The sequence below is a fragment of the Lathamus discolor genome, chromosome 6 (assembly GCF_037157495.1).
Source record: "Lathamus discolor isolate bLatDis1 chromosome 6, bLatDis1.hap1, whole genome shotgun sequence".
NCBI lineage: Eukaryota > Metazoa > Chordata > Aves > Psittaciformes > Psittacidae > Lathamus > Lathamus discolor.
Genome location: NC_088889.1, coordinates 16,810,366 through 17,051,351, shown reverse-complemented (window position 1 = coordinate 17,051,351; position 240,986 = coordinate 16,810,366). Strand labels below are relative to the sequence as shown.

Sequence of the window (240,986 nt, the reverse complement as noted above, 5' to 3'; positions counted from 1 at the left end):
CTCTTTTTCCTTGCCTATCCCTTCTGAAGAGCTTGTAGCCATCCACTGCAGCACTCCAATCATGTGAATCATACCTCCATGTTTCTGTGATGGCAATTATGTCGTGATTTCCCTGCTGCACAGTGGCTTCCAGCTCCTCCTGTTTGTTGCCCATGCTGCGGGCTTTGGCATAAATGAATTGAAGTTGCCCTGTGGATATGGAAACCAACAGTGACATGCTATCCCATGGCTCATTTCTAGTGAGCCTGGTGTTAACCCCTTCCCCCTTCGAACCTAGTTTAAAGCCCTCTCTAAAAGTCGTGTTAGCTCCTGGGCTAGAATCCTTTTCTCCGTCTGGGACAGGCGTACCCCATCTGCCTCCAGCAGACCTGGTGCCGTGTAGCCTGACCTATGGTCAAAACCCCAAAACTCTGGTGCTGACACCAGTCCTGGAGCCAGGAATTGATTAGTGACATTCTTCTGATGTAACCATTGTCACTGATTGTGACTGGCAGTAAGGACAAGAACACTACTTGGGCTCCTGAAGCCCTGAACCAGTCGCCCCAAGACTCTGAAGTCCTTCTTGAGTCCCCTTAGGCTTCTTGAAGAGATTTTCTCATTGCCCACCTGGAAAGACTAACCTTTAGGATAATAGTTGCAGGGCTGTACCAGGTGAGTGAGTTTTCTGGTGAAGTCCCTTACCCTGACCCCAGGGAGGCAGCAGACTTCCCTGAGTCTGTTCCCTTCAGGGTGCAGTCACCAGTCACCACCACTCTTTTTTCTAGTAGTGCTGGTCGTAACACAAGGAGTTCTCTGACTCTTCTGTGGGAACTCTTCTAACCTGGATGATCCCTTATCATCATCTTCCTGACTTTCCTGATCCTGGAGTACCAGGGCCTTAAATCTGTTGTAAAGGGGTATTTGGGAAGGTGACATGAGCTGGGGGGTAATATGTTGTCTGCTCTGAGGATTAACCTGTTTCCAACCTCCCCTGTCTCCTAGGTCACTCACATCTGCCTGATGGCAAGAAGGTATGGGATCCTGAAGTTCTTTTGTTTTGGGTGGCTGGCTTGCTTCTCTCAGGAACAGTAGAGCACGGGGTCCACCAGTCAATCTCCTCCTCAGATTCCCTTATTCTCCTTAGCCATTCCACCTCTTCCCCTAGCTCTGCCACCATGCAAAGCAAATCATCAACCTGATGACATCTTGTACAGTACACAGCCACCATCTAACATCTCTGACAGGCTCTGGCACTCACTACAAGCAGAAATCTGGACAGCCATGTGTTTGTGAGGAACCTCTGTCTGGGTCACCATGTCCTTCCTGGCCAGCAGTGAGGACTTAGTTTGCTTTACTTTCTGCTGAGATCATGTCATGCTAGAGCACTTTCTCAGTGACCACTGGCTGAGCTCACCTCTGAAGTCTGCTGGGCTACTGGACCCTTTCCACTCACCCTGCCTGTGCAAACCACCCATGTGTTTTTTCTTGCCAGAACTTACTCTGCACTTACATATGCTTACTTAACCAATTTCAGGGCTTCTGACATATTTTTGTCAGGTTTTTTACATTTTGCATTTTTAATATTAAAAACCAGCAAATAACATCCTTCCAATTCACTGGCTAATTGGTTTTCTTTTACACTCCAGTCTGGTTAAATTTCACTTGGATACTGACATTTCAGTACACTCATGAACGAGCTCTGCTCCCTGCATAATGCTGGGGTGATACAGTGACCACCTGATCTCTGCACAGGGATCTTTGGGCTGAGCCCATGCGGCAGAGTAGAAAGCTGGATTTGTGTACAGCAATGCCCTGGGAGGTGTCATCACATAAGTGTCACCTACGCTATCCCTGTAACCTTCATGGAGTTCGCAGTGGAGCATCAGTGAGGTCTTCAAGTGGGAGACCTGGTGGTCACCCTAATGCTACATGGGTGGAGACTGGCTCATGTGTGAAGACCGTGTGTTCTTAGCACAGATGTTGCTGTGCTTTTAACTTCTCCAGATGGTTTGACAAAATAACTCTGGGGTGTGCAGGGGTGACTTTGCATGTCTAGCTCAAAGGCAATGGTGACTTTTATGATTTAGAATTGAATTTGTCTTCTGTAACAAAAATAGCAAACAGAAATAACCCAAGTCCATCCTTATTTCCAGCAAAAGAAGGGAGAGGGCAGTGAATTGTTAAAGGCTCAATAGCTGTGGAAGAGCTGGTGAACATATGCTAGAGAAGACATTCCTTTAAAATTGAAACTGAAGAATATGGCTTAATAGCATTAAAAATAAAAGGCTAATGAAGGTATTCGACTGCATGCAACACATCAGTACGTCATCTATTGAAAATTAATATTTAATTGGATATTTATTTTGCAGTTGGCCTACTGGGCTTAAAAATAGCATGCTATTGTCCTGAAACATTTAAATGATCATACCTGGGTAGAAAGGAAATGAGTCTGTGGAAACATTAAGCCAGAAGGTACATGGTTTTTTTGGATGGCAGGGTACAGACTTTGAGGAGCCAGGAAACGAGAAAAACATTGTATTATTTAACATTTACCTTATAACAAAGCAAAGTGTTCTGAGCCATACTGGGGCTTCTAGTGCCAGTAACATCCACAGGCATGCAATGGCTCAGAAATGTAGGGTCAAATCTACACATGTGCCATGGTCTAGAGAGGGCTTTAAAGCATGTGTGGTTTGGGAAATTCATATTGGTTGAGCACTATTAGAACCTGAGAGTCTGACAGAAATCTCGAGCTAAAATCTTAGCGTGAATTGCTTGCAAGCTCCACTGCCGTGGCAGACCCTGCTGGTGCTCACAGAGCTGCACATGGGAAAACCACGTATTTTGAATTTGCAGAAGGAGGATCTCAGCTGACACAATGGAAATGAAATTTTAGTGATGTTTTATGGACTGAACAGTTGATCTGAAGATGGTGAAGCTGAAGGAAGGGCTCTTGCTTGCCTGATCCTTTTTGAGGTGAAACACACTCATGGCCACTGCTTGTAAGACAAACTTGACGCAATATGTGTAATTTTGGATCTAGTCAACAATAAATAAGTAAATATGTGATCAAGAATTGGTACAATTGGAGAAAGGAAGTTGTCCAGTAGACAGCCTAGATTTTGGAAGTGAACCTAAGCGCTGGAAATACTGCCAGTCCCACTGATGAATTAATTAAAGTCTGCATGCAGCAAAACCCAGGACATCACAATGTAGCTGGCTGGACCTGCAGCATTTTAGGCAGTGGTGAAAACATTTGCATGACCATGTAACTACAAGGGGCACTAGAAGTGCAAAGTGCTTGAAGCCCGACAGAGCATAGGAGTCTGCTATCACATAGCCATATAAGTGTGTGGTGGAGCCAGCCTGTGCCCAAATTCATTGTATGTTGATTTAATAGATGGGGAAAATGCGTCCTTGATAGTACAAGTGCCTCACAGTGATTTGCTTCATGGCTGAGTGTCCTGGCAGGTGTTGCACTGTATGGGAGGAGGGAAACTCATCTCAGGACACAGAGTTGGCAAAGGGATATCTCTGCTTCCAGGAGAGTATCAGGTTGTGAGGGACCAAGCCCTGGGACACTGGAGACTGAAGTTCACATGCTGCAAGGTTGCTGGGTGGCCCACTACCAAATTAATTTACTCAGCCTCAGTTTCCCCTTTTCAAGAGGACAAAAGGCTCTATTGAAATGCACATGGACATCTGCCTATGACAGTCGCTGTTGCAGGGGCAGGTGTATTTCCTGAGTGGAAGCACAGAGTGGGAAGACAAGGAGGTTTTTCTCTGTGATTGATTCTTCCTTTCTGATATATTGAAGTGTCCTCTCTGATATAATGAAGAAACTGAGCACAGATTAATTTATTTTTGTATTTTTTGTTTTATGTTTTCCCCTAAAGCTAGTAACTGGGTCATCACAGAGAGTGTGAGGTGTAGAAAGCAGCACCTTCGTCCCACACCTTCCATACTGTGCTTCCTTCTCTGGAAGGAGCTAAAGAAACAGATGAGAGCTGGGCACAGCAGAGCTCGTGATAATTTCTCCAAGTCCCTTTGCCCGTCTGGCTCCACTCTGCACATCATTTAGCACAAAGAAATCAATTTTTTCCTTTGATACTGAAAGCCGTGAGGAAGGTAATTGGAGCCTGGAAAGAGCAGTAGCTATCGAGCAATCTCAGCCCTCACAGACCTCTGATGTACTGTAAAACTGCAAGTGGAGTTACAATTGCTACCCATTGCCCTGGATGATGATTTATCTTGTAGCAACATGAAAGAAAAATATCTCTGATCTGTTGTTCCTCTTCCCCCCCCTCCTCCCTGTACCTGATTAGGATGTGTCATATCTCAGATTAAAGGGACTTTCTTTCCAAATGCTGCAAGGAAAACGTGTATGTGACGTTGAATTATTTTCCCCTTTAAAATAATACCCCCGATGAGAAGGGAGTTGTTGCAATGCTGGTGTCCTGAGAAATTGTATGCTGAAGTGGAAACTTGGAGTAGCTAATAAAGGACCACAAAGCAAATGGTTTAATGGAAATTTTTAAGCTCCTTCTGAGGCAGAATGATGATTCAGTAGCTAAGGAGTGACCTGGGACACAGGAAATAAGACTTCAGTTCTTTGTGTTGCTGCAGATGCAACACGGAGAGGTTAAATAAGGAGAACAAATTCAGTAGCTTGGATAGTGGCATGAGTTGCAGAAAAACCCTGGGAGCAGCCTCCCAGGAAGGGTGCCACATGCATGACAGCTCAGTGATCAAATGCACCTAGCCCTGAAATGGCACTGTGCAGGCAGTGTAAGCAAGTGGGAAGCTGCTGTCAGGATGCTTTGGCTGAAAGGGCTCTACGGAGTTTCAGTGGGGGCTGCTCAGGTCACAGGGAGAAGGCTGCCATATGGCATGTTGCGTTTGGGATGCCATAGTGTGGAAACCATTACACAGGATCAGAGCCCTTCGCCATCCCTTCCTGGTCCATACAGCCCAAGGTGTGCTCTGATCATACTCACTGGCACTTCAAGGTGAGATCTGCAGAATCCTTACACAGGAAATGAGCCAAATGGGGAACTTCTGCCTTAGTCTGGGATTGGTTTTGTTTTGGCTGAGATGACTCCTCAAAGAGCAGGCAGCAGACTCCATTGCATGTCATCTCAGAGCTGTAATAGCGTTAATCCTCTGGAAATAGCAGGGGTACTTTTCCCTTTCTTTATGTAAAATATCACATCACAGCACATCACAGGTGTAGGCTGCATGAGAAACCCTCCTGGCAAGTGGCAGTTCCGCTGACAGGGAGGGTCATGCTTGTGATGACTCTTTGATGCTCCCCTCCAACTCCTCTCTATTAACAGATGCTTTTCAAGGGAAGAAGAGGGGATGTGTAGAACCCAAACTCCCACCACTTCAAGGCAAGCGAGACCCCTTTCTTTGCTCAGCAGTGAGCTGGAAGTGCAAATCACAGGCTTGCTGAGTCTCACATGTGGAGTAGGGAAAGCAGATCTGCCTTCTGCTTCTCCACCTAGCTCATTGGGCATCCCCCACTCAGCTGCATATGTGGCCTATCTGAGATCCCCTGCAGTGTCCAGGCAGTGGGAAGGTGGTGACCACAGGTGCTTGATGGGTTTCCTTCATGAACAGCTTTGGGTAGTGACATGGTATCCCCCAGGGCCACCATGGGAGAGGAGAAACTGGAGAGGTCTTGGCTGAATGCAGGTGAAAACCATCTAGATCTGTGTGGGTAAACTGGTGGATAAATCCACCAGACTCAGCAAATAAACTGAACCTCAGTTGGCTCAGCTCCACCACGTGATTGAAGCCCATCAGCTTCAAACCCATTTTAGAACCTTTTGCTGGTAACCAGCATTCAGCAGGGAGACACCCCTGAAATCAGGTGCTTTGCTGAGCATGTGGGAGCTGGTCAGTCAGTTGATTTCCATCTTCCTTTAAGAGCCTTCTCAGGCTGAAAACTACTGAGGCAGAAATTGCTTGGACCAGCATCTGTTGCAGTTATTGGCCTTCCACCAAAGGAGGATGGGAGCTCTAGTCATGATGATGTATTCAAGTGATGATCTTAATGAGAAAGATGATGGTCTCTGCTTCAGAGATGCTTGAGATTACCTGTGGGATGTAAGGAAGACGAATGGTCCCAGGAGAAAATAAGAGGGTTGGTCCAGTCTGTTTTGTGGCCTGTCATAGGATAGCTTCAGCTGTGGACCTGGAGGCCTTTGGTGTTATTGAGGCTGTGAGGTCTGGATCCTGTCTGTTCATGTTTCAGGGCACAGAAAACACCCTGTATGTTCTGAACATAGATCAGAAAATGCTGCTGAGCTGGGGGCAGCTTGCTTCTATCAGCAGTGCTCTGGTGCTCTCCCAGAGAGGCTCTTATCTGTGGTGGGGACCCAGCAGTAGGATGTCACCAGAAGCTGTCATGGCTCTGGACAACCACAGAGGCTGTTCACAGTGTCCTTGCAGCACATCTATTCATTTGTGGTGCTCAGGGTGAAGCTGGAGCCTGAATCATTATCTTAATGGCTTATGTAAAAGCACAGTCTTTAAAAAATGTGATATGTGATACGAGCCTTTAATGAGTGGATTGTGTATGTTACAATGCAAAAAAACTGAAGCTCTGTTGATAAACTCAAGAGAATGATTTCATTTTATGTTAAGCTTGTGCCAAATCCTGTCATGAGTTCAAGCTCTTCTAGCAAACACAAAAGCAAGAGACATCTCTGAGAAGACACAGTTCTCAGCTGATCACAGGACTACAGGAGCTGCTGCCTGCCAAGTAGTATGAGTTGTCACAATACCCTGGGCAGCAGCACAGCCTTTCTCAGAAGCTAGTAAGTAGCAATGTTTCATGATTTTATTTAGGTGTATCTATGAAATATCTTCATGCAAAAGAAGATCCACACAGCTTTCCATAGTTTTCAGGGAATTTTTGGGCAGCCTTTACAGGATACATGGGAGAAGTATTGAAGGCAGCAGTTGTTGATCTATGAAAAGACTTTCTGGCTTATGTGCAATAAGTAGTGTCCTGGCTTCAGCAGTAGCAGTCATTTTTCTCCTTCTTAGTAGCTGGTGCAGCACTGTGTTTTGACTTTTGGCCTGGGAACAGAGCTGATAACACCGATTGGTTTTAATTGTTGCTAAGTCATGTTTATTCTGACTAAGGACTTTGTGAGTCTCCTGCTCTGCCAGGGACGAGGGGAGGCCAGGAGGAAGCAGAGACAGGACACCTGACCCAAGCTAGCCAAAGAGGTATTCCATACCACAGCACGTCATGCCCAGGGAGGTAACTGGGAGTTACCTGGAAGGGCACGGGCTCTCTTTGGGGGGGTTGAACTTGTTCGGAGGTGATATCGTATTCTCTTCCCTTGTTATTTCCCTTATCATTATTATTATTGGTGGCAGCAGCAGTGGTTTGTGTTATACCTTAGTTACTGTTCTTATCTCAACCCATGGGAGTTACATTCTCTCAATTCTCCTACCCATCCCTCCGGGAGCGCTGTGGGGGAGAGGAAAGAAAGAGGGAGAAGGGTTGGGGGGGAGTGAGTGAACGAGCTGTGTGGATCGGTTTAAACCACAACAAGTAGTAAGTACACTTTTTAATGAGAAGATTTGCTCCATCCTTCAAATTTTTTAGTATAGGAATTTTTGAGAATTAAAAATTATAAAGAATTTTGCACTAGGCACATGCAAACTTGCCAGCAATGAACAACGAAAAGCTGTAACATGCAAGAGGGCAAGTAGCTGTTGGTCTTGGCCGCTTCCATATTTACTCAAAGCCCATGACTGTTACTCCCCAGGCTGCTGGCACTGCTCTGCAGTGACATGAGTAGTTCACCAAGTGTGCAGTCTGGTTCCTCATCTGAGAGGTTATTGGTGGTAGTAGTGATATGTTAGTGGGGCAGCTGAAGCATGGCAGCACTGCTAAATATTGCAGATGGCTCTCTGCCAATGAAGGTGCAGCTCCGAATCAAAAATTAATATACTTCTCCTAAGCTGTCAAGATCCACGCATGCATGTGCTGGCAGAGTGAATTAATAAAATATCTAGCTTAACTAAGTATATCTGGGGGATGACCCAAAGCCTATTTAAACCAGTGTAACCCCTCTCTCACATGCAAGCAAATCATCTCAGCTAGCACTTCCAAGCAGCAATTGGCTCAAGTGTTTACGACTGGCAATGAGAGGAAGGGCATCTATAAATCTCTGTAGCTGGGTACAGCACTCAATGCAGTTTAAATCAGAATGTATGATGTGCAAGGTGCAGGGGCTCCTCAGTGATTAAGATACTGTTTCTACTAAATATTAAAGTCTGCTTTGCTTAAGGATTTTACCTGAGCTGCACTCTGAAGAACAGTCTCAGGTGACAAACTTCTGTTTCACTCAGTGTAAGTAAGTGGGCTCTGCATTATTAGCCATCCTCTTGCCATTACTATTCATGGCAAATGAGACAACCCACCCTGCCTGGCCCTTTGAATAAGTGGTGCATAGAGTGGCAGCAAAACCACCTGATTCCCTGTTTTCTGAATTTAATAGTCTTTCATATTATGTTATTTCATATTATATTTAATAGTATATTTATATAAATTTTCATATTATATTATAAACTATAAATTTTTGTATTATATTTAATAGTGTCTTTAATATTATTTTATATAACCTCAATATACTTGCCCATAACAAGACCTTCCTTGGTTCTGAATAAACCTGTAGTGAACATTTCCATGCCCATCATTGCAGTGGCCAGCTTGGGATCAAGGAAGGTATATCATGCCTGGGAATGCTTCAGTTCACTTTGGCCCAGGTTTTATATCATCCACACAGCTTCCAGGGTCTCGTTTCTCCTGAGAACAGAGAAACCTCTCCAACACTGACACATTTCTTATTCAAGGTCTGTGCCTTCCCCTATTGCCCTCACCACTGTTCTGTGTCATGCTGTTGGTGCTGAGAGTATGTGTTGGATAGTCACCCACAGTGGCTCTGCTCACTGTGTGCCCTGGATTGGGGCATAAGCAGCCCCTGGTCTCTGTGGGTGAAATGATAACTCTGTTTTGTACTGAGAGCTCAGTCAACATGGGCATTTTCCAAATGCACAGGGCATGGAAACTACAAACATTTGGTTCTAGAAATGCAATTAGTGTAGACTTTCTCTCTGAATAAGGTTTTGTAATACCAATGGCTAGTGGGATGTGGTAATATTTTTTCTGGATGATTGCTGAATAGACCTAAAGAGGAACCTGTGGGGAGGTGTACCTTTGATTGATACTTCCAAAGTAAATGCAGTGCCGGAATCAGGACATCTCAAGCAAACACTTTCACTCCAGCTCCTTAAATTCTCATCACACAGTTTTCAAAGGTTAGCCTGTCTGCTCAGTGATTAACAACTCCTCTCTGTAATTGCCTTGGGTGGAGACTGCCTGAGTTTAAAATGCTCCTACTGTAGCAATTTTTGCTTTAGTACTTTCCTTGATTTATGAATGGAGATGAGTAAGAAGAGAAGTCCAAGCCTGCTCTCTCAAACCTCAGCTGCCTCTCAGGGCTGGCTGTGCAGTAGGGGCTCATTCTGGCCCTCTCTATCCCTGCCCTAGGCACAGTGGGAGGCTCCTACATCCTTGTCCCTGGAGCATCCTCTCTCTCTGCGTTGGACACATCGTTGCTCCCTGCAACAGAGAGGCAGCTTGTACGGAGTACCAGGGAAGCTGCCAGGGAGGTGACAGTGTTGGCCTCAGTACACTTGCCGGTAACAAGAGCTGTTGCTTGTCTACCTTTCATGGGGAACAAAAGAGCTACATGTGACGGATAGCCCTTGCCCTTACTGCATTGACTAGCACTGATTTAACTCCACCTGGAGGTAGCATTCATTTTTGTTGGAGAGGAAGGTACTGGCAGCTTTCCAGACATGGCTTGCACCGAGTAAGCTGTCTGTAAGATACCGGGTTTTCACTGGCTGGTATCTTAAACCAGTGTTCTGCTTTAAAGTAAATGCTTTTGCTTTCTGTCATTTTGCAGGTCCTGGGTCATAACAAGTCTCTACACCCTTGTATGATTTCCTAGTAAACGCAGTTTTTCTGTGCTTCCTTGAGGCAAGGGAACCAGTGTACATCAGGACTACACACCCCAGGAGGGCTTTGGAAGTACAGGGCAATCTTATGAATGGTTGCCAATGTTTCAGTATCTTTGAGATTTCCACTTAAAGACATTTCTAACTACCTGGAATAATGTGATCTTGAACAGAAAGAAGAAGAGACGATTCTATTTTTCCAGGGCAGCTTAAGGAGAAATTCAGTTTAGCCAGGTTTGTGAATGGTTGGGCTGGCATGAGTATCAGAGTACTTATGTACCAGCACTCTCATCAGTGAAGCAAATTGGTCCTTGGCTGTAAGGGCAGCTAAATAAGTTGAACTCTACTTTGAGATTGCCTAGAAGTCGCTGTCACAGTTGGAGGTGTGCTGGGAGCAGGGTCCTTCTTGCAGGGCTGAGACAGTGTGTGTTTTTCTGTCCCTGTGATGGAGAAGGGATTTTGCAGAGAATGACAATTTGAGTGAACATGTTGTAATTTCAGATCACTGCTGCAGAACCTAAACTTGATTATTGTAGTGAGGCAGAGCAGGCAGCAATTTTTCACGCAGGACTGTTTTCTGTAAGCAACAATAGTATTATTGATGCTTTATTTCTTTAGAATGATTGGAGATGCATTCTTCTCTTGTGCTGGGATTTTTACCATAACAGCTTCACCAAGTTTGCAGCCTTGCTCATCATTACTTTAGGTTAAATAGAAGGAAAGGAGGCTGTAGCACTACCAACACATTTCCATTGAGCAGCCTGATGTCTCGAGTCAATTCATAATGGAAAGAAATGTCGTTATCCACATTTTATAGATGGAGAAAGTGAGTCACATTTTGTTGGGAATCTTGCCAAAGATCATTTGGCAGGGCTGAAAATATCTTGGCAATCTAGCTACAACACTGAAACAGTTAATATGTGTATAAAAATTAAGAAAATCAAAATGTCAGCCTAGCGTGAGGTAGTATTTCTGTCCTGAAATTCAAGGAGCTACAGCAGTTGAAGTCAAAGATCAGCTTTATTCATACAGTAACTGGAACAGACATAAAATTACAAACAGGTTTTTAGAAACATTGTCCAGGGGTGGTTACGTGCTGTGATGATTGATGGATTGAATTCTTAATACTCCCTTTGGGTTTACTATAAGCTGCTTACACTTATTATAGATCTACTATATTTAATTTTGTTACCAAGTTAATTGTATTTTCCCTAAGAGCTCCAGCAGTCTGTTGTGTATTGCTGAGTCTTTGCCAATGAACTGCCCCACTGATTGGCTAATAACTGACTGCAAGAATTTTCTTTATAAATGCAGTTTCCTTAAATGTTTCTGATAACATGGTCTGCATAAGTATTCTTCTGGCTTCTCTTTCTGTTTGCTTTACTCTGAGCACAGCAATATTTTGAGTTGCTTAAAGGTTTAGTGCCCTTTTGTCATATTTACTATCAGTATTTGAACTATAAATATAAAAATCAGTAGTTTGTGAAAGCCACTATAATTTCTCCCATATGTCCCTCAGCGCAAGTGAATCTTGAAGCAAAGGCTCAGAAAGGCTCTTTGTTGAACTGTGCAGTGGAATAAGTGTGAGACTTTTTTTCCTAATTTTTATTTTTAGGCCACTATTAGACTGTCAGCAATGTTTTTTTCTGTCATTTCAGAATGGCTGAATGTTTTATTCGCAACTTTAATGTGTTTATTCACAACTTTAGTGTTTATACCAAGCACTCCTGATCTATAAACAACAAGCAGTACATATGCTAGTTTGATACAATGGAGGCATGCTCCCTGGCATAGTGAAAAGCACACAATTACTTGGTAAGAGGAGAGTGTTGAGGTCCCACTTGGGGTGCTGTACTGGGTTTGCATACAAGTTTTTGGTAGTAGAGGTGCTACAGGGCTGGATTCTGTAAGAAGCTTTCCCCATGTCCAATAGAGTCAATGCCAGACAGCTCCAAGATGCACCTGCTGCTGGCCAAGGCTGAGCCCATCAGTAATGGTGGAAAGGGGAAAAAATACTGCACAGAAGCAATTGCAGCTGGGAGAGAGGAGTGAGAATATGTGAGAGATACAGCCCTGCAGACACCCGGGTCAGTGAAGATGGGCAGGAGGTTCTCCAGACACTGTTGTAGAGATTCCCCTGCAGCCCATGGTGAGGCAGGCTGTGCCCCCGCAACACATGATGGTCCATGGTGGAGCATATCTCCACCTGCAGCCCAGGGGGGACCCCACGATGAAGCAGGGGGATGCCTGAAGGAGGCTGTGACTCCACTGGGAAGCCTGCGCTGGAACAGGCTCCTGGCAGGACCTGTGGCCCTGTGGAGAGAGGAGCCCACACTGGAGCAGATTTGCTTCAGGACTTGTGACCCTGTGGTGGACCCACACTGGAGCAGTTTGTTCCTGAAGGATGCACCCCATGGAAGGGACCCACGCTGGAGCAGTCTGTGCCTGAAGGATGCACCCAATGGAAGGGACCCACACTGAAGCAGTTCACGAACTGCAGCCCATGGGAAGGACTCACATTGGAGAAATTAGTGGAGGTCTGTCTCCTGTGGAGAGGTGGGACCTCACGCTGGAGCAGGGGAAGAGTGTGAGGAGTCCTCCCCTGAGGAAGGAGAAGCAGCAGAGACAACATGTGATGACGTGACTAGAACCCCCATTCCCCTGCAGTGCTGGGGGGGAGCAGGTAGTGAATTCAGGAGTGAAGTTAAGCCTAGGAAGAAGGTGTGTGTGGGGGAAGGTGTTTTTAAGGTTTTGGTTTATTTCTCATCTTACTCTGGTTTGATTGGTAATAAATTAAACTAGTTTCCCCATGTCGAGTCTGTTTTGCCCATGTCAGTAATCAGTGAGTGATTTCTCCCTGTCCTCAACCTGTGAGCCTTCATTGTATTTTCTCTCTGCTGTTCAGCTGAGGAGGGAAGTGATAAAGTGGTTTTGGTGGGCAGCCAGGGTCAACCCACCACAGGTGTTTAGCCTGTTGCCTTAAGTACCTCGTTCAACTATGACTGAAGTTTTCTGTGTAAGTCTGTTTTCTTGTGCTGTTAGAAATTTTGATGCTGATTGCAGAGAGACTCACAAACTCCCTCCATTTATAAAGCATATAGCACTTTGCTGTAATATAGCTCTTTCCTTTCTTATTACTTATGTTTTCCATCATTCCCCAAACAGTGCTGGAATGTTTTCTTGTGCTTATAAGCTAAACTCTTTAACTCTGCACAGACAATTTCTGTGGTGGATTTCATTTGGCAGTCACATTTGGAGAAGGAAGAGGAGCAATTAACTGATGCTGGCCACTATTAACTGGTGTTAATTAACTGGAAGAGCAATTAACCCATGCTGACCAGTGTTAACTAGTGAGGGCCAGTAACCCTCTATAAAGAAATACTCTTCCAAGTAGTTGCTATTTTTATGTCTATTCACAATTTCTCTATAAAGTCTTCCAGTTGAGATCAGAAACACACTAAGTTATGGTCCTGTAAATATTTACTAATTTGTACAGAAGGGCTCCAAGAAAAGAGACTGGCCAAGAGTCACTGTCCTGGTGGTCAGGATGCTTTGCACATGGGAGATACAAGTGTCAGGCCTCACACCACATCGTGGGAGATTATTTTCATGTCCAAGCCCACTTGAGTAGCCTGTTGCCTGCTCTTGGTTTGGAGTTTATTCTCTGTTAGGAGCAACAGATTAACCCCAGGCAGGAAAAGGTCATGTCCTAATAGCCTACATGGATTGTGGTTTATCCTTAAAACAGGTTAGTTGCTTAATTCCTTTAATTCAATCTCTTTTTGCTTATGACTGGTCAAGGTCCTTTGATTTTTCCCCATGCATGAAGTATACTGCAAAGGCATTAAGTGAAGCTTGCACATGCACTGAATGCAGCCATATGATAAATTGGGATAATTAAGGTGGGCAAAGCACTGAACTAATGTGTCTGGTCTGCTTCCAAGGCCCAAGCTCGCTCAGTCTCTGCGCAGCCTTGCACCATACATCTGGTTTCTGAGCATTTCCGTCTGTTGGCATCAGCTATTCCTATGTGCTCTGTAGTGACCCTTGGAGCTTCATGTCATAATGAGGATTTTGTATGGTGGCAGCATGGCCAGAATTGAGTTACTGATGAGACTTTTTGGATCCAGCCCCTCACATGCAGTGCAGGGAGCTGCTGAAGCAGAGGCAAGACTCACTATCTGGGTGTAGCAAAGAAGCTGTCTGGTTCTGTCACAGCTCTCTGAGTGCCACTTTCTGTTATGATCCTGCTATCATTCCTCTTCTTGTCACACCATCTTTCAGGTAAGAAGCATAGCCTCACATCTGTGCCTTGCTGTCTGCATATCACCTGATGCAAGCAAAACAGAGAGCAACTCCTGCTTGCAGTATGACAAGGAAGCTTTGATCACTCAAAAAAAATGAGGGTTAAGATGGACCTCAAAGGCTCTTTCTCCTCCTGTTGTACAGAAGTACTGTATTCAGTAGAGCAGCCACTGTCTAGTATTTGAGTCTTGTCCTTTTGGCTGCTGGTTTTGATCACCTTATGCTGCTGTTCATCTGCTGCTTGCAGGGCACATCCTGTGGCCAGCAGACTGGAACTGACAGTCTCTGGCTGCTGACGTTAATGCTGCTTCGTGGATCGGCTGCTAGGAGCCTCAGTGGTGGTTGGCACAAGATTTCTTACTGAGCAATACCAAGTGTCAGCTAGACAAGGATATGTCCTGAAGATCCAGTGGTCTCTTCTGCCTTCACATCTCCTGTTCATGCAGCATCACCCTTGCTGTCCAGGCTGCTGGAGTAGGTAGCTTACCCCTTGTAGATCTCAAATGAAAACCTGTAGTGAGTATAAATTATCATCTTCCCTCACCACTAGCAACCTCTACCTTCTAACAGCTCAAACTAAACACTTCTAAATGTAGTGGGGTGGAGTGTCTATCTCGCTTCATTGTAGAACTGAGCTATGAATGGAAGGCTCACAAATGATGGGATACCTCTTAAAGAGGGTCTGCATAAAAAATGTTGGACATATTTATAGAGTAAATATGGAATTATCATTTTATTACAGGTAGCTAGCAGTGATGTTTTGTACTTGCACCATGTATAGCACATTGGTGATCAGGCTGGAGGGAGTGGCTTGAAAGAAAGCTGATTAACCTTCACTGTACCATGCTTCAAACCATTTAAAAGGATTTGCAGACCTATAAGCTACTCCCAAAGGAGAATAAACTTTTAGGATGGTTAATAAATTGAGTATTTATATATTATTTTTTTTTTCCCATGATGTGAGCATCTATTTTGACAAGTCACTTTGGTATTCTCATCAGAAGAAATCTCAGGGGGACAGAGTGTCATTCTAAGAACATGCATGAGCTCTGGCAGCCTGTGAGCTAGAAGGTGGAAATGGCTGGTGGAAGCTTTCTGGACTCTGTCATGCAGTATAAATGCATCTTTGTTTTATAGCTGAGGAAGCCTGAGGCAAGAGGAGCTAAAATTTGGCCTAAAGTCACACTGGCAGCCAGATGAGTCACAAGTCATGGGAAGTATCGTGTTGCTTTCAGATTTTTGTTTGGAAAGTGTTTTCCTTTATCTTCCTTTAAGTGTCTATTAGTGTATGATCCTAAAAGGTAGGCTTCTATTAAGGGTGTCTTCAAGGCATGATGGGTGGTAAAAATACAGAGCAAGTGTAAATGGTAAATGAAAGATCTTTAGATACTAATGAGGTGGCAAAATGCTAGCTGAAATTCAAAGGTAGTAAATACAGAGGAATATATTGTTACAAAACATTCATAAGGAGATGCTTTAAGTTAGCTGCTACCATCCAGAAAAGAGATCTTCAAACTGTGGCAGCATCTTTGAAAACACTCCTAGACTCAGCAGCGCTCAAAAGGGCAAACAGTATGGGAGGGATTATTACGTAGGAATAAATAACAAATCAGAAACAAACAAGGGAGATATTAAACATTGTTTCTCACTACGAAGAGACTAAGGGACAAGTGGGAGGTTTTAAGGTAACAAAACAGATTTCCTTTCGCAATATGCATTTTAATGCAAGGAACTTTTTGTTTATAGAAAAGCCTATAGACATTCAAAATATCAAGGAAGAAAAGTCCTTTTAAATACAGCTTAGCATTTGCAAGAAAAAATGTCATGCCACCTGTCTGAGGCATTTGGACTAGGATGGGATGAAGCATCCTCTGGAACTCATTATCCTTCTCCATTAATTACAGTGGAAATGTAAAGGTTCAGTTTAGGGTAAATGGGTATGTTTTGGACCATACCATAGCTAAAGGAAGGTGAGATAATTCTTCTCACCCTTTCTGACAGGTTTTCCTTGGAACTGACTTGCACAAGGCTTGTAGAAAGATAAATTCTTTCTGGTACAAGGTGATGAGCACAACTTGTGATCAAGTCAGCAATAAGCTGGATTCTCTGGCTCAATGTTGGAAAAGCACAGGAACAGCAGTCGGTGTCCTGAAAAGATAAGTAGGTCCAGAAGGGAGAAGAGCAAGACAGGCTGGCTCAGAGTGGAGAAGGGGCAGGAGGAGAGACAGTCCAGACCTTTGGTACACAACTGTCATTGATCATTCCTTACACTGCAAGGGAATTAAAATTGCTGAAAGCCATGAGTGTTCCCTCAGCTGCTGTAATAATTTTGCATATTACAGATTCAGCTGGGTTGGGTTTGATATTTTTGTAATCTCTTAGGCAGCATTTTGAGGCTGCTTCCAAAGTGATTGGTTGTGTTTCTGTTTTGTGTTGGTTTTGTTGTTGTTGGGGTTTTTTAAAACAGTCATGATACATCTTTGTCTGTAGCATATTGTTTTGCCTCTAGTTTTCCTCCTGTATCTCATCAAGCAAATGCTCTCCTAGGTGAACAGTACAATACATGCACTAAGCAGTGGGCTGCAGTTCTGTTAATGCAATTGATATTTGCTCTAAGAAAGAAAAACCTTTGTTCATGTTTCATTGCCAAGCATGCCATAGCAAGGCAACCAAAGCAGGAGAAGGAAGGATGGGCAAGGTTCTTATCCCACATTTTCCTATGTGGTTAATGATCATCAGTGATTTATTTTGTGAGGTCCACTCAAACACCGGCTAGGCCTGGTTTACAGACATCTTGAGCTCCCCAAGTGTGGAACTGAAGCCACGGAAAGCTATGCTTTGAATATATAAAGTGATAGACCACAGTGAAATACCCAGAAAATTGGTGCCTTTGTCTGTGTGTTTACTTCCCTGCAAGTAAAATGAGGGCAGCTGGGTCTTTTGACGTTAACAGTGTGTTGTGAAGATGAAGTCAAAAAAGTGACTTTTGCACTTTGTTTGCAAAACTCCCAGTTTCTCCTGTGATGAGTGTCCCAGAAAAGTCCCACAAGGAATTACTCATGTTCTATTCAGTGCAGAGGTTTGGTGCTATGCAGAATATAAGTGCTCAGCTCTTACACAGGCTAATGAGTGTTGAAAAATAGTGATTTGGTGTCTTGTCCTCACTGTGTCAACACCTCAAGGAGGTAATAGACTTGCAGGAGAAATAACATGCAGTCATGGAATATAGCCTTGAATTCAGGGAGATACGTAAAAGCTAGCTTTGAAGTTGTGATAGTAAGTTGCAGAGACGTGACAGGGTAAGTGTGTGGTAGGAAGAATGAGGAAGTCATGGGGTAAGGACAGGGTGAGGAGGAAGAGCAATCATTTGAACTAGGGATAAATAATACAGCTTTCAGAAGTTGGGCAGCTGTACAGGGAAGGGGAGCTTGCCAGAGCCATCTCATAACAGAAGTTTGGGTATGGGGCATGATCTCAACAGCTGGTAGAAACCCATCCAGCATAGTCTCAATGACATTGTCTCAGTCAACCTGTAGTCTGGTGTTTCTGAACTTTTTAGTGCTTGTCTTTGTAACCTTAACATTAAGGGCCTCTGTTTTCAATGTAATAAATTGAGAGGCAGCAACAGAAGTATCAGATACACATGGCATCTCTTTGAAATCAAAACATTTGATTTATACCACAATCAAACACCTAGCAGGGAGGTAATTTATTACAAACAAAGGAAAATGACTGGAAGTCTTATTCTTCATACAAAACGATAGGAAATTGTTATTACTGCTCTAAATTTCAACAGTGAAATAGTCACAGCCCTGTTCTTTTAAAAATTATGTTACTTCCATGTTACCCCTCAAATGGAAACCCAGCACCATACTGGCTGTGACAGGAGAAGATTTCCTGCTGTGCAGTGTGAATTCTGCCAAATTGCATTGGGCTATAAAATAAAAAATATAATATAAAATAAAATAAAATAAAATAAAATAAAATAAAATAAAATAAAATAAAATAAATAAAATACCTCTACAGAGACAGTGCTGTGTGGTATTCTTTGAAACAGATATCAGTGCAACCCCAAGTACTATTTTTGTCACTGAAAACTGATGCTGCCAGTGGTGTTTGATATGAATTGAGCATTTCTTATTTTTAAGTAAAGAAAAATGCTTTATTCTTGTAAAGATAAAGATTCAAATAGTGCAAAAGGGAGCAGCAGAAAATTAATCACCACCAGACGCTGAAACAATTGTTCATGTCAACTTGCAGTAGTTTGGAAAATGGGAAAAAGCACTACAATTTCAAAATAATATATTTAGCTAAAATTATTAACAGCTGGCTCTGCTCCTGATGAAAGATTTAATAATATATGTGATGAACGGCAAATAGTTTTGATGTTATCTGGGTCAGTATTTCAATATAACAAATTGTTCCGGCTGCAGAATATATTGGTCTGTCCTGATACTTGACAAGCCCCACTAGATACAGAAGCCAAACTCTGAAGAGGTAAACATGAAGACCATACTTAAATTACTTCAACGCAATATGTGGGATTGATAAAATGAAGAACCATATTGCCATTTTCCTTCTGGCCCTATAGACCACATTCAATTATATATTGCATAACAAAACTGAAGAAACTAGAATTGGAAATGGGCATTGTGGAAAAGAGGGAGAATGTAAATCATTTTTTAACAACACATGATCTAGGACTGATTCCCTCTTGAGATGATGTTTCAGGTGCAGCTTTAAATGGTTTTATGATCCCTGGGGTTCTTGAGGATGGGAGTAATCCTCTGGCACACTAGTATCTGGAGATGTGCATGTGGTCCAAGTCTCTGGAAGAGATATCCCTACTTGTATTTAGTGGTAACAGGCCATGTACCTCATTTTCTACTTGATTTTAAACAGATGTGTGGCATTTGACAAACATGGGATAAAAGGCTTTATTATAAATAAGAATGCCAGACTGAAAGGATTGTGCAATGCTTGTTAGTAGTCTCAAAAGCTTTTTAAATACAATGTCAATGAGAAGGGAAGAATGAGATGTGCACACTGGGATCCTACCTCTAATGGCTGAAGCACTACAATAAAACAAACAGCAGGCTAGTTGATCTTGAAAGAAGAGATGTGGTGATACATATGAATTTTGAAATGCTTATGGAAGCAGGAAAAATACCAGCAGAAAAGTCTGGGTAGCAGCAGGTCTCTCTATGGACACAGAAATGAATCTCCAAATAGCAGAGCTCAAGCAGAAAGCTCAGAGGCAGCCATAAAACATGCAATACCATCTGGGAACAACATGGATTTAATTAAAAAACTGTTTGCAGGAGATACCTGCTGTCCCTCCAAGCTTTCTCCTTGCATGCAGTGATTGATTTTCAAGTAGCAGAGCCAGGTTAGGCGTTGGAGCACTTAAACTGAGTAGCCTTTGGTACAAAGTAATGGTTAAAAAATTGTACCAGCAGAGGGAGCGGGACACCAGATATCTTTTTCCCACATATATGTCTAATCCAAGAGGTTTGCAGAAAGAAACCAGATGTTAAAAACCAGGCTTCACCCACTGATCCTTTAGAGAAAGTGTTAGTTGATGTAGGTTTTCTTCCATGATTATGAAAGGCAGAAAAATAAAGTCTCCAAATATGCACTGCAGTAAATATTATGGGAAAAGCTCCCAATGTTTTTAGGGTATTAGCCATACCCTTCCAGTTTTGTTTTTAATGTCCTCTCATGAAAGATCCAAGATTTGAGGCATATGACTGAATACTCTGGGTAACGGGGCTGCAATATGTGATGAGACCTGGATAAGGAGGCTGGATCAGGTTCATTGCAGTCTGGAGGGATGTGGCTGGGCTCCTTTAGCAGGCTCTTTGGGTGCGATGCAGTGCTGCTGCAGGGACTACATATGCAGCACCAAGCAGCAGATTACAAATCCTATATATCCACTTCTGGGACAGAAGAGAGTGCACACTGCTGGGCTATAATCATGCCAGGTATGAACCCAAACAGGAGGGCGTGGAGAGCTCTAACCAGATCTGTCCATGATAAAGGTGCAAAACCATCACAAACCTGACTGCAGGAAATCCAGGGAATCTGAATTCCTGAGGTCCTTCTGGAGAGCAGTTAGGGATGTCAACACTGCTTGGCGACATGACAAAGTCAGCGTGCTAAGGCTGGGCAGTGAACACCAATTACAATCTGCTTGACTTAGCCCAGCATGGTAAACAGATGGAAAGAAAAGGATAAAAACCTCACCTTCACAGACAGTTCACACCATAAAAACCTCATTCCCAAAAGTAAAAAGGCTCAGTTTGCAGTTGTACTCCTCCAAAACGTGATGTTCTCAGCCTCCTGAGGCTAGCAGGGAAAGCAGAGCACAGCTAAAGGTACTGTCCTAAGCCTGGGAGGCCTTACTTTACCCACACAATTTATCTTTCTGAGTGGCCAGCAAGGGACATACGCACACACACGGGCACACTTACTCAGCTAATCTGAGTGCTTGCTGTTGGTCTCTGTTAAGTTGTGCTGCCCTACACCTACCCAGGTGAAATTCAGATAATTTGGAGCATGCAGTAAGCAAATCCATCAGCCTGGAGACAATGCAACAGTCTGCGCTTCTGTCTCCTGGAAGTACATGTGACTCAGGATGAAATATCCCTGCTTTTAGAAGCATCAGGATGACTTTTTTTCCCAAGTCACACAGTTACTTAGTAGTGTCACCGAGGGCTTGATGTGCACAGAACTTCAGAGCCATTTGGGATGTGCTATAAAACACTTTGCAGCCTCCAGCTGTTGGCGCAGAAATATACCACCTCCTTAGATCCACTGTTATACCTGCCAGTGCTCTGCAGTTTTCTCAGATGCCCCGTGGCAAATTAAATGACACCAGATGTTGTTGATGTAAGGTCAATGAATTGAGCCCTGACTTGCCTTAAGCAGTGGAGAGGACTCATATTAAGAAGCCTTCTGGAGTGAAAGTGCAACCTGTGTGATGGGAGACTGGGTAAAAAGCATCCTTGGCATATAGCTGTGAGCTCTTCTACTGGGAGCTGGGACTGGAGAATCCAAATGGTGCACACACCTGTATCATCCGGCTGCTCACTCCTGAGCAGTAGATGATCAGCAAGGCTACTCCTCTCTTTGGGCACCAGGTACAAATTCAGCCTAGTACATGAGAAGGAGCTGAACATCCATCCTTCTATAACGTACTGATCTGAAGGACAAGTGAAGGCCAGGGGACAGGACTACTTTTATTGCCTGTGCTTAATCACATTGCTTGTTTTAACCTCCATGCTTTTGGGACTGAGTCTGCTGCTTTCTCTAGCAGCGCAAAATATGTCAAAAGGAAGGAAGTAGAGGAGGATTTTTTGTCTTGGCTTAACTGGCCAAAGTGTGGAGCAGCTTAAAGGAGTTGATGTAATGTAGGCAGGGAGAAGTGTCAGAAGGAAAAGCTGAGGATAGACTGGACAGCTGCTGATCAGGTAATACCTTATGTATCCCTATGAGTTTTAAGGGGTTATAGAACAGATCCGAAGACAGTAAAATCTTTACGGTGGTGTCAGATGATCAGGCCTCACTCCGGCATCTTTTCTGTGTGCAAGGAGAGCAAATCTCTGCCACCAGGAGGTAGTAGAGATTTTTTGAGGGGGTTATGCCACATTTTATGAACTCTTAATCTTCTCAAAACACTTTCTGGGAACCTTTATAGGTGCAGAGGTATTGAAAGAGCCTAACTTTATTATCAGCAAGAAAGCTGCTTTGTGAAACTGTGTTTCAGTGTTGCAGATTTCTTGTGTGTGTTACACAGAATGGTGCTCATTGTGGGTCCTGCCAGGCTGATGTCAAAAGTAACTGAAAAACTAGAACAAGAGATAGCAGGGCAGAGGAGATTTCTGACACCACAACGTGAGCTTGGTATTGTCGCAACTGCCAGACACCTGGAAACTTCCATGTCAGTGAATCAGCCTGTTCACTTTTGAATGACATCAGCCTTCAAATCCAGGAACAGGGAGAAGTACACAAAATGTTACCAGATGCTAAAAAAAGTTAGTCTGGGTCTCATCACAGCTGGGTCCTGAGTCACAGTGTAGAACTCCGATTCCTCCACACCTCCTGAATGCTGAAGACTGTTCAGAAATCAAATCCTGGTTTGAATAGGAAGGACAGGCTCTGGAAGGAAAATGGTTCCTTGGAACCATCACGGATTTATTGCCAAAATACCTTGCTTTCTCTACAAATACTGATTTCCTTTCGCTATCCCTCCAATTGCAATAAAACTGGGATCTACAAGTCCAGTTAGACTTTATTCAACCCAAATCTCACTGCTCCCAAGAAAGATCTGCTGGTATACATGGATGGTCATGGCACTACTGAAAACAGCGTGAAGAACCTAGTTGTGGCCATTTATCATTCTCAGATCTTGCTGAATAAGAGGGAGTTGAACAAGTAGAACAATGGGTATAAACCAGTCTATCAGCTGAACTTTAGCCATCAAACTAAAAAGGCAAAAGGCATGGTCAATAATTTGCAAAAATGGGTCTCAGTCTGTCTTAAGCGATGCAGAACACAAGAGCCACGTGCTATTTGCATTTGTATGGAGATCTACAAGTTACTTTTTTTTTTTTTTTTTTTTTTTGTTGTTGGCACTGAGCAAAGGTGGTTTGAATGACCGGTAGGGAGCAACTAATTGCAAAATTACAATTTGGATTGAGTCTTTTCTCTGTCTGTTTCCCCTCTCTTTGAAGAACACATCAATAAATTGGCAGTGCTACTGCTAAACAAACATTTCCAGCAAGTGTTTGAGAGCATGGGCTCAGAGGAATGACTTCCTCTCTTTGCTATTTGGAAACAAAAATGATGAATGCTCTGAAAGCTTCTTTTTGCTAGCTTTAGTTACAATAAATGCACAGAGCTGGGGGCTTGCATTTTTATGCATCCTGGGGGCAAATGCTAACTACCCCCCTGTCTTCACTAAGGGGAAATCCTGCCTGACCAATCTGGTGGCCTTCTATGATGGGGCTACAGAACTGATGGACAAGGGTAAAGCAGTTGATGTCATCTACCTGGACTTGTGCAAAGTGTTTGACACTGTCCCACACCACATCTGTCTCTCTAAATTGGAGAGACATCAATTCGATAGATGGACCACTCGGTGGATAAAGAACTGGCTGGATGGCCGCACACAAAGAGTTGTGGTCAATGGCTCAGTGTCCGGCTGGAGACCGGTAACAAGTGGTGTCCCTCAGGGATCGGTGTTGGGACCGGTCTTGTTTAACATCTTCATCGCTGACATGGACAGTGGGATTGAGTGCGCCCTCAGCAAGTTTGCCAATGACACCAAGCTGCGTGGTCCGGTTGATATGCTGGAGGGAAGGGATGCCATCCAGAGGGACCTTGACACGCTTGTAAGGTGGGCTGATGCCAGCCTTATGAAGTTCAACCATGTCAAGTGCAAGGTCCTACACCTGGGTCGGAGCAATCCCAGGCACGGCGACAGATTGGGCAAAGAAGAGATTCAGAGCAGCCCTGCAGAGAAAGACTTGGGGGTGCTGGTCGATGAGAAAATGAACATGAGCCGGCTTCAGTGTGCGCTCACAGCCCAGAAAGCCAACCGTATCCTGGGCTGCATCGAAAGGAGCGTCACCAGCAGGTCGAAGGAGATGATCCTGCCCCTCTACTCTGCTCTTGTGAGACCTCAGCTGGAGTATTGTGTGCAGTTCTGGTGTCCTCAACATAAAAAGGGCATGGAACTGCTGGAACAAGTCCAGAGGAGGGCCACGAGGATGATCAGGGGACTGGAGCACCTCGCGTATGAAGACAGGCTGAGGAAGTGGGGGCTGTTCAGCCTGGAGAAGAGGAGGCTGCGTGGAGACCTCATAGCAGCCTTCCAGTATCTGAAGGGGGCCTATAGGGATGCTGGGGAGGGACTCTTCATCAGGGACTGTGGTGACAGGACAAGGGATAAGGGGTAATGGGTTAAAACTTAAACAGGGGAAGTTTAGATTGGATATAAGGAGGAAATTCTTTCCTGTTAGGGCAGTGAGGCACTGGAATCGGTTGCCCAGGGAGGTTGTGAGTGCTCCATCCCTGGCAGTGCTCAAGGCCAGGTTGGACAGAGCCTTGGGTGGGATGGTTTAGTGTGAGGTGTCCCTGCCCATGGCAGGGGGGTTGGAACTAGATGATCTTGAGGTCCTTTCCAACCGTAACTATTCTATGATTCTATGATTCTAGTGCCCCAACTGGATCAGAGCATGGACATATTCATACATATTGCTTTGTAGCATGGGGACTGTTTAAAGCTGTGCTGCAGTCAGGGCTACAGGTGCACAGTAAGAAAAAATGTGCCTAAGCCATTTCTTCAGGCATAGTCTGTGGAATGGGTGCATTCAGCTCTGGCAGTGTCTCCTCTTGCACCCTACCCTGCTGCAGACTCAGAGCACAGGCGAGCTCAAAAGGCTGCGAGTAAGTTGTTCCCCTTCCAGGAGTGAAAACCATAGCCTGGTTTGATATCAGTAAAGCATTTTTTTCTAGCTCAGACTGTCACTGTTCCCGTGTCTGCATGGACACATCTTGCCTGAGAGCCCTCTCCTTTTTCAGAATTCTGTTTATTCTTCTTCGTTCCTTTCCCACACATTCCCATTTCTCTTCAACATTCCTTTTTGTTATTTTTCTGGCAGCTTTCTCCTCTATCCTTAATATCATCTTTGTGTCTTAGTTTAAGAGAGAACTGATGGTTGTTCTGCCTCCCATCAATGAAATCAACTGGCATTAAAAAAGCCGCCTAGCTCATTGCCAAATCAAAACCTTTTAATATCTGGTCATGCTCTGAAATATTTTGGAACTGGGCTTCAAATTTTGTTCCAAGCTGGAATCTCCCCAGTGTTCAAACAGAGGGGAAAAGCTCTTAAAACCAAGCTGCCAGCTTCAGGCATCTTTACACTAAATGGTTTCATATTGTCAATGAGTCCTTTCTGACCTTGATGTCAGCAGAGAGACTGCTCCATCTTTCATCCCTGCTGTGTGTGAGGAAGAGTGAGCAGGAACTGGTTATGCTCCAGTGACTTTCATAGGTGACACTTAAGAGGACAATTAGAGGAAATTCAGATCCTACAGACTTTCTTTTCCCTGTCTATGGGTTCAGCTTCTTCATGTTTATGGTAGTTTTACAACAGCATGACTTGTGTGAGAGGAGAACTGGGACCATAACGTGCAGAATAATTTTCTCCAAATGAATGACATGAGTGAAGTCCTATTTGCCATGACTTCTCAAAGATTATTGCTAAGCTGCTGTCCAAAGTGAGCATTTTTGTTAAAACAACCAAACCAAACCAAACCCAACCCAAACCAACCAGCCAACCAAAACCAAACACCCTCTCCTCCCCTGCCTCCCCCCCCCCCCCCCCCAGTATATTGGTATTTAAACAGTTAATTTGGAATGATCAACTTATAATTACTTTTTCACTTAAAAGAGTCACTTGGCATTAAACATTTCCTGCTGTGGCAGGATTTTTATCTTTTTTCACATGTTCAGGGGCTCACAGGTAAGTTGCATTCAGAAAGTAATGGGCACTGACAGACCAAAGCCCTGTAAGTAAGGAGCTGAAAAGAAGAAAAAGATGCTTTTTGCCTCATGGTGAAAGAACCAGAGTCAATGTGGTCAGAAAACAGGCAGGTAAGGAAAGTTCTGCTTCTTCAGGCTCTACTCATGTGAGGATACTCACTGTTTCATGACTGCACTATTCAGTGGGATTTAAAAGGCAGCTGTGAAATACACCCAGACTCTTGTTCCTTTCTATTTGAGGCTGTCTGGGAAAGCTCTGAGCAGCAAAAAAGACACTGGGACTCTCAGTCTGCAGAATCAGCAAGATGATCAGGAGACATTTATATCACTCTCTCGCTCGAGAGGTTACTTTTGCAAACATGTGGCCTGGAATTAAATAGGGGTTTTTTTGAAAAACTGTGGCCAAATTCTGTGGCCATTAATGGTGTAAATCTCTTCCTTTCTCTAGAGAAAGATGCCCATTTGTAGAGTTTAGGGGAAATTCAAGCTGTACAACAAGCTCCAGTTTAAATTGATGTTTTTAAAGCTCTTTCCTGGATCAACCCTTAGAATTTAGTCACTGAGTTGTAAATACGACAAATCTTTCTGCAAAATCATGTTAGCGTAGTAAGTAGTAACAAAAGTACTAAGTAGTAACAAAATCACTAAGTAGTAACAAAATCATTATCAGTATCAAAATCCTCTGCGCTTCTTTAACCACAACTTGCAAAAAGACTAATTGCAGAAAAACCAGTCTTTTCTTAAGAGAAAATTTGTCAGCATAATAAGAATTCAGAAACAATACATTCATTCATTATACACTTTCAAAGAGACAGAAGGTGCCACTGTGCATCAACTGCATAGAGGAATGTTGGAAGGGAACCACAGTCAGGAGCAATTTCAGGAGCAATTTCAAGAATGGCTTTGCTTGTATTATCATCGAGTGATGTTTAAACATGCACAGCATGTCCTTGAAAGCCTAGGGATAAAAGGAAGAGAAGAGATGAAAAATTAAGCCAGAACTAAGGTCTTTGGAAAGAATTTGAGGCTTACAGTTGTTTCTGGGCACATTAGTTTAACCTTCAAATGAACCAGTAATTTCTTTCCTTCTCTTCAAAGTAACACTTGTAAGTCCTAAAATTTGACTTTGAAGCTGAGATCAACGGTGGTGACATCCTCATAACACCAACTCCCACTGGAGGTGAAATTAGGAAGGGGGGAGACTTGTGGTTTATTCAGAGAGTCCAAACAACACACCAGGCAAGTGATTTTTGCATCAACTCTGCCTCCCTAACTAGGACAGAGAATTTTAATCTTGCAGAAGGGGTTAGAGCTTTATCTGCTCCTCTGACCCAGGACCTCTCAAAACCAACTAATGCATGGTCTGGCTCACAGCTGCTTCTGTCCCATGGTCTAGGTACAGGCTGCTTGTAACACTCCACAGATGAGAAATAAAAAGAAAGTGTCTGTTGTCAGTTGGCATAAATTCGGCACACAGGAATCTGTGCTTCTGTTGGACAAATATGAAAAAATCAATATATTTTAAAACATTAAAAGTCACTAATATTATTTCATAGTTAGCCAAAAAGTGGATGGAGAAGCTGTGAACTGAGCTATGCCTCAAATTCCTGAGCTACAGGTGGTTGATTTATCACTGATTTGTAACTGCCTTTAGTGTAACCCAGCAGCATGGCAAAAGACAAGATTTAAAGATCAAAAGAGCATTTAATATCTTCAGTTAAATGTGCATTTATTATATATGCATTCATACACCAGAAAATGTTGATTTTCAAAATGCTGTCTGAACACTAACTAATGATTCCCCACGCAAAACCAAAGCAACAACTATTTTTATTACATATATTATTTGTTTGTGCTCATAAAAGGCTATTTTGTGCCATCAACTTATTTAGCTAAGCACATAAGGGAGAAATGAGTGTCAATAGAGGAGAAAGAAGCATGGCATATGAAATGTCCAGTTAATGGAAATAGCGGGATGAAAAAGAGTAGATGAAGTATGACAAAGCCACAGAACAACAAGAGGGCTGGGCGAAAGTGAGTTGATCACTAGATAGAAATACATCTTGGAGGAAAAAAAGGATGGTTACCAATGGTCTTTTCAGTCTAGCAGAGAGAAGTATAACAAGGACCAGTAGGGGAAAAAGTCAAGTAATTCAAAGCCTAATTGTTACCAAAGAGAGTTAGCTTTTGAGTTACAAAGCCAAATGGTGAATTTCTCACCCTTTTTTTTTTTTTTTTTTTTTTTTTTCAAATGCAAGCAAGGATTTAGAGAACGTCATATGGAGTGACCTTAGAGCAAGTGGACAACCTGCCCAGGTGGCAGAGGGCAGGTATCCCTTCATCATAGAATGGTTTGGGTTGGAAGAGACCTTAAGGATCATCTAGTTCCAACTCCCTTGTCATGGGCAGGTTGTTCAAAGCCCTGTCCAGCCTGGCCTTTAACATTGCCAAGGATGAGGCAGCCACAGCTTCCCTGGCAACCTGTGCCAGGGCCTCAGCATCCTCACAGTGAAGAACTTCTTCCTAATACCTAATCTGAATTTGCCTCTTTCAGTTTAAAGCCATTCCCCCTTGTCCTATCACTGTTAGCAGGCAGGCCTGCGGTTGATTGGTACCAGTTCAGGACATCCTCCTCACCCACCTCAAGCCCCCATCTACCAGTGTGTGGGGAAGTGCTGGCCATCTCATAAACTGGAGTAACCCCCCCCCCCCCCTCAGCTCCACAGACAACCACATCCCCTGGGCAGTCACCAGCCCGCGGGACATCGGGGGCTCGGCACAAACAGGGTGACACCGACGCAGCCCGCAGCCACCTCAGCCGGGCCCGCTGCTCTGAGAGCCCCGCAGCGTGTGCGCAGCCAGCCCTCACCCTCGGCCCAGAAGGAGCTCGGCCTGCCCGCCGCCCGCACCTCCTTCTGCTCCCCGCACTGCCTTTAAATAACGACTGAGCTGCGGTTCCCCCCCCCCCCCCCGCCATCGCCGCTTCCCTCCCGGGGCTGGGCGGGGGGAGGCCGCGCTGCGGAGCCTGTCCTGCACCAGGCGGCGGAGTCAGAGCTGAGCGCCCCGGCGGCTCCGCAAGCTGCAGCGGCCGTGTCCGCACCGCACCGCACCGCACCGCACCGCACCGCCTTCCTCCTCCTCCCGCCAGCCCAGCCCGGCTCGGCTCCGTTCGGCGTCCCATCCGACCGCCCCGTGCGCCGCTCCCGCCCTCTATGGATGGGAAGGCAGCACCCAACGGCGTGGCCACCATCGAGGACAGGATCTTGCGGATCACGGGTTACTATGGATATTACCCGGGCTACTCCGGCCAGAAAAGTAAGGCACCCTCCCGCCTCTCGGTGTATATATATGTGTGTGTATGTGTGTGTGGGGGTGAAGGTGGTGGCAGCAGTCCCCTGAGGGTGCCCGTGGTCCCCCAAAATGCCCTCCCCACGCCTCGGTGTGGGGGGTCAGAGGGTGCTCCCTGCCCATCTCCCTGCTGAGAAGCCGGGCGAGCCGTTCGCTCTGCGGCTGGGGGCGGGGGGGCGATGCGGCCGCGCCGGAGCGGGGGTGTAACGGGGGGCCATGGCGCTAAGCCGCCAAACTTCGTCTCCATCCTGCAGCCAGCGCTCGGGAGGGCTGCGGGAACCTTTGGCTGTCACTTGGGGTTTGTTTGTTATTTCCAGCCCTCCCTGCCCACTGACGGGAGGGGTGGGTTTGCTCGCCAGGTGCTACGCGCTGCGCCGGGAAAGTTTCGGTCCCGGTGGGTCCACCCCGGGGAGAGCTTCAGCGTGAACCCCTGGGTTATGGAGCTTCCTCTCTTAATTAATCTTCATCGTCCTAATTAGATTTTTCCAGAAAAATGGGGAGTTACTTAGGGGTTTTCCTTCGTGCCAGTTTAATACGAGACCCGTGTGGTTTCGGGGCTTGGTGTCGGTTTGCTTGGGTTTTTCAGTTAGTTGTTTGTTTTTCTCCTTTGACAGCTGCAGTTAAAGCAGTTGGTCCTTGCAGAAATTCACTATTTTTGCTTTTGAAGTTTTAAATTAGGAGCAGTGGTGTTTGATGAAACTGTGGCTGTCCCAGTGCTCTCTAGAGCTATTTAATGGGGAAGGTTAGGCTAATGAAAGAAATAATTCATTTTTGCCATTGAGGAAATGGATGCATTAGCATTTGCAGTTTCAGAAGCTATGATATGTAACAGCTTACTAAAAGGAATGGGAATGGAGGCAATGTGGGTGTGGGGGAAATACAGGGACAAACCCCCCACACCTTAGTAAGGTGAACACTAAGGAACAGTCTTTCTTCTGTGTATTTAAAGTCCCCTTGGAATCAGAGGAGGTGAACTGCTTTCCAGAACAGGTAGTGCAGTACTGTCCAGCTCTAATACAACAATAATCCAAAACCAAAATGAAAAAACTCTAAACGTCAGTCATATGTGTTTGTGGGCTTTTTATGACAGAGGAAAGTTGTGCATTGAAACCACTTAAAAGAAAAAAACAATAATAAAGAATTCCTTTGTGTAATGGTCAGCTGAAAAAGCAGATGGTCAAGCCCACTGATTTTATTCAGCTGTTACTCATAGCACGCTAACAGCATGGCAGGTGTTGTGGTCATTTGTTGGGGTCACTTGGTTTGGCTGGAGTTGGGAAGAAGCTCAGAACAATCTGGAGGAATGGCCACATGACAGTCTGTGGACTGTTTGGGTCTGAGCCAGGTGGACCCTCTGTCCCAAATTCTGCAGTGGCTCCAGAAGATCTCTACAGTGTGATTTACCAAGGAAGGATGAGGATACTGGATTAATACTTTACGGCAAGTTTGCTTCAATGGCAGAATGCAATTTTTGAGTCTCCAGCAACACTCCCACTCTCTATCAACATGTAGACCTGAATTTAGTGTTGCAATGCAAGTATGTGCTCTGCACGGGTGCATCAGGGAGGCAAAAGAGCACTGCCCGCACAAAGAAAAGTTTTCCTAGTCCAGGACCAGCCTCTGCAGATGCTACAAATTGCATCTGCTTGAAATCAGATAAAGCATGCCAGGAGAGGACAAAGCTTTCAGAAGTGCTGACTCTTGGGATTTTATTGCAAATCTCCTACCCCTTTGTACCTTTGACAACTGAGGCAAAACAAAAAGTAGATTATGTTTTGCTGTTCAAAGAAAGTAAGCAAAATTTCTGATCATCATGCTTAAAGAGAAAAACTGAAAGTGTGTAGCCCAGAGGTATCCCAATATGTAAATGCCCTTGGGTAAATGAAAAGCACGTGCCCCTTCTAAGCTTTGAACACTTTTTAAAGCAGTCTCATGAGTTTTGGAACCATCACGATAATTTTTGGTGTGCTTGCATTTGGTGAATACCTTATCCTCGTGGCTGTGTTTTGGCTTTACAAAGTGCTTTAATGTGTCACAAAGATGTTCTCCCCCTACCTGTGGAAGAACAGGCATCCTTCGGGCATCTTGAATGTACAGCCTCTTGGCACTGAGGCAGGGAGAATCACTCTTGGAGATCCTGGCTTGGATTTCTATCTCCATTCCCGTGTCTGTGCTGGAGTATTGTCTTCAGGTAGTGTTGCTTCAAAATGCTGTTGACTGTCAGTTCTCTTAGCTAATTCTAGAGTACAGCTGTCAAAATGTAAACACTCAAGGTAGGAGTCTTGTACAGCTAATTATTAGTGTACTTAGTATCTCAGTTTATTTTGGCAAGGGTGTGATTTTTTTTACCGCTGTCGCAGTACCGTTTTAGTGCAACTGAACAATGCTGGTCAGTACCTTTTGCTGGAGGGCAGCATGCTGGTGGCATGTAGTGTCCCTACTGTCCCCAGAGGCAGAGGAGCTATTGTCTTGTCATTTGCAATCGTGTGCTTATGCAGTCACCTTGTTCATGCTTTGGTTTGAAGGGTACCTGGGAAAGAGGGCTGCTAAGGATGAGCCGTTGTCCCCAGAATGGTCTTGTGCTGTCTGCTTCTTGGGAACCACTTGGGTGTGAACAGAGAGCACCAGAGGGGGTGTTATTTGCATGATAATAGCCTGCTGACGGTCACTGCCTTTCTTGAGGCTCCTTTTTGTCCACAGCCTGTGGTGCCACTCTAGGGACAGGAAGGATTCTCTTCTTGAGGAAAGGTAAAGGCAAGTGGTGGTGGCTGCTGTTCTGCTTACTCTTGGGGGGACCCAAGGCTCTATGAATTGTGCTGGTGATTTACATCCCTCCCTCAGTGGATAGGCATGTATTCCATGGTTTAACAGGAGATCATGTCTAGGTATCTGGGTGTGAAGGTTAAGGACTGGTCACAGATGGTCATGGAATGTTATGTTGGAGGACTGTGGTGCTCAAGAGCTGTTATTGCAAGAACTGCAGTATTTTCTAGTGACTTTTGCTTCATATTCTGTATTTGTGTGCACTAACCTACTTCAGATGAGAGTGTGCATACGATGAATCTTCTGTTAATTTTAAATCAGCTACTTTTATGATTTTATGTATCCTTAAAAAAAGGCATTAGAGAAGGAAAATACCTCCCCTCCCCCCCATATATAATCTGATTAAGCAGAAACATGTATTTTGGTCTGATACTTACATTCATGTGTGTTGCAAAAAACCCCTCGCATCCTGCATAATAAGTCTCACGAACTGGAGCAAGGTGTCATGAGTTTCACCACCACCACCACCTGGTGCTGAGATGGAAAGAGCTCTTCTGTTCCTGTTCACCCTATACCTTTGGATGCAAGGCTTGATCCCTCAATTCCTGCATTTAAAGTGTACAAAGTATATATGAGGCCTCTGGCTTCTGTGGGAAGGAAGAGGGGCTATGTTTCTCTTCCAGCATGCTTCTTCAGAGTTGCTCCATAATTTCCCAGCGCATGGTGTGGAGAGGATCAGATGCTCCAGCCTTTGACCTGGGGTTGTGATATGTGGATTGACTCCACAACTCGTTAAAGTTGTAAAGTAGGTATGCTTTATTCAGCACTGAGGTGCATGGGGATCGTTCCTCCAAAGTATGCACACCCAGGGTCGTTTTTCCTTTACATTTATTCCCTTAAGGCATACATATGCATTAGATTACTGATACGCCTATACATATTTAGTATCTGTCCCCGCTTCATATTATAATGATCTAGAAGGTCCTTTGCGCCTGGGCAGTGCCCCCTCTGGTCATGGGCAGAGGTCCTCAAGATGAAGTAAATGAGTCTTCCTCTTCTTAAACTTTTCACCTTTTAATCTTCGCTCATGGCTTTAGGGCTTAGTCAGTATCTCATCCATAAATCATCAGCTTCTCCCCCTTATCAATAGACCCAGACATTTGCATTTCCTTGTCAATAGTTGCTTATCAGTAGAATCAGGCCTCTGTCTCCTCCCCTTATCAGTAGTCTGTGCCTTGTTCTGCTTAGTAAGCATGATAGGTGTTTACAACAGACAATACTTTTGTTTAAGCAAGGGATTCTTCTAACTCTCTTATACAATCCCCTGTATTGTTCCCTTGTACATTTTATTAACCCTGTATCAAAACCAGTTCCTTTGTACATTCTTCCATGCTGCTTCAAGCTCCCTGCTCTTCTCCTTCAGACCTGCCTTGAAACCCTGTAGTTCCATTAGCTCCTACAAGAAGAGGGTGGTGTTTAATGTCTGTGCAGAAGCAGGACTGTGGACTGTGATACTGGGCACATTGTGTTGATACTGGGTCGCCGCCCCTCTTTGCAGCTACATGCTGAGATGGGTCTGTCAGGGAGCTGGAAAGCCTTTATAGTTGTGTGTATCCTTGGCGGTGCCTGGCATCTGTGAAGAGATATTGAACTTGTCCTTAATGGTATCACAGTCACTGTAGAGAATAACCTTTATGTTTTCGTATTTCCCTAGAAAAGCTCAAGCAAGGTTTCATGGCTTCAGGAAAGTTAAGCCTCAAGTCAGCCATCCGAACTTAAGCATCTGCTTAAGTCTGAACTTGTACTAAGCCACTGGGCTTTGACAATGCATTTAAAGTTAAGTCCATGCTTAATTGCTTTGCTTAGTAAGACTGGGATTAAGTTATGCTGAGCCAGCATCAGTGGTTTGGCAATTTGGCTGTCTTGCTCTCTGAGCAGAGTAAAGGGCTGTGGAGGGAAGTCTAACTCTGAAACACTGGAGGAATTTTCTTTTGCTTATTACAGCAACTGTGCCAGCAGCTCTGCTGCAGTACGAATCACATGGCAAACCCAAATCATCTCTGTGCTTACTGAACACCATGCCCTCCTGGTGGTTTGTCAATTCCAGCAAGAGGAACAAAGTCTTGGTCTGTTTCCTGGAGGCACCCAGCTGCTTCTCCAGCAGTTTGCATAGGCTGCAGTTTCTCCATGCAGAGCACACACAACAGGAGAGACTGGGAAAGGAGCAATCAAGGAAAGGTGCTTTGAAATCTTTGGTGGATGAGGCTGGTTTTGGGGAGCTGTGTTTGAGGGGGTCTAGGAGGGAGGCGGTGGTGTCTGAATCGACTTCTGTATGAGTTGAAGTCTTGGGGATGCTTTGGCTTTTACCAGTTGTGGCAGCTCTCCCTGTGCCACCTGATAGTGTTTGTGTTGCAAGGATTCCAGATGCAGGTCTAGGCAGGTTGCAATAAGCTTTATTTCAAAGCCCTTCCATTCTCTACTGTACAGGGATTTTCCATAGCAGAGTTAGTCCCAGCTCTTCTTTTAGGGGGGTGTGCTGCAGTGGGGGCTGGGTCACAAACTATAGATTTAACAATCTTTTTCCCCACCAGCTCTGGGGCCACAAGAGGATGTCATAGCATAGGATGCTATAGGGTGCTTCTCCTAGAGGCTTGTCATTCTGTTCAGGCAAAAAAACCCCAAAACTATGGCTGTGCATCAACACTGGTAACCATAACTTGTGAAGTAATTTCTTTCAGCAAAACAGATTTTATAAATACTCCCTTGCCCACTAATTTTAGCAAGACTAGGTATGTATTCTTCAATGGAGTAGGGTCAGGCTTTATGTGCGTTTCTGTTTGTGGCGGAAGGAACAACATAGCAGTGCTGCACTTGTAGCTAGAGAGTGGAACCTCCCCTTCACGTGGGCATCCAGAGTATTTTGGAAGATGAGGGGTCTCAGTAGCTGGCAGGAGAGGAAACTGGTTTGGTCCTCAGCCTTTTGTCAGGGACTGGTTTGGTCTTTTTGGGTTACATCTCTGGGGAGCCGAGCTGCGAAACCATGGTACCTGAGTATGCCATAGCATATGGGTTCAATTCTGAACAACTGTGGGCAGGAGGGATGAATTTAAATTGGGAAGGACACCATGGTGACCAGGGCATGGAGGAGCTTATCCTTCCAAGAGAGGATTGATAGAGTTTAGCTTGCGCAGGCTGGCCAAGATGGGAACGTGGCTGCTGCTCCAAATACATCTTGGGAGAATGAATGGGGAAATGTCGGAAAGAGTTGTTTAAACTGAAACAGCATGTTGGCACACAGACAAATGGGTATGAGCAGGCCATGAATAAATTAAGGCTGGAAATTAGCAGAAGGCTGAAATTAATGGCCAAAATGTCTCTCCCAGTCTTACATATTTAAATAAGAATTATTTCCCAAGGTTTAAAGATGTCTAATAAAGAAGTTTGCCAAGATTTTGAGAAAAATTACTCCTATTTGGCAGGGAAAATTGAGACAGTAAGGGGGGGGGGAGGAATGTTAATTTGCCAGAGATTGCACAGAACAAGCCATAATGTTTGATGGAACAGTCTCTTCCTTTGCTGGTGACTGCATAGTAGGTCTTGTGCTGAACCTGGCCTGGTGTTTAAGGTTGGTGGATGTGCTTCCAGTAACTTGTTAACTTTCTATGTGTGATTTCTGCCTGCTTTTCAGTTCCTCTGCCCTCCCGTGCTCATTTTCTCCAGCCCTACTCACAGAAGGGCTTCCTTTTTCCTAAAAGAGTTGCCGCTGCATATAACTTATAAAGAAATGATCTGGGTATGAGCTCCTGGTACTCTTCTGGTTAGCACAGAAGAGAGATCCTTCATTTTTACTGCTGTTTTAGCGCTCTTTCCCTTGCATTGTCTTCCCCATCCAGTCAGGCAGGCAGCTGCATATCTGGTCTTGGTTAAATGTGGTAAAATAGTATTCCAAAGTGGCAGACGGTTCTGCAAACTTTTATCCTTCCAATGCTTGCATTGCTGGTTTTTATTAGTGGTTTTTAAAGTTTGCAATTATTTCTTCTGCACATTTGGAAATTGATTGGCTTTTGCTCAGCTGCCTGCATGGGAATTCACCTGTGAAAGTGAATTTGCAGCTTGCTGTTTGCTGAACAACTGGTGGCAGGAATTTTTCCGCACAGACCTCCTGTTGGATGATCACAATGATGAATAATGAAAATGCCTGCAAAAAAAGTTAGTGTCTCTTTGTGGCAAATGTGAGAATGAGGGCACAGAGAGGGGGAAGTGAAGTGCTTAACTGATTGGTTAAATTATTCACCAAGTGGACCAGCTCTACTTAGTGAGACTGAAAATCTTTCTTTCTTGCAGTAAGGTGAAGTGGGACTCCCTGGTGGCCTATAATTTGGGCTGGCCCTTGGCAGAATGGCAGATTTCATTGCATAAAGCTAGAATCTGTAATATTATGCCTAGCTAATACCCAGGGTGTGGCTCAGTGATGACAGAGCTGTAAGTGAGAGCATCCCAGGCACTTTGAGTGGCAACAGTGAATTTATTCAAAAGCTTGAGGCATGTGTTCAAGTCACAGGTTTTTGCTGTGTCTGCTACACAAAGATCTTTCTGTTATTACTTTGAAAACATACTGATTCTTCCTAGACTTCCTTTGCAAGTATTCTTGATAAAATGGACTTGCCCTTTCCTGCATTTGGTTGGTCTGGATAAGGGGTAGCAGAGCAAGGCAGTGAGAAAGGTCTCTGTTCTTTTGTAGAGGCAAGGAAGCAGAAGCTGATTTGCTCCTGTTCTGGTTACCTTAAGAGCCTAAGGCCTTAAGGTATCTTAAGCCTGAGCAGGATTCAGGTCTAGGGTGGTACATGTTTCCTGCGGTTTCTGGCAATTTTAAAGCTTTTCGTTGTCTCAAAGTTGTCCAGTCTATTTTGTCTGATGTAAGAAGAGCTCCCATAACTGTTCTGAGTCTCATTTAAGTTTCAGTTGCATTTTTTAGGGGGAGGAAGAAAGGGGTAAGCACCAGCATGGAAGTTCATGGGTCAGTATGACCCCACCAAAATAATTCCACCAAATCCGCTACTAGACCGGTCATAGCTGCGGTAGTGATCTCTCCATCCAAACTGAGAAAGAAATTGTAGCTTCAGCCAACCTGGCAACATTTCCAGTTTTATTCCTTCCTGGTTTAGGCATAATGTGCTTGCATTATGACTGGGAAGTGGCTGTTTATGGCACTAAAGCAGTAGTTCTTGAGTAATTGCTTGCTGAAACAATATACAGCTATCTCTCTTCCTGCAGAGGCTTAGTCTTCTGGGGAATGTTTTTGGTGAGGGCTAACACATACCTTTATTATTAATGGGATAGTTGGAAATGCTGTGCACTTCACTAAAAATAGCTTCCTACTGGGAACCGGTTTTTCATATGATTCATAGAAACACAGCTGTGTACATCCATTCCAGCTAATGGACATCATATACCTGAATGTCTAAGGACAATACTGACATCACGTGCTGCTGTGCCTGTGTAAGGTAAATGTGATACAGGGCTGGAACACATGTTCACTGTTGGAGTGCTCTGAGACAGAAAAGTGATTGCATTAGTTTGCACAGTGTTATATATATTCAGCATCTTGAAGATGGCATATTTGTTATAGTGCAGTTGATAGTGCAGTTGTTATGACCCCGTTATATGCCTAAATCCTGGGAGGTTTAGTCCTTTCCTACACAAAGCTTGCCATGTGGAGTTTGCAATCCTGAGATTGTGTGGGTGCAGATTGGGGTTTTTCTCTGCAATGACAGAAATAACCTGTTGTGTGATATACTACAGGGGTTAGAATTTGTATCAGCTTGTGTGCAAGTGGGATGCTTTGCGGTGCTCCACTATAGGAAATTATTCAATGCTGACAATGTGGACGATAGGCAGGTAAACTCACTGAGGGGGTGGGGTAATGGGATGTTCTGTACCACGTTTGGACTTCTAGCTGAGGAAGATTGGTCCTACATGTAAGAAAGCACTTATTCAATTCTCAGTACTCAGTGAGGCTGCTAACAAAGAGCAGGTGGCAAATGACTGAACTGAGCATTTTTTTTTTGTGTGTGTGAATGGGAAAGAATAACACATCTGATGAAGTTTGCTAATTTTCTGTCAGTTCTTGCTTCTTTCCAGGGTGGAATGGAATGGAAAAAAATTCAGGAATTAGGTAAGAAGAGAATTTTAAACATTTTTAGAATATTTCTTCTGAGGGAAAAATAAATTCAGACTGGTGAAGTGTCTGGAATGTCACCGAGATGATACTTTTCACATGTATTGAAAGAAGAACCTTGGAGGAAGGAACAAAGGACTTGGGGGTGCTGGTCGATGAGAAAATGAACATGAGCCGGCAGTGTGCGCTCGCAGCCCAGAAAGCCAACCGTATCCTGGGCTGCATCAAAAGGAGCGTGACCAGCAGGTGGAAGGAGGTGATCTTGCCCCTCTACTCTGCTCTTGTGAGACCTCACCTGGAGTATTGTGTGCAGTTCTGGTGTCCTCAACATAAAAAGGACATGGAACTGCTGGAACAAGTCCAGAGGAGGGCCACGAGGATGATCAGGGGCTGGAGCACCTCCCGTATGAAGACAGGCTCAGAAAGTGGGGGCTGTTCAGCCTGGAGAAGAGAAGGCTGCGTGGGGACCTTCATAGCAGCCTTCCAGTACCTGAAGGGGGCCTATAGGGATGCTGGGGAGGGACTCTTCATCAGGGACTGTGGTGACAGGACAAGGGATAAGGGGTAATGGGTTAAAACTTAAACAGGGGAAGTTTAGATTGGATATAAGGAGGATGTTCTTTCCTGTTAGGGTGGTGAGGCACTGGAATGGGTTGCCCAGGGAGGTTGTGAATGCTCCATCCCTGGCAGTGTTCAAGGCCAGGTTGGACAGAGCCTTGGGTGGGATGTTTTAGTGTGAGGTGTCCCTGCCCATGGCAGGGGGGCTGGAACTAGATGATCTTAATGTCCTTTCCAACCCTAACTATTCTATGATTCTATGAAAAGACGTTTTTCAGCTCAAACTTAGTTGAGCTGTTGGTGTGCTGAGCCATATGTGCCCTGTCAGGATGATTCATCCAGTACAAGGCCTGCCTTCTGTCACCCTTCTTGGGTGGACCCTTTGGCAGTGGGGATGGATTTATCTGTGCTTGTGTGCCGCAAAGCCTGATGCTTGCAGGGGGCATTGGACTGACTTCAGTTTGTAGTTAAGTGCACAACTGTTGTCTGACCTAGTGTCTTCATGGAAGTGTGGGTGCAGGAATGTGCCTTCTAAAGGCCATCTGTGCTCCAATGCAGACCTTGCTGGTTGTTTGGAGGGTTGACTTAAAAGGCTGAGGTTGTACTTCACCGGTAGATGCGCTGAGGTAGGCAAAAGCAGTGGAGGAGCTGCTTAGCTGTGTTTTCCAGTGCATCTTGTTTGTGTACATGTATTCAGTGTTGAAAAGGAGATTAATTAGATCAAATCAGGGCAACTCTATTTCTAGCTAGGGTCTGTGCACATCTGCTTTGAAGTGTATTTTGAGCATCCTCGTGAAGACAGGTATACTTGGCTCTGAGCTTAGAGAAGTCAGCTAGAAGAAAAGATGTGTCTATGTGGGCAGACTCTAGAGAACTTGCTTAAACTTAGGTATTCGCAGTGTGCATGGATGCAGCAGTAGCTTTTTTGAGAACGAAAGTTTCTAAGGCAGACACCTGGAAATAGTACTCCGGTGAGCATCCACATGTGATTTAGCCGCAGTGAAATTTTGTGTGAGTAACTTTTAGAGGCACTTTGAAAATGTGTCCCTTAATTATCATTGGTGTAAAACATCTATGCAGTGTAGTGAAGTTTCATAGCACTCTGTAGATGTAAGACATTGCTTACAGTCTGTAGCTTTAAGGAGGCAAACAAAATGGAAGGTACAGCTCAGATTTGCCCTGTCTAAGGGAACGGAGTGTAGAAGAAATCTGTCACTATCTCTGTGCACACTGTTAACAGATGTGGGTTTTAGTCTCTTTATTTTAGCTGGGATCTCAGATTTGTCATACAAATAATAGTAAGGGACAGACAGACCTCAGTTGTCTGGGTTCAGATTTGCTGTAGTTCTGAAGCTGCTCCTGGATGTGGGATGTTTACAGCTGAGGATGTTTGTGAAGCAGGCCTAGTGATGTGTTATCTGGCTAAAGAGCACCTCAGAGCAGAAGAATCCTCTGGTGGTTTAATGATGTAGCGCTTCACATCCTCCCTTTGGGTAATGGATGGCATGTGGCAGCATAAAGCAAGTCCTCTCATTTTGTTAATGCTGCCCAACTTTTTCAGTTTTCCTACTTGGGACTGTGGGCAGGTACTGTAGTTTAGAGTAGTCTGAATTGCCAAATATCCCCCATACACATAAAGAGAAGATTCACAGGTCTTTATTTGAGGGTTGTGGTCACATTCAGGTATTCAAAAGCAAGTCTCTCTGAAAGCCAGCTGCAATAACAGCACAGTTTGAACTGAGTATGTACATACTGGGTCTTCTGCTGTATTCATGCTTTCCTTGTTATTTCAGTGGCTTGAGCTGTTCTCCTTGGTCCTGACTTTCCCTTTTCATTCTACCAGCTTCCCTGCACTCCCTGTGTCTGTGGCATCAGAGTAGGCTGGTTGAAGGGAAGATCTGAAAGGAAATACATTTGGTGCTTTTGATGTGTAGAGACTTTTTTTATAGGCTATGAACAAAAATTGTGTCTATGTATTCCCCAACTGAAGAATACGTGATTGCTGTTCCCAGCTTCCCTCTGAGAGCAGGCTTTGATATCATTCATACTCCATAGTTTATGATATTTTTGTAGCAGACTGTTAAGGTCTGGAAGGGAGTAAAAGGGACAATTTAAAAAGGAAAGAATAGCCCTTTGCATTGCGGTAGGTCTGCGAGTGAGCAGGTTCCTGCTCTTTGGAATTGCTACTGGGTCTCTCTTTTATCGCAGAATCATTTTTTAAAGTCGGTGTTGTTTCGCCTAATGTAAGCACTTGCTCCTTGTCAAACACATCCTTGTATGCCCTGTTAGAACTTTGCACCTTGTTCCTGGGTGTGCAGATTGCAAAATGTCTTGTAACTAATCTGTTGGTTTTTTCTTTCTTTTAACCTTGTTTCTTACAGAAAGAAGTCTCATCATCCCTCTGTCCCTACTCACTCACCCTGTTTAGTTTTTTTTAAGACACTGAAGAATCTGACCAGTAGGCACAGTTATGTAGGGAAGTGACTGTTCATTTTGCTGTTGTAGAATTGCTTATCTCTTGCTGCTGGTCCTTCGGATGCAGCTTTTCAGTTGATGAATGAGGGTAACTCCCATGAAGTCTTGGAGTCAGGTTCCCTTGTCTTCCCCCCAATATATGTGGAGACAGAGGAGGAGGAAGAAAACAAAGCATTGACTAGTTCACTGTGAATAAGCATCCTGTGAAGATAACAAATCTTTTATTTTATAATTCCTTCCAGCATATGGGTGAGATACTAGCCTGGGTGGAGAAGTGAGGGCTCCATACTGTTGGTCTACTTCTACAGGCTATACCAGGATGCCAGGAGTCTCACAGGGTGCACCTCCCTTTGTCTGGGGCTTTGGGATGAGGCATGAAAAACATAATTTTTTTTTTTATAGGACAATTTTAGGGTTTTGTCTGAAATTCAATGAAAAAAGGTTAATTTCCAGAACCACAGCTATAGGTATAGGTCTGTAGAGCATTGCAGACAATGGTTGCAAACCTTTTGCAGTTTTAAAAAATTGAGAGAATGTAGTTGTTTTATTAAGGCCACAGAAAATGTTATAAAATATTCATGCTGAGCATTTCCTCTTATTTGAAATAATAAATCCAAGGTTAATTTTGTGCTTTTAAAAAACTGGTGGGTGACTGTTGACCCTCTGTTTCTGTGCTGGTGTAATGTAGAGATAATACTTAATATTTTATCTAGTTTGCAAAGATGTTATTAGGCTCATAAATATGCCATGGTACCCAGAGAACAAAAAGTAAGTTTCCCTTGCTCTTACAGGTTAGTGAGATAGAAGCTTCTGCCATCATTTCAAACATCTTGGCTCCTTAAGAGCCTAGGGAAGGAAAACATTGCTGCACAAGAGTACCATATATACAGCATAAAAGTTTGCCTGTTAGCAAATTTAATATTCAGTGTAACGCTTAGCTTTAAAAAAGGCAATAAGGAAATGCCACCAATTTTGTTTATTTTAAAGGCCAAGTTCCTAGAAATTATTTTCGTCACCTATGCCATCCATTGCATTGCCAGTTACAACATTTCTGACCCGTGTTGAAAATTAGAATATGACATTGTGATGACTGCACTGAGCAATGAACAGTGCCCCAGGGATTTATAAGCGGGATTTAAGACAACCTTTCTATGGTTGCATTTTATTATTCTGCTGTATGTGGTTTTGTTATTTATTTTTTTCCCCAAAGAAATGAATGCTGGTTTTTAATACCATCATGTAGTGACAACACAAAACCTTTTTAGTTACTGCTGCTGCACAAAGTATTGTAAAGTCTGACATCCCTTTGAAGAACTGTTCTTAGCCACTGCTGCTATTTTTGAGTTGTTCTCTGCTAGAATATTTTTTTCTATTTTGTCCTTGTGTGCCCTGAATTTTGAAACACTTTCAGATGAGCTCACAACAAATCAATTCAGCTCTTTCCTCCTTCTGTTTCCCCCTCAACTCTTACTAACTTTTACTGGACTTTGCCTGTAAAAAGCTAGTTGAAAAATAGTGTAGTTTTTTTCCCTTGAACTCAAAACACAGTCTTCAGAGAAATACCTACCAGAAGCACTGACCTACAAAATTGATTAGACTCTCCCCACTGGTGCGAAACTTACGTAATGCTGCCAGACTGGAGGACTCTGCTCTGCTTCAGAGGTAAAATACAAAGTTCAGTCTTGCTTTCATAAGCATAAGTGTGAATAAGTGGCTGATAATGAATTAATATATACAAACCTATGGAAGGTGGTTTGTGAAGTTCTCTCCTCTTTTTACCCTCTCAGTTTGCAGAGACTGTTGAGGGCAGAGACTGAGCAGTTTTAACATCCAAGTGCCACAGCCAGGTTCTCTGTGCTGGCTTTTGACCTCTGGGAGCATGAGAGGGAAAAACAGGTTGAAAGTGCTAATAAAAGAACTCTGAGAATAGAGATGCTGAAATCGATCAGTGAAACAAATGTTTCACTTATACAAATCCCATTTCTGTGCAATTGAAACGTAAACTGCATAACAAGAGCAGTTGGGAGCTACATGCATGGAGCTGGGTCAAATGCTGTGCTGTTTCACTGTGCTGCTTGCTGTCCTTTCAGTGCCACCGGGGGCTGGATTGGAGCTGCATAGTGATCCTGTGCTGATGGGAACTGGGAATTGACTCTTTCAGCTGGACAGAAAATTTGAGTTGCCTTTCTGTGCTTTGTAGAGGCTGCAGAGAAGCCTAGAGAGCTTAAGGAAAAGTAACCCCAAGGCATTTTGCAGTCACTTAAGCTTTCTCCATTTTCCTGTTCCAAGATCAGATTCTGGAGCAGACTTTGTGTTGGAGTCCTAGGGGTTCTGTGATTGATGGGTTTGCTTTGTTGGCAGAGCCAAAGGATTTAGCTCTTCATGTACATTTAATCTTTGGGTAGAGGTGGATTTTCTCAGTTCATGCTGAGCCATGTGGATGTCAGGCAACTCCCAGTTAAAACCATGGTGGTGTAGCAACTCTGAGCTGTGCTAGCCCTAATAAGCCCTGTTGTGTGTGGTGGGCTCTGAATGGGGACAGAACTTGCTGACAGAAAGAAGAGGTTGAGAAGCAGGTGTGTCAGCATTTACCAGTTTCTTGAGTCAATTTTGCAAATGTGTCCCTGTTAGTAGCCAGGAGGAAAAAGTTGTACATTAACTGTGATCACGTATAATTTGTCAGTTGTAGTGTGACAGAGGAGTGTCGAGAACAGGGAAAATCCTTTGCATAGCATATCCAAGAAAGAACAATTTCTTCCTTCCAATTCTGAACAGAGTAGTAATTTCATGTAAGGACAGTCAGGATGATTAGGGTTCTCATAAAGACAGAAATAGAAACAGGTGATGGGACCACATCACTAGCTGACTTTATAGATTTTAAGAATTATTTGGTGATGTTTTCATTGTTACAGATATAAGTAAGCAACTTATTTTCACTCTATATGTTCTTTGTCAGTGTGTCCATAATGTGCAGTGTGGCTCAGAATCAGAAGCTTAGCTCTTTGCCCTTGGAAGGATCTTCCAGGGGTGGAGATGCAAAGGCATCTATGTCTGCCCAATCAGAGCATAAAAGTGCAAGAAGCAAGGGAAGTAAAATGTTGTGTCAAAATGGATGAGATGGGAAGGGCAGCCAGCCCATACATGTGAACTTGCACTTCCCTGGCATTGACTTGTGATATGAACAGAGAAGATAGTTTTGAGTTTCCCTCTTCAAGCAATTCTGGGGATTTGGAGCATGGTGACAGTTCACTCAAACGTTGCCCTGTTGAACAGTGCCTATAATCTTCACTACATAAGGTTATGAAGTGGCTAATATTGTATCCAGTTGCTTTTCAGTTCTTGGTCTTAGTGAACAAGGAGCTGCTCAGAGCTGGATTAATTGGGAATGAAGCCTTTAGCGCAAATCTAGACCAAGGCTGACCTTTGCCTGACTAGATTGGTGAAAGATGCCTTAATCCTTCTATTACAGCAGCTATTCTTACTGCTGTGCATGCACCCATTTGGTTTTGTGGGAAAAAGTTTCTAATTCCCTTTGACTTCTTCAAAAGTCATCATTTTTAGCTTTTTGAAGAGATCTGAAAGCAGCATATCTCTTCAGTGCTGTCTGCCAGAGAGTTGTGGGCATTTCTGCAGTGGGCTGGCATTGTGTTCTAAACACTTGGATGAAGCTCCACATCATGAACTATCAGGAGTAGCTGACAATATATTGTACCTGCTTATTCTCTGACCTTCCATAATTGCCTCTGATTATTCCATTACAGCAGAATATTTAAAAGTAATTGTAGAGATTGGATGCAAGTGTAAAACCACAAAGGTAGTCCTAAAAATTTGCAAACTCATGGACAGTCATCCAAATTGTGAGTCAGTCTGCTGTGATCATCTTTCTCAAGAGCAATGTTACCCAGGCTGAATAATGATTTGTTCCTCAAATGAAGTTACATGGCTAAGAATGGGAGAACCTGATGTGGTCTTTGACAATTTTTGTCATTGATCCAGATTCCAGAGTCAGGGAAGTTTTGTCAGACTACAGCGTTTAGGATTTGGCCACTTATAAAAAAAAATTTGTTGGTGATCTCAGCAGGTTGAGCAGTGATCATCTAATAGGATTGCAGAACTGGCAGACGTACGGATAAATAACTAGTGTCTTTACGAGCAGGGTCACATACATAACTCTTAATGGATACAATGCGATCCCAGGCATAGCTGCAGGTTGGGCAGAGAAGAGATTCAGAGCAGCCCTGTGGAGAAGGACTTGAGGGTGTTGATTGATGAGAAAATGAACATGAGCCAGCTGCAGTGTGTGCTCTCAGCCCAGAAAGCCAACCGTATCCTGGGCTGCATCAAAAGGAGCGTGACCAGCAGGTCGAAGGAGGTGATCCTGCCCCTCTACTCTGCTCTTGTGAGACCTCACCTGGAGTATTGTGTGCAGTTCTGGTGTCCTCAACGTAAAAAGGACATGGAACTGCTGGAACAAGTCCAGAGGAGGGCCACGAGGATGTGACGTTTTTAAACTAAGTTCCCAGAACTGAGACCAGTGCTGTTTTCCTGGATACACCAGACCAAATTGTTGCTGTCAAATGCATTCCTCTAGAAACAGAAGTTCCAGACAGACCTTAGTTCAATGCCACCTTATTACTCTTCAGAATTTACTGTTCTGCAGAACAGTGACTGCTGAGGCAGGTTTTAAGATGCAGTATTTCATTACTCTGTTAACTTAAAATGGATATGTTAAGATGAAATTATAATTTTCCCCTATATTTATGAGATGATCAAGGCCACAGTTGGACAGGTGACGCAAAATTTTTGGCAAAGTTATCAGTGACTTTGATGTGACCTTTGTAACTTATTTTCTGATTTTTCTCTTCAGTATTTTGCCAGCATTCTGTAAGTGAAGACATCTTGGTATATTGTTCACAGATGGTGACATTGTTAGATGTGGTATAGGACATGCAAAAATTCAGGTGCTATTTGGAATTAGATTTAAGTGCTTTGCAGACATCACCCTGACCTTTGCACAGGTTGAAAAATTCACCTACATAACAAATTATAGGAGGCAAAATGAATAGTGAAACAGAAACTGTTTAAATACCAGAAAAAAAAATATATTTAATGGTCCTGATAAACTGATATGTAGTAGATGTGTTTAGAAGTTTGTCCAATCCAGGGTATCTAGAATCACAGAATGGTTTGGGTTGGAAAGGGCCTTTAAAGATCGTTTAGTTTCAACCTCCCTGCCATAGGCAGGGACACCTTCCACTAGACCAGGTTGCTCCAAGCCACATCTAACCTGGCCTTGAACACTTCCAGGGATGGGGCGACCACAGCTTCTCTGGGCAACCTGTTCCAGTGCCTCACCACCCTCATGGTAGCCTACTGCCTTTTGACCTGTGGCCTTGGGTATTCAAGAATATCCATTAAAATAGCAGCTGGATACAGCAGCCAAACATTTCCCACTCTATCACAGAGTGGAAAAAAAGGCTGTTTAATTGGACCAAGAGTTGCAGCTGTATCCATGAGAGGTCTGAAGGTTAAAGGGGCTGGAATTCAAAACTGACATCTAGCCCATGGCTGAAAAATCTGAATAATTTGTCAGTAGGCTGTAAAAAACATTTTCTGAACAGGGAGCAGTGACTGTGGTAAGGTTAGAGCAGGCTGCTGGCAGATCTATCATAGTATATGTTAGTTCCCACCTTGGGTAGGTGAATCTCCTTTCCAGCCCTACATCATTAGAAATGGTATCTGGGAGGAAGTGTCTCCCTATAGCCGCCCACAGGAAAAGTCCCAACGAGCTACATTCTTTGTCACTTGTCACATAGCAAGCCCTGGCTGAATAGGTCATGACCATATTGGTTGCTGAAAATGATTTTTTTTAGCTCATAAAATATCAGCGTGTCTCTTGTTAGTGTGTGACTCACTAATATTTTAAAGATTTTTATTTTTTATTTTCTCCCTAGTGTTTTGTATGTCTCCTGTGAAGTGGTGTACTCTTGGTGGCCTAACTTTGCTTTAAGCATCAAAACCCTTGCACAACTCATGTCTTAAAACTACTGTTCCTGTATCTTTGAAGACTTTAGCAGTGGTCTGGTGCATGTGATATTTTTTGATCAAACTGTCAGCTATTGTTTAGTAAACACCCCCCCCCCCCCCCCAAGAAATCTGGAATATTTTTTAAAGCCAAGAGCTTGAAGCAGTTGTGGAGCTCCTGGAGCTGGCATCTGAGAAATACTTCTGAATAACTGGGCTCTTAATCTAGTGTGGCAGATAAGAAAACCTTTGTGCTTTAACCAGAAGTCCATTTAGCAAGAGGTCCTCTTTTGGCACAGCCAGTAAGAGATGCTGTAGGAAATGAAACAGGACATGTATAAAGTAACCCTTTTCTGTCATCCCCTCCCAATGTCAGGCTGTCCCTCACTTCAAGAACTAAAACTTGAAACTTTTTTGCTTTTGACCTCTGTAACAACCTCTGTCAATGAGTGCCCCAGTCTCATTTTGCATTGTATGGAGAGGCTGCTCGCTGATTATTTTCTCCAGAACCATCAAGTTTTTCTGTTAGCTTGAGCTGTGAAGCTTGAGTTCAGCATGTCAGTGGTGAACCCATTGTGGCTTTTCGATTTCCTGGAGCTGGTGGCATTCACAGTGTCATGGGGAAATGGAAAAGCAGCTAATGAAAAGAAAAATCTTGCTGTCTGTTATATGATTTAGAGGGAGGTACTGATTTGCTGGCACAGTTATTTGTGAGTTGGTTATTCAGCTGTAATTAGGGTTCTAAGGCTGGAGTCCTGACTTAGGCAAAACTATTGAAATTAATGGAATGTTACCTTTGAGTCAGGGCCTTGGTCTCTTTTTTTCCCATTGTTGTGTTTTGTCTCATTTGAAACTGCTTCCAAATAGATGGTACTTACTGGTGCATAAAATGAGTTCATTTTAATCTTGGCATGTACTACTTTGCAGGTTCTCATCTATCAGTGCTATGCCTGTAGCTGTTTTCTTTTGCCTTCTTCAGTGATAAATTCTGCAGATCCTATCTTGCAAACTAGAAAGAATCAAACTGGGAGAGCAGCTTGCTTGGGATATGTTCAGGTTTGGCTGCTGCTTTGTTGAGTATGTTTGAGTTTTTTGTAAAAACTCAAACAGGTGACTAATAATCTTAAATATTACATACTGTTTCAAAGTGATAGCAACACTACTAATTTAATGATAACAGGAGGACAGGACTGTTGTGTGAAATTGGAGAAGATTGTACCTTTGTTATCTGGAAAAAACAAGAAACCCTACGCTGTCAGTTTTTCTAGAGCAGCAATATGTTCTTATCTTAAACATGCCATGTAAAATTAATAATTAATCACAAGGACTAAAAATAGAAATAAGTATAAGGTAGTAATCTTGTGTCTAGATGAATTCTCTTTCCGTTAAAAATATTGTGGCATTACACCAGTGAATACCTTGCGTGAGATCAAAATGAGATCACTAAATATTTAGGTGCTCTGTCTGTGTTTGACAATTCTCATGTCTTGATGTTTTTCAGGAGACTGCTGGAGTCTATTTATAGCACAGATTCTGAGCATCTGACACACAAGCTCCTGTGGACAGTCAGGGTGGTTTTTAAATGCAGAATACACAGAGTTTGCTCAAGTTGAAAACGCTTTTTTTAATACTTCCGTGTTAAGCTGTCACCTTCCCTCCGAGGTGTGAAATGTGGCCATTTGTGAGTTTGAGTTCAGTCTAAATAAACTGTTTATGAATAACTGCTTTACAGCATAGGAATTCATTTCAGGTTTTCACTGATGCAACCAGGATTGGAGCGCCCAGTCCTTGGAGACCCCAGAAACACAGATCAGTTTGAGTGCTTTGTGGTAACTTGGAATTTAAATTGCCTTTGAACAACAGTTGTCTCTCTGTACTGCCTGACTTTTTGTTGTTGTTTTGCTTAAAAAGGAGCATAATAAAAATCAAATTGGTGTAAATGTTTGCTGGGGGTGGGGGGAGGGAGGTGTTGAGTGAGTCAAACATAACACAAGTTAGAATAGCACTTGCGATTTTTGTGTACTTACAGATGAACCTTTGGGGTGGCTAGTGAGGGGAAATGGGAAGTATTCTGCACTCTTCCGGTGCTGTGGATGGCTGTTAATGATTTTACTCCTCATTAATCTGTCATACACTTGAAGAAAACGTGATTAATTAGTGCTGTATTTTCTCCTCTGTGGGATTTCCCTTCTAGTCCATCCAGATCCAGTACACCCAGATCTAATGCATCTGCATTTCCAACTGTGTCTGGTTGGAAAGCATGTGTGGGAAGAGGTTTTGGTAACACCTGAAATGAACAAGTAGTGGAGCCTTCAAGGTATCATTGATCAGGGATGTTGTCCGGGAAGCTAGGGACCAGGTTAGGAAGGCTAAGGCCCAGTTAGAATTAAACCTAGCCAGGGATGTTAAGGATAATAGGAAGGGATTCTACAGGTACGTAGCAAACAAAAAACAGACTAGGGACAAAATAGGCCCCTTGAGGAAGCTTTCGGGAGAACTGGCTACACAGGATTTGGAGAAGGCTGAGGTTCTGAATGACTTCTTCACCTCAGTCTTCACTGGCAAAGGCTCTGACTGCACCACCCAGTTCTTAGAAAGTAGATGCAGGGGCTGTGAGAATGAAGACCTTGGGCCCACTGTAGGAGAGGATCTGGTTCGAGACCATCTTCAAAATCTGAACACACACAAGTCCGTGGGACCTGATGGAATCCATCCACGGGTCCTGAAGGAGCTGGCGAATGAAGTTGCTAAGCCACTGGCCATCGTATTTGAAAAATCATGGCAGTCAGGTGAAGTTCCCAACGACTGGAAAAAGGGAAATATAACCCCATTTTCAAGAAGGGGAAAATGGAAGACCCGGGGAATTACAGAGCAGTCAGTCTCACCTCTGTGCCTGGTAAAATCTTGGAGCACATTCTCCTGGACAACATGCTAAGGCACATGAAAAACAAGGGGCTTGGTGACAGCCAGCATGGCTTCACTAAGGGGAAATCCTGCCTGACCAATTTGGTGGCCTTCTATGATGGGGCTACAGAATTGATGGATAAGGGTAAAGCAGTTGACGTCATCTACCTGGACTTGTGCAAAGCGTTTGACACTGTCCCACACGACATCCTTGTCTCTAAATTGGAGAGACATCAATTTGATGGGTGGACCACTCGGTGGATAAAGAACTGGCTGGATGGCCGCACACAAAGAGTTGTGGTCAATGGCTCGATGTCCGGCTGGAGACCGGTAACGAGTGGTGTCCCTCAGGGATTGGTGTTGGGACCGGTCTGTTTAACATCTTCGTCGCTGACATGGACAGTGGGATTGAGTGCACCCTCAGCAAGTTTGCCGATGACACCAAGCTGTGTGGTTCAGTTGATATGCTGGAGGGAAGGGATGCCGTCCAGAGGGACCTTGACACGCTTGTAAGGGGGGCTGATGCCAACCTTATGAAGTTCAACCACGACAAGTGCAAGGTCCTACACCTGGGTCAGAGCAATCCCAGGCACAGCTACAGACTGGGCAAAGAAGAGATTCAGAGCGGCCCTGCAGAGAAGGACTTGGGGGGGGTGCTGGTCGATTAGAAAATGAACATGAGCCGGCAGTGTGCGCTCGCAGCCCAGAAAGCCAACCGTATCCTGGGCTGCATCAAAAGGAGTGTGACCAGCAGGTTGAAGGAGGTGATCCTGTCCCTCTACTCTGCTCTTGTGAGACCTCACCTGGAGCATTGTGTGCAGTTCTGGTGTCCTCAACATAAAAAGGGCATGGAACTGTTGGAACAAGTCCAGAGGAGGGCCACGAGGATGATCAGGGGACTGGAGCACCTCCCGTATGAAGACAGGCTGAGGAAGTTGGGGCTTTTCAACCTGGAGAAGAGAAGGCTGTGTGGAGACCTAATAGCAGCCTTCCAGTATCTGAAGGGGGCCTATAGGGATGCTGGGGAGGGACTCTTTGTCAGGGACTGTAGTGACAGGACAAGGTGTAATGGGTTCAAACTTAAACAGGGGAAGTTTAGATTGGATATAAGGAGGATGTTCTTTCCTGTAAGGGTGGTGAGACACTGGAATCGGTTGCCCAGGGAGGTTGTGAGTGCTCCATCCCTGGTGGTGTTCAAGGCCAGGTGGGATGAAGCCTTGTGTTGGATGGTTTAGTGAGAGGTGTCCCTGTCCATGGCAGGGGGGTTGGAACTAGATGATCTTGAGGTCCTTTCCAACCCTAACTATTCTATGATTCTATGATCCTCTGAGATCTTTTTGAGAACAGCTGTACTGTTGAACCACTTCTCAAGGAATTCTCTTCCCTAGCATTTTGGCTCCAGAGGCCTCCGTCAGGTGTGTGCTTTGTGTTGTAAAATGAAAATAGTGTGAAAAATGAAAAATGTGTTGAAAAAATGAAAGAAGAATTTTAAAATACCTTTGGTGTAAGCTGCTTAACTTTACCACTTCTGGTGCTCACTTGCTGCGGGACTGTCCTACTGTGTCCTATTTGCAGAAATGCAAGCTGATAAAGACCTCCAAAGTCGCTGGGTTTCTCCCAGCAGTATCATAGGCAAACATATTTATATAATAATTCTTTTGGAGGCAGTCTGTTTGCTGTGAATCATGAGCTTTGATTGTCTGCTACCACCAATGGCATCCTTAGATTTTAGTGATGTTTGAACCAGGGAGCTGCTTATTTGGTCAGATTCCCTTGTCCGAGTTTGCCTGGCAGCTGGATCAACTGGTTCTGTGTATGTGTTCTTAAAGGCTTGTGACTGATAGATATTTTTAAGGCCAGAAAGGACAGTTAAGGTTGCCTAATCTGACCTCCTCAATTTTTGTATTACATTATACACAAACATGCATTATAATATAGTTTATAATTTAATATATAAACAGCGACATATATGTAACGTAATTTTAATGCTTGTGTGTTAAAACCATAGTATATTAGTCAGTTAATTTTTCTTTAAGCTATGAGCAATCCTTAGAGAGTCAGGAAAGTCTCTGGTGGTATCTGGACTCAGGGTCTTTGCATCTTAACAAGGGAACATGAAAATTTGCCTCAAGCTTGCTATGAACTTGGATGCTGTGCCTAGCTGCTGGCCTCCTGTGTTTGGACATGAATTGGTCAGTTTCTGCTTAGGGGAAAGTCATTTCAAGCTCAAAGTGAGTATTTATAGGTATCAATCAATGAAAAAGGGAATACAATTATTTTTAGTCATGTGAGCAGATGCAAACTGTTTTGTAGTGTGCAAGCTTATTCTAGCACCAGGAGGGTTTCTGAACTTTTTCTCTGGGTGTTCTGTCTTTGAGCAGTATAAATCCAAGCTTGTAAAAGTATTTAATCATATATTTTTGCCTGTTTTTCTTGCTGCATTACACATCCGTCCAAGATAAGAATAATGCGAGTATCCAGCTGTTTGTGTGTAGTAGAAATTGTTGTGTGATGCTGAGTTAATTAGTTTTTAATGTAGATGAGACTGATTTGTATAAATAGTTGGAAAGAAAGGACAGAGTGATGACAAAAAAAAAATTAACTGGTTATGGTAAAATTAAAAACATAGGACTAAAAATGCTTTGTACTTATGCAACACAATAAGCTTTTTCCAGTACCGCTAATATGAATTGGTTAGAAGTTTTATAGGGGACTGCATTTACTTCATGCTGTCTTATTAGAAGTTTTGGCCTTTTATACATTTCAACTGTTTGCCAAGCACTCTTATTACTTCAGTCAATTTAAATTTGCAAGACTGATGATCTTGACAGAAGCCATTGGCATATCATGTGCTCCTGGAAGCTAAAAATACCATTCTCTATGGGGGTTACTTATTTCATGCTTCAAAGCCTAGGAAATGTTCTTTTTAAGAGAGAAAAAAGAAGTTTGCACTTCATGCAATAGCAGTAACTTACTGAAGGAAAAATACCTGGTGCTTTTCATGGAGTCTTGGGGATGTTTTGTTGTTAATGAATTTACTTGTTATATAGAAGTGCCTGAAGACTCCAGTCCTGCTATGCACACAGAACACAGCAGCAGGCAATGTCTATATATAAGCATCCCCTCTACTGATGTACTAGAGGGTGAGACTGGGAAGGAGAATAGGGCACAATCACAAACCTGTCATCAGCAGGCACAGGAATAGGATCAGCTCTAACATCTTGCTTGCTTAATCCATGCTGCCAAGCTTTGAAGCTTCATTAACTAAATGGTGTTCATCTGCCCCAGATATGATAGCTGAAAGATAGCTACTAGGATTGCATCATAGAATCCCAGGATGGAAGGGACCTCAAGGATCATTTGGTCCAACCTTTTTTGGCAAAGCATGACCTAGACTAGATGTAGACTCAAACTGCATTGAGTCCATGCTGAACTGTGAGTTTTCATTTCAGAGAGTGTGTTTTAGAGTCTTTATGTGGCCATACAAACTTTTGCTTTGGTGTGGTTTTGGGTCATTTGGCTCCACCACTGCCCTCTGTTGCTCAACACTTCTTCAAAGCTATGGAACCTGAAGAAACTCAGTGCTCTGTGGGCTTGTTCTGTTTGACCAGTGTTACACTGGTATTAACCTTTGCAGTAGCTACAAGCTACTGTCTTGTATTTTGAGAATCTCTCAAAACTGCATCTCACTGCCTCAGCTGGAGGTAGACATGACAGCAAACCCAGCAGTCTGTTGGAAAGGATGCTGCATAGGTGATAGAGACAAACTGCACTGTAATACAAATGATATGTTAAGTGACAGTGTCCTTCAAGATGCAGCTTAGGAGGTTCATTCTGGGAATTTTCACTAGAGGTGGGGCTGTATTGGAGAGGGCTGTCCCGAGGAATAGCAGGATCTCCATTCTTGTTTTCAAGATTCAGCTGGATAAAGCCATGGCTGACCTGATCTGGTACCTGACTGTACTTGATACCACTCTGAGTAAGAAGTTGGTGGGAAGGGACCTTTCAATGTCTCCAGCATTTCCATGTGTGAACAGTTGCTTTTTATAAAGAACTGATGAATGATCAGTGTTTAATTAGCATAGAATTTACAAGTGGTAAAAGTTCTGTAATGGAATGAACAAACACTTGAGGAACAATAAGTAAAACCAATTTGTACTTTGGGCATGAGCAGGTGTTCTCAATCCCCCTCTCTTCATTTAGGGGATTTTCCATTCGAACAGCATGTGATGGTTGCTGGAAAATCTGAGATAGTTTGCCCTTTGTATGTAAATGTATTCTCTTCCTACAAACAGCATGACAAGGAATTTTTTTAGATGGCCTGAGGAAAATCTGCATTATAAAGTCTAATAAGGATCAAATTAGAGTGAATAGGATTTGATTAGCTGCAGAATGGCCAGCTCCACAGGAGTAATCCTTGCCTTTTTTGGGAGGGGCTTTTTGGTGGAGTGTTTGTTTGTTTGTTTGTTTTGTTTGGGTTTTGTTTGTTTGTTTGTTTTTCTTTACTTAGTCATCAGCCAGTGGTAGGATTGCTTTCACCTGCTGGAGGCAGGAAACAAATGAACTGAAGTACTGAGAACACACTGTCATCCTTCCTTTTATATTCATCTTGATGTGGAGCAAAAGAAGTGAAAACCTTGTAATGTGTGTTTAGGTATGGCTCTTGGTGGTGAAGAGTTCCACTACAACAGGTGCAAACTGTGTAAATGAAACCAAATGTCCATCCTCCAGTGCTTATTCACTCTCCATATAATAACATGTTAAGACTGTACATTTGAGCTTAATAAAAGTCTGAGCTTGTACAAGAAACTGTGTCCACTGCTCTTACTGGTAAAGTGCAAGCTGGGGTTAGGAGACAGCTAATGTTGATGTCCAGTGGTGGAACAGGAATGTGCCTTTTCTGCATGCATCGTTCAAGGCTGGTGTTCCCAAGTTGTTCCCGGAAGTCTAGGGTAACTTCTAGAAAGGGTTCCAGGTCAGCTGAATAAAGAACCGTGAGTGCTTGTAGACTTCTACAAGCAAGAGGTCATCTTTTTAGCATTAGAAGTGTGTATGCCAATGTGTGGGTTATTTTTGGTCTGTTTATTACTTTAAAGATTTGTTGAATACCTTTGACAATGGTCTGTCTCTTGAAATTCTGTTTAGGATGAAATTAGACAAAAGCAAGTACATGGATTTTTAACCATTTTTCTCAGCTGTTTTGCAGAGCTTTGGATTAATATCAGTAAAAGAAGCTTTTCTTGTCTTTCTGGATTCTATTATTATTTTGTCTGTAAGAAGTCTTTGATGGTGAAAGGAGGGATCCACTGAAAATAAGCCATTCCTCATTCTAGCAGCAGAGCCTGCTCCTTCCTGTATAACTGAGACACAGCAACTGAATAAGAGAACCTGATAGAAATATATGGGCTCATTTAACATTCTGTCAATTTGTAGCAGAGAAAGTTCATATTAAATTTACTTTGTCCCCTAAAAGATCAGCTTGGTGAGACATGCCCTTCAGGGATAAGTTCGTCTAATCATAAATAAAACATGCACTTTCCAAAGAAGACAAAGGAAGGAAACAGAACTGCAAGATTCAGCAGTAAATTAAGACTATTGCTTTAGTTTTCTGCAGTGCTTTTTTCCTTAATAGTATTGCTGTCAGTTTTGGTTCATGTAGGCAAAGGTTCTGTTTCAGTCTCCTCCCAGCTAAGTTCCTGGAGTTTTGTTTTTTACTGGTGTAAAATGATTTGGAGTGTATTAAATAGATTTAAGGTTTTTTTTGTTTTTTTTTTTTTCGCCTGCTGGTATTTAATTGTGCTTTTGCAAGAAAGAAAATTCAAATTTGGGATCAGATTATCTACTAGTTACAGTAATTTTTCTCGAATTCTGGTACTGCAGTTGCTGGATTTCTGGCTCTCAACATCTTTAGTATAGAGTAAAAGTATGTAAGGCAGGAATTGATGCCTTACATAATCAACTTTCCTCAGTGAGGTGGTTCTGTTTTTGCTGGAATGCTAGCAAAATGTGTATCAAAGTTTAATTTTTTCTTTCTTGAGGAAGGTCCTTTAACTGCTGGATGCAGATAATCTGCAGCCTGTAAAACAGATACTAAAGTCAGCATGAATCTTTGTGATTTGCCCAGCTATGCTGGTAAAAACCAGGCACATTTTCTATAAAATAACTGAATTTGGAGGAGTGATTCTTGCCTTGCAATTAAATGAAATAAAATACAGTAATATAAAATATATATGTAAATCAAATAAAAAGCTTTGCTGTGCTTGACCCTTTAATGCCAACTTTATGGTTGTCTTCAGAAGGAGCTGATTCAGATATACAGTAATATACGTTGATCCAAGAACACCTCTCAGTGAGTTTGATTTGGTATTGAGCATTTGAAAAATGGGAAAAAGATACAAGCAGCAGTGAACAGGGGTTAAAATACTCCCTTGTGGCCTGGCATTTATTTCAGAGATTGCTTTCCTCAGACCTATTGCACTGTTCCGGCTGACTAGTGATAACCAAGCTGCTTCCTCTGATGTGACCAGATATTGCATGCAGCAGATGATGCCTGTCATCAGGATCTGCTCTGAAATCGAGGCAGATCCAAAACATGGTGGGAACGTTTGGGCTGGTTGTGGTATGAAGTGAAGGCAAAGAAGAAAGCAGTAACATTACACTTCAGTGTTCACCTTTCTGTCGGTAATACGAATCTGAGCTGCTTGTTGCGATGATGTATGGTGCAACATCTTTACTTTACACCTGGGTGATAGGAATGTGCTTCTGGTGGATCGCAGTTGCGCCAGTAAATGCAAATTCCCCTTAGGCGGTGTCATGGAGTTTTTGCAGAATTTGCTTGCTAATGCCAGCAGAGAATTACTTCCAAGATCTCAATCCTCAGACTGCATAGGCATTCAAGTTGATGGGAACTTCCCAGTCCGTGAGTCCTGTTCTTCTGTCCTCTTATTTCCAAGGAAATACAGAGTAGCATCAAGCCTGTTGCAGAATTGTATGTCTAAATCATAGATGCTTTGTGAAATGGATTGCTTAATGGAATGAGCACTGATATAAACCTAAATAATTACCAATATACTGGCATATCAGGGGAGGGGAAAAAAAGAGAATCTAGGAATTTTTTTTATTGAAACAGTGGTGAAGTAGATTGCCTGGTGTGTGCATCATTGGACTCATCACGTTGGGTTGGAGCACAAGCTGTTATTTTTGACTGAACTGTTTCATTGTAATGAACAGCAAAATTATATCCATTTTTGACTACTTGGGGATGTAGTAATGGGGCAGGTAAGAGCACAATCCTCATTTTACTTGAAGGGTATATTTTCTGATTATTTCCCTCTTGTTGCCACAACGCAACAGTACAATAATCCAAGGTCTTCATAGAACATTTAGTAATTTTCATCCTTAGATAATTCTACTGAATACTTTGCTGAAGCATGGGTAACTTTGCAGAGGGTAATAATGTTTTCCTATGATACATACAGCAGGCTTTGCCCTGGTCTTGCCACTGTGTGACTTGTTATTTCCTGCTTTTGATACTAGAACAAATGCATGTCCCATTTTGCTTGGGAGCCTGTTTTAGTGCATGATGAAGGACACAGTGCTGCTGCATGTGGAGTGTGGGATGTGCTGTTTCTAATGGACTGAAGGACTGTCGTTCATTCTGAAATGTCTCAAATGACTTTAGGACCTTTCCCATGCTCATGAGCATAGTTGAGTCATTTGTGCTTTGTATCCTGCAGACCTGATGCTCTTCTGTGCCAGCTCAGCCTCTGGTATGCTTTCCTGCAGTGGTTATTCCTGTCCATGTCTACCCTTGGGGTTTTCCTAGAGCAAATCAGCTCTTCAGGCAGAGGACAAGCTATCAGACGTGCACCCCAGCTTTACATTTGCTGGGACACATTTACCCTGCTTGTGTGAGACAATGCAGTATCTGACTTCTCAGAGTGAAATGGAGCTTAATGATTCTCTCCTGAGGTTCCCTGCCAGCAGTGCCAGTGCATCCTCCACCTATGGCAATCCTGAGTGTCATGTGATAGTTTTGCCCAAATACCAGGGTTCTGCTTATGGGAAGGGTTTGGCATCTGTCTGTGCTTCTTAGTTATCTAAATACTCAATCAGCTCAAGGGGGTTTAGAAACAGTTGTGCTCTTGCTAGGATTCTTGTTCCTAAAGCCGCCTAAATGCTTCAGATTTCTTCAGCTGATCTTGAGTGAAATACTTCAGTTCCAGGCTTTGGGTATAGTGCTGTGTTTGGTAAACTATTGTGGCACATTGGCCACAGGATTATTGCTCCTGTTGCTACTGTGTATATGACACTAGGGCAGGCAGAAACTGGGGGAGAGGAGCTGGACAACTAAGGCAGTCTAAACCAAACTTTCCAATTTATTTTATTCTGCTGTCACATTCAGAAGTATCATTCTTCTCATGTGGAATGCTTGGTACGATTGCCAGGGCAGAGTTAAGTTATGCTAGTACACAAAACTGCATATCCAACACAGGTTTGGATTTGCAATCTTAACTCAGAAGTTCCTATGCTTGCTAAGTATCTGATCCTGTCATGAATGCAAGTGTATACTGAATATTGCCCTGAAACTGAGGAACTTCTTTTAGATTAGCTGCTCATAGTCATCACATCCTACTTATAGGTGGCAAAAATGTTAAAACATGACTGTCCTCTACCTTAAGATTAAACTCATTGATGTGCACTCTCAGTTTATAGAATCATAGAATTGTTTAGACAATGACAGTTTTCTCTCAAGGCTCATAAAATACAGGGAGGAGGTGAGATGTGCCAAAGGCCCTTTAAGTTGACCAGAAACTAAAATTTCCACTAATTACTATTGAATTCAACATACGCTATTCCACAGCCCCTGTGTTTTCGGAAGTTTCCCATGCCTGTCTAGAAAATACGAAGTTCATGTCATTCTTTTTCTCTGCTGGTACAACGAAGATGCAGCAGCACGTTTATTAATTACCTTTTGGTGCTTCCGGTCCTTGGTTTATTGCTCTTAGCACTGGTCCATTACACACAGGAGGGATTAAGACCCTCCAGTGAGCTTCTCTGGAAGGAAGTGGTTGAATTGATGGTAGCCTGTTTCCCAAATTGTTTTCATTGTTGTTGCTTTTTTTTTTTTTAAATGGGGACATGTCACTGAAAATGGAGTAGTGTTCCATCTGTTTCTGTGACTGATTGAAAGCCAGATACGGACTTTTTATTTGAGAAAGTCCTCAGAATCAGAATTTTAGGTATATATTGTACAGATAAAACCCAGACCCCTTGGTGTCTTCTCCCCCTTTCCCCCATGTGTTCACGTAAGACCACACAGCCTAAGCCAAGTTCAGATTATTACTATTTTTTATTACTGGTACTGTTTCCTTAGTCAGTTCATGAGCAGTCAGAAGCTGGCTCTACTTGGTTGTCATCCATCACTATTCAGAGACATTAGTTTGTACCTGGAAGCTGTCCTGGAAGTTGACTGAATACTACTACTTTGCCTTCTTTTCCAGCCTGTATCAGACATGCATTTTTATCAATATATTCTGGGCAACAAGCAGTGCAGTGTGAAAAGCAGCCAGCTGAGGCAGGACAGATCTTTGATGCAAGCAGTGGCTTTATCCCATAACAACAAGCTAGGAATTTTCCAGCTGACAGATGCCAGAAGATTGCAATTTGTTGGAAGGTTGGCATTCTTGTGGTAACGTGTCATCTGAATTGACAAATGAGGAATACCTTTCAGGTCAAAGAACAAATTCCAGTCGAAGGGAATAAGCAGTACCCCAGTCCTAGGGCTGTGCTGCCGGACTGTGGGGCTCAAAACTTGTAATTTAAAGGAATTTTCAAAGAGGACAGAAGTAAAGTCCTGCCTCTGGGATGGAGCAACTTGCTGCATTGGTGCAGGCTGGGTAGGTAGTAGCAGAGCAGAGCATGACCCAGGATTCTTGGGGAGCAACACCTTGAACATGAGTCGGTGTGTCCTCTTGTGTTGAAAGCTAATAACCTACTGGGCTGCGTTAGCTGGAGTGTAACCAGCAAACTAAGGGAAGTGATAAATTCCTTTGTCTCAGCACTGGTGAAGCCACATCTGGACCGCCCTATTTTGCAACCTCTGCCCCATGGTTCAAGAAATTATTGGACTGGAGAAAAGTGCAGGGAAGGCCACCAAAGTAGTCAGGGGGCCAGGGCATCACATGTAGTTGTATTTTTCAGTCAGTTAAAGATACATTAGATGTAAGATGGAATCAGACTTTTCAGAGGTGTACAGCAGAAGGACAAGAGGTAATGGATGCATGCTGCAGCAAGAAAATCCACATAGAGAACAGGTATGTGCTGGAATAGGAAACAGTCCTGTCCTGAGCAGGAGGCTGGACAAGAACATGGAGGTCCCCTCCAACCTCTGTCACTGTAATTTAAATACTGGTCTTCCAAGTCCTGCTTAGTGCTTCCAGCTTTGGGATGATGGCTGTTCTAGGGTGAGGTGATGTCTCCTACGAGAGCACAGGGAATCTGCTTGTCTACTCCAGTGATTGAAGAGCCTGGCAATGAAGAGATAGGGTCCCTCTCTGGGTTGCTAGAGTGCCAGATGGGGCTCCCTGCCACAAAAGAGCAGGGCCCCTGTCCCTCTTTTGTCAGGATAAATGTTGTAGGCTCTCAGTTTTCTCAGTGGAAAAAAAAAAAAAAAAACCAAAAACCACTTACTATGAAAATTGTGATGTCTGTTTTCTGGGAAGCTCTTATGTTTTCAGAATGTAATGTAGGCTCTGACATCAGACTTGCCTATGAAGGAGAGGAGGAACCTGAGTGGTGGTTAGGGAAGTGATAATCCTGGGTCCTATGCATGCAGATGGCTTGTGACCAGAGGGGAAAATGTAGCTCTAAGTTGCCTGCTGAACGAGGTGCTCTTTGTGCCATGTAGTCACGCCCTGGACAGCTTGTAGGGCTCTTGTAGGGGAGTGGAGAAGCCTCATTATAAAGGCGTATGCTGTGCCAAAACATTCTGCAGGTTAATTGGAATTATATAGCTGCTAACATTGGGCCTGAAACTGGAAGAAATCTTTCCTTCAAGCATTTTGTTGCAGGAAAGTGTAGTGATTTGAAGGAGCTGGAGTGTACCTCCCAGCTTGGCAGCCTTTGGCAAGGCTTATCTTCAGCAGAAGCTGTGGTCTGTTTCTTGTTCAGCAAATGAGAATCACACCCCAGCTGTTGGAAACTAAAATTTGGGCCAGTCCTCTGGATCAGTATCACAATTTCTCTGTCCTGTCAAGGTCACCCCAATGCCTTTCTGAAAGGAGATGGGCGATACCTTCTGTGGCTCAGTCAAGTACATGGTATGAGTTCAAACACTGAAAGCACTGTCTTGTTCAGTACAATACAGAGAACTGAGATTATATGTGGCATCTATCTTCAAAACATTAAAAGGAAAGGAATGAGCTGTTAGCTCACTCTTCAGGAAGGATGGGTCAGCACTCTGTGGTGCAGGTATCAATGTCTGAGTGGTATTTTCCAGATCAGTCTAGACAAGCCTCTCTTTGCTTGTATTTGGCATGTCTTTGACCAAAAGAGGTTAAACTGAGACTGAACCACATTCCTAAGCCTGTTTTGGTTGATTTACATATGTTGGAGCAGGATACACTGAGAGCAGTGGCTACTAAGCCACAAGGTAGCCTTGTGGTTGTACTACCACAAGGTATACTTAGAGTATAGTGTACAGTTCTGGTGTCCTCAACATAAAAAGGACATGGAACTGTTGGAACAAGTCCAGAGGAGGGCCACGAGGATGATCAGGGGACTGGAGCACCTCCCGTATGAAGACAGACTGAGAAAGTTGGGGCTGTTCAGCCTGCAGAAGAGAAGGCTGCGTGGGGACCTCATAGCAGCCTTCCAGTACCTGAAGAGGGGCTACAGGGATGCTGGGGAGGGACCCTTCATTAGGGACTGTAGTGACAGGACAAGGAGTAACGGGTTAAAACTTAAACAGGGGAAGTTTAGATTGGATATAAGGAGGATGTTCTTTACTGTAAGGGTTGTGAGGCACTGGAATGGGTTGTCCAGGGAAGTTGCAAATGCTCCATCCCTGGCAGTGTTCAAGGCCAGGTTGGACAGAGCCTTGGGTGACATGGTTTAGTGTCAGGTATCCCAGCCCATGGCGGGGGGGGTTGGAACTAGATGAGGTCCTTTCCAGCCTTAACTATTCTGTGGTTCTACTATACCTTGCTGAATCTATGAAGCTGATTCACCTGTGTGAAGAACTCTGTTTCAGAGGCATGAAGAAGTTAGAAGTCTGAGTGCTCCTGCCTTTAGGGCATGAAGCACAGAGCAGAAGTGGGCAGGAGACACAGTCACAACCATCCCTTTTGTATTATCCCTTCTCTAGGTTTGCAGCTGTCCAGGTGAAAACAGCATGGCTCCTATTGTCCTCCAGAAACCCTATGTTGGGCACAAGGCCATCTGTCACAAGACAGCTTGAAAGCTCCGGAGGCTGCATGGTTGTGAAAAGCATGGACAGGAGAACAAGCTGTTCCGCTTCTGGTCTCTGAAGTGGATTTGCGATGTTATCCCAAAAGCCAGCTCTGTCCTGAAATCTGCTGTTTCACAGAAAGTGAGGGTGCCAAGATGGGTTTACTTTTTGTTTGTCCTTGGCAGTGGTCAGTACAGGTGACCTTTGTGGTGAGAGGGTCCTGTCTCTTTTGTTGCTGATGGACTCCAGTTGCAGTGTTGCTTGGTTAATTTCAATTTCCTATTTGAGGAGTTTCCTTTCTAAGAATTTTTTTCACTACAGTATTGTTTGCCTTTGCATCACTTCCTCTCTCTACATGTTTTGGGGTAAAGTCAAGAGAAGTTTTTTTTCCTGTTTCTGTTGCAATCAATACTGGTACTGGAAGGAGCCCAAGGGATGCTGAGAAAAATGAGATAAGATATAAAAAAAGCCTGCACCTTTATGTAACCTATCTCACTTACCCATTCTGGGTGGAGATCGCTGGTGTGCCTGATCTGAGGGGGAGAAGTTATTCATGTTCTGCTCAGCAATGCTTTCTTATCCTTTCGTTTACTCTCTATTTTCAGTATGTTCCCAATGAGGGTAATGCCAACTTGTCTCGTGTCACTCAGCACCATTTTTCTGCAGTCAGCTGACATGTAAATCCCACAAATGAAATGTGTCAGCAGGAAACAAACCCAGACAATACTTTTGCTTGGAAACTGCCATTTTCTTCCTTTAACCCCTGAAACTTTATATTCTCAAATACTGGCCTTCACACAGGAGCTGTAAATAAGGCAGCTCTATGTTTTCTAGGTTGACCTCTTTGAGGCGCATCTCTTGGAGGGTAGCATGTTTGTGCAAAAGGGAATCTTGCCTCTATTTTGCTGTGCCTGATTTGGTAGGCTTTGCAAGCCAAGTTCTATTTGCGTTAGAAAGGCCTGCAGTGATGAAGAAAGCTGTTTGAGTCAAGTTAGAAATAAATGCGTCTTAATGTTGTGTTAACTGAAATCAGTGTGGTTATGCCCTAATTTAAATATAATAAAATTAAATAAGCTTATAAAGATGCATCTGTATAGTATAGGCCTTTCTTACAGCTGTAACAGGCAATGCAGGATCTTTATAGAGCCTCTTTGACTCTGGTCTGTACCTGGATTCACTGTGCACACATATTGCATATGAAGGAACATGACAGTTGCTCTGATCAGTTAGTCCTTCCAGCCCTGCCTTGTGTGTCTGAAAGTGGCTGTGCATGGATTCATCAAAGCAACAAGGGATGCCATAGTAATCACTGCCTCAAAGGAAGGAGATTTCTTTCAACCTCCCCTGCTGGTTAGTGGCTGGTTTGCATTATGGTGCATCAGCATTTACAAGGAACACCATATATTTACACTATCTTTGATCTCTCACATTGATCTCAATTTAAATTGGTGCTGTGACAGATGAGAGAGAGGTTGTACCTGAAAACTAACTAACTAACTAAAGATGCTCTTTGAGTTATTTGGTGATGAGGACACAGACTAACAGGCCAAAAAATATATTGTAGTAGTAGTAGACCTGACAAACCTGTTTGTCAGTGTGTGGAGTGGCTTTTTGGCTCACAGTAGGAAAAGGCAGCTCTCTGAATTGCTGTCAGGTTGCTGGAATTGAGTGCCTACTTATGTGGGCAAAATAGCTCATTGTAATTTTTGAATAGGCTGTTATTTAACGCCTCGAGTCTCATTCTATGTACGGCAACATTTCAAGGGGTAAAAAGACTACATTTACATTGCTTTTATTAAAATTTATGCTGGCATGGCAGTACTGGAGCTCCAGAGGAAGCTGAGTTGGCTCTTTCATTTAAAGTCACGGTTCTGCCTGCTTGTAACTTAGTACCTGTGGAGATGAGGTTTCATATTCCTCATCTCAGCCTGCCAGGGTATTTCTTCTTCTAAATGTTTTGTAACTGCTCACTACTGTTATGTGTCCTTAAGTGATGGGGCTGGAAAAATGTGTTTTCCCTCCTAGGATTTCCCTGCATTTAGTGTTTGATGCTTTGTTATTTTACTTAGCTAATTTTCTCCTATTGCAAAGACTGGGGACATAGCTTCAACTCTTCCTGTAGAAAAGAGGGGAGCTCCTCAGCCTCCATAGCTGGTGGGAAGGGGCAGGGATGAAAAAGGATGCAAAAGGCTTTGCCTCCCCGGCGCAGGCCAGCCAGCAGCAGAGCCTGGGGGCAGCTGCATCCCCAGCCACTGTTCTGTTCCCCAGACCATACTCCCTCAGTTAATTAACTCCCCCTTGCAGATCTAACAGGCTGAAGTCATCTCCCCTAGCTCTTGGTTCCTTGGAAGTCACTTGGTCTCTTGCCTTTGTGCTGGCATCCCCTGCAGTGTGCAAGGCTCACATCGAAACAGGACTTTGTTTCTCATTTGTCCCATGCTGCTAATAAAGCAAAATTAATAATAATAAAACTCCATAGCTGGGAATAAAGATGACCTCCTTTTACTCAAACACAGTGCAGTCTAGTTTGAATTGCATCTAGTGTGTAAGCTTGCCATTAATGATGTGTGTTCTCTTTGCTCAGGGGATTGTGTGATTTGAATTTATTATTGCAAGGGCCCCACTGAGCAGCTGTTGTTACAGTATCTTGGACATACTGTTTTGCTAGCTGTGAAAAAATTTCTGTGGGTTTGTGGAGGGAGGGAGAGAGTGAGGTGTTTGTTTCAGAATTTATTTCCATTTTTCCTTATTCTCAACTGTTTTGACAAACTGAGTGACAAATCCGTTCACCGATACACATTCTTTATACATGCTGGGGTAGTTTGTACATGGCAGCCTTGGCCCTGGTGATGTCAGGGCATGGCTTAGGTGTCCTTAGAGACAGGAGCCAGCTGTCTTCACTGTTTGTTTGATGTTTGAACCTAGCAAATCTCTGCTAGGCTGCCTTTGAACCCCTGTTGAAATTATGGCTCAGTGCTACTTTGAAAACCTTGTGACAAGCCTTCGCATTTGGAAATGCTGTAGCCTTAAAAGGCTACGAGCATTGTTCAGAGTATCTGGTAGGGATGTCCCTCATGTGAATTGATGCTTCAGCAGAATTTGCTTTCCTGTACCATGGCTTCCCCTTGTTATATTCATTTTCATCTTGATGGTTGCAAAAGTCACCTTTGAAGTCCTTGTCCCATCTAATACTCCCTACTAGATAGTTACGGCCTGCCTGCTCGAAGACCCTGTTACAGCTTCATCTGTGTAAATCCTCCTCTGCTTTGCATCTCGAGTCACCTTTACCATGGCTGGCCACATTTGCCTAATTTGCTTCTCAGAAATGAGGCAAGGGTAAGGAATCCTCAAATCTGAAGTGCCTCAGGACTCTCAAGGATGATGTGCTTTGCATCAGAGGAGTGGACCAGCTGCTGGTCAGTGGTGGATGGGAAGCAGGACTTGTGTGGGGTGAAAATAACTTGGAAGCTCTTGAAAGATGAAGGTAGGAAAAGAGATGCTTCAGTTGTACCTTTGTTTGAAAGCTAAAATGTAGTGTCTTCTTTTTTTTTTTTTTAACTTGTGACTTTGTCATCCAAGAGAGACTAAAATGAGCAAATTGTTATCTTCCTCCCCTTCCTTCCTCAGCACCCCCCCCCCCCCCAATTGATAAACTAGAAAACGTCTAGCTCCTTTCACTTTTTCTGTTCATGTTTCTCAATGAGCAGAGAGAGGATGTCTCTCAGGGTGCTTTCATGGCACTGGTTGCTCAGGTGGAAGCTTGTTGGCAGGTTTGGTGTGCAGTGCTCACAGCACTCTTGTTTCTGTGCTTGTCTGCGTTGCTACAGTGTTGTCATGCTCTGCAGTGTTTTTTATGGTTTGATTAAGAATGTGTAAGGTGGTTATGTTTGGATTCTCTGTCTTGTCTGAGTTATTCATGCAGTCTCACTTAGCTTTTCATGGTGCTATAGTAGCTGTGCACTCTGTTCCCTTCCCACCTCTGTTATTTAGGGCTCAGTACAGCAAAGCTCTCAAGCCCATAGTTTATTCTGAGCCTTAGATGATTTCACTCAGAGCAGAGTTTGGGTCTCTGTTCCAGTTTGTTTTTTTTTTTTTTTGTAATTATTTCTATGATAATCAGAGAGCCAAGATAAGACAGGTAGAACAACAGACATGAGCTTGAAGTATTTTAATTGCTCGCGTCTCTGCAGCAACGTAGCAGTGGAAAGATGCTGTGAAGTGATGCAAATACAAAGCAGATGCTCCAGCTGGTCTGGCCTGGTTCCAGATATGTGTCTTTGAGAAAATAAGCTCCTTGGATCTCACTGGCATCTGGGTGTGTGTGTGTGTGTGTGCTGGTGGTTCCACATAGGGACTGTGTCTCTGCTGGTAACAGACCCAAAAATGGCACTGCCAATGAACAGTTCCTGCTGTCAGTCATCCAGCTGGTTCTGTAATGGTAATGAAGTCCATGGCTTTACCCAAGGCCTGTCTGTTTTGATGACAAAGCCATTGCAAGTATGAGGAAAAGAAACACTGAGAAATTTTCTGCTTTGGAATGGAATATTGTTGCTTTGTTGATTTGAAAGCCAGTTTATGGCATTGGGTCAAAAGTTGCTTCTGCTGCTTCCCAGCCAAAAGTCAAATTTATTGATGGAGAGGTTGAAGTGAGGAAGTGAAAAATCTTGATTTGCTTTTCCTCCTAGAAGAATTGGCTTGCTATTGAAGTGGTCATTTATCTTCTCTGATTAGGCCCTCATTTACCTTAGGAATGTGGTGATACAAGTAATCATTGTGGCCGTTTTGATGCTGTGGAGATCTGGCCTCTGGCTAAATCTAAATCTGGCCTCTGCTACTTCAGTGACTCATTGTCCTTCTGGATTGTTCTGAGGGTATGCCATGGAGTCAGCTCTGTCATTGTGACCTTACAGATGAGGAGTTTCACCTCGGATAACTGAAGTAATTTGCTCAAAGTTACCCAGGCAATCTGAGGCAGGGCAGGGATTCAGACTTCTCTTAACACCTGTTGGACTGACATGTAAGAATTCATGCAGGAAAAATTACTTTTGCTTATACTTTCTGTTCCTCTTTCAGGTGGTGCTGTCATGTAAATGTATGAAATTCTATGTATGGGTTACCTGATAAAGGAGTTTCAACGTAGCTGAAGATCATCACTCTCTGTTTTCCTTTTTTGTGTGTTTTTTTACCAGTGAATACAGGCGGGCCCAATGTACTGATCACAGGACCAGGCACATGCTTATCCCAGTCCTGGTCTCTGGGTGCTGGCATTCAGAGTAAGTCTCTGTCTTCAGTCCTCCTGACATAGTCTCGACCTGAGTGACCCCAGGGTCTTTAAGCATCCTTGCCCCCATCAGGTCACATCCCTGCATTTTCTCCTGTGACCGTGCAGCCTTCCTGTGTTACCACTGGGGCACAAAGGCAAAGACCTCTTTTAAGCTAACAGTCAACAAGGCAGTCCCATGGATGTTTCAGCCTTGCTTTGTTTGGTATCCTAATGCATTTCCAGGCACAAGGTCAAGTGCTTACTGTTACCTTCCAAACAGCTGCTTCCTGCTGTTCTGTAGCAGGTTTATAAAAGACTCATACCTCAGTGGTTTCCTGTGAGCATGCAGCAAAGCAGCTTAGTAGCAGGCTGGAGAAGGCAGCACCATCCAGGATGAGAGTGTGGACACTGTCCGTTAGCAACCTGCCCTGTCTGTCTGCTAAGTGTTGGCTAGCTGAATTTTTCTTCCCTTTCCTTGTCTCTCCTTTACAGACACCTCCCATTAGGTTAAACTGACATATCTATGCAGCTAAAAGCATTCTGAATACATACAGCATATTCAGGAATTAGTATGGGCTGGTCTGTCTGCTTGTGTGAGCTCTGGAAGACCCAACATCTACTAGAGAGATTGGTGATGTGCCATTGTCTGTGGTTCGTGGCTGACATGAGCAAAGTTGTCTTGTGTTCTGCTGTGCAGACAGAGCATCACATGTCAGCTGTGTGGGGTAATTTTACACTGGGGGAGTGCTGTGAAGTTTTTGGGGAGCATTAGGCTCACTTTTTGGCACCACTGTCCAGGAATATTTATGGGTTCACCAGCTGAGATTGCTGGTGAACAAGACCTACAGGGTTTTTGAGTCCAGGTGAGATAGTACTGAGGAACATATATGAGCTTTCAAATATGTGAAAGACAGGAGCAAACTGTTCTCCAGGACTGTTGTGGATAGGACAAGAAGTAATTTGGCTTAAGATAATGCAAGGGAGTTTGGCGTTTTATCAAGAGAGACTTTCCTAAGACTCAGTAGTGAAAAATGTATGAAACAGCGAGACTGACTGATGGGTGGCAGTTTGTCAGCAAGGGTGAATCCAGCAGTCTGCGTTAGGCTGAGTGAGGATAAAGGACTCCTGAGGTCACTTCCAGTACTGTCTTCTGTGACTTCTTTGTTGAGCCAGGTGGAGCAGAAGAGGCTTGTGGACAAGCATTGTTTCAGGTGACCCAGAAGATGCTGTTGATCTCTTCACATAGGGAAGAATAGGATGAAGGAGGACTTGTTACTGCAGAAAACATACAGGTTTCTTTCATTTACTGTATGCAGATTTGAACTTCCTCCTCCTCCTCTGCCTTTTCTCACTGCTGCTTCTGCTGTGGGATGCTGTGGCAGCTGAGTTGGGCTCAGCAGAAATGCACATTGTTGTTCATTTCTAATGCAAGTACCTGTTATTGCTCCAGGGTCTCTGCTGCTCTAGTGGAAGGTACAGAAGGATGGGAATGTCATGCTGCATATGTTACCAGCCAGGACAGGCTTTTCATTGCCTGTGTTTGATGCTGAGGGCTCGAGGAGTTTTTGAATGATAGAGGGTACAATAGGCAGGCAAATTTTCCTGTCACAAGTGCATTCTCCAGGCAAATTTTGAGGGATTTGGAGGGGTCCAGCTTGCAGCCCTGCTTCTCCTTGTCCACATGGTGCTTCAAGAGTCTCCAGGGCACATCTTGGCTTAAAGGGACAGTTCTCATCTTCAGCCAGTTCATGTGGAAAAAACAATTAAAAATCCTGAGCTCGAGCTTGCTTTTGCTGCCTTGTCAGTGTAGAGCACTGAAACATGCAAGACGGGTTGTACACGGTCTGGAGCACTACACTGAAATGGCAGAAAGCAAACACAGAAGAAGGAGGGGAAAGCACCATGAATATTCTTTTTATTTCTTTCTTCTCTGCAGACTAGCAGTTTTTAACACTGAGATGTACAGGGGAGAGCTGAAACTGGGTGGCTGGAAGCAAAAACAGGATCACTGTGGAAGGGAAGAGCAAATACAGGTAGTTTGGGGCATGGAGAAGCCTTTGCTAGTAGTAGTCACAGTACAAAATACACCTCTAACTGCACTAATCAAGCAGATCTCACAACCACATTGCACGAGCATCTCAGACTTCAGAAAAAGGATGTGCAAAATTTTAACAAGAATGCTGGCAGCAGTCTGGGGAGCAGGATTTGCCTTCCTGTCCTTTGGAGAGCCATTAGGTGAGGGTGAGAGGTGCGATTCATCTTGGAGCTGATCACACACCTCCTTGCTCTAAATCCTTTGGAAACCACAGAGCTGCTGATCGGGCAGAAGGGAGAAATACATCTCTGCTGCACCAAGCTTGGGACAGTGCCATTGTCATCTCATCTTCTCTGTGGCTGAAGTTTTATAGAATAAAAAAGAATACTTGAATGAAAAGCCTAAAGAAACACCCCTGAGTATCTGGGGGAAGGAGCTAGGGGTAGATGAGCTTATTGCCTATGGAAATGTGCCAGCAGCTATTGTAGCCCACATTCCCCTTCCTCAAACATTGCCCCATCTCAGCTGTATATTTTTAGTACTTGCGTGCTTGCACCCTGCCAGGAGAAGGACTTCTGTGGTTAGCTAACAAGATAAAGCTGCCAACCTCAGTGTTCTGCAAATGACCTCAGTCCTTAATCTTCTCTGAAAATAACAGGTTACTGCTACTGAAATGTTGCAGAGGAAATGCATCTGAGAAACTGCACAGTGTTTTCAATAAATCCTGGGTTCAGGTGGATAAAAACATTTTAAGAATTCCTTTCTTTACTGTATTTTAGTATTATTACTTGGGAGATGGATGAGATCATGTGTTGGTGTGGTTCTCTTTGTTCTCACTCAGTAACTTGTGAACCCATTGCTCCATTTGAAGCAAGGTAGGTATAGATCTTGGGGTTATTCGATCTTACAAATTATTCTTACTGGAATAACAATTAATGATTAGTAGTAAGATCCTCTGAGTTCCATGAGCATTTAATTACTGTTGGAATTCAGAGAAATGATGTAAGAGGCCAGTGTGGAGTGGAAAATCCTCAGGAGCCAGGCTTTGCTGGCTCTACAGTTCCATATTTGCTTATTTCTATGCTAGACAAAGCCAAGTGAACTTGAGCATATTCAGCAATGACTGAAAGTCAAAAGGCAGAAAAACAAAAAAAAATAAGGTTTTCAAATACATTTTAGTTTGTGTTACTTTTTTTTTTTTTCCAAGTGCACCAGCTTTTTTTCTTTCTTGTAACTCCAAATGGAGGCTACATCCTCATATTTCCCAGATTCTGGAAAAACTGAAAGGAAATTCATTTTCCATGTAGTTCCAGCTTGCATCTGTGACTAGGACAAGCTGCATGTTACTTCATGTGGTATTTTTGAGCAGTTGTTGATGATGAGGCTGAACTGATTAAACTAAATCCCCAGTTTCGTTGCCAGTTAAACAATGAAGACTTAGCCACACCTCCCAAATCTGGCTTAGCCAGCAGCTACGTTAGCTGAATCCTTTTGATTTTTCTATTGATTTTAGCCACCTTTCTGTTGCAACAGGCCAGACTGGAGCTATAGTCAGAGGCAAATTGCAGCCATGACTTTTTATCTCACATTCACTCACATCCATTAGGTGGTGGGATGGAGGTATCTTCTAAGCAGATATGCAGAGATACCTGATCAGCCAGGTGTAGGAAAACGGAGGGTGGGAGGAAGAAACAGGAAGATTTTGAGGGAGATCTTTGAAAAGGCTGTGATTAGTTGTGTTGGAGCTGCTGACCATCTTTGAGCATTTTAGAGGAAGCAAACAGCTGTGGAAAAGTGTCCCAGGGGAAATACTGCTGTGCCAGCCCAGCTTGCACTGTATCCAAGTAGTGAGAACTTAGGTTACACCAATGTACAGCCTCAGCTATATGTCCACTGTGATTCACTCATCTGCTGCTCCTTTCTATAATCCTTGCCTAAGAGGGACTTGTGACTGTGGTGATAATTATATCTCTCTATATATGTCTTCATATTCTGTTCCTTGAAGTGTCTGAAAGCTTCCTCTTTGATGTGATTCTGCTCACCAGAATACATTATACTTTCCCAAAACAAGTACTGTGCTTGTTATAATTATTGCAGAAGTGCTGAGCATTTTCAAGTGCTTTTCATCATCTCCAAATCTGGAAATAGATGACTTAGCACTTTCTTTTTACTGCCAGCTGCTAAACAGGCCAGTTCTGGATTAGTAGAGCACAGGCAGATCCATTGTAAAAGAAATGTCTGTGGTGGTTGTACAGCACTAGTATTGGACCATGACCATGTAATGATGGACATTGTGGTTTCTCTCCTACCTTATATGTAGACTGATGTGGTTTTTGTTTGGGTTTTTTTGGTTTTGTTTTTGTTTAACTTTGATTTAGTTAATAATTGCAGTAGTTCTCAAGAACAGGTACTGGCCTGTGTCTGGTAGAAGAAATGGTCCTTCATGCTGTTGGTCAGAGAATCACAGAATGGTTTAGTTTGGAAGGGACCTTTAAAAGGCATCTAGTCCAGCCTTCGTGCAATGAGCAGGCACATCTTCAATTAGATGATGCTGCTTAAAGCTCTGTCCAACCTGACTTTAAATGTTTCCAGGTATAGACAGCCTGTACTAATGCTCAATAACCCTTTGATGAAGCCATTTTTCCTAATATGCAGTCTAAACCTCCCCTGGTGCAGCATAAAGCCATTTCCTTGTCCTATCACTTACTACTTGGGAGAAGAGACCAACCCCCACCTTGATACAGCCTCCTTTCAGGCCTTCAGGTAGCTGCAGAGAGCGGCCCGGCACAAGCAATCCGGGAGGTTCCTCGATTGTGTGGAAGACAACTTCCTTCTGCAAGTAATAGAGGAGCTGACAAGGAGAGGTGCCATGCTTGACCTTGTGCTCACCAACAGGAAAGGGCTCGTTGGAAATGTGATGTTCCAGGGCAGCTTTAGTTGCAGTGATCATGAGATGATCAAATTTGAGATCCTCAGGACAGTGAGAAGAGCGTGCAGCAAGCTCACTGCCCTGGACTTCAAGAGAGCAGACTTCGGCCTCTTCAGGAACCTGCTTAGTAAGGTTCCATGGGATATAGCCCTGGAGGGCAGGGGGGCCCAAGACTGGTGGTCGATATTCAAGGATCACCAGCTAAAAGCTCAGGAGTGTTGCAACCCAACTAGGAGGAAGTGCAGCAGAGGGCCAGGAGACCTCCTTGGATGGATAAGGAGCTGCTGAGGAAAATTCAAATGAAAAAAGAGGCTTAAAAAAGGTGGAAGCAAGGACAGGTGGCCTGGGAAGAATACAGGGGTGTTGTCCGGGAAGCTAGGGCCCAGGTTAGGAAAGCTAAGGCCCAGTTAGAAATAACTTGGCTAAGGATGTTAAGGATAACAGGAAGGGACTCTATAGGTACACTGCAAATAAAAGACAGACTAGGGACAACATGGGCCCCCTCCGGAAGCTATCAGGAGAACTGGGTACCCTGGATTTGGAGAAGGCTGAGGTTCTGAATGACTTCTTTGCCTTGGTCTTCACTGGCAAAGTCTCTGACTGCACCACCCAAGTCTTGGAAGGCAGATGCAGGGACTGTGAGAATGAAGACCTTGGGCCCACTGTAGTAGAGGATCTGGTTCGAGACCATCTTAAGAACCTGAATGTACACAAGTCCATGGGACTTGATGAAATCCATCCGCGGGTCCTGAAGGAGCTGGCGAATGAAGTTGCTAAGCCACTGGCCATCATATGTGAAAAATCATGGCAGTCAGGTGAAGTTCCCGACGACTGGAAAAAGGGAAATATAACCCCCATTTTCAAGAAGGGGAAAATGGATGACCCGGGGAATTACAGACCAGTCAGTCTCACCTCTGTGCCTGGTAAAATCTTGAAGCAGAATCTCCTGGAAGGCATGCTAAGGCACATGAAAAACAACAAGGTGCTTGGTGACAGCCAGCATGGCTTCACTAAGGGGAAATCCTGCCTGACCAATTTGGTGGCCTTCTATGATGGGGCTACGGAACTGATGGACAAGGGTAGAGCAGTTGACGTCATCTACCTGGACTTGTGCAAAGCGTTCGACACTGTCCCTCATGACATCCTTGTCTCTCAATTGAAGAGATATCAATTTGATGGGTGGACCACTCAGTGGATAAAGAACTGGCTGGGTGGCCGCACACAAAGAACTGTGGTCAATGGCCCAGTGTCTGGCTGGAGACCAGTAGTGAGTGGTGTCCCTCAGGGATCGGTGTTGGAGCCGGTCTTGTTCAACATTTTTGTTGGTGACATGGACAGTGGGATTGAGTGTGCCCTCAGCAAGTTTGCTGATGATAGGACAAGGGGCAATGGGTGTAAACTGGAGCATAGGAAGTTCCACGTTAACATCAGGAAGAACTTCTTTACTGTAAGAGTGACAGAGCACTGGAACAGGTTGCCCAGGGGGGTTGTGGAGTCTCCTACACTGGAGATATTCAAGGCCCGCCTGGACAAGTTCCTGTGTGATGTACTGTAGGTTACCCTGCTCTTGCAGGGGGGTTGGACTAGATGATCTTTTGAGGTCCCTTCCAACCCTTGGGATTCTGTGATTCTGTGATTCTGTGACACCAAGCTGTGTGGTTCAGTTGATATGCTGGAGGAAAGGGATGCCATCCAGAAGGACCTTGACACACTTGTGAGGTGGGCTGATGCCAACCTTATGAAGTTTAACCATGCCAAGTGCAAGGGCCTGCACGTGGGTCGGAGCAATCCCAGGCACAGCTACAGGTCAGGCAAAGAAGAGATTCAGAGCAGCCCTGCAGAGAAGAACTTGGGGTGCTGGTCGATGAGAAAATGAACATGAGCCGGCTTCAGTGTGTGCTCGCAGCCCAGAAAGCCAACCGTATCCTGGGCTGCATCAAAAGGAGCGTCACCAGCAGGTGGAAGGAGGTGATCCTGCCCCTCTACTCTGCTCTTGTGAGACCTCACCTGGAGTATTGTGTGCAGTTCTGGTGTCCTCAGCATAAAAAGGACATGGAACTGCTGGAACAAGTCCAGAGGAGGGCCACGAGGATGATCAGGGGACTGGAGCACCTCCTGTATGAAGACAGGCAGAGGAAGTAGGGGCTTTTCAGCCTGGAGAAGAGAAGGCTGCGTGGAGACCTCATAGCAGCCTTCCAGTATCTGAAGGGGGCCTATAAGGATGCTGGGGAGGGACTCTTCATTAGGGACTGTAGTGACAGAACAAGGGGTAATGGGTTAAAACTTAAACAGGGGATGTTTAGATTTCATATAAGGAGGAGGTTTTTTCCTGTTAGGGTGGTGAGGCACTGGAATAGGTTGCCCAGGGAGGTTGTGAATGCTCCATCCCTGGCAGTGTTCAAGGCCAGGTTGGACAGAGCCTTGGGTGGGATGTTTTAGTGTGAGGTGTCCCTGCCCATGGCAGGGGGGCTGGAACTAGATGATCTTAATGTCCTTTCCAACCCTAACTATTCTATGATTCTATGAATAGGTCTTCCTTGAGCCTCCTTCTGTCCAACCTAAATAACCCCAGATCTCTCAGCTGCTTCTCACGCGACTTGATCTGTCCTAGGGATTTGAAACTGAGGTAGACATCATCTGAGCTAACCAATGTGACTAAGACCGGGCAAATCTACCTAAGGGGGCTCCCCCAACAAGTGTTTGAACCAGACTTCTCTTCCTTTGTTAAAAAGAAAGAAAAAAACAAACTTGATTTTCTGAATTCTACTCAAATTAGACTGTGACTACCTACTGGTGGATTTCTGTCTCCAGAATGTAGATTTTTCTGTGGCATCTATGAAAAGATTTTAGAACTACTTGCAAATATCAGTATTTCAAATTAAACCCCCAGTGAGAATTCTCAAGAGAATATAGCTCCCCAGACAGTTTAATTCAATTTATTGTCCTGAGAAAGAAAGCTTACAACCTATTAATTTAGGGAATGGGACATAGGCTTTGCCAATCTTCACAAACATATTATGAAAACAATAAACCCAGAAAATTCTCTGCATGTAACTTAAAAAAAAGAAATTTCACTAAGCCCTTAATAAACTAAATTAATCACTACGGAGTGAATACTCTGGAAGGCTAATACTCTGAAATACAGGAACTTCTCCAGCTGGATTTGTTCTTTGAAGTGAGCCATTTTGCCTGAAGATATTTGTGGTTTGCTGGAGAAACTCCTTCTGGTCAGTGATACTTTTTAAAAATAACCCTGGCCCTTAGTGTAACTGTAAGTGCTTATGTGTCAGATTTAATGGCAATATGTGAATTTGGCTAATGAAAGACGGTACTCCTCCCTAAAAAGCTTTGCCTGAAGAAGGTTTTCAGCTTATTAAAACATGGACTTATCTCAAATGAGGAATGTTGCTGAATGAGCTTGATATTGCTCACTGCTCTGGGATTCGTCAGGGACAGAAAATGCTGTTTCACTTGCCAGCTTCAACTTCTCTCCTGAGACTAATGAGTATTTTTACTGTGAGACCTGTAATGTTCATGAGTAGTGTCAGTCCCTTTCCCTTGTCTTGTTTCGCTGCTTCCAGATAATAAGAAGATGGAGGCCAATTCTGACACATGCCTTCAAGGATTCTAGATGGGGGAAGCTACCTAGTGTTGTTTCACGCACATTCATTTTCAGTGAATAGATACTGTTCTGGCCTTTAGCCCTTTCAGACTGCTTTTCTTTGGAATCTTGTTTTATAGATGCTGGCTATTCATTTGTGTATTTCAAACACTAGTTGCAATACTTTTTACAACTTCATTTTCTCAGGATAAGAGGCAGTAATGTTGCTGTCATTCTGTTGTGTGTGGTGTTAATCTCATCCCCTCCGGAATTTTCAATTAAAATTCAAAGAGATTGTCTTTTTGTTAGTTCTGTGCATACAGCAGGCAATGCAAGAAAAGAATTCATTAGCATCTGGCTCTAGGAAAGTTTACAAGAGTGAGCTCAGTCCTTACTAGACATGAGAGAAAAAAGAAGCATTTTGTCCTTATCCACTTTCTGATGACAAGAAATGATTCAGTCTGAGTTTGCATCACCTTAGATACTGAAGTAACTGCAGGAGGCAAAACTGCAGGAAAGTGGGATTACTGTTGGATTCACTTCTGGTTTTCCCAAATGGTTTGTTTTATTCTATCCTATCACAGTTCTTTCCCTGATAGCTTTATGTGCCTAAGCTTTTTGTGGATTGTATGCATGTGTAGTGAGGAAATAGTGATGTTATGAAGAAGCAGGTGGTTCTTATCTCCAGGAAGAAAAGCAAAGATCCTGTTGGTCCTGAACTATCTTGATTCTGAATGATTATAGCAAAAAGACTGACACCATTCCTGTGGATTTGGGAACAGTTCTTGTGTGCAGGAATGTCTGTGTAAGCCTGGGGAGAAGGGCTGACTTTGCTGGGGCTGGAGAGAGGGCTAGCTAATGATGCTGGTGTTCCCTGTGTCTACATCAGGGCTTGTTCTGAGCCCTGCTGTAACAGTCCAGAGCACTGCTGAGTTGATGCTTTAAAATTGTTTTACAGGCAGGTGACCCTCTTCACTACAGAGCTGCCCTATGTGTGATTAGGGATGTCCTCTCTGTCTTGAGCCCTGCTTGTATATGCAGACACCCGCAGGTCAGCAGAGGTCATAACGAGAAGTGCTGTTGTTGTCCATGGGTTGGCACATGAGGGTGATGGCTGTGAAGTGATCCTTAAAGGACAATGACTCATCAGGTTGTCATGGACATCTCATTGTTTTGCCTGTGACCCCTTCATTCTGCTCCCACCTTTGCCTCTGTTTGATAATGGGTGATGTTGAGTGAAATTGCAGCCAGGGAAGGAATCTGTATATTCCTCTGGAATGTCGTTTGCATTAACACTTAGTTGTGATTAATCTAACTGTATCTGCTTTGGAATTGGTGTCCCTCCTCTCAGATGATGGCACCTTGTTTGCAAGACTTTCTCAGGTATGCTGAAAGCCCTAAATATTACTTGCTCTGAAGAAGGGCTGGCTTTTACATTCACTACCTGTGGTGAATTTCACTGGTAATGTGATTAATGGGGATGATACGGCGGCTGAAAATTCAGGGGGATATTTGGGCACAGTGACACTCCTTTGGATTCAGAACGTAGGCCTGGAAGGCAGCCACTTGAAGCCCGTGCTGTAGCATGGCTCATGCTGCTTTGTGTGGGGATAAGTAAAACTGGAACCTTGGTTTGTTTGCTCTCTGAGGAGCAAGTTGAATACTGTGTTGGGAGAAGCTGTTAGGGCTGTCTGTTTTGTGCCTTTTATTTGCATTCTTCATCTCTGCTGTTCTGCTGAGGAATTAGTTATTTAGCAGAGCTTGGAAGAGACAAAGGAAATTATGTCATGATGATGCTGTGCTGCTTTTGAATGGTTCAAGTCAAAACAATTTAAATTTTGATTCTTGATACAGAGCTGCATTCCAAAGCTGTGCTCAGAGTGGTAGTAGGCTTCCTGTTAGGCATCACTGTTGGCCCTTGCCTAGATGGACCTTTAGTTTGACATGGCAGGATTGGTCTTGTATTAATTTGCCCAAGGCAATGTTAATCCCCGTTGTGCACAGGGTTTTAAATGTTATGGAGTTTTAACTGTTGGGTTTTTTGTTTTGTTTTTTTTTTTTTTGTAGATCCATTAGGAATGCCATAAAACAGGCTAAAGAGAAGTGGTAATGGGTGTGGGTAGCTTAATGCTGGGAGGATAATTTTTAAAGGTTAACTTTTCACCTTTTATTTGAGCTCTGAAGATCTGTAAGACTTTGGAGATGCTTTGGACATCTCCTGACATGAGTTTTTGTTTTTCTTTTGAGGAGGGTTTATCCCTAGAAGCAGAAGTATTTTATGTGAACAGACGTTTGGCTTTCCACTAGGCTGGTGTTTCTAGCAGATTTCTTGTATACAGAGTTTGTCGCTGGTCTCAGCACTGGTAATGTCCAGTCAATGCCTACAGTGTCATATTTATAAAGAGGCCATGTGATTGCAGAGGAATCTTGCCTCATGAGAACTGTGTGCCTTCAAGTATTCTAATCTATTAGCAATGTTTCCTCCCTTCCTTTGTAAGTAGGTAAGATGCATTGGTGGAGCTAGCATTTTTTTCATAGCACCACAAAACGATTTGGGTCAGAAAGGCCCTTAAAGCTCATCCAGTTCCAACCCCCTGCCATGAGCAGGGACACCTTCCACTAGACCAGGTTGCTCCAGGCCCCATCAACCTAGCCTTGAACACTGTCAGGGATGGGGCAGCCACAGCTTCTCTGGGCATCCTTTGCCAGTGCCTCAGCACCCTCACAGTGAAGAGCTTCTAATATCGCATCTAAATCTCCCCTCTGTCAGTTTAAAGCCATTCCCCCTTGTCCTGTCCCTACAGGCCCTTGTCAAAAGCACCTCTCCAGCTTTTTGTTAACCCATTTAGGTACTGGAAGGCTGCTCTGAGGTTTCCCCAGTGCCTTTTCTTCTCCAGGCTGAACAACCCCATCTCTCTCAGCCTGTTGATTTTTTTTTTCCCCCTTCCCCCCCCCCCCACTTCAGCCGCATTTCACACTTTCAAGATTACATGTGGCCAGCTGGGTGCAAGTAGCTTTCAAACACCTGTTTGTGAACCAAAGACCAGTTCAGCCTCGAACTTCTGAGGGCTGGGCCTTGTGAACTTGGAATAGCAGAGCAGTTCAGACGTGGCAGGTCACTGGGTTAACCGAAGGCTCAGGTGGGAGATGTACTCAAAATAGATCCCCTCCCAGCTGGAAGCAAAAGGTGATAATTCTGATTGGGCTTGGCACTGTTTTAATCCTGGCCAGTTCAGTGATCCAGTTAATGAAGTGGGCCCACAAGTGTGGTGCAGCTGAAAAAAGCAGTTGGAAGCGGGATCATGGCATGTATAAATGTACAGGAAGGCAAGGGATGTAAGCACTTGAAACTGGCTTTTCTGCCAAAACCAGCACCTTGTCAAACTGCCCCTAGGGCATGTATCAGATCTCTGCAGTCTGGCTGGGCTGGATGTGGAAAATGGATCCACAAGGTGCTGCGATTCATCTTAACTGTGTCCCAGTGCAGTCACTGCTGCGGCAAACCGATAGCACAGCTGAGCTAAGCAACCCAGCAAAGACTGTGGTAGCAACAGTCACAGCAGCTCTCGGATGTTCACAGCAGGTAGCTTGGTTTATATAAAATTTATCTTGTTTGCAGGCAGGGAGCTTGCTGCCCTGTTGGCTGCAGCAGGGAACAGTGCCGTGCTGGGAATTTCACTCTGGACTTCGAACATGAGTTTTGAATGCACTGAATGCTCCTCTTCTGCCTTGAATTCAAATGAGTGTCTCGAGGCCTGGCTGTTACCTTCTTTCAGAGAATTTGTCACATCTGAACAAAGCAGAGTTAAAGTACTCCAGATAATCTAATCTAATCTGAAGAAAAGCACCGTGCTGGTTTGTAAGGGTTTGAGTGACAATGTGAGATACAAAGCACTGGAGAATTGACCCTGCTGTCTTTCAGTGTTTCTTAAAAGATGAGCACACAGGTGTGATACAGGAGTGGGTTCAGTGTATGTGCTTAGATTTGTCTGCATTTAAATATGTAGTCACATGTTTGCTGTCCTGCTCTCCATTGCCCTGGTGAGGCTGGGATTTGTGTAGTCTGAAATGCTTTGGACTTCAGCAATGCAGGACCTGTTGCCTTCTTTTTGTGGTAATGTGTACCATGCCCAGGGCATGAGATGTGGCAGCTCTAAAAGGGCGATGCAGCTCCCCTGATACTGAACATTTTGCAGTTTCTGTGGGTTGTATGGTGATACTGGATAAGGTGAAAATAATGTGCATTTAGAGTAATTCAACCTGGTATTGTTGCCTTCCTGCCTTCCTTCTAGGAAGTCCAGTTAAAAATGCTCACATGGTCTCTACTGGTGCTTGCCAGCAAAGTATATATATTTACTTTTGAATGAAGCAGTGAGTGTCTGCTTACTCCTGAATCCCCAACTAAAACTAGCAGGGACCAGTAAAAAATGACACAGAAGATTTATATAGGGTTATATACTGGAATGTATATAGGGGACATTCCAGTAGGCCCTATGCTTTTCAATTACTGCTTACAAAAATTTTCCATATACTAGAAATACCCTGGTCATGTGGGCTAAAAGAACATAGGACTAGAAGGGCACAGGGTGCAATCAGCCTTTCAGCATCTTTCTGCTCTTGGGACATGTTTGTGCTGATCAGAGCCAGCTTCTACAAGGTGTCTTTACTGATCACAGGCTGTTCAGCAGGGCAGAGTCCCAGCTTAATCAAATAATCTTCAATATATCTAGTATGATTGTCTATATCTGACTATTTATAGCCTGAATCCAAGTGCACCAGGCGTGTGTGTTAGATTGTGTCTGAGAATATATTTGGTAACAGATTTACAACTGTGGTAAAGAAGTGTGGCATAGAATTTAGACGGCTGCTCCTGTGGTTCATATTTGTGTTTCTTAAGGATGTTGTAGAAATGCAGGTGTGATAGCTGTCTTGGGGGCTCAATGTATTTACTTATAGAATGACCTTGTCTGTGATTGTACCCTTGACTGAAAGTGAGAAACGGACTAGCAGTTATTTCAAGAGATATATGTACTGCTGTACCTGATTTGGGGGAAGATTTTTGTAGAGAGACAGTGAATGCAGCTGGTACATGAGCCTATATAGGATAGTAGGTGGATGTGTATGTTGCATGCATACAGACACCTGCCTGGTTTGTAATCCTCTGTCACTTGCAACCTAGACATCAAGACTGGACATCTTCAATTTAGCAACACAAAATCAAAGCTAAATTAAAGCAGAAAGCCCTGAATGAAGTTGTTCTTTGTGTGAGCAGGCAGAATGGATTTTCCAATGGGGTGGCTTTAAAGGCAAAGAATTATAAAGGTCATAAAAATCTCCGAAGTTTGCTCCTGCTTTCAGCTATACAGCTGTGAGGCTAGGAGTGACGGCTTGTGACCCTCCTGCCTGCAAACGCTGGGGCTTTTTGCTTCCTGCAAACTGGCAAAAATACTGGCAGTTGATAAACTACCATCTTCATTTGTCATCTCAATCAAGGCTGCTCATCTTCATAACAGATGTGGACAGTTGGTGAAACTGCAGGGAAATGCTTGAGTGCTCATTGTGTCTGAATTAAGAAAGGAAAGATCTAACTACAGAGAAGGAATAAATGATACATAGACTTTCCAACCCTAACTATTCTATGATTCTATGATTCTGTAATTGTTCCCCAACTGCTTTCTGTTTTTGAGTCACAGATGGAAAAACTTTTGTGTGACCACTTGAGTTCCTTCAGCTTGAAATGACAGGGAAAGAGCTTTACAAGGTGATTCATGGACGATAATAGTTTTTTCAGAATTTCATGGAGAGATGGAACAGTGGCAGAAGCGAAAGCAGGGTTTCTGCTCTTGTGTAGATGACGGATAAATCTGTAGAACAAGGCATCATCTGTTCTCTTCCTCTGAGAACAGCTTGGTTTTTTAGAGATCTGTTCCTTCACACGGGGGACCTTTGTCAACAATTAAAAAAAAGGGGGAGAGAAAGGGAAAGAAAAGCTAAAACTTTTTGCATAACCTGCAGGTCCCACTGGTCCCAAACAAAATGAGATGTAAGCAGCTATCTGACTTTAAATAGCACATGGGTGATCAGTCCTCAGAGTCTGGTGTGAGCATCAGTAGCACTGAATGGATTCAGAGAATTAAACAAGAATGAAATCTGTGCTCCTTTCGTCTACATCGGAGTGGCTGAGGCGAAAAAGAATCAATACTTGTTAGCTAAATAGGAACAATACTGTCAGCACTGAAAGTTATTTTCTATGCTTTATACTCTATTTAGAGCTTGCAAATGATCTTCAGTCTGTTGAGCTGAGCCTTTGCTCAGAAACAAAGCATGATATAGGGGTAAAGACTGAAAATGGGTCTGAGGGATGGTTTTAGTTCTCTGCTGTTCCATAAACTCCTCACGTGACCTTTGGAATACCCTTAAGCTTTCTGAAAAGATTATGCACGTCTCCTTTTTATGTGCCGCACTGTCCTGGGTTCAGCAGCAGCAGTCATTTTTCTCCTTCTTAGTAGCTAGTGCAGTGCTATGTTTTCATTTTTTGGCCTGGGAACAGTGGTGATAACGCTGATGTTTTCAGTTGCTGCTCAAATGTTTGGTCTGGCCAAGGACTTTCTGAGCCTCATTCTCTGCCAGGGAGGAGGGGAAGCTGGGAGGAAGCAGAGACAGGACACTTGACCCAAGCTAGCCAAAGGGGTATTCCATACCACAGCATGTCATGCCCAGGGTGTAACTGGGAGTTACCTGGAAGGGCAGGGACTGCAGGGTTGGAGAGGTATCAGTCGGTTCTCAGCTGGGGGGAGTGGCGAGAGTTACTGGTCGGCTGGTGTTGAGGTGTTGTATTCTTTCCTCTTGTTATTTCCTTCATCATTATTATGATTGGTGGTAGCAGTAGTGGTTTGTGTGATACCTTAGTTACTAAACTGTTCTTATCTCAATCGGTGTGAGTTGCATTCTTTTCAATTCTCCTCTCCGTCCCTCCGGGAGTAGGGGGAGGGCAAGAAGGGGGGTGAGTGAGTGAATGAGGTTTGTGGTTGGGTTTAAACACAAGAAGGACAGGGAATTGCTTGAAGGAGTCCAGCGCAGAGCCACAAAGATGATTAAGGGAGTGGAACATCTCCCTTATGAGGAGAGGCTGAGGGAGCTGGGTCTCTTTAGCTTGCAAAAGAGGAGACTGAGGGGTGACCTCATCAATGTTTACAAATATGTAAAGGGTAGGTGTCAGGATGATGGAGCTAGGCTTTTTACAGTGATATCCAGTGATAGGACAAGGGGCAATGGGTGTAAACTGGAACATAGGAAGTTCCACGTTAACATCAGGAAGATCTTCTTTACTGTAAGAGTGACAGAGCACTGGAACAGGTTGCCCAGGGGGGTTGTGGAGTCTCCTACACTGGAGATATTCAAGGCCCGCCTGGACAAGTTCCTGTGTGATGTACTGTAGGTTACCCTGCTCTTGCAGGGGGGTTGGACTAGATGATCTTTTGAGGTCCCTTCCAACCCTTGGGATTCTGTGATTCTGTGTAAACCACAACACACACTCATTTATATCAGAAGTGATTGTGGGCTGGTAATCTTGGTCTATGACCAAGTTCAACCAAGTCTATCTGCTTTTGTTCCTGGGGGACTTGGATCTTTCTCAGCTTTGGTTTGGTGATGGTGTCTCATCCTTCAGTGACTGAAGCTGCAATATGAGCTTACCTCTGTCTGCTCCCAATGGTTAAGATGGGAAATCAAAAGAGCTGCTAAACCTGTTTGTGACTCTGGTCATGGCCAAGAGGCCCTGGCTTGTCCCTTTCTGTAACTTTTCAATATAAACTCAAAGAACTCTGCTGGCAGCCTGAAAAGGTTGCTGCTCTTTCTCTGTGCCAGCAATAATCTGCACCACCTTAACTGGCTGAACACTTTTCAGGTACTTGTAATTGAGACACTTTCAAGTGTTTGTGGCTTTTCCTTTCCACTGGTCTTGCCTATGCTGGCAGTGATCTTACCTGCATTTAACTTTGCCTTCTGGATTGTTGAAGAGAAGCATGGATTTAAGAAGTCCAAAAGAAAGATTAAACCATCATTTTAGCTCATGTTTATGCAAAGGAGGCTGCCTGCTCTTCCTATCTTGGGTTGAGAAATTGTATTCTACTACAGCATATCTCTGAGGAAGGATTTGTGTGATGATGTTAGCAGCCTACCTTACACTGATCTTTATAGTTAATTGCAGGTGATAAGCCTGCTGCTGGCAAAGTAGCATTTTCTTCTTGAAAAAGGAGTCCTGTCATCTGTTGTGCTGCAGCATGAAAGCACTTTGCAGTTTTTTCTGCTTTTAACTGTCGGTGTCTGTGGCTTGGTGATTATTTCTGCTTTGAACCCAACATACACCTGAGCCACAGTATTCTCTGTGGACTTCTTGAAGTGTACCTGATAGAGCTGTGAGGTCTCTGATCTGACATGTCACCAGTTCTCTGGGACATGCCTTTGGGTCTTTAGTTTGTCCCTTCTTACAAAGCTTCCTGCCAAAATAATTCTCTTCAAAGGCACTGAGCCCTTTAGGCCAAAGCCACTTGATGCCTTAGAGCTCTGAAAAGCCTTCAAACTGCAGCATTTCAGCTGGTCTGCAACCTGCAGAATAATCTCCCAAAAGATAGTCACCACTAGTCTCCTCTGAGACCTCATTAGAAGACCTGAAGATTTTCCTCAGTGGATTTACGGCTCAGTCCTGTATCCTGGCAGCAAGAGAGTCCCTACTAGCTGTCATTCATCTATCTGTCCTGCCCTTCCCTTCTGGCAGATCTCTTGGGCTTGCTGGGGACACTGAGCCAGGGTAGCCTCAGAGCATGAGGTGCTGTCTGGGCAAACTCCTTTGTTCACCCTTCATCACAGCTTTATTTCATGAGAGCTGAAGCTTTGTTTCAGCTGACTGTCCCCCCAGGGCAGGATGTGGCTTTCATAAGGAGACAACATCCTTACATCTTCCAGCCAGATAGATGGTGTGGTGTGAGACTTCTCAAGCTGTCCTGTCATAGTCTGGGAGAGATCTGGCTGAAGGTTGGCCAGCTAGCTCTGGTGCAAGAACTTTCTGTGCTCAGTGAAGGAGGTGATCTCTGGATGTTCTGTACTGCTTTGTAACGTGGACCAGTGCTGGTGATTGAATGCTGCTTTGTCCCTGTGGACTGGGGTCAGGAGGGGTGAGAATAGAGCAATAAGCTCATGAAAAGCTCCTTAAATTTTATGGGAAAGACACTGGATCATAAGGTTGCTGGAACTTTCTGGAGTGCACCAGGGCACAGCAAACCCTTTTTCAGACCTTACTGCCCTCGAGGAGAGAGGCTTAAAAATTTGGCTTTCTTTACAGTTCTGAGGAATGGTGGCTTGAGAGCTGTTATTGTAAAATCTGTATGGTTGTACCAGATCTTCTTCTTGAAGAAATCTCTCTTACAGTGTCTTTTTTGGGGTGTATGAATACTGCCTGCAATATCACCCTGGAAGGGGATATATTACAGCATACAGGGCAGTGGCAGATCAGTGTCTTGAGGCTTGATGGGATTGCAGTTTGCTGTGCAATGCTGGGTGGCTTGGAAGAGCATACAGGTACTGTAACTGATCTCAAAACTCTCTTGCCCTGCTATCTCTTAACTGTTCTGCCTCTGATTTTAGCAGGCAAAGCATCTGCTCAAGCTCTTGTTCTTCAGCCTAATTATCCTCAGTGTTTTTCCCCCTTTCCAGTTTGCCTCTTCTGTATTCTTGCATGCCGATTTCCACTGTTTGTCACATGCCTGTTAGTGAATCTCTGATTTTCTTTCCTTGTAACCTCCATTATCTCTTCCCTTCCTCACCAAGTCCTTTGTTCTTTTGCAATCATTTCCTGAATATGGCCACAGTCGTTGAGGTCGGGTTTGTAAAGTTGTCTTCAAAGCTACTCCTGGGCCTGAAGCCTACCATGTGGTACATTTAAAACCTCTGCTTTTAAAAATCACTACAAGGAAGACTAGGAGCATCTGCTTTGCTTTTACAGACAGAATGTAAGCAGACTGCTGCGTTGGCCAGAATAATGTGGTCATTAAATCACTGTGATGTTTTTTATTGTCAGGTTGAAGTTCTACCACTCAAGCCTAAGAACAAAGTGCTCTCAATTCTGCATGTGTAAGCAAACAGTCACTTTATGTTAAATGGATTGATTAAATGTTCTCTTTAAGTGTGCTCAGTGAAGCAAGTGCTACCAAATCTGGATCATCTTCTCAGGTGAAACATCCTTTTCATTCCTAAGACTTCTTTTAAGAAGTCAAGGGGCCTATTTAAGCTCAGTCTTGAAGCATTCAAAATTGGCTTAATTTTGCCAAACTTGATCCTTTTAATGAAAGAGTTGCTTGCTATCCAGTATGCATAAATTTTAGTAATGACTAAAACAAAGCGGCATCAGGTACGTGGTGGATGCAGGGAAAGTTTACGCTCTGCCCTTGGAAGTTTGTGATTCCTGCTGATGCCAATATAGTCGTATTTGTAAGTGAAGCAAGAATTCAGCAGTTGCTTCCATGTTGGCTAGATGTCCTGGCAGTCAAAGAGACTTGTTTTTCAGTGATATCCAGTGATAGGACAAGGGGCAATGGGTGTAAACTGGAACATAGGAAGTTCCACGTTAACATCAGGAAGAACTTCTTTACTGTAAGAGTGACAGAGCACTGGAACAGGTTGCCCAGGGGGGTTGTGGAGTCTCCTACACTGGAGATATTCAAGGCCCGCCTGGACAAGTTCCTGTGTGATGTACTGTAGGTTACCCTGCTCTTGCAGGGGGGTTGGACTAGATGATCTTTTTAGGTCCCTTCCAACCCTTGGGATTCTGTGATTCTGTGATTCTGTGCTTGGGTATCATGAGGACTGGCAGCTTGAGGGGCTGCAAAGCTTCCATTTTAATTGTTTTAATGAGGTTGCAGTCTTCAATTAAACCTTTCTTCAGGCAAAGGTGGATACAGGTGCATGCAATTGCTAGCTGCACTGCTGCTGAGGAGGATGGGTACTGCTGTTGAGTCAAGGTGGCCAATTACACCAGTGGCTTGACTTCTCCTTTCACAGTTTTCTCATGCCATGTGTAGAGAATTATATTACAGGCTGTGTTTTCAGGTGGCTTTGTCCAAGTGTGTAATATTGTTTCCCTCTTTCCAGGTAAAATTATTATTTCTTTTGAAAATTGAGCCTTCCACACTATTATAAACTGGTTAAAAGCTAGAAGGAGTAAAACATTGCACAGTGTGCAGTTTAGGTAGGACCTACAGGGAGTGCACACGAGCACTGAGCCAGTAGGTACTCTCCAAAGAGTTTTGCTGGGTCACATAGATTAGAGCAGCCATTTATCTACTTTAAATTGCTCTGGCTTAGGTCAGGCTGAACTACGGTTAGAGAATTGTAGAGCTGAGAACAGCTCTCTGATTAATGCTAAGAAGTTTCTTCTGGAAGCAAAGTTTGAATTGATATTTTTAATGGGTTCTTGAGACAAAAATTTTTAGGTGAGGGCTTGTTTCCTATCAGTTTGTATTAAATCTTTTGTTGATGTTCTGGAGCTTAAATATGTTTACAGCTTCTGTAACTGAAAGCAAGAAATAGTCTCAGGATATCTTACAGATACGTCAGATATCATCTACAATATGACAGCAATAAACACATGAAACTGGGCTACTGGAATCCTTTTTATCCTGTGTATGCACAGGCTTTTTACATCATTGGGCTTTGTGCCTGACAACTGCAAGGATATTAATTATTATGCTGTAATTCATCAGCTGAAGTATCTTGCAGAACTGTTATTAAGCCAAATTCCAAGGCCTTTGCTAGGTCATTAAGCAAAAAGTAAGTAAAGACTAATTTACCCCATTATTGATCAATGAATTAAATATGTTCTGAATATGTTCCTGTTTTCAAAAGCAGTGTACTGTTTGCTTGAAAAGTGAATAAATTAGGTAAAAATGTGTAGAAAGAAGAATAAAAAAATCTCTTCACAGCAGTTTAAATGATTTTGAAAAATAATTATTATTTCTGCAGAGCCACATGAGCCCAGACCAGTTCATAATCTGAGGAGCTACTAGGCTCCCAAGAAATGACAGAGAACGTGCCGGAATTGTATCTGTAAATTGTACCCTATAAAGCAGGTCCTGGTCTTACTCTGTGATCTGTTCCTCCTGTCTTGTGGCTCTCCTGTGGTATGCAATAGAGGACCCCCTTTGCTGTCCCAGTGGAGACAAGGCATCAGATTTTCAAATCTCCCCATGCTTGGACTCTCTTCCTCACTTTCAAGCTTCTCTATCTTGTTGGCCTTGGTTTCAAGGCCCTCAGGTTCATGACCTACCTTGGGTAAGACCATGACCTCAAAAAATTATCTGTGCAAGGGGTTGACTTTTCCATCTGGACATTACTTGGTCCCAGATGTATGAGTGACCTTGCCATCAGTGGTCATGGAGTCACTTCTCAAATCCCAGGATCTGTGTTATCCTGAAGTCTCTCTGATGCCCAGGATAGTTTCCTCTTCCTTGGCATGGGACTGACCTGGGACAGGCTGGTTTTCAGGCATGAGTTTTCAGATTACTCCTGTGGCAGCAGCGTGGTGTCACCCTTCAGCAAGAGCCAGGTCCTCCCCATGGGAAGCACTGGTCAACTCAGTTTAGCTCCCCAGACCTCATACTCAGCTTCTGAATCAAACCCAGCTCTGGTCTCTGGGTACAGCTGCCAGTGATGTTTTCAGTTGCCAGGGTCCTCTCTAGGTTTGGAATAACTTTCGGAACCAACAACTCTGTGACTTCCCACAGGGACAGGAGATCATTTTTTGGAGCCTATCAGCTGAGCAGCCTGTGGGGTTTCCAGTTTTTTAGACCTGCTTTTGTGTCAGAATCTGACAGGCTTAAATCCCACAGTACTAAAGAATTGCAGCAGATATTTACTCTTCTTCCTGTTATGGTAGCACCTGAGAGGCTGTCTCTGCAATGTGAAGTGTGTTGTGCTGAACTGAGTTCATATGCTTGAATTTTAGACAGATCCTGCCCCATGAGCATCCAATTCAAGCGGATAAGGAAGCTGCAGAGAGCAGAGAGATGAATACATCAGGACAAAGTCATGAGGGTGTCTGTAGCAGAGACAGATACTAAACAAAATCCTCACGAGCTCCCTTACCCTGCAGACCATGGTACCTTTTCTAAGCAGACTGCCATCTCATTGGGCTGGGCTGAGGGGAATACACTTTGCAGGCATATTACATCTGCTGTCATCCCACAAAATGAAGGGAAGTTGGAGAATGCTTTTGTTGCCTTTTTTTTTTTTTTTTTTTTTTTACCATAAGTATGTAAGCTTCTGGGATCATTAGAATGAACTTTTCCCCATAATTCAAAACCAATCACTTGTTTTGACACTTGCAATCTGGCTCTTTGCTCGTGTTTTTTCTGGTGGTTGTGTTGAAATGAGCAGCCTGCATTCTCTCATTCTCTTTGCATGACTTGAAGAGAGAAGTTCAGGCTTCTATTAAATTCCCATTGAGAGACAAGTGCTGAAATGGCGAGCTAGGTAAGATTTATAGTTCAGTGATTTAAAGCATGTAATCAAATTTGTTGGGTGAGTAGCACATTCCAGCCTGTTCCTATTACTGTGGGACAGCTGAGGACAGAAGTGCTAGTGGGTAAGCAGAGAACTTTGGTGAGGCACTGGAATGGGTTGGCCGAGGAAGTTGTGAATGCTCCATCCCTGGTGGTGTTCAAGGCCAGGTTGGACAGAGCCTTGGGTGACATGGTTTAGTGTGAGGTGTCCCTGCCTATGGCAGAGGGGTTGGAACTTGATGATCTTAAGGTCCTTTCCAACCCTAACTATTCTATGATTCTGTTCTAACTGCAGTAGAGATAGAGCAGGGGACTGACAATAGCTGGCTGGTACCAGAGGCAGTTTCTCTTACACTGAAAGTGTCTATTTCTGGCTCCTGCGTATTATGGCACATATATTTCCCAGAAGGTAACATGGCTTTTATTTGAAGCAAGCTCTTTCTGCTGACTCCAGGTGGAAAGCCAAGGTATATGGGTTATGGGCTAGTATGTGCAAATCACCTTCAGTGTAACAGGGAAAAGAGGCTCATTTCTGTGCAGGGTTTTATGCTGAATCCTGCAATTGGTATGCTCAACCTGTGGCTTTTGGGCCACGTGTATCTTAAGTACAATACAAATGGACTGACTTTGCAGCTGGCAGTGGATCTATGCTGAAGGAGGTACTGTGGGATGAAGTGGGAGATAAAATGCTGTTCACCAGGACCACGATACTAAGGCCAGCCCAACATTGTCCCGTAGTATGGTGGGGAGCAACCAACCTTCACAGAGCTGCTGACCTTGCCTATGAGTGCTATTTGGTAATCACCTTGTCTTTTGCTCTCTAAAGAACATAGTTGCTGGATCTCAGCTAAATGGAAGTTTGCTGTATGTGGCCCACAACACTGACCTCCATGTGGTAATTCATTGCTGTTAATTACAGTGGAGTTGTTTTGTATAGCCTTTACAAAGTAAAGTACAGTATGGTGGGATGCTGTCATCTGTAGAGAGGGATCGTACAAGGCCAGTCCAGCAGATTTGCAAAACCTAAAGTTGTCCCAGAAGTGCTGCTGATCTTTAGCTCTGGGGAGCACAACACGGCTGCAACACTGACTCCTTGCTTGGGGTCCTTGTGCTGAGGGCAGGGAGATGTGTGCTGCAGACAGTTGCTGTGAGGCTGTCAGCCGTCTGAGGGTGTTTTGATGTGCTCCCAGGATAACTCGTCTGCCACTCCGTGGCTGTTTTGTGACAGCAGAGATGTACTTAGCAGCCAGAGCCAGGGTCAGTCTGTGGAGGGGCTCTGAACTGCAGTTTAGAAGTTGTCGCTATTTGTCTCTTCAGAGTTGCAGTCAAACACTAGAAGCAGCTTTAACTGCTGTATAGAAAAGAAAGCACACCATATCAGACCTGCAATTTCTCTTCAGCTGGGTTCAGCTTCAGATTTGTTGGAGAAAAATATTTGTAAACTTGTCACCAGTCCCAGATAGGGGAATACATATGAAAGAATACAGTGCTATGGTGCAGAAAGGTCACATTCTGCCAATGTGAGCAGCACATGGGAAGGAAATAATAATAGTACACAACGTGGTTAACCTTGGTCGTGAATGATATGCCTAGAGCTGAAATCCATCATTGCTAAAGCTCTGCAAGTGGAGGGGTGTGCAGTGAGACTGCATGAATAAGAAAATCCAATTGCAGAAGCTGCTGTCATGCCATTCCTAGCTGCTTGAACTCAGATGGAAAGTGAGCTGAATTCAGGGGCAGACTTGATGAATCCCTGTGTACCTATTCCCCTCTGCCTCCTTTTTACCATTCCAAGCGCTGCTTGCTCACTGCCCTGGAGTGCTGTGGTTACCAAACCTTTGTTATTTTAGCTCCTTTCTTTTCCACTGCCTCAAATATAGATGATGTTCCTGCTTTTGTAAGGGCACTGCTGACCTATCTATGTCCTCCTGTCTGTGATCTCCCAGCTGTCTTTGCTCTGCAGCACTGTTCTTCATTGTCTCTATAAGACAACTTCTTGCAAAGTACCCTCACATTTTAACCTCTGCTGCTCTTTGCATGAGGGAGGCATCCTCTAAGCAGCCACATCCATTCTGCTCATTTCTCAGATCTCTGCTTAAAAATCTCCTGTTGTGTCTCCAAGCCTCTGCAGCAAGTCCTGTAACCCATCACCTAATACTTAAAGGGAAACTGAGGTATTCTCAGGACTGACCAGATGTTCTGCTTCATCTCTCTGTTCTTACTGCCTCTGGGAACAGAAACCCCAGAAAGCAGCTGTGTTAAAAAGTCAGTTTTCCTGAATATTTTCACTCCATGTAAGCAGAAGTGACCTGAAACTCCTGCTTTTCATCAGGTACCCTGAGGAAATCTTGCTGTGAAATACTTTCTCCCTTGATAAAAACTACTTTGAATCAGAGGGAGAAAGTGTTTCCAGTTAAGTTTCTTGACTGTAGCTACCACAGTGGGGTGGTCACTTGTCAGACAGATAAATATAAAACATGGTCATACAGTCTGTGTATGCTTTAGAGTTCGGAGTTTGTCCAGAGCAGGATGTACTGTATATGAAAGGTGTTGAACCAGAAACCTGGTGGATTTGGTCAGTTGTAATGGTAGGTACATACCCAAATGGGATTCCTATAACAGGGAAAAAAACCCACCCACCCCCTCTAAAAAATAATTATATACCTCCTAAAACCTCCAATACCCCAATAGCTTCCTTAAGAGAGTAAGGGGTCTTATACTCTTTCAGATAACATCTTTATCCTGACAGTAAAGCTGTAGTCTTTGCCGACCAGATGCACAATGCCAATGCATATGCAACACGGTGATCCCCAAGCGGAGCTAACACAGGTCTGAGTCTTGCTAAATGCAAACTCACACATCTCCACAGCTGGATCCACCACTGTGTAATAAGATCCTAAATATGCTGGTTCTTATTTTCAGGATAATCACCATAAAATCTTCTTCCTTCTTTTACCTGCTAGAGTAAATGCTATGGTGGATCAGCACAGCACGGAGAGGAGCTGATGCAGTGACATGTCAGCCTGCTTTTACTATGCTTGGTTGTGCTTCCACAGGTATAAAAGAACGGGAAAAAACATATCAAAAGGACTTGAAATATTCCATGTTTGTTGAGCTCAAGTACCTTACCTGAGCCTCTGGAACTGATAAACAGGTGCTGAAGTCAAAGCAGAGTCTGTTAGTAATTTCAGTAGGCACCCTTGGTTGCTGGCAGAACATGGTCTGAAGTGTGTAACTTAAGGCAACGTTGATTTTGAAAACCTTGGCATCAAGTTCTGCCATGAAGGAAACTTTGACAACTGAAGCAGAAGGGAAGGGAAGAAAGAGAGAAGGAAAACTGGGAAATGAGCTCTGACTCTGCAAAGCAGAGCATGGCTTGGACATTGTCCATCATGGAACTCCTCCACCTCCATTCCTGCCAATCATCTCTACCTAACTGGTGAGCTGACTTGTCCGGCTCCATCCCTCTCCCAAACACCTCTGAGACAGTGATCCTCCTCTCTCTGTCCCTCATCCCTCAAAGCAGTTGAAACCTTAATTCCTCTGCACTTCCCTACTGGTTGTTCATGTCATCTTGCAATATCTTCAAACAGCAAAAAATGAAGCCCTCCCTTCTGGTTAGTGTCTATATTCCCTGCTCCCTGGCATTAAGTATCAAAACAATGTATATATGATGTGCAGGAGGCTGCTCAGGCTGTTGGATTGACACAGAAGGTACTAGCTCTTACTGAGTTAAGCACCAAAATGAATAAACATACCTCAACTGCAGTGATTTTCCTTACTGAAGCACTGATCCATGAGGTTTTGAGTCAAGCAAGTGGATTTAAAAATATGTCCAGTTTTCACTGCAGGCTGGCAGTCTGGGGCTTAGGAGTGAAACAAGAGAGTGGTTTGGAGGTTTGCACTGCTCCTTCCTGCCCTGGCTGTGTTGCCTGCCGTTCTAGGTCTGGCAGGGCTGGATGAGTGGTGTTCTCAGCACTCTGCAGTTGGTATGTGGGGCTGGGGCACGGATGAGTCCCGTTCCCCATGGTCATGGGAGTGGAACACACTCATTATGGCTTTGCAGACAGCAGAGGACTGAATGTGGGCAATAGTTTTCAGACTGCCTGGGGATTTTGGGATGTTTCATCTTACAGACTATTCTTTTTTCAGAGGTGAAGTCCCATTATCTTCTGAAAATCAGACCCATTTCAGCTTTCACAATGTGTGAAATCCCAAATCGTCCTTGTTTCTAACAAAGCCTGGCATAGGAAATGTCCCATGAGAATACTGGTAAAAGATTCTTGCTTTGAAGCTACCTACTGATACCTGCTGATATGCTCCTAATTAGTGTAATTGCATGATTTCAATGATACCTCCAGTATAGAGTATTATATTTTTTTTTATTTTTATTTTTTTCCCTAGTACAAGGTGTTTGGATTTAGATTTTCTTCGGTATTGATTGTTGTAGTTAGAGTTTCTGGAGTCTCCTAGGGAGCACGGGCTCTCTATTACTTTAACAAAGGGTATATGGAAAAGGGAGAAGCAGTTTATCTCTCTTCCCTGCCATGAACTGCACCAGAAGGTCAGGTTGGTTTTCTTTCAAGCCTTTACAGGATTCACTTGGCTGTCACTATAGTTGTCTTGTTCTGGCAATTTTAAGTTTCACACTGACCTTTAAACTGTCAATCTCTTACTGGGACTGATTAGTATAGGGATTAGGGGGGGTTGGTGTGGTTTGTTGGTTGTTTTTATTTGGTTTGGTGTTGTGTGTTTTGGTTTTGTTTGGTGGGTTGTTTTTTGTGGGTTTGAGGGTTTGGGGTGGTTTTGAGACACTAGATCAGGAGGAAGAAGAGGACAGGTGATGAAATCACTGGGCAGCAGCTGAAGTCTCAGTTCAGTTTTTGGTCCCTTTCATCCTTTCAGTGTACAGTGTGCAACTCTACTTGGTACCTCAGCTGGTAAGAATAAAGTACATGGATATCTTTGGGGGTGTATGAAGCTTAATTTCCCGACTGTATCACTTTCCTCCTCTGAAATTAAGACAATTATACCCCCTTTCTCTACCATCTTGAGCATTTCTCTTGTATCTCTTTGCATACAGCCTCTTTGGGTCAGGAGCCTGCTCTTAGTATGTTTGCGGTGGCGACTACTAATCAGGGTCAGCTCCTGTAATACAAACAGTAATGAAGTGGAACTTCATGGTTCTTTCCTGTAGACAAAAGTTTGGCCTTGACATTGGTTGCCCTAAAGCACTGTACCCATTGTGATTTCTAAGAAAACAAGGGACAGTGGATTCAAGTTTTAACGGTACTGTTTTGTACATTGTGTGCAAGCCAAGGTTTACTCCTCTCACTCTGGCTTGCAGCACTTGCGGTGCTGTTGTGCTACCTGTGTTACTGTCTGAGGTTTCTTCAAAACAGGCATCTTGGGCACAAAGCCCTCCTCTCCTGTAGTAGGTTTGAGAGCCTCAGGATAGCTTGGCTGTGGTTCTAACTGATGTGTAAATTGTAGTGAGGCTCTTCGATCATCTCTCTCACTCACACAGTTTCCTGGAAAATTAAATGTGAAGACAAGTTATGTTTTGTCTAGGAACATGTTGCCTGCTGTGGTACATTGGCTGTAAGAAAAAGAAGATAACTGCGGCCAAGTCCTAAACCCAGCAAGGTGAACACTAGAACTGCCATCCTTTTTTGTGGGGCAGCATTTTATTTTTTTTTTTTTATTTTTTTTTACTTTTATTTTTCATAGGAACAAAACTTAAATGACTAAAACTATCCTGGAATAGAGTCTTGTTTTCCACACTTTATCAACTGCTGTTTGTTACACCTGTTTAAAAAGCTTGTGAAGCATCACATTTTTCTAGTCTGGCACTGTTTCCTATGCTCCTGATACATACCTTGCTTAGAGACGAGTGAAGCAAAAGGGTCTCAGTGGCTGAAAGGCCCCTGAAGCAGAGGTCAGGACTGCCGAGATGGTGGCTTTTAGGAGGCTTGTAAGCACCAGTGCTCCTTACTCTGGAAAACTGGAAGGAAAAAATACAGACTTTGGTTTCCAAAATGCCAAAAGAGTCAGCAAGAGACTGTGCTGACTTTTGTTAAGATCATTTAGAACAACGGTAAATAGTAGCCAAGTATGTATGTTAGTTGATTGACAAACATAGTTGACATCATTCAGTAGCTGTGTTTTCAAATAAAAGGTCTACGATGTTTTATAACTTTTATTGGCACCTTGATCTCCATAAACCTACTAGCATTCCGTTCCTTCCCGGGGGTCTGAGCTGTGATGATGCTGGACTGTTTTTCTGACTTTCTCTGCTGGTGGATCTTGGAACAGTTCTCAGGAATTAGTTGTCTGATTATTTTTTTCCTGCACCCCTGTGTGGCGGATAAATACCATACGCACACTTGCTGGCTGAATTGTCCCAGTTCACACACACAGACTTGCAGTCTCACGTAGGCTGCTTATAACAGATACCTGATTTAGTTAATGTGGCTATCAGAGTGTCTGTGCCTAGAACAACAGTCAGTAATTTGAACCATTTACTACCCAGGTATCTGGTTTCCTACATGGAGAGTCAATGTCTTAAAGAGATGAGCTCAGCTCAGTCCTTGCTGCACAGGCAAGCTCTCTGATCAGATTGCCATCAGATGGAGGCTTTCCATAATCAGGTATCTGTGTCAGTGCAGCAGCACTGCAGGGTCCCTTCGAACCTTAAAGATGAAAGGCAGAGTGAAGCATTACCCTCCAGTAATCAGAACATAACACTTTGATCTTTTCCTTGAACAAGTCAAATGGGAAGTTGAATAGCCTTGTGGGATTTATTTGCTAAACACACATATATTATCATGGAGTTGGGGAGGAGGGGTGTTAGAAACTATTAGGCTAGTCTAACAGGTTTTTGAGAACTGTGCTGGCAAGGAAATATGGTGTCTTTGAGAACTGACTTTTCATGAAGAGGGGGGAGTCTTAATGCTTTTAATGAGACACACACAAGCAAGTGAGAACAGGATTCTTTTCCAGACCTGATCTGGAAGGGATCATCTAGAAGAACTTGTCTCCCTCCATAACTGATGAAGGGAGGGTTCCTCATGGGATGGTGTGAGCTGCCCTGTGGTGGGCAGCGCTGATGGAGGGACCCGCGCAGCTTTAGGGCACTTTCTACAGGTGGCCTCAGTGGGACCGTCCAGAGATGTTTGGACGGGCACTGCTGGATGGCAAAGAGAATTACTGGGAAACCTCGCAACCCTTCTCCCTTAAAATACTGGTGATTCTCCCTATTTCTAACCAGAGAAGACTAAGCACCAGCTGCAGGGCCATCTTACATGCAAGAAAATCCATCTTTGATTTGTGCAAATCTTGCTCAGTATGTGTCCCTTCCTCATCAATAAATTTATGAGCTGAGATACGTTTGTCAAACTTTGGTACTTTATTTGCTTATGTAAGGGCAGCTTTCCCTCCTGGATTTTGCCCTCAAAACTCACAGTGTGACCATTGAACATATCTGTTTCAATGCTGCTGGCAGCGCAGCTGAAAATCTCTCTCTTGCTGTCAGGGAAATAGCTATAACCTGCCCATGGCCACATGTGAGAAAATTACCATACCTCTAATCTCATGCACAGAAGCATGCTGGAGCAGACAGTAAAGCTTGAAAAGCTTGCAGACTCTCCCAGAATGAGGTGATCAACTTGCATTAGTTGTGGTGGCCACTGGGAACATGACAAGGAGTAAAAGGCTTAAACTGCAGTCAGGCAGAATTACATTATCTCTTCAGGGTACAGAATCTTTGGAGCAGATTGTGGAGTTGTTGCTGGAGGGTTTAAATAGCACACATCCTCCTCCTGCAAGACTGAGTGTATCCTTCACTGTGCTAAATAAATGGATTGAGTAACCTCTGACTTGTTAGTTCTGTTTCATGTGATTCAAAGCTGTAGCTTTGAAGAATACTTTTATTTCTATAGTCTGTTGCAGGAAATTATATTGCAGACATTGCCCACAAGACTCCTTACAGGCTTGGTCTGGTTCTGGTCTTCTGCAGTCAGGGAGTGGATTATAGAATAATTGCAAAGGTTGGTTCAGCTGTTGAGCCATTTAGCTCCATACCCTCTCAGCACTGGTAGCCACCACCAGATATGTCTTGGAGAGCTGGCAAAAAGCAGAGGCAAGGTAAGATGTGTTTCACATCACTTTTGTGGTTTGCAAGAGCTGAGATTGAAGCATGAAGCGTGATGTCTGTCAAACTAAGATCACTATTTAAAAAAACCATTTTATGGAGGCTATGCTCGTTTACTTTGGATTTTTTTTCCAAACATCCAAATTTAGTGGTACAAATTTAACTTCCATAAAGATTTGCTCAAACCATCACACTATTTCCCAAGGGCTGGCTCTCAACCTTCAGCAAAGCTGGTCTAGATGAGTTGTAGTGTTGGTGTTCTACCCGTCAGATGCAAATCCAGTGTTTCTTGCATGCTCTGAATCACACGGTCTGTGTCTGCATACAGCCTCAGAGCCAGGCAACTTCCACACAGTATTTCTAGTGGGTAAATGGTCAGTGAAAAGTCCTACATCTGGCAGTAACTAAACTTTATTTTCAATGTCAGGTAAATACTCAAGGGATTTTAACAGGATGTATGAATAGTTAACACTAGCTAACAGTTTATGGCAGTTTTCTTGCTAAGACTAAGCGCTGTGCAAAGGAACTAAAATAAAAATTAACCTTAAAAGTTTTCTAAAGGGAAAAGGAAGGGTAAATAATGACCTAACCTCCTGAGATTCTGGTAAAGTCAGAATCTTCCATTAAAATGACTGAGAAAAAACACAGCCTCCCTCTAAGTCAATTTAAGATTTTAATTGCAGCAAAATTGGGGAATTCAGTTAAGATTCCCAGAACAAATTGTAGCTGTGTCTCCCTGGTTACATTAATTTCCTTTCATGATCACACATTTTAAAGGTAGCAACCCAAAATGCTGCATGTGTACCCAGAAAGTTACACTTTAAACGTAAAATTGCAATTTAAAGGTAAAATTTCATATAAAATCTTGAAGTTACATCTAGCTTTCCCAGAGGAGCAGCAGTGTTTTCCCACTTGAGCAGTTTTCTGAGCGTGTATCACTTTGCTTCTGTTGTGCTGCTGCGCAGGGATGAAATGCATACACTCTAAGGGAGAGAGCTGGAGAGCATCTCCATCTCTTGATGTTCAATTCAAGGCCTTGATTTTACTTTCACTGAAAACCCCATCCGTTTTCTGTGACAGATTTCCTTTTAAAGCAAAGCAAAGAGCACAGTTTTGCATTAAATATGTTGTCAGAAGGTTGTTACCACTATGTATGCTGATTATCATAAAGAAAACACTGAGCAGATTATACTAAAGAAATTCACCTCCAGGCAAAATGCCAGTGTCAGAAATATTGGCTTAAAAAGGAGCAATATTGGAAGGTGATAAACCCTTGAATATAGGATGAAATTTCCAAGCGCTCCAGAACTGTAATAAACAGCTTGTGGTAATGAAGAGTTGGCAAGAATAATCTCTCTTTGAGAAGAGCTTCTGGAGGATGCAGCGAAATAAAGTCACTTAATATCAGTTGAAATTTAGCCTCATTAATGAAGTCTTCTATTGTTTGTTTTGGTTTTTTCTTTCATCTGGAGACAGGCTCATTTCATCACATGGGACAGAGTGAAGGAGAGACTTGTCTGTGTGAAGGCAAGAGATGCATCCAAGAGTTACGTGTCCCATGGACTCAACCCTTTCCTCTCAAGAGTTTCCCGTTTTAGCACTGGTGCTTAGGTAGGGTAGGTACCTCTGCCCTGTGTATATATCCACACTGGCTCTCCTTTAGGTATCTGGAGCCAACTGCTAGGTTGCCATTCAGGAGCCTGAGGAGTTAGATGGCAGAAGACAAGCAATAAAGCAGGCATGGAAAGGAAACCACAGCTATGGGCAATGACAGTGTAACCTCCCAGGGGTGAGTGGGGAATGAAGTTGCCTACTCTTGTGCTTCTATCACATGCCCTGTCGTGTCATCCCAGATGTGCTGTGTTAGCAGTGTTGTGGGAGAGACCCTTTGTTGGTTTGCCATCACTTTGCATTCTTTCTAAGGTATTTGGAGTGGTGATCACTACTACTTCTGTGACGGAATCACCTTGAAATGCAGTTCCTCCAACAGGATTCATTACCTGCATGGCCACATGATTCAGTTAGATTCATTTGATGGTGACTAATACCTGGTAACATCTGTCAGTCAAGCTGCTTAGCAGAGAACAGCACAGCATATAAATCCATTTTCCTTCTGTTGCTGCCTTTCAACAGCAAGCTAATTCCATTTAATACATAATGGTAACATGTAATTGGTGATATAAACTGAGAGGCAATGGACAAAAAATGGATGAAAATGCATCTTGGCGTTGATTCAGCTGGTCCTTTCACTTCCTCTGCATCTGAAGAGATATTAGAAAGGGACAGTGTGTGAAAAGCCTCATCGGGAGAGTGCTGGGGAAAATACACTGTCTTAATGTAGCTGTGGTTGGGCAATCTGACAGCTCTCTACTGCAAAAAAGCAGGATGCTTAGCACATTTCCCTAAAAATAAGGCTGTTCTAGGGCATCTTCTCTATTTGATTTTCTTTCTCTCTGAATCTGTTCCTGACTCTTAAATTTTTTATTTCTTTAAATTGTTTTTTCTTTGGAATAAATAGTAATTTAGGCTCATAAAATGTAAGAAACACTATTCTCCCAGACTGGCTTCAAATGTACTTTGAAACCTCAAACACAAACACTTCATCAGATGCAGATTACAGCAGTATGTCACTGCAGACTTTTCTTGTCTTCCTGCAAATATATCTAGGTACAGTTTCTGCCCAGACTGTGCCGTGGGAAGCTGACTTCACCCGCTCGCTCAGCTCCATTTGGCACTGCCTTGAGATATTGATCTATGACCTTGCTGCCTGGAAAGCGCTGTGTGCAAGCAGGAGGCATGAAAATAGGAGACTGCAGCTTGAGCCGCAGGCACTGCAGGTTTCCAGTGATTTTATGATGTAAGTGGAGGAGTCTGTGCTTAGAGGTGAGGTGTCCGAAGGCTACGGGTGGCCATAGAGTTCATGGGTATACGTACCAGCAATGTATTAGTGACACAAGAGGGAGCTGTGGACCCTCCTGAGATACAGCAGTATTCATGCAGGCATAATGTGAATGGGCAGGAAAAGAAATTTGGGAGTATAGTAGGCTCTGAAAAGACAGACCAGACATCTGTTGTATTTGTACTTCTAGGCTTACTTTGCTACTAGTTAGCCGTAAGTGAGGCTAAGAGAATACAGATAAAAAATTAGATGGCTGTTCCTGATTCTGGTACCATTGTGGACGTGCGAGTTACATGCAGGGAATTAGTTGCTATTCAGATGTTAAGCTTCATTACTTATGCATACTTGCTGATTTTAAATTACACCTGGTTATATTTCCATGTGATAAATAGTAAACCCTTGAAAATTTGCTTTATGTGTTTTCTCTGCCTTTGTCTTACAAAGTAAAGGATGGCACTGGAGGCAGATGCTAGTCTTTGAAACGGGAGCCGAAATTTGTCCCCCTGCTGATGTATGTGGGCTATGCTGTGGGCTGTGTGTAGTATATTGCTCAAGCCTCAACCTGGAAATAAGATTTATGGGGGAATTTAGGATGTGAGACCTGAGCAGGGATTCCTCCAAACCCTTGCCTAGTTCAGTAAGGGCCAGTTCATCAGCAGAATTTCTGAGAGGCTTCAGATCAGCTGCTGGGCAAGTCCAGGGCTATCACTGCTGCTTGGTACTCTGCAGTCTCTGATGTAAGGCCAGACAGCATCTTCAGATCAAACAAGGGACATGCCTGCTCATCTCACAGCAGTATGCTTTACACATGGCAGAATGCTTTGCTTCAAAATCATGCCAGGATGGAGAAGCAGCGTACATATGTGTGTAGCAGTTAGAGCACTTCCCCAGATGTGAGAGTCATTGTCTCAGTGGCTTCCTCCAAGCTGACTTTGGGCATTATGAAGATACCTGCTTATCTCTATTTAATTCTTCTGCCTTTTTAAGGCATGATTTGGGGGAAAAAAATACAAGTTGTTTATTTCTGCTGTACTTTGTAGGCTTTTTGGTATCTGATTATGGATCAGTAAATGAGGGCTACAGTTATCCAGAAGGTGAGTTTCAGCCAGGGAATGCAAACATTGATAACAACATTGCTCAAGTTATCAGATGATCTGTAGCTCTGAACACCAACAGCATGCCTTGACCATCAGTCTGTTCCCTGCCCTGTGTGTTGGGCTGTATCTCTTCTCAAACATCCAGTATATATCTGCTTGAACAAAATTGCTGCTTTTCCTCTCCCTCTCTTCTTTAGAGCTTTTTAAATATCTCTTGCATTTTTGTCCTCATTCTTTCCTTTCACCCCAGTTCCTGGGTGGATACTACGTGCTATACTTGATACAGTCTGAGCTATAAATAAGCATTTTGTTGGAAAGTAAAATTAGCAGGCCAGATTTTCAAACACGCTTCTAAATCTGTGCCTAGCCACCTCAGAGTGTACATGTACTCATTTTCTCGGGTGCTGAATCTTGTTCTTATCCTTGATTTCAATGGGAATTTGTGATGCTTAGGACTCCTGGAAATCAGGTCATGTTTGTATTTGGGTCCTGAGCATGGATGGATGAGCCTGATCTCCACCACTGCGTTATTGGTAGAGAGACTAACTAATGGAAAGTTTGGAAGCTTGCCCCAGGTCAGTCCCTTACCTAGCAGCAGAGTGAAGTGGGGATTTTGGGGAGGGAGGCTCCTTCCATATAAAAAGGATAATAAGAAATTTTCAATGAGTGACCATAGACTTGCTTACATCCACATGGTGAAACATTCCAAGTCCTTGAATTCAAAACCATCATTTCACTTTGGCTTTTGTGAAATGTGGTTGTAGGCATTTGTCAAAAGCTGGAACTGTTGCCCTGATCTGAACATTGTTGGAGTAGGATTGTCTGTAGATCTGCTGCAGAAATGTTGCTGGTGAGTTATGGCTGGAGATTAACCACAGAACTTTGTTTCTTTATAAGTATCCTGATGTGGTGCTAGCTCTGTTCTCTTAGAGTTACTGGAAATGTTGCTGTCCAAGGGTGTACAAAAGGGATTCAGTCAGGAGACTAAATGTGATTTTTTTTTTTTTTTAGAAGAAAATAAAATCTGTAATTTAGGCACATACAGCTGTGTATATATCATGGCAGCTCTTGGGTTCATCTTCAGATCAAATTAGATTACCCAGCTGAGTATATAGCATGGAGTTACCACGCTAACAAGCACAACTACAAATGGCCACAGATAGTTTTCCTGATCTTTGTTTTTTGACATACATTGACAGGGGCAGCTTGGTTGTACTCCTGAAAATGTACTCTGCCAGGGTATTGCTCACTGTATAACACAGTTTGTGTTTTAAGGGTCTGTAACACACTGGCATTACCCCAATAGAATCTTAGAATCATAGAATAGTTAGGGTTGGAAAGGACCTCAAGATCATCTGGTTCCACCCCCCTGCCATGGGCAGGGACACCTCACACTAAAAGCTTGATTTAGCTAATTTAGCACTGATTTAGCTAATGCAAAGGAAAATATTTTTGAGGTGCAGATTATCACACGGATTGCTTCCTGTATCAAGGAGCTGGTACCTTGCCATGAAATAACTTCAGTACAGCTGTTACTGTTGGGGAAAATAGTAGCTAGATACCTGTCTTTCCCAGGGTGGAGGCATTCACTAATGCCATCTGAACTGCTGCTGTTGCCATTGTGCGTACAGGGAGCCAGCACATGCTTGTGAAGTGCTTTGGCTCCTGGGGCTGCCCCTATGGCCAGTGCAGCTACCATGTGTTAAAGCTAAGACAGATTGAATTGGTGCTGGGGACCTTGCCCAGTGCTTTTCAGCCCTTTTTTGAGCTGTGCTATGGACTCGGAGTACACTGCTGAGAAGCAAAGGATGTATTGCTTTGCTGTTCTGCTGCTTGCCCTGATCTTCAACTTTATGAGGCTGCTGAGCAGGAAGGTGTTGGGAACAATTAGTCTTTTCTATTTTATGAAGATCTGAAAATTCAGTACGAAGACCATAAGGAAGTGGACTCCATGGCTGCTATAGCCCTGCAACAGAGAACTGTCAAGGGAGATGATGCCATTAGTTCTGCTGGAGGCTCCTTATGTGGTCTGCTTGCTCTGGGGCAAGTTGGAAAACAGGGGCTCAGCAAGTGGGAGAAATAGCTGAATCTCATAGGGGTGAAGATACTGGTTTTGTCTTTTAATTGGTTTTGTGTTCTAGAACCCGCCACCCCCTCCTACCCCCAACCCCCCCCCCCCCCCCCCCAGGTGTGGATTGCCTGCAAGCAGAGTGCGAGGGAGCTGCAGCTGGAGCAACAAACAAATGAGAGAGGAGAGTCTAGTTTCTTAGATGCTTGTTGATGCTGCAGAGAGAGGTAGCTGCTTCACCTGCCACCACAAAAATAGGTTTGGGCTTTTGACTGTGTTGTTGGCAGCTGTGCTTAGCACAGGCTTTGTAATTAAATTGAGCCTCTGGTTAGGAAGGTACAGTTAAAAGATGATAAAAGCTGTAGAGGATGTGATTGCTGTATTTCTCATTTCTGCAGCTATGTAACCCAGGGCTCTGCTCTACAAAACTAAAACATAGGTAGAGTATCGAGCAGGAAGATTTTTGCATGTAAAGCATCCAAAAGAGGTTTTCTTTGTTGGTTCAAGAGCCTCCAACTTCCCCTCCAAAGGCTTCTTTGTGATCATATGCCAAGGCAAGTACTTGGCATCTTGCTCCAAAACTCGGAGCTTTGCTGGAGGAATAGCAGCTGCTTCAGTCTGTGTTTTCCATGCCCTCTCCCAGCGCAGCCTTTTGGGAAGAGTGTAGTGTTTAAATAGCTACTTAAGTAAGCAGGGGTTACAGGAAAAGGAGGAATTGTGACTTCCGAAAGTTTTATTTTGGAGAGCTGGTCTCCTATCAGCACTGTGTGAAGCCACAGCACCAGGGGCTTCAAGCTTACTCACAGTACTGCTCCCTCCTTACTGCCTCCTTGCTTCTCCTCCTGGGCTGTTGCCTCTGTGCTGCCTTTTGCCTTTATCCCTATAGCTGTTTTCTCAATCCTTCTGACACCTAATGCCTTCCCAGAGCTGCCTCCATGCTGCACTCCTTCCTCCATTGCCTGCCCCTCCTGCTGTATCCTTCTGGGGTACTTCACGGTGGTACCTGGCCTGGTGGGGACTGGGAACTCCTGAGCCTGAAGTTCAGTAGCTTGTGCTCCTCTGAAAGGAATGAGGACTAAGTTTCAAGATCAGTTTACACACTTAGGCCATGATGCCAAAGGGCTGGTCTGGCCTCATCCCTGGCCTGTGCATGCTTAACCATTTGTTTCTATTTTGTTTTTCAGCTCCTCACCTCAATAAAACCATCACTGGGTCATTTGGAGACCATGTTAAACCTAGCTTTCCTTTTGCCTATGTCAGAACCTACCTCAGCACCATCCTATAGCTCTGGGAAGCTAGGCAGGGAAATCTCAGCTGTCCAGGCTTATTCTAGCTATGTGTGGGTGTTTTCTACAGCATAAGCCAGCCCCAGGACTGACTGGCACTGCTGCTTGAATGGGCTGGGCTTGAACCCTGTGCCTGTTCCTTGCACTGTGACTGACAGAGTGGTTGTGTGAGCCAGTGCATCCCTCTTCCCTTGCTGCTCAGGGGAGAGATGCTGCATTGCTCCAGCAATGGCAGGGGATGGCTGGCCTGGGCTGCTGGCTGGTGTTCTTGCATGCCAGCTGGCCTCACAGTGCTGCAGTGACAGAGCACACAATCTACATGTACATGTGTGTGTGTATATATATGGCTAAACACATATCCTCTCTCTATATATAGATACACAGTGGCACAGGCATGCTCATTGGCCAAAGAAAATGAGGCCAAAACTTGATTAGCTGTAGCACTACTGCACGTTGCTTTGAAGACCAACTTGCTAATGTTCATAAAATCCTTGTATTGGGTAAGCTGTCCTGTGCCTCTCTTCTTTTACACTTTTTACTGCTTTTGGCATTCAGGAGATTTGTAATAAACACCCAGAATCCCACAATGGGAAGAGCAGGTGGCATGGGAATATATCTAAAAGAGAAAGGAGAGATGAAAGGACAAGTGGAATGAAACCCTCTGCAATCTCCTTCTGAAGTAATTAGTTAGGTTAATGCTGAGTTTTTCTTCTGTTACAAACCCCAGGAGATAATAGCTGCAGAAACTCTTTTGAAATAAGGTTCCTTGGAGCAGGGAAAGCCATCCTTGATGGCATATTGCAGAGTAAAACTGGTTCAAAATACCAGTGTGGGACAATCCATGAGGGAAGAGCTCCTGTTCCAATGAGACAGTGGTGTGAGGGTGGTCAGGCTAACTCCACTTGTAAGGGAGTTCAAGCAATACAGGGGACAGGGGTTTCCCCAGGGGAAGTTCACTAGATACTCTGCGTTGGTGGAGCCGTTTGTATGCCCAGTAGATGCAGACCTGAATCACTCGGTAAGCCTCAGCAGTGCAAGCCTGCAAGCTGGAGAGGCTTGGGTGAGCATAACACATGGAAATCTGTTGGGTTTTTATGTTGTTGGGTTGGTTTGGTTTTTTTTCCCCTTCTTCTCCAAGTCTCTTGAAGTTTTGGTGAAGAGAGGGAAAAAAGTTTTTAGTCCAACTGAGCTCTTCCCAGGAAACTGGAAGGCTGCTATGAGGTCTCCACGTAGCCTTCTCTTCTCCAGGCTGAGCAGCCCCAACTTTCTCAGCCTATCTTCATATAGGAGGTGCTCCAGTCCCCTGATCATCCTCGTGGCCCTCCTCTGGACTTGTTCCAACAGCCCCATGTCCTTTTTATGTTGAGGACACAAGAACTGCACACAATACTCCAGGTGAGGTCTCACAAGAGCAGAGTAGAGGGGTAGAACCACCTCCTTCGACCTGCTGGTCACGCTCCTTTTGATGCAGCCCAGGATACGGTTGGCTTTCTGGGCTGTGAGCACACACTGAAGCCAGCTCATGTTCGTTTTCTCATCGACCAGCACCCCCAAGTCCTTCTCCGCAGGGCTGCTCTGAATCTGTGCCTGGGGTTGCTCCGACCCAGGTGCAGGACCTTGCACTTGTCATGGTTGAACTTCATAAGGCTGTCAGCAGCGCACCTCACAAGCATGTCAAGGTCCCTCTGGATGTCAGTGCTTATTTGAATCTGTTCATCCCTAGCTTGAGTCTTGGGAAGCTGGCCTTGAAACATCCTGTGGTCTATCCCAATTTTGTGGCCTTTTTAATCTCCTGGTGATGGGGGTGTTTTCTTTGCAAGGTCACACTTCCTCACCAGTGAACTGCTGCCTGATTCTGGGCTCGTGAATTTTTAATCCCCAAAAGTTGCTGGTTTAGTCACAGGCATGCTGCGCCAGCCTGGTTTTATAGTGCCAGTTTGCAGAGGGCCAAGGAACTGTGTATGCTGGAGGCTGAGCCCAGGAGGGCTAGTGTTATGTGCCAGGGAGCTGAGTCCACAGTGCCCGTGAGCGCCAGCAAATGCACCCACTCTCTGAGAGGCTGAACACTTCAGCTGTGTGTTAAGGTGACTGGGTGGCCAGTGCTTGCTGTGTGTGGTTCACATGGCATTGGAAGATGTAATTTTAAGAGCTAGGATTAATCATGGCTCCTTTATTCCCTGGTTAGCACTTACTGGGAGGTACTTTTTGTGCACTGATGTGATGCCTACTCAGAAATGCTAGAAATCAGCTGTTGTGGTCTGTTTTGTTGCAAGGCTAGAGCAAAACAAAGAGAATCACTGGGGTAAAGGTCCAAAAAACCACTTTTCATTGACATGGATTCCAGATGCTGAAATGTTTTGGAAAAGTGGGGCAACCCCTGCTAAGGTATTTAACATGAATGTTGAGGTGTTAGAAATAAGCTGTGAAGTGGGCTATTCTGGCTGTAGAAAGCTGTGCTCCTCACAGCTGAGTCTTTCAAGGACCTGCCCTTGATTTGCTCTGACCAGACTTGACTGTTCCTACCCATTAATGAGCCGTCCTGACACACAGGGGCTGTAAACAGAGGGTTATTTTGGGCTTGAAGATGCCACTAGCCAGCAGGGGATGTAAGAGACCGCTTGGGTTCCAGATTAGTTGTTTCAGGGACTGAGTGCTGGTAGCACGGCATGTTACCTAAAGAGGAGATGGGGTCTCCAGTAACTTAATAGAGTCCTGCTGCAGGCTCTGATTTACCTCTGACACGTTAAACCAGCATCAGATCAATACTGTGCTCTGTTGCAGTAAATAGGCTTGCTTTTAATTATTGAATAAGAATTTATTTCAGATTACAAATAGATTTTTAAAAGGCAGAGACTCTGATCTTTTACATAAAGAGCAAATCACATCTGTTGATGGCTGTTGGCCCCCATTGGTCCAGACCTCAGTTCCTGCAAAGCTTTGCTTGGGGCACCAGTGAAAACAGGAGTATGTCTCTTCCCTCAGAACTGGAAGGTGGCAGAGATCTCAGGAATGCCCTTCACTGGAGCAATTTTGCTTTGAACAACCTTGTTTTGAATAATCAGTGAGTTCTGGAAGTGAGTGAGGACGTGAGTGAGGACCTGAGGAGTCTACTCATAAAAATAACTCCCATTTCTACCAGCTGCAGGAGGTTTACATGGGGCTGGGCCCCAGGACATGTCACTGCAGTGGTATGTCTGCTTCCCCAGCCCATGGTGAGGATATGTGTGGGGCGGCGAGCTGTTGAAGTATCCCTGAAAGAGGTTTGTTGTGCATAGGAAATACCAGTTTCTCTCTGGGAAAGAGGCCCTGCAGGTAACCATAAAATTACATTACTAATATTTGTTGTCATCCTAAGGAAATGTAAAGCAGATTTCTCTAAGAAGAGCCTGTTTCACTCTTACTAGCCATTTTCTGGTGCATATGCACTTGGCATTTCATATATGTCAAGAACAGAGTCTATGTCCCTCTTCTTACATTGAAACAATCCCCAGTCATGAGACAGTGGCTGGGTCCTGCCACCACTTGTCACACTGGGAGCAGATCTGTGGGACAGTCCTGGGATTTGAGTAACTGACCCAGGGAAAGTATTAGAAACGAGACTAATTATGGTGAATACGCAGCTCTGACATTTTCATTGTGTCACAACTGTTTAATCCTTCCTTAATCCCCTAATGCTGCTCAGGAGACTTTTCTTCTATTATCTTCATTGTCTTACTAATAAGATGTTGTGCATAACAGAGATTTACACTGAAAGGTATTAGGCAGGATTATATGAAGATTAGACAAGAAGTACTCACAAAAGGTTTGAGATTTCTTAGTACCAAAATTTTTAATTTCTGTAGTGCAAGGATTTTACTTTTTTTTCCTATTTTTTTTCCCCCAAAAAAAGAATTTGTAGAGAATTTCTGCTAGTAAATTCATGAAGTTGCTACTGTTCAAAAGAAGTCTCTTGAACTTCAGCACTGGTTATTTTTCAGATGAGTACCAGCTGAATTTGGCATGGGTGTTTTTTGATTTGTTGGGTTTTTTGGGGGGGTTTCTCTCCCCCACAAAATGTGGACCCAAATTCTAGGGGGAAAAAGAGAGGGAATTAAACTCATGTGGGAATCTCTCTTCTGCTGGATGAGCTATCCCAGTAACCAGTATCCTGAGCATCCTCCCTGGTGTCTCTGCTGATGAATGCAAATGGACTTTGACACACAGCAGTGATCACTGATTTCAGAAGAGCTCTGTGAGTGTTGGAAGATGTTTTGTGCTGAGCCTGTGGTTGTAAAACCACAGTTACTTAACTGTTAACTCCAAGGACTTGCTGTGGTGGAGTAAGGCTGATGTCTTATAGCTGAGATTTTGGGCTGTTATTTCATCATCAGTAAATAAATGTAGCTGGAATTTTGCAGAAGCAAAGCCACCCTGGTATCAGATGAGCACTTAGAATGGAAAATAAAAATGCTTTAAAATAAAACAGCAGAAACCAAGGGGTGGTAGATTTTATGATTAACTCTCAGAGCTACTAGAAATCAATCTTACTGTAAGGCTTTAAACCATAATCGCCCATTGAATCAGGACTTGGTCACTTTGTTCTCCTTTAAAATCTGTAACACCGTGTTCAACATCAGCTCCTGAAGGCAAGCTGTGACACAGTGTGGCTTGTTCATGCTTTGTCCCTGTGAAGCCTTGATGCCATTAGTGCCATAAGACTCTTTCATCAGCCTCTGGAATCTTCTAAAGTCCAGTGTATGATGCTAGTGAGTGTCAAGCTATTTTGACTTTGAGATCTAAATTCCTTCCAAATAAGGCACGGAAGTCCAGATAATAAGTAGTACTTGCTGGTGGCAGGCTTGGTCTTCTAACATTTCATGCCTGTCCTTAACAGTCATCCTGAGTTACCTGTGGTATACAGGTTGGAAAAAAAAACTTGCAATGGTTTGATTGCAGTGAGAGGATGCTTATTTGGGAATTCAGCAGAGCATTCTACTTTGACACTCATTCTGAGCTCACAGTATGTTTCCTTCACCCTAGTTTTTACTATTAGCTCAGCTAATAATAACCTGTTTTTATTATTAGCACCTTTTTATTGTTAGCTCAGGATTGCTTGATTAATATAGGTTGAGTGAATGAATGGCCAAGCTTAATGAAATGTGAAGCCTTTACTTTCAGGAGGGCTTAAGTACCCAAATGTAGTCACATTAAAAGATTGGTATTTCTAAGAATCCTTAGTACTTTCTGGACATTTGCTCGTCATTGAGAGGTAACATTATTTATCACAGTCATTTAATGATAGGAAGGTACCTACTCTGTCCTCATGCTCTGATGCAGTCAACTGCACTTCATCCACGCTGGACAGCCTGCTCTGCAAACTCTCCTGCAATGGGAATTTTTTACCTGATGCCATCTCATTTAGTGGTTCACTGTTCTCCTTGTTTAACAGTTGGCCTGGCCCACTGAAATTTCCGTTAATGTAATTAGTCTCTTGCTCCTGCTCCTGTCAACATAATCCTTTCTTTTGTGCGGAAACCTTTTACACACACGAAGATGACTTGCTGTGTCCCCTCTGTCTTCTATGAGTTGTTTGACCCCAGTTCTTTCTAGCTTCGCACATAGCCTGTGGTTTTTTTTAGACCTCTGATTGCTCTAGTCCTTTTTCCGATCTTTTCTGAAGCTTCAAAACCTCTGTGAACTCTGCACCCAGCTCTTTAAAATTAGAGGGGCTGTGAAATGTAGTGCAGCACCACTGATGTGACAACAAACATTATCTCATGCTGTAATTTGTCCTAAAAATTGGTTACATTTCTTCACGCAAGGAACTTTGTGGTGCCATCTGGGGTGGTAGGGGTTGCGCTGTTGAATTGTGTAAGCTCCTCCCCCTGCCGCAAAATCTTCTTAGGTTGGAACATGCTGGTAGCTACATTTTGGAACTAGCCAGCCCTGGATTTCTGGCCTGCTATGCTAGAATGTTAACAGTATTGAAAAAAAGCCCTAAACAAACTAATTAATTGCTAGCTACCCAACAGGTAGCAAATATGAGAAGTGATTTAGTGTCTCACTGATGTGATCTATAGTCACGATGACAAACACAAAATGGAGGTTTTCTCAACTCAAATGCTCTCTTATGGTAAAGAAGAGGCACTTCATAGTCACCGAGCCAGAAAACAGAGACAGCTTATTTCACTTGTGGCAGCTTTGTTAATAAAATGTTAGTAAAGCAAATAATTATCTGACATGCAATTACATCTAAGCTGTTTTCCTCAGGAGAAAAAAAACAAGCAAACAAACACAAAACCCCACAACCAACAATATAAGTGTGGGGTGTCTGATTTTATTATTCTGTCTGGAAAGACTATATTGGATATTTTAAACTGATACCTGATTTTTGATTTAGTGTTGAGCAGACTCTATGTTGATTGCCTACTTGTGCTGTATTTTACTGTCAGGGAGTTTTGGAATGTCCAGGCTGAAGTAGGAACCTTTCTCCTCATCTCTTACACTTGGAAAGAGTTTGAAATTCAGGTGCCTCGTGACAGGGGATGCCCAAACTCTGGGTAGCTGAAGGCTCCCCAGGTAGTTTGTCAAAAGCTCATGGCATGATCTTGTAGCCTTATCATTTTCTCACTGCTGCTTCTTAAACGAACAGCTCCTTCCACCTGAAGGAGACAAAATGTATTGCAGGGAGTCTGATGCGTTCTGGTTTCTCAGATTAGGTCTGTACATGCTACAGGTGAGATTTCTGTGTGTTCCTCTTGAAGCTTTTGACCTTCACTGTTCCTGGCTGTCAGTAAAGCCCTTAAACTGAAATTCATGATGGAGTACTAACCACATTTTGTCTTGTTGATTCAGGATTAGGACAGCAGGATCCATTCAACCTGGCAGAGGCTGTGAGGCCAGTAGCACTGAATACACTGTGCAGCTGAAATAAAGTTCCTCTTGAATCCTTTTTGGGGTTTTTTTCATTGAGCAGCTTTTTTTTTTTTTGTTTTATTCTTCTGATTCTTCTGTAAATATGATTGTTTCTAATGTTGGTGATAACTTCTAGTATTTTTGTCAACTTTAAATCCATGTCTTGTTTGCTAGAATGTTAAAATAATTGAAGATTCATCTAAGCTGATGCATTTGTTGTTTCCATGAAATGCTGAATGACTTACTGAAATTAAAGAGCAACTCTCCATGCCCACAGTTAATATTTTTTTCCTTATATCTTTAATTGCATTAGAAGTTTAGTGTTTCTTTACTGTATGATATTTTCTTTTTACAACAGAATAAAAACCCAAAGAAGCTGCTTTGCCAGCTCTGGAGATAGAGACATTAGTGCGTATCTCCTGATTGTTGTGGGTGAGCAGTTTATCTTTCAGAAGTCTCATGATTGAGCAAATCTGAGTTTACCTTAATTGAAATTTTAATCCCTATGCTTTCCAGGGAAGCAATAGTTGTCAGGTCTATAAAATCACATAGCAAATAAACAGCTTTCCAAAAGAAGTGCAATAGAAAGTGTTAGTACTTTCAAGTAGGCTGAGTACCCCGGGGGCTGGGGCTGATACTGGGGTCAGGGAATAATCAGATATTTTGGGTTTCTTAGTAAGCAGCATAACATTGTGATGGTGTGTAACATCTTGCCCACTTGGTAGCATCAAAACTATTAGGAGCTTTTCAGGTGTATGCAGGATCTGGTTTCTAGTAGCCAAGACAGAACTGGCTGTCAGCGGTCTGAGTGCTTTTGAACTGGTTTTGCAGTTGTATGGGAGCCAGCAGCAGTTGAGCTGTCAGCTGGTTAGCAGCTCCTTGAGGTCTGGTGGGACATGGAGGACTGAAAAAGCTTTTGCCTTTGGCAGCAAGGAGAATCTTTCCATTCTGGATGACAGCTGAGTACCACCGCAAATCCTCATATTATCGTCTTGAAGTGGATATTTAGCTGGTGCCATTAATCTTATTTGTGGAAATTGCCTGCTTGAGAAAATACTATCACCTAAAAATAGGTAACATTGCGTTTTCTGTCTGTTAGAAAAACAGAGTGGGCATTAAAGAGTCAGTTCCTGAGCTGTTTTACTGAAAATAGCGACCCATGTTGAGATGAACTAGAGATCAGTATATAAAGATCCAGACCCCAATGGGATTAAAATCTCTTCAGATTTAGTAGGGGTTTTTTGCAGTTATTAGGTGGGACTTTAGCAGGCAATGAGTACTTTGCTTCTTGGAATCTGCAGAATACCATAAAATCTGGATAAAATTCAGTTTCTGCCTCAGTGAAAAAAATGTATGAGACTAGTGTGCCATCAATATGAATGTTCTCAAACAAATCATACCTGTTTATCAGGGAAGTTTGAAGTTAAGGCAGTCTTTACCACAAGCTAAGTGATGGCTGGGAGCAGTGGCTCCCAGGCTGAAATGCCATTGCAAGATTGCTCACCTGGCTGGTAGAGCTAATATTCTGGGTTGCTGAAAAGGAGCATTCAAAAGGGTTTAAGCCAGTGAGACTTAAGACAAAGTAAGGAATTCAGGATTTGATTCTTTAAAATCTATATGGTGTGACTGGGCACAGCAGAGAGATACACAGTTCTGTGATGGTTTAAGCCAAACTGGCAGCTAAGTACCATGCAGCTGCTCGCTCGGGATGGGGAAGAGAATTGGGGGAAAAAAGGTAAAAACCTGTGTTGGGATAAGAGCAGTTTAATAATTGAAGTAAAAGCAAATTATAGTAATAATATAATAGAGATGAATAAACCCCATAAAACCCAAAACCACTCCCTCCCCTCCCCAAAGTATCCCCAAAACAAATAAACCAAAAAACACCCCAAAACCAGGTGATGCACAATACAATCACTCACCACCCTTTGTCTGATGCCCAGCCCAACCCAAGCAGTGATCAGTCCCTTCCAGGTGACTCCCCCCCAGTTTCTATACTGGGCATGATGTGCTGTGTTATGGAATGCCCCTTTAGCTAGTTTGTGTCAGGTGTCCAGTCTCTGCTTCCTCCCAGCTTCTTGTGTGCCTCCTCACTTGCAGAGCATAAAAAGTACTTGATGAGCAACAACTGAATCATTAGTGTGTTACCAACATTATTCTCAGACTAAAGGCAAAACACAGCACTGCACCAGCTACTAGAAAGAAAATTAACTCTATCCCAGCTGAAACCAGGGCAAGTTCTTTTTTATCTGTGAACCTTGAAAGTTATTTTGGGTTGAGGTTGTTGTTTGAATCAAGTAACATTTGCTGTATGCTTCTGATTCAGCTTGAACTTAGGTAAAAATTCGAAATAATGCTTTGACTTCGGTGTACATAAAAATCCCTTTTGTGAGATATGTCTGTTTTGCTGTTTGACTATCTGTCTCTTCTGCATTTTGCATCTAATTTATATTCCAACAGGATAAAATGAGCTAGGTAATGACCTTCTATCTTGTCATCTTAAAACACATGCTCAACCTGAAAGAGCCTATAAAAGTCGTGTTTATGAGAGTCTTACAGTCTAGTGACTGGGTATGGACTGACCTGTCAGCTGCAGGAATGTATGCGAAGTGGGTGTCATATGGATCTTGTAAGTTAATGGTATTCAAAACCAAGACTACATACAGGTTTGCATCTGAGCACTGTTCCAAAATCAACTAGAGTCAAAGAAAGTCCTGTCATGTCTTTATCGGATATTCACACAAAGTGTTTCCCACTGGGAGTATCTGCCGTAATTAAGGTGTCTAAAAGCCGGAAGACCAGGTGTGAGCAAGGCACCTTACCACCATCAATCAGTGGGAAGAAGCGGGTGCTTTCAGAGAGTTACTAATCTCAGTTTATGATAGACATCTAGGAAAGACCAGGCAAGTTGTCTTCTAGAGCTATAAGTTTCACACCACTCACCTTAAAAAATCTTTGCTGTAGCTGGTTCTGAGTTTGGTGTTGAAAATGAGGTAAATCCCATTATCAATGTGAAAATTCAGTATTTCATGTATTTATGCAGCTGTTTTCCTTTAGATGAGATGATTCTGTCTCCTTAGGGCTATAGTACACTCGTCGTCATCTTCTCTTGATTAGATACTTTGTCTTTCCATGTTGGGATTATATTAATATTGTAATTTTGGTTGCTAATTGTTTCCCATGGAGGAAAATAGCTCCCTAAACAGAACCTAACACTGTTCTATTTGTTCATTGAGGAGGACTATAGACACTAGAGCAATGTGAGATGGTGTAGTGTCCTTCATGGGGACCCTATCTTCTATATCTTACCATAAGGTAAACTTCCGAGTGATTTTACTCTCTCATACCAGTTTTATCAGTAGAAACTGAGTACGTCTGTCACTACAGTGTGGTTTGTTGCAAGCAAATATCCATACATGTGGGGCTGACATGTAAGATACACCTACAGCTTTTGATGTAGGTTGCAGCTCCAGTGAAGAAGAGTAAGTAGCCTTTACTTTTGCAGTGGCTTCCTTAAATATCTGACTGCATATTTAACATTATAATGCATATATTGAAAGATGTATACATATTTAGCATATGTAATATATACATTATAACTACTGAAAACAGACATGATTTAAACTAAGAGAACAGGGTATGTTTTGACAGCATCAGCCCCTTTTTGCTGCGAGCATGGAGTACTTGTTAGTGGATGCAATTCAGCACTCTCTGACTCCATTTCCAGTGCTGGTTTGCTGTCTAGTTAGTGAGCTGGCAAAATCACAGCTTCCCTGTACTCTTGTCTGGATTAATATCCACAAATATGCAATACACAAATCCACAAGCACTAATACAGGTAGGGCAGAGGCTGGATTTGGAGGAGCCCTGAGGGGAAGGACTTGGGCATGTTGGTTGATGAGAAACTTGATGGTTGATGGGATATAGCCCTGGAGGGCAGGGGGGCCCAAGACTGTTGGTTGATATTCAAGGATCACCTGCTACAAGCTCAGGAATGCTGCATCCCAACTAGAAGGAAGTGCGGCAGGAGAGCCAGGAGACCTCCTGGGATGGATAAGGAGCTGCTGAGGAAAATTCAAAGGAAAAAAGAGGCTTATAAAAAATGGAAGCAAGGACAGGTGGCCTGGGTAGAGTACAGGGATGTTGTCCAGGAAGCTAGGGACCAGGTTAGGAAGGCTAAGGCCCAGTTAGAATTAAACCTAGCCAGGGATGTTAAGGATAATAGGAAGGGATTCTACAGGTACGCAGCAAACAAAAAACAGACTAGGGACAAAATAGGCTCCCTGAGGAAGCTTTCGGGAGAACTGGCTACGCGGGAATTGGAGAAGGCTGAGGTTCTGAATGACTTCGCCTCGGTCTTCACTGGCAAAGGCTCTGACTGCACCACCCACTACAGAAAGTAGATGCAGGGGCTGTGAGAATGAAGACCTTGGGCCCACTGTAGGAGAGGATCTGGTTTGAGACCATCTTCAAAATCTGAACGCGCACAAGTCCGTGGGACCTGATGGAATCCATCCGTGGGTCCTGAAGGAGCCGGCGAATGAAGTTGCTAAGCCACTGGCCATCGTATTTGAAAAATCATGGCAGTCAGGTGAAGTTCCCGACGACTGGAAAAAGGGAAATATAACCCCCATTTTCAAGAAGGGGAAAATGGAAGACCCGGGGAATTACAGACCAGTCAGTCTCACCTCTGTGCCTGGCAAAATCTTGGAGCACATTCTCCTGGAAGGCATGCTAAGGCACATGAAAAACAACAAGGTGCTTGGTGACAGCCAGCATGGCTTCACTAAGGGGAAATCCTGCCTGACCAATTTGGTGGCCTTCTATGATGGGGCTACAGAATTGATGGATAAGGGTAAAGCAGTTGATGTCATCTACCTGGACTTGTGCAAAGCGTTTGACACTGTCCCACACGACATCCTTCTCTCTAAATTGGAGAGGTATCTATTTGATGGATGGACCAATTGGTGGATAAAGAACTGGCTGGATGGCCACACACAAAGAGTTGTGGTCAATGGCTCGATGTCCGGCTGGAGACTGGTAACGAGTGGTGTCCCTCAGGGATCGGTGTTGGGACCGGTCTTGTTTAACATCTTCATTGCTGACATGGACAGTGGGATTGAGTGCGCCCTCAGCAAGTTTGCCGATGACACCAAGCTGTGTGGTCCGGTTGATATGCTGGAGGGAAGGGATGCCATCCAGAGGGACCTTGACACGCTTGTGAGGTGGGCTGATGCCAACCTTACGAAGTTCAACCACGGCAAGTGCAAGGGCCTACACCTGGGTGGGAGCAATCCCAGGCACAGCTACAGACTGGGCAAAGAAGAGATTCAGAGCAGCCCTGCAGAGAAGGACTTGGGGGTGCTGGTCGATGAGAAAATGAACATGAGCCGGCAGTGTGCGCTCACAGCCCAGAAAGCCAACCGTATCCTGGGCTGCATCAAAAGGAGCGTGACCAGCAGGTTGAAGGAGGTGGTTCTACCCCTCTACTCTGCTCTTGTGAGACCTCACCTGGAGTATTGTGTGCAGTTCTGGTGTCCTCAACATAAAAAGGACATGGGGCTGTTGGAACAAGTCCAGAGGAGGGCCACGAGGATGATCAGGGGACTGGAGCACCTCCTGTATGAAGACAGGCAGAGGAAGTAGGGGCTGTTCAGCCTGGAGAAGAGAAGGCTGCGTGGAGACCTCATAGCAGCCTTCCAGTACCTGAAGAGGGCCTATAGGGATGCTGGGGAGGGTCTCTTCGTCAGGGACTGTAGTGACAGGACAAGGGGTAATGGGTTAAAACTTAAACAGGGGAAGTTTAAATTGGATATAAGGAGGAAATTCTTTCCTGTTAGGGTGTCCAGAGACACTGGAATGGGTTGCCCAGGGAGGTTGTGAGTGCTCCATCTCTGGCAGTGTTCAAGGCCAGGTTGGATGAAGCCTTGTGTGGGATGGTTTAGTGTGAGGTGTCCCTGCCCATGGCAGGGGGGTTGGAACTAGATGATCTTGAGGTCCTTTCCAACCCTAACTATTCCATGATTCTATGATTCTAAACTAAGCATGAACCAGCAGTGTGTGCTGGCAGCCCAGAAATCCAACTGTATACTGGATTGCATCAAAAGAAGTGTGACCAGCAGGTCAAAGATGGTGATTCTTCCCCTCTGCTCTGCTCTCATGAGACCCCTTCTGCTGTCCTACATCCAGGTCTGGGGCCCTAAACATATAAAAGACATGGGCATGTTGGAGTGAGTCCAGAGGAGGTTACAAAATTGGGGGTTGTCTGCTACAGGGACAGGCTGAGAGCAGGGGTTTTTCAGCCTGGAGAGGAAAAGTCTCTGGGGAGACCTTAGAGCAGCTTCCAGTGCCTAAAGGGGCCAACAAGAAACCTGGAGAGGGGCTTTTGACCTGGGGCTAGATTGCCAAGCCAGCATGCTGGGCAGTAGCTGATAGTGATCTGGGGCTCATGGTCGGGGAAATCGTGAGCCAGAAATTTAACGTGTTGCAGACTGAAAGCACAGAGCTTCAGGAGCAAGCTGGAAACTATTTTACTGTTTAAATCTAGGAGGGGGGAGGGAAGCATATTTTCCCACTGTGGTGCCTTACATAAACATGAGGTGAGTGGAATGGCACAGGACCACAGATTCTATGTGGACTTGTAGTCTGTGGAGTAAATATGCTATTCTGGTAAATTTGGTAAATTTACATTCCACTTGTGGGTGGATTTGAGTCTGATGTAGCTCAGAAGAAAGGGGCAGAGTTTGCTTCTCTCACTTCCACTCTGTATTATTTTATTATTTTCTTCTCATGTGCACTTAGTACATAAGAATGATTAGAGGACCTATATGAATAGCATCTCATACAGAAATGCAATCTGCTATTTATAGTAGGCATAGAAACAGATGGCCAAAGCTCTTGCTTGTGTAGCCAAAGAAGCTGATGCTTTTCAAGCTGCAGTCTTTGATGGGAGTTCTAGGGACCAACCACATATGTTTTTAAAACAGTTTTGTATCTGCTTCATTTCTCTTGTACCTGTTGTACAAAGCAGAGATGGCTGGGCTAGATATTTGAAAAAATGCTTCATGAATTTGGATATAGCTTCTGAATTAAAGTGTTGAAACAGTGGCTGGTTTTCCTTTAAAAAAAAGTGCAGCAACTTTTAGATGCAATCATGTTCTGCCATTATCTTTGCAATTGTCTGAAAGAAATGTCTTGAATTGCTTGACATTGTCTCATGTGTTTCATCCTCACCATTGCTAAGGTCCATTAATGATTCCATTATAAGCTCCTATTTGCAGAAATGGTTTTCTAAAAACAATCTGTGTTATGTTATTATGTTGTTTATATTATATAAATGCTGACGGACTAGACACATATTAATAGCCTTGTGATTGTAGAAGCAGTAATTACTTGACTGGTGATTACTCTGACACAAAGTCTGCTGACTCTCAGCTCTTTGAAGGGGAGAATAAAATTTCTTCTGCAAATTGCAAAGACAATTTTCTTTGGAATAGTGATTGTTACACAGTGCTGGAAATCCTCTGCATGCAGATGAGCAGTAAAAGTTGGTTAGCTTCATGTAATGCAGTGTGATGCTTTGAAAAAATTGTCATGGTGGAGAGCCTTATCTGTCACAAAGGATACAATGAAGATCCTAAAGGATAGCTCCAATCTTTCCAGGAAATGCTGGGTGGAAAACTATGCATCCGTAAACATTTCTCTTTCCCATACTTCTTCCATAGTGTGTCCTTGGGACACACTATGTGGAAGTGCAGAATGTCCTTGGGAGAGGGGGTGATGAGGTACTTTCTGGTTCCCTTCCATCAGATTAATCACTGTCTCTTTCTCATTGTTTTAAGTGAGCAACTTCCAATAATACAAATAATAATAAGGGAGTAGGAAAGAGAAGTTATTAGGGAATTAAAATGTCTTAGCTGTCTCAAGGGAAGTGAGGAAAGAATGTGGAAAAATTATGGCCTATATATATCTCGTGGTTGTGACAATTTTTGTAGGGTGTTAGAAGAGACTCCTGCAATACCATTGCTTTGTTATCAGATACAGACCTGTATGCTGCCAGTTCTTTTACCCAAGGCATTCCTGATTTAGCAGTTATTCAAAGTTTATTTAAAATAATTACTGTAGTCATCCATATATTGTCACAGTGTAAGGAACCAGAACATCGCCTTGTGTAATTCCCTTGCAATTGTCTGAGAAATATCCCATCTGCTTTGCTAACACAGTGCAGATATTTGATGTGAAATCCTGGCTTTCATGCAAAGGGGCTGCTGCACTTTCAAGTTTATGAGGTGAGATAGATAATACATTTATATTTTATCTGCTGTGCTTAACAACTGAATGAAAGAAAAGTCTTAGCAGAGGTCAAGCATTGTTTGAATGTGTTGCAAATGGTTTCCCAGGGAAACAGCAAATCAGTACTCACAGCTTACTGCCGCATCTCCAGAACAACATCTAGCCACCAGCCATAGCCGAGTGTTTACTATAGTATTCGGGACCAAAAGCGATGCAGACTAAAAACGAAGTGAGTGTGTGAGTAGGAGAGCAAGTTCAAAGGATGAAGAAACATTCAGCAAGAGTGGCACCATTATCATCTTACAATGTTTCTGAATTAAATTCGCCTGTGCCAGATGGTAAATGTTTTTTTTCTTGTATATCTAACACTAGGCAGGAATTTACTTTGCATGCTCTGTTCCGTGCAAAGTAATGTGGATGTGTGTGTGTGTATTTATAAAGTAACTAATACTTAGATAGCATTTTTAGCAGCTTAATACCATCTGGGGTAAGTACTGTTAAATTTCTATTGCTTGATTTCAGCTGCTGTGTGAATAATTTCTGATGAAGAAGCTAATGTTGAATGGTGAAGCACAGATAAAGTTGTGTACTTCAATTCTGGCTTTTAAAATGGTATGAAATTAGGTCCATAGAATGTTATTGAATTTTCCATAGTATTTTAATATTGTGCTCTAGATTTATCTTTTTTGCTTCAAAGACAGAGGCACCAGCTTCTTTGTGCTTGCTATTCCTCATCTTCAGATAGCAATTGTTCCCTTAAACTGCTTTTTTCCTCCCCTTATTTTCAGAAGTGTCAACTTCTAAAGTGTCAGAATTAAGGATTGTTTTAGAAACAATTCCTTAATACAAAAACCACAAGAAATTGTGAAATCTGTTCTATACTCTCGGGGACATAACAGTCTCGTTTCTTTAAGAGTACATACCAACTTCACATCACACTTTTGTGGCAACTGGAAATGTGGAGATGTTGTCCAGTGTGAGATACAGCTGTGCTTATAGCGTGATGCAGATCTGAAGGTTGTCATGCTGAAAATACACAGCAGATATATGTGCAGCACAAATCAGAAAGTTGAAAGGAAAGCTTTTCTAAAAATATACCTAATGTTCGAGTTCCAAGTTTTTGTTTTAAATATCTGTAGAAATCTGAGGCTTTAACTGAACTGTTTTAAGTTTATTATATTCAGTGTCAGATGTTTTAAAGAGCCATGCGGTACTTTGGGAAGTTGCTTCTTCTGTCAGAAATGAACTCTTTTCCCACCAGGTGTGGTACGTTGTTACAAACACTCGAGCTCTAAAACTGCAGGGTGCCTGCCATCTCTGGTTTGAGCTTTGTTATGCCGACCAGCAATGAAAATGTGATTCCTTTTGGTGTGTTACATTCAGCTACATCCAGGATAAAAACAAATCAAGAGACATGGTCCAGTGCTTGTCAGTAGAGCATGACTTCCCATTCTACCTGCATCGAACTGACTTAAATTTCAGATGGGGCTGGATTTTGATAGAGCAGGCAATAGTTTGTGTCATTTTTCTTGGGAGTATATGTGTGAGACTGAGTATTCTGCAGGCTTGGTAGTTACCTGGTGTTTCTTTCTTAAGGGAAAAATGCCTTAAAGGAAGTTGAAGGAGCTGATAGATCTGCTGCTTATGTCAAACCATTGCTGTTGCACAGCACCAGATTTTAGGATGCATGATATTATAATTCATACACTCACTTGCTTTTAAAGGAGCAGAGTTACAGCTGGGTGAGCTGGCTTGCTGTGCTGGGTAAATGGGTGATTTGCTGCTCTTTATGTCCTGAAAGCTCACAGCACTGACTGGACTCATGTCATGGCAGGTGGTGAATGCAGAGGACTGAAGACTGTCCCTACCCTGTACGGTCTAAGACAACTCACAAGCTGTGGTTGCCTCCAATTTAACAAGTCCAGCTGTTGTCAGGTGTCTCAGTCCAGTCTTAACCTTCTCCCCATGCTGGTCTGCAGCAGCAGTGTCAAATATTGCACTGCCTGTTTCTTCAGGGAGGGAAAATAGTCATTGTAGGAGGAAAGGGCAATAGACTGGAAGTGACTACATGACAGCACTTGTCATATCTGACAGGCTGAAGATGGAAGTATTCTTGCTAAGCATTCTTCTGACCAAGCTGAACTAATACTGGACCCATACATTAAATGCGAGTGTGTGCAGCCACTTTTACAGATCAGCAAAGGTTTTATGAGGGATTCCCAAAGAATCCTAATGGGGTAGGGCAGCCAGCTTCCCAAATATGCCTGCCCCTCCCTTTCCTCCCATGCATTGGGAAGGCGTGTGAAATAAATGCTGCAGCAACTTGGGCTCTGGGCCTGTGTGCAGGGAGGAGAGCAAGGGAGCAGTGCACTTCAGTCTTTGAGTGGCTGAGGTTTGTGGCTTCCTACATAACTTCTGGTAGAACCTCAGAAACTGCTGACTCCTGGGTAATGGTGTGAAATCCGGGCAAGTACTGCTTTACTCCTTCAGCAGTAAAGAGGCACCCAGATATTTGCAGATCACTGGCCAGGAAACATTGCTTATGTGGGAGGAAATGGAGCAGAGCCGGCTGCGAGAAGGATTGGTGCATTGGTCTGAGTGGTTCTGGAGGATGAGGTCTGTATCAAGCTGAGATCACAACAACCACCAGATACTTTTGAAAATGTGTCTTCATGTCAGTCTGGCTATCCCACACTCCCAAGCGTGGAACCAGCAAGAGGGCTGTAGATATGCAAGTGCCTGAGCCAGGTGGGTTGTATGGACACTTACCCCAAAGGTACCGTGATGAAAAGGCAGGGCTGAGACCTGTTGGAGCTATTACCCCAAGGGCAGTGGAGAAAAACTGAAACAGGTGCTTAATGCGTGTAAGTGCTGCCATAGACTGAGCCTGAGACAGTCAGATTAGGACTCATCCAGGTGCATGTAAATGTCAGCCTCGGTAAGTACTAAGAAAGTTGTCTTGAGCTTCCTGGAGTCAGCAGGAGAGCTGGACACCTCTGAGAGGTGATTCATCTCCTAAGATTGGTATCTAAGGAAGCTGGAATGAATCACTCTCTGGAGGCATCCGTCAAAAAGGAGAGGCAATAGTTTGTGTAGGAGATAAATACAAGCAATTTGATATTGAGTTGTGTGTCAGTGTGCCGATTGTTTTTACACTTGGATCTTAGGAGACCCATAAACCAGCCTGGATTTATTGTTGCAGTGTTTCTTGAAAGTAAAAGCTGTATCATAATTAGGTAATAATGAGATTCATATAAGAGATTTCTGGAGTGTCCTGGGTCTAAACTCCTTTCACAATAACTTCATGTCAGAGCAGCCTCCCTACTTTCATTGAAGCTGCAATGAAAGCAAAAATGAGAGTTCAATTTGGAATGTCTGTTTCTTTTTGGACGTGTCACTAACTTTTAGCAATGACAGGATTAATTGTCAAAGGATTTTTTAATAGAGATTCATAAGCTTTTATTTTGGAGCAAAGTGTGTAAATTGTGAAACTGTTGAAGGTGCCTCTGGTATAGCTCCTTACGAAGTTTGTACAGAGGTTTTCTTTAATGGGATGGTGTGCAGCTTTGAAACAAATTAGAATCATAGAATAGTTAGGGTTGGAAAGGACCCCAAGATCATCTAGTTCCAACCCCCCTGCCATGGGCAGGGACACCTCACACTAAACCATCCCACCCAAGGCTTTATCCAACCTGGCCTTGAACACTGCCAGGGATGGAGCACTCACAACCCCCCTGGGCAACCCATTCCAGTGCCTCACCACCTTAACAGGAAAGAATTTCCTCCTTACACCCAATCTAAACTTCCCCTGTTTAAGTTTGAACCCATTACCCCTTGTCCTGTCACTACAGTCCCTGATGAAGAGTCCCTCCCCAGCATCCCTATAGGCCCCCTTCAGGTACTGAATTATTTATGTTTATCTGTTGCTCAGTCAGTGCTGAAGCGGTGAAAAGCTGGTCTGACCCCAGGCCAATTAATCCTACAATTGGTTTGAGTTGGTATTGGGTTAGGTATATTTCGGGGAAAAGAAAGTCATGTAGATCTGTTGCAGCAGAGGATATCCCTTTAAATGTGTGTTCAAGGGACTGATTTGGAAGTTGTTACTGAGACGCTCTCATAGGGACTGTTTATGTAAGCAAAAGCTTAAAATAAAATCTTTGCTTCAGGACTGCAATAAGGGGACAAATACTTGTAAGTTCCTCAGGGTTGTTCCTTCAGAAAGGTATGCATTGGCTTCACTTGGATAAAAAAGTGTCTGACAGTCCAGCTCCCTCCTCACAGAGCAGTCTGGCATGGAAGTATCCCCTCAGAGGCTGAGCAAAAGCTCGCTGGAATCACTTGGTCTTCCCAGGAACTGCACCAAGGGCTGGATCAGTCCCCTGCCCTTTTCTTTCTCTGCAGCGCTGAAGCAGCTTGGCTTGCCTTTCCACAGCAGCAATTAGCCAGGAAGCTGCCCTCTGAGAAGTTCATGGTGTGGAAGGATCTTATAATCTTTTACACAGCTATTTGTATGCCTCGTCCTGCCTTTCCCAGGCTTCATTCTGGATAGAGTCCAGATGGGTAAGGAAGGAGCAATAAGCAGGGGCTAGTTGCATGTGAAAATTTCTGTGCTGAAGGAAGAGATGTTCATACCCTTACTGTGGATCAGTGTTTTCTAACTCCAGATTTGTCACAGCTAAGTATGAGATTTTGACATAACGTTTGTTTTCCAAGGCAAATGGAGGTGCCAGCAGTGGTTTTTGGCAGCAGAATTCAGTCCAAAATACTCCAGTCCAAATGGATGTTTTAAATCTTTTTTTCTGTAGATCAATGTAGATTGTTTTATGTAGAAGTTACAGAAGTTTTGATTTCAACATATAAAAATCATTCTTCATTTGCAGCACTTTCTTCTGTATTCCTTCAAGCTGTTAATATGTTATGTCAGGCCCAGTGACTTTAAAAAGATATGTAGCCATTATGTTTCAAAATACATACTGTAGCTGCCATTTCCACTACAGATGTTGTCAAATAAACATTTTTTCCAGGATCTGTTCAGCCACCCCCATGCTGGTGCTGGTGTATTATTTTTGATGTCAAATCAATGGAATTCCTTGTCAGCGCTTAAATAGAGGCAGTGGTAAATTTGAGCTACGTTGAAGTGATAATGGGGAAGTCTTCTTGCTTAAAGTAAGGAGAAATAAAAAAAGCCAGGGAAAAGGAAAAACTTCCATGCTTTTAACTATACTTTCAGTAAAATGTAGATGGATGAGCAAGTGGAACAAAGATTTTGAGAGAGATTCAGGTATTTTAATAATTGTGTTTTGGGGAAGGGTCTTGATCCAGAGCAACACAAAGAGGAGCCATTTGCTCCAGTAAGAAACAAATTGGAAAGTCATCCAGAGACAGCTGGCCACTAATCTCATGCATCAGGGCTTCCCAGAATGCAGTTTGCAGGTTGCTTTAGCTTACGCTAAAGCTTTTATGTGCTTCCTGGAAAGGTCGTTTTTTGTTTGTTTGTGTTTCAATGGTTGCAGCTGTTGAACATAATGGATGTTGCATCCTGGAATATGTTTTGTGCTGCAGTTCGCGTTCGGAGGTTTTACAACACAGATGCAGACCATGCACATCATCTTCCCTGGTTTCCCTGGAAAGCATCCATCTCAGAGCAGGTTCTTCATAAGAAGAACATGTAGCTGATGGGTAAAAAGATGCATTTACAGACTTGCAAGTGTTCATCAGGTTTGAATGCAGAAGCCAAGCATCAAGCATATGGCAATTAAAATGGGAACCCCAGCATCAGTGATCAGCAGCTACCTGTGGGGATCTGAGGAGATAAGAATCAACCACAGCATGAGTAGATGCCTTTGAGTGACTTATTTAGCAACTATTTCCCACTTCTCTTACATGCAAAAGGTGAATTACCATGTATGTATATATTTACCCATACGACATGGCTGTATTGAGCATAAATGGAAGCTGCTTGACTCTTCAGTATATGTGTGTTAAATCGCAGTATTATCACTACTGAGATGTGAGGGTGGTCTTTCCCCAGATGTTGGATGGTGTAACAGGGAGAGAGTGTGGCACTGCCATTGCAGTGTCTGTTCTGATTTGGAGCGCAGTGATGGTTAGAGACAGCACCTAAGCACAATGCATAACTAGAATGTAAAGGGGTGATTTTTTTTTTTTAACTAACTTGGATTTCCTCCTCTGAAAATTAGGCAGGAACTACTCATCTGGTAATGAGTAATTAGGTGCAAGGCTGTAGAGTGACACATCCACTTATCAGGCACAAAGTTAGTTACAGGATGTAAAATTTATTTATTCCGTCTGCTGCCTCTCTGTTCACTTTATTGCAAGGATATGAGGGCACATGGAAGTTGTTGAGATTTCCGCTTGTAAGTCAAGTTGCTGTCTGCTGATTTGAAGTGAATGCCTGTGTACATACACTGATGGGATAATTAGCAGAAATTGCTGATAGATGTCACTGTTAAACCACAACAAAAATATCTGCTTCTTTTGCTTTCTGCTCTTGACAATAGTTAATCATTATACAAGAGAAATGCTGTACACCATCACCGAGTCATTTGTTTCTCATTAAAACTTGAACTTTTTTTTTTTCCCTAAGACAAAAAAAAAAAAAATAAATATTGTAACCATCTCATCCCCTTCAAGCATAAAAACTTTCAGAATAAGAAAATAGTAAATGAGCAAGGCATATGTGCATAACTCTTAATGCACAGAGACCATTGCAGTGTCTCAGAGAGATGTGCTTAAGTAGAGAACATCATCTCCAAATACATGAGACACAATGAAACGATTTTTCTTCACTGAACAAGAGATGCGTATTCTTTGAACTTGTGTAGCACGCTGCTTGCAGACACTGTCCCTACTGCTTGTTTGCTTGGTTTTATTAAATGTAATTATGGCTTCATGTCCTGAGACAAGCTGCTGGTTCTAAATTCACTAAAGGTGGGGGAGAGTTTGCTCTTAAATTTTAACTTCCCAAGTCAGCTGTTACCTTCAGGTATGTCAGTGTACGCCCAGACAGCCTGGCTGATTGTATGGGCTTGCTGTGGGTTTACACCAGTGTAATGATAGGCACGATTTCATTTTGCAGGCAGTCCCTGTGGCTGAAATAAAATAAGCTTATGGACCTAACTCACTGGTGGATTGATCGTGTTGTATAGACCTGCACCCAGTTGTGTGCTACCAGTAGCAAACAATCTAATTAAAGCTATGGCTGATTCAACCTAATGAGGTTTTAATCCTTGTAAAATGAACAGAATAAGCTCTCTTCACTTCTACCAATAGCAGTGCAACTCAGTCCCCTTTCCCGTAAGGCAGTGTGCATTTGGTATTTCCCTGGCCACAAAATACATTATCTTCTCCTTACTGACCAGAATTTCATTGCAAAAGTCTGCACAGTCTTCAGCCCTCACAATCATGAACTGGTATCAACAAGAGCATGTGCACAGGCTGATGGAAGCAACAGGCCTGTGATGTTTGAGCAAGTCCATCATCGCCGTGGATGCTCACTCTAACAGGTAACATTACAGTGTAAAGGAAATGTAAATTCTTTCATCAGGGCCCAATTTAGCAGGAACATTCAATTGACGTACTTTCCACATAACACCAGACTGGCTTCTACCTCCACCCATCTGTCAAAACCCAGCCATTGTTTCCGCAGCAGTGGTATGAAGACATCATTTTGTCAGCACAAAAACAATGGCACATTAAGAGCTGAGATTTTGAGGACACAGTAGAATAAGCATATTTTAATACTGAATTAGTAAAAGGTAGATTGCAGGTGCCTTGACTGATTTTTTTGGAAAAGGTGGTCTGTCTCCTGACTGCTGTGATAGCTGCAGGTGACCACTGCTCTGCAGGGCTGTGGGAACATAATATGAAGAAACTGTCCAGCTCATTTACATCACCTATTTAACCATCAGTTTAGTTGTGTAATCAAAAATAGAATATGTATTTTTGCACATACCAGCAAGCCAAATGTAGGTATCTCTAAATAAGCCAACACTTTGTGTTGGTAATCCAGTGGCATGAATGCACGGATGGCTTTTAGAAGGGAATTCAGTTGTCTATTTGAGATTTTCTAAATTTCTATCAGGGCAGTTGGTTAAAAAAGAAATGAAAAATAAAACAATTCTGTGATGGCCTGGCCATAAAACTTACTTCCAGGGTGATTTTTTGAGACCAGAAGAGTCGTCACAAATGAAATGGAATGGTTTTTTTTTATTGTATTCGAAGCACTGCTGTCACATGCTAAATATGTCATATACATGAAGATAATCTGAAAAGACTTGTTCTTGACCCTCAAAGCATAATCACTTCTCTCCAAGCCCCTTGCAAATTAAGAAAATGATTTTTTTTCTACCCAAGGTGAGGACGCATTTTCTCACTATATGAGCTGCGTATCGAAATATGTGTATACATGAAAAGCCACAAGTAATGTATAGCATCTTTCAGTGGGGCAAGAGCTGCACATAATTTACAGATGGATGGTGAAAATGGTTGTCAGGACAAGGTATGTGCTGCTGCTTCCTGGTTTGAATGGATGCAGCAGCAGCGGCTCCTCCCGCAGCTGGGATTCAGAATGGTGTTCAAGAATGTGAAAAGGCATAGACTTCAGTGATATTAATCATGTGGTTTAGGTTAGTCACAAGTACAATTACCTTGCTAGATTGAAGCACACTTATATAATAATTGGTGTAAGACATGGACAGACTTTGTTAGAAGCATGTGAAAAGATATGGGTTCCCCTTGCTTGTTTCCTTTTGGTCTCGATGTGCAGAGAAATGGCCTTACTTCTTATGCTATAAAGCATCCACATTTGCAGGCCAAGGAAAAGTATTTGCTGAAATGGAATGATGAACTAAAAATAATCTTAAGAAATTGGAAAGAGCAGGGGTTTGTTTTTACCCATTAACTAAAAGTCATCCACATGGATTTGACTCATTAAGATCTGCTTGATATAATCATATGTGTTTCTTTCCAGTTCTTTTCCTCCTTCATCTCTTTGTCTATCAATTATAGCCATGAAGTGATGAAGAAGCACGTCTGGCAATGCTTTTCCTATTTGTCTGTGTTTTCCCAATCTCTTCCAGTAGCATTCCCTTAAAATATCAAATGATGCCCAAAATGTCGATTCATTCTCAGCGTGTGATTCATCTCCTCTAAAGCCACAAACTGTGTTCATGCTCAGCATTGGTTGTGTCAGTCTACAGAAACTGGATGCGGCTTCTGTACACAGTGAGTTGCAGGTATCTGTGTAACCTCTTAGATCAAGTAGTCAGGTTAAAAGAAGGTCAGGTAAAATAGGTAAAAAGTCCCACCCAGTTTAAACTTCTCTGCTCAGGATGGTTGTGATGGGGCTCAGGTTGGATGGGGTGCTGAGCAACCTTACCTAGTTGAAGATGTCCATACTCATTGCAGGAGGGTTGGACTAGATGACCTTTAAAGATCCCTTCCAACCCAAACCATTCAATGATTCTGTGATTCTGGTATTCTGTTTATATTCATAGGGAGATGCAGGTAGTCCCAGGGCACTATTTTTCTCATCCTAAAATTAACACCTAAAATAAGCTAAAAAAATCCAACCCAAGCTACGTCACTCCTTTGCTCTGGTGCCTTTTAGTGCATAGTGTCATGTGGCAAGCTGTGATGGCACCATGCTGTTTTCTTCTCTGAAGAAGACATGGTCTCACTGCTTAAGACTGTGAGGTCTCCATAAGAGTGTGGGGTTTATGAAGGTATATGGAAGTTCAGTGGAAAATGCTGCTCATGATACCTCTAAATTTGGAGGGTCTGTAGTGGATCCCTGCTTGGTAGCTGATAATTGCTGTGTGAGGCAAAGAACTGGAGTTAAATGGTTTTGCTGTGGGGTAGCATTGCACACATGCAAGGTTTCATTGCTGTACTGTGTAAATGGTGGTTTGGTTTCCTTGTGGCTGGGACCAGCTTTGGTTAAGTTAGTGCAGCATGTATCTAGTCACCTTCCCTGTCCAACTGTATCCCTAAAATATGTTCAGATTCAGTAGCATTAGATGGCCCAGGCTTTCTAGCTGTAACAATGAAATATTGATAAATTGCTGTGCTATGATTGCATTCAAGTATAAGGGAAGATTTCAGTAAATCAAGCAGTGTCTTTCGATTAAATGCCATCTCTGGAATCACAATTTAGGTCTCAACTGCTGAGTTTCTCAATGTACAGGAAAAGATTGATGTTGCTTTTTTGTACAGGATACAGATAACTCGGAGCTCTTTTTGCATGTGAGGAAGAATAGATTTCCTTGAAATTTTAGTTGCGGTTCATCTGCTAGACTTCTGCTGAGTGTAAAATGAATCTTGGTCTTGTTCTAAATTGTACCTGAATTGAGATGTAGCATGTGTGCTTCGACTAAATGAAACCTCTTTAAAGGATGCATATCAAGTGAGCAGTGATTTGGTCAAGGCACCTTGGTGGCTGCTTCTCCAACGACAGGCGGTCAGCAAATGCTTTCTGAAAATAAAACTTCCATAAGTTGGGGACCGGAAAAATCATAAGTGCTTTTTTGAATATTTAGCTTTAGAGGTACTCCTGGAGGCCGGAACTAACTTTCAGCTGTCAAATAGAGGTGCTATGCTGCTTCTGGCAGGGTGAATGGCTGAGGGCTGCCATTTCTAGTGTGCTTTTCAACCTCAAGAGTGGCTTGCAAGATGTTTATAAAGTTTTATGAAGTAGGTAATGTTATCCTTGTTTGGTAAATGGGAGAAGTAACACTTGAAGTTATGAAATGAGTGGAACAAGGTCATGGGGGGAGTTGTGTGATTGTTAGATTGATATAAAATGAATATATGGAGGTGAATAGCTTTTTAAAGGTCTGAAAATGTCCAGTAGGCTCTAAAAAGTTCTGTAAAGAGTAATGCTCACCAAAAATTGGGGAGACAATACAGTGCTTAGACATCATAGAGGTCTTAATATTTTGAAGTTGTCGTTTGTGTGTCACAGACTGTGGGTTCTATACTGCATTGATTGAATTTCTAGGACCATGTGGCAAGGTGGAACCTAGACTTTGGTGTCCTCCTTGTGTCACAGTTCCCTTTTACTGGACAGAGGAGGAAGGAAAGAGCATGTTTGAGAAAGATCATCTCTAGGGGGTTAGCTGCTGGTTCAGTCACTTACCTATTTCAAGGGTAAAAAATGACCTTTGAGAATATAAATAGGCTGAGAAAGGATTTTTCTGTGTAATGCCATATTCTGTGCATCTCTTCCTTTGCGATCTTTGTAGTTAGATGTGGTGAATCAAACAGCTTTAAGTTCATTGAAAGTTATATGAAGCCTTAGCTTCCTTGGGCAAGAGAGTGTTGTTGCCTCGATTCATGCAGTTTCTGGGATCTTGAATACAGTCCTTGCTTTAGAATGAACTTCTGTGGTTTTGTTTGGCTTGGAGTTATTTGTGTTTGTAGTGTTCTGGAATGGATCATGTTGCAATGAAGAATGCTGCCCTCTGAGATGTCTGCCAAATTTGTTGCAACATTTGGCACCTTACGTATGGGTTTGTCTCTATTTTTGTATTCTTTCAAATGTGAAATAGGTATGATTTTCATATTAAATCCTTCCAAGTCATGGCAAGGTTAGTGGCTGCTCTGGGTATATGTGTATTCCATAAGTTCAGGTAAGATGGTCACCAGTTGAAGTAGCAGCTGCAAAAAAAGCAGTGGGTGAATTCAACTGACAATGAACACACGTTTATATTTACCAAAATGGCCTGTCATCTTGACTTTCTGACTGAGAAGAGGACTCTCTTGTGCTGCTCATGTGTTGACTGACCTCTTACACGGACGCCTCCGATAAATTTGGGAGTTCATGCAAGATCACCCTGCACACTCTGCTATATTCCAGCACTGCACTCTTTTCTGTTGTTTGCTGTTGTTCTTAATCCAGTCCTTCAAGCTCTTACTCATAAAATGTGGTGTCAGTGGAAGATTTTTCATCTGATAGCACTGGTAATTCTGGGACCTGGGTCTTCTCTGCTGCCTTGTGCCTCTATACAGCCTCCATGTGAAATGAAGCATCTTTGTGTGATCTGCATCTAGCAGAAGAAGAAGCAACATCTGTGAAGATGTGGAGATTCTGATATAGTGCATGTAAAGGCTTAAAACTTCAGTGGTTTAGCAGAAGTCCTTATCAAAAAGACCTATCAGTGACCATGGCTACATTCCATACAAGAGTCTCAAGGACCATTCTGGAAAGAGAAAACTCCCCTCTGGAGAGGCTCCTAGCACTGACTGTGCAGTAGTGGTTCCTCAGCCCTCCTTTCCGCCCTAAGGGAGAATGGCAACCTCTTCTTTTGCCTGATTCAGTGTCAGTGCTCAGGAAGGGGCCCACGTGAGTACAGATTCCTTTGACTGTTCAGATCCTATGAATGGAGCCATGGGGCTAAGGATATACTGCATCGTAGGGCTCTCATTTCTTTAGGGGAAAGGCTGGTTTTCATACAGCACTTTTTTTTTTTTTTTTTTTTTTTGTGTGTGTAAGGGGGGAGAGAGTTAAGTATTTATTTACTTACTTATTTACTTTATTCTGACCAGAGCTGAAACCTTGATTTTTGCAGTGTGCTTCCTTTCTCCTGCTGAATCGTTTGTATGCATTTCACTGACGGAGCGTTTGAAAGCCCTGCTTTCCTCCAGGGAGTTTACAGCCAAACTGATGCAAACTCTTTCTTCTCAGGTGCCTCACGATCATCTGTCATCCAATGCAAGCCAGGAGGCAACTGCCCCAGCAGACACAGAGGCATGACTAGGCAGCTCTCCCCTCTTTCTGTTGCTGAAGATTCTGCTGCTCCCATTCTTGAGCTGCAGAATCGAAGTCCCTCGGGAATCTGTCGGCACAGCAGAGTCGAGAGGCAGAGCAGATCAGGTAGGCATAACAGCCGCATTCCCGGCATCACAGCATGCCTGTGAAAAGCCTCTTTCGTCTGTCTTTTGAAAGATGGTGCAGAGTCTGAGCATGTTGATGTTGATTTACGGTGCTGTGAACAGCAAAGCCACATGAAAGCCCTTCCTGTATCTGTGGGCAAACTGGGGTTAGGTGGGAAGGAAGCAAAGGTGGGAGGAAAAGGCCTGAGCCTCAGTAGGTACATGTAGTGTGTTAGATATCTCAGGAATCATAAGACCATTAGGCACAGAAGATCTTGAAAGGATAATTAACGCAGACACAAAAATTAGTTTTTATAAAGTGGTTATGTTTCCTCAGCTTCAGCCTGGCCAGAGACCAGGACCCTTAAAAACCAGCCATGTTCCTTCTCAAAAATAATGGCAGTCTCAGCTCACACCATGGACAGTCTGATGAAGAGGAAGAGAAGGAGCAACAGGTGGAAGGATATCTAGGGAAGACCATCACAGTTCAGATCATCGATCAGCTGCACGTCAGGTCTTCCGTCAGGAATGTGTTACCTACTTTACTACAGAAGTTTAGCTCAACTGACCCTAGAGATATGGTGTACACTGACCTCTCCATGATAACCACTCATTACCAGCAGGGATGGGATAAAAGCAGTTAAAATACGCAGACATAGGCTTTTAAATCTGCCAAATTGTACTGTTGAGAAGGAAACAGACGTTAAATGACTGAAATAATTTAAATATGCAAGTTCTTTGGAAGACTGCCTGTGTAGATACTGTGAGCAAAAAGGGGAGGAAGAACAGCTTGGATCTCCCTTGCACACTGGAATTGTAGGAGATGAACCTTCCTCTTGTCATTTCATCACCAATGGCAGCAAGAGCCAGCCATTTTCTTCTTGTGTTGAAAAAAGGAGGGATCTCATACTTCAGGAATACTCTTTTGATTGAAACCCTCAGAAATATATTGGAAGTGATTGTTGCTGCAAGGAGTGAATGATGCAGCATCTTGCAGTAAAGATGATATCTGAGATACCAGAAAACCAATCTATTATAACTTTTGCAGATACCAGCCTGAAATAACTCTGTGCATGCTGGCACTAGGGTACATCCAAAATCAGAATCTGTCTAAGAAGGGACTTCAGGCCACTTGACAAAAGAGTAGTGCTTTGACATCATACTCTTCTAAACATTTATTTTGCATTTATTAATTTCACTTTTTATCCTTATCTTCCCTTCCTGATCAGGGAGGTCTAGATAGGGCTGACCTGACAGGTAGGTAAACTAAAACAAAAAATGCCATTTTCCAAGATGCAGTTGGCAAATAGTGAAAAGTGTTCAGAAGATAAACTGTAGGATTTGGTTTTCCTCATCTCACTCTCCTGAAAAATGAAAGCAAAATGTTTTTCTGTTACCATCCTGTCACAGAGACATCACAAGCAACAATTATATTATAGATAAAAGGACCATATAGGGATATTTCTGTTAGCTGCCTTTCAACACAGTTTATCACTGACCACTGTCATCTCAATCTGTTACCTGCATTATCATTTGCATTCTTTCCCTGTCGTTTCATCTGTGTTGAGTTCTCAGATTGTTTCTGTGCTCTTGACAGAGTAAAAGTCTGTTGGTTTGTTTCGGACCAAACTAAACGCAGACACCAGGGATTTCTTCTACCTTGCTAAATGTTAAGAAGCTGTCTTCCACCACTTTGGCTGACCAGTTTCTTTTTCCTTAGTAGCGTATCATTCAGTATCTGAACACAAGTGCTACTTTCTAGCTTACTCCAGCCCCAGCTTCATGACTTGGAAATCATTAAACCTACTTAGTATGAATTATGTGCCTGCTTGCTGCATGTCTTTGAGTTCAAGCCCTGTAATTATTTTTAAAGACATTTCTTATATTGCCCACTTGATTCTTTAGCCAAAATTTAGGTGTGCACATCCCCTGGATTTTGAAAGCAACTGTCAAGCCTCTATGTCACTTTGGCTGGGGTTCTATTCTGAATTTCACTTAAATTTAAATAGCTAGTATAGGAAGAGAAAATTGTCTCCAGTGGGCTTAGATATATATGAGAATGAAATCAGCTACCTTCTCACCATACTATACCTGCATTATCATTAAATATAAAGGTCCCCTAGACAATATATTTTGCCTGAACACACAAGTATTTGCTAACTACATTACATGGCATGAATCCTACCCATTCATTAAGCACTTAAGAAAACTCTCCACTATGTTTAATCAGGCTAAAACTTACATAGGTCTTTAAATCCAAGGTAGGACTTGCAAGAAATGTATGTTCCTGTGCCTTTCCCTAACATTCAAATTTGGGACTCTTAAATCCAAGGGAAATACTAAAGGTAGTGTCATGCATAGTAAGAGCAATTACATAGTTATTTGGTAATTGGAAAATGAAAACATTGATACAGGTGCTTTAGTCTTTCATTGTTGTATTATTATTTTAGCTGTTAGCTGAAGAAGGACTAATTGCATGGTAGTTTTGCTTAGCAGGAAAACCTGCAAGTGGATGTTACATAATATATATATTTTTTAAGCCATTCTAACTTGCAAATAAACTGTAATTTACCTTTTAATAGAGTATGTCAGTCATTATTAGTACCATAAAAATACCTATTTTTTTCTCAGCAGCCACAGACAATGCTAAAGTGACGCTTGTCTTTTCAGACCAGTGTTTGCATGTTTTTATTAAACCTGTAATTTTTTTTAAATTCTTGATTCACCACTAAACAATGGCAACACTGAACGCTGATTATTTTTGGGAAAAAAAAACCCCACCATACAATTGCAATTACAAAAAGCTCCATGTCCTGGTTAGGAAAATTCTTGATTGCAAATATGCTCCCTGCGATGATGAATTGGTTTTTAGATGTAATGTTGGTCTAGTGTAATAACTTTGAACCTTAGTTTGCCATTTCTTAATAGCTGTAGCAAGAACAGTAATACAAAAGGGAAGTAAACCTCGGTCTGAAAGGGTATGATTTTCACATTTAAGTTGAATGTAGGATGGTGTATACTCTCGCTGCAGTGGATCTGCAGCTCCTCTTAACAATTATATTGTTTCTTATATATATCACATCACGTGTTGATGCGACTAATAATTGACAAGTAATAGTAATAGCTGCAGGTTGTGATTTTTAAAAGGAGCTTCTGTTTATTCTATCAACTTATGTGATACGGTACTAGATGATCCTTAACGTCCCTTCCAACCCAACCCATTCTATGATTATGGTATGGTCTAATGGAATACATGGTTGGATCTCAGTGCTGCCACATGAGCTCATGGGGTAACAGTGTTAGTGGTCCTCAGTATCCAATGCAGTTCAACTCATTGTTTTCAGCTGGGATCTGTGAAATCAAAATAGGGTTCACGGGTTGCATCTCTGGAAGATGTGGCTGGCGAGCAAGTCACCAGTTGGTAAGATTAAATTCTCTACATTTCTGTTAGGAAATCTGCAGCTGGTCTGCAGATTAGATCTGAAAAGTCCTGCGCTTAAATAGGAAACGACAACTTCCAATTCCTCCTTGTTTATGTGTAGAGATTTATTTCTAGGCATGCTAAGCTTCAGTCTTGACCAGTTTCCTTTTTTAACTTTGAAAATGTAAATATATCAACTTTGTCCACTTGGGCATATAAAACCACCACTGTTTCTTCTCCCATCCCAACTTGGAAATAAAAAAGTGATTCTTGAGTTAAAGTCTTGAATAATAATAACTGGCCCCTGACTTCAGATGTACAAGCTCAGTATTTAAGTTGCACACATGCACAGTAATTGACTTTATAATGTTGGCTCTAAGGTTTATAGCTCTATTCTAGAAGTTCGGCTGACAGAAGGAATGAAGGGCTGATAAAGTAAATAGTGGCGTAGCTTAACCATAACACTGTTACCTCAGGCTCGGTATAGTGCTTGTATTTTGTTCCTATACCCTTGAAGTGACAGAAACAGTATTACTGTTTCTGTGCAAGATTCCAGCATTTGTGGGACATAGGGGACTTACAGAGAGAAGGCAAGGGATGGTTTATGTCTGGTGTCTAGATCAGAGGGGAGATTCTGCTAGGAATCGTTTTGAATGTATTCATAATGCGCACAACTCTTTTCTTTTTCTATTCTTTTTTCTTCAGGAGAAGAAGGAACACAAACACACACAGAGAGCAGCAGCCAAGAAGCTGAAGGACAGACACGATGCCAGTCTTGCACATCCACATTCCTCAAGCTTATCTGGAGATTTCTGATCATTTTGTCCGTCTCTTCTTCCTGGGTCGGGACCACGCAGTTTGTCAAAATCACGTATGAGACCTTTGACTGTCCTTTTTTCATGACTTGGTTCTCAACAAATTGGAACATTATGGTTTTTCCCATTTATTATTCTGGGCACCTTGCAACTGCACAGGAAAAGCAGTCTCCAATCAGAAAATTCAGGTAGGCTTTATTGTGGCAATATCCTTCTGATCAGCCTGATCTCTGTGGACTGAGGTCACTGCTGTTCTCAGTTTGACCCATGGGGTCAGAAGGCAGAATAAAGGTCATGGTGCAGAAAATCTCATTCATAAATAGTTTACAAAAAGCTAAAAGATGCTTGAATAAATGGATCATTAATTGTTAGAGGGGTTTTTTACTGAGTTGAAGGGGTCAGTAATTTGCTTATAATCTTGCTATTATACTATCTAATATCTCTATATTTTGTGCTTGTCTGGATCAGGCAATTAACCTCTTCTGGTCTATTTAAGATAGAACAATAGCGTAAAGGGAAACCAAAACAACTCGTAGTTGAGAAGAAATATGCTCAAAAAGCTGAAGAGATGGCTTCCATGCAGGAGACCATGGCTTGCTCTCTATGCTTGGTCAGTATAGCAGGCTGAAAACTTTCCTTTCTTCCTCCTGCTGCATAGCACAGAGGAAGAGGATCCTAGTAGCCTTCTCTGCTCTCATTTGTGCGTGGTAGGAATTAAAGCAGGTTGCAGACTATTGGTTTTCCTCCCCCTGTAGCTCTGAGGAGTAAGTTGGCATAGCAGCCTAGTGGCTGCCATCCTGAGGAAATGATGTGAAGGCTCTATCCCTTCTTCCATCAGGCTCCATGTGGAAATACCTCTTCCTCTGTGTAGCAAGAGCCAGGGGAAGACATCCCTCTGACTCCAGCCTTCCCTAACGCTACATGGCAGTATGTTGTAATTGAGCTTTCAACTTCAGGTGCAAAGGAGCCCATAGTACCAACTATAACATTATTCTGCAGGGCTGGAAATTTGTAAATCCTTCTTCAATAGGCACCATGGAATCACAGAAATACAAGGTTAGAGAGGAATCTAAACAGTTCATCAGGTCCAGCCACCAGCACTGCAGCAGGACCAAGCTGGCTTAGCTTCATCCTAGCCAGTTCTTAAGAAACCTGTATCTAACCTGTCCTCAGGACTTGAAAGTACCACCATGGTATGGGACAATTCATTTCCCAGTTCCTCCTCCACTTCCATTATTCTACCAATACGACAGTGCCGTAGAAGCTGCTTTAAAAGATGGAACCAAATTCAGCTTGCCAAGATGTAACACACCTTGCCCACGGAGGGATGAAATTCACAGGATGATTTTGAGCTGGTACCCAAATCTGTTACTCCAGTTTAGACTTGCTTTGAAAATAATCTTACTGACTTCAGCAGAATTGTCTGTTCTGCAAGGTATTAACCAGCGTGTGGCACATACTTGTTCCTGCTGACAGGGTTCAGCACAGTTGTCATTGAGCGCACAGCGGATTCAATTTGTGACTGTCAGGCTGAAGTGTAGCAGGACCAAATTCTTTCCTCAGCTGCTTTTGCCAGGATCTGGGATGTAATATGGTCCTAAATTCTTATTTCTGTCAATTCAGCATGACTGAAATTGAATAGTTGCACTTAATTAACTGCTTCTCTGAAAACCCTAGTGTACGTTAATGATGCCTTCATTCAGATTCTTGCTGGAGTATTTGTGAGAACATTAACAGTGTCAGCTTGGCTTCTGGGTATGCAGTAAAGTAATAGCAAAAGCACAACAGATAAGGAAGAAGGTGAGAATAAATATCCTTGCAGATCGATTTGTTGCAGTTAGTTGGTTGATTATATATCCATCAAAGCAAAATTTGGGGCAAAACATGTGTGGCAATGCATAATGTAAGTATGCTTAAATAATTAATAGATTTCCCAAGCTGTTAGGAGTTCAGCTTTTAAAGTTGAGGACACATGCTTACATGCCCAGAAGAATTTCTGCACACAGAGAGATGTGAAGTAGGTTTGTGAATGCATGGAAATAGGAGACCAGTGTTAGAGCTGATGGGCATCTTCCCAGAGTATTTCCTATTCCAGATATGTAGGGAACTCAGATGTTAGGGATGAGATAACTGCTGGCAAATACTGAGTTTATTATGGGCATCAACTACTTTGCCTGTGCCGTGTTATGACTTGACAAGCCAAACTCTTTCAGTTTAGGTATGGGAAAGGGCACATCTTCAGGATGAGCAGTTGATTTTCTGGTGACTTAAAGAAATGAAAAGCATCATTTGTAGTTTTTACATTTAGAGAGTTGTAGGCAGATTTAGTTCGAAAAGGGTGTTGGAGGTAATTTAACCCAACCTTCTACCAAGGACAGAGTTATTTTAAAGCTGGATGAGTTGTTTGTATAATTGCTTGGTTTGTGTTCTTGATATAGTTCCTGTTACAAAGCATTTTATTACGTTTTGTATGATTTCTTGTTGCTTCATTTGCTAGTTTTATTTCTGTGGAGTAGCTAATTCTCGGTCAATAAAGCCCATCCTGTAGTGATTCCAAGCCTGCCTCAGAGTATATAGGTAATTTCTCTTTGTGTTTCTGGAGGGTTTAGTTACTCAGTAGGAGTTTTAAAGACATACGGTATATTGTCCAGCAGATGTTTCTGGTGGATCAGAACAAACACTGTCTGTGATATCCTGGCTGAGATCAATGATCATGCAAGTGACTTGCAGAGTGCTGCCCAGGCTAGCAAAGCTGTATAGAGCCACTCTTACTTTAATAAATTCCACTTGGAAGCATAGAAGTCTCAGTCTTCAACTCTAGATTTGCTTTCTGAAAGGTTTATAATCTTTGAGATTGTAAATTGTATATTTCTTACTTTTTACACTTTATCTTGGAGATCACATTTTGTGATATTAGAAACTAACTCATGGTTATTACCTCCATGCTGCATTTCAGTAAAGTATCTTGGTTATCTTGAGGCAGAAGAAGCAGCTCTTGGTATCCCCTCAATATTGGGAATAAGAGGCATGTCCCACATAAGAAGCTTGAAACTCCTTGCATTAGTTCTGGATAAAACAATCTGAAGCTCAGTAAGGTCAGCACTAGGAAATCTAACCCTGCCAGTATTTACCACAGCAGAAAACTCTGCAGACTTGACATAGGATCCTAATATAGTTATAGTTTGGAGTAGGTGGATAATATTTTCAAAGTCAGTGAATTTTGCCTCCTCATCTGCTATCTTGGCTTCTCAAGGACAAACACTGTGACATACAGCAGCTTTCTGTCAGAATATATGCACAATGTAATAGCTGAGGCTAATCCTGCAGGCGCTATGCAGCCTTGAGGCACTTGCACTGAGTGTTGGTAGGTGCAGGTTTAATAAATATGAACATGTTGGGAAGAGTCAGTTTTCTAGTAAAAACAGAGCTCTAAGTAGCTGATACTTGCTGTCATCTGTCATCTACAAGTTTTTCACCTACAAATCTCTCCATGTTGCTTCAGTAGCTCACTCCGGCTTCCTCAGCCACTTACAGAATGCACTGCAAATCTAGATCTTCACTGTGAAAGGCTTTTCAGAGGAGAGATGAGGATTTTTGTTGCCTGAAGCTGCTCCAACCCCAAATGGTTCAACAGTAAGGTGCCCAAAACAAGGGCTTCCCTCAAACTCTTCCTGCTGGGATACAGCGTTCCTATGGTGCTGCCCCCTGAGGCAGACACTGCTTGTGTGAGAGGTTCACACACAATTCCCTCTCCTTTTGCTCCAGCTCTGCAGCAGGCAAATACAGATGTCCAGGCTCCTTCCTAGTGTTCAGGCTTGGTCAGTCCGGGAAAACAGTTCACCAGTTGCTTAACCACCGTTACTCTCTCTGTCTCCTCAAATGGAGCTGGAAGGTATTTTATTGCAGTAGATGCCATCATTTAGATAGAAGGACCAAATGGCATATTAACAACTTGTGCTCAGAAAAAAGATCCTGTGGTGTTTGTTGCTACCATAATGTCACTGGTGGCCTTGCCAAGTTTTAATCTGGGTGATGTAATTACATTCTCTGTATTCGCATTACCCCAGGTAGCATCTGTAAACTCTGTGTTTTCTGTAAGCTGTTTTAAAACCAGTGCCGGCATTGCACTCCAAAGGTGTCTGTGTGTCAGGGGTGAATAAGCGCGTTCTTCTGCATGGGCTACCATTGGAATAACTAAGATGCAAGACAAGCTATTTAATGGGTGCCAGAGGCAAAGCTACATGACTGCCTGAGGTGCTGCAATTCCTGAGAGCATGGCTCACTGCCCAGAGCTGATGGCTGAGAGCTACCTGCAAATAAAAAGAGCTATTTATGTTAGAGGGCAGGTTTTAAATAGACTTCTTGTGCATTTAGAAATAGTTTGTGTCATAGTTTCAGGGTCAGCTGCCCTTAGACATGTCTCTGCCTTTAAGTCAACAGCCTACGGGGGAGATATCTATGGATCCCTCTTTCCTGACCCCAGAATTTTAATCACTGTCATGTCTGATGACTCCTGCAAGTTTAATTTTAGTTGTATGCCAAAGAGGCTGAGTTAACCACTGAGCAACCAGCCCTCACAAAGCCTGAGGCAATCTACTGTAGCCATGACTGGGAAAATAAAGTATTCTTCCTATCTCTTCATTCACTGAGCATTATTCGTGGAGTTCTCCTAGGCACAGAGGTGAATTTGTCAAGTCTCTGTCCTGCTCAGCATGACCCTGTCACAGGTATTTGCTGTATTCTTTTAATTGAGAGGTGAGGAACCACTAGCCCATTTTGTCTGATCATTGTACACTGCTGTGTGTGATGGTGTTTCTTCCATCTGCTTAAACAGTCTGGGACCTGTGAAGCATTTCCAGATTTCTTTTCCTAGCTGTGAATCTCTGCTCATCCCTGCCACTCCTTCTGGGAACTCAGATAAGTGACATTTGCAGGGTTGCCACAACTGCCTCTCCCAGATAGTTGACCAACCCACGGAGTCCAACCTAGAATAATATAATAATCACCAAATCTTCCTCATTCTGAGGACTCACAGTCAGGACACTTTGGAGTCCATCCTCCTAATTCTGCTCTGAGATTGTCTGTGTGCAGACATCCCAGAGATATGCATGACAACAGAACCTAACCCATTCTTGGCATCCCCCTCACCCTTTTTGGCTTTGGAAGCCACCTGCCTTCCCAGTGGATGAAGGAGCAGAAGCACCAGGTTTATTGGTTTATTCCCATCATCTCTCTGGCAGTGGGGGCCATGATGGATGACTGTGGTATAATTTCCCATAGCACATTTGTTGAAGACCTTTTCCTGTGGTCTTGGGAGACTCCACCAGAGTGATGTGCTTGGATAATTTTGCTGTTGCCTTTGTATGCTGTCAGCATGGCACTAGGGTATTTAACTGTGCCCTGCATTACTGTAAGCAGCCCAAGCATCCTTCTGTCTTGTTTCAACACAACACAAGCTTGTTTCCTCCAAGACAGATCCTGAGAACTTCTGAGGCAGGTTGGATTTACAACCATGCAATGATCAAATAATGCTCAGAATTGCTGGCAGAATTCCCACTGCAGGCTTCATACAGGTCTGAGGTTCACAATACAGATCTGTTATTGCCAGGAGACAGGGCCTGCTGGCTCTGTTGTCATGTAATGGTGACATAACCATGGTGCACCCAGGTCACAGGCCACGTGTCTTGAAGTGAGATATAGTCTGAGCTCAGAATCACACTCTGCATCCAGCTAGATTTCAAGGGCAGAAAGTCATCTTTTAAGTGTAAACTGCTGTATCTGCATGTCAACAAACATTCAAGTCTGTGCTACCAGTGAGTCTGTTCTCACACAAGGAAACTCATCCCTTTTAACTCCTGTTGCAATCAGTGATACGAAAGCCTACAGTCAAGCTTAAGCATTAATTTATTTGCTTCCCTATGTGCATCAGATAAATGATACACACCACTAGCTATTCTCTTCCTGTGTGTAACGTTTCTTTTCTGATCTTTGGAGAACAGGCTGACTTCTGAGAGCGTCAAGAACAACTAGAGTGAATGAGAAAATTAACAGATCCGCCTGCCTGTTATCTTGTTGGACACCCGGGCACAGAGTTTAAGGAAGGAATTTATTATTACCAGAAATGAGTGCTTTGTACCCAGGTCATTTCAGTGGCAACAGGGAATGAATAGTTACTAAGAAGAATCACAGATTAATTTATGTTAAGACATAGCTGATCTAATGTTATGCATAGATGTTATTATTCTACTTTTCTCAAAATGAAAGTGCTGGTGTCCTATCTGAATATGTAAAAAAATGCAATACTTTTAACATCAGGATTCCCCAGAGTTACTAAAAATGGTTTAGGGGTCCTGAAAATGATTGTCTTTAAAGGCAAAGCCAAATCAAGATAATTATCACACAGCCACCTCCCACACCCCTAAAAGTAAAAAATGCTTTCAACTTCACATTGCAGTGTAATCTCTTGTTACTACTTAGTTCTCCATATTAGCAGTCTTCCAAATGCAGCCATATTTGGCTGTGAGTACTTTTTGGCCCCGAGGCATGCCATTTAGATTAGCCACTTAATGTTACCTCTTAAGGATGTATTGCAGATTGATGGTACCTTAGTTCGCTCCACTGGTGTTTCAGTTGTATGAAGGATTCACTTGTGGGACCTCTCATGTTTTAAATAGACATGTCAGAGAGCCTACCATGTCAAGAAATGAAGTGTACTGGGAATATCTTGAAGAATATTTTGAGGGATAACTTAAACCAAGAATGCAGACAGTGGAGTTGCTAAAAAAGTCCTTCCTGATTTGGGAAAGGTAGAGATGTTTCAGAAGGGGTGCAGTGATGTGCCTTTAATCAAGCTGCATGCTTGAGTACTTGGTCTCCCCTTAGCCCACACAGTATCACTTTGCCCAGGAGTGCTGTCCTGGAAAGCAGTGTCTTCTGGGCTGACCCTTCCCTTTTGTGGAATCCTGAGAAGCAGACAGCTCACTGGAGTTGTGTGCGACAGCATCTGGGAAGCTAAAGATTTTGTTTGCAATTTAATCCACAAGGAAATGTCTCTAAGCAAACATAGCTTTGCACTGTGTAATAAAGCTGTTAAATACCCTTCACTCTCTTTTCCTTATTTTTCTTACGCTGTTGTTCAGCTGGCTTGGTTCTGCTGGCTGGTGGCTCACTTTCCTACCATGGTGATGTGTCTGGCAGCATTTTTGAGTATCTTTAGAAATTCTTAAAATTTACTTGGCTGTGTGTGAGAATATATTTCAATACGAATAAAATCAAGTTTTGGAGCAAAGCAAGAAAAAATTGTCAAGCTACAGAGAAAAAATTACGATTGTAATCCCTCTGTACATGGCCTCGAAGGCAGAGTCTGAGCAACTGCCAGTGCATTGTAGATAACCTTCATCTCTGTGTGTGAATCCCTGGCATTATTGTTGCATAGAGTGTGATTATTCCAGGTAAGTCACTTCTTTTCTATTTGTGAAAATGCTGTTTTAAGAAGATTGTAGGTTATTTTCTCTGTGTGAATTAAACAATAGATTCCGATGGGTTTATGAAGTAACTAGGAAAAGCACTTAATTGAATGTGATAAAAGTCTAATGCATCTTTGCTGTGGTGGTGTGAATGCTAAGGAAAATCCTAGCTGAGTTTTAAACTCCTTTCTTTTCATAGGGAATGCAGTCGGATTTTTGGTGAAGATGGTCTGACACTGAAACTCTTTCTTAAAAGGACTGCTCCCTTTTCTATTCTGTGGACTCTGACGAACTACCTGTATTTACTGGCTTTAAAGAAGCTGACAGCCACAGACGTCTCTGCCCTATTCTGTTGTAACAAAGCTTTTGTCTTCTTGCTTTCTTGGATTGTGCTGAAAGACAGGTTCATGGGAGCAAGGGTAATGACATGCCTGCTTTTCAACTCTCTCCTGTTTCTGTAATTTCATTAAATCCATAAGCTATTGTGCTGCCACAGTGCTGCTGCATTATGGTATATATATACCATGAAACCATTTGTTATTTAATTTTATGATGCAAACCTCAGCCTGAAGATCAGTTAGAGAGCTCAGGCTTCAGAAGTAATTCAATGAGGGAATTTCAAGAAGCCATTACAGCTAAGTGTAATTTGACAAATTGGAATAGGAGGACTTCTAGTTTCATATTAAACCTATTCTGTCTTGGGTTACAGTGCTGAAGTACAGCCAATTAATTCTACTTTAAGCTTAGTGATGAATGCTTAAGTTCTAACCAAAGCAATTTTATTCCTTGTTTGTGTAGATAGATATTTTCAATGTGTAATATATTTTTCTTATGCCACCTATTACTTTTTACACACACATATATATGTGCCAAATTTGGTTTAAAAGGAGGAGCAACTATTTTGCATTAAACCAAAGTGTTTTATGACTCACTGGCAGTAATGTGGACCCTGCAAAAAGAAAGAAAAGAATCCAAATAAAACGATGTGTGCCTGTATCTGGGGGGAAGCAAGCATGTTTCCTGTAATTTTACATACACAAATCTCCTAATATGCATCAATTTAAACTGTTCACTTTTATACCTTGGCTAAGGAGTAGCTAGGATTTCTACCACTTCCGGTAATAGATTCCCCCACTGAAATAGCTGAAGGCCTAATGGTCGTGTTGAGTACCGTCCTGATTGAACTATAAAGAGACTTGAATTTCATTAGGGACTGGTTGGGGCCAGGTATGATGCATGTGACCAGAAAGGGCCATCAGATGTTGGATTTTCCACAGATGTTTTCATGAAAAGTGTAGTGCATCAGGACAGTGATCCAAGTGACTTTGTTTTTTTTTTTTTTTTAAATGGGCATAGTAGCTTTTTTCCTAGTAATAATGTAATAGAAGGGTTCAGAAATGAAAGGAAAAGGCATCCTGTTTGACAGTCATATGATCTAGCTCTTGCAGCAGCCATCAGCACACTGAACAGAGCACTGTGCTGGGGGTTTGGAATGGAAGAGGAAATTGTTTAAAGTAAAACAGTTCCCCTAATTTCCTGGTGAGATGGGCTGGCTGGACAGTAATGGCACAGTACCTGAGCACCTCAAGACATGTGCCATCACACAAGTGAGCTCATTGGTAGAGATCTCCCAGAAGGGTTTCGTTGCACTGGCTCCATGGAGGGTCTGCTAGACCAGGGGAAATTGAGGAGGTGAACCCATGATTCACAGACCTCAGACATAGTGCCCTTGAAGGTAAGGACATAGATATTTCTTCTTTAAGTGCTAAAGACAGACACTGGTGTAACTATTTCAGATACAACTTAAAATACAGGAGCATCAGGTGAATGTGACCTACATCAGCCTGCTGATGACTAACACAAATACAGAGGGTTTAAAATACTCAGTTCTCTACAGAAATAATTAGGAATGGTAATTTCCCTTCTCTGCCCCTTGATCATCTCAGATTTCAGCTGAAAATACAGGAAATTTTGTAGCTTTTAAGCAATTTTTTGTCTCAAAGCAACCTCTTTGTAGACCAAGCATTGCTTTTGCATTTTGCTAGCCTAGTCTCTTAAAGAAGCCTCGGTGAAAAATACTAAAGCTATTTTCAGTTACTAGTTGTTTTTCACTGACTAAAAAACCCCATTGCTATAAATATGCAGTAGTATTAATGCTATAAACACTGTGAGGTTTGCACAGGAAAAGCCTGGTAGAAAAAGCAGCAAATTCTGCACATAAACTAGTTTTGCTCCTAACTGGCAGATCCTGGATGCACTTTGCTGGAAAGGTGGTTAGCAGCATTTTCCAGCTGCCTTCCTGCCAGAATAACACTTGATGATGTTAATAACCACACAGAAGTGTTTGAGAACTAAAATCCAACAAAGCAGCACATACCCAGCCTTTTGTGCTTTGAATGCCTCTACTGCTTTTATACCTCAGCCTCTCAGAGAGCAAGTGTAATTAGGTTATTTGAACAGTGAGGAGGCAAAAAGAAATGAGGGCTTAATGATATACTCTGAGCCAGTGTTTTTGCTAAAGCACTCAGCACCCAGGAGCACAGCCAGTTTTCAAAGGAGCTCAGCTCCTAGCAGCTATTTCAGAGCTTCAGAGCCGCTGGGGACGTCTGCGGCACGTTGAGGTGGGGATGCAGCCGGCGCCTGTACACCTAAGGCAGCTTTCATCTGCCTGGGCTTGAGAACCAGCAGTCATCAAGGCTCAGCTGCTCTGTGGCAGACTCCCAGCATTGCCAGCTCCCTGTCTGCCTGTTGCTGCTGCAGGCGGTCTCTGAACTGCCCACAGACACCCATAGGTGCGTAGTAGCTACACGTCCTCTTGTGTGATGGCTCTCTGGTCCCCGGGCTCTGTGCTGGCACACTGCTTCCACACAGCCTGGAAAGCAGGCTGGGGGGCTGGATTTTCAGGCAGGCTGTCTAACGACAAGCCTGTCCTGATGGCCACCTTATGGTATGGCATGGCATAATCTTGCCTGTGGAAGCATTGACTAGCTGCAGAAGGGCTGCTGGGGGTTGCATGCAAAGGTTCGTTAGCCCTGGCTGCATCTGGAGTACCTGGAGTGTGTGTTCTGCAGCAAGAGCCACATGCCCTCAGCAGTGATGCTGTAGTGTGAGAAGATGCTTGCACCCAACCCTAGAAAGAAAAACACCAGCTGGAGAAAGAGTATTCATATAAGAAGGACATATACAGCAATGACTGTATAGCTATTTACCTATGAAAGTAGTGCAGGTACTTAGGTACCTTGAAGTATCCACTCCCCTGCACAAGGAAACAGCACAATCCCTGCCTGCACTGTAATCTTCTTTGCTTGGACACTTCTGAACATCTCACAAATGAATAGTGTTGCACTGGGACATGCGGAAGTCCAGACAGCTTTGGCTCAGAGCAAGCACAAATATTTACAAGACTTCCTGTATTTGAGTAGTTCCATTGGCTTGTGTTGCTTAGATTTAGCCACATGCTTAAATGCTTGCATGTTTGAGCCCTTGGTTGTGTTTCATTTGTGAAGTTGAATTATTGCTTATTGTGTAGATACAGAGTGGTTTGGGGACTTTTAGCCCCCCAGAAGCTTGAGTCTACCCTGGAGACAGGTTTCTTTCTTTACTACAGCACCTTCTTTTCTGCTGTGCTCCACATGGGAAAAAAATGTTCCTGAGTAAAATGTTGGTCAGCCTTGCTCTCTTCTAGGGCGGTGGGGAGAGGCAGGCTAATTTCATTCTTCGCCTCAGAGGCTTGAAAAGAAGTTACTACCTTCTTCCATTAATTAAAAGCCTTGTTTCATGAGCTGTCAGCTACAACATCCAGCTTGGTTTCACTGTGGCCTTGCTGCTTGTTGTCAGCTTACAGAAGCCTGCAGGATGTGCTGTCAGGTTTCTCAAACAAACACATGACAATTGCTAGGCAGGTCAAATGTGCTAATGCAGTGGTGTACAGTTTGCAAGCAAAGCTTTGAAACTTAAATAATGTTCTTGGCAGCTTTCTAGTGTCAGATCTTTATCTAATGTCTCATAAGATGGTGCTCCATATGTGTCCAGCATTTCAGTTGTTTCAGGAAAAAAAATAAAGTGCCTGGCTTTCTAAATATTTGATTAAATTAGGAAACTGGCTCTCTAAATTTGGTGTAGTCAAACTGGGAGATGTTTTTCCCAATAGGAAGAATTTCTTATTGGGGATGATGGATCTACTCATTTTCATTAATACAAAGGACTTGCTGGATCTGAGCGATGAGTGCACTTAGAGTTAAACCTCAATCCTTTCCCTCAGAAAGAGGGGTTAACTACATTGGACTTTTCTGTTTTGCCTTATAAAAGATATTGTTTGAAATATTACAGCTGAAATATTGCAGCTGACAGCTGAAATGCTATGTCTGAATTTATGTGCAAGGCAGGATGTATAGTGCAGCCTGAGATGAAACTAGCCAGGCAATGTAGCAGGGCTGTAGCAGGAAACTCATAGGAGGGAACATGCTGATGTCTGAGAGGTCCTGGGTGTAATTCTGTTGTAAACCCAGGACATCTGTGTTGCTTCAGGGCTGGGGCTTTGTGGTATTTGTACCTTAGGATAAGCTGTAAGGAGAACAGCAATACTGCACAAGTATTGTACTAGTGAATTATTCACTAAACCAAAGTAGGAGGAAGAAGCTCTGTAGGGACCCTTTCCACTGAATGGGACTGAAACTCATTCTTCTAAGAGAATTTAACTTTGTTTTGCTCACAGATCCTTAGGAAGATGTAAGCTCAGGGATCAGAATAAGGTATGGGTGATGGTGTGTGTGAGTCCTGTGCCAGATGTTCCCTGACTTTTCAGCAGGGAGAACAACAGAGGGCGATGTCTTACAGCACTCCAGCTCACACAAGAAATGGAGGCCAGATTCCCTTTTAGGCACTGAAAAATGCAACCTGCTACCCTGACCTCCTCAGCAGCTTGATGGCGAGAACCCTAAGTCCAGAGATGGCAGTCTTGGATCCATGTCCCTCCTCTTGATGAAGAGACTCAAGCCCTCATCCTGGGATGCCCTAACTGCAAAGATGTGTTATTCTGGGAAGGAGGGGAGAGAAGCCATCTGGTACTCTCTCGCTAACACACTTCCAGATCTCATCAAACCATTGCATTGTACCTGAGAGACTGTTGAGTGCATATGGTTCCATCCCATGTCATTAAGTTGGGGGACCTGGGTTTCAAGTGCATTTTCATGGTGAATTTGGAGATATTAATGGCATCTTTAGGTTTAGGCAACAGCTAGGCAGCTCTGTGGAATGGTATCTTGGAGCTTGGATGTTTTAAATAGAAGTAAGCAGGTCAAAGGAGGTGATCCTGCCCCTCTACTCTGCTCTTGCGAGACCTCACTTGGAGTATTGTGTGCAGTTCTGGTGCCCTCAACATAAAAAGGACATGGAACTGTTTGGAACAAATCCAGAGGAGGGCCACGAGGACGGTCAGGGGACTGGAGCACCTCTCATGTGAAGGAGTCAGGACAAAGGAGGAGTTTGCTTTGGTAGATGAGGATTGGGTTAGGGATCAGCTATGCAATCTGGACATCTGTAAATCGATGGGTCCGGATGGAATGCACCCACGGGTGCTGAGGGAGCTGGCGGAGGTCATTGCTAGGCCACTTTCCATCATCTTTGGTAAGTCGTGGGAAACGGGCGAGGTGCCTGAGGATTGGCGGATGGCAAAGGTCACACCAACCTATAAGAAGGGCAAGAAGGAGGACCCGGGTAATTATAGACCGGTCAGCCTTACCTCCATCCCTGGAAAGGTGATGGAACAACTTATTCTTGACTCCATCACTAGGCATATCAAGGATGAGGGGGTCATTAAGAACAGCCAACATGGTTTTATGAGGGGGAAGTCATGTATGACCAACCTTATAGCCTTCTATGAGGAAGTGACTAGGTGGAGGGATGATGGTAGAGCGGTAGATGTAGTTTTTCTTGATTTCAGTAAGGCATTTGATACTGTCTCCCACAGCATCCTCATAGATAAGCTAAGGAAGTGTGGGCTTGACGATCAAGTAGTGAGGTGGATCGAGAACTGGTTGAAAGGAAGAAGGCAGAGAGTTGTGGTCAATGGCGCAGAATCTAGCTGGAGGTCTGTGACTAGTGGAGTTCCTCAGGGGTCGGTGCTGGGACCGGTGCTGTTTAATATTTTCATCAATGACCTGGATGAGGGAACTGAGTGCACCCTCAGCAAGTTCGCTGATGACACAAAACTGGGAGGAGTGGCTGACACACCAGAGGACTGTGCTGCCATTCAGCGAGACCTGGACAGGCTGGAGAGTTGGGCGGGGAGAAACTTGATGAAATTTAACAAGGGCAAGTGTAGAGTCTTGCATCTGGGGAAGAACAACCCCATGTACCAGTACAGGTTGGGGGGTGACCTGCTGGAAAGTAGCAAAGGGGAAAGGGACCTGGGGGTCCTGGTGGATAGGAGGATGACCATGAGCCAGCAATGTGCTCTTGCGGCCAAGAAGGCAAATGGCATCTTAGGGTGCATTAGAAAGGGAGTGGTTAGTAGGTCAAGAGAGGTTCTCCTCCCCCTCTACTCAGCCTTGGTGAGGCCGCATCTGGAATATTGCGTCCAGTTCTGGGCCCCTCTGTTCAAGAAGGACAGGGAATTGCTTGAAGGAGTCCAGCGCAGAGCCACAAAGATGATTAAGGGAGTGGAACATCTCCCTTATGAGGAGAGGCTGAGGGAGCTGGGTCTCTTTAGCTTGGAGAAGAGGAGACTGAGGGGTGACCTCATCAATGTTTACAAATATGTAAAGGGTAGGTGTCAGGATGATGGAGCTAGGCTTTTTACAGTGATATCCAGTGATAGGACAAGGGGCAATGGGTGTAAACTGGAGCATAGGAAGTTCCACGTTAACATCAGGAAGAACTTCTTTACTGTAAGAGTGACAGAGCACTGGAACAGGTTGGCTAGGGGGGTTGTGGAGTATCCTACACTGGAGATATTCAAGGCCCGCCTGGACAAGTTCCTGTGTGATGTACTGTAGGTTACCCTGCTCTTGTGGGGGGGTTGGACTAGATGATCTTTTGAGGTCCCTTCCAACCCTTGGGATTCTGGGATTCTGTCTTGTGTGTCCTTTGCAGCATGGTTTTGTTCTATAGACTGGCTCTGTTGAAATTGTTTTGTGGGATTTTTGTGTGTTTCAGTCTGGCTCACATCTGTTTTATACGAGTATCAGTGTGTTTTCTGGGACTCCTGGTAAAACTATTGAGATCTGAAAGTCAGGCTTCTCTGCAAAAGGATGCACATGTTTTAAGATGCCTTTAAAGTCTGTGATGTGAAGCTTAAGTTTGTATAGTAGTAAATATTTCTTAAATAAAGTTTAATGAGGTTTCCCAGGAAGCAAGTGTCTGTCTCACATTGGTGTTAGCTCAGGAGTTGTACCAGAGCTGCAGGAACAAGAAGATAAAAAGCCCTGTCTAGCTCAGCAGCTGAGTTTGAGAGATGGTTGATATGGCAATATTTGTAGAGGTGAGCCCTGTCTAGGTGAACCACATTAGTTTCTTCCTCTGTAGACATCCCTGCCCTTGGCAGGGGGGTTGGAACTATATGATCTTAAGGTCCTTCCCAACCCTAACTATACTATGATTCTGTGAATGGGGAGAGCCTGCCTTGCCTATCCACTGGGAAGATGTATGATTTAATGGTTATCTGGGAGTTGCTGTTGATTGTGTAAAAGCCAGCTATCAGTACCTGCATTTGTGCATCTTCTGCTCTACACCAAGCTCTAGTACATGAGCAGCCTTTTTATAATGATAAAATCTTTAATACTAATTCAAAAATAATCATCCCTATAAAAATCCCTATCTTTCAAAACTGGGGCTGTGATTTTCCACAAGTCTGAGGAAACACATTTTCCTCTGTGGTCAACGGAAGCTATTTGGTGTCTTTGCTTCAGACTGCATATTTACATGCTGAGGGCAATTAGGTAGAGAGGGGGAGTTTTTCAAAGGACAAAACATGTTGTGATCCCTGCCACTTTCTCAAGGTCCTTGGAGTCAAGACCCAGGATTTCCGATGCAGTGTAGCTAATTATTTCCGTTCTCTTTGAATCTGCTTAGAAACTCTGGGCTTTTTCAAATGAGGCAAAAAACCTAAGCACAAACATAAAGGCTTCATAAAGAAATGTGGTCATGCCTGTCCAAGAAAGCTGGCAGGGCTGTTGCGCACAGCCTGGAAGAGTTTCCAGTGGTACACTGGTATTCCACAATACAGGGTCATTCTCCTGGACTTATGTCCAGGAAGGTGGGCCATCTAAATGTTTTAATTTCATTAAATATTTCTCTTGTTGTATGGTAGAATATAATGTCATAACATTTCTTGATCTTGGAGTCATATCTCCAAAGTGGATGTTTAGCTTATAAAATACTTAATGATGGATGCTCTTTCAGTAGGTCCCAGGAGAATTTTCAGTACTATACATCCATATCACTGTCAGTGCATACAGTTTCATTATGTTTTACATCTCTCCCAAATGTCCATAATTTTCCCCATTTAAGGGAAAACAAGAAAGCTTCAAGTCAGAGAAAATAGCTAGTGACACTCATTAAAACCCCACGCAGTGATAATTTCTTTCTGTGTAATGAAATTGCGCTGAGCTTTACATTGCTTTGCTTTGTCTGTGCAGATAGTTGCAGCAATAATGGCAATCACAGGAATTGTAATGATGGCATATGCAGATGGTTTCCAGGGTGATTCAATTATCGGAGTAGCATATGCTGTTGGATCAGCCTCTACATCGGCATTGTATAAGGTAGGTCATAACTGTTTATTTGTCTAACATTGGATGTTAAAAATGCATGAGTGCAAAGGGAGTTCCTTTAAAATAAATGTTTTATTTTTTTCATCCCTCCTGCATCATTCATATTGTGACCAGGAGATACTGGAATGTCAGGAAATCTACAATGAGGGTAATTAGTTGTTAGCTGCCAAATACTCAGAATGACTTGACTTTATGAGCCTTTAATGAAATCTCCATCACTATGCTGCAAGGAGTTTGGATGATGTTTTAATAATTAAATTTCCTGGTACCACAGTTTGTCGACACTATTTTGAAGGGGATTGCCATCTGCAGCAGGGAGGAGAGCCTGAATGCAGGCAGTGCTGCTTTCCTTGAGCAGGGACGGATGGCTCACCGCTGCTCTGCAGTGCAGCTGTCTTGCATATTCTGCGCTCGCGCTGGGCTCGGAGTCCCTGCGTGTGCCTGGTGCATGTGATGCAGGGCTTTGCCCCCTGCTGGAAAGTACTGGATGCTTTTCAAGGTGAGGGATGAAGAAGGCAGGGGAGTGTCTGAGTTAGGTTGGGCTAAACATGGCTGTATTTATTGTCAGCTCGGAGAGGGTGAAGAGGAGCAGAAGTTTAGACTTGGTTGAAGTGCAATAGGAAGTTACCTCCCAGCTTTAGACTTTGCTTGCCTTTCTAATAAATTTGTTCTGACCATTCACAAGTCACTCACCTGTAACTTTTAACCATAACTTCAGCTGTATACAGGTCTGCATCAAAAGAAGTGTGATCAGCAGATCGAAGTAGGTGATTCTGCCCCTTTTTGCTCTTTTGAGACCCCACTTACAGCACTTTGTGCAGTTCTGGTGTCCTCAACATAAGAAGGACATGGAACTGTTGGAACAAGTCCAGAGAAGGGCCATGAGGATGATACGGGGGCTCCCGTATGAAGACAGGCTCAGAAAGCTGGGGCTGTTCAGCCTGCAGAAGAGAAGGCTGCATGGAGACCTCATAGCAGCCTTCCAGTATCTGAAGGGGGCCTAACAAGGATACCGGAGAGGGACTCTGTCAGGGACTGTAGAGACAGGACAAGGGGGAAAGGGTTTAAATTTAAAAAGGGAAGTTCACCTTAGATATAAGAAAGAAGTTTTTTACTGTAAGGGTTGTGAGGCATTGGAATGGGTTGCCCAGGGAAGTTGTGAATGCTCCAACCCTGGCAGTGTTCAAGGCCAGGTTGAACAGAGCTTTGGGTGACATGGTCTCGGGTGAGGTGTCCCTGCCCATGGCAGGGGGTTGGAACTAGATAGCTTAAGGTCCTTTACAACCCAAACCATTCTGTGATTCAAAGTGTGTGAATTTAGGCTTACATAGGGCAAATCCTCCTGGAGACTTGTGCTGCCTGTGAGCCTGAAGTGAGTCCCTTGAGGGTAGGCTTTCCTCTCTCAGCAAGGTCATGCCGTGAAGTCACTAGAGTCCCCTCACAAATCCTAACAGTGCCAAGCACAGCCCAAATCCTATAACATAGTTTCATGGTGTTGTCTTTGCATTCTTAGTTACGCTGGCTCCTCATGGCGTTTTGCATTAAGCTTTGTTACACTCACCTGCCATAGAATCATAGAATGGTATATCCCTACATAATAAGATGGTACCCTCCTGTGCTAAAACACAGGAAGGAGCAGAAATGAGACCAAAGATCCCCATTCAAAACTCCTCTGTAGGAAAGGGCCAGGTTGTGGCACACTGGCATGGTCAGGGCTGTACTGTGTCCTCGTCTCCCCAAGGGACTGGAGACCCTGTGCAAGGAGAATTTTGTCAAGCTAAAACACTCCTCTCTTCTCTCCTTTACAGGTTTTGTTCAAAATGTTTCTTGGAAGTGCAAACTTCGGCGAAGCAGCACATTTTGTTTCTACCCTGGGCTTCTTCAATTTCATTTTCATCTCTGTTACCCCAATCATACTGTATTTTACAAAAGTGGAGTACTGGTCCCCCTTCTCTGCTGTGCCATGGGGTTACCTCTGTGGAGTAGCTGGACTCTGGTTAGGTATGTGATAAAAAATGGACTAATTTTTCTAGCTTTTCTCCCTCCAACCCTAATACAAAATCAGGCTCAGGCACAAACATTTCCCCCCACCCCTTTAAGCAGCAGAGCTCTCTTATAGATTAAATCTGATCCCTGTGCAAAGAAGTACCCCTTGATAAATGATTCATGTTTTTCATAAGCCTTAGTATTAACAGTAGAGAGTAAACATGAAGCAGTCGTATTAATTGTCCAGTTTTCATCTTTACGTTCCTACCATAATTCTATTGGTATTTCACTGTCTCTGTCACAGTTTGATTGATTGCTATAAATCCAGTTTCAAAGGGCTGTGTGTACCCTCTTGGTTCCTGGTGTGCTCTATGGAGTGTGTGCACTGACACAGACACCCACAGCGCTGAGGCACCTTTCTGTGGGTGCTGTGGGGCTCTGGGCAGAGCTCGCACAGCTTTGCATTAACCTGCAAAGGCTAGTGCTGTTTCATTGCCTATGGTCTTCACCTCCCCTCTGCCCTTCCACAACGCTCCCTCTTTCAGAGCTGCAATTGCTATCCTCTAGCCAGCCAGAATATATAGTTGGATTCAGCCCAGGGACGTTTTAATTTCCAGGTGTAACAACATCCTTTCCTTTAGTAAAGTCTTTATTATTTTGTAATTGAAGACGTTTTTGTCTCCACTACAAGTATATTAAATGGAAACAAAAACGATGTAATTGGCCAGTACATAGCCCATCCATGCAGCCATCCCAAGACGTGGTCGGGCTGACAACTGACAGCACCTTAAAACTGCTCTAACCAAAATTGCAGCTGTTCTGTGAGCACCTAAGGGACAAAAGTAGGGATAATTTCTCACCCAGCTATCTACCCAAGCATATAATCCCAGGCATGAGGGAATAACCTTGCAGAGTGGGCAGACTTCCTCCTTTTACATAGGGGGCTCACCAGCAGGTCTGGGTGGGGAACTTGTTCTGTCTGCTGTGGCAGGACCACTAGTCCCTGGCTGCGAGAGCTGGAGCAGCACCCTAGGGAATGGTGTGAAAAGCAAGTTTTTGCAGTTTGTTTTTGATCTCTCAAGGAAATTGAAGTTGGCTGGGAATGCTGTCCTGTAAAAAAACCCCAACCCATAAATTAAAGGTGGTGTACATTTGTACGTCTGTCAGCTTTCATTTTGCCTTCAGCATAGCAGAAAGACCATGGTCTCACTCCAGTCTGCTTAGTTCACAGTTAACTTCATCAGGTAATTGTATTTAGTGTCCTTCAGAGCATGAATTCCTGCTGCTGTCACCTTTGGTGTGTGGCTGAGGTAGAGAGGGGTGGGGCCTTTCCTCAGTGAAAAGTCTTACTAAGACAAGGACAGCACAGCCTCAGCCAAAATGGGGAAGCTGGGGTCACATCCTTCTGGTAGGAGAAATGATGGCTTATGGCAGCAAAACCGGGTTGTTGGTATCTGATTAAAGCTTGGACAAAGCTGTGAAACACAGTGTGATAACGGTGGTTTTACAGTTAGTGAAAGGGCGTGCAGCCCTCCCTCTTCCCTCATGCAGAACTGCCCCTCATTTCACACTTACATATAAAAAATTAATCACTGTGACAACTCCATCACTGCGGTGTGCATACTGAGCATGTATCATACTTGTAGGGTCAAGGTGGAGGACGAAAGCCTCACTGTAGTTTTTTTTTCTCCATAAATCACGTATTACTTTCTCTGTTTATTCCTAGCTTTCAATATTCTGGTTAATGTTGGTGTCGTGCTTACATACCCCATTCTGATCTCAATTGGCACAGTGCTCAGCGTCCCTGGAAATGCAGGTACAAGCACTATGGTTGTTAATAGAAAAATAAACACACGAGCATGCAGATAGCAGAAGTTTGTTGTCTTCATAGTCAGAGTCTGTTGTCACAAGTCTCAAAAGCAGTTTGGTCTCCTATGGCTTCTACAGATAATCCTGGTGATGGTGGGTGTTTCAGCTGGTGAAAGCATTTGGGTTTTGTCTTGCCTTTTTCTCTGGGAGTGACAGGGTACATCCATACCATGCAGAGGAGAGAGCAGGCTGATCCCCAGCAAGTAGCCCAAAGCTGCTGGTTGCTGCTGAGAAATGGTGGGGTCAGCATGCTGCTGCTGCAGCTCAGCACTGTGCTGGTGAGTTGCCATGCAGCAGCAAGGCAGGGTGTATATGTGGAAGTTTACTTCAGAGTCATATCTTATTGAATAGCCTCTGTCTCCTCCTCCGCCTTCTTAACCTCACTACTGCAGGTATTTAGCATGTTTTCAAAGAAACATCTATTTTTATAGGAATACAGGTCAGAGCTATTAAACAGTCAGTACCTGAAAGAGGCTGCTGAAGGGCTCAGCTGCACTGTTGCTGCTGGTTGTGGAGCTGGGAGGCTGGGCATAGAGGGATTGACTCCAGCTTTCTGACCTGCATAATGCTCTCTCCCCATCACTGGTCTATGCAGCCCAAGGAAACACTACACTGAGGTAACCTGCTGTAGATAGTTAACATCAAGTAGCTTCCCTCTCAGACCAAAAATTAAAACCTAAAGGTTTAGACTGGCTCTATAAAGCTTCCTTGGAGCCTACATGAAGGTGGTTAGGCACAGAGGAGATGGGACACTTCCAGTACTACATGGCCAGGTCAAAGCTGTTCTTAACTCGAGGAGCTGGTCACTCTAGGGGATTGAGAGGGACATGGCCAGTGTGCAACACACAGGTTATGGACACGTGCCAGGCTGGTCTGATGCTGTAGTTCAACCTGCTGCAGTCTTGACAGCATTGTCATTTCTTCTTCACAGCTGTGGATCTGTTGAAGCACAAAATGATCTTCAGCGTAGTGAGATTGGGAGCCACCATCATCATTTGCATTGGGTTTCTGCTCATGCTGCTCCCTGAGGAATGGGATGAAATAACCCTGCGGTTCCTCAACAGCTTGAAAGAGAAGAAAAGTGAGGATCATGCCGATGACATCACGGACTCCAGTGTACACACAAGAAGCAGAAGCAGAGCTAATGGTACAGTGTCTATACCACTAGCTTAGGGCTGGTGGACTTCAACTGCACGCAGATGTATATTCTGTGAATATAGCTTAAATTTCCTCATTACTTGTATGCTTAAAAATGACATTTACTCTGAAGAGGGGATGGACTGTAAGATAAGAGAAGTATATCTATAATAAATGTTTACATTTATACACTTATCAAGGAACGGGTGTAAATAACTACAATAAAATGTTTTGTAATAAAAAAAATGTAAGCTTGTGTCTTACTGAACTGGTGCATTTAAAATATGAATCAAGTCTACACTGTTTATCTCCTTTTGCTGGCAAAAGTAGAGCCATTCTCAAGGATACAAATCTTGGATATTTCCAACTAAACCTCAGAATTCAACGTGTCAACTCAACTCTCAATAATGTGACCTTTCAGTGAGGTAGTACTTTTGGAAAGCCATTTCAAACCTCTCTTGGGGTTTTTGAGAATCCACTTCTACAAGAGGCCAATGTTCATATCAATATTAGGAATTATTATCAGACTAAATATTCTATGAAGTGCAAAACATTACTTTTTCATTACATTGTGTTATTGTGAAATGTGATGAAAGCTATGTTGCACATAACCTGGACATGCTACAGTGCTGTTAGCTCAGAGATACAGCTCTGCAAGGTTGTCTCCTCTCTACTGAATACCATACCTGCAGGCAGTGGGAATCCATGGCTTGGTACTGATGACTGATGTCTCAACAAATGTGACACCCAGGATATGACTGGGGGCAGTGGCATGGGCAGGCACTGCTGAGACACCTTGCTTCCCAGTCCAGTTGGAAGAGAGAATTCCATACCTGAACATAGGAGAACCTTAAGGTGAGTTGTTGCGAGTTAGAACAGTTCAAAACAGTTTTGCTAGTTTGTAGATTTGTAGGAATTCTAGCAGCCCTAGTCCCACAGACTGAGTACTGAGCTGGTGCTGATCATGCCCTCCACTCCAGAAGGATGATCAGCTATGATCTAAGAGCTACGATTGGCCCTTAGGCAGGTTCACACCTTGTCCCAGCCTTTGCTAAAGAACTGATCCCACTCATGGCACTCATGGTCTGCTCCAGCCTGTGACTCTTTAGCTGCAAACATCCTATTAACCTGTAACCATGAAAGCTCCCATAGCTGCTCTCCCCTGACCAGGCCCCAGCACTAGTCCCTCATCCCTTCCAGAGCCATGCTGAGCTGTGCCTTGTCCTAACACCAACTTCCTAGCAGTGTCGCTGGATTTTGGGTGCCTTTAGTAAGTAGCACTAAAGCCAAGAATAGCCTTATTTTAGCTCTTCTTCTCCCAGAAAAGCTGCACTCCCAGCTGAGCAAGCTTCTCAGGAGAGATTCACCCTGCACCACCAGCATCCCAAGGAAATGTCAGTTCCTATTTTATAGAGCTCTGGGCCCAAGAAGTACGTTTTCTTAACCTCCACTGTGGAAAACTCTTTCAAAAGTCAACACAAACCAGCCAAGCTGCTCAGTTCTCTGAGCAGTGCCCTAGGGCTGGACTGGTCCCAGAAGCAGAGGAGGCAGTGGTGGGGCTGAAGGGTGGGCAGCCAGTGTGTCCCCATGGCCATTAGGGCTGAATACTGCTGCAAACAAATTCATGTAAATAACAACAAAAGCACTTCTTTTGCTTTACTCTCTTCTATTTGATGATTTTTAACGTTCATGTCTAAACTGTTCCTTGCAACCTGTAGAGCTAACAAAATATTTGGGTGTATATAAAAAAAAAAAAAAAAACAGAACCAAACTAACAAAAAAACCCAAAACAAAACCAACCAAACTTGGGCTCTTCCATTACATGGCTGCAGAATTAGGTCTGTAGAAACCAACCCAACCAACCACCGCCTTGGCACTAAACCCATCTGGAGAAGATGGGCTCAGCTGTTTGCTGCTTTTGAAAGGAGTTAGACATTAAAAATATTCTATAAGAAGTGAATTATATTGAACAGGAGATATGATGGGATGAAAACAAATAGCACATGGGAGCTTGGGCATGAGCCCAAGTCAATTTTTGGACTCAATATATTCATTTACATTACTAGATAGTTTTAGAGATGTGTTTTACTGAAATTTAGCTTCTGCCAAACCGAACACATGGGAATAGCAAACATTTCCTGTTAGTATCCATTGCTGAGTATAAATTTGGCAAGCAGCCTCATGGCCGCATCTTCTAGCCCAGGACTGGATCCTTCAAGTAACCTAATTGAGGATTCAACAGGGAACATCATGCAAAACCTGTATTTCAGTTTATTCTTTCCTACTTCAGATGTTTCATGGCCAGCGACACAGAGTGTCGCTATGCCAGCCTGTCACTCTCAAATCAGCAAAAGCTGCTACCCTTACGATTTATGCACATGAATAAATCTTATGAATTATGCTGCTCACATGCCCTTCGCATGCATTTTTAGTCCAGTGGTGGGTTTTGCTCTGGGGTTACCTAATACCTTGTTGGATTCTTTCCCTGTCTCCATGAAGGTAGGCCATGAACTGTTCTTTTCTTGTTGAGTTGCAGCTGCTGCTGATCGTTGTGGCTTCCTTATCTCCTGGTTTGCGCATCTGGTGTACCTGCTTGCCAGCAGAGCATGGGACACTGAAGTTGCAGACCTCAGGTAAACATTACCTGACAACAACTAAAACATCAGTGTATTACCAACATTCTTGTCATACTAAAGACAAAACAGCACTGTACTAGGAAAAATTCCTAAGAAAATTAACTAACTCTATTCCAACCAAAAGCATATCTATATGAAAGTACACAGCTTGCAGACTAAGGCTCCAGCAAATCTAGCTACTCATGCTAAGAAGGTAAAGCTAAGCAAACAGCATACTAACCTACACAATTTTATAACTCTAGAAGAGACTTCTTCTATTTAAAAATTAAGCTAACTAATATGTCTCAACACTCTCTACAAGTAAACCCTGTGCCTGTCCCTTTCCTAAGGACCAGTGACCACCCTTGCATTTCCACAGGGAGAAAATATGTGTAGCTCTTAGCCATGCAGTCATCTTCCGCCTCGCATCAGGCTTAACAGGCACCACCTAACCCAAACCAAGCTTTCTGTTCAGAGCAAGCATCCCTCATGTTTCTGCCTGCACAGTGAACAGTGCAAAGGTTCTAGAGAAGGCTTTCCACTCTCCGCTGCCACTCTGCCTTCCCCAGCCCCTGCTGAGGATAGGCAGAAGGGATTTGCTTCTGCATCCTTCCCCCACAGCAACTCCAGGCAATGTCTGCCACTGCAGCCACAAGTGCCCCAGATCCCCAGAGGCAAGCAGGTACCTAATCCCTCCACTGCATCACGCCCAGATGCTGTCCAGGGGTGTTCATCCCACTCAGCTATCCCCTATGGCCCCCTCCTTCACCAACTGCCCAACCTGCAGTTTTTTCTTCCTTACTGAGTGAGGAAGGTAATTGTTATCCCTAGAGTCCCTCAGATCAGCCTTTCAGCTGGAGTAAAACTCAAGAAAAAGTAAAACCCAGTAAAACCCAAGAAATCAGACAATGAACTTGTCAGTGTTTAAGAAGCATTTGGACAATGCCCTTAATAACATGCCCTGAATTGGTCAGGTTGTTGGACTAGGTGATTGTTGTGAGTCCCTTCCAACTGAAATTGTCTGTTCTGTTCTACCTCAACACATCCTTCCCTTCATCCAATCCATCAGTTGGTGTTAAAGGCAGGTTTAAGTGAGGGGGTTAACACAGCATCACTCTGTGCTGTAGCAGGGCTGCCACTGCTCACTCTTGAGCTCAGCAGGTTGATAAGATGCCAGTAGCCACAATCACCACTGCACACGCAAAGCTCACTCAGCAAACCCCCCAGCATCCACACAGCACCCTGCTGTCCAGGGAGTCCTGGTAAAGGTGTGAGGGGGTAATTCTGGCTCAGCAGTTGCAAGTAATATTTGGAAGCATCTCCCAGTACCACTGGGCCCCTATGGAACCCTGTTCAACCCCAAATTTGCTCTCAGTTTGCCCCAGCAACCTGCAGAAAGGGCATCTTTTTGAAGACTGCTTTTTAGGGATTTATTGAGAAATACTGGTCATTAACTGATGCAGCATCAAGGTGCTGCCTCTTCACCCACAGATGAAGTGCTTGGAGCAGTATCAGTCTTGGATATATCTGTCCCTTTGAACTCTCCTTCCCTAAATCACTGTATGACAGGCTGTGGCAGGTGAGGAAACCCACATGGCTTGGAAAGAAACCCAGTCAAAAGAGGGTGTTTACCAGCATGGGGAGCAGGGGGATCCAAGAGTACTCCAGCAGGGCCAGGGCCACAGCACTGCATCCAGATGAAACACCCAGATACAGGAGGATGGATGCTAGCTTGAAATCCACATGGGTTTTCAACTGCTCCGACACATCCATCACTGCATTTAATTCACAGTTTTCCCAAGCTGCTTAACAGGAATGACCTGTTCTCAGCAGGGGAGGAGGGAGTGAAAAAATAAAATAATTAAAAATAGGTAAGTAGACATTAAGCATTGAGAAACTCAGGAGGGAAGCAGGGTGCTGATTTTATATTTTCATTAGAAAAAGAGGAGAAAAGAAACAAACAAAACCTAAAATGAAACCTAAGCTCTTCTGCTCCCTCCTGCCCTGTGTGACCTATTGTAAAGCAAAGTCACAAGTGATGTTGGTACTTTGTGGCTTAAACATGAGCCTATTGGGTTGCTCCAGGAACCCAGGATTTCTTCTGGGAAGTGTCACTCCTGGCCAGTGAGTATTTTGCAGTGGCTATGTGCACTCAGCTCCCCACTTCCAGGAAGGGGAAGTGCTTCATCTGTGGATCTACTGGCCATAAGTAACAGATGCTTGGCTCTGCCATAACCCTCACTTCCCTGTGCAATCCTCCTCCCAGCACTCCTCAAGAGGAAAAGGCAAAGAGGCCATAATTGCTCCAAACGTATACAGGATCAGTCCAGGAAATCCCAGTGGAGTAAGCTTCCACTGAAGAAACCCCAGCTCTGGTGCCATTTTGGGGTCTCCCTTGCACTGTTTTCTGTCTGCTAATTTCCACGTCTTTTTGCAGCACAGTCCTGACCTCCTCCCACAACCCTACTGCTGCCATAAACCCCACCCTGCACTGTTAATCTTGTTGCATAAGTCATCCTCCCTACATATTTTTCCAACCACTCCACCTTGGAAATGAATGACTACGCACAGTTCCGAGTAAAACCTGAACCTCCTCACCCAGCTTGGGAGCCAGTGGGGAAGTGCAGATCTTTCCGTTACACACTGATCCTGCTGCGTTTGGCCCACATCCTGCAGGAGCTCCACAAGTGCATAACATGGCTCACTTGGGCCCACATTTTCAGGTGGGTTTGTGCTAAAGCTGCATTATTTCCGGCAGTGCTGTCAGGAGCTCCTCAGCCAGCCCTCGTCCCCACGCTACTTCTTCCATGCAGCGGGAGATGCTTTCACCCTTCTGGTGCTCCAAGGATTAAATTTCCTAAAAATCTTAATATTTATCAAAACAGCTGCCTATAGAAATAACTCCTGGTCAGCCAACAGCTAGCTGAGGCGGTGCCCCTGGTTGAAAATCACTTGTAGGTAGAAAACAAAGCTTCCCTGGAGCTTGACACTAGCTCTCTGAGCTGCTTTCCACTTCTCTATCAGCCACAGCCACCTCTCACCCATGCAGGGGAATGGCCTGCAGCAGGTCAATGTTTAACCAAGCTGGGAAGGATGTGTGGGCCCTGCAGTTGCTCACACAGATCCCTCCGTGTCCAGGGAGGACAGTACGTGAGCGGATTTTCCTTCTCCTTTCAAGCCATCTCTCCACAAAATGGGCCTGAACTCTTCCAAGGCGCACCCCAAGGTGACCAAGGTGGCACCAATGTGCACTGGGGAGGACCTGCCTGTTCTCACCACCCCATATTGGCACCCCAGCATGCTGGGACAGCCCAGCCTGCACCCGCTGGTTGCGGCGAAGTGGGGAAACCCTACCTTTCACAAGGAACTTCCACCTCTGCGGGAGACCTGGTACGGACGAGCGTCTGCAGGTAAGGAGGTCACCACCGTATTACTGCCAAGTGCGGGGCAGAGAACCAGGGGGCATCCACTGGGGCTGCAGGTTTGCTCACTGCAGGGCAGCTGGGGGTGCGTACATGTGTGTATTGATGCCTTTCTGCATCAGTAGCTTTTTGCCATCTCCAGGATGTTTTAGCTTTGGGAAAACTCAATTCACTCCATTCCCCACTTGTTTTGGAAAGCATCTCAGTCACCAGAGCCCAGATCCCAGGCTCCTTGCTTCCATCAGTTGTGTCCCTGGCAATAGCCAACATCCACTCCCCAGCATCAACCTGGCATGTGATGAAACCAGCCGGCATCCAAGCAAACCCTCTTACAGCAGCCCCATAACTCCTGGCCATACACCCATCCTGCTCACCTGCCACCGCTGCGCATGTCAATATTGCTAGCTCGATTAGAATTAGATTCTGGGTAATGTGCTCAGCAGGTAAAACTCAGCATTAAAATAAATTATAGCCATGTCTTGCGCATGCTAATTTCCTAAGCCAAGAGGCAGGGAAAGGCAAATAGCGTAGCTATTTTATATATATATATATATATATATATATATATATATTACAACATGTATGTTTGTTTTTCTACAAGTGGCATCATACAGCCTCTCACACAGCCTTTCACAGCAGGTTTTAAACTTCATCCATATCCAAACGCTTCCTGACGTAAGGAGGGAAGTTTGCACCCATCTGAAAGTGGATGCAGAGCTCTGCACAAGTTGGATAGTGACAAACAGCTTCCCACAGCCAAGTTAGGTGAGCTTAGCTCCTATGAACACCAGTGTGGTCTGATACAGGGCAACGCAGAGGAAGGAGGATCTGCACCCTCCTCCCCTCTGTTCCCTTTCAAAAAATGAACTTCTGACACACGTCACGCAGCTTTAAGCACCACTGCTTCCCCAGGGGCTGGATATTTCCTTCAGGATCATTCAGCAAGAGGCATCAGGGAGCAGCGAAAGCAAACAAACCTCTAGCATTATAGCATTGACATTCCTGGAGCTGGAGATCTTGGGGAGAATACAAATCAGATCTGGCTGTAAAACAGGGCATTTCAACTACTTCATGACAGGAGGAACAACCAATTTTCCTGTTCCGGAAAATTATCAATAAACACTGAGCATTTAACAAGTGCTTATAAAAAAACCCGTACTTTTATTAAAGAAACCCCCAACAAACTCCAAACAACAAAACAAAAACCCCCAAACTTTTAAACTCCCTCGACAAATGTCATTTTCTATTACTTTTCATTTTCAGAAATAAAAGGAGTATGCTCAAGAGAACTGGAGTGATGTATTAGCTTGAGCTGCTGGCTAAATAAGCAAAGGCTCCAAGAGAATTGGTTTTATTTGGCTTATGAGGGTTCGTCTTGGCTTGTGTTAAATCCCTCTTCCTCCATCAGGGAGGATCTGCTGCTACCAAAGTGCAAGGGTAAATAAAACAGAAGTCAAAACAACGCCTTCAGCTCGGGCTTGGTGTTGCCAGCACCATGCAGTGAGACGATGGTCCCTCCTTGCTGGCATCATGCAGGTATGCCAGGAACCATCCCTGCCCCAGGACAAAGCAGATTCAGGGACAGAGAGCACTTGGCTCCCAGTTCTGTATCTGTAGAGGATAAGGGCAAATCTCCTACAAGACACACACATGGGTAAGATAAAGGGGAGCAATTTAAAGAACAACCCCAAACACACAGAACACAAACCATCACACCTCATCCAGGAGAAATAACTTCCCCAAAGCCATACCTCTCACCAGAACAAGTTTCTCCAAGTTGCTGTCCCTTGCCTGCGCTGCGTCCCGTGTTCCCAGCACCATGAGACACCTCCTTACATTTTACTTCATTAGAAATTCCCTGTGCACTTATTTGTCCTGCAGACTGAGAAGCAGTAACTTAATAACCCCTCTTTTTTTAATCACAAGCTGCAATTTCAGCACACATTCCCAGCAGCTGAAGTTTGTCTCTGGAGGAGCCTCCTGCACTGTAAATTTTCACTTCAGGCGCCCATTCTTGCATGGACAGAGCAGCCACACCATTGCACAGCAGTTAATCATTGCCAGTGCTCTGCAGAGCCCAGCAAACATTTATCCGATGGAGTCACCATTTTCTCCCGTTCCCCAGCACCCTCCATCGTTCTCTCACTTCTCCAGGATCCCTGCCTTGGCAATCCACTGCAAGGCTCACCCAAAGGACCCACTGAAGTCCTCCATAAGGTGATCTCCAAATTATTATTTTGTCTTTTTAATACAACTATTAAATTTGGCATCAACTATAATGCAATTGCTGCACTTTATCCCCAGCTCTCTGCTGCAGCCACCCTGGGGCTCCCACTACAAGGGAGCAGGAGCTGCTCTGCAACACCTCACTCAAGTCTATGTATAAAATGGCATTTGAAAGCATCAAGGCTTTTTTTTGGAGAATAGGTGGGTTACACAAAGTCTTCTGTAAAAATATATGCACTCTGCACTGCACAGGCAGTGTTGTTCACCCAGGAGCACCAGCGCAGAACAGACCCAAGCCCAGATCACATTCAGACCTCAGCCAAAGCACTGTTTTAATAACTAACAGGTGATCACTGGTGTGTACCATGTTATTTTGGGCTGATTTCCAAAGACGAGGACCTGTGATCATACTGCTCCTCTGAGCGTAACCTGCTAACTTCTGAACCCACTGGCTGTAGCCCAGCTCTGCCACAGTCTGTAAAAGCATCAGAGAGATTTCTCAGTTCCACCAAACACCAACAATAATAAAGTCTCAGGGAATGAGCAGCAAGAAAACTCCAAACTGATGCCTGTTCCGCACTTTAAAAGGGCAGGCAGTGGGGAAACAGCAATGCTCAGAGGTTTTTTTGGCCACCTGATGGTTACAGGCCACAAGAGCAGAGAACACTTGGTCACACAGGGGACTGAGGGGCTCAGGAAGGCCACAGGAGACACGGAGGATGTTTATTGGCACATAAAGAATACATGAGAAGTTGTAGAGGGAAGTAGGAGAGGTACATGGCAGGCATCTGTTAGAAAGAACAAGCACAGGTACACACTCACTTCATTTCTGCAGCTAATAGAATAATTTATACCATGTGTTACTGGAGTACACCAAGAGAGACTTTACTGGGACATGCCAACCAAAAAAAGTGTAGAAAACTATTGCAAGTACAGCCTAGCAATTGATGGTCACCCAAAAGTAACTTCATCCATTTCTTTTCTCATCTTTAAAGGACCCCTTTCTTTCAACACTGTGCCAGAAAAGGGAGAAACCAGCATCATTAAACAGCACCCACCTCGAAGACCTCAAGTAAGGCGAGTTTGAAAAGCTCTGAGTTTCTCTGACCCACTGATACGGGCTTTCTTAGGGACTTGGGCACATGTCACAGCACCACCGTGAGGGAAACAAATATCCTACAGAAATGTAAATAGGAGGTCCTACTGTCAGGTGACTATCCCTGGATGAGCTTTACCACCAGCTCAGGTTTGATACCTGGGGCAGAGCAGGTACACTGACCACAGAGAGGTTATTTTTGGTTCATTAGCACAAGGTGAAGACTTCATCTTCTAAGAACAGCCAAAGAGGGATCAGTGCAGCAATGCCCTGCCTTTACTCTCTTGCCTGACTCCATGAGTCTTGCCTCTCTGGAGACACCCAACAAGGACACATGCTCCCATGCTGGCCATGAGGTCACCTCTCCTGTAATGACCCATTTCCCTTTGTGGTGTCTGCATGCTGGCCATGAGGTCACCTCTCCTATAATGACCCATTTCCCTTTGTGGTGTCTGCATGCCTGCATCCCAAACTTAGTGCTCTCATGGGGCTAATGCGGCCAAGACAGAGCCCTTTGCAGAAGGGATCCAACTTACATCACTAGGGCTGGTTTTGGCTCTTCAGGCCAAACATCTCATCAAGGTCTGACATCAGCTTAAAGGCAGAGAGATAGGTAAAGCAGATAGATGTGGTTTGCAATAGGGGCCCATGAAAGTACAGAGCAATTATTTAAGGTTTTGAGAATTGCTATGCACGCTGTGTGCCTACACATACCTTCACCTTCTCCCCTCAATAGCATGGTATGTACATGGCACACTACCCCCACCCCCCCCACACACATATCTAGATATTAAAAAAAACCACCCCCCAAAACAAACATAAAAGACCCTTGCTCACTCCTCCTTGACCTCCTTCCTTTCCCTTTCCTGCATTTCCCAGATCTCTTAGCCTCCAAGCCCTGAAACCCATGACTACCTGACCTGGCATTTGAATTTTTCACACACACTACAACATAAGTAAAGCTCCAGAAATACCTTTATATTTATATAATTTACTGCAGAGGAGGTAAAGGAATGCAGCTAATGTCCCATCTGCATAAGGGTTAGAGATGATACTTCATTAAAAAAAAAAAAAAAGTAAGTGACAAGTCCTTTACATGCATTTTCTGTGCTGATATTTTCCTACATTGATGCTTTTACTCAATACAAAACCTGGGTGAGACTCAGGCCTCAGAGAATCCCCATCATGTGCTTGCAGTGCTAAGCTGGAGCTGTGCTATCAGGACTGTACAACTCCTGCCATAAATCAGGTTATTTAAAACCCAGACCTAGAGAAATGCATTGCTTTCTCTACTTCACCTGAATTTTCATCTCTTCTCCACACCCTTCCAAAGCAGACAGGAACACCTTCCAACTTCCCATCTCTTACCTGCTCAACACTGAGGATGCAAAGCTGCTGGTGTTTGACTGAGATTGAGTTTGTCCTTATGTACCCACAGAGGGTTAGGGAGAGGACATCAGGGACACAGGCTAAGCCCTACTCTAGATGCCCCAGAACTGCAGCTCCACTTTATTCTTGAGATCTCTCTCTTTTAGAGCCCCTGCTTGAGGCTTTTGGCTGTGCTTCTTCTCCGCTACTTGGCATAGGTCTGTGAGATCCAAAACTGAGAGCAAGGTCTCAGAAGTCCGAAATCCGGTAAAAAAAGGGGACAACTTGAACAGACAGCTCCAAATGCAGATGTTCTGCTTGGGGAAGCACTCAGATACTGGAAATAACCCACCCCCTATGCTCTCATTTAGGCATGATTTTCAATTAGCAATTAAGGGCCAACGTTGTGCTTGCTGCTGAGACCCCTCTAAGAGCTCAGCTGCACAGGCACACCAGCAGCCTAATTAGGCAGCTGGAGTGAGTCTTTAGTGGTGGGCGGTTGGGGATAAACAGAGGCAAACACACTTCTTGGCTGTTTAACCCATAAAAAAGATGTATTTGCCTCAGTTGGCCATGTGCTTTTCTGTAGTGCTCCTGTAGGAGCTGGGTCACCCCAACTTAGGGCAGCCCTGGGGCTCCCCTGGGTTACACCAGCACCAAGCTAACCCTACAGGGCAGGGGTCCTTGTTCAAGCCTTCCTTGCTGTGATTAAGTTTTTTTAAACCATAATAAAGAACACAATAGTCACCAGCTGGGATGAGTTAACCCACCCACCCACCCCCCTACCCCCCCCCCCCCCCCCCCGCCTCAGGGCTGCAGCTCTGGCCAAGACTTGGGGCTTCAGAGAACATAGGTGGACACCAACTGCTGAATAATGTGTCCATGGATCTGGGGGGAGGATGAAGCAGCAGCACCCGGAATGAGCCCAGCTACACCCTATGAACTGTCATGTGGAATCACAGCCTCCTTTAGAAATCTCCTACCAGCATGTAATTTTTAGACATCAATCTTATTTCCATTACAGCTGTATTTATGTGTTATTAAAACACTCATAATGATCACTGCAGGACAGACACTGTTAATCCTACCCCATGCTTCTGCCATTGCTGTTGGTGAGAGTAAATACAACTGGAAAAGCCTTTTTCCCTGTGGGAATATTTTAAAAAACAGCAGAGCAGGATGACGTGGCCTTCCCAAGGGCTTGTAGAGAATTTCAGTCAGAAAGTATTTCCAGAGGAAAATCCCATGAGGTTCACAAAGATGAAAGAAAAGAGTCAATTTTCAGCCTGGGACAGAACTTTAGCCAAAAGCCTGAAACTTGGCTTCCCCACCAGGCACAGCAAGATGAATCAATAGATGTGGGGAATTTATTTACCTTCAGCCACCCTTGGTGCTGGCAGCCTTGGTGGCATCTAGGTGTGATGCACAGCCTGGACCACAGTTTGTGGTGTCACATGCTGCCACCTAGTGCCATTCTTTAAGTTTCATATTCAGTTTTGTGAGATTTCTTGATGCTGACACGTGAACTTGGTGTTCAGTGGTGATGGGGAATTCTCCCTTTATATGATGCTGCTTACTTTTTTTCTCCTACATTTTTTCACTGATCTACAGGAAGCCTCAAAATTATAGCTCAGGCTTTAGCAGCAGTTCAGTGCAGACAGTCAGAGATATGTCACCATTTATTGGACACTTGTTCATATTTGAGTTAATGGTGTCCCACATAAAGTGTAAGTCAGGTCTTACTGATGAAGTCCTTGATGATGTTCCCCTTAATTTTTATGGAAATTCTACAGAGTTCCCATCCTAGAAGGGGACAGTAGCAATATTGAGCCATGAAATGACCCAGTATCATCTAGTAGTTTGGCACGCTTTAAGGAGGCAACTTAGCTCCTTAAGATAAAACCCCATGCTCAGAGTATCTGTAAAGCAAGTCTCTGCTTGCTTCCATTAGCTATAACAAAAGGCACTTTGTACCCTGCACAGTTCTGCATAGAAATGTCTTAGGCCAACATAAAAGAGACTGGTTCAGCAGAAGGTACAGTGCTCTGCATCCTGGGTAACTGAGATTTGCCCTTGGATGACCTGTTAGAAGACTTCATATTAAATTGTGATACCTCTCCACACTTCAGCTTTGACATGAAGCAGTCTGAGCTGGGGTGTGTCTTCACTCTGGTCTTGGCTAGAGCCTTGGGCTCCTATACCCAATATAGGTATAGAAATACCTACAGGGATGAAACTAATGTCAAACTGGGTATTTGCTGCTTTGACTGTAATGCAGGAGATGCCCTCAGTTTTGCCCATTTCTGAAGGACCACAGGAGATGCTCATCTCACTGAGCATCTGCTAGAAATGCCAATCTCCTTCCTCTCCTCCTGTACCCCAAGCAGCTGGGCCAGAACTGGAGCTGGAAAAATGCTATATAGTTGCATATCATGTTTTATGATTGCGTGGAACAAGCAGTGCTAAGTATTATAAATACTGGACTTGCAGAGGCTTGAACCCGCCTGCCCTCTGCAAGCAATTGCTCCTGCAAAGCCCTGGGATCAGCAAGAAGTGGCTGCAAGCCCAAAGCCAAAGGTAAGCACGAGTTGAGCCCTGTGCACAGGGCTGCTGCTGACTGGAAGCTCCATTCCCTTGGAATTCAGGCACTCTGAAGAACAGAAGCTGGTGTTTCACACTGGCTGCACTCCTGTCCCTGGCTGAGCGTGGGAGCTGGCTGGAACACTGGTGTGTGGGTGAAAGGATGCAAAATAAGGGAGAAGTTTCTCCAGCATCACAGTTCCCTGTTGAGGCTGACCTGCTGGGCCAGGGCCTTAAATATTTTTGAGGCTAAAAGTTTGAGGACCAGTCCTTTAAATGGCTGAACAACTTGAACCCCTATGGCTTGCGGTCATCAAGCAGAGGGCTGCAAGGGTGGTGTGCCATAAACAACCCCTGAAACTTTGAACAGTTTACTTCTTTTGGTTCATGAGATTACCTTGGGCAGCGGACTCCACGTGGTAACACCCCAGGAGCAGAAGCGTGTATCCATTGTTTTAATGAAGATTTGTTCATCATGCCCCAGAGCTGCGAGATAAACCGTGAAGTGCAGTGGAAATCTGAGATAAATTTCTGCAGCTTGGCTAGGCAGGGAGGTGCTCGCTGCCTTTATCCGGGGAGAGCCTCAGGGGCCGGGTGTGGGCTTGGGAGCCGGTAGCTGCTCCTTTCCTTTGAGAAAGTGCAGGTGTATTTATTTACATTTTTTAATACCTCATAGGCTCTCGAGAAGGGGCAAAGCCTGAGACACCTCCCCGGTAGGCGGCAGCACTTGCACAAGCTGCAGATGCTGGACTTGACCCGCAGGCGCCAAGAGGTAATGCTGAGATGGATTTGGGGGGAGGCTGGAGATTCCCCGCTCAGACGGGGGGCTGCCCAGCCCCAGCGTCTCTCCTATGGACCAGGAGGCATCAAGATTTATGTTGGGAAGGTCACTCATTTGACTCTTGACACCTTGATCTTTTGCTGCTTTCCCAGTGGCTCAGGCAGAGGAGAGGTGGGGAGCATCACAGTGGGCCCCTGTGATCCATAGTTACTTCTGATTTTTCCAGTGTTTTGCCCTCATTTGGCTGTGGCTCATGGAGAGACCAAAATCTCCATCCGGCTCATGTTCTGTCATGTACCCAGTTTGGTAAACACCATTTTCTTGGGTTAAACTACTTGACTGTGTAATTATTTTCAGTGCCAACCCCCTAATGATATGCCATGTTGAGCTGCTAAAACGTGTTCACTCCTCTGCTGCTTGTGTTCACGACTCATTTGCAAACTCAGGCAGAGCTGAAGCGAAATCTCCACAGGGAGGCAAACATCAATAAACAAAACATGAAGGAATTCAGCCCGAAGAAAGTCCTTGACAGTCTCCAGAGGGGCAAATGCACCGAAAGCCGAGACCTTGTCCCTGCTGAGCACAATCAGCGTTTTCATGGAGATGACCATGGTAAGCAGAGTAATTTTCCAAGGAGGTTAAAAAATCACCAGCCTTTTAAACGTCGTCAGAGAAGTTTCCCTTAGGAAGCTGCGTCTGCTGCTCCATCTCCTGCAGTGACACAATGCAGGTTTAAAACAGCTGGGAGGACAATGCTGGGCAATGTGTTTATAAGGCAAAGCACTGGGATGCCTCAGAACACAAGGCAGGTCTCTGGGCCGCTTCCCTGATAGCATCCAAACAGACATGAGTAGGTGTGAATTAAGGGCTGTGGACTAGCCATAGAGGCATAAAGCTAAATTCCTTAGGAGCAGGTTCCCACTGGCAGGACAGTCTGAGCTTGTCCCACATGTCCCCTGCACAGCAAACTGAGTGTGAGGACAGAAAGTGTCCCTGGGGCTCCATATCCTTGGAGAGTCAGGCTGTCCATCAGGCGAAAGTATCCTAGGATGTGAGCATATACAACACCACCACATAGGTGAACATACATGGGCTGGGGGAAACCTCTAAAGCTCCACCAACATGTATGTTCACCTAGGGGCAAAGGAGAAAAAAACATGGAAAATGACTTCCTGAAGATCAATGCTTACAAAAGGTTTTGCCTCCTGCCCTCTGCCCCAGCATGAGAAACCCCCTGCCCAAGCCTGGGGTGTGCCCTGGGGAGGGCTCTTCTACTGCACCAGATTGACTGCATCTCAATTTTCCCTGTTCTGGAGAAATCAAGTGTGATGTTGCCTTGCAGCAAAAGGGAAACCTGGGTGATTTGGGATCGTTGGTTATTTTCAGGGACCTTGTGAGACTGCTTTTTGAGGGAAGAGTCAGCCTTGTCTCTCCCCCTTTGAAATGCAGGAAGGACTGAAGGAGGATACCCACACACATTTTGGGTGTTGACCCTTGCAGTCAGTCTTCTCTGGCAGAGCAATCTTGGGTGCACTGGGGAGCTGGAACTGGGCTCACCAGGAGAAAGAAATGGAGAATGAACTGCTTGAGGAACAGCTGGAGAAATTTGCTCCTGGCTTCATCATTGCATGGTCCACCAACAGCATTGAGCATGGGGTCTGGTCTTACAGTGATCTCTCAGAATCCTCTTTACATGCCTCCAGCTGCCCATAGCCATTTCCAGCTAACTCCAGGCAATGGGGCTTGCATTTCTACAAAATTATGATTCTTTTACGTTGTCTTTTTGTGGGGTTTTTTTTTTTCTCTCCCCAAGGAAACATGTGGGATGGAGGACTCTCCAGGCAGCATGATGAGGGATGGAGGATGAGGGAGCTGCAGATGCGGGATCTGTTCTGGGACACCTCCAGCATAAGGTCTGAGGAGTGGGAAAGGGAAGAGAAGATTTACCACAAACCTACGCTTGTGAGAACCAAGACAGAGAGAGTTTCTCTCTTTGATGACTTCTTTGATAGGGATTTCTAGTGGCATGGCTTGGGGTGAGAGGGACATGCTGAAAAACTCTGGTGGTACTGAAAACCCCCAGATGATGGACTGAGAGTGGAGACAATGTTCTCAGTGAGCAGCATTTCTGGTAGCTCAGTCCAGTGGAAAGGGCAGCTGGAAATGAGGAGACCACAAATGTGGAGTAAATAATGACTCTGGGTTATGTGTCTGAATCAAAATATCTGGGGGAAAAATGGCTTGGACTGAGCAACAATGAAATAGGGGTAGAGGGAGAAGGAGGCTGGCAAAAAACCTAAGCAGAAGCTGGAAAAAATTCTGGGTTAACCCAAATATTGTTCCCACTGAAATGAAATGTTTTGCCTGCCTTTGGGTTACTCAGCTTTTCTGTTTAACTTTATTTTTTTTAACCTTATATCCTTTTCTAAACCACAAAAGCCCAGTTCAAATTGTAAGGTAAAATGACCGATTTAGGAGGTCTCTAAAATAAATATTCTGCATTTCTAAAATTCCTTTTTATGGTTTTTTTTTATTATTGTTATTATTTCCTCCCCTGCCCCAGACACAGATATACAGGTGCTTTCTTCAGTACCAACCTCCATTTTTATGGATAATCTTCTGAAAAAAGCTGGTTTTCATTCACTGTTTTCTCTGTTCGGGGTTCAGTACTGTGCAGCGAACATTGGAAAGTGAGGGACCTCCAGCATCTCCTGCAGACACATACCCTGGTGGTGGTGGTGAAGGCTGCTGCACCACCAAGAATTGAAAAAGCTGCCCTGTTGCAAACTGACATTTCCAAGTATATTGAAAAAGATGGTTATATGAAGGGCAAGAGATTTATTGAAGAGATTCCTGCAATTTCCACCTCTTCTAAACTGCATTTTTTTCATAAAATTATCTGCTTTTCCTGATGAAATCAGATTCCTGCAATTTCCACCTCTTCTAAACTGCATTTTTTTCATAAAATTATCTGCTTTTCCTGATGAAATCATTTGTCACCTGAGAGAAAACCCAGTTCTCCTGTCTCCTATCTGGTTGTCTTTGTAGGTCCATAAATGCCACTGCAGGACAGATGCATCAGGTTTGTGGAATGCACTAAGTCATTCAAGCACATACATATAAAGAGATTTCAGTTACACACAACACAATTTAATGTGGCAAACCAGATATGTAGGGGACTGGTGCTACACAAGAGAGGCTGAGAACCCACCACCAGCCCTGGTCCTGGGAAAAAGACCTGCCTGATACTCAGCATCAATTTTGCTTCTGCTCAAAGTTGCAGAGTTGACTCTTCCTCGTACCTCCTGCTTGTCTCCCTAAGTTGCTTTCCACTTGGACTTCCTAAAACACTTCAGATCAGCTCATTGCCTGAGGGCAGGGACTCCGGGAGTAACAGACATTATTATCTAACAGTAACAGCGACTTCCATTTGCTTCAGCTGGAAATCTTGTCCTCTTAGTTTACAAGTTAAGACATTCAGAATAACTAGATTTGGAGTCCGGTTTCAATTACCCAGGACAGCTCAGGGCTTGGGTAGCTCTGGACAGATGAAGCATGCCCTGCATCACTGTCTCAAACCTGCACTACCTCCCACAAAGCTGTTTTGGATGTGTCTGTGCTGCATCCCCAACTTCCTGGATTATACAGCCAGCAAAAGAGCAGGAGACGCATTTTTGCACATATTTAGGGGAATTGGACACCCATGGCTGACTCAGTTTCAGAGCTCAAGCTTTATTGAAAATCCTAGGTGGAGCAGGAGCTGCAAACAACAGCCAAAGCCCCAGATCAAAGCTGGAGCCTCCAGCACAGCTGCCCAGCACTGAGCTTCTCTGTCCTGCTTTCACCTCTCTTTTTGACATCCCTAAATGCATAGCCCATTACAGCATGTCTACATGCTTCGTAGAGAAAACTGCTCTTTGGAGAAATCACCATGTATGATTTCACTGAAAAGCCAAGAAAACAAATCCAAACACAAAGAAAGAGAAAGAAGAGAACTTCTCGTAGCTAATGAGTCTGTGTCTGGAATCTGTATGTTTTAAAAATGCTCCTGAGAACTTTGCTGATAAATATGGCCATTGTGTGTGAGCTGAAAATACCGTGAGAACCTGAATTGGATGTTGAGGGTATGCTGAAAAGGTCAATGATTTAATGGGCTGGAACAATTAATCTGGCACTTGTCTATACACCTGTTCTCTTAATTACGTGATACATCTCCCTTCTGCATTCCCATCTGTCAACAATTAAGCCATAATTGGTGGAAATGCAATTTATCTCAGATAGAGCTGATTAGTTTTCCAATAATCACATTGCTAGTCTTGGGGAAGAGTGCTGCCCACAGAGAACTGTATGTGGACCAGTCGATCCATATCACAAACTGTGCAGAGACGAGACTCTGAGCACTAACTTACCAATTTACAGTGTGCAAAATTTGCTCTTACAGATGTTATAAAATCAGCAAACCTGCTTCCTACTTCTGGTGCTCAAAATTGACTGTGCTGCTCTCAATTGTATTAATTCATTACAGCCTGCAGAGAGGCAAATGGCAACTCATCCTCTTGTTTTCTAACATCTTTCCAGAGGCTGGAAATTAAGATGTTTTTTTCTTAGACTTTTCTACAAATCTACAGAAGATGGAAAGAAAACCCCACAACATGTGTGCTGCAACTCAGCAAGGAAGATTTTACAGAGCTGTTTTTCTCTGAATAGCTCCTGCTTCCAAATGCATGACATTAGCTTAACATTTGAAGGCTGAGTCATTACAGTCAACTGTAATGGAGAGGATGAAACTTGCCACTCAACATAATTGAGCACACACAGCTTCAACCCAAGTCACCCACCACAGAAACCAGTGCCTGCGCTTTAGCAGAGCCCCTCACCTTGACCCCAGAATGCCTCCACAGGGAGGAAGACAGGCTGGAGCACTGCTGCATCCCAGCTGGAAGGCACGTGTGTGAGATGAGTTTTAAAGGAAACCTGCATGGGGTTTGATTTTGGTGGTGTGGAGCACTGTGTAGTCAGAGGAGGAAGAGCCAAGAGGGAAGGATTCTATCTAAGGCTATCTAAGGGCTGTGAAGCTGATATAAAACAGCCACCTACTCTGTTAATAGCTGAGAACATGAGAGGAGGAGTAAGGGGATATCTCAGGGGGTGATATTTCCACTGTCTATCCTGGGATTGGGTGAGTTACCTGCTGGCTGACAAGGCACTTTGCACCACCCACACAGCTTTGATGCAAGGCTGAACCCATCCTGCAGGTTAAACATGTTTCCACTCAGGATCTGTGCTGAGGCAGAAGCTGCTCAGCCATGATTCAGCACCTTCAGAAAATTCACGTTACCAGTTTTCACCAAAATGACAAAGAATGGAGATTTTATGCAGTTGATGTGACTGTGGGTACCAGTAAATGGCACAGCCATGAAGAAACAGGAGATTTAGGTCAGATAGATCCCAGCCGCAGAACATAAATATATTTGGTCTTCCCAGGGAAATGGTTATAGGAAGTTTATGGTGGTGGTATAAACGTGGCCAGAGTCAACCAAGTTTCTCCAGCTCAGGATCAGCTGAACTGGTTTTGCTGAATTTTAAAACAAAATGATAATGCTCAGCCTGAAGGAGACAACTGAGCTGGTGGAAGTCAGCATCAGTGGTTTATGTCTGAGAAAATCACCACCAATTAAATGTAAAACCTATTAGAGGAAATGCCAATGAACCTCACCTCTGTATTTAAAAAGTAGCCAGGGTTGATGTAATATCTCTGTTACTGTTCCTGAGCAGAAAAATAATTTACTCACACTTAATTAAGAGAGGTGTTAGGTAAATAAAGTTGAACACAGCCATGTTGTAACTGGATCTCATTGAGTAGTGTAGATTAATGTGATTTGCTAACCTTCCTGGGATCTGTCCCACCTGGTGCTCAGAGTATTTGATCTCCTCAGGAATACAAGTGTCCAGCATGGTATAACATCCTCCCTTCCCCCCAGACCCATTCAAAAGCAGAAAAAAACCTCCCTGTCAAAGCCACTGGGATGTATCCAGTAACCTTATTAAATCCTTTATCTGCCCTGCCTCACTGGAAGGTGTGTGACAGGCAACTGAGATTGCTTCAATCTGCTTACACAAAGCCACGAGAGAAAAGTGCCTAAGAACATCGACTTGAGCAGCTCCATTTCGGTCTGTACATAAAGATTAAAGTATTCTCATGAGCTTGAAAAATATCAACCGTGGCATGTTTTCATCTGTCTAACTAGGTATCCTCACACTGCACTGCGATAGCACAGCTGTAAACCTGTTGTTTTCCAATGCTGGAAACAGTGATTAAGCCCTTTATGTTTTCTAGCTTTCTTCAAATAATTCCTGAGCAAGGTCAAGAGTTGGCACAAGGGTCCTCTGATTATTTAAGAGGTGGGAGGCAGCTCCTGTGTCTCTTCTGAACCTCTTTACCTGCTCCTGATATGGGATGTTGGACTTTCTGGGATGTCCCCTCCTTCCAACCCTTGGGATTCTGTGATTCTGTGATTCTGTGATTCTCAGCAGTGCTGGTGCATGGATCTCTGTCGGGGGGAACACGATCCATCTCCACTGACAGGACAGAGAAGCCCACACATACCTCCTCCTCTTGCAGGAGTAGGAAAAATAGTTATTTCTTGCTTGGTACAAGGGTTGTAGCTTTTTGCCACCTACTGACATGTTGTGGGAATGGCTCATCCTGTGAATTCCTGCAGAAAAGCTTAATTGCACACCGGCTCTGACTGATAGTGCAACCAGCAATGGCTGAGCAGGCCGCAGAACTGAACTTGAGAGTAAATACAGAACTTGGCACACTGACAGGAGAGCAACACATATTTGATCGGCTGTTCCTTGCTGTAACTCGCTCCTTGCCCCATCCCTTGAGCACCTCATTTCATCATACCAGAGAGCAGGAACATGGGAAAAATTATGCATCTCACTTGCAAAACAAAGCCTTGGTTTCTTCCCCTTCTATCTTTCCCCAGTTTATTTAGTTTTTTCCCAGTCAACTCCCTGTAAAGTCTCTGCCTGGCTTTCACCCTTTCCCAAGGGACTTTCCAAGGGACCTTCCTTCTTCCTTAGCTCTGCTGAGGGCTTCTGATCAGAGGACAAAAGGTCTCTGCAGGACCCTGCTCATTGCTTAAGCTTCACTTAAATCCTGTTTTGATGGCTTAAGCATTGGACAAAGCTAATAGTGCTAACTCATTCCCCAGAGTGGACTTTGGCCTCCATGAGGGAGCCAAGTGCATGTGTTTGTGTCTCTTGCCAGAGATAGTGAATGAGGTCTCGTCCCTACAAAGCTGCAGTGTAGCTCAGCTGATCTGGCTCACCTCAGTCCTTAACAATCATGCTCTCCCTTGGCCTCCCAGTGGCTCTTGCAGAAATACGAGCCTTTACAAAGCGTCCACAGTGTTGAGATACCTGTGCTGGTCCTGGGAAGCCTCAAATCTGAGGAATCCTTCATCTGCTCGAGCTTCTCCCATTTTCATCCACGCAGCTTTCCTTCTCTTTCCCTCCTATCAGCAGCATGCTTTGCTAACACATACCCTCAATGATGAGGTAGAGCAAAACACTGCTGTGTTGCTGATCCAGCCTTGAATTTCCCTGTTCCTTCTGAGTCACCTTGAGACACACCAGAAACCCATGCTGCATCAGCTGGTGGTCCAGGCAGACTGCAAATGACCCGTTTAATCAAACCAGGTTTTATGCAGCACATGATTTAACATGCAAAATGACTCAATTAACTTGGTAGTCAATTAAAATGCTAGATAACAACCGTTCTGGAAGAAGGGAGGAGCAAGAAAGTGCTGGTTTTGCAGTCACCCCTTGCAGAAGCACACCTTTCATTGAACATTGAGGACCAAGTGCTTGTCTCTTGTTGGTAGCCACTTGTTCCCAGTTGCAAACACCACACGAAAGCAAATAGCATGGCTCATGACTTCTGTTTGCATCACAGAAAAAGTGCTGAGATTAAAAGCCAGGTGATCCTTATATTTAACACACAAATCATCTCCTTCAGTTTAGCTAAGCTGGCATAAAAAATACAGCTTTTTGCTACACAAAGCCTCCCTTTGGAGACTTGCTGGAGCTGCTTTTTCTTTTAGCGCTTTTCTGACTTGAAAAAAAAAGCGATTGAAGCTTCATCTCACTACGCTGCACTATACCGGGACCGTGAGCCCATTACTGCTTCAGTGTAATGAGGACTGATAAAATTAAGGCTTGTTTTTTTAAGGTCAGATGGAGAATTAGCATACAGTGCTGACATGGTTCTGGATGTTTTTCCAAACTTGATACTTAAAGTAGACATTATTCTGAGCAAAAGTATTTTTGTTCAAAACATGTCCGTGGGTCTTTGCAAAATACATTTTAAAAGTCGCACTCTTCCCTAACAGTTGGCCACTCTTAAAAAACTCAAGAGAACTAAATAAGCTTAAAAGCAGGGGTTTGGTTTGGGGTTTTTCTCTGGTTTTGATTTATTGAAATCCCAATTTCCAGCCACAACAATTTATTGTCACTATCTTTGTAAAGCTAATTTGTAACAACAATCCAGCTAAATGCTACTAAAAATAGTCATATAAATGTGTCAGAAAGTATTGTGCTAAAGCTAGAGCTAAAAAAAAAGGAAAAAACCCAAGAAGTCTCTCTGATTCCTAAAATCAGTTTTTGCAGTAACCTTTCCTTTTAACCTTTATTTTGCATTTTCTCATTCCCAAGGCTCTCCAGGCCCACTTTGCAGTTGTAAGCAGAGGGTCTGGAAGTGGCCATAAAGCAACAAAGATTAAAATCTTCCCGTAGACCCCACATCTTTTGGATGAAGGATTACCTACTAAGAACAAATCACCTGGCCCCCTTTTGAAGCTGAGGATGAGGAGAAGGGAACAGCCCATTGCTGCTCTGGGTTTTGATACGCTGTCCTCATTTATTAATTTTTTCTTCCTTCCCATCTTTCAAAAGATGTTACTTAACTAACTACCTGCAGGGATCTTGTGCAGCTCAGTTAATGTTTGGAAACTGCTTTCAAGGCAGACAGCCTTGTACAGTTTCTAAGGATGGGGAGTTCCTCCTTTTCTCTTTTCTTCCTTCCTACCATGCCATGGCAAAAGCCCCCAGTCTTTGGCATCTCAAACTTAACGTTTTACTCCATCTCAGCTAATGTCCAGGAAAACAGCAAGGAGTGCAAATCCATAATTAGCCTAAAGGCAAAGCAGAGCGGCTCTGCAAAGCTTCAATCTATTTGGGGTTTTAATTCAAGAGGGTGATACTGAAATACTGTTTCATCAGTTCCTTTCTCACAGCTTAAGAAAAGTTAGAGCAGATGATCCTTGAGGTCCCTTCCAATCTGGTATTCTATGATTCTATGAATTTCCATCCCTCTTAAAGAGCTTGGTATGGCAAAGGTTCTAGTGAATGCAATGTGAGGTCACTAATGATGCATGAGAGCAAGAACAAGCTTTATGGCCTCATGGGAGCACCTGTAGTGGTTGATGGTGGTCCTGGGGGGTATGCTGGTCTGTGAAGGTGGTAGAAGACTTTCCTTCAAGTAATATGGAAGAGCCTACAATTTTGCAGCTGTAGGATCAGATGTTTGGTCTCCTCTCTGTAGGACTGTGGCCTCCAAAGTAAGATGCCACATCTGGATGGGGGACTTGAAGGACCTGGGTCATAGCTGGTGTAATGTATCTCCACTTATCATGGGAAAACAGATGTTCAGCTACTCATAATACAAGGTTACCCACCATTTTTGCTCTTCTGATGCAACACACTGATGAGTTTTCTGATTGAGATGTCAAAATTATAGGAGCGCAGTCTTCATCTGTGTCAGAAAATACTACAAAACAGTAAAAAAAATCTATTACATGTATCAACACCCCCCTCTCCCCAAACAACCAAACCCAGAGAAGACTGCTAAGTATGAGTCCAAATTAGAATTAGGTAGTGACAGAGAGGGAAAAGGCTTTTATTTATCATCAAGAAAAGACATGTAAGTGGCTATGATGTGGAAATGGTTAAAATGAATGAGGTCTTACCTCTTCATTTCCCACCTTTGAAGTGCCTGGTTTCTGTAACTGATGTTATAGTTGAGCACAATAAGACCTGCCTTTGCGCTCATACCAGGAACTGGAAATGGGTGCCAAGATCCACAGCAGGGAGTGAATCAGCTCCAAAACAGAGTAATAATTTTTCTAAAGAAAATCATTACTCTTAACACAGATGCGTTCAGATTCAGGCCTTATAACAAGAAAATGACACTTGCCTATGGCAACCCTACCTATTTTGCTTGTTTGTAGAGAATGAAGTCCTTTGCCTTTGGGGTTCATGGGACTGGCGGTTTGAAATTGTGGTGGTTTTTGCAAAGAAGGTTTCACAAAATCAGGGAAGAGGACATTGTAAAATTTCGCTCAACATACCACAGTGCTTCATCAGATAGCTTCTGTCATCAGAAAAATGATTTAATTCTTTTAGGGCAATGTTTTCTCTGAAGTTACTTCCCTTCAGTGGCAGATTTTGCCAACCGTATGCAATTCTCCTATTAGACAACACTGGTGAGTCAAGAATAAAGTTGAGTCTTACCCTGCTCACCGCCGGGACTTCCCCTCCTGTGGGAATGCCACGAGCAGCCCCTGCCAGCTCCCTGGGCCCATGGCTATCATCTTCTAGCCATTCCCTAATGGCCTGCTTTGATGTCCAAGTGTAGTATAATTCAGCAGTGCTGAATTCATGCATTAATATACAAATCATGCCCAGAGACTGGATGTTTCCTGCACTTATTCACCCCCGTGGTGCATTTCAAAAAGCCCAGGAAAGACGACTTTATAAAAAAAGACAAAAAAAAAAAAAAAAAAAAAAAACCCAGACAGAAAAATCAACCAATCACCCACCCCCAAACATGTGAACAAGATCATCTCAGGTTTTCTGCTCATGCTTTTTTTACTGTAGAGAAAGCACCACCACCTTCCTGTTGCCACGAGAAGAAAAGTGCTGCTTTGGAGACCAGAAAAACAGATGCCCATGAGGCTCCTGATCTTGAGGAGAAACTTCTTTGCTTTCAGAAGACAGTAACCCAATACCTGGAGAAGCAAGTGCATTACCCACACAATTAAAGCCTGTTAACATGAAACCAAGCCTTTTGTCACAGTTAAGATATCTTGGGTTAAATGTGCTGGATGATCAGAAGAGTAGAGCTTGGTTTGAAAGAACCACATGGGCTTTATCCCCATCCCCTAAGGTGACGTTACCTGACGCTGTTCAGCTTCTGCCCAGGTTGCCAACCTGCAGTGCTTTCTACTGCAATGATACGTTTCCTAAGGGTTTAAGAGTCATAGCTCCTTCGTCATTTAAAGCAAACACATTTCTCCCCATGGTGAAGTACACGGACTTGGGCTCAAGTTCCTTCAGGGTCCTCTTGAGGGACTTGAGCACCACCGTATTTCAGGACTAAAGCAGATGAAACAAAGTTGTCGCCTTTGCAAAGGCTCTGAGGAGGAAGCCCTGACCATACGTCTCCCAGCACCAGACAGTAACTCCAAGTGTTCTAAGAAAGAAAAAGCTTTACTCAAAGGAAACAAAGGAGTTTCCAAATGGAAAAGTAGAGTTTATAATTGCAGCTTTCCTTGGTAAAGTTTAATCTTATTTACCAAAGATTTGGCAAGTGTGATTAATTCCCTGCTCTTAAACATGAAAACGTTTATCTGGTTGCTTAAACCATCCCAGAGGAGGCTCGGCTCTCTGTGATGGGCAGAGCACATGCTTGTACAAGGATGTGATCATGATACTTCTTTGGCCATGTGCATGTCAGGGCAGGGGATGTGGTGGACACAGATCAGGGGGGCAACTTCTTGAGAAGTTGCCTCTGCCTTCCACTCTTTGCAGAGAGTCCTCACTGGTGCATCACTCTGGAGGGAAGAAAGGTTAATCAGAGGGGGCTGGAAACCCAGAGGCTGAAGGGCAGGCATTCTTGTTCCTAGGGGAGATGTACACAAGAGCGGGGTTTAATCTGGGTGTAAAAGCTGGGTTATTTTGTAACCAAGTTGGAAGCTACTCAATGGGAATACACCCAGACAGGGCAGCAAGCGCTGCCAGCATTCAGCTCAGAGCTGTACGAACTGTCTTGGGGGGAAATTACACATGAGCTGCTCTCTCGGTTCATCACAGCTGATATACGGAGGTCCACCTCTCCCTTCCTTTGCTCCCATCCTTCCCTCCACTAGCTGAACCTTTCTGAGAGCTGGTTCAGTTCACTAACCCAGCAGAAATACATCACAAGCTGTTAATCCTTGCCAAGGGATATATTGTTCTTGGAGGAGGGAACACACCTGGTCTGCAGCCAGGGCTACTTTCTCACCCTGTTCCTGTTTTTTCCAAAGTGTCTGGTGGCCTTTTGTGCACTAAAAGTTCAATTTTTTGTGTCTGGTTACACTTTATGACATCACCTTTCAACCTGTTCAGGTGTCCCCTTCTGGCCACACACAGCCCCCCAGGTGAATCATAAGTGTTGCCCTTTCAGTGCAGACCCTCCTGAACTCTCTGCAACAGACATCATGCTTCCATTTTTCTGCATTTCATTCACGGATTATCTGCAAAATCCCAGCAAGCCAGCCAGAGAACCTGCCTCCATGGCCTCTGTGCATGCAAGAGACAAATTCATCAGCTCCACACCTCTGAGGTTCCATTGTTGCCTTCTCTTTTCCCTAATCACTCCCCAGCCCCTATTCTCTTCCCACCCCCCCGCAGGGTAATTTGAGGGGTGGGTAACCAAGCATTTACTGCCAAGGAAGAATCCATTTAACCAGGTTTGGTTTATACTTAAGTGTGTAAAACACATGAAAACACAGGACTTGCGTCCTTGCTCTCCATCCTCTGCCCTGTGGTACTGCTTTAGCCATCGGCACAGCCTCACCTACCTGCTCTTTCTCTTATTTCCCATTAAAAAACAAGCAGAGAGATTAGACCTGAGTATCCCAACCTTTTCTTGCCTCATTCCTATGTAAAGCTCTTATCAGTCACACCAGCAAGCCCAAACCATTGCTGCTGCAGATTATTTACCTAACACATATGAGCTAGATCATGCAGGCAGCAGCAAAGCAGACTCCCAGCAGAATCCAGACACACTGTATGAACTCCAGATCTTCAGAAAGCAGCCTGGTAATACTTGTTGAACTAGATAAAGAGCGTTGTGGGCCACAGCTGTAGAAGCCAGCAGACTGTTAAGCAGTTAGAACCTTTACAGAGCCTTTCACAAGGGGAATAATCTTGAACTGTGGTAAATTTGGTCTTGAAAAGGTGTCCAGGTGTTAACATGGCACAAAGCCTGGCTACTCTGAATGAAAAGTTTCTCTTAGACAAATCCTTTGTACAGGGTCCTGACATTTTAAATAACCACCATGAATTCAGAGCAAGGATGTGGAGAAGTCTGAAGCTCCCTAGCTCAGTATCCAAATGTTTACAACCAAACTGATACTGGCATGCTTGTGACTGGGGGAGTCAGACAAGCCTAATTCATCCAACTTAAACATGTAAGCCCATGATAAAGAACAGTTTGTAAATTCACCCATACGCCTGCAGTAAACCAAGTAGTCAGACACCAGCAAACACACAGCCCCATATCTGAGAACTGAACGTTTCCTTTGGCCTCTAAATTTAGAACATAGTCATTTTCTATTCATTTCTAAGCAAGTTGGGCCAGTCTGTGGAAAAATGGGCTGTAAGCATCATTTAAATCATGCATAGCCTGAGCTGTAGTTTTTATCAATGTGTGTGAGGTATAAGCTGGCACCATGGTATGCAAACTTTGCTAATGATATTCAGAAAACTAGCAGAATTCTAAAGGAGATTTAACTTACAGTCAGAGGATCTACACCTGATATGGTGAAAATAACCCACCAAACTCTCCTTTTTATTCTCCTATTTATTACCTTCACACATGCAGCCTTTGAAACCAACCCTATTCCCCGTATCTGCTTCAACGCTTTCACAGCCCATGTATGCAGGCACCTTGGTGAAACCTCTTGCTGGACAATAGCAAGAAATGGGGAAAACAGCCAGAATAACCAGAGGTATAACTGTGGCTGTAGTTTCCTGGCCGGGGGTCCTTCTGCTATCTGTGTTGGATAAGAGGGAGCAGCATCACAAGGCAGGTAGGTACAGCCAGGACGGCTGTGACAAGCAGCAGGGCTTTAGCATTGCTAACTGAACCTATTGTCAGTTCCAGAAAGGTTTCAGAGATCTGCCCAGGATGAGACAGTTTCTGACGTAGCTTCTATTCCAGTTGAGCGCTAAAGAATGGTTTGCTTTATTACTGTTTCATTAGCTGCACTTCACTAGTTTTCTCTGAAGCCCTAATTTTAAAGAAAAAGTTTCTGTTTGGTGAAGTAAGGTGCTCTAACTCCCGAGCCTTACCTAGGACACAAGATTCAGGGGCCCCATCCTGTGTCAGGACCAGCTTTATGAATTAATCCCTGTGGCTGCATGAAGTCCCCTACAAAAACTGCTTTGGTACAAGCTCCTGACATCAGGCTTCTATTAATAACTAAACACTGATAAAAGGTAACTCCATAACAAACTCTTACCAAATCCTGGCTTTCTGTTTCTTCATGCATTTCCTCACCAACATATGATCCAGTGTTTTAAAGCAGGTTAATGCTAGTTGGAGTCATTCCTTCTTGCACAAGGAGAAAAAAACCCATGGAGGATGAAAATGACGGGCTTTCTCAGGAAACACATTCATGGTGTATCCCAAGCCTCCTGTCTGTACAAGACTCAGACAATCCACATACTCCAAGGAATGATGACAGCACTTGCCACCAAAGAAGCAGTTCTGATTTCTAGAATTTGTGTATCCAAAAGATGCCAGCACACTCAGACTCTGCTGCCTCATTTTCCTTTTTCTCTCTGTCTGGGGACTGCAGCTCTTTTTCTAAGCTGCCCTAAAACTGCTGCCTGATGCTGACTGCATCCAGGCGGATGCACAACCATCACCTGCTCTTTGCCTGCAGATGAGGCAGGGTGGATGCTCACTGCTTTGTCTGCAGGAATGCTGTCCCTGCACAGCATCAGGGCTAGCTTCCAAAAGAACCATAAGACAACAGGGAATGTTTTAGAAGCAATTCAGTGTAAAAGAGCCCCAGCAATTCTGCTAGATTTCTGATGCACATTAACAGAAGCTGGATGCAATTGAAAGAAACCTCAGAAAATTATCTTTAAATTTCAAGGATCAGGAATTTACTGCTTAAAGAAATTCAGAGATCCCCGAAAACTATTCACCAGAAAAAACTTACTCATAGTAATATGTTCTTTCAGTGTTAGAATAGGTTGAAAACTAAAAGTCTGCCAAGCTCAAAGAGGGGTGGAAGAGGGCTGAAGCTGGTAAAAGATCTCTACAAAGATATTTTAAAGATGTTTTTTCCAAATCTTTGATTTTTATTTCTATGCTTGGAAGTATTTACTAAGCTCTTTAGCTGGTGACCAATAAACAGAAGTCACTTCCAGGAACTGTGAAAGAAAAAAGGGTTCTTTCTGTAGGTTTCAAAGTGTTCCTGGGATTTTGATGTTGGAGAAGTTCTCAGAGTGTACTTCTTCCAAAGGACTGTCCAAGAATGCATAGTTTACTGCAAAATACTCTCACAGAGAACTACAGAATTCCTGTTAAGAGACAGAAAAGCTATTTCTACATGGCCAGAGCCAAAACATTGAAGTTTTACATTTCAATAAATGCATTTTTGGCATATTTTGACAAGGTACAAAGGATTGAGTATACTGAGATTATACAATGGTCTCACCTTTGCTCATAGCAAAGGTGAGACCTCAATGGTCTCACCTTTGCTCATAGCACCTATGCAGATGCCTTCTGCATATTCCATTTGTCAGCTTACAAATGAAACTGTTGTGAGTGATCATGGGTTCATTGACTGCTCAGGGATTGACATCTTTTCAATTTTCACTTCAATAAAAAAAAAACAAACAAACAAGGAGAACACTTTCTCTGTTTGATCATACCCAGCGCTGTTTTCCGTAATGAAGAACTTCTTTTCCAGCCCCAAGGGAGCAATTTTTTTGAGTGTCACTTTCAGGCAGCAAGATAAAAATCTCTGCTGCTTGCAGAAAAGGATTCCAACCACCTTTTACAGCTTGAACCACTTCCCAATTTATTTACTTTTTTGAGGCTGTTTACATTTTTAGATGGCCCAGCTCACTCATCCCCAACAAACTCAGTTTAGAACTGCAAAAACACACTCTGTGCCAGCCACGAGACTTTGGACCTAAGGCAACTGAAGGGCTGCTGGATCAAGTCATGCATGCAAAAAAATGGAGGGGAAGCAATCACATTTTCTGGCAAATTGTATCACTGAACAGCAGCATTAACCACACATGGTGCAAGCCTCTATTGGGCAAAGGCAGCTTTGCACACCTGAAACTGCCACTCGTTCCCTGGAAAGCTGCAGCATGTCATTGCGTGGAGAAGGGAGATGGAAAGGACATCCTTAATTTGGCTGAAGAGCAGCTAGTTTTCTTCTTAATATAATTAGCTCCTCTATCAAGCCCTTATGCTTTGAGTCAATGAGGTTGAAGCACACTTAGTGCAATTCAGAAGTGATACATCAACCACATGAACTGCATCAGAGGGCTCATTTGTTTGCTCTTTCCAATATTAAAGACTAATTTTGCTTTAGACTAAGAGTCTTTTCCAGTGCAGCTACCCCTTGGGAAGGAGCCGTGGCAACACGAGAGTATTCAATCAGTTGTCTGCTCTAAATTACTCATGGAAACGAGCGCATTCACGTGGACAGAACATGTATTTTCAAAGTTCTGTGTGGAAGGGTGTTGCATGGACAACAGTTCTGGCCTCCTCCTTTATAGTATCAGTAATAACTTTAGCTTTGCATAAAGCTTTCTTACCTTTGCAAAGCTGCTCTGTTACCTACTTTTTCAACCTTCACCTTCATTGGTATTTTACAAACAAAAAAAGAAAGCAGCAGGCGGTATCTTATTACAGACAGAAAGCAGAAACCAATTACTATTAAGCTGCCATTTTATATCTTTAGCCACTACTTTCTCTTTGTAAGCTTCTCCCACCCCTGCAGCACCTGGAGAGCAGCATTCCCTTCAGCAGAAATAATTTTCTGCATCCTTTATTTAAGGAAACCCTAAAAACTCAACATATGAGCTAGTCCTAAAACCAGGAAAAACATCTCAGAAAAGTTAAAAAACATTTTAGACATTTTTTTGTTGTTGCTGTTTATTGGGTTCGGTTTTGATCGCCAGAGAACTGCTAGGTCCAGGGTGGAACTTCTGGTCAGTGCAGAGGTGTAATTTAAACCTGTATCTCCCATCTTGAGATTACAGGTTCCAGCCACCTGCAAGGAACGCCTAAAATTCCAGGGAATCATTCATTCTCCATCCTTGTTTAAAATTTCTCCATCCTTGTTTAAAACAAAATACTGAGATTTAACAAAATCTGTATCAGAGGGGTAATACATGTCCCCACAGGGACCTGAAAATTTCTGAAAATAGTTTTATTAAAACTTTTCAGAACGCTGTTTCTACTCAGGTCTTTAAAACCACGAAAATCTCTAATTTGCTACACAATCACCTAAAAGCCAAAAATCGTCAACCTAAAGCCTATGGGTAATACATATATGACAAAAGTATGCAGCGACCTGTCCTCAAGCTTTGGCAGAGGACTGCAGAGACCATACATCACACATTGTATTTGACCTTTTTCCTATCTTAGGTAGCTAAGAAAATCAATAGCGATTGCTGGCAGTGAGTCAGAAGGGATGTTGATAGGACAAGGGGCAATGTGTGTAAACTGGAGCATAGGAAGTTCCACGTTAACATCAGGAAGAACTTCTTTACTGTAAGAGCGACAGAGCACTGGAACAGGTTGCCCAGGGAGGTTGTGGAGTCTCCTACATTGGAGATATTCAAGGCCTGCCTGGACAAGTTCCTGTGTGATGTACTTTAGGTTACTCTGCTCTTGCAGGGGGGTTGGACTAGATGATATTTTGAGGTCCCTTCCAACCCTTGGGATTCTGTGATTCTGTGATTTTTTTTTTTTTTTATTTAGCAATGTTTTCTAAATGACAACAGATGTTCAGTGAAAGAGGTTAGAGAACAACTGTATTTCAGCAGTGGACTGCACCAAATGGAATCCTAGCACAGTGCAAGATCATCTTTTACCAAGGCACACTTCAGAAAAATTCAAGGTGAGAAAGCACTTCTTAGCTATTAACAGGGTGTTGCATTCATCTCTGCTGGCAGGAGGAAAGAACCCTGGACTGGTAGGAAAACACATAGAAACTTCTACTTATATCCAGGGCAGCTTTCCTGGCACTGTATTAGAGCAAAGGAATACTGCACAAAAGCACCACTTGTCCTATAGAGCCCCAGATCCAAAGTCTACAAATCAAGACCCTTTTCAGCCTCTAATGCCTGCAGAGTGAAAGCAGTCCCTGTGAGCTAGCCAGCTCCCTGCCTGTGGTAGTATTGCTCTGTCCTACACTGGCACCTTGGCTTAGATCAAGAGTCCATCCAATCCAGTCTCTAACCTCAAGCACTGGCCATATTATGGGAATAAAGGAAGAGTTGCCACAAGGAGACTCCTTAGGAAAAGGAAGGATGGTCTCCCAGCTGTCGAGGATTTTCAGCTGCTGAAGCTTCCTGAGCCTCCCATGGTTTGTATACTTAGCCCTTCTCAAAAGATCCTCACTCCTCAAATTCACAGGAACTGCAAGCATCCACAACTTCCTTTGTTGAGGGCTCACAGAGACTTCACTGAATGTCCCCCTATGGAAGACATCAAGTTAAGAAGATCAATACTTCATCTATTCTAAACTCTTTTGAATGTCACTTTTCTTTACCCTACCACCCTAAAGCCTTACAATGAAGGCTAATGATCACGAGCAAAATGTAGTCACAGACCCATGTCCCACAGGGAGCTGGACATCAAGAGAAGGAGAAAAACCACTTCTTTACCAGAAACCTTTCTGCAAATTTAATTGACATTCCTCTTTCCTCATACAAGTCATAGCTCGGGATCCCTCTGCACTGCATATTTAAAGAAATTACATGTTTAAAATGTGTCTTGGTGAGCAACACAGATTTCTAAAAATATTACCCAACCAGTCCTGTATAGTCTGGACTCCCTGTGAGAAAAATACTTCTTATAATTTCACATTAAAAGAAATGTGAGGCTTCTCCAAATCTATTTCAGCCCATGTATACTAGGTAGATATACTAGGGCTATAAATACACTGCAGTGCAAAACTAGAAAAATAATTTAACCCTTATCTTCATGGAATTCACTACTTGGAGGAATTGGCGGAGTAAAAAGAAGCATCAGGGTTATTTATGACTGTGTAAAAAGTTACATGCAACACTCATCATTCAGTTCCTGAAGATGGAAAGAAAATTTCCATTTACGTACAACGCTTCCTGCCACTGGGATAAATAGAAAAATGTATGAAGTGGTAAAACACCTGTGAAGCCTTAATTTGTGACGAGCTCTAGGATTTAGGTACCCTAGCTGTAAGGAATCAGAAAAAACGCTGGAAGAACAAAAGAACTGGTGCTGCTGGCAGGCGACCAGCAATTTTTAGCAGAAGTTGGTTACAACTCTCAGTCATCTGCACACCTCTTATAAACCCACAGCCAAAGAGGCACAATGCTTGCTGGCAAAGTCCCAGGAAATCTTAGGAGCCTAAATGTAACTGTAGAGGGAACAGAACACACAGGATTTAAAAAAAACAAAACCCGTAGACTCCCCCATAAACTTTTAAGAGATATAGTTGACAGATTTGCAAGGGAGGCAAAGCAATTCTGAACTCTTGCTTATTCCAACTTAAGTATAAAAGAAACCTCACTCCTTATCTCCCAGGGAAGCCCAGAATGAATGCATTAGTCATAACTTAGTAGACATGGAAAAAAAAACTAACCTATGACACCGACATTTACGTAAAAGCTATTCAAGATGCTTCCAACACAGGCCTGGAAATGAAAATCAAGCAGCAGTAAACAACTCTTGCAATTTTTTCCCCTCCATTTCTCTCTCAAGAATAAGCATGAATTCGTATTTTGTAGACAAAGTAAAACAATCATTAGAAATTCCCATTAAAAAGGAAATAAACAACCATTTATTTGACTGCATTGTATTTAGACAGCTTGTACATTTCATAACCCCACTGTTTTTGTTCTCATCAAATAGGATAAAGGGATAGAAGAGTATAATCCACTCAAAACAGCAGTCCAGTATTTTGAGATACACTTGATATTTTCAGATGCCCACCTGATACCTGAACTCCAATATAGGTTGTAATGTTTACACAAGACCTGAAATTTTTGTAACATAGCACTCAGTTTTAGCGATGTCTTGCAGTGCCCTGAAAAACAGTTTGTGATGTACTATGCAATGCCAATTAGGTTATGCCTACTTTCTTGAAGGTGATGAACCTGATCATTTCTTAAAAAACAATACAAACATCCATACTGACATGTCAGCCAACAGTGACTTTTGGGCAAATTTAAATATAAAAGTGATCGACTCCTTAGTAAAGATTTGTCAATGCAAAAGGTGAGGGTGAGAGAACTGTGTTTTAGCAACAGACATGAGAAAAAAGAAACAACTTTTCATTGTTAGATTTCTTTTGAAGACCTATTTTCATCTCTTTGCAAATTCAAAACTTCCCACTTGATATCCAAATCCCAAGCAACACAGAGAACAAATCTGTTTCTTTTAATATGAACCAACACATACAGCTTCAGAATCTCCCATTGTGAACTGTGTTACACAGCAGCAATATTAGAACCTTTAAGGTAACGCGCTCTTTTAAAAGAAACATGCACCTATTTTGCGCAGTATTTTCAAAACATGCACAGCGACAATTACTTCTTACAACAAACAAACAGAATTGTATTTGAAGTTTGCTTCGAAGCAATGATTTTGGCAATGCCTTTGTGAAAAGTGATTTCAGCTAACTTTTAAGTTAGCTTTTGAATCTGAAGACATTCACGGCTTAAATATTAACCCACAGAAAACTTGCCTGTCTGGCTTTTCAGTTTTTAAACATCAGCAGACACACAAGCTTGCCTTCTTTGCAATGTGCGATACAATTCCAACAGCTGTTAACAAGGTAAGAAACCTCCCTGATCTGCCCCCCTTAGATCAAGCAAGCCAGAGCAGTCATGGTTCCACCTGGAACATGGCGAACAGAAGTCTGTTTCAACTGATTTAACATTACTGACAATTAAGTCTGAACTATGAACAAAACCTCCTGAAAAGCCACCCAGAAAAACTGGCAAACCTGGAGATCGGGATGAGATGAACAAAAGGTTTTAGCACATCACAAGTCGGCAGTGGCAACATACAGGTTTTATGCTGAACTCAACATGTTCTGTGAATAGCAGTCTCCAGTTTATTTTCTCTTGGGCACCATTTTAAACATGTTTTCTTTACTGAAGAATACAAGCCCCCTCAAAAGCATAAATGGTGTCTGCAAGCAGAAACTCAGAAGGGCCAATTTCCATTAAAAATCTTTTATTTTCAAATACAACTCATGATTTGTACGTGGTAAGAAATGTCCATCACCATGTGCGATTGGTCTGTGCAAAATAAGGCGTCCCTCTAAAGCAAGTTTTCCTGCACAGGGCTCTTTTCCAAATGTTACTGGAGGTAGGGGTTCTGTTGGTTTTAAGTGTACAGTAATTAGCAAAAAACCCCATGACTCAAACCAAACCTCAAAAATAATAATAATTAAAAAAAAGTGTAGTAAGGCAAATCTGAAAAGTACGCTCAGCTACAGAAAAGCAGATTCACTGAGAGTTCATCCTTTTCACAGGTTACATAGGTGTTTCCACATGTCAATTAATACCTTTTTTTTCTTTCAGAAGTGAAAAAAACCCAACTGATTCATAGAACTGGGCTGTATAATTACACTGAACAAGTAAGCCTAGACACTGTAATTACTGAAAATATTGATGAGTGTAGGTAAAACCTATGTAAGCCCAAATTCAGAAAGGAAAAGAGAAAAATAGAGAAAAACAGAGCAAATGTGAGAAAGAGGGAGAGAGAAGTCCTTCCCCTCTGCTTTGATTTTAGAGGGTGAAAATCCCCCAATAATTTAGCTCATGAAAGTTTAGAGAAAATTAGAGCAGCTAAAAATGCATACAATACACCTTGAAATTTATTTCCAAGACCAAGAGTGAAGCATTTTAGAACAGTGAAGCAAAGCACTCTGAATCTGAAAATTGTTCCAACTATCTTAAACCAGCTGTTTTTCTGAGCTTCTAGCAATAATTTTGATTAAATAAAATCATACCAATTTACATTAATTTTCTATATATTCTTTCAAAAGTCCCTCACTCTTTTAATGAAAAAAGTGCATCCAAGACCAGCAGAGATTTACTGGTGACATCAGGTTCTCTTTTAGCAGCTACTCAAGGTTTTCAAAACAGCTTACACTTCTTGCTATAAGAAAAGAAGGGTCTTTCAAACCCTAATTTGGGAGAAGTATCCAAATTATAAAAATCTGAAATAATTTATTATCAAATCCAGAATTTAAATAAAAGCAGAAATTTTCTTGCAAAGACAATTGAAGAAAGTAAAAGAATAAAAGCATGCACTCCAAACTTAAGAGGTGAAGACAAATATACTTATCTATACAGGCACTGGCAGACGCAATTTAATTGTTACTGTTACTCATTGTAACACACACCCCACCCTACAATACATTTTTTCATTCACTAATCACTGAGGTACCAATATTTAAGAATGGAAAATTCAATATTGAAAAATAAAACCTAAAATTGAAGCCTTTTCCCAGAAAACTATGGCAATTTTTGTATGAAATGTTAGTATACTTATAGAATTTTACAATCTACATTGGCTTTTTTCTGGAACCAGAAGTCGTGTTCCACATACAGGTTCTTTGATAAAACGTTCACTGTGTATGTAATACAGTCAGTAGACTTGCAAATGAATGAAAATTTCTTGGTTATCAACTGGCACATCTTGCTGGTACCAAAAGAACTCGAAGTCTGAAACAATCGGTTTTAATTCTGAACAAACGCGCCATGCCAAAGTGCAACAAATATGTGCGACACTCAATGAGACACTGACAGATTAAGAGCTGTATGAAAATTACTAAGTCCACCTGCAAAGCAATTTTGTACAAATTGCATTGCATGCAAAGGACAACCCTGCGCTGTTGGGACGTCAGTTTCTTGATTTGATGGTTTCTTTTAACGCAGCCATAGTTTAAGACGCAGTGCATCAACTCCATTTAAATAGTATCTGAACAGCCTCTTGTCTCGCACAAAACCAAGATTTTCATAAAGTTTCAAAGCAGACTTATTTGTGATTTCTGTTTCCAATACAACCTTTGAGGGAGAAGGAAAAAAAAAAAAAGAAAGAAGAAAAATGTGTTATCATATTAGAAAGCAGTTGCAATCACACAATTACTCAACTAATTTCAAGGTTTTTATGTAAGGGTACACTTAATAGCTATGAGTGGAATCAACTTATTGAAGCAACCCCTCTCCATTCCAACATTTTAAAAAAAATAAATAGCAGTGCATCAACAACTGTAGCTGTAAACAACTACACATTCGTATCAAGATTTTAGTTCTTTGCTGTAAATAGTATTTCAATCATTAACTAATATCGAAGGAAAAAAACCCCAACCAACCAATAAGCCCCACCTCCCAACACCTTCCCCTCAAAAAATCCCAAACCAAAACCAACCTACCAAACATTTTAGGGTCAAAACATACTTTGAATTTTGAACGAGAAATTAAACCTTTACATGTCACAAGAACTTGGCACATGAGATCTTGTTTAGTCATTTAATATCTTTGACCTCTAATTCAATAGATACAGACCCAGATATAAGCTTCAGCATTCTAGGACTAGCTGTCAGACCCAGCGTTTGCAATAAATAGTTGTGCTCAACACAAGCATCCCAAACCCAAATCAGAGCGAACACCAGGAAGAAAAAGCAGCTTTTTCATCTTTCCCCTCCCTGTGCTGGTAAGATCCCAGTTGCAGGAAGACCTGTCACAAATAGCTCAGACCAAACCCAAGTATAAGGGTAGCCCAAATTAAGTAAAGATTCAAAATTGTCCCAGAAGTCTCAAGTACAGGCACAACACCTACACTGGTGTTAACAAGAAGTTAATTACAAAACTGCGGAGCTATGTTCCTCTGAATTGTTTTCCCCTCTTTTCTCCACGTGCACTGAACAGAGCTCTGCTGTTAACTGGTAAGCTGCGTACCCACTCCAAATGACAAAACCTTGTCTTGCCTCTTCGTTGTTGTCCAATGCAATTACTTAATGATTCTGCTATTAAAGACAAATCATGGTTGTGCAAGAACCCAAGCTGAACTAATAAGCTGACTAGACTACATACAGTCCCATGACAATGTACATTCAGGTATTAAGAGCTGATGGACACTGCAGAAAGAACATACAATGAAAACACAGCCTAAGCAACTTCTGCAACAAACCAGCGATTACTGCTGGTTTTAAGTCACCTAACAACTATTTTTACACAGAGATAACCACTCTGTGTAGTTAGGACTACATATGTAAGACTCCCTGACTCCAAAAAAAGTTATCTATCCCATCTTACAACCCAGGACAAACTTCTCTTTCAATTAGAAGGAGTAAAACTGGTTGACATCCCTCCACACACACTCCTAAAACCAGGAGCAAAATATTAGTGTGTATTTGTAGAGCAATTTAAGTCAATCTACTTCATGGACTCTGTGGCCCTGCTACCTTCAGGTACACACTTCCATTCCCCCTCACCTATCTGGCCATCTCACTAAGCTCATTGCTGAGTACTTCAAGCTACCTGGTAGAAAATCTTTCCTTTTTCTTCTCATCAGGTTTGTTTTCTGCAGTCTGAGGAGTGGCTAAGCCAATGTAAAAGAGGGAGGCAGTGAGCAGTTAGACTGGTGACCTTCAATAAGATTTAAAATCCATTTAATGTATATATTTGAGCATTACTCAAGTTTCAAGCCACTCTAACCACATCCCAATATATAATTATCCCTGCACTTCTCAGTGTAAGAATGTTGAAAGAATAGTAAACCTGGAGTTAACAACCCAATGAACAACATAAGACTTAGAAGTAGTTCATTTTCTGAAAAGGAACTAAGAGTCACACACTAAAATATTAATAGTCACAGTTCTCAAGTTACAGCAGGACACTCCGTTGTACCTGCACACTTATGACAACCTAATTCAATTCTTAGTCTTATGGCAAGAATTAGGGATTGAATTTCTTTCTCTGGCCCTTCACAGAATACTACCATCAAGTCTTGTCACTTGATCGACTACTCTTAACATCCTTAATCCATTAAAATGGGTAACAATTTATAACAAATTATGGAAGTGCAGCATTTTTCCTGAAAAGTCCTATTTCCTACACAATTATGTACATTGTACAACTTAATTCAAATTAAAACAAAGCACTACGCCAAAGAGGAAATCTGACCCATGTAAATCTACAGTGCAGGAGACTATTATTTGAACTCTTAGCTACAAATGGCATTCACTCTCATAAAAGTTTAGCAACCTGTCAGAGCGATATAACAAGTCTACATCCGACTGCAAACTCAAATACTTTGCAATGCTAAAAAACTTCCAAAACTGCAGATCATTGAATTTAAGGGAGTGGTTAAATGTTGAAATTCAGGTTTGCTGGAATCCTACTACCTGAGTCAATGCTTGTCTTAAAAGCAAATGCAAAAGATTTCCTCTGGTATTTCTAAGGAAGACTTAGGAGAATGAAAAGTAATTCCCTGATCTCAACATACTGCTTTTATCTCAAAGGTCTAAAGACATGTTTCTAGTATCTAAAAAGGAAACAGTCACATTTTATCCAAATTTCACTAGCTTCATTTTGTAAAGGATGCATCTCTACCTGCACAAGATCTTCAATCAAGCTCCAGACCCTCAATTATTGTATTTATTTCTGGTCTCATAGGGTCTATTTTGTTGTACATATATGCCCATTAAATCCTCTAACAACACAATCATATCCTCCCCTGGAGAACAGCAAAAGCCTGACTGGGTTTAACTGTGTTTTCTGCACAAGTCGCAACTTTCTGAAGGCTGTTACTTTCTCTTAAGTCTTAAATTTCATAAACATAACATTTTATCTCAACTTAAATAGAATTATATTGAAATACACATGTAATTTTTACTAGTGTGGTACTGAATTAAAATGATACACCTACAGGGGTGGTCAAAAAAACCCGAACAAAACAAACCTACTTGAAACCACTCTGGTATTTCAGTGGAAATTCTCATGAGAAGTTGCAATTCCTTTCCACATTCTATATTTTTGCTTAAAATAGCTCTCAAAAGTTCAACTTTATAGATTCTTGTTTTAGTTACCAGTTACATGGTACGTTATTTCAATAATACAAAGTGAATGAACTTTAAGCAGTCATTTGCTGCAGATAGAAAACCTGAATGAGTAACTCCTCCTTTCTAATTGAGATTAAGGTATGGAATAGTTTCATGTGAAGGTCTTAAATACTACAATTTTTACAAACTGCTTCTCAGTAAAAACTAAGCAAATGTACAAAACCCAGCCTGAATCCAACTTGCAAAACTATAGGAAAAATACATGAGAGCAAAACTATTCACCTTCACCTGATCTATTTCTGTAGTTCATATTTTCCATGCGACCAGCCCATAAAGATATTCTTCACCCTTGTGACTTATTGGAAATTCAGGTCATTATAATCTTAAAAACCTCCAGTTCAGTACCCCAAATACAAGAACTCATTAACAACAAATACCTGAGAAAGCCACAGTTAAAAAAAAAAAAAAAAAAAAAAAAAAAGCAAAGACACCCCAAGTTTTCTAATGTTATACCCCAGAGACTCCAGCTCAAAGCATGCTGTTGAGTACTTTCTTCAGGCTTGAAGGTTATTTCTAGTTCAAACATACCCCATCCCCCCAGCATCAGATCACTTCCCTTGTTTCTATTCTAATGTAAGCCATGGCCAGCTCCTCCCCTCCATGCAAATTCCATTCCAGCCAATTCACTTTTTCACTTACCCCAGCTTCCTCAAGCTGGGAAACAACCTGCAAGGAAGGATAACGCCTCTTGTCTTTGAAGGGTGGCATATAGCATAAACTATCTCTTTGGCAGCTGGCTAACCACGGAAGCTTGCACTGCAAATCACTTGTTACACAGCTTGTCTTAGTTCATTCCCACAAAAATAGTTTACAGGAAAAAAATATATCCTAAACCATTAAAATATTGCAGCATACACTGAAATGCCAGCACATAGGTAGTGAATTTTCTAGATTTTCATCTATGGTGGTGTATAAATCCTTTATTTTTCAGGACTTAATGTTGATACCTCAAAATGTCCAATCTATGGTACTCTGAAAAGTAACACATCGAACAAAGTGCTTATCAGATTATATACCACAAATTATTACATACATTTACTGCACCTATTCCATACTTAGATTGAAGAAAATAGTCTCCAAGCAGCCTCTGGAAATTTTTATGATACCCACAGCTGCATATTCATGTTTTTAGTCCAATTCCATGAAAGTTTCAAAAAGCAGCAAACTTTTTTTTTTTTGTTTAATTCCAGGTCATCTTCTATCAAGTAGCAGCATCTTTTTATTTTCATCATGTTTCTGAGTGCATTAAGTGATGTAGAAAACTATCTTAATAGCAGCAGAGACAAACTATTTACACACCTCACAAAGACATATTGCTGTGATGCACTATTTCATGTTTGATCAGCTCTAGGCATCAACTGGACAGCCAGAAACTCTTCTCCCAGCAACTTGTAAAATCTGGTGAAGCAAATGTTTTGGCTCTGTTGGGCAGAACCAAACAGACAGAGCCAGACTTTTTATAGCTGGCTAGTTCAATTTTTCAGATTCTGGTCATGACTGAAAATTCAGCAATCCACTACGTGGTACCAAGTAAGCAACATCATTATTTTCTACCATGTATATCTGGAAGAAGCCTACATTTGGTGGCAATAAAAAGAAAGCATGAAAACATTGGCTGTTTGGCTGTAGAGAAGCTGTATACAAAAACAGCAAAACTATATAAAATCAATGAGGGTATGCTTCTGCTAACTGTTGCAGAAAGCTGGAAAAATACTCCGCTTGTGCTCCATGTTGCCTGGGTGTAATGGGCTCCCATTTCAAAATGCTGTGCCAGCACCAGACTCAGCTGATGCAAAAGCCCCCAAGAAGAAAGGCATAATTAGTTTGGAATCATCATCCCACAAATACAGTTACACAGACTTTGAAACATGCCTATACCCATCCAGCACACACTTTAAGGAGCTTGAATTGTAGCACCTCTGATGAAAGAGGGACAGCAAGAGTGTCTGAAAAATGCCCTCTGCACTTAGTACAAAGCATTTATACAGAACTATAGATGAAAATCTGTGACTAAGAGTTAACGAGGTCTCACTGCAGACTAGCCTGCAATCCTTATGACATTTATTTAATTTTTCCAAAGATAAAAAACAGTAAGAAGGGCTCTTGGACTAATACTACAGCTGTAGAAAAAGATGCAGGAGCGATCACTATGTGCATACCTGTTAGTCCAATTCAGAAATTAAGTTATGCGAGTAGTACATATACATTCATAAATCATATGGTAATTATTGCAACTTTGGTAGCTTGGATAGAAATAGCTGGTTCTGGCACTACTCTAACAACAGTAGGCAATTACATTTCAATTCTCCAGCTGCAGCGTGAACAGTGTGATACTATTCCTCAATTATTTCTTTAATATTTTAAATCACTAATACTCTAGCAATGGCAAATTAATTCAAGACCATAGTGAAACGTTTGGGGGGTGGGGTAAGAACCTAAACCCCCCCAAAAAAACAAACCCAAAAAAATCCCACAACACTTTATTAGTTCAGTGCAGCAAGTAGTAAACCAGATTAGAGCAAAGCATATTGCATATGATGACAGAAGCAACAAGCCAAAGCAAAGAACTTAAAGAATTGCAGAACTATCAGATTACACTATATTGCCCTAGTACAACAAAAACTGGCGGGGGGGGAGGTGGGGGGGTGGGGCGGAGAGAGAGATTAAAATATAGAAAGACACCAGTAAGCACAGGCATGAAGAAATTTGAAAAGAAGAATATGTATCTCAAACAATGAAGTGAGAGCACATGCAGGGGTGCTGCAAGAGGTGTAACAACAAAGCAGAAAAATAAGGAGTATGTGCCAAAAATCCTGTGACAAAACCTGCAATTTTACACAAGAAACTTTGCCACACCGAAATAGGACAATTGAGGGAGAAGCTGAAACAATGTAACAGAGAGATCAAAGAATGATTAATCATGACACACTGAAATGACACAGCACTCATATATCAGGAACAAGTCACAAATGCATTGTACCAACGAGATGAAAGTTAAAGGGGCAGGTAACTGGGTAAGAAGGACAGACAGTCTAAGGAGGATGGATGTAAGGAGCATTCCTCACAGGTTAAACACAGCATATAAAGACAGTTAGCTGGTTTTTACAGTTTTATATATGTAACAGTAACAAAAAACCCCAAACAACCACCTCATAAAAAAATAAACAACAAACAAACAAAAAATAACAAAAAAAAGCAAACAACACCCCTCAAACAGACAAGTTAAAAAAAAAAAAAAAATAATCAAACCCAAATAAAGCAAGCCCTGAACAGTAGGGACTGTAATCTGCTAAAAGGAAAGAGTAACAATACATAGTACAAAGAAAGTCTGACAGTGATTCAGTTACTTTCCTTCCAAGTTTTCACTGAAGTTCTGAATCATTATACAGTTCTGTTAGTGCAACGTAACATAGTTATGCACTGTCAGAACAGTCTGATGAGTTGCTGTGATAAAAGCACATTCCGCAATACTATGGCATGTACCATTCCAGTATCTTTGTGTACTCTGAAAGTATGGAAATACTACACACAACAGGTTAAGTTACACTGGTCATTAGCACCCTAGACTAGAGTCCTTGGAGGGAAATGTGCTTGCAACCAAAGGTTGAGGCAGCATCACAAAGTAAAACAAAACCTGAAACACTGAATTTAAGCACTTATGACAAATTTAGAAAAAACTTCTCCCATTTGTGCCATATGCCTTTTTGGAGTTATTTTTCCTTTTATCATAAATGAAAGAGCTTCTTAGCAACCCATTTCTCACCTAAAAAAGTCCTGTAGAAGTAAAACCTGTGAATTTAATCCGCATATAGGAGAATGCAAACCATTTACATTATGAAAGTTCTTGATTATAAAATCTTACCTCATCACAATCTCCTTCAACCATAGCATAAATAGCTTTCTTAACCAAGTTTGTACCTGAAATATAGATTTCAGTAAGTGCAAGAGTTGCAGTGCAAAAGATGCTAGTTTACATATGACTAATGTGCGCTATCTACATGACATGATACCTGGGGAAATCAGGGAGGAAAGAGAGAAAGAAAGAAGTTGCAGTTTCAAGTTTGAACATTAAAATAATCCATAAAGTTACCCAGAGACTCAGCTTAAGCGCAAGACTTTTCTAACACAAGAATATTAGAAACAGGCTTCTATGTTTAACATGGTGTTATATATAGCCTTCCAAGATGTGATTCATTCCTTTTCGTTGCATTTAAAGTCAAAATCTGCTGGTATGTACTTGAAGGACATTCAACATCCAAGGGAATTTCCTCTTACTAAACCAAATACTTCTATTAGTAAGAGCTTTTGAAACCACTTTTCTTGTGGCTCACTCCCATTTGGATTTGCTAGTATCCAATAGTATGGTTGAAGCCCATCCCTTCCCCTCAGTCAAGCATTAAATTCTTTATCATTATTTTTTATCTATTTCACAACAGTCCTACAAATGTAATATCCCTGTCTGTAGAATTAGGGTGAAATTGTAAGTTGATTTCAAAGTTATTAGACGAAAAAAAATGGTGTTCAATGAAATTGCATAAAAATGCATAAATCTCACTTTTATAAGGCGGCTAAGGAAAAAAAAAACACACCAAGGAATCTAGAGAATGTTGTAAAATATTCTCAGAACCTTAATTAATTAAGATTTTCATTAAATGTATGACAACACTGTACTACATTTATAACAAATCTTCAGATTAATAGCATACATGGAGAAACAGCAAGGTAGCAAATGTAGGAAAAAGTCAACATACAGAATGCTAAACTAAGCAAGACTTTAAAGTTTATTTTTGTAATTCTAAAATAATGAACTAACTAAAACGAGGAGAAAATCTTGCAGAGATTTTTATAATGACAGTATTAGTTCCTATTTACTTATGAATCCAAGCACCTGCAATTAAATTATGGCAGGCTCCTTCATGATTCAGCTAAAACGAAAGGACAGTGATTTCTCAGCATCCTCTTCCCTCTGCTCCGCTATAGAAACTAACAATGGCTTTTGAATTGCAACAAAACAATCCACACATGCTTGAACAGTCATGGTAACATGCAGTGCTTCATGTTTCTTGGAGTTTTATCGGGGGGGGGGGTAGTTTGAAGAGAACAAACACAACAGTACCATTCTGCAATGCCTCACCATATTTTTCCATTGCAAGTAATTTTCTGTCTTTAATCACAAAAGTATGAGCTGTTCAGAGTGAATGAGTGGTGAAACACATTTCTAAGCTTTGAAGCAGACGTCTACATTTTAAATTAAAAAAAAAAGTTACAAAATGTAGTTTCTCAATAACCAACACACACACAAAAAAATAAGTTCCATAAGAACAGATCTTTAATTAAATCAACTAGGATAGCTGGTGTTAGAATGAAAATCCCTTCATCAGGGCAAAACTGATTAATGAGGAAAGGCAAACTCCCTACCAAAAGCGTTTTCTTTTATCATGGAATTTCCCAACAAAGCAGGTCTCTGTTCCAGTCATTCAACTAGCAATACACAACTATTTTTCTTCACTTATTAATACAACAGTGAGCTACATACATGCTCCCCAATGGGCAATATATGCATAATTGATAAGGGAAAGCCAGGGGATAAGTTCACTGAAAAAAGATAGACTGAGCACAACATAAAAATACAGTGATGAAGGCACACAACAAAATGCAAAGCAATTCCCACTTGTTATTTGACAGTGGTAACAGACAGAGGTAAGGGGCTGCTAACCGCCTTTCTGTTTAAGCTTCATTGTATTGCACACGTAAATCTCATACAGCATTTTAGGTTATTTTAATAAAATAAAAAAAGCCACTGGGGAGCCACTGTGGTCAAGTAAGGCAGGGATAACAAAACCCACCACATCTAGAAGTTCAGTTCTGTGTAAACCTTTATGACAGCTGCATTTATCCCAACTACAGGATTTAAGTAAGAAGTAACAAAAAAGGCTATTCTTACCAATTCCTTTTCTTCTGTATTTGGAATCCACTGCTAACATGGCTATATAACCTCTGCGGAACATCTTTTTGTGCATATCCAGCTTGCAGACGATGGCACCTACACACTCCTCACCTACCATGGCCTTAAAGACAAACATACATGTATGCATTCTCAGTTTGTGATCTACAGTGCTACCAAAAGTAGTAAACCAGTTCATTTTAAGTGAAACAGCCACACACAACATTTGCATAAAGCAATAAAAAAAAAATAAATTACTAAATAAATTTTAAAAACATGTCCAAAAGTAAAAATAAGGTTAAGGGACTCTTATTTCTTTATTATATTTAAATAAAGTTACAAGTCAATTAACATCCAATAAATTGTCCCGAAGAAAACCACATTATTAATCCACAAAGTTTACTGGCAAAAACACATGTGATAGGAAAGAAGGGGGAGGAAATAAAAATACCAAGTTAAGGCATAAATCATCCTTTCACATGGGCTGCTGCAGAGGAAGAAAAGTCCATTCCTAAATTTTCATCTACAAGGGCTGTAGTAGATAAAATGCTTAATTTTTGTCTGGTTTTAATGTCAAGGCCACAAAGGATCACAGAAAAATGTTGCTGCATTTAATCTTCAGAAATTGTCATTTTCAGTCATATGACACCCAAAGAACAAACAAAAAAGCACAGAGTTAATGTCACACATTTTAACTGTTCAGAGATTTCCTTCTTTAAGAGCTATGTACTGACAGTTAACCCCAATAGTATTGTTACAAAAAGCATGGTCAAGGAGATGTAGTCATTCTGAAACACTAAGGAAAAATAAACACGTACCAAACCACTTGCACAACCACTGTGTTCACCAAACTTTTACCATGAAATATATTATAGAAAAAGTGTAAGAAAAACTGAGTCATATGTTAACTGAAGGGTTAGGCAGAATCAGATTAATGACATTATAACCTGCAGCACTAAAACTGAATAATGCTGCAGAGTAGGACAGCATCCAAGGGGAGAATGAATTACTATTAGTCAGGAAAGATAGACAGAAATAAAAAGGAAACTCATGATTGTAAGTATAGGTGTATAAATGGATCCACATATTTTGACAGACCTCTATCTGCAGGGGGGATAGATACTCTAGATAGATCCTCAAGAGTAGCAACTAAACCAGGGCTACAGCACATGATTGGCACAAGCATGTGCTAGCACAGGCACTTCTGAATAATCCAAATTTACAACAGTAACACACATCAAAGGGAAAGAACCTACCAGAACCTGCACTGCCAGACCTCAGTGCAGCCCACCTGTGAACCCAGCACTTGCTTCTCCAAAATCTATGGTTTACACTCTGTAAGCCTCCAGCCACCGGAACCTTTTTGTACACACCTTGTAGGCTAAGGCTCTACAGACAGAAGACTCATTCGTGCAGATTATACTGTGGATACACAGTTTTTTCATTCCAAGAAGAATAATATATTCTGGCATCTCTACCTGAATGGTGAGTTATTAACATGGTTAGCTGCCAGCCAGAAGCTGTACCAAAGGTGAAATGAAGCACCCCAAACATGCAAGCCGCAGTTCCGAAGCTATGATACAGCATGATTTTAACACCACTTCCAATATACTTTAAGCTCATCAGTCAAATATAATTATTGCTAAGTTTTTATTTGGCAGGAAACCACATTTTTAGTGGTATCCAAGAAGAATCCCGAACAGTCTAAACAAGTATTTTTTTTAAAACAATGAACAAAAGCTGTAGTGTGATCTAAATAGACTGAAATACAGCCTCTGAACAGTCTTTCATTTATTCTACAACAGTTTATTCCATAGAAAAGAAAAGCTGTATTTATACTAAAATTGCGCAGGTAAAGTGTCAGCTGAAGGCAAGTTTTGTATCTCAGCTCAGACCTGAGAAAAACAGTGAGTTAAATAAAGAGTGTCATCAGAAAGACTCTTCATAACATTGCTATAATTATGCAGAGTACCTAGATGTAATCTTAGACCTCACTGAAAAAAAAAAAAAAAACCCAAAAAAAAAAAAACCAAAAAAAAAAAAAGGCACACCACAAACTAGCACGTTGTAGTTATGCTTTGCCCTGCAGTGAACACGTGCAAGTTGGTCGTAACAGCCATAAGGAATATTTTTAAGATATATTTTTTACACACTTCAAGTATAGTGGCATTCTAGACATTGTGTATCTGTGTTCTTTCTTCTTTAGGGCACTTTTCTGAAAAGCTATGTTCATGAATCATGTAATTAGAAAGCTAGACAGCAGAGAATTGTTTATGTTCAAAGAAGCAAATACCCAGTGGTTTTACCCTGCTGCCAGAGAGCTAAGCGAAGCATGACTGTTACCGGTTCTCCAGATACTTAAATGTGTTACTCTGTCTTTAGGAAGGTAAGTCTGCCAGTTAATCTAAGTTGTTCCGCTTACAGAGGGAGTGTTGAATTTCCACCTCAATTTGAGGCATTGTATTGCCTTTCATCTTCTTTCTCCATCTCTCCAACCTCATCCAATACTGGAAATTAAACTAAAATCATCAAATAGTTTGGGTTGGAAGGGACCCTAAAGCTCATCTAGTTCCAACCCCCTGCCATGGGCAAGCACACCTTCCACTAGACCAGGTTGCTCAAAGCCCCATCCAGCCTGGCCTTGAACTCTGCCAGGGATGAGGCAGCCACAGCTTCTCTGGGCCCACAACTTCTCTGCAATGCTTGTAATTTAATTCCCTGGAAAAGGTTAAACTGTGTAAATAAGAACAAAACCAAAAAACCTACTGAAATAGAGTTGAAAGGAAAAAGAAAAACATAATTCCCACACAGCACCATTTGTGAAAAGACAATTGTGGGCCAAATTTTCATTTCAGGTATATGACAGTACTTCTAAACTTCTAAAACTAAACTTCTAAACATACAAGTTCCTACAAACAGAATCCAGCCCAAGTTACTATTATGTATTATAAACCCCATGGAGTACTAGAAGATTTACTTCAATCGTAGGTCATTAGCAGGATTAAAATATATGAATTCAAACCCAATATTTGCATCAACTTTGTTCTTATGGGTAAATTTAAATACTTAACACAAACTAGATTTTAGTATCTTTCTATGGCAACCATTACCAGAAAACTTAGCACAGAAATGTCAGCAAATCAGCAAGAACAGCGCTTTTCACAAAATTAAACAACTGGCATTAATTTAATTAGCAAAGATGGCATTAAGTCTGTCAGCCACAGTCTGAGTATGCATTGAATACCCAGACCCTGTGACATTTGTTCCCACTTGAAGAATATTGAAACAATCAACTCGCTCCTGAAAGGGAAATATTTTGCAATTCAAATGCAGTAGAACCTGCACTACTGCAACACAGCTTCTCTTTCACAGATGCACCAATATCCATCCCAAAGTATCACAGAAACAGCTCTGTATGAATCCTTTGGCTTACATTTAGTGATCATATTACTGAATGCCATTAGAGGATACATTTAGGCTAATGGTTTTAACCTAAAGTCTGGCACTTCAGTCAGAGCTCTTTAGAATACTGAGCAAATCACTAAGTTTCTCTGTTTCCACTCTATGAAACTGGACACGAGTAATTCCTTCCCATGTTAGGGCATTGCCAGAAAACTACACTAGCTGTTATTACGTACTCAATACTCATATGTACTCAACACTCATACTGCAATGGCTTAAGTTTTCACAAAGCTGCTGACAGTGAGAAGCAGCACAGCAAGCCTGTGTCTGAAACCACAATCACTCTTGAGAGGAAACTGGAATACAGAGAGTTTACAAACTGAGAACGGATGTTATAGAATTTCTTCCTATGTCTGTATGAGGCTAGGAAGACTTCTCAGTTTCCTAATTTTTCTGGTTCAACTTTTCTGTCCCAAGTTTTCCTCAACTGAAAAACAGGGGCAATGCCTTACAAGTCTTAATTTCAACATGAAGTATACTTACTCTTGCAGAAAATCCAATAAAAAAAAAAAAAAGCATTAGTATAAAACAAGATGTTAACTGCAGTCATTTAGGATTATAACACATCTAAAACCACTTATATGGTATGAATAGGTTATTTTAAAACTTGTGAAAGCTTAAATTATAAATGCTGCTATAGCTAGTGGCAAAGTTAAGAACCCAGAAGCACAGACTTTTTTCTTAAAAGGTAGTCAAGTGGTGTAGCACTGTGAATGACACAAAAGGTTATAACACTCAGCCAGAACTCTGCTTTTACTACGTCCTGTCTTACCCAAACTTGGGCACAGAGCAAGGTTTCCTAAGCTCACCTCTCCCATGCTGAAGTATTTTGAAAACAATTTTCTGAAACAGGTAAGGTATCAGTTCTAAATGGAAGTTTCAGAACTTCAATGCTGACAGGATTAGAAGCCACAAAAGCACTTTAAAAGGAAGCTACAATTTTTAAAAAGTGTTCACAATCCATATGGGGACAAAGTTGTAGTGAGGCTTAAAAACACTTCATGTAAAACAAAACATCCCCTTTTCCTGGATCATTTTTTGACAGAAGAGTGGTTAGCATACAAGAAAAACTGGGCTGACGGAGCTCCAGAGAATAAGTAAAAACCAGGCACTTATAGGGTGCCCACACATAGCACACAGCACAAGCCTGCTTTTCCAAAGACAGGTGAAACCGGAGTTTAAGCAGACAGTTGCAGTTTACAAATAAGGTTTTTACCTTGCAACAGCTCAGTCAGTAATGCTGCAGTGTAACACATCAGAACTGACCATCAAGTATTCGAACTTGTTACCCTAAAGTCAGGAAGACAGTTTGGATGAATTTGATGTTAAAATGAACAGGTTTTGAAGATTCCTAGTATCTGCAGGCACTTTTAAAGTGAATATGAACTTCTTCAAGTGCACAGTTAGGAAGCAGTTTGATACAGCAGAACACGGTAGTAACTAACAAGTAAGGGCTGGTACTGTGCCTTCCCTCCAGTTGTGCATTCTGGTATCTTGCATTAACTGTGACATCCTGCTAGGAATTTATTTGGAGCCCTAAATGAACAAAAACCTGACCCTAAAATATATACATACACACACTCATAAATATGTGTCAGTTGTGGGAGGGCTACGTTAACTTCCCAAATCAGAGGAATTCAAGAGGTAGTTGAACAAAAAGCAAGCAGCCCTTTCCATTGCTCTAGCAATAGTGCACCTTGAGAAGGCAAGCCAAAACTCAGCAAGTTTCAAACCCATGAGATAATCATTGCCAGGAATAATGTTCATAATGCCTCCAGACAACAGCTCTGTATTGTCAGGTGGGCAAAATGCTAGATAGGAAAATTATGGTGTTTAAGAGGCTTAGTGAATAAATGCCAGCAAGGAACAACTGGTGATCATTTACAGAAATTACACATCCCATCTTCAATTTAAAGGGTGTTAGCATTTTCCCCTCACATGCTGAGAAGGTGAAAGGAGCCCATGACAGTGCAGTGAAAAGATGTGAGCATACACTGGAGGATTTTAAAAATGGTGATGGTGAAATTCAGTAAAGGAATTAGTTGGATCCCTACAGATATATTTTTCAAAAGCAATCGAATTGCAATGTAACCCCTCTCCCAAAAAGCAATCAAAACCTAGAACCAGAAGGGTTTGAGGACACAAGGCACTAAAGAAAAATGATTCTGTGAGACCAGGCACTATGCTTCTGCTCAGTATCCTGCCACTGTTCTTGCTAATTGGAATATGCAGTCCCTGATGGAAGATAAATATTTTAAAGAGACTTATTAAACAGTAGTAGTTCAGGAATCCATTAGCAGCAGGAATAATTAAATTTTATAGAACAGAAAGTCTTCAAGACAATCTCTAAAAAACAAACCTTAAAAATACCAAAACCAGTCACAAAAGTCCATCAAATTTGACTCAATGTACGGCAAGACCTTCAAATTAAGTAATAACAATCGGCTAGCTTTAGTCATTCATAGCCACATACTCTTCTCTACAGTTGTATGTACTGTACATTGTTCTACCCTTAAAAAAAAAAAAAGGCAAATACAGAGTTCAAGTTAAGCTTTGTTGATTCATCAAGTTTATAAAAAAAACCAACAAAAAAACAACAATAACAAAAAAACCAAACCAAACTAAGAGAAAATGTCACTACAAAATAAGCTTAAAGATACCTTCTTGTCCTTGAGTGACATCTTATTCTTTGAATGCACTTCTGATATACTGCTCTGTCAAATAAGTTGACATTGCAGTTTCCTTACAAAATTCTCAAGTTACTCCCTGACCAAAAACCCCCTAAAGATTTAATATCTAAACAAATGCATTGTGATCTAACTGTATACATTACCTTGACTTTACCAGCAACACATTTGATGAGGAAAGTATGAACAAATGCTCACAAGCATTTATTTTCAATAGAGGTAAATCAGTCACACATAGCTCTATGCTTAAAAAATACCACTCTGCTCTGATCTGCATCCTTATAATGGCAAACATGACTTTGCATCAAACAATGTTTGCAAATATTTTTGTACTCCCATTTTGTTCCAGGAGGTAATGCTTTGCTCAACTTACTATAATCCTACTGTATTCCCTCTTCAGGGTTTTAAGAGGCATATTTCTGAAAATCCTCCCATTAATCATAGAAATCCCACTATAAATTATACCAAACCCTAAACCAAGAACGTTCAGGAAGTTTAAGGCCAGATGGATTCCATTAGCCTCACCTCCTATATTCATATCCTATTAAAATTTCACAGAGATACTCCTGAATTGAAGGGTGTCTTGGTTCTGGCTAAATCATACCTTTCAGCAAGGTGTCCAGCCTTGATTAAAACATCAAGAGAGAAGAATTCATCATTTACCATAGCAAGTAAGTGTCACACACTCCCATAAATGTTCTGTTTTGCAGACCTACATTTTTCTATGAATAAATCAAACACAGCTAAGCTCCCACTGTGCATGTGTACTCCTCAGGTCAATTCATACTCAGTTTTATATACCTCTGGATGGATTATCATCCTGAAAGCATGCTTTTGAACTGAGACACGAGATCTTCCATAGATTTGTTAAATATTTAGGAAGACAGGGTGACAGCCAGATCAGTCTTTACAATAGTGCAACAGGAAGAATATAAAACTAAATACATTGTTAGTACAGCAAGACAATGTAAGCAGCACAAGAATTTCTGAATGCTACATACACTATCACACCTGTAAGAAGCAATACAGTTGTACTTGTCTCTTTAGAAAGTAACCTCACAGATCAAAAAGCCTACAAAACCTTTCACAATGTCTCTCCATGTATTACTAAGCATTTATATTAGCCATACTCAAGTCTGTTTTAGAACCACTGTGCAAGATTTACTAGGCACTATAAGACACTAGTAGACCAAGTACTTTCTTTTTTAAATACACACCTCAGAACTGAGACAATGATAAAATGAGATACCAAAGGTCACAAAAGTCAATGTCAAAACCAAGATTAGAAGCCTTGAATTCCTGGATCCTAACCCTGTGCTCAAATCCTTTCACCACCACCTAAAACATATATTAACAACTTAGGAACTTCAGGTGCATGCTTTACTTATACATGCACAAGTCACAAAGGAACTTCAGTAGGTCAAAAAAAGCTTGGCCTTACCCACAAAAAGATAATTAAAAGCATTTCCACAATTGTCAACCTTTCACTCCTCTCCCACCCAGCCCCAAACCACTCCCAATTCCTTCCCTCCCTTCCCCCTCTGGCACTTACCAAAAAGCAAAGTTGTGGCCAGTTGTGGATAAAATACCTATATGTATAAATGGAGTAGGGTTCAGACAGATCTTTGGTGATCAGTCTCATGATATCGGGCATCTGCAGCTCTGACTCATATTGGACGTATCGTATCGTTATGTCCTCCTCGGGCTGAGAGTCCGTTCCCGAGCCTTTCAAACTACAAGCTGCTGCTAAGGACCCGGAGAGTAGCAGCAGGGACTCCTCCTGCTCCCCTCCTTTATTCCCCTCCTCCTGCTCTTCCTCCTCCAAGCCAGTTCCTTCTGCTAGTCCACTGTCGGCTGCAGTCTTAGCAGCAGTCGTAGTTGTGGCAGCAGGCTGGCTACTGTCCTCTCTTGCTGCTGCTGCTGCTGCTGGAGGAGAAGGAGGAGGAGAGGGTGCAGTCCTTCCCTGAGGAGGGAGGTGGTTGGTAAGGGAGGATGAGCACGGTGCTGTGGTGGGGGGTGATGACTGCTGCTGCTGTCCAGAGCCCATTGTTTTGCTGGCTCGCTTGTTCTCTAGCCCCTCGGGAGCTACCCCTGCCTCCGAGCTGAGGATCTTGCCCTTGAGGGAAGCCCGCAGATGCCGCAGCTCGGGGCTGATAAGGCCGTTGAGCTGGTGGTTGTGGTGCGGGGGATGATGATGGTGGTGGCGGTGCTGCTGCCCCCCCTTGCCTCCGTCGCTGCCTCCTCCTCCTCCTCGCTGTTGCTCCAGTCCGCCCGCGGGTCCCTCCTCTTCCTCCTCCTCTTCGGCCTCCTCGTCCTGGGCCCCGGTACAGGCGGCGGCGGTAGCAGAAAAGGTGTAAGAGGAGGAGGAGGAAGCAGTCCCCCCTCCTCCTCCTCCTCCGGGGAAGGGGGAGAGCGTGTCCCCCTGCGGGGAGAGTACGCTGCTAGGCCCCGGCGGTACCTCGGCCATATCCTACGGGAGAGACCGACACAAACTCACCGAGGAGGAGGGCGTCAGACGAGACGGGGGCGAGAAGAGAAAGCGGCGGCCTCAAGGGCCACGGTCGAGACGGGGGTTGGGGGGGTGGAGTGGGGGGGCGCGAACAAAGGCAGAAACGGTGCCCGGGCCCCGCCTCGCCGCCCAGCTGCCGCCTCTTCCTGCTGCCCCACTCCCCCCGCCACCGCTGCAGAGGCCTTTCCCCAGTCCCTCATGAGCCCCGGGCGACCACCCGCCGCCCCGCGACCTCCCCCCCTGCCACCACGGCCACTCACCCCCGCGTCTCCTCAGCGCCGCGGCTCCCACTCTCCGCTCATCCAGCGGCCGCCAAGCGCGGCCGCCGCTGCCGTAACACGCGGCCAAGTTTCCTGTCAGCTGTTACGACACTTCCTCCCTTGGCGGCGAGGCCTAGCGACGGCGGAGGGACCGCGCGGAGTCCGCGGGCGGAACGTGGGGCTGGCAGCGCTCGTGGTCAGCGTGCGGCCGCCCGGTTCGGCCGGCTCGGCGGCATCCGCTCCTGGGGGTGCTGCGGGGCTCGCCGCCTGCCCGGGTGAGGCTGCACTGGGGTCTGGCTTGGGCCTTGGGTTCCGCCCGGCCTAGGCCGCAGCCCCGGTGCTGCCACAGGCTGTGCGCCCCGGAGCTGGTGGACGCAGGTTTCACCAGCTGAATCTATGAACACTACGGCAGCAGCACCGTTGCCTTCGAACGCCTCCCTTTGCTGCCTCTCCTGCCCTCACTCACACCCCAGCAGACGCTCTCATCGGTGTTTGCGCTTTGATCAACCCCATACCCAGGCGGACAGAGGTGCTGCCCACAAGGACAATGCCAGCAGTGTTCTGGTGACACTTGCAGGTCGGAGAAGAGCGCAGGAGTTGCTGCTCTTGCTTTCAAAAGCAATGAGTCGTGGTTCCTCATCTGAATAGGCAAAGGCAGGCCTTAGACTGTGTTGTGCAATTGATAACAGCAGAAACTTGACAAGGCTGAAAGAAGTCCAAAGGAATCTCTCCTGCTGTGCATTAAATAATCTCTGCTTTAAAAACACGCTAGTAGATGCCTCAGCAATAATCATGGAATCACAGAATGATTTGGGTTGGACAGGACATTAAGATCATCCAGTTCTAACCCAGCTGTTGTGGGCAGGAATGCCTCACACTAGACCATGTTGCCCAAGGCTCTGTTCACCCTCACCCTTCACACTGCCAGGGATGGAACATTTACTGCTTTTTTGAGCAACCTCTTCCAGTGCCTCACCACCCCAAAGCAAAGAACTTCTACCTTGTATCTAACCTGAACTTCCTCTGTTTTAGTTTGAATGCACTACCACTTGTCCTATTGCTATAGTCCCTGATGAGGAGGTCCTTTCCAGCATCCCTGTATGCCTGGGCCATTGGTGAGTACAAACGCAGGGGGGAGGCTGGGCTGGACAAAGGCCAAGGCAGAAACATGGTCCCCTGGGGGTGCATGCCCACCCTCTATCATGGAGGCTCACAGGGCACGCTGCTGCTGCCACCAGGCCTAAACGCAGGTCTGGCTGCCTCCCAGCTGCCTCGTTCCCTCTCCTGCCTGTCCCCAGCTCTCTGTGGCTCCTGTCCCTGCTCCCCCCGCCACCAGCTCCCTTCCTCCTTCCCTCCCTCCCAGCCCCACTGAATTCCTTCTTTCTCCTGCAGGCCATGGCTCTCACAAAGCTCTTACTCTGAGTTCTGCAAAGCATATTCTCGAACATGCTCATGGTCGGTGATGATCTGGATGAAGCCACGCATGACCGCATGCAGCAGCTTTCAGAGATGCTTATGGAGGAGATGGCTCTGATGCTGCAAGAGCTGGAGCAGAAAATCCAGGAGCAGAGGAGCAAGGAGCAGGATCATGTGACCTGGAGAGCCCTGCTCTTTGCTGCCTTGTGAACCTGGCAGTTCTGGGTAATCAGTGGCATTCTGCTCCTCCTGATTGTCGGGCTCTGCTGGTGGCTTAGAAAAAGGGACCATGAGGTGGGCAGCAGCAGCAAAGAGGAGGAAGACAGTGAAGAAAAAGATGCTGCTGAGGCGACAGATTTGGACATATATGTTACAATGCACAGCAAACGGTCAGTGGACAAACTGTGAAACCAGAGCGAGTTAGTGGAGGCATTGGTGGAAAACCTCCTTGTTGCTTGCCAATGGTCTAGTTGCTTGCCAATGGTCTAGTTTTTTGCCAAAGGGTTTCTTCCTGGAGCTGGGACCAGCCATCACGGTGGGCAGCACCTTTGATTGCTGGAGTCCCCAGGAAGATGACCCTCTCTGCTGCCAGCTCATGTGACTGGAGCCCCTCCGTGGGCTGAAGCCAGCCACTTCTTTGGGAATGAGAAGATTCCTGGGGAGATCGTCTTGCCCCCAGCCTTGCAAAAAGGCAAGCCATTCAGCCTCTTCCAGCATCTGGCGCAGGATCTGGCTGCCCATGAGCAGGCAATGCATGAGTTTGCGGAGCTATAACATCAGCTTACAACACAGCTCTTCTAGGGCATTGAAGGTGGTCTTCATACACAGAGCTGTGTTTGCAGTGTTCACAGCTGAGGACAGATGAGGACCACCTCATGCAGGAGGGAAATGAAGGACACGGTGCAGGACACTGCAAGGAAAGGAAGAACTTCGTGCAGTGGACCTCTGCCAAGAGCAGCAGCATTCTCTTCTCGATGGTTTTGAGATAGCAGCCGTTGACGACTACAGTAGTGACAAAGATGACTTTCTCCCTGCTTTCTCCTCTCACTGGCTGCAGCCACAATGTTACTACTTGGAAAGTGCCTGCACTTCCTCTTTGATAGAGTCCATTCCCTCTGGGAGCTTTCCTCTGTGCAAAGATGCCAGTAAATCTCTTGTGTAACGCACAAATACTGCGTCTGTGAGGGTGTGGGCTGTGGAAAGGGTTCTGGGGCTGTGCTTGATGGTAAGCTCTACAGAATGAGAGATTCATAGAATAGGGTTGGAAAGGACCTTAAAATAATCTAGTTCCAATCCCTCTGCCGTGGGCAGGGGTGCCTCACCCTAGACCATGTCACCCAAGGCTCTATCCAGTCTGGCCTTGAGCACTGCCAGAGATGGGAGTATTTATCACTTCTTTGGGCAACCTGTACCAGTGCCTCACCACTCTCACAGTGAAGAACTTCTTCCTTACATCTAACCTGAACTTGTTTCAGTTAGAATGCATTACCCTTTTTCCTGTTGCTACAGTCCCTGATGGAGAGTCCCTCTATTGCATCCTTGCAGGCTTCTTTCAGATACTGGAAGGCTGCTATGAGGTCTTCACGCCTTCTCTTTAGGCTGAACAGCCACAACTATTAACACACATGCATGGCCCCTCAAAATGCAGCATAGTGGGTTTTTCTTTTTCTCACATGAAAGCTTTGCAGGACTGTTATAAGACTTGCTCATTTTTATTTGCTACAGTTACTTTTCAAGTAAGTGACAGGTCTGGAATTAAAAGGAAAATCCAGCAACTACTTCGCATGTCCTAACAGGACTCTTTAATTAGGAAGAAAATAGACTGTGTGGTTACAGTCTTCCACTTATGAATTGCTGACTTCTGAAGTAAAGTAGGGAAAGAGTAAAATACCTGTTTGAAAGTGAGTGAATTACAAGGTTTTTAGTCAAAGTAATTCATGATGGAAATACTTAAATTTTGAGAATTAAATGAGTCTCAATCCTTTTAGATTTTTGGAGCTTTCCAAAGCGTCATTCAGCAAGATTAATGCATATTACCTCTATTCGTGCTGGCTTTATGTGTCCTGCAGTTGCTCTGCAGATCTGTTTTTAGATGCATCTATCTGCTCTGCAAAGTTGTTCGCATACATAGTTTTGTTCAAGGCTTTAATGGGGTTTTGTGTTTTTTCAGGCACCAAAGGACACCTGAGGGCCTGATCGGGACTGTTTTGGCACACTGGCAGTGCTGTTAAATTCACTGCCCTTGGGTAGTTTAAACGGAAAGAACAGATAAATGTCTCGTCAGTGTAGGGACGAGTGAAATTCTGCTCTCATTTGCTGTGTTGCAGCAGTGTGATTGAGAGTGTCTGAGCCATATGTTAGTGTGATACCTGTGTAAAGAAGATGATCCAGTGCCAGCAAACGTTAGAGAGGGTGAAGATGATCTGACTTACCATAAAAGCACTGTGTTACCTACACTAAGGTGACAGGTACATTGGAAAAAAGCCTCTCTTGTGTGCTCTGTAACACACTAGTAAGATTTTGTGTTCCACTTCCAGTACCTGTTGAACCACTTCCAAACTGAGAACATCCTAGTTCTGATGTTGGTTTTAACAGTTCACTGTCCATAGCTAGAATCTGTTTAACCAAAGGTAGATGTGGGTACGACAGACACCTCTAAGATGGTGCCTTTGATTCCCCTTAATGTTAAAGGGGAAGAAAAGGCACTTCTGTATTGGGATTAAGCTCATCCTAAAGTAGATTTCTAAAGCAAGTCAGGTGAATTGTGCTTTGGAGGTGTCATCACCCCATTAAATAAAGGGACTTCAGCGTAATTACTTTAATCTCAGATGGATACCCCCACCAGCACTCTCTGAAGTTAGGTGGAAGGTGTCCTATGTCCACTGTGCCTCTTATTTCTTGTCTTTATTATAACAACAGCTGCTTTTTAAACAGATGGTCTGAACCAGAACTGGCACCTTTAAAAAAAAACCAACCAAACAAACAAACAAAAGCTTTAGGTAATTTTATTCCTTAGATTCCTTAGAGTTGCACTTAATCTGGGCAATAAACTAGCAGTAGGTCAATGCTCAACAAAGAAGCATTTTTTTTTTTTTTTTTTTTATTCTTTTCAAAGAAGGGGAAGTATTTTGACATGAGTGTTTGACATGGAAGTAGAGTTCCTTCAACTGAAACATTCTCCATTGTTCTTCACTAATCAACAGTGATTCTTTTTAAAAGTTAACCAGCATGTAACAGTGACCATGTTTGTTAAACTCTTGAGTTCAGCAGCAAAGCAACAATAAAACTCTTTTTCATTTCCACTTGTCCAAGTAAAAAATAATTTAGGGTTTTTTTAATCTGATTTTTCAGGTAGACAAATAAGAGTTTTTCATAGGCCTAGTCAATGATATTGTCCTGGGGACATCCCGCTTCCTAAGGGTTTGCCCATTTGGGCTCAGGGACAGGTTTGCGATAGTGCAGTTGATGGCTGACCAGCACGACTGTGCCTGCTGCTTCTTGCAACATTGCCATGGACTTGCCTAGTGATCTGCACTCTCAGCTGAACCTGGTCACTGTCACAAAAGCATCTCTGTCAGGTACTGATGGCTGTGCCTTTGACAGTGAGGCCACTCTGCTGTCCTCACCTTTTGCACCCAGTACGCCTTGCTGTCACTGTTACATTAGCCCCTGGCTCCCCTTACCTTCTGGACTAGCATCCAACTTTGCTGGTTTTTGATGGCTGGGTGTAAGATAATGCCTGCACCTCACAATGGAGATCGGGGATCTCTGTGCTGATTTCCGTGTCTTCTTAGTGATGCTTGAAGAGCAGAGGGAGGGTATGAACAAGTGCCTGGTATATGGAGATTTGTGAACCCAGCTCAAGCAGGGCTACTGCTAAATGTCCACAGCTTTAGGACTTTGGGTGCTGTACTCGTGCACCTGTACTGGGTCAGGAGCTGAACTGGCATCTCCCCAGGGCTGCATCAGCTGCTCTAGCTGAGCTGTGATCTCTTGAGAGCGCAGCCATGAGCTGTGTGGGCAAACATGCTGTCAATCAACTAAAGCAGCTTGGCTTTGGTCTTCTGCTGCTCAAATAAATGCAAGGTGATAGAAAAGATGTACATGCAAGTCTGAAATTTCTGCACTGACCTCTGCATTTAGAGAGGAAATGCAACATGTGCTGGCAGAGGTGGAAACACCAGATCTGTTCAAGTTCCTGAAACAGCAAATATAGAATCATAAAAGAATTATACAAGGTTATAGGCACAGGAAAAGAGGGATTCAATAAAACCAAAATGTATGTGTGTGTATCAAATAGTACTGTTCAGTTCTCACTGAGGAAACTGGCTCTTTAATAGTAGGATTCATGCTCAGAGGGAAATGTGAGTGCTTCCATGTGAAATGGTCAGTCTGGAAAAAATGCGATTAAGAAAGTGTTGTAACAAGAGAAATCACAAGGGGGTAGTGTTGTACAGCACTCCAGCGTCTCTGCAATTCCCTCAGCAGTGACCCTGTGTCACAAACCCAAATTTATTTTATGAGAGGAAATTACAGAAGTCACTGCATCTCTTCTGACAGCAGTCCCTGGGAGGTTAACATTTTTCTCAATGTGAGACAGGGACTTGTAGTGTCAATATCAATACAGCAGCAGAATTGCCATCTCCACCTTTGTAGGTACATTGAAACCAAGTGTGAAATGACAAGGAGAGAGGTTTGTGAGGTTAAAACAAAACAAAACCAAACCCAGATACCTGTAAGGGATCAGTCAATCAGGACAATACTTATTTAATTTCTTGGTCTTAACTTTTACCCTTCCCTTTCCTTTCCCTTCCTTCCCCTCCCCTCCCGTCCCGTCCCTTCACCTCACCTCACCTCGCCTTTCCTTTTACTTTCCCTTTTCCTTTTCCTTTTCCTTTTCCTTTTCCTTTTCCTTTTCCTTTTCCTTTTCCTTTTCCCTTCCCTCCCCTCCCGTCCCCTCCCCTCTCCTTTTCCTTTCCCTTTTCCTTTTCCTTCTTTTTTTCCCTTCCCTCCTCTCCCTCCCCACCCCTCCCCTTTCCTCCCTCCCCTCTCCTCCCTCCCCTCCCCTCCCCTCTCCTCCCTTCTCCTTTTCCTTTCCCTTTTCCTTTTCCTTCTTTTTTTCCCTTCCCTCCTCTCTCCTTCCCTCCCCTTCCCTTCCTTTCCCTTCTCTTCCCTCTCCTCCCCTCTCCTTTTCCTTTTCCCTTCCCTTTTCCCCTTCCTTTTTATTTTCCTTTTCTTTTTCCTTTTCTTTTTCCTTTTCCTTATTTTTTTGCTTTTTCCCCTAATATAGGTGAAATCATGTATATCTGGGAACTGACTTCTGTTTCCTGTGCTACTGTCAATGGCAGGAAGAAATCATGACTCAGCAGAAGGAGTAAAAGGTGTTACCGTAGCCTCATTCATGAATGCTCCTTCTAATACGGAGCTTTTCTGGAAGAGTTTCTGTCTTTGCTACTCTGCTGAGATTCTTCTCACTTCTCTCAATCTTATGAGGACCAGCAGCCCTCCCTAGTATTGGAAGAAACAATGGCAAGAGCAGAGGGAATCTCCCCTGCCTTTCTGTTGAATCTTGGCTTGATGTGTGCTTAGAAACCTACTGAATGTGTACTTAAGGGCAGAGATGATTATTTGGAGATTATTTTATAGGAGAGGATTGATTCCACTATATCTGGCATCTGGCCTGGGAGGCTAATGGGGAATTATTAATTTAAAATTATGTGCTGCACTGCGACTAGCTGGAGACAGCTCTTCTCTTCCCAACCCTTTATCAAAAAGGAGCAGGGAGGGAAAGGTTCAGGGGGTATCTACAAACATGATTACAGGAAAGCAGCTCAAAGTATAGCTGTAAAGCTCAAGTCAGTAGCTAATAGCTGAAAACAGTCCCTGGCACGGAAGGGAAAGTTCTGTGAGAATTACGCATGGTTGGCTTTCTCATCCAGCTGGTTGCTCCTTCCAGCATTGTTTGGAGCTCTCCATATTGCACAAGGAGGTATTTTCACTTGAGCAAGTCAGTATGTTGATCCTCTTTCATGAACTGGTCACCCACACACTCTGACCCATCCCGTTTACTGTGTGACAGGAGCACACTAGGAGGAAATTCAGGCATGCTTTCTTGCAATAACACCTGTCAAAAGTTTTAGGCTCAGTTTGACCACTTCAGTTTGGTTTGTTTTATCTCTGTGAAGCCAAAGCAGAGTTTAGTTACACCATATTAAAAAATCATGTGACTCTCTGTCTTTTTAAGTGAGCTTGCTGAAAGCTGTATATTAGAAACAGACCAGAACTACAGTCTTTGAAAAACTCAGTAATAATATACCTAAACCTATTTAAAATATCAGTCAGCATATTTGGTCATTAAACTATGATAATCTTTTAGAAGGTCCTCCTCTACTTGCTGGTTTTCTTCTGCTGCTGGACTGCCTATGGTATGAAATACTTGGTGGAATAAGTACCTTTAATAACTGTGGAGGATGTAGAAGGTGGAGATGGAAACTTATTAAAGAAGTGGAAGGTTGGAGGGAGGAGTTAGGGAATTATAGACACATCAGCTTATCTTCAATTTCCTGAAAAAAAACTGGAACAAATACTAAAACAATTTGCAAGCATTTGAGAGAAAACAAAGAGATTAGTGACAGTCAACGTGGATTTGTCAAGAACAAATCATGTCAAACCAATCTCATTTACTTACATGGCAGGGAAAGAGGCTTTGAGAGGAGAATCAGTGCAAGTTGTAAGTCTGGACATAAGTTAGACTTTTGATGGGACATTGTCATAAGAAAGCCAAGGAAATGTGGTATATATGAAGTTATGAAGGGCTGAGTGCAAAGTGTTTCAGAGAATAATTCTCAGTTGCTCACCAGTGAAGTGTAAGAGGCATTCTATGAGATCTACTGTATTATTCAGTATTTTAGTGGTTTAGAAAGAATTTTTATTTTTAACATTTGGAGGCAAAGCCATGCAAGGATGGGGTGCAAAGACAGGGCCAGAGTTGTGAAGGATCATGAGAAATACAGAAATACACTTTGCTAAGGTTGAGAACATGATGCTAGGCTTAGGAAGGAGCAAACAGCTACACAAATACAGGCTGTAGAGGAACAGGGGAACAGCTGGAGCTCTTTGGAAAAGAGCACCCAGAGCAGCCTTTTCTCTCCTCTTAGCTGTCAGGAAGCACCAGCTGGAGCCCAGCTTTGGGCTTTTCTCCAACAATGGGGGCTAATTCAGAAGCATGCAGAATAACACAGGAGTGGAGGGCTTGAAACAGGATCTGTGATGGAGAAGTGAGCATGCTGGGGTTTCTTCAGCTTATGAAAGAATCAACTAACATTGGACACCATCACCTTTCCTTCAGGTACATAGTGGACATGAAGTACTGAATGAAAGAATTCTGAAAAATGTTAACTGTGCAGGTAACGAAATCTTTCAATGGGCGCCTAAAGAGGGTTATCATGGAAGGCTTTTAAGAAAACGTACAGCTGATCCTGCCTTGTTGCACGTGAATAGATGAGGGAAGGTTTTTGAGGTCTTTTCGTACTGTGCTTTAATTAAAATTCCAGCAATATAATAACCTTTTATTGTCAAAAGTGAATTTTACATCACTGTCACATGTATCTAATGGGAAACTAACACCGTAGCACTTATTAACTTCACTGGCAGGTTGCTGGGAACTGAACTAGCAAAGTATTTTGTGACTGCTAATCTAATTATATTAAAGTTACATTACAATGAGTGTTAAAAAAAATGATTCAGTGTAAAGTGGCATATGAAACTGTTGCTTACTTCTCTTATATAACACTATACGGGCAAATTTACCCTTCAACAGGACTCCCTCAGGGGGCAGAGAGGGAGAATAGTTGGGATGGGAAGTGAAACACCCGCTTGTTCCACACCAAATTGCAGCAATGCTGATCTTGTCACTCTCTCTTCATCATGGTGTACATATTTCAGATAACTAGAAACAGAAACTCCAAAATGCTGCAGGGAATTAGGCAGCTTAAAAAATCATCCTTCTGAAAATTTATTACTGTACGTGCATAAAGCCATTTTTATTTGCTTCAGACCAGTCCATGCAGTACTTATATTTGATTTGCAACTATTCATGACCTTAAGCTGAGATGTGGGTTTAAGTATATTGCTGGCTGGGATCTCATAGTTTTGCCTTGATTATTCTCCCATTCACACTGAATGAAATCCTAATGCTACTGAACAATAACTCAGCTCTGATTTCCCCAGGGCAAGAATTCAACTCATACTGCCTATTCTACACTGAAGCTTAGTCGGCTCATGCAGGGCCAGAGATATGCAGTGGTATTTTGCTTTTAGTGAGGAAATGCAAGTTTCCACATTCCTTTCTGAGGCAAAAAAGTGCTGCCTGCAGTGCTCAGAATAGTTCAAGGAAAATTTTTAATGCTTTCAAAAATATCCTCCAAGTGAACCATGGCAATATCTCCTGTACCACCTGCTACTGATACTCAGGAAATCAGGAACAGCTGGAAGAGGATGGCTGGAGTGGAAGTTGCCTGTGAATCTCACTTCTACATTTGTTTTGATGGTCAGCAGAACCAAAATTCAGATTTAGCTGAATGTTTAATCTCTTTTTGCTGTACATTTTCCCCGAAAGGAAAATAACAGGACCCTTGATGCTCTAAATGCTTTTACTCTGATCTTTCACTGATGCCCTTTCACAACTCTGGACAAAAATTTTACAATTCCAGTCTTGATTTAAAAGTTATGCATTGGGAAAAAAAAAAAACAAACAAAAAAACCCCCCCAAAAAACCCCAACAAACCCAACAGCTACAGCCTTTGCAGCAAACAGAGAACATTTAATGGTAAATCTATCAACATGGCAGTGAACTTGTACAGAGAGGTAACCTCTTTCTCCTCTACATGACTGCCTGTTTTAATCTCTTTGCTGCTTTTCTTTCTCTCCTCCTTTAAAATGGGGATAGTAGCTTCTGCATTATTCACAGTATTTTGAACATAGAATCTATGTTATCTAAGGACCGGTTAAGCCTGCTAGCCAAAACCAAAGCCAAAGCATTTCAGGGGCAGACCCTAAAAATGTGAGGAAGACATACAAAAGGAGAACATAACTCAGTTTTGCCCATGCTAATAAACTATATACTCCTGTATTTGCACAGAAAACCTCCACGTACTGCCTTCTACTACAGTGCGCATTGCACCCTGTAATTCAGCAGAAGACTAAATAGCCAGAAGTCTGACTGGAGAGGTGTTTAACAGAAAAGCTTCAGGACAGATGTTTTGTTGATCCTTGGCTTCCTGGGTAATCGCTGGATGCCAACTTTGTTTTGTGCATTCACAGAGTAACCACCTAGCACAGCTAGCACAGCACTTCTGCCCAAGACACCAGAACTATGGAAGACACGCTTGGTGAGGCCGAAGGGCAGCTGAAAAGCAATGAACCTGAACTTTGTGTGTTGTGTTGGCTCAGGAGAGAGGAGGTGTGGCTGAGGGCATGGTTGGATGGAGAGCAGCTGTTTGTTAGAGCTCATGCTAACTGTAGAAGCTGTGTACAAGTTTGTCAGGATCCTTCATCAAGAACAAGGTTTCCAGAAATGCCATGCAAACCTCAAAGTCCAAGTGACCAGTAATTCTGCATGGAAAAAGTACATGCCTTTGTAGAAATGGTTAGAAGACAGCCTTATTCAAGAGGCAGAGATCTAAATCACTCCAAAACCTTTTATGTAATCACAACTGGCAATGCAGATTTGGATCTGATTTGGTCTATGCATCATTTTCACACTTTCATGTAATGGCTATTCTGCTCTGCAAATATGCATAACGATAATAGTGCCTCTTGCTCCTTGGCTTAGCAGGAAGTCATCCTGCAGCAGATAGCAGAACAAGGGATAATTGATTCTGTAATATAACCCACTTACTGGGAAGCCCGTTATCGAAGACTCTTTAGATCCATTAGGAGAGCACAGGGAAGAGCTTTGTAGGTGTGGTGGGGTGGCTGGATGGTGGGATTGCTCGAGCCTGTGTGATTCAGTAGTCACTGTGGGTTGACTGGAGGGAGGGTTCAAGATGATGTCCTGGGAACAGTAGTGAAAGCCCTGCCTCCATCTGATTCATTGTTTAGCAACGTGGAGGGTTATGGGTGGATATTTAGAGTGGCCCTTTCTGTCAAAGGCTGGAAGACAGGGCTTCCCACTAACAAATCCTCATCTGGGTTTATCCTGAGGGATGTGCCAAAAGTGGAGTTTGCAGGAGCTATCCTCCTGAGGCTTCAGGGCGTGTTCTGTATCAACTGTAAGTACTAAAACTCGGATATAACACAAGAGAGATTTTACCTGTGCTGATGGCATAACCCTCTTACAATACAAGGTAGCAGTTGGTCTGACTTAGGTCATGTGTTGCCCATTATTTGGCACAGAGACACATGAGAGTATTTTGAAGTGAGATCAGGAACTGCAATTTCCTGATGCGTGGGGGTTGACCAGATGTCTGTATCAGAACTGGCCAGGCACTTCAGTGCTGTGAATGAGTGTTGGGTGCTGGAGGATGTGGGCCAAGCTATGCAGAAGCTCTCAAATCCTGTGTCTGCAGGCTCACAGTGCATCCAAGCTCGCCCCAGCCATGGAGCTGTAGGATCCTTGATTATTGCCTAATTTGAGCCTAGGGAATCTGCCATAACGAGTAGGTGGTTGAATGAATCATTCCTCACTTTCTCTTCCCCAACACAGCAATTCACCCACATTTGTTCATTACTCAGACTTGTTTGCCAAATAATGTATGCACATAATTTTGGGTTGGTAATTCATTCATGTGCAGCCTGGGTGAGTATTTAGCAATTGAAATGAGAAAGTCAAGATGTTTTGTTTGGGTTCACAAGTTTTGGTTTCTTGATTAAACTCTCAAAATTGTATTGTGGGGGTGAATGCTTCGTGTCAATGAATTCAAACTGTAATTTCTGCATTTATCTTCTAATACACACATGTATTCATGATGTCTTCATTTGCTAGTAAACATTTTGATTGTAAAGTCTGTGAAAACACAAAAGGAGCCTAAATCGAACTAATTGTTTAAAACTATAAAGCATATGAAAAACCAGCCTGTTGTATGATCTCTTAATTCTGCACAAAAGCAAAAAGGCTGCACTGAAATCTGACCAAAAAATAAAGTGGTAAAATGAGTACTGGATGTTTTCCAGCATCCTCTGAAACATTCGGGGTAGAAAATGTCAAACTTCCTGAATTTGAATCTTATAATGAGAAAAAATAAGCATCAGAAATGTAACTAAAAAAATCTCCTGAACACAGTGATGCTTAGCAGAGGAATGGAAAGTGGTAAATGTGACACCAGATTTTAACATTGTTATGTCATGGTGTAAATGCATGACTCACTCCATCTGAAGTATCTCAGTTCTGGTTCTTTTATGAATATAGACAAGGTAGATTTATATATATATATATATATATATTTAGGGGGATGATAGAAGGCTATAGATAAAGTGGAACTGTGAATGACAGTGGTTTATGTGGGTTCAAGAGGCCAGAGAAAAGCATCAACTGAGTGTTTCTAGCTATCTCTGAGCATCTTTGGCTCAGGAAGTTCCCAAGAGTCAAATTATTGGAGACTGAGATAGTACCAGAGGAAACATCACTTAATGCTCACCCTGTTTCTGTACTTTTCCTAGATGTTGATTTCGGCCAGTGCTGGAGACAAGATAAAACACAAGTGTGATTTGAATCAGTCTGATTCAGTGTGATTGTGATTCTGGGTCATGCAAGGGGTGTCCTGGAAACCACAGACTGGCAGGTCTTCTTTCTGCAGCAGGCCAATTGGCAAGACATATCATCTAATATTATGCTAGGATACTTGGAAATATTGGAGACTGGGGAAGATCAGTCACCACAGAAAGCTTTTTAGCAGGTTTATTGCAATATGTTTTTTAAGAACTGACATTTTCAGGGGGTAAGAGGGAAGCCCTGTCAAGAATTACTACCAGATGAAAAGAGGAAAGATAATAGAGATAATGACCATTTTTCACCACAGAAAGGTTATCAAGCAGGGTCTTCTAAAGGTCTAGGTAAACAATTAATGAGCTGACCAGAAAGAAATGGGATTTCTGAGGTGCCCCATCTTGCTGGTAGAACACAGTTATGTGGGATAGTCAAAGCTAAAGTTTTGTGTCAGGGGAAGAGAATAGATACCAATACCTCGTGACTGTAGAGTGAACTCCAGGAAAATTCTGTGTTGGTAAGTACCAAATAATAAGCCTGGAAAAAACTAATTAACTATATATATACAATGAGTGACGTTAGTGGCTATTACCTGCTCAGAAATCTGGGTGGCAGTATTGATAATTCTATGGAAACAAGAATTCAATTCCCAGCAAAACTCAAGAAAGTAAGTAATGCACTAGGCAGAGAAAGAGAAGGCAGAATCTGTGTCCTAACACAGGCTGGAGCTGGGAAGCCTGGTCAGAATATGCTCCCCAAATCTGATGCCCCCAAAGCACAGGGAGAAAACATTTCAGTGCATGCACAGAGGCTGTCAGCCACCTCCCCTCATGAAAAACCTGCAGAAACAACTCTCTTGAGCTAATGCGACAAAAAGCTGTTCAAAATGAGCTTATGTGAGAAGCCAAATAGATGAAGAGCCAGGAAACCACTGCTGATGAAATAGCCAGGTAGCTTCCAAAACACTCTGCTCTTACATTTTCATAGCATGTGTATTATGTTCAGTCTTCGCACCTATATGAGTAAGAAAAGGTGATGTCAAGATAAATGAACAGATAGAGCAGGCCACCAGTCCAATTTTGGAAAGCTTAGACAGTGGACCAGGAGGTGCCCTGGCCTTCAGAAGCACAATATGTCATTTTGCTCCTGGTACACCGTGAGCAGTTTTTGAATCAAGCGTTTCATGTTGGCTGTTTTATTTTGCCTGGATCCCGTGTAGAGAAATGGCTGCTTCCAAGTAGGCTGATGCAGATGGCAACTGCCGGCAGAGTTTGGTCTTCATTTGCAAATGGAAAATGACAGGGAGCTACTGCCAACCCAAATCCATCTTCCTCATCATTTTTGCTTTGAGGGAGGTCGGCTTTGCACCAAGGCCAAGATTTGGCAGCTTGTCTTGATTCCTACAGTGGCTCCCAAACAACTCCATCCAAATACCCATGGATGTGTGAGTGTTCAGCTCCAAAGCAGACCTCAGATCCTCAGTGTGAGCCCACCATATGGGTGCTGTGAGAACTCTCAATGCTGTGGAGGTCAGCAATCACTTTTATCAGTCTGCTAGGTATATCACTGTGAATTTAAAGGCACAGAGCTTTACTCTGAAGCCCCTGCAGACAAGCACTTTTTGCCTATGTGTTGGGCCTTGCAGCTGGTATTGGCTGCAGAAGGCTGCCCATCTATGCAGAAGATGAAGCCATAGCAGCACTGACTCACTGCTCTACCACCTCCTACTTCTGGCAATAACCAGCACAAGCTGATTCAGAGGACACTGGAAAGAAGAGCGCTTGCAGTAAGGGACTGGAGTTGATGCTCTAATGATTTGAGATCAAGCCATGCTCAGAGCAGTCATACCCGGATGAGTGAGTGATATACGGATATAAACAGTCCTGCATGAAAAGCAGGTCTCAAAGAGCAGGAGTGAATTTCCAAACCAGTTTGGTGTCCCCTAAAATAATCACCCAGGTGGTACCTTTTCCCAAAGTATCATAGAAATATGTATCATACTCAGACAATGGAGGTGAGGTTTGCTAACCGAACAGCATCTACATGTGCCAACACCTAGAGCTGGATTGGTCACATTTGGCTCCCTTTTCATGGCCTGAAACATGCTTTCTGATCCTGCAGTCCATGCTCATCCTACAGCTACTGACTGAAGCAGTTCACAGGGGTCTTGCCCTAGAAATTCCTTTTTATAATAAAGAACTTGAGTAACCAGCTCAGATGAAGTTAGCAGTTAGGACACCCCTTAAAGACTGGTGGGAAGTATCCCACCCTGCAGATGCAGGGACTTGTCTCCAGAGTTTACAGCTTTAAGGAACATTACTGATGCCCAGTGCTATATGCCTGAAAACAAAAACGCCCTTGGGGCAGAACCCCCCTACCCAAACATGTAGCAAAAGACAGTGCTTGCTCCAAAATCCTAGTTCTTCAAGCCTGTAAAGTGTCATGGCTGGTGCTTACTAAGAGGAGGACAAGTTGCGGGGAGCAGTAATAGTTGGGGCTAGAAGGCTCAGAGTGTCTTCTAGAGAAGACAACAGTGGTTTTGGAGATCCCGCGTGGGTAGGAGGGTAGAGCAGGAACCTTCTGCTACAGATGAGGAACGGTTTTAACATCATAGGAAACTGCCACTGTTTCCCAAAACTGTGGTCCAGGCACACTCTTGTGGTTAAAAAGAGCTAGTGCACACTTAAGAGAGGCTATTTCTGCACACAGCAGCCCGCAGCAGCAGAGGAGGTCTTGTGGTTTGTCCTGCCTGCCTGCTCCACTGAGAAGGCACCAGCTAATACATTTCAGCCGCTGCATCCATAAACCATTGGAGGCTATTGCGGTAGCCCCCAAAATGCTTTAACAGCATGCGTCAGTGCTTTTACCCGGCTTCGGCTCAGAGCACGGTTTGTGCCCCGGGGTGGTTAGTAATTTAGCACTGCAGATATTAGCCCTTCTGCAGGAATGATCCTGGTGCCGGGAAAAGGGACACCTCAGCTGCTGGACTGAGGGATGGGGGTCCCCACTTCATTAAAAGGTTTGGGATTTATGTTACCCCATAGAAGGCTTCATGGATGACTTTATTTATCTTGGGAACAGGCAGTTCTGCCTACTCCTCCTCCCCAGGCTTTGGATGCTCTCCATCTTGTACCCTGTGACCATGGCAGTTGTCCTGGCTGTCCTGAATTTTCTCCACCTCTGCTTTCTGTGGGTTTGTGGGAGGAGGCAGCCTGGGTGAAGCCCATCAGCCCTGCTGGTACCAAGTGATGAAAAAGCTGTTGGCACTTGGCTGTGAAGATCAGAAGATCAGAAAGTCCCAAAGTGGTGTTGGAATTCGTTGTCCTGCCCTCCCTGCCACACACCTCCCCCCCACCTTGCTCTGTTGGGGACTTTTTTTTTGTTGTTTTATTGGGTTGGGTTTGGGGTTTTTTTTGGTTGGGTGGGTGGGTGGGTTTGGGTGGGATTTTTTTGGTTTGGGTTGGGGTTTTTGTGAGTTTTGGTCAGTTTTTGTGGTTTTGGGGTGGATTTCTTTTTTTGTGGCTTTGTGTGCATGTGTGTGTTTTGGGGTTGGGTTGGGTCGGGTTGGGTTGGGTTGTTTTTGTGGGATTTTATTCCTTCACTGTCAGGACATGCAGATCCCATCCAACAGTCTCCATGCTGTGCATGGTCTGAGGTCCTGGAGTCCCTCAGAGACACAGCATCAGTGACCACACTTAGTTCTCTGTAGTATGAGAAAAAACGTCCTTTTCCCCTACTTTTTGGGAATTCCCAGGGTCAGGAGAACTCCCTCCTTCTGACCTGTTTGGTGTGATCTGTGGCTTTTCAGAGCAGGCTGTGTAGTAAAGATGGGGCTCCCTGCAATATCAATGAGAAAAGCTGTCTTATGCTTCCAGTCTGAGCTACACATATACATGAAAAGAGATATATAAATGGGAAATAACTGCGGCTTAATTGCCGTTAGTTCATCATTATTCCTACTCGGAAGTACTGCTGGTTGCTTCCTATCTGTATTTTGCAGATAACCGCAAATAAGCCCTGAGGGTTTGGAAGAGCTGCATTTCCCCACCAAGTGGCCATTTCCACTGGCTTCTTGGTGCTGGGCATGACTTTACTATTCTTTTAGAGGGGAGTTTATATCATTTCCAAGTCTTTCCCTCAGCTCTCCCTCCTGGGTCTGGGCTGAGGAACTGTGCAGGTAAAGAGGACAAACTGTCCTGCCCTGGTGCTATATCATTTATGAGATGACTGTCACACGGAAAGAAGAGTCACTGAATTCCACTGTTCCTGGAAGATGCTGTTGGAGCTAGGCTGAGATGCAGCAGTGCCCAGAGCAGAGGGCATATTTGGAGTCCCTTAGCTCTGCTCCATTTCAGACCTGGTGATTGCAGCACAGGCTTGAGTCCATTTCCCCAGCTCTCCTCTCTGAATTATCAATGCCAGTTATCTGCTTTGAATACATTCAAATGCATCCTTCAACAGCAGGCTGTTCTCCAAGGGACTCTGGGGTTGTTTCCCTTTATTGCCTTGCTCCTGTTCTGCCCTGACACTAGAGAGATCATTTGAGAAAGTTACATTTAAAAATCACCCCCCAGAAATAAGCTACTCAAATCTAAACTAGCCCTGATTTGTTTGGTGAAGCTGTAGGATGGTGTTACAGAGAAGTGGCTTGAACAAAGACTGGGCCAGTGCCTTGTGATGATACTGTCAGAAAATCTGAGAGACACTGGATCATAATATCATAGAATCATAGATAATATGTAGAATCATTCTACATATAATAGAATGGTTTGGGTTGGAAGGGACTTTAAAGCTCATCCAGTTCCACCCCCTGCCGTGGGCAGGGACACCTCCCACTAGTCCAGGTTGCTCCAACCCCCATCCAACCTGGCCTTGAATACTGACAGGGATGTGGCAGCCACAGCTTCTCTAGGCAGCCTGTGCCAGGGCCTTATCACCCTCACAGAGGAGAATTTCTTCCTAATATCTAATATAAATCTCTCCTTTTTCAGTTTAAAACCATTCTCCCTTGTCCTATCACAACATGCCCCTGCAAAAAGCCCCTCTCCAGCTTTCTTGTTGGCCCCTTTAGGCACTGAAAGCTGCTATAAAGTCCTTGGAGACTTCTCCAGGGTGAACAAGCCCAGCTCTCTCAGTCTGTCTCCATAGCAGAGGTGCTACAGTCCTCTGAGCATCTTCATGGTCTCCTCTGAGCTTGCTTCAACATGTCCACATCCTTCTTGTGTTGGGCACCCCAGAGCTGAACACAAGTCTCCAGGTGGGTTTCTGAATATCTTTTTTTTTATTGTCTTGCTGATGGGAAACACAGTGTATTTGCACTTTTGAGCCTGGATAGTTTTAATTCAGTTTTCTGTTGTACAAGCTCGAGAGGAACATTTACTTTGTTTTTACTCATTAGTTATACAATTATTCCCTTCAGATACCACATGAACCATGAACCATAATATTGTATTCTTTGCTAATACAATTTAGCATAGGTATTTACATGAAAACACAATACATAAATGTAATGAATTTTTCAAATTGTCACATTGGTAATACAAGGTAATCTTTTGCGGCTTTTTTTTTTTTTTCTTTCATACACCAAAAATTCATTAAACTTTTCTCAATTAGCAAACTGACTTTTCTAAATAAGCTGCTGATTGAGAAAGAGGCAGTCACGCAAACCAGCTGGATTTCACAACTCTGGATAGTGCGTGTTGCTGGGGAGCACGCACGAGGGAGATTATCTCTGCTGGCTGGCAGCAGACATCTTCTGCTGGATCTAACAGCAGTTGCAGGAGATACCACTTCCAGCTGCCCCCAGTGAGACGTCAGGGTTAGCTAACACCCTAATGAGAGTTGAATATTTTATCTATGAAGTGAAATGAAGTTTTGGGATCTATCTGGCCTGCAGGCTTGTATCAGCATCTGCGCTCTGGTCAGGCAGGACAGGAAGAGGATGCAGCTGAGAATGAAGGAGTAGTAAACCTGTTTATTCCTCAGCTGGATGAGGGGACAGATATGGTTTCTCACATCTCTGCAGCTGTGCCAGGAAGAATGAGGCTCAGCCACAATGCAGACAAGTCTCGTACTCCAAAATCATTTTTTCTGGATTCAGAAGCCTGTTAATTTTTGTGGGTTTTTTCTCAGGTGTGAGTCTGAAACACATCTCAGGTTTGCTAGGCTGGGTCTGGTAGAGCAATAGCAATTATGTTCGGTGATGACACGAGCTCTTACAGCTTGTGGAAACAAACTCATGCTCCTCCTGAAGTCATTACTGTGCTCTGCCTTTTATTTACAGGTTTGGTTTTTTTTTTTTATTAAAAAAACCCAAACAAAACAAAAACCAAAGCCAAAAACCAAGCCTTTTTTTTTTTTTCCCATATTTTCCAGGTAGAATAATTCCTTTTTTGGGCTTGTTAAAATATTATCTGCAAAAAACAGTGAATAATGCTGAAATCCTGGTCTCACTGAAGTTAGTGGGGAGCTTTTGATTGGCTTTATTGGGGAGATTTCGCTCTGGTCGAGTCTTTTTCTATGAAGAGGAATTATCCATCAGGAGTGGAGTGCCTCAGCACAATGAACACCTCCCAGTGCTTTTTACATATATCATACTGTTATATCATACACCTGACCTACTTTGCTTTAATAAGCTCATCTGTGTGCAGTGAAAGATAAGCAAAACCACTCTCCTGACACCAAAAATCCATCATGTCTATCAATATGTGTATACTGCCATTAATATGGGCTGATTCTGTGCTGATAAGGACTGGTTTTTCCCTCTTGTGCAAGCAAAACTTCTACTGGCACCCAGTGAAGCTCAGACTGGGAAAACTGGACCCTATTATGGTGGTGGGAAGGGCAAGCAGTCAGCTTCAGGACCTGAGCATGAACAAAGAGCAAGCAGTGGGATCAGTGGTGGGATTTTGGAAATATGGCAGGGTGGTCCCATTGTCAGGGTATGCAAGGTTCAAAGAGGGGGTTTGCAAAGACCACAGGCTCTGCATTCATCTCCTCCTGCATGGGCCATGTGCCTGTTTCTCTTTGAAAATGTTTTTTCAAGCTATGACTCCTCAGGGCCACCATAGCTCCCACTCTCATGGGACAATCCAAGCTTTCACTCCTGCAGAGCATTTACATGCTTTGGTTTCCCACCATGTTAATGCCAGGCTCCAGCAGTGCATGGGCAACCCGGTGCCCAGCATTTCTATCTCTGGATGGGCGGGATCTCCAATCCTACCCAAAGATACAGTGTTCCCTTTGAAAATCCCAGCCTTTCCTGGGAGAGCTTCCACCAGTACATCAGGGTGGGTGATAGGGCTTGCACTGGTAGAGGCCTTCCTAAGACAACCCCTCTGAACTGAAAGCACTTCAGCAGCGAAGGAAAGCTGGTGTGGCTCTCATAATAGCTTTCACATGCGACATGGCAAATGGCAAAGTTCATTACCTGGGTCACATTCTGAGGCATAGCTGGCAAATGCCTCCGTGAGAGAAAACCCTGCTGCTATGAAATACCCTTGGTCAGCTCTGAACCTGCTTTTCCTGGGCTGAGAAAAGCCAAGAGCACAGACAGACCTGGCTGAGCAGTGTGAAGGTGACCAGGACCCATGTCATAAGCATGAACACATGATCAGGATGCAAACATCTTGTGGTTTCCTCCCTCTTCTTTTTCTTTGTGCATAGCCAGTGAATCTGGGTACTTTTTTATTTATTTCTCTCTTTTTTTTTTTTTAATTTGTTCTCGTCTTTGCTTTTTTGAAAAGTGGAGAGAATATGGAAAAATGAATAAACAAAGCTAGTAACATGGAGGAGAGAGATTTACTTTTTAAGAATTCCCTAGTTTGGAGACACAGGGGTTTTCCAGATGTTGTTTTGATTGCCTCAGCCTTGAGAATGAGAGGTGGAAAAAGGAGAATCATTTCACCCAGTGAGGACCAGATAATGGTAGGGGTCTGCATCAGCTTCATTCAAGTTCTGATCCTCCACTGACTGACACCACTACTTAGCTTTATTTGTTTTCTCCACCTTGCTTATGAAGCATAAGTATAGCACAGTAACTCCTGCAACACAGTTTAACACTGGCTCAGGGCCTGATCCTGGCTCTGCTGGCCTGTTGGATAGGTGCCTGTCCACAGGCTGTTGCAGGAGGATGCTCCGCCAGCCTGCAGGACTTCACAACTTGCCCTGACCCCAGCTTTGTTAAAGGTCTGAGGCTGCCGCTACAAAAATGCTGGTCTATGAGTAAACACAAAGAGTGTTCCTCTGGAGCTGGAGACAAGAGGACCAGCAGCTTCTGGGTAGGAAGGACATGGAGACATAAATAAGATCGCTGACAACTTCAGATGGAAATAGGCTCTTGCAGGGTGTCACCCACAGGAAAGCTGTGTCTTTCAGCAACCTGTCAACAGCAGCTGTGACCTACAAGCTGCTTCTGGATCCCAACAGTCACATTTGGGAAGAAGGACCAGGTTTATTCATGCTAAACCAATTTAGGTCCCTGTTCAGCAAAATCCCAAAGCAGGAACTGAAATTAAGCACGCCTTTATGTGTTTTGCTAAGTGAGGCTGGAATATCCCCTCTCACTTACAGGGTCTGCTGAATCAAGATCTCATTTTCTCACCAAACTATGGTGCAGGGTGGTGCAGCACCTGCCTGAAGACAGCCTGGTCCATCTTTGGTGTTAGTGAGCTGAAACAGCTCTGCGGATGAATTTAACCATTTGTGTTTTACAGGTGAGACGAGGCATGAGAAACCATGAGAAATCCACAAAGGTTGGTTTTATTCCTGGGAAGATACCAGTTTATCTTCAGGGTCAGCAATTCCTTTGTTTGCTGCTAGTGATGTTAACATTTGGTCCTGTGGGACATCTTGGGTTCATGTTCTTTCTAGTTAATAACAGCCTTTGTGTAGTCTTCCACTTGCTAGGGGGAAAGGCTAATGCAATACTCACTGCGCTGCAGCTGCTGGCTGGGAATTGTCAATAGGTCATAAATAAATCTACCACTGCACTGGAAAGACAATGAGATTATACATCCTCCTACTACTGCCAATTACAGTAAGAGCAACAATTATAAGGTAGCACTCCTACAGCTACCCTAGGGAGAAAATGAGAGGAAAATGTTCCATTAGCCTAATGAAGAGAGTGTGGTAGAGCTACAATCAAATTTTCTCACTATTAGCCCTGACTGCGTGCCACTAACACACAAGGGAAGCAGGAGTCATAGGGTAACAATTAAAGTTTCTGACAATTAACCCCTATGATGTACATGCCTCTAATCTGATGAGAAAATTAAAAAGAGGCATGGTTACATTTTCTCACCATTAGTCCCCTGAACATACAATGTGGCATTTGCTGGTGACAATGAAAGTTTCTCACCACTGAGACCTGGGAAATGCCATACGTGTTGTAGATTTGGTGTTAAATGCTTTTGGGAACGCTAAGGTGAGGAGAAGGCATGTGGAGGTGGCTTAAACCCCCTCCCTTTTAACACAGAAGAAAGAGTTACTGGTACATTTCCTCATTAGCCAAAGGAAAAGATGGATTCACTGGAGGTAATATTCTGGTGTCCAGCCCCTGCAATATCCCTGGAGGAGAAGGAAGATCAGCTTTGGAAGTAGCCATGGGAAATATAGGAAATATATTGCTGGATTTGGCTAATATTGCAAAAGGACAGCATGAGCCATGGCTTACAGCATCCATTAGCCTCACCAAGAGCTGCATCATCTCTTGTGGGCTGATTTGGTCAATTTAAGGACTGCAGTTCAATATTTACCAAGGTTTACTGCACCATGCTACCTGAAATACTGTTGTTTCAATGGCTTTTTAAGGCAAGGGAAAGACTGCAGTATCTTGAAAGCCTGCCTGTAGCAAGAGTTAGGTATGCTGGTTTTTAATGGTGACTCCTCAGGTATGTTGTAAAGTCATAGATTGATTTTCACGTCAAAAATTCTGGAGCAAATTTCAGGCCCTCTCTTCACATTTTTAATCTCTGATGTTGCCTCTGTGACAAGTTAGTATTAGCTTGAGGATCACAGTCAGAAGCCAGATTGGCATCTGGCTGGGGTATTTGTCCTGGGATGTGGATTGGCTCTATTTCTACACCCCATAAAATGTGAGAAGGGAAAAATCTGTTTTCAGACCTCACACAGGCTCGCGGTGCTGATGTATCTCAATGCAGCTCGGCCTGTAACATAATTATCCTCATAAAGCCCCTCTGTAGAGGATGTTGTGACTTTTCTGAGATCACTTACAGATCCAAACCCTCAGGGGCACAAATCTGCCCCTGTACCATAGGGCCTCCTGTCTGGCAGGGCTGTGGGCATCTTCAGTCTGGAAGCCACAACCTGGAGCAGGAGCAGATATCAGTCCAGGCTTGGCACTGTGGTGACAGATCTATAGGGTCTTCTGCCTGCAGCTGCCTCCTGTCCACCCTATGCAAGTCTATTTGCACTAAAAGTCTTGCCCTACATCTCAGAATGGTTTGTGGCACTCTCCCAGCACAGGCTTTTGAGCTTGCCCTTGCTGAGGACTGAGCTAATGCTCAGCTGGACCATCCCATCTTTGCCATGGAACAGGATTGTAAGGGCAGGAAATGAGCCCCTTTCACTCGACCTGGACTCAGTTTCCAATCACAGCCCATTCCCTGGACCTCTCGAGTCTGCTTGTGGGTTTTCCCATGCCATGTGGGACACTGGGCACAGGCTGGGGCCAGTAGCCCCTCTGCTGACACTCCAAGCAGTGAGATCTGCAGTGCCAGACTCTTCCTCATTGGGGCTGAGATAACCATCCTGAGATGGTTCCTCCCTTGCCATTTTGGGAAGCAGCCATGGATTAAGACATGCTAATTCCCTTGTACAGCTTTAGATCATAATCCCTCAAGCTACATTGAACCACTTTTTTTCTAGCTTGCTGCTCAGTGAAAGGACAGCAACAGTTTTTGCAGCATTGTCATATCCGTTTCCCATGCCTACAAACACAGAAAGGCTCTCCATCTCTCTTTCCTTTTCTTTCCCACTGTAATCTCTCTGCCTCCCTAAATATTCCTCATTGCTACAAATTTATTATGTTTTCAGTAACTCATTTCTGAGTCTAAAAGAGAACTTGGCATCCTTTTATTTATGTGACATTGGAAATGAGAATCAGGGGAACTTGGAGAATCAGGAAGAATTGGACTTTTAAAGCCAGAAGAGAGGTTTAGAAGCACAAAAGAATGATAGCTAAATCCTATGGCTGATTTCAAAAGACCTGATCGGAGAGTATATGCTGTCACAGCCCTGGGTGACTTGCTACAAGAATGAGAACTGCCTGAGCACTGCTGCTCTTGAACCTCAATTTTGATGGAGGGAAGATGAAAACCTGTAAAAGGAGTTGTATCAAATCTGTCCCAGGCTGGATGGTGATGATGACCATGGCCTAGCATTGCAGGCCCAGAACAGAACATGAGGAAGTGTAGGTCCAAGTGAAATCAGCTGGGGTTGGCCAAACTGATTGCACCCCTTGCTCTGTGGGGTGATGGTTTTCATAGAATCATAGAATAGGGTTGGAAAGGACCTCAAGATCACCTAGTTCCAACCCCCCCCCCCCCCCATGGCCAGGGACACCTCACACTAAACCATCCCACCCAAGGCTTCGTCCAACCTGGCCTTGAACACTGCCAGGGATGGAGCACTCACAACCTCCCTGGGCAACCCATTCCAGTGTTTCACCACCCTAACAGGAAAGAATTTCCTCCTTATATCCAATCTAAACTTCCCCTGTTTAAGTTTTAACCCGTTACCCCTTGTCCTGTCACTACAGTTCCTGACGAAGAGTCGCTCCCCAGCATCCTTACAGGCCCCCTTCAGGTACTGGAAGGCTGCTATGAGGTCTCCACGAGCCTTCTCTTCTCCAGGCTGAACAGCCCCAGCTTCCTCAGCCTGTCTTCATACGGGAGGTGCTTCAGTCCCCTGTTCATCCTCGTGGCTCTCCTCTGGACTTGTTCCAGCAGTTCCATGTCCTTTTTATGTTGAGGACACCAGAACTGCACACAATACTTCAAGTGAGGTCTCACAAGAGCAGAGTAGAGGGGCAGGATCACCTCCTTTGACCTGCCGGTCACACTCCTTTTGATGCAGCCCAGGATACGGTTGCAAGCACACACTGCCGGCTGTTTTGCCCTTCACCTGCTCCTCAGAGTTAATACCTTGAATTTGGTTGCTTTAGGGAGGGCTCTTTTACTTGACTCTTCATACTATGGAGCAGAGGGATACATTAATAGCAGCTGGCAAAGTACTAAGATGGAAAAATCTCATATGTCCTCACAAATATCCCATTCATTGACAAAGAAAAACTCAGCAGGATGGAAAACTGTAGCAAGAGGGAGCTGTTGGAGGAAGATGATGGCTATGAGACCACACCAGTCTCCTCCAGAGAATCCTTTCCTCACTTTCTGTCAGTGGTGGGACTAAAAACTTCACTGCTCTGAGTGATTTGTGTAGTAATTTCAGTGCTGACAAGCACTACATGGCAAATCTGAATTCCACTTTTAGCCCTGTTAAGAGATAAGGAATAGTGATTATTATAATTATGATGTGGTTACTTTATTGGTTAAATTAACATTTTGTTGTTGGGGTTGCTGTGCAATATACAGTATTATTTTACCTACTGTGCCTTCAAAGTCATCTTGTCACAGCAACAGCATGGCAGCATGGAAAAAGGCTTTTAACAAGTAGGTAAATACATGCCTTTGGGGAAGTCAGAGCAATAATTATGCTTCAATACATTTGACAGTGAAAAAAGGCTAAAAATAAGCTGAAACAAAAATGATAGAAAATGCTTTAAATAAAGTCACTGGAATTAAAAGGGTGCAAAGAATTTAATATACTAACCTTATTCTTTGGACTAGGTGTCAATAGTCTCACTGTTGACACTGCTAGGGTTGCATTAGGCTTACAAGTGTGTGTACAGGGATCCTACACCCCTTCCCTAGGAATAAATAAAGACACCCATTCCCTAGGAATAAATAAAGACTTATTGCTAATCCAGTCTAAAACAGGTGGAACAATTCCTTCCATAAAAGATTATGCTTTTGCAAAAGAAAACCAGTGGACATGGTTCCTCTCCATAGTTCCATAGTGCATGATGATGCTCCAAGTTCCAGTGCAGAATACAATTTAGCTGGACTTTGACAGGAGCACCTGTAGATTTTTGATTGAGGAACCTGTTTAGGTTGTGCTTTTGTGAAACTTGCTGGTAGCATTTTGCAAGACACAAAGCAAAGGTCGTCCCTGCTTTGGGGATATACCATCTCCCAGACACAGGAGGGGAAAAGGGAACATGAAAAGGCAGTGACAGAAAGGATAATCTGTGCCAGTTTTGGCCATCAGAAGGAAAACAAAGCAAAACCTCCTTGTGGGCATGCAAGTCTTGCAACAGTAGCTTTGCTGGCCAGAGTGGTCTCCTTGCAATTCAATGTGGTGCAGCTTTGGAGATCAAGATGGACCTTG

At 43.3% G+C, this 240,986-nt stretch overlaps 3 protein-coding genes and 3 long non-coding RNA genes across 12 annotated transcripts; 3 read left to right on the top strand and 3 right to left on the bottom strand.

Annotated features, from left to right (window-relative positions):
* Positions 1-28,868: 28,868 nt before the first annotated feature.
* On the top strand, positions 28,869-159,215 carry SLC35F4 (solute carrier family 35 member F4). Of its 6 annotated transcripts, none has more exons than XM_065683632.1 (8): positions 28,869-29,200; positions 133,362-133,550; positions 137,676-137,841; positions 145,508-145,670; positions 153,888-154,013; positions 155,831-156,023; positions 157,735-157,824; positions 158,809-159,215. In XM_065683632.1, the coding sequence occupies exons 1-8, from the start codon at positions 29,098-29,100 to the stop codon at positions 159,048-159,050; spliced, it is 1,272 nt and encodes a 423-aa protein (XP_065539704.1). In that variant the 5' UTR covers positions 28,869-29,097; the 3' UTR covers positions 159,051-159,215. The 6 variants fall into 6 exon arrangements, with proteins under 6 accessions (XP_065539704.1, XP_065539703.1, XP_065539705.1 ...); XM_065683631.1 differs by having other exon boundaries at positions 137,676-137,973; positions 145,451-145,670; XM_065683633.1 differs by lacking the exon at positions 133,362-133,550 and having other exon boundaries at positions 137,676-137,973; positions 145,451-145,670.
* LOC136016444 (uncharacterized) lies at positions 156,585-170,401 on the bottom strand. Its single transcript, XR_010613601.1, has 3 exons — positions 169,742-170,401; positions 159,701-159,847; positions 156,585-158,941 (listed from the first exon to the last, which is right to left on the bottom strand). It is a non-coding gene; the product is annotated as an uncharacterized LOC136016444 (long non-coding RNA).
* CCDC198 (coiled-coil domain containing 198) lies at positions 164,749-175,612 on the top strand. The gene is made up of 6 exons (XM_065683638.1): positions 164,749-165,039; positions 168,273-168,349; positions 172,232-172,318; positions 172,998-173,093; positions 173,549-173,714; positions 174,916-175,612. Exons 1-6 carry the CDS (start codon positions 164,823-164,825, stop codon positions 175,122-175,124), a joined length of 852 nt encoding a protein of 283 aa, XP_065539710.1. The 5' UTR covers positions 164,749-164,822; the 3' UTR covers positions 175,125-175,612.
* Positions 166,193-166,962, bottom strand: LOC136016445 (uncharacterized). The gene is made up of 2 exons (XR_010613602.1): positions 166,803-166,962; positions 166,193-166,686 (listed from the first exon to the last, which is right to left on the bottom strand). It is a non-coding gene; the product is annotated as an uncharacterized LOC136016445 (long non-coding RNA).
* Positions 175,613-193,214: 17,602 nt separating the features above from the next.
* Positions 193,215-214,488, bottom strand: NAA30 (N-alpha-acetyltransferase 30, NatC catalytic subunit). The gene is made up of 5 exons (XM_065682878.1): positions 214,400-214,488; positions 213,183-214,100; positions 205,482-205,605; positions 203,400-203,455; positions 193,215-196,478 (listed from the first exon to the last, which is right to left on the bottom strand). The coding sequence occupies exons 2-5, from the start codon at positions 214,095-214,097 to the stop codon at positions 196,341-196,343; spliced, it is 1,233 nt and encodes a 410-aa protein (XP_065538950.1). The 5' UTR covers positions 214,098-214,100; positions 214,400-214,488; the 3' UTR covers positions 193,215-196,340.
* Positions 214,223-219,117, top strand: LOC136016149 (uncharacterized). 2 transcript variants are annotated; one of them, XR_010613512.1, is made up of 3 exons: positions 214,229-214,674; positions 215,432-215,514; positions 215,792-219,117. It is a non-coding gene; the product is annotated as an uncharacterized LOC136016149 (long non-coding RNA). The 2 variants fall into 2 exon arrangements; XR_010613511.1 differs by having other exon boundaries at positions 214,223-215,514.
* Positions 219,118-240,986: the final 21,869 nt, after the last annotated feature.

Excerpts from the sequence above, each read along its gene's own strand:
- SLC35F4 (XM_065683631.1), top strand. The coding sequence starts at position 29,098 with ATGGATGGGAAGGCAGCACCCAACGGCGTGGCCACCATCGAGGACAGG. Across the intron at positions 133,551-137,675 it reads CGAGAGGCAGAGCAGATCAG|GAGAAGAAGGAACACAAACA; the intron begins GTAGGCATAACA and ends TTTTTTCTTCAG. Across the intron at positions 145,671-153,887 it reads ACAGGTTCATGGGAGCAAGG|ATAGTTGCAGCAATAATGGC; the intron begins GTAATGACATGC and ends TTGTCTGTGCAG.
- NAA30 (XM_065682878.1), bottom strand. The coding sequence starts at position 214,097 with ATGGCCGAGGTACCGCCGGGGCCTAGCAGCGTACTCTCCCCGCAGGGG. Across the intron at positions 205,606-213,182 it reads GGCCACAACTTTGCTTTTTG|GCCATGGTAGGTGAGGAGTG; the intron begins GTAAGTGCCAGA and ends TTTGTCTTTAAG. Across the intron at positions 203,456-205,481 it reads ATACAGAAGAAAAGGAATTG|GTACAAACTTGGTTAAGAAA; the intron begins GTAAGAATAGCC and ends TCTATATTTCAG.
- CCDC198 (XM_065683638.1), top strand. The coding sequence starts at position 164,823 with ATGGGCCTGAACTCTTCCAAGGCGCACCCCAAGGTGACCAAGGTGGCA. Across the intron at positions 165,040-168,272 it reads GTACGGACGAGCGTCTGCAG|GACCCCTTTCTTTCAACACT; the intron begins GTAAGGAGGTCA and ends TCATCTTTAAAG. Across the intron at positions 173,715-174,915 it reads TTTTCATGGAGATGACCATG|GAAACATGTGGGATGGAGGA; the intron begins GTAAGCAGAGTA and ends TCTCTCCCCAAG.